At 41.4% G+C, this 288,358-nt stretch overlaps 2 protein-coding genes across 4 annotated transcripts in view; one reads left to right on the top strand and one right to left on the bottom strand.

The window, feature by feature from the left end:
• Positions 1–115,172, top strand: part of LOC124550704 (deoxynucleotidyltransferase terminal-interacting protein 1) — a 128,565-nt gene extending 13,393 nt beyond the window's left edge. Inside the window, exons 2-8 of the mRNA XM_047125430.1 lie at positions 20,421–20,636; positions 21,223–21,441; positions 36,532–36,743; positions 70,503–70,697; positions 75,653–75,818; positions 76,680–76,755; positions 114,683–115,172. Of these exons, the coding sequence (XP_046981386.1) occupies positions 20,421–20,636; positions 21,223–21,441; positions 36,532–36,743; positions 70,503–70,697; positions 75,653–75,818; positions 76,680–76,755; positions 114,683–114,891 (1,293 nt within the window). The 3' untranslated portion in view covers positions 114,892–115,172. The remainder of the gene's footprint in view (positions 1–20,420; positions 20,637–21,222; positions 21,442–36,531; positions 36,744–70,502; positions 70,698–75,652; positions 75,819–76,679; positions 76,756–114,682) is intronic.
• Positions 115,173–133,343: 18,171 nt separating this feature from the next.
• LOC124618429 lies at positions 133,344–286,775 on the bottom strand. 3 transcript variants are annotated; one of them, XR_006980050.1, is made up of 5 exons: positions 286,636–286,775; positions 169,936–170,300; positions 159,497–159,617; positions 146,426–146,517; positions 133,344–134,316 (listed from the first exon to the last, which is right to left on the bottom strand). XR_006980050.1 is itself a non-coding variant. In XM_047145348.1 (4 exons), exons 1-4 carry the CDS (start codon positions 238,359–238,361, stop codon positions 134,312–134,314), a joined length of 795 nt encoding a protein of 264 aa, XP_047001304.1. In that variant the 5' UTR covers positions 238,362–238,376; the 3' UTR covers positions 133,344–134,311. The 3 variants fall into 3 exon arrangements, 1 of the variants encoding a protein (XP_047001304.1); XR_006980049.1 differs by lacking the exon at positions 286,636–286,775 and adding an exon at positions 238,058–238,376; XM_047145348.1 differs by lacking the exons at positions 146,426–146,517; positions 286,636–286,775 and adding an exon at positions 238,058–238,376.
• Between the last annotated feature and the right edge of the window lie 1,583 nt (positions 286,776–288,358).

Here is a 288,358-nt window from a genome sequence, read left to right as displayed (position 1 = left end):
CTTACTTTGATGTTTCCATATTGTACTTTCTTTCTTCCTCTGCTGTCTTCCTCCATCATATTTGTTCTTTCTTCCACCCACTTTTTTCTCTCCTCAGCCGCTATCTTATTTGCCTGTTTCTTCTTTTTCTTATGCCCCTCTCTTGCTAATTTGGTCCTTTCTTGGAACCGCAGTCTGAAAGTCTGGTTCCTTCTTCCCACCACCTCTTTGACTCTTTCATCCCATCATGGTTTTCTCTTCCACAGTTTTCTGGCACTTTTCCTTCCACATGCAGTTACTGTGGCTTCTACCATAGCACTTTTAAATTGCCCCTATTCCTCTTCTTCTGTTTTTGGTTCATCCTTTGGTAACCTTTCCCTTATAATATCCTGGTATTCTTCCTTTATTTCCTTTTCCTCCAGTTACCATACTGTAATTTTCCTTTCTTGGTTGTCTGTCTTTTTCCATTCCTTCTGATTCTCGTGCTCATCACTAGTAGCCAGTGGTCACTATCTAATTACCTATCGGCATATTTTTTCATAAGTCTGTAAATATTTAATAACTTGGAGGTACGTGGATCTTTTCATTTGAAAACTGAGCATTTTTAATGTGTTACAGGAAATCTTAATGTTTGATGTAATCCAGGAACTAGATTTAGTGATCCGACATGAATGGACTCTAGTCAGTCTCTTAGGGAAAAACATTTCAGAACTGGACATGGATATTGAAGACACAGCATCATAAGCATTGTTAGTACTTTACTGTGAAAGCACTTCTTACAAGGATTCATAACTTAGATTAACAACAACACTAGCACATGTTTCCATGGAAAAATTTGTTCTGCAAGAAAGAAGTAAATTCCCATTTATAGCTGGAACTGTAAGTATGGGGGCATTCTGACTAGATAACCCTAAGCAGTATTAATAATTTCTATATCTGTTGTGTTCACATTTGGTAGTATGTTGTCTGAAATACTTTCTGTTCTATTTGTTGTTCTTGTGGGACTACGTATAAGAGGAAATATGTTGGAGCTGCGCAGTACCATAAGAAACAGCTTCATTCTTAAAGTCTATATTGAAGTCCACACAGACAGTTACAGTGGATTTTTCAGTAAAGATAATGTCCAGCAGAGACTCCAATTGAATAGAGAAAGTGTCTGTTCCCACAAGGTGCTCTATAAACTGATATGATTATTATGTTACGCGGCTTCCCAAGAATTGAACAGCAGCAGCTTCAAAATGATTTTCAATACTCAAAGCTTATTCAAAATGCTTTTCAATACTCAAAGCTTCTGCCACACACCTTTACATATTCCACATTACATTTAAGAATAATACAAACTCCACCACTTTTGCCATCATTCCTACAAAACTGAATAGCCAAATTTTAATGATTAATATTGACAAAACTCTGTTTAAAATCCTCGCACTAGTGCTCCCGAATATGAATTCAGCCAGTTTTGGCATCCTTAACAGCAATTTCAAGTTTGAAATATTTATTTCTCATATTGCGGATATTATAGCTTAGAATATGAAAACTTAATGATTAATGGAAAATTTCATATAAAGATGTGAAACAAATTCTAACAAAGAGATAGAGGGGCTGGCCAGTACTTACCCCAGCTCAGTACAGCCGATAGATACACATAAAACAGAACTGAAAATTTACATTCCTAGCTTTCGGAACAAATGTTCCTTCGTCGGGGAGGAGAGAGGGGAAAGAAAGGGAAGAAGGGAAAGGAGATTCAGTTACTCACAACCCAGGTTATGAAGCAACAGGGAAGGGAAAATGGGAGGGTAGCAAGGATGGAGGCATGGTTGTCAGAGGGAAGCCAAAGATATTCTACTGTAAGTACTGTGCCAGCTTCAAACCAAAGAGGATGCATACAGAAGTAAAGAGGTATATAGTATAAAGATAAACACAACTATGTGGGATGAAAAGATGCGTGAATGGCTAAAGAGGAAAGGGAAAGAGGAGAAGACTGAAGAGTGAATGGGAGTGAGGTTGTTTAACGTAGGTTCAGTCCAGGGGGATGGCGGGATGAAAGGATGTGTTGGAGTGCAAGTTCCCATCTCCGCAGTTCAGAGGGACTGGTGTTGGGTGGGAGAAGCCAAATGGCACATACGGTGTAGCAGGTTCCTAGGTCCCTAGAATTATGCTGGAGGGCATGCTCCGCTACCGGGTATTGGGCATCTCCTAGGCGGACAGTTCGTCTGTGTCCGTTCATGCGCTCAGCCAGTTTAGTTGTTGTCATGCCGATGTAAAAGGCTGTGCAGTGCAGGCATGTCAGTTGATAAATGACATGTGTAGTTTCACACGTAGCCCTGCCTTGAATTGTGTATGTTTTACCAGTAGCGGTGCTGGAGTAGGTGGTTGTGGGGGGATGCATGGGGCAGGTTTTGCAGCGGGGTTGGTTACAGGGGTAGGAACCGCTGGGTAGAGAAGGTAGTCTGGGAATATTGTAGGGTTTAACAAGGATGTTACGGAGGTTAGGGGGGCGACGAAAGGCAACTCTGGGTGGTGTGGGGAGAATTTTGTCAAGGGATGATCTCATTTCAGGGGTCGACTTGAGAAAGTCATATCCCTGGTGGAGTAATTTGTTGATGTTTTCGAGGCCAGGATAATATTGAGTAACAAGGGGGATGCTTCTGTGTGGTCTGGGGGTAGGAACATTGTTGTTGGACGGTGAGGAATGTATTGCTCGGGAAATCTGTTTGTGGACAAGGTCTGCAGGATAGTTGCGGGAGAGGAAAGCACTGGTCAGGTTATTGGTGTAATTGTTGAGGGATTCGTCACTGGAGCAGATACGTTTGCCACGAATACCTAGGCTGTAGGGAAGGGAGCGTTTGATGTGGAAAGGATGGCAGCTATCAAAGTGAAGGTACTGTTGTTTGTTTGTGGGTTTGATATGGACAGAGGTGTGGATGTGAGCTTCAACAAGATGAAGGTCAACATCCAGGAAGGTGGCTTGGGTTTTGGAGAAGGACCAGGTGAAATTCAGATTCGAAAAGGAGTTGAGGTTATGGAGGAATTTAAGGAGTGTTTCTTCACCATGAGTCCAGACCACAAAGATGTCATCTATAAACATATACCAGGCCAGGGGAAGCAGCTGTTGGGTCTTCAGGAAAGCCTCCTCCATGCGGCCCATGAAGAGGTTGGCATAGGACGGAGCCATCCTGGTTCCCATGGCCATTCCCCTGATTTGTTTGTAGGTCTGGCCTTCAAAAGTGAAGTAATTATGGGTGAGGATGAAGTTGGCAAGTGTGATAAGGAACGAGGTTTTTGGAAGATCTTCGGGTGGGCGTTGGGAGAGGTAGTGCTCAAGGGCAGAGAGACCATGGGTATGTGGGATGTTTGTGTAAAGGGATGTAGCATCTATGGTGACAAGAAAGGTTTCAGGTGGGAGAGGAGTGGGAATGGATTTGAGGCGTTCTAGGAAGTGGTTTGTGTCTTTGATGTAGGATGGGAGTGTGCGGGTGATAGGTTGTAGGTGCTGGTCTACCAGAGCTGGGATACGTTCGGTTGGGGCTTTGAAGCCCGCTACAATGGGACGGCGAGGATGGTTCTCTTTGTGGATTTTGGGTAATAGGTAGAAGGTAGGGGTACGTGGCTCAGGTGGAGTGAGTAAGTCTATGGAAGCCGTTGTGAGGCCTTGTGAGGGACCTTGGATTTTTAGGATTTTTTGCAGCTCAGTCTGGATGGAGGGAATGGGGTCCTGGGTAACAGCTTTCTAGGTTGAGGTGTCAGAGAGTTGACGCAGTCCTTCTGCCACATACTCCACACAGTCAAGTACGACAGTAGTGGAGCCTTTATCCGCCGGGAGGATGACAATAGAGCGGTCTATTTTCAGCTCCTTAATGGCACGGGATTCAGCTGGGGTGATGTTGGGGGTTGTCGGGATGTTCTTCAAGAAGGACTGGGAGGCAACACTGGATGTGAGGAATTCCTGAAATGTCTGCAAGGGATGGTTTTGGGGGAGGGGAGGAGGATCCCTTTGAGAAGGCAGTCGGAACTGTTCTAGACAGGGTTCGACACTGGGTCTAGTATTTGGGGGCTGTGTTTGGGTAGTGAAGTGATATTTCCAGTTGAGGTTCCGGGTGAATGAGAGGAGATCTTTAACCAGGGCAGTGTGGTTGAATTTAGGTGTGGGGCTAAAGGTTAAGCCTTTTGATAGAACAGATGTCTCTGGAGGAGAGAGGAATCTGGATGAGAGGTTTAGGACTGAATTGGGACTGGTGATATGTGGCATTTGACTGTGGTTATAGTTGGGTGATATGTGGCATTTGACTGTGGTTATAGTTGAGATTTGGTCTGTGTGGGGTATGTGCTGGGATGGGGAGATTGAGTAGGGTGGCTAGGCTAGGTTTATTGGCTATGAGGGGGGTTTGTTGAAGGTTCTGTTGTGGTTGGTGTTTGTGAGGGATGGGGTGAGGGACCCCACTTCTTAGGTGTTGCACTAGCACTGTGGATAGTTTTTTCAGGTGGTGTGTGGCATGGAACTCAAGTTTGCAGCTGGCTTCTAGGATGATGTTCCTGAGTGTGTTCTCCAAGCAAGGGTTTGAGAGGTGGAGGACTTTGAAGAGAGATAGGAGCTGTTGGGAGTGGTGGTTACATGAAGTAGTGTAGAGAGTCAGGACAAGTTGGGTAAGGGCTAAGGATTGAAGGTTCTGGAAGTCCAGGAGAGACTGGTGGAAGGAGGAATTGCACCCGGAGATGAGAACTTTTAAGGTAAGCCCTTTAGGAGTAATTCCAAAGGTTAAGCAGGACCGGAGGAAAAGTATGTGGGATTGCAGTTTGGCTACGGTGAATGCATGTTTCCGGAATGAATGTAAATAATGTGGTATAGGATTAGGGTACATAGTGGGTAACTGGTGGGTAGGGAAATTAAATAACTAAAGTTGAAATAGTAATCATAAGAAGGAATAAAACACGGAGGGAAGGACGAGAAGGAAAGAAATTGTGTTGGTAATGTTCAATACCAAAGGAAGACCACTAAATAAGAAAAATACGGAAAACGTTGACCAGACCAAGCAAGTATGTCCAGATCAGGGGAAAAGAACACACGTTGCTCAAAAACAGAGATAGCGAGTGGCGAAAAAAGATCGCGCGTGCCGCAAAAAAGATCGCGCGTGCCGCAAAAAAGATCGCGGGTGGCGCAGAAATGTCCCAAAAAAATTTTCTTGTGGCAGAGAAAGATAGCCAATGGCACAAAAATATCGCCAGCAACAAGAAATCGACGGAAATGGATGATACTGGTAGGTGTGGAAGAGATTGTTGGCTGGGAAACAGCGAATAACGAACGTTAAAACTATGGAATGTTGAATAAATAAATCAATGAATAAAAAAGAGAAGAGGACTATTAATGGAACAAGATAATAGGAGGAAGATGAAACTAGCACAGTTGGTGACGAAAATATTTATTTATGTATATATAAAACACTGAAGAAGAGAAAGTGTTAAGATGACAGATGCAAGTGATAGCTAACAAAAGGGACAAAACAATGAAGGATGTGGACCATATAGGTGATCTAAATGATTAATGGAAAATCTCATATAAGGATGTGAAACAAATACTAACAAAGAGATAGAGGGGCTGGCCAGTACTTACCTCAGCTCAGTACAGCCGATAGATACACATAAAACAGAACTGAAAATTTACATTCCTAGCTTTCGGAACAAATGTTCCTTCATCGGGGAGGAGAGAGGGGAAAGAAAGGGAAGAAGGGAAAGGAGATTCAGTTACTCACAACCCAGGTTATGAAGCAACAGGGAAAGGAAAATGGGAGGGTAGCAAGGATGGAGGCATGGTTGTCAGAGGGAAGCCAAAGATATTCTACTGTAAGTACTGTGCCAGCTTCAAACCAAAGAGGATGCATACAGAAGTAAAGAGGTATATAGTATAAAGATAAACACAACTATGTAGGATGAAAAGATGCGTGAATGGCTAAAGAGGAAAGGGAAAGAGGAGAAGACTGAAGAGTGAATGGGAGTGAGGTTGTTTAACGTAGGTTCAGTCCAGGGGGATGGCGGGATGAAAGGATGTGTTGGAGTGCTAGTTCCCATCTCCGCAGTTCAGAGGGACTGGTGTTGGGTGGGAGAAGCCAAATGGCACATACGGTGTAGCAGGTTCCTAGGTCCCTAGAATTATGCTGGAGGGCATGCTCCGCTACTGGGTATTGGGCATCTCCTAGGCGGACAGTTCGTCTGTGTCCGTTCATGCGCTCAGCCAGTTTAGTTGTTGTCATGCCGATGTAAAAGGCTGTGCAGTGCAGGCATGTCAGTTGATAAATGACATGTGTAGTTTCACCTTTCATCCCGCCATCCCCCTGGACTGAACCTACGTTAAACAACCTCACTCCCATTCACTCTTCAGTCTTCTCCTCTTTCCCTTTCCTCTTTAGCCATTCACGCATCTTTTCATCCTACATAGTTGTGTTTATCTTTATACTATATACCTCTTTACTTCTGTATGCATCCTCTTTGGTTTGAAGCTGGCACAGTACTTACAGTAGAATATCTTTGGCTTCCCTCTGACAACCATGCCTCCATCCTTGCTACCCTCCCATTTTCCCTTCCCTGTTGCTTCATAACCTGGGTTGTGAGTAACTGAATCTCCTTTCCCTTCTTCCCTTTCTTTCCCCTCTCTCCTCCTCGATGAAGGAACATTTGTTCCGAAAGCTAGGAATGTAAATTTTCAGTTCTGTTTTATGTGTATCTATCGGCTGTACTGAGCTGAGGTAAGTACTGGCCAGCCCCTCTATCTCTTTGTTAGTATTTGTTTCACATCAAAATATGAAAACTGTTAGAATAGAGACTGCTGACAGTTGTACTCTCATTTTACCACGCCATAGCTGATGCTGTTTTGAGATTGGTTACCAAAAATTCTTGAGCACTAAGGGTTTTCTGTGCTTTCGTATCTTGATGCATTGTAGTGCTCTCCATAGCAGCAGCTGAGACTGGATCAACAGCTGTCAGTAAAGGGCTTTCTGAGGTTGTTGGTGTCTGATCTCTGACTGCCAGTGAGGTGTCCTCTGCTGGTGGTAAGATGTCCTCTGCTGCCAATGGAGCAACCTCCACTGCTGCTGTAAAGTCTGCTGCTGGAGATGTCCCAGCTTCATCTGTAGGTCTGCTGTGAGTGATCTGACCTTAGCTGCAACAGTACTTGATTTCGGGATCCTCAGGAATTCTGCTGCCATAGGTTCTTTCCGCTTTCTATTCTCATGGAAACCATGCCTGGTGAAGTCACCTCTAAAAGCACTATCAACATAAACAAAAGTTGCATGCACAGACACTCTGTAGATATTTTCTGGATTTTTGTTCATATACTTTATTGCACAGTTCACATATATTTGTTTTCCATTAGGTCATGCCCATGAAGGACACTCACGACAATGAAATTCCCATCCGGAGTTTTTTGCTGTGTCCATAAGAGTAGACTTAGCACGTCTGCACTCTTTCTTATAGATGTCATTTGCTCCTCCAATTGGCACACAGTCTCTGCCAGGTTAACTAATTTGTCACAGCCTTTCAGTACTTCTTAGGTTCACTACTAGCACTGATACACCACTTCAAAGGTTATCAGCTCTCTGTTACATTTTGGCGGCTTAGGTGCACTCATACAAACCATTGCACTGCTATTGAGGCTGGCAAAAGTGTGACAGATTCATCTGAATCCAGGACTTGAAATGTATTGTTAGTCCTCAACATGACCTTTGAGTCACTATGTCCACTATGCCATAACCGAGATGATCTACTTGGCGTCAAGTGACTCTTGTGCTGCACAGAGTCATATTACGTATGTGTAGGTATATAGTGAAAGACTCCCAGGATATCGTAAAATTAAAATTTATTAAAAACAAAAAATGAAACATTGATCAACCATAAGCATTGGTAAAGACATTAATTATGAATTTGCAGTAAGGTGCAAACAATTAAAAAAATCATTCATTTTTTCCTTGTACATGATTTTGTTTTCTCACTCTCTCGTATGTTGAAGTTTCTGTTAAAGATGTGCGACTTGGAGTATGATGGGCTATGAGTGTTTTGTATCATATAAGTTTTGAAATTAGAGAAGATTTGATATCAGTATTCAATATCCTTTTATTGAAGTGAAGTGGAACCAAGTAAGGAGGATTTTCTTATTTTTGGTGTCCTTGAAGTCAGCTGACTGCATCTACAGTTGAAATGCAAAAGAGGAAGTTTGATTAGCCAAAAATTGTACAAGCACAACATTTCTAATAATGCAATTGTAATATACTTTAAACTTTTGCTTTCCATTCATATATGTATTATTATTTTTTTTATCATAACACATGTACTTTCACCTATGATGAACTTAACAGATTTTCAATTTCCCAAACATGCCTTTTGGCTGCTGAAAGTTCACAATGAGGAGCACTTTCCACAAATACTTCACGGTTTTCAAAACATTTGACCATTGCTGTTTGTCTTGGGTTGCAGTAAGAGAAACCACAAAAACAAGTTTCATTTAATGCACTTGTGTTCACCTAACATCCAAGTGCGTCCACACATTGAAAACAGGACATAGCATGTTATAACAGAAATAATGCTAGTAACTAATGTTCCAGTTCTTTAGTAATTTTAAGTTGCAACATAGCATTTATTAACAACATTTTGCATTAAATGTTCATTGCCATTATTATTTTACTGCTTTGCAGTGGAGCATCAGTAAAAGTTACTTAGTGATCTTACATTTTTCATAGCTTGTATGTGATATATGGTATGTACATAATATACAACAAAATACTCATCTTAAACTTGTCTATTATCAAGTACAGATTTTCTGAACATACCTTTTAGGGTTAACTATAAACAAGAAAAATACATTAAATATAGTGCAAATGTAAACATCAGGAGACACTGTAGGTCTATCTGGTGGGGGAGGAAGGTGGGGAGGGGAAGGGGAAACAGGTAGATGAACAAGAAGGGGAAGTATGGGTGGGTACGTTGGCAGAGGGTGGCACACAGTGAGGGTGGGGGACATGATTAGGGAAGGGGGTAAGACAGGGGAGGGGGGGGGGGGTGAGAGTGGAAACTGCTGGGTACAGGGTGTGGGGATAGTAGGTTACTGTAGGTTGAGGCCAGGATAATTTTGGGAGCAGAGAACATTTAGGAAGGATAACTCCCACCTGCACTCTTCAGAAAAGCTGGTGGTGGAGGGGAGGATCTAGATGGCGTAGGTAGTGGGTAGTGAAGGAGCCATTGAAATCACCATGTTATGATCAGCTGCATGTTGTGCCATAGGGTGGTCTTCTTTGCTCTTGGCCACAATTTGGCAGTGGCCATTCATCCTGGTGGACAGCTTGTAGGTAGCCATACCAACATAAAAAGCTGTGCAGTGATTGCAGCAGAGCTGGTATATGACATCACAGGTGGCACGGCCTCCAATGTGGTAGGATAAACCTGTAACAGGACTGTAACAGGAAGTGCTAGGTTGGTGGATTGGGCTGGTCTTGCAGCTGGGTGCTTCACAGGGATATGATTCAGCTGTTGGGACATGAGAAACCTGTCACCACTTATTACCCATCAGGCCTTCTTTTATTTTGGAGATGCTCGCCAGCCACAGTGGCTGCTGCATGCAGATCCACTTTACAACTGCAGTGAGTGGCACTTCCATTCATTACTGTATTGATGACACTTTGGTGGTGGACAGCTTGTTGAGATATATATATATATATATATATATATATATATATATATAAATATAATAGAGGGAAACATTCCACGTGGGAAAAATATGTCTAAAAAGAAAGATGATGAAACTTACCAAACAAAAGCGCTGGCAGGTCGATAGACACACAAACAAACACAAACACACACACAAAATTCTAGCTTTCGCAACCAATGCAGAAATGCAGAAATGTCTGCTTGTGTCTGTGTATGTGTGGATGGATATGTGTGTGTGTGCGAGTGTATACCTGTCCTTTTTTCCCCCTAAGGTAAGTCTTTCCGCTCCCGGGATTGGAATGACTCCTTACCCTCTCCCTTAAAACCCATATCCTTTTGTCTTTCCTTCTCCTTCCCTCTTTCCTGACGAGGCAACCATTGGTTGCGAAAGCTAGAATTTTGTGTGTGTGTTTGTGTTTGTTTGTGTGTCTATCGACCTGCCAGCGCTTTTGTTTGGTAAGTTTCATCATCTTTCTTTTTAGACATATATATATATATATATATATATATATATATATATATATATATATATATATATATATATATATCCTTTCGTCTTTCCCTCTCCTTCCCTCTTTCCTGGTGAGGCAACAGTTTGTTGCGAAAGCTTGAATTTTGTGTGTATGTTTGTGTTTGTTTGTGTGTCTTTCGACCTGCCAGCGCTTTCGTTTGGTAAGTCACACCATCTTTGTTTTTTGATAAATTTTTCCCAAGTGGAATGTTTCCCTCTATTTTTTATATATATATAACAGTATTTACTAATATAAAAAGCTGTGCAGTGATTGCGCAGAGCTGATATATGACATGGCTACCTTCACACATGGCCCGGCCTGTGACAGCATTGTAACAGCAAGCGCTGGGTGGGTGGATTGAACAGGTCTTGCATCTGGGTCCGCCACAGCGACATGATCCCTGCGGCAGGGGGTTGGGAGTGGGATTGGCATAGGGATGGACTAGGATACTGTGGGGGTTGGGAGGGCTATGGAACACCACTTCAGGAGAGATGGGAACAATCTTTGATGGGATGTCCCTCATTTCAGGGCATGATGATACATAATCAAACCTCTGACAAAAGATGTGGTTCAGTTGTTACAGTCTGGGGTGATATTGGGTGACGAAGGGGCGCTCCTATTGTATCTGGTTCATGGGGGTTCGGGGGGAAAAAAGCACTGGAGATCTGTTCGTGTACTAGGTCTACGGGTTAGCACCTGTTGAACAGCCATCTATTTGGTGCTGCTCACTGCATTGCAAGCAAGGCCGGCAACGCAGAACACAGCATTGTTGGAAGGTATGTATGCGGTGTTGTCGTAGTACCCAACCATTGTCGGCCACTACCATGAATATGGATGATGTCCGTATGCATCCTGGGATCCATGCTGACACTGCAAACCCTTCATCTCACCGGTGGTGACGGCCAGGCATCAGTTACGGTATATCGCAGCCACATTGAAACTCGCCCTTCCCCCATGCAGAAAGAGGCATCAGCAGGACCTGCAGTTAGAAAAGGATTAGAAGGGGTGGCAGGCAGATGTGCCGGAGAGCACAGTCATAGTACGATGATGGGAGGTTGGTATGTCTTGTTGTGCTGTCCCAGCCTAGTCCCCCTCCTGAAGGCTGCAGCTCCCATGGTGAGCTGTCGTTTTCCATGTGGGAAGGCGGTAACACCTGTGGTGTTCTGGTGATGGAGCACTGACCCAGACTGGCAGGTCCACACTGAACACCTGTGCACACCAACAGCCACATCCATGAGAAGAATGCAGGTGTCAGAATTGTAGATCCTGAAATTCAAATCCCAGAAGAGGTCAAGGCCCAAGATATTGAGTGCTGGTAAATTTGAATAACTTGGGAGATCCAATCAAAGCATAAGCAGAAGCATTGATAAGAGAATTAGGTGCACTGGTGTCTATTTGAAAGTGAATCATTTGACCATTAATATTGATATCCACAAACATTTCAGTATGTGAAGAAACCTGGTCCCCAGTATCAGAGTTAACATTGTCCAAGGTAACATCGGAGCTAACTTTATTTGATGAAAAATCATTGTATCCATTAACATCAGATTTTTCAGTAGTGGAAACAGCATGCAAAATAACATTATGTACTGTATGTACAAAATATTTAAGATTAATCAAATGTACGGAATTGTCTGTGGTACTGGGGGAAGTAGAGCACTTGGTGATGTGACGGAATTTCTTGAGACAAACTTCAGCCTTATGACCCTGTTTTTGGCAAAATAAACTTTTCGTTCTTATGTAATAGCAAGATTTTCTGTCATGGGTGACAAAACATTGAGGGCAAGGTTTGACAGGTGGCGAGGGACTTGTCCCCCTGGAGTCTAAGTGCTCAGCATTAGTTACCATTCAATATATCAGAGGGAGCCACAGTACACTGAAAATTCATTTGAAAAATTTTCGGTTGCATACAGTGAAGCATCTGATCTGAGAGTCTGGATTGGTCAAAGACTTGCGGAAGTAATAAGCACTCCTGTAGTGTAGGATGAGGATGAGGTTGTTGTGGCACCCAGCATCTGATGTGCAAATAATTAACAGATTCCTCACTGCAATGTCTGCATAAGAAAGAGCACAGTCTTTGTTCTCACATCTAAAATGACTATCACAAATGAGGCTCTCAAAGCAGTAGTCCAGTTAGTGTACAATTGGCCAGGTGTCTTGCATGTATGATAGAATTTATGACATGCCACTGCAATGAGCAATGATCTCCAAAAATAGGTACCTAGCTTGTCCTTAATGTCAGAATAACTCAAATCACCGAAGTCCTTATCAGGGAAAAATTTTTGACAAATATGGAAGCACACACATTAGGTAAGAGAAAAGCTCACTTTGTTACATTACGGAAAGTTCCAAGAGCGATGAAATGTTGTTACAGTTGGCCCACATAGCAGGCCCATTGCTCTCACTTCATATCAAATGGGAAATGCAGGTGGCATTCACTGAACACTGACATGGCAAATTTGTCTGGTCCTCCAGTCGGTGGCACAGCAGGTCCTCTGCAACAGCCAATTTTTCCAATGAAATCTAGAGGGGAGTAAATGCTAGAACTGCCAGTTCAATTTGTTACACTGTCTAGATCAGAACACGACCAATGAGAATTTCAAGACATTAAATGAGTCTATCAGATGCATGACTCAAGTGCACAGTGTACACCAATGAGGCAAAAATGCAAGGAACATTCAAGAAGAGCGACCAAAGAGCAGAGAAAATGTCGATCATGCTGTCCACTATCCAATCAACATTAATAGGCAGAAAAATCATAGGAAGACACTGTGGTGTAGAAAATATCTTACCTGTGAGGTCCAGCAGATACCACTGTAATGGCAGTCCATATATCACCAAATACATGAAGAAATGCAGTGGATGCTTGGGCATCAGATCACAATACTGACTGCACCACCATTGAAACATGTTCTCAGTACTGGTGAGGTAAGTCATTCTGAATGACTATGCCACTGCAGCATTTTGAAATCACTGCACAATTAATTAGTCGAAGTCCAGAAACGCTGTTTTAAAATAACTCACAAATACCTTGATGAGAACTTTTAACAAAAGTATACCGAGGGCTGTTCAAAAAGTAAGGTGACTTTTCAAATTGGGTAGGCAACGTACATTCGATTATCAATCTTTCTTTCTTTCTTCTTCTTCTTTTCCTCCTCTTCCTCCTCCTCCTCCTCTTTTTTTGCCCCCCACACACATCATGAACATGTGTTCACAGTTTCTGAGTTTACCGCATACTGCATTTGTTTTTGACAAATAGAAAGGTTAGACGTGTTTTAGTGGGCTTGGCGATTTTTCATTATTATGAAAAATGGAGCAAAGAATTTGCACCAAATTTTGTGTGAAAAATGGAATCCAGTGCTCTAAAACACTTGAAATGTTGACAGTGGCATACGGTGAGTCTGCTCTAGGTAAAAAAAGAAAAATCATTTACAAGTGGTACAAGCTCTTCCAAGATGACAGAGAAGATGCCAATGATGAACCTCACTCTGAATGCCCCAGAATTTCAACAACAGAAGATAACGTCAAAGCTGTGAAGAAAATTGTTTTGGAAGATTATCGAGTTAAGGTAAGAGAAGTTGCTGAGGATGTTTACATATCAGTCGACTCTAATCGTGTAATTTTTTTGGATGTTTTGGGCATGAGTCGTGTGTCAGCGAAGTCTGTTCCAAAACTTCTCAATTTTGAATATCGCTCAGGAGCTCTTGAATGATGTCAGTGATGATCCTGATTTGCTCAAATCAGTCATAACTGGTGATGAAACATGGGTTTACGGTTATGATGTCAAAACCAAAGCCCAATCATCCCAATGGAAGCATTCCATAAAGCCAAGACCAAAAAAAGCACGCTCAGTTCAATCAAATGTCAAAGTTTCGCTCACTGTGTTTTTTTTTTTTTTTTTTTTTTTTCCAATTATGGTGGTGTAGTGCATCATGAATTTTTGCCACCAGGTCGTAAGGACAATATAAAGTATTACCTTGACGTAATGTGCCGTTTGCAAGAAGCAGTAAGCATAAAAACGTCTGGAATTGTGGAAAAACAATTCGGGTCTTTTGCATCACAACTATGCACCTGCTCATTCATTGTTGCTTCTGAGAGATTGTTTGGCCATAAACAACACGACAATCATGCCTCAGCCACCATATTCACCAGACTTGGCCCCCTGTGACTTTTTCCTGTTCCCATAAATGAAGAGACCTGTGAGAGGACGAACATTTTAAGTGATTGAGGAAATAAAAACTGCATTGCTGGAGGTACTCAAGGCCACACCAAAAAGTGCTTCGAGGACTAGAAGAAGTGTTGGAACAAGTGCATTGTATCTGAGGGGGATTACTTTGAAGGAGGACAACATGAATATTGATGAATAAATAACTATTTTTTCATAAAAATATAAAGTCACCTTACTTTTTGAACACACCTCATACAGTACATCTAGCAGTACAATCTCTGTCTGAGGCTAAGTCCAAATATCGATAAAGTATTTGACATCACTATTACAGCATATTCGGGGGTAGGAGGATAGTGGCTCAATTAATCCGCATTCATTGAAAAACTGCCAGTCGAAACTTCGTGATACAACTTCAGTATTTGATTCCAATATGAGACTGCCTGTGCAGCCTTTGGTTGTGAGTTAGAATACCATGTGGATTAATATAGTGGAGTTGCACGATTGGCCACAGCTATCGGAGATAGTGAGCTTATCACTGGATGGCACTGCAATGGCAAACAGTAGTAATAGTAACATCAGGCTTTTTGCAGAAGGTGCAGTTAGCTATAATAAAGCACTATCTGAGAGAAGGTGCATAAATGTACAGTCAGATCTTGATAGGATTCTGAAGTGGTGCAAAGATCAGCAGCTTGCTTTTATGTTCAGAAATGTAAAATTGTGCACTTCACAAAACGAGAAAAAGTAGTATCCTGTGACTATAATATCAGTGAGTCACTATTGGACTGAGCGAACTCACACAAATATCTGGGTGTAACATTGCAGGGATATGAATGGAATGATCACATCGGTTCAGTTGTGGGTAAAGCAAGTGGTAGACTTCAGTTTGTTGGTAGAATACTAGGGAAGTTCAATCTGTCTACAAAGGAGATTTCTTACAAGTCACTCTTGTGACTGGTTCTAGAATATTGCTAAAGTGGGTGGGACCTGTACCAGATTTGACTAATAGGGGATATTGAACATATACAGAGAAGGACAGCGCAAATGGTCACAGGTTTGTTTAATCCATGGGATAGTTACAGAGGTACTGAAGGAACTGCTTGGAAGACTCAAGATAGAAGTAAAGTATCCCAACAAAGTCTATAAACAAAGTTTTAAGAACCGGCTTTAAATGATTACTCTAGGAATATACTACAGTTCTTTATGTATTGCTCATCCAGAGATCGTGAGGATAAGATTAGAATAATTACTGCATGGATAGAGGCATTGAAACAATCATTCTTCCCAAGCTCCATACGTGGACTGAACAGGAAGGAAGTGTAATAAATAGTGCAATGGGACATACCCTCTGCCATGCACCTCATGGTGGTTTACAGAAAATAGATGTAGATGGCTTTCCTGACCAAATAATGTCGTCTCAGATGCGTGTGCCAGTGGGTCTGCAGCAAAATGAGTTCATCTGCCAAAGGCGACATCTGTTGAGCAGCAGGTGGACTGGCATTGCGGGGTACGTTACAGGTGTGGCTGGCTACCCGGAACACAACAATATGTAAAGTGATGTCTGTGGCATGGTAGTTGGAGTATCCAACAGTGGCCATGACACTAATGTAGATATTCCCCAGTGTATTGTTTCTCACTAGTTGTCAGTACAAATTTAGCTGAAACTTAATCGAAAGGTTCCTCATAATCTATGAATCCCAAAGAAAGTGGTAAACAGTACTCACTGCTTTGTCCTATACTTTTACTGAGCCTCGTGATGGTTCATTGTACTACATGTGCTTCTAAAGCCAACTTGTATAAACAAGAGACTGATTACAAGTTATGTGAGATTCATACTCATAAATTGTGTGCATTTGTGGAACCAGTCTATAGAAGAGGTCTTGATGTGTTGATGATGAATGAGAAACACAAAATCTTGTCCACATGGCCATACAACTGTATCCATAGTATTGATTCACTGCTGCAGTACTGCAGTTAGTGTGAAGTTGTTTGTGTTCATAACTTGATATCTCTTTGTATAAGTATCAGAAGAAATGGAGGTTACACAACAGCCTGCAGCGTAATCTAGCTTGACTGTATATTGTTAGACTGGACTGTGCCTCACTGTGAGAAATAATGTAATTAGTGGATACTAGATATGATGGTTGGAGGGGAGTGTAATAAATGTCTAAGGTCAAGCGGACTGTCCATTTACAGGGGTACTCTTGTAACCACTGATTGCCGTGAGCTCGTCACATTATATTTGCAAAGACTGCTGTCATTGTGTGTGTATGTGTTAGTAGCTTGATTACATGTTGCATATGTCATTTGTTTCATTTTTATCAAAATGATGGGAATTGAGTCAGTTTGTGGTGTTACACCCTGGATATGTACACATTAAAATAGATAGCACATTGATGACGTAAGGATGAACATATAAGTCTTTAATACTACTTGTGTAACTGCTGACAACCTTAAATTTAGTTCATTTATAGCTTCAAATGCAAAAAGGTTTTAGTTAAAATGTTGTCTCTAGAATAGGAGAAGTTGTCCAAAAGAAAAGATTGTAAGTCAAATTTGAAATCTGGTTTGCTGTTTGTCAGACATTTTATGTTATTGTGTAAATTATCAAAGATGTTTATGGCTGCATATTACTCTCATTTCTGAACCACTGACAGATTTAGTAATGAATAAAGATCATATTTTCTTCTATGTGTAGCTGGGGGCATCACTACCAGGTGTACCAGTATGAAATGAGCATTTTTTTGTGAAAATGAAACACTAATTTTGAATTGAAAAGTAAAAACATTTTAGTCAAAGTACTGTCCATTGCTTTCTATACATTTTGACCACCTTTCTGGCAATTTGTGGACACCACACCAATAGAAATGTTCGTCTTTTGAAGCAAACCAGTCAGACACTCAATTTTCAACCTCTTCGTAGGAATCAATGTGTTCCTCAGCCATTGCGTGTCCCATTGATGAAAACAAATGGTAGTCAGAAGGGACCAAGTCTGGTGAATAAGGCGGGTGGGGTAGCAGCTCCCAGCCAAGTGTTTTGATTGTATCCTGAACCAGTTTTGCTTTGTGTGCAGGTGCATTGTCATGTAAAAAAATGACTTTGCCATGTCTTCTGGCCCATTCTGGTCTTTTTTCGATCAATGCATAGTTCAAATCGATCATTTGTTGTCTGTAGCGATTAGTATTCAGTTTCACCAGGTTTTAGAAGCTCATGATACACCACACCTTTCTGATCCCACCAAACACAGAGCACTTGCCAAATCGATCAGGTTTTGCAGTCGATGTTGATGGTTGTCCTGGATTAACCCATAATTTTTCCCGTTTAGGATTCTTAAAATAAATCCATTTTTCATTGCCAGTAACAATTCGATGCAAAATTGATTTTCTTTCATGTCTTTGAAGCAAAATTTGACAAATGATTTTTTGGTTTTCCATTTGTCTTTCATTCAATTCATGTGGCACCCATTTTCCACACTTTTGGATCTTTCCCATAGCTTTCAAACGGTCAGAAATTGTTTGTTGTGCAACATTTAGCATTGCTGCCATTTGCTTCTGACTCAAAGTATCATCTTCATCCAATATTGCTTGCAATTCGGCGTCTTCGAACCTTTTTTGGTGGTCTTCCACGTTCTTCATTTCTTACACCAAAATCATTATTTCTGAACCATTGAAACCATCTTTTGCATCTTGTTTCTGATAGAGCATGATCACCATATGCCTTGACAAGCATTCAATGTGACTGCAGCTCTTTTTTCAAATGAAAACAAAAAATTAATGCTTTCCGCAAATCATCACTTTCTGGTACAAAATTCGATATTGTTAACACGATAAAAACATATGGTGTTGTTTGTTCCATGACTTGATGTATACTAAATATCTTTGACAGATGTCATACCAACCAAACAAAAAAAAATTAAGACTCATTCATAACAAATGGTCCCTATTGACACATTTGTATCTTAACGCTCATTTCATACCGGTACACCTGGTATACTTCTCAAATTGTGTTGGATTATTTCATTACTGAACATTTATGTTGTGAAGGAGTTGTTCTAATGCCTAACTCCTTGGTTGGTGAACATCACATATTATTCTCATTCCTCACTTTTACACATTGTTGTTGTTGTGGTCTTCAGTTCTGAGACTGGTTGATGCAGCTCGCCATGCTACTCTATCCTGTGCAAGCTTCTTCATCTCCCAGTACCTACTGCAACCTACATCCTTCTGAATCTGTTTAATGTATTCATCTCTTCGTCTCCCTCTATGATTTTTACCCTCCATGCTGCCCTCCAGTACTAAATTTGTGATCCCTTGATGCCTCAGAACATGTCCTACCAACCGGTCCCTTCTTCTTGTCGAGTTGTGCCACAAACTCCTATTCTCTCCAATTCTATTCAGTACCTCCTCATTATTTATGTGATCTACCCATCTAATCTTCAGCATTATTCTGTAGCACCACATTTCAAAAGCTTCTATTCTCTTCTTGTCCAAACTATTTATTGTCCATGTTTCACTTCCATATATGGCTACACTCCATACAAATACTTTCAGAAACGACTTCCTGACACTGAAATCTATACTCGATGTTAACAAATTTCTCTTCTTCAGAAATGCTTTCTTTGCCATTGCCAGTTTACATTTAATATTCTCTACTTCGACCATCATCAGTTATTTTGCTCGCCAAAAAGCAAAACTCCTTTACTACTTTAAGTGTCTCATTTCCTGCTCTAATTCCTTCAGCATCACCCAACTTAATTTGACTACATTCCATTATCCTAGTTTTGCTTTTGTTGATGTTCATCTTATATCCTCCTTTCAAGACACTGTCCATTCCGTTCAACTGCTGTTCCAAGTCCTTTGCTTGACTCTGACAGAATTACAATGTCATCGGCGAACCTCAAACTTTTTATTTCTTTTCCCTGGATTTTAATACCTACTCCGAATTTTTCTTTTGTTTCCTTTACTGCTTGCTCAATATACAGATTGAATAACATCGGGGAGAGGCTACAACCCTGTCTCACTCCTTTCACAACCACTGCTTCCCTTTCATGCCCCTCGACTCTTATAACTGCCATCTGGTTTCTGTACAAATTGTAAATAGCCTTTCGCTCCCTTTATTTGCCCCTGCCACTTTCAGAATTTGAAAGAGAGTGTTTGAGTCAACATTGTCAAAAACTTTCTCTAAGTGTAGAAATGCTAGAAACGTAGGTATGCCTTTCCTTAATCTATCATCTAAGATAAGTCATCGGGTCAATATTGCCTCACGTGTTCCAATATTTCTACAGAATCCAAACTGATCTTCCCCGAGATCGGTTTCTACCAGTTTTTCCATTCGCCTGTAAAGAATTGGTGTTAGTACCTTGCAGCCGTGACTTATTAAACTGTCACTTCTACACAATCTGCACATTTTTTCTAAATTATGATTTATCTCAGAAAATTATGCTAGGCACTTAAGTGTGAGTTGCAGAGTGGACATGTAGATGTAGACATTAATGAGTGGGAATGCGCAAAGTATTTTAAGACAATTCCCCCCCCCCCCCCCCCCCTCCCTTACTTGCAAAACCCACACTACCATGGGTGGCACAGGGGTGAGACATTATCCAGTCTTTCCCCAAACCAAGTGATTGCTCCTTCTCTAATGACCTCATTGCTGACAGCTGGTTAAACCATTAATCATCATTCAATCTCTCTCTCTCTCTCTCTCTCTCTCTCTCTCTCTCTCTCTCTCTCTCTCACACACACACACACACGCACACACGCACATGCTCACAGTCTTATATTCAACAGAAACTGGCGTTGTTGTTTTCTATTGTTCCTCCTTCCTTCATAGTAAGAGATTTCTTTCGTAATTACTGAACATTTCAAGTATATTACTATTTTTAACATAATTGTTTATTAATTGGAAAGCATTATTTCCAAACAATGCAGTATTGAACTTCTTCATTTGTGCTTTATTATATAAGGTTGATAATATGGTCATGCCCATATCGCTAAGTACTTTCATATCTGTAAAGCACATGTGCACCGTTGATTGAAACATATTGGTTTATTTATAATTTATTTATTTCTGTTTACTAGAGAAACACCTTCAATATGCGCCAGGTGATACTGTCAAACTTGTCAAACAGCCAGATGGGGTCACGTTTAACATTTCGACCACATACACATCTACCAATGAATAGAATACGCGGGCGATGCATCACAAGTGCTGCCAAATCACTGGATATACTCCGACTGAACATTCAGGCAGCTGTCAACAAAGAGCTTGATCTTGTAATAAAGAAGTACCTGGAGGTGAGCAGTTAAGTAATTACAATCTCTTTCTCCTCCTTTTCTGTCCTCCTCTACTGTCCCACTCCACCTCCTCCACCTCTCCCTAACTTCCTCTTCTCCCTCTTTATCCTTCCCTCTTATACCCGTCCTTCCCTCTCTCCCTTTGTGTCTCCCCCACGTCTTGCTCTTTTCCATCAACTGTCTTTCCCCATTCTGTTTGAAAATTACTGGTGCTTTTAACATTAATTAGTATTGCTGTTCACTGTTACCAATACTTTGATATTACAGTGCTGAAGTAAACTTTGACAGTATTGTTAAAGAGAATTCTAGATCCTTAGAATAACTGGAATAAAATGAATCTGTTAAAGCATTAAATCTTATTTCCTAGTGTGTACACAATGGGGCTGAAGGTAGACAACAGTATAACTTGGACTCCGGGGGGGGGGGGGGGGGGTATTACTAATACTTTTTTTAAAGTGGTGTACTCACCTTTTGTAACTGATGTTATTTATTTTCTTGTCCATATGGTTTTGATGTTCAACACTATTTTCATTTTATCTTTGCAAGACATTGTGCATATCATTAACGTCCTTGTTAATATTCACAGAAGTTCTTCCAGCCTGCTGTGGACAATATTCGCAACAACCTGGGTGCAGGCTCTGTAACAGAAGATCACATCCGTGAAGTATGCCGTCAGATTTTGGAAGATGCGAAGCAAATGTATTGTAGTGGTCCACAATCTAGGGGTAGTTCGCCATCGAATGAACTTAGTGATTCAGAAACTGGTAGCATCAGTGATCATAGGTTTGGTAGGCCTGCAACAAGGGTAAGTGTGTGTGTACAAAGTGCACTTATAGTGTCAGCAGCTCTTACAAGGCATACTGATGCTGGCAATTTCTTGAGGTTTTTCATAGCCAGTTGACTGATAGTACATAATAGGCAATGCGAATCGCTAATTTAAAGTTTTCTTTTGGTGGAAGACAGGAATTGATTACATTTGTTTTCGGTAAAGAGGGTATAAGAATAATTTAGCTGTTCTGGTTACTGTGAATTTTAAGATTGGTTACTGTATTTGATTTTTACCATGTTTAGTTTTTTGTACATTTCTCGGAAAAATCAGGAAGTTTTGTGATACTGTTTCATGCTCTCCAACGCAGTTGCTTTAATTTGCAGGGTGAAGTTGTAGAATGGTATTTACAACAAAGTTTTTATGCTAGAGAAAGATTCTGTAATAAGTATTCTCTGCCTATTGAATTAGTTCTGAGAAAAGTCCAAAGTGATGGTGTTTCATGTTATTGCAGAAAATGGTTCTATGGTTGCCACTACAGCTTACAACAGATGAATTGGGTTGTCAGAAGCAGGCTGAATAATGTTTTAAAAATAATGCACTTGTGGCTGAAGAAGTGTAGTAGCTCCTTCATTTCTGAAGAGTTAAATATGTTGAAGCACATTCTTCAACTGGTGCAGTTTTTGTTGTGAAATGTGTTATGTCTTGTATAACTAATGGTGACTTACTTGGGGGATGAGGGGTAAATGTGGTAACAGAAGAGTGTTTGGCGGGGACGAAAGAGAAAGCAATATTTCTTAGAAGTTGTTCAGCAAAGAATCAAATATGTGCTTTTAAATATACTTAAGAAATATGTGGTATGAGGAACAACTGTGATATCTGATTATTTCCTGTCATATAATTGCTTATCAGATGAAGACTACATCTATTTGTCTGTGAACAACAAAATGCACTTCGAAGATCCAATTACAGGCACGCACACAAACAATATAGAGGGGACATGCTCCACATCTTTTCAAACAATGAAGTTCTTTTATTAAAAGGACTTTTTTGATTCTTATTTTTTGAGTACATGAGCAGGAAGAGGTGATTCAATGGGAACAACTTACTTATTAATTATTTGGAAGTAGTGATCGGAATATATAATCCAGAATAATTTCGTTGTTTTTAAGTACAACTTCAATTACATTAGTACCTTTTTATGTCAATTTGTTGATATTAACAATAATGTATGTCACCTTTTCTGGTATATAGTGACTACTTTGGGACTTAATAGCGCAGCTTAGTCATGATTATCACTAGTGTGGCATTAGGTTGGAAAGTGACAGTTCATAAATGTATGGACATACTGACCTATATTGTAACCCAAAGCCTAGATTAGGTTGGTATGTGACAGTTCGGTTGTTTGTTGGTTAACCTGTGAATTGAAGAAAACTAGACGTGCTTACAGACTGACTTGTAGCGTAGCTCAAGGCCTAGGTTATGATGAAATTTGACAACTTGGCTTTTAGTTCCAGAAGGTATTTTTTCACTGTGCAGTAGACCCCTGCAGGTCCGGGGGTTAGAATAGGCCCGAGGTATTCCTGCCTGTCGTACGAGGCGACTAAAGGGAGTTTCACATGTTTAGGCCTTTATGTGATGGTCCCCTGTAGGGTTTGACCTCCATTCTTCAAAATTTTCCCAAAGAGCGAGCCAATTGGGGAAGGGCGCCTTACATGGTGCATCGTGTCCATCGTGCATTGAGATCTTTAGCCCACTTTCTCGTCGTCACATTACAGTCCTGCCCATTCTCCATCTCTTGGGCGACGGCACCTTCCTAGGTGCATTTTCCACCATGCACTATGCAGTGTCGATTTCTGCGTCGACGATGACCATGGACTTCTCTGCACCTGATATCCAGTACGGTAACCAGTCCGTTGTGGTGTGGCTGCCATGTACCCTGTTGGTTGTAGCCCCCTCGACCACACAGGGGTCGCTCTGCTGATGCCTGCGCCGTTAACTTCCCACGTATGCCAAGGGGTAGATGCCCATCCCCCTGGGGCATCAGGACTCCTGGCAACAGCTATCCTGCCAGGTGGCCTTTGCTGCAGCTGGGCGGTGCCCGTGGGGAGGTCCCCTGGTCGGAGTGGGTGGCATCAGGGTGGATGACATGCGATGAAGCGTAGTCCATCATCTCTTGCTGGTGGTGAAACACCAGCAGTCTCCAAGCGATCACAAGCTCAATTCAACGCACAGATGTACGACCCCAAATCGTTCCCCTCCCTGGCCACACCATGGGAGAAACGTCAAGCTGAGGATGGCAGCGGATCTTATTCGCCCCGTTACCTTGTATGTTCGACAGCTGATGGGGAATCTTTCATGACAATGAAGCCTCAGTTTTTTGTTGAGCATTTAGAGGACAAGTTCGGGAAGGTGGAGGGCTTGTCCAAAATGAGATCTGGGTCAGTCTTGATCAAAACAGCTTCCTCTCCCCAGTCTCGGGAGTTACTCGCTTGTGACAAGCTGGGGGATGTTCCTGTAACCACCACGCCCCATAAGAGCTTAAATATGGTCCAGGGTATCATATTTCACAGAGACCTTCTTTTGCAGTCTGACAGTGAGCTGCGCACCAATTTAGAGCGGCGAGGTGTACATTTTGTCCGGCATGTCCATCGGGGTCCGATGGATAATCAGGTAAGCTGGAGAAGCAAAAGTCTTCGTCACACTCTTCCCAGGTTTCTGCTAGTGGGAAAGATGACACCCACCAGTGGCTGAAGAGCTCAAAACCAGCTGGTCGTAGGGCTTCACACTCATCCTCAGTCCAGGAGACTGAGCCAGTGAAGTCCTCCTAGCCAGGGAAAACCAAGGAGAAGCGAGAGACATGCAAAGAGAAGACCCCTAAGACCAAGGAAATTGCAATGGCACCCACACCACCACTACCTACAAGCTCTGCATATGAGGATGGGGTAGAGATTCTGGTGTCCGTTGAGGACCTGGATCTCACCAGACCCTCAGACACAATGGATACAGATTGCTCAAGCAAAACGTCAGTGGCAGCAGATGACTCTGAGGTGTAAACTGCCTCACTGAATGTTCCATGCCTTCCCAGTCTCACGATGATGTCATCCTCCAGTGGGATTGTGGCGGTTTCTTCCACCACCTGGCCCTCCAGGAAACCTGTTTCCCGGCAATGCGGACTGGCCAAGGCAGAGATGTCGAAACTTTACTGCCTCAGTTTGACCTGTGCCTCTTTAAGTTCTGGGGCTGCCACACATTTCAGTGTGGCCCATGGTAGTTACTCGCCATTAATTTATCAATTTGCAGCCCAGGACTTCTCCCATCTATCCACTGGAGAGCACATGACGACCTGTGTGGTAGTGACCACTTCCCCATCTTCCTGTCACTGCCCCAACATCAGGCCCACGGACGCCTCCTCAGATGGGCTTTAAACAAGGCGGACTGGGAAACTTTCACCTCTGCTGTCACTGTTGAGTCTCTCCCACATGGTAACATCGATGTCATGGTTGAGCAGGTGACTACAACAATTGTTTCTGCGGCAGAAAACATGATCCCTTGCTCTTTAGGGTGCCCGAGGTGTAAGACAGTCCCTTGGTGGTCACCGGAAGTCGCTGAAGCAACTAAAGAACATCGGCAAGCTCTACAGCGGTATAAGCGGCACTCTTCCCTGGAGCACCTCATAGCATTTAAACGGCTCCATTCCCGCGTTCACCAACATATCAAACAACAGAAGCAGGAGTGTTGGGAGAGAGAAGTCTTGAACATTGGGTGCCATATGTTACCTTCCCAAGTGTGGGCAAAGATCAAACGAATTTTCGGGTACCAGACCCCAACAGGTGTACCTGGTGTTAACATAAGTGGCATGTTGTTTTACCGATGCAAACGCGATTGCCGAGGACTTTGCTGAGCACTTTGCTCGAGCCTCTGCGTCGGAGAATTACCCCCCAACCTTCCGCACTCTCAAACAGCTGCTGGAAGGGAATGCCCTCTCATTCACTACATGCCACAGTGAATCCTATAACGCCCCATTTACAGAGTGGGAGCTCCTCAGTGCCCTTGCACATTGCCCCGACACAGCTCCTGGTCCTGGGTGCCTATTCTGTATCTATCTGCCATCGTGCCGATCGTTTTGGTACTCAAGAGCACCGAACGGTCTAGTACTCGAATTAGAGCCCTTGCGTTATTCAGTATGCATTTTGGAAGTGATACTGTTCGGGTCTAGAGAACCAAAGCACTGTTGACCATTTGCGTCGTGCAAGCCAATCAAAAGCAAGCGGCCGCAGACCCGCACATGTGCACTGCAGTGTGCACAGCGCCACGAACACAAAGCGGCTAGCAGACGAAAAAGGCGCGCTATTCTTCGAAGTACTGAAAATTGGGTTTAGGTTGCCATAACGTATGATGTCACATTCCATTGAGCCGACGTGTCCGCCTTCATCACTCTTTCCTCCTCCTTAACTGTATCAGGCGCAGTATATCCTTTTCCATGATTCTCAGCTGAAATGCGAGAAATTTTTAGTTTCCCTGACCGAATATTTCCATGCATGCATAATAACGATAGCGTATTTGACTGTATTTTGCCGCATTATGTCATCTTATTCTCATTCACACTGACATCGTATTTTGGATTTTACATTTTGGAAAATGATTTAGGAATAGTGTGCAGTACCTCATTGTACTAATAAACCTATAAAAACACCCAAACAATTGATTCTGAGAGTTTCAAAGAATAAGAAGATAAACAGAGTGTGGTTATAACTCACTCCTTGAGATCCAAATGATTAAGTAAGCCACTTCCCTACATGATACGTCAACGATTTGGGTCTTAAAAAAAAAATTGATAAAACGCATTTTCGAGAGCTCCTGCAGTTCGTTGAAGTGTATAACATGTAGCTCATGAATGAAAATGTTTCATATATGGTGCTACAATCTAAAAATATTATAATGGAGATCTTTAATCTCTGTCTAAGGATTCAATCGCAGATAAATACTTATGACAAGCAAGATTATGAAGATGACTGCTGCTAGTTACATTCCCAGTAATTTATGATGTGCTCTTAGATTCCTGTCTAACCGCATACTCAGAAATCGCTACATATTCTGAAAAAATGGTGAATTATTCCTGACAAGAAAAAATATAAAGATCACTGTCTGTTGTTTCAGTCACAGCAATTTCATCTCCAGCAATTTCATATTTCGTTTTTTAAACACACAGAAATCACAAAATCATTACTGAGGAAGTGCGCTCTTACATGTAATAACGAATACTGCAGAAAAATCTTAACTTACACGAATAACAATGTCTCAGAACGTGTTGAATGTATGAAGAGGAAAAAAAATTTTTGCAACCACCCGTGCGCGAACCCGTGTTCTTTCATTTCGCATTCCCGCGCACTAACCACTTGACCACTCTAAACAACATAAACAAAGCGCTAAATTTTTCTACTAGTGGAACGTAGGCTGACTTCGTTGTCAAACGGTGCTGCGTAAGTCATAAATGCCTGATTGTTTGGAAGATTTCCAATATCAGGCTTCACAGGATTGCTTTCCTTTGTTACTTGAAAGTTATAAACATGTTTCGATAATTACTAACTAAACAATTTGTGGGAAAAAGTACATGAAGTCACTAGTAACGTCAGTTCACACTCATGTAATATACGTAAGCACAACCGATGTCTTGATATTTAATGATCTTTAAACTCTTATTTGCATAAAAATAACATGTATTTTGAGAGAATATTGATAAAAAACTTTTTTTTAATGTAATCATTCACAGTTACAAACTAACCTAACCATATTTCTAACAAAGCATAGTAGTCTATTATGAACTTACTTTCCAACTGGATGCGTCCTCTGGTGATTCTTTAGTAACACAATCACTAAATCCAAAGCTAAAACCGCTAAATATGTTTAAAATAACAAATTATAGGTGTACATAAACCACAGCTCACCGATCAACAGGGCCACACCGAAATCCAAATCCTCTCGGTACAATTGCCATAAAATCCATGGGAGGACCGTTCGTTAACAGGTCTCAGAAATTTACTGAATAGGATATCTCGGTAAAGAACCGAAAATGATGTCACTACCAAGACAAACCTACTACACCGATCGGTATGAGCGATACAGAATAGGGCCCCTGATCGGATCCACAGCCAGACGATTAAACATCTCTCATCTGACTACAGGCGACATATCCTCGTCATCTTCAACCAGATCTGGCGCGATGGCGTCTTTCCATTGCAATGGCGGGAGAGCACCATCATTCTGGTGCTCAAACCCGGTAAAAAGCCACTTGATGTGGATAGCTAACGGTCCATCACCCTCACCAATGTTCTCTGTAAGCTGCTGGTACATATGGTGTGTCGGCAGTTGAGTTGGGTCCTGGAGTCACGTGGCCTACTGGCTCCATGTCAGGGCGGCTTCCGCCAGAGTCGCTTTACCACTGATAATCTTGTGTCCCCCCATGAACCATGGACCTTGCCGTTGGTGGGGAGGCTTGCGTGCCTCAGCGATACAGATAGCCGTACCGTAGGTGCAACCACAACGGAGGGGTATCTGTTGAGAGGCCAGACAAACGTGTGGTTCCTGAAGAGGGGCAGCAGCCTTTTCAGTAGTTGCAAGGGCAACAGTCTGGATGATTGACTGATCTGGCCTTGTAACAATAACCAAAACGGCCTTGCTGTGCTGGTACTGCGAACGGCTGAAAGCAAGGGGAAACTACAGCCGTAATTTTTCCCGAGGGCATGCAGCTTTACTGTATGATTACATGATGATGGCGTCCTCTTGGGTAAAATATTTCGGAGGTAAAATAGTCCCCCATTCGGATCTCCGGGCGGGGACTACTCAAGAGGATGTCGTTATCAGGAGAAAGAAAACTGGCGTTCTAAGGATCGGAGCGTGGAATGTCAGATCCCTTAATCGGGCAGGTAGGTTAGAAAATTTAAAAAGGGAAATGGATAGGTTGAAGTTAGATATAGTGGGAATTAGTGAAGTTCGGTGGCAGGAGGAACAAGACTTCTGGTCAGGTGACTACAGGGTTATAAACACAAAATCAAATAGGGGTAATGCAGGAGTAGGTTTAATAATGAATAGGAAAATAGGAATGCGGGTAAGCTACTACAAACAGCATAGTGAACGCATTATTGTGGCCAAGATAGATACGAAGCCCACACCTACTACAGTAGTACAAGTTTATATGCCAACTAGCTCTGCAGATGACGAAGAAATTGAAGAAATGTATGATGAAATAAAAGAAATTATTCAGATTGTGAAGGGAGACGAAAATTTAATAGTCATGGGTGACTGGAATTCGAGTGTAGGAAAAGGGAGAGAAGGAAACATAGTAGGTGAATATGGATTGGGGGACAGAAATGAAAGAGGAAGCCGTCTGGTAGAATTTTGCACAGAGCACAACATAATCATAACTAACACTTGGTTTAAGAATCATAAAAGAAGGTTGTATACATGGAAGAATCCTGGATATACTGACAGGTTTCAGATAGATTATATAATGGTAAGACAGAGATTTAGGAACCAGGTTTTAAATTGTAAGACATTTCCAGGGGCAGATGTGGATTCTGACCACAATCTATTGGTTATGAACTGCAGATTGAAACTGAAGAAACTGCAAAAAGGTGGGAATTTAAGGAGATGGGACCTGGATAAACTGAAAGAACCAGAGGTTGTACAGAGATTCAGGGAGAGCATAAGGGAGAAATTGACAGGAATGGGGGAAATAAATACAGTAGAAGAAGAATGGGTAGCTTTGAGGGATGAAGTAGTGAAGGCAGCAGAGGATCAAGTAGGTAAAAAGACGAGGGCTAGTAGAAATCCTTGGGTAACAGAAGAAATATTGAATTTAATTGATGAAAGGAGAAAATATAAAAATGCAGTAAGTGAAACAGGCAAAAAGGTATACAGGAAGTGCAAAATGGCTAAGCAGGGATGGCTAGAGGACAAATGTAAGGATGTAGAGGCCTATCCCACTAGGGGTAAGGTAGATACCGCCTACAGGAAAATTAAAAAGACCTTTGGAGATAAGAGAACGACTGGTATGAATATCAAGAGCTCAGATGGAAACCCAGTTCTAAGCAAAGAAGGGAAAGCAGAAAGGTGGAAGGAGTATATAGAGGGTCTATACAAGGGCGATGTACTTGAGGACAATATTATGGAAATGGAAGAGGATGTAGATGAAGATGAAATGGGAGATACGATACTGCGTGAAGAGTTCGACAGAGCACTGAAAGACCTGAGTCGAAACGAGGCCCCCGGAGTAGACAATATTCCATTGGAACTACTGAAGGCCGTGGGAGAGCCAGTCCTGACAAAACTCTACCATCTGGTGAGCAAGATGTATGAAACAGGCGAAATACCCTCAGATTTCAAGAAGAATATAATAATTCCAATCCCAAAGAAAGCAGGTGTTTACAGATGTGAAAATTACCGAACTATCAGCTTAATAAGTCACAGCTGCAAAATACTAACACGAATTCTTTACAGACGAATGGAAAAACTAGTAGAAGCCAACCTCGGGGAAGATCAGTTTGGATTCCGTAGAAACACTGGAACACGTGAGGCAATACTGACCTTACGACTTATCTTAGAAGAAAGATTAAGGAAAGGCAAACCTACGTTTCTAGCATTTGTAGACTTAGAGAAAGCTTTTGACAATGTTGACTGGAATACTCTCTTTCAAATTCTAAAGGTGGCAAGGGTAAAATACAGGGAGCGAAAGGCTATTTACAATTTGTACAGAAACCAGATGGCAGTTATAAGAGTCGAGGGACATGAAAGGGAAGCAGTGGTTGGGAAGGGAGTAAGACAGGGTTGTAGCCTCTCCCTGATGTTGTTCAATCTGTATATTGAGCAAGCAGTAAAGGAAACAAAAGAAAAATTTGGAGTAGGTATTAAAATTCATGGAGAAGAAATAAAAACTTTGAGGTTCGCCGATGACATTGTAATTCTGTCAGAGACAGCAAAGGACTTGGAAGAGCAGTTGAATGGAATGGACAGTGTCTTGAAAGGAGGATATAAGATGAACATCAACAAAAGCAAAACAAGGATAATGGAATGTAGTCTAATTAAGTCGGGTGATGCTGAGGAATTAGATTAGGAAATGAGGCACTTAAAGTAGTAAAGAAGTTTTGCTATTTGGGGAGCAAAATAACTGATGATGGTCGAAGTAGAGAGGATATAAAATGTAGGCTGGCAATGGCAAGGAAAGCGTTTCTGAAGAAGAGAAATTTGTTAACATCCAGTATTGATTTAAGTGTCAGGAAGTCATTTCTGAAAGTATTCGTATGGAGTGTAGCCATGTATGGAAGTGAAACATGGACGATAAATAGTTTGGACAAGAAGAGAATAGAAGCTTTCGAAATGTGGTGCTACAGAAGAATGCTGAAGATTAGATGGGTAGATCACATAACTAATGAGGAAGTATTGAATAGGATTGGGGAGAAGAGAAGTTTGTGGCACAACTTGACCAGAAGAAGGGATCGGTTGGTAGGACATGTTCTGAGGCATCAAGGGATCACCAATTTAGTATTGGAGGGCAGCGTGGAGGGTAAAAATCGTAGAGGGAGACCAAGTGATGAATACACTAAGCAGATTCAGAAGGATGTAGGTTGCAGTAGGTACCGGGAGATGAAAAAGCTTGCACAGGATAGAGTGGCATGGAGAGCTGCATCAAACCAGTCTCAGGACTGAAGACCACAACAACAACAACAATCTTGTGTCCCTCGAGTCTGCCATCCGAACAGCGTTTTTCAGAGGCCAACACCTGGTTGCCATCTTTTTTGACTTGTGTAAAGCATACCACACGACCTGGCGACATTGTATCCTTGCCACATTGTATGAGTGGGGTCTCCTGGGCCTGCTCCCGATTTTTATCCAAAACTTCCTGTCGCTCCGTACTTTTCGTGTCCAAGTTGGTGCCTCCCATAGTTCCATCCATATCCAGAAGAATGGAGTCCCGCAGGGCTCAGTATTGAGTGTCTCTCTCTATTTTTAGTGTCCATTAACGGTCTAGCATCAGCTGTTGGGCCCTCCTTCTCACCTTCCCTGTATGCAGACGACATCTATATTTCAGACTGCTGCTCCAGTACTGGTGTTGCTTAGTGTTGCCTACAGGGAGCCATCCACAAGGTACAGTCATGGACTCTAGCCCATGGCTTCCAGTTTTCCGCCATGGAGACATGTGCAATGCATTTCTGTCGGTGTCGTACCGTTCATCTGGAACCAGCACTTTAGCTTAATGACGATCCACTCACTGTAGTGGAGACATATCGATTCTTAGGTTTGCTTTTCGACGCTCGTTTGACTTGGCTTCCTCATCTTCGTCAGCTTAAATGGAAGTGTTGGCAGCACCTCAATGCCCTCTGCTGCTTGAGCAACACCAACTGGGGTGCAGATCGCTCCACGCTGCTGCGACTCTACAGAGCCCTTGTTCAATCACACCTTCACTATGGAAGTCTGGTTTATGGTTCGGTGGTGCCCTCAGCGTTGAGTGTACTAGACCCAGTGCAACACTGTGGTGTTTGCCTAACAACGAGAGCTTATAGAACAAGTCCAGTGACCAGTGTCCTGGTGGAAGCCGGAAACCTTCCATTGCAGATCCGATATGCACAACTGCTCGCCGGTTACATTGCACGCTTTCGTAGTTCTCCTGAACATCCTAATTATCGTCTTCTTTTCCCAACTACGGCAGTCCACCTCTCGCATAGGCGACCCAGGTCAGGGCTAACGATTGTGGTTCACGTGCGATCGCTTCTGTCTGAACTGGATTCCTTCCCTTCACCACCTCTTTGAGGTCCATTCATGTTCACCTCCATGGTGTAGCTGTAGGCCGAAGCTTAGCCTGGACCTTTCGCATGGCCCTAAGGACTCTGTTAACCCTGTGGTTCTCCGCTGTCACTTCCTCTCGATTCTGAAGTGGTTTACACCAATGGCTCAATGGTTGATGGTAATGGATGATGATGTTGGCTTCACCTTTGTCCACAGAATTCCTTGCCCGATGGCTGCAGTATATTCACTGCAGAGCTGGCGGCCATATCTCGTGTGCTTCAGCATATCCGTTCATGCCCTGAGGAATCGTTTCTTCTGTGTACTGATTCCTTGAGCAGCCTACAAGCTATCAGCCAGTGTTACCCTCGCCATCCTTTGGTGGCGTCTATCCAGGAGTCCATCTATGCCCTGGACCAGTCCTCTCATTCGGTGGTGTTTGTGTGGATCCCAGGACACGTCGGCATCCCAGGCAACGAACTTGCTGTCAGGCTGGCCAAACAGGCTATGCGGAAATCGCTTCTGGAGATGGGCATCTCTGAACCTGACCTGCATTCTGACTTACGCCACAGGGTTTTTCAGCTTTGGGAGACAGAATGGCTTAACAGTATGCACAACAAACTGCATGTCGGTACGGAGACTAGGAATGTGTGGAAGTCTTCCACATGAGCCTTTCGCAGGGGATCAGTTGTCCTCTGCTGGCTCTACATTGGCCACACTTGGGCGACGCACGGTTACATCTTGCCCCGTGAAGACCTGCCTCAGTGTCGGTGTGGCGCCCGGTTGACAGTGGTCCATATTCTGGTGCACTGTCCCACTTTGACCGCCCAGCGACGAAATCTTGGGTTACCAGACTCCTTGCCGCTCATTTTATTTGACAACGCCTCATTGGCTGATTTAGTTTTACGTTTTATTCATGAGGGTGAGTTTTATCATTTGGTCTAAGTTTTAGTGCATGTCCTTTGTCCCTCTGTGCCCTCCACCGTATTGCTTTTAGGGTGGAGGTTTTAATGTGTTGCAGAGTGGCTGGCTTTTCCTTTTTATTCCTGTGGTCGGCCAGCCACTGTAATCTGCTTTCTTGTTTTACCTTCTTCTGTCTCTAGCATCTTTCTGTTGTTTTATTGTCCTCTTTTGTTCCTTCTAGTGTTTGTTGCCTTTCCTTTGTTCTTGTGGATTTTCCTTTCTTTCTGTTTTGTGTTACATGTCTCGTCTGTTTTATTCTCAAACTTGTGGCATTGTTTTATTAGGAACAAGGGACTGATGACCTCATAGTTTGGTCCCTTGCCCCCTCTTTTAAACCAACCAACCGATATGAAACTTCCTGGCAGATCAAAACTGTGTGCCGCCTCGGGACTCAAACCCAGGATTTTTGCCTTTTGCGGGCAAGTGCTCTGGTTTAAAGTTGGTGAAACCAACAAATGTGAGTGTAAAAAAACTAAATTTGCTGACTGACTGGCCTGTAGTGTAGCTTGAGCTCTAGGTTAAGTTGAAATGTGCCACTTGGTTTAGAGTTGGTGAATCCAACGAATATGGATGGAAAAAATAGGATGTGGTGGAATGTGACAGTTTGTTGGAGAGTTAACAAAGCCAGTGAATCTCAACACGAAAATATGATTGCTGCAATAGAATGACGAGTAACATAACCTGAGATACACATACTCCATTGCAATAACCTACTTGTATCTTTTATAACCAGTTTTGCCAAAAGCCAGTGAATCTCAACACGAAAATATGATTGCTGCAATAGAATGACGAGTAACATAACCTGAGATACACATACTCCATTGCAATAACCTACTTGTATCTTTTATAACCAGTTTTGCCAAAAAGCCTGACGATTTGGTTAACTTCTGTCTTTTGAAACAAAATACAAGCATAACTTTATTTATGACGATCATTCTGACTGGCTTCTAACAACTGACTCCTGACTTGTCATATTCAGTTTCTTGGTTGCCTCAAATACACACATCAAAAAAAGTTTTGCATCACGCCGGTTCCCAGAACTCCGGAAGATAGATGTTGACTGTGGATATTGTATCACACACACAGTCCCTTTGACTGTTCAGAGGTGTCACTAAACCCGCCCAAAGATGTAAACAACCATGCAAGAGCAACGCCAATTGGACGGAGGGGGTCCAACAACGATCAGTTCCAGTCATTCCCCAAGGTAGGAAGTACATGGCTTGTGTTGTCTGTAGTTCAACCATGCCTAGATGGGCAATGGTCAGTACTGCGGTTGGATCGCGTCTGCATTGTTACTTTGTGCCAGGAAGGGCTCTCAACAAGGGAAGTGTCCAAGTATCTTGGAGTGAACTGAAGCGATGTTGTTCGGACACGGAGGAGATACAGAGAGGCAGGAATTGTCGATGACATGCCTCCCTCAGGCTGCCCAAGGCTTACTACTCCAGTGGATGACTGCTACCTATGGGTTATAGCTCGGAGGAACCCTGGCAGCAACACTACCATGTTGAATAATCCTTTTCATGCAGCCACAGGACGTCGTATTACGAATCAAACTGTGCGCAATAGGCTGCATGATGCGCAACTTCACTCGCGAAGTCCATAGCGAGGTTCACCTTTGCAGTTTGCGCCCCCATCGTGCACATATTGTGAATAACTTCCTTCAGGATGACAACATCGCTTGACTTCAGTGGCCAGCATGTTCTCCAGATATGAACCCTGTCAAACACGCCTGGGATAGAATGAAAAGAGCTGTTTATGGAGGATGTGACCCACCAACCACTCTGAGGGATCTACTCCAGATCACTGTTGAAGAGTGGGACAATCTGCACCAACAGTGCCTTGATGAACTTGTGGATAGTATGCCATGATGAATACAAGCATGCATCAATGCAAGAGGATGTGGTATTGGGGGTTAAGAGGTACCAGTGTGTACAGCAATCTGGACCACCACCTCTGAAGATCTCGCTGTGTGGTGGTACAACATGCAATGTGTGGTTTTCATGAGGAATAAAAAAAAGGATGGAAATGATGTTTATGTTGATCTCTATTCCAATTTTCTGTACAGGTTCCGGAACCGAAGTGATGCAAAACATTTTTGTGATGCGTGTATTTCATTGTAACTTCTGAGTATGTGATGAATTCCCAGGCAGTGGCTAAGGTGGATCTAATAGCAATAGTAAAAAGAACTCTAGATTCAGCATTATCATAAATGGATCACTTTTTAATATATTGTTATTTCCGAAATGGTGATTCAGTTGCAACCAGTCAACTCAATGTCAGTTGTTGTGAGTAGAACAAATTATCAACCAACTTCATTTACCAAGTGAATGAAATCAGAAATGAGAATCTCTGGCTCTGCCGTTGAATAATGATTTATTGTGTTCACTTGTCGTCATTTATTGAGCAAACTGTTACCAACAGCAGCACACAACAGAAAAGCTACCAACGTTGCAAGTGCACTTTTACTGCACATGTGCCTGTTACATGCTATGTTACATTTCTGTCTTCAGATGCAAACTTAAGTGCCATCCATTTTAGTTTATGTAGTAGCTTTTTGTGGTTTAACAGAAAAAGGTTTTGGTGAATCCCAAAAATAGACTGTATGCAATTGGTTTAAAGATGCCATACTATAGCTGGCTAGACTTGATTGACAGTGTAACATCTTCTGACGTACAATTTGCAGCCTGACATGATGTGATAGAATGAGTGAAATATCTTCTTATGTTGGACTTGCTAAATCTGAAACACTCTTTTGTTATTATTTTGGTTCCTAAGAGTGTGACGTTGATCAAGATGATAATGAGAGCAGTCAGTGCTTTAGTGGCATTATTATTATTATTATTATTATTATTATTACTAGTAGTAGTAGTAGCGCGGCCACTATGGCCAAGCGGTTCTAGGTGCTTCTTTCCGGAACCACGCTGCTGCTACAGTCGCAGGTTCGAATCCTACCTCAGGCATGGACATGTGTGATGTCCTTAGGTTTAGATAGTTCTAAGTCTAGGGGACTGGTGACCTCAGATGTGAAGTCCCATAGTGCTTAGAGCCCTTTGAACCATTTGAGTAGTAGTAGCATATTATTATTATTATTATTATTATTATTATTATTATTTTTGGGGGGGGGGGGGGGGGGGGGGGAGATTAGTGACCTCAGATGTGAAGTCCCATAGTGCTTAGAGCCCTCTGAACCATTTGAGTAGTAGTAGCTTTCTTTTTTTTTTGGGGGTGGGGGGGGTGGGGGGTGGTAGCTGAATTTGACAGGGCTGTATAAATTCAATATCCATAATGTCAGAGTAACAATGTTGCTTAGTCATAAGAAGGCTTGTTGTGATCTCCATCTTATGAGATGTTTGAAATCTTAAATTTGTCATTGTTTTTGTTTTGCAGAGTCCACTGTTGAGAAGAAGAAAGGAATCCGATACAGATTCAGAGACGAGTCAGTCTGCTCGTAGAAAGAGGAGTAAGACAAGGCTTCCAAGTGGGCTCTGTGACCGGACTATACCTATAAAAATACCAAAAAGTGATTCTAGTCGTTCTGAGGGCTCAAAACTAGACCCATCTCGAATACTTAAAGAAACATTGTTTGTGATGGGTGCTAGGTAAGTCATACTTAAATTTCTAACCCACTTAATTTGGAGACATCAATACATAATTGTGATGCGTGCTAAAGATGGAAAAATAAATTTAAAAAAGTGCAAGTAATATACTACAGAGAGTTCTGGTAAACATTGGTGTCTTTTACAGAATGTGTTTGGCCTGTTTCTCAGATAGAGAGGTCCATATTGGCAGTTTTATACATTCATATTTGTTGCTCTTTATTCTTTACAGTAACCAGAGTGGGAAAGCAACAACAATTGCTTATGTCTGAAAAATTTTATTGTATCACAGTCTCAGTCGCACCTAATGCTGTTAGTCTAGACTGATTTTGATACCTTTATGCCGTCGTCTTACTGCCTACCAGTGCAATGTCAACGACTAAGATGCATATATGTAGACTGAAGCCATGAATGAAAATTTGTACCAAGGCCAGGATTTGAACCCGTGTCTCCTGCTCATTAAGCAAATACACTAACCCCTATGCCACCCTGGCACAGTGGCTGTACACAACTGCACAGACTATTCCAACACACCTCCCTTCTTAATCCAAAATCCCACTCATGCTTCAGGCCACTTGGTCTTCCCCCTAAACTCAAACAGCATTGCAGAGGCACTCCAGTTGTATGCGAATAGCAGCTCATCATCGAATGAAAAGGGGTATTTTGCCTGAAACTCGGGCACAGATGCTTTTAATCAGATGGAACTATATGGTTTCAGACAACTTGGATTGAGGAGAGAGAGACTTGCTAGGGCAGTCCGTGCAGTTGTGCAGAGCCTCTGTGCTAGCGTGGCTTAGTGGTTAGCGCATTTGCCTAGTCAGCAGGAGATGCAGGTTCAAATCCCAGCCTTGTTGCAATTTTAGTTTGCTACTTCAGTCTGCATATATACAGCATAGATTTTTGAGACTTGAAAAGGTCTCTGGAACTGTATAGTTTCATTTCATTAAAAGTACCTATGCCTCAGCTTCAGGCAGATTCCCTGTTTTGTTCGATACTGAGACGATATTCCAATACAGCTGCAGAACCTCAGCAATGCTGTTCGAGTTGAGTGGGAATGCCAAGTGCGCTGAGATGTGAATGGGAATTTGGATTGTGGAGGGTAGTCCGTGCAGTTGTGAAAAGCCACTGTGCCAGGATAGTGTAGTGGTTAGCGCATTTGCCTAATGAGCAGGAGACGGGCTCAAATCCTGGCCTTGATACAAATTTTCTTCCATTGCTTCAGTCTGCGTAGATAAATCATAGATGTTAAAGTGTCAGGATTGGCGAGGAAGGGAAAGCAGTGGGCACATGTTGAGGTGAGGAAGTTAAACATTTTATAAGGGCATGGTGATTTAATGCAGTAAAAAAAAAGCAAGCCTAGAGAAGCTGCCAAAACTGAATGGGCTGCTGCCCAAGAGAGCAGGAGAGGAGAGTGTCTAGTCTGGTCAGAAGTTGCCAGCAGAAGAGGGCGGACGGCGTGTCTGCTCCCGGCAGCTGGCCGCTGTTCCACCTCCACGTGACCGCCTCCAACCCTCCCTATTGGACAGCCAAGTTGTAGACGCGCAGTTTGGTAGCGTTACCTCGTCAGCAACCTGGGAGTTTAGCTGCTGATGGTTCAACACGTGAGTTTCAATGTGGTTCTGTCCAGTTTTGTGCAATGTGACTGATATGCTGCAACTAGCTGCCAGCTAGAAGGCACTGAGAACATAAAGTGAAAAATAAAATCAAATTTTTGTACTATTATATCCATTCGGTAACGGGCGTCACTGTACATAGATGTTTGAGACTTGAAAAGGTCTCTAGAGCCATATAATTCCATTTGGTCAACAACTAACATCACTGGCTTCAATACTTTGTCACTGTCATCGTTACTTGGAAGCCTAGCAATGTGACAATAGGCAACACTGTTTATGAATGCTCATCTATATAGAATAATGCCATTCGTTCCTGTTTATGCTGTTATATTTTATGCATTTTCACCGGTTTACATTTTTCTGTAACTAGTTGGTGTTACCAATATATTTTAAATATTGAAATGAAAGTTTTGTTATTTTCATATTAAAGAATATACTAACATCCAAAATGTAGCAGGTAAGGGTTTGTATGGCATTTACTACAGGGATGGGAAGCTGTTCTTTTAACCAGTATGGCACACCTCCCCCCACCCTGGCATTTTAGGTAATCGTAGAGATCAGAGTCCTGTCAACAAGTTGACAGTAGCTGAATTGGACTCTGTTATTAACAAGAGGACTTTCAATACACTATCAGAGATGAGTATGTACCCACATCCTGCTCGTGCATTCTGTCATTAACCTCTGCTTCATACAGACTGAAGTAGTGGCAGCACATTCTTGGACTGTAGTGCTGGGAGCAGTGGTGAGTCAGGGCAGCATGGGTGGTATCGAACTGTGAACTTCCATGTACAAATGCCAGCTGACAAAAGAGTTATAACTACCCAGCAAATACTGGCCAGATGATGGACACACATAAATAGCACCTTAGTGATTGTTTTGCAGCAGCTGCTGCTGCTGTTACTGGTGTGTCATATCAGAAGATACGGCAACATTGGTTTGCTACCCTTTGTCTCAGTATGCTGCATTGCCATCATGATACGGACAGTGTCAGTGGTAGAGTCATGTCAACAGCCTTGAGTAAACTGCAATAATAGGCATGAAAAGTGTGTCATACTTTTGTTTTACTACTTTATTATTTTGGGTCATCATTGAATGGCACACGTGCCAAAACCAGACTAGCCATGTGAAGTAATGGAATGATAATATGATTGCAGCTGTGATATAATAAAATTATTCTATATTTTCACTGGAGATCATCTTCACATCTTTGAGAAGCATCTAGCGTATCCTTGTAAATGTTCATATTTGCTCACACATTATTGGTATTATGTCGTCTTTGACGTGTCTCCTGATTGCAATACTTTGGATTTCTTCTCAAGTGTGTGCAGATATGCCTAGCAGAGGCAAGCTTGCTCAGGAAGATACAATTTCAGATCAGACAGAATTGCTGATTGTTGTGATTAACAGTGTGGGTATTTTTATCATTGTGGTTTTTGATATGAAAATTATCCGTGTGCATCTTTTCAAATGCTTCAACATGTCTGTTTTGTGTCACCACTCCTTACTTTACATGACAGGTTACTTCCAATTGACAGAAGAGATGTCACAGGATGCTAGGTTTCATTTTAAGGTACCGTTGAAGTGCTGGAATTGCTTGCCAACTTTCATCTTTGAGTTTATCATGAATAGTTAACTAGCTAGTTACTTATTTGTGTACTCATCCACAAATTATTTTATAATTATGTTAGAAATGTCACCTTAATACAGAATGCATTCAATCTGACTCTGTAGTGTGGGACACAGTGACTTGAAGATGTGGATTTGAGGGGGGGGGGGGGGTCAAGAATAAAGGAAATGGGAGACTGTGGGCATATGGATGTGGGTACAGGTAAAGACTGATTGAAGTTATGGTCCTGGGACAGGGGTGGAGGTAGGTGTCAGGCCGGGAGCTAGCAGAGATTGGGGCCAAGACAATTAAGGGATCGAAGGATCTGTTGCAATAACTCCTATCTACAGGTTGAAAGAAGCTGTTGTTGGAGGGTGGAGTATGAAGCAGCCATTGTAATGAAGCATGTTGTGCACAGCAGTGTGTTCCACCACTGGTTGATCAATCATAGTTTGGTAGTGAACAACTGGTTGGGGGTTATGTTCACATAAAATGCTGGACAAAAATTGCAGTAGAGCTGTATATAACAAGACTACTTTCACAGGTTCCCCAGCTCTGATAGGATAGGATAAGCCTATGGTAAGGCTGGAGTAGGATGTGCTGCATGGGTGAAGTGGACAGGTCTGTCTTCCAAAGGGGTATGACCTGTGAAAATGTTAGGGAATTGAAGTGGCACTGGAATGGACTAGAATATTGCATAGATTGTGTGGATGGTGGAATACTGCTTCAGGAAGGATGGTAGGATTGCAGTGATAAATAGTTGAAGTGTTCCTCTGCAGCCAGTTTTTTGGGGCACTCAGAGGATCGGGGGGTAGGTGCAGATATGAGATATGGTGTGTGGAATTGTCTGCGGATTATGTGTGGGAGATAGGCCTGTCTGTGGACCCGTTATAGAGACCTTCACCATGGGTGGCCAATCTAAATGTGAGTGATATTTCGCTGTGGAAAGGGTGACAATTATCGAAATGGAGGTTCAAGGGATTGATGTTGGGTTTGATATGTGCACAGAGATAACAGAGATATTGGTGGAACCATTGGTGAGGTGGTCAAGTGGAGTGGAGGGAAGAGGAGGCATTTTGGCTGTGGAGGAATGAGGGACAGGTTATCTTGGTCCTGAGTCATCATGGGCAATATATCCATATATCATCATAAACCTGAGTCAGATAAAGGGTTTGGGATCTTGGGTGGTCATTAATGTTTTCTTACAAGGAAAACTCCCCCATTGCACCCCCCCGCCCCCCCCCCCCCCCCCCCCCCCCCCCCCCGCCCCCGCCCCGTACCCCCCAGATCTAGTGGTAAGAAGATCCAGTGACAACCCGTCAAAAACTGAACACAGATCAAGCATGAAAGCCGGTAGAAAGGTGTACTGAACTATGAAAAACAATCAAAATAGAAACAGTGAATGGTTCAAGGATAATGAGTGCAATATAAAGCAGGCTGAGTGAGCAGCGCCAGTGTATAGTATGACAAGTGCCAAGACCACAGAAAGAGAACAAACATTTCAATGATCAGGCAGACAATTCATAATGTTGTGAAAAAAGAAAAGAAAATAAAAATAAATGGCACGACGTAGTTTAGAACACGGCTCATCCGGTTTATAGCCCAACACTGTAATCCTTAACCACGATGCCACAGCTGTTTGATTTCTCTTGATACTGCACTTGTTTAGCTTGTGGACCGTTCACTGTTTCTATTTTACTTTTTTTTTTTTTTTTTTTTTTTTTCCACAGTTCAGTACACCTTCGTCCTGTTTCCATTCTTGATATATGTTCAGTTTTTGACGGGCTAACCACTGGGCCATCTTTCATCTAAAGCTGAGGTGGGTATGATGGGGAGTTTCCCTCATTAGATGATACATTAAGAGTACAGCATAGGAAAGTGCCGTATGGATGCACATGTCTGAACTACAGATTTGTTAGCATATCTTTCCCTCATTGGAGCTGTAGCTGTGTGTGTGGATGTAGTTAGTTAGACGTAAGAGGAATAAGGTCATGAATTTGGAATTGGACGGATGTTGGGAGAGGTAGTGTTTGATAGTGGCAAGGTCATTTGCATGTAGAATGTAGGGAAGTGGCATCAACAGTGGTCTTTTAACTAGTTCTGACCCTTTTTCTTTTTTTTAGGAAAATTTTTCTTTATGCTCTGATGCTCTAGGTGATTTTTTTAATGATGGTAGATGCAGGATTTGTACAAATATATACTTTTCCGCTTGGCTCCTTTTCATGGAATAAAATAAATAATTTTGAAATATTCATTGTTATAATAAATATAGTGATTATTCAATAATTACCATGCAAAATAACAATAATAATGTTCACTGTGCAACCATGATGACAGCACAGCAGTGCAACTGACAGTACTGCGTGGGCAGCCGTGACTTCCCCTTAATTGAGCGGGCAGCTCTCTGCTTTGACAGTGGCTACCTCGTGGCTCAGGGCAGGCTGCCCTGTCCCCGTGGTTGAACAGCGGACCCCGTACTGCATTTCAGGACGTCAGTCTGGTTGTCGCACGCTTACGGTGTAGTCAGTGATACTAAGACAATAATATTTTAGTACAAGAGTGGCTGAGTTCATTCAAACTCCAGACTGCATTCATTTAGGGCTTAAAGCATGTATACTAGACATTTCTGTGGTCGTAAGTGAGGAAAGGCTTCTGTCCTTCAGCCAGCACATTACAGCGTCGGCTGTTGCTATACCGACCCATCTGGCTCCCTCCGCGTTGCAATGCCTGTCAGCCGTATTTTTGCTTTGGAGTACATAACACTCTTGCCTGCCTGTGGCTGGCTCTATTGCAACTCACTTCCACCCTGGCATATCTTTTGACTGAGTACAGTTTGTGTGACATTCGACTGCTTTATTTCTTTGTTGATAGTCCTTGGCGTTCACGTATTGCATTGTTATAATGGCTGAAAAATGGGGAGGTGGAAGTTAAACACTAACTACTGTGTAAATGATGTACCTGCCAGTTGCACGATTGCGTTTCACAGTTCTTTACTTTCATTGTTCACAACCCCCCAATATCACACAATTATATGGCCAGTTCACTATTGGTAGATGTTGATAAGCCTCGTTAATAAGTTGCAGGCAACATCAGCATACTGCTACAATAGTTTGCTGTTGAACATCTATGAGCCATAAAAACATAACCACAGAGTTTGCAGTTCTTGCAGAATAATACGATACATTTGACACTATTTTTCAAACTAAATTAACCAGACATTGTTATTAATTGTTCTAACACATGGCTTATTTGTGTTACACTTATTTCACTGTTAAGTTGATGCATTGTTGTTAATCTAACCAATACATGTTTCACGTCTGAAAATCAGCCATGGACTGACTGTATCGGGACCAAAAATCGCTCGTTTATATATGCTCACAATAATAGGCACTGAAAATATACATTGTTCAGTGTTTAAGTTACAGAAATTACGATTAAAACATAACTCATTCAATTAACTGAATACATCAAAAAATTCCTTCTACCACAAGGATTAGGCCGAATTATCTACCTTTACAAATGTCTGCTTGTGTCTGTGTATGTGCGGATGGATATGTGTGTGTATGCGAGTGTATACCTGTCCTTTTTTCCCCCTAAGGTAAGTCTTTCTGCTCCCGGGATTGGAATGACTCCTTACCCTCTCCCTTAAAACCCACATCCTTTCGTCTTTCCCTCTCCTTTCCTCTTTCCTGATGAAGCAACCATTGGTTGCGAAAGCTTGAATTTTGTGTGTATGTTTGTGTTTGTTTGTGTGTCTATCAACCTGCCAGTGCTTTCGTTTGGTAAATTAATAGATATAGTTATACAAATAATACTTTTGACAAACCTGGTTTATTATTTTGGAATTAATTAAGGGCTGGCTTTGCTAATATGTTTTCAAATAAAGCCAAATAAATGCTTTAAGAATCCTAATAGTTCTTCTTCCAAATGTTTCTAATTAGCACAGAATTTATATTTATAAGTCAACAATAGAATCTAAGTCATGAAACAATTATTGATTTCACCCTCTAATGATCTGTGGCAAAAGATATTAACTAGGAATGGTCAAAATAAATTAGGAAATTAATTACATACATAAAACTAAGCACAAAATGAGACCTGGTGCTACATTCCTTAAGACCGAGGACCAACCTTTCTCTTTTATGGAAATGCAGATTATACTCATACATGGTAATGGTAATTAGGCAAAACTGAAAATACAATGAATTTAAGGAAGCAGATGGCAAAAGAAGAAAGGAAGTAGAGAGACCCCACCTTGCTTCGTCACATTACCCCCACATTGAATTGATCAGATAGATATCGCAATTAGCTAACTGGACAATTCAATGACCAGATGTGACCCCAGAAAGTGGGTTTAACATTCTGCACACAAAAGAATATTACATAAGAAATCTCCTTATCAAAAATTATGGTACATATCTTTTTCAAATTTCTACTTATAAGAACTGGCCATATAAAAAATCTCCAAACAAACTATTTACATATAGTGCATTGTACAGTGGCACAAAAATCCACAAATTATATTTTTAATAAAAAATAGGCATCTTCATCATGAGTGATGTCCTTTTTGGATGAACAAATATTATATTCTAAGATATGTATCACTTTATAAAAGTCCTGTCTTGCTTCAAAGAATAAATGATCATAGGATGTGGAAAGTTAAATTGCACTGCGCCTTGCAGTTCATTTTCAGACAGAAAATTTCACTTTTTCAATGTTTAGTATTTTGCACAAGCACTTGCACTCTTTTAATGAGCCTTAACACATTTTCTTGCCAAGTCATCTGCACCTTCAATAGGTCTAAGTGGCAGTTATAAAGGGAATGCACTGCTGTCCGTTACCTTGGAGGCGGTTCTCCTCCACCACAGTACGTGAAAAAATTAGACAAAATACCCTACTTTAGTACTCTCACTTTTGCCTCTAACTAAGTATAAGAAAAAATGTTTCACACTACTGGGAAATAGTAGTCATTACTTTATAAATAAGTACATTACACAATCCTCATAACATTACAATAATTAGCACTAAAATTGACTAAAGTACGAAAGGTGAGGACTAGTAAAAATTTAAAATTGGGTGCACATTACACTACAAAACATTACTCTAGGTCATAACTCTGTCTCAAACTGGTTAAACTTGAAAGATTTGGGTTTCTTTTCCATTTGCAAAATCACTAAAATGCCAAGTCCAGGTTTGAAATTCACACCATTCATGGACTCGATATCACCTTAATGTCCAAAATATGTAGATTACCTCTAGCAAAAACTCAAGATGTGCAGTAGCATAGATTTACTAATCATTACATTATGAAAACAGAATAGAGCCATCATCACAGAACTTAATTAGTATTCAAATTAAAATTAAGGAGATGAAAGTTGTACCAAATCATTTCCCTACTTCTCCACTCAACTCTGAGTACTGCTCTCATTCAAACAGAAAATTAAATCCTCACAAAATCACAAAATGTTAGCAAATAGTTGACCTGTCAGGATATTCACATCACTCTAGCACCACAGTTGTCAGTTAATCAGCAGAATTATTGTTCTTCGTTTCAGTACTACCACTTTAAGCTCATAATTCCTCAGAACACAAATAGAAGCTTTCAGAAATAGATCCGATAATGCAGCATTATACAACTTGTACCTCACTAAAGTATTGCTCTTTCTGTTAAGCTCTCATTCCCAGTTCCCAGTTGCAGTGTCATGAATTGCACAGTATACACAGTACACAATGTTGACTAGTTCAAAAATTGATCATCAATATAGTTAAACCACATTTGTTTGTATACAGTTATCTTTTTCATTACTCAGTCATGTCTGTCAGCTCCATTATTTTACTTACATTTCTTACCTCGTTATGTAGTGGAGTGCATTCTAAAAAAATGTCCCTACTGCAGACAGACTACGTAACCATTAAGGCCCTAACATTATTCATTATTTTATTATTTCATTATTGCTTCATTATGTAATAAATAAACAGCTGCTCTGCTTACCCAATGGAAAATTGATTCTACTGAAAAAACCTCCACATTAACAGATCTTTATGCTAAGGCAAACTTAACTCTCATTGCTGATCAGACAAAATTATCACTTAGAAAAACTATTATTTAACTGTATTCTATCAAATTTCTTGAGATTCTAGCCTGAAGAGTGATTTACATACAAATATTGCTTATTCTTCCCACACAAATTACTCCAGGCAACTACGTTTAAGTTTTAATGTTAGAAGAGGCTGTACCATGACACACTTCTCTAGGTAGATAGTTATCTCCATATACTGATTACACTGAACACAAACACTTCTCACTTCTATTATACCACACCTAGAATTTCAGATGGTTTTTACTGCACATTGCCTCTGCTGCTGCACCAAATTATAGTAATTTCACATGTGAGCTGATTACTTCAGATATTAGTTATAGTTTTCAGATAATCTGCACCTTCTCCTCCACAAATGCTGACAGTTTTCATTTTCTGTTTTCCTTACCTCTTTATTTGACAGAAATTCTTTAACCATGTCGCCAATTTACTTTCATCATATTTCATAAAACCAGAATAAACACAGTATCTCATAGATTTTTACCAAATACCACTGCTGTTTTTATTTTTTCTTTATTGCCTTTTCTTCCATCCTCTTATGATTCCATTACTTATCATTAACACAACATAATATATATAGATAACACTGGAGAAACCTTTTCTAAAATATTCCTATACTAAACTATCCTGCTGTACAAAATCATATGAAAGTCGAAGATAGAATGTTTCTGATTCACTTATAAACTAGACATAGAGTAGGAGAAGAGTTTGACTGCCTCAGGAAACATGAAAAATGAGACAAACAGCTGGGGTAAGCATTATCGCCACGTAATTGAATTCAATACAGAATGTTGAAGGCCCTACTCGCTTGTAGGTCTTACTCCTGGTTCAATGTCGATTCCATTTCTGTTCCTTGAATTTCTCCTGCCAATTCCATGCCCATTCTGGCTATCCTCCACCAAATCATCACTTGAATTTCTACTAGAATTATTTCTGTTCATCCTGTTTACCTGAAACTCTCTCCCTGAGTGATTATTATCATGAAAATTCCTCCTACGATCTTCCATTGAGGGCTTCACCCCCTCCACTTTATCAGCATAATTCAAAAAATCACTAACATTATCCTTAGGGGCAGGTACAAGCAATTCTCTAACTTTCTGAGACATCTCGGTTTTTAAACCCATAATTATTGATTAATTACCTAGCTCTTTGTCCAGATATTTCAGTTTGCTTATTCAAAACTGGCAGAAACCTTTCACAGTACCCTTCCTAGAGCCAAATCTCTCTCCTCCCCAAAATTAACTCAAAATTCTCCGCTGCTTCTCTTTGGGCCAGTTTGTAATCACAACAAAAGCTATATTTTCGTGTTCCATCTGTTGATTTTTTTGGGCATGATGACTACTCCTGCACCACCATGCACTCTTACTTTCCTCAGTTATTCCAACTTTCAGCAGTTGACTGATAAATTCCTCCAAAATTGGCTGCAAATACCTCAGTATTCTATATGGTTTGCAGTAGACTAGTGATTCATTCCCCGTTGGTTTACGGTAGTGTGTAATATGTGTGCTGGTAATGGCTCTTTTGAAAAAAACAATGCTTAAATTGCAAAAGTAACTTTTCCATCTGTCCTCTGTTGTTTCCCTTTAGGTGCTACAGTTTTCCTCGTAATGCAGTTTCAGTGATGTCTGATGGCTGTCCGTAGCTGATACCAGGGTCGATTCTAGAAGTCAGTCTACGGGGGAGGGAGGGGGGGGGGGGGGGGGAAGGGGGAAGAATGGAATATCGCTTAACAAAAGGAGAGTTGGGATCCTCCGCCAACAAATTGGTAAAATGTGGTGTTGCTTAAAGTAGTTTTTGGTAACTGTTTTGGAGTTCAGGGTAAAAACATGTCGACAAAATGTGTGTGCCCGAGAAATTAATATGATTTGACCCAGATGTCCAGCAATTTCGAAGTTTTTGTCTGAGGTCAGCAATTTAATTGTTGGTAGGCATACCTGGCATATTAAGCTTTCTTGATTATTGTAAGTGGTACTCGTACATTAATATACATCCAATGTATGTTAATAAATAAAACGACACACATTTTAAGTTAAATGATATTTATTGGTTTAGATAGTAAGCGATTTGCCGCTGTTATTCTTTTGTTAAAATGTGTTAGAAATACATTACAACCTATATTGCTACATAATTATTTTAAAAAAGGATTGAATGTGTTGAAGTAATATATTCACTGATTTCTGAAGTAATTTTATCCAGTGTAATATGATTGTCCCTGGCTGACGCCCCTCGTGTCCTCCCCCCAGGGGGTCCACAACTCTTTTGTGGATACGTGCGTAGCAAGCACGGGACCCTGAGCTAATGTGGCCCTCCTTCCTTTCCGGGCTGCGTACCTTCCTTTTCCGCATCCTTCCCTCTCCCCCATCTTTGCCCCCCCCCCCCCTCCCCTCACCTCTGGCTCTTTCCTTCCCTTTCTCCCGCTCTGGGAATATGGTTTGTACCTACGTCCGGAGACGGACGCTTGTAAATGTAACGCATTCTTCGCCTTCTCTGCTTGTATGTCTTCATCCTTCCTTTGTCCTTCTCTTTTCCTTACCTCTTCTCTTTACCCTTTTCTCCGCTGCGGCATTTGAGACCTCTCTTCTTTCCTTTCCCTTTCTCTTTCTTCCTCCCTGTGCGTGTCTGAAGGCCGACCCACGCATTTTCGTGCGTAGCTGGTGACGGGGTAACGCGTAATTCCCCGCCCCGGGTAGACAGGTAGGACACGTACGTACCCCCTGGTAACGGCCAGGCCAAGGGAGGGGTGATTACCCGAGCTGATACCTTCTGAAAGTGCCGATTGGTCCCTCCGTCCGTTTGTCGGGAGGAGTGACCTGAGGTGTGAACAATTACCTAAGACAGGAGTGCCTTCAGAGAGGGCCCCCCACAAGGGAGGAGCACGCCATCGGAGATGCCGGTAATCATGGGGGATTCTTCCGCAATGGGTTCCTCACCTTCCACTATGTCTGCTCACAAGTTCACTGAGTCTCAGCCACAGACAGCTCTTCCATTGTTGCCACAGTTCCTTGTTGTTTCTCGGTCTGATGAAGGTCACGACTTCTCCACGGTCAACGCTTTCATTATTCAGAAAGATGTCGACGCAATTGCAGGTCCTGTAAAGTCTTGTTCCAGATTACGGAATGGTACCTTGTTGTTAGAAACAGTCAGTGCCCTCCAGACACAAAAATTGCTGTGTACCTCACTACTACACACCTTCCCTGTCCGGGTGGAACCGCACCGTACTTTAAATTCCTCGCGTGGAGTCGTTTATACACGCTCCCTCGATGGATTGTCTGACGACGAAATCCAGCACTACCTGTCTGACCAAGGTGTAACGACTGTTCATAGAGTTATGATAAAGGTTGACATGAACATCATTCCAACCCGCACTGTCTTCTTGACATTTGACAAAGTTCAACTCCCATCCAAAATCAAAGCAGGCTATGAGATAATTTCCGTTCGCCCTTACGTCCCAAACCCTACGCGTTGCTATCGGTGTCAGCGGTTCAATCACACCAGCCAGTCCTGTTCCAATCCGGCCAAATGTGTTACGTGTGGCAAGGATGCCCATGAGGGTGCTTGTCCACCTCCATCCCCTCGCTGCATCAACTGTATGGGTGACCACGCTGCTTCCTCTCGAGATTGCCCAATTTTTAAAGACGAAAAGCTCATCCAGGAAATCAGAGTGAAGGAAAGGGTGACGACCTTTGCTGCTCGAAAATTATTTGCCAGTCGACAGCCCACCGTGCCTCAGACAGGAAAATACAACACTGTCCTTGCTTCTCCTCGGCCAACAAAGGAGGCGGCCACGCAGACTTGCGACCTCACCTTTAATGCCACGGTCGTCAGATCGGCCAGCGCAAAAATCGCCCTTTCAACCTCACCACTTTCGCCTGCCCACTCTACGGCTCAGCCTTCATCGGGTTCTGCTAAATCTCGAGCCCAAAAGTCAGACACCAAGACTTCGAAAAAAGAGCATACTCGTGAAGATTTTTTACGTACCCCAACTTCACAACCATCAGTTCCTCCTTCATCTAAACATCATATTTCCAAGAAGGCTAATAAGAAACCCAGTTCATCTCCTTTTCCGCCAAGGCGTGTCTCATCTACAGCAGCACCTGGCGGAAATCGCCCTCGGTCGTCTTCTGTGTCGCCGAGGCGCACTGCTGGTGGCCAATCAATCGGCCGATCGCTGGTGGCAGGAGCTGTTCCTGAACAACCTATGGATCAGGATCTTCTGCCTTCGGCTGAATGCCATTCCACACTGTCGGTCGCAAGCTCTGAGCAGTCGTTGAGTTCACGGCAACCTTGGTCACATTCCTCCATTTTCTGTTCACCCTGTGTCCACTATCCACTGGAATATCCGCAGCATTCGAGCCAATCGGGATGAATTGTCGATCCTCTTACGATCCTACTCGCCGGTCATCTTCTGTCTTCAGGAAACAAAGCTGCGTCCCCATGACCGCTTTGTTCTCCCCCATTTTCAGTCCGTCCAATTTGATCTCCCCTCTGTTGAAGGCACTCCAGCCCATGGAGGACTCATGATTCTTCTCCATGATACTCTCCATTATCACCCAATCCACTTAAACACTTCCTTCCAAGCTGTCGCTGTGTGTCTTTCCCTTTCTGGATATACCTTTTCTCTTTGTACTGTATACATTCCATCGTCCACACCAGTGGCACGAGCTGATCTCCTTCATCTTCTTGGTCAGCTTCCACCCCCCTATTTGCTGGTTGGGGACTTCAATGCCCACCACCCGCTTTGGGGATCTCCACATCCTTGTCCACGTGGCTCACTATTGCTAGGCGTCTTCCACCAAGCGGATCTAGTTTGCCTTAACACTGGGGTCCCTACATTTTTGTCTGCCTCCACGACAAATTTCTCTCATTTGGACCTTTCGGTCGGTACTGTTCCGCTAGCTCGGCGCTTTGAATGGTTCGCCCTTGATGATACACACTCGAGTGACTACTTTCCATGTGTCCTTAGACTGCAGCCTCAACTGCCCTATATGCGCCCGCGACGCTGGAAGTTTGCCCAAGCCGATTGGACACTTTTTTCGTCTCTAACGACATTCGATGACCGTCACTTTCCTAGCGTCGATGATGAGGTCACACATATTACCGACGTTATTCTTACAGCTGCGGAACGTTCAATACCATGCACCTCAGAATTGCCCCGGCGCCCCCCAGTTCCTTGGTGGAACGAGGCATGCCGTGACGCAATACTTGAGCGGCGACGTGCTCTTAGCGTTTTCCGCCACCATCCTACTTTGGCCAACTGTATTCGCTATAAGCAGTTCCGTGCGCGATGCCGTCGCGTCATCTATGATAGCAAGAAGGCAAGCTGGAAATTCTTTATTAGCTCATTTAACACCTTCACTCCCTCCTCGAAAGTTTAGAGTCGGCTTTGACAGTTATCAGGTGCGCCTAGTTTCTCCCCGGTCTCTGGGCTCATTGTCGTGCGTGATACGTTAGTGGACCCCGTCGCAATTTCTAACTCCTTTGGTAAACACTTTGCTGTGATTTCGAGCTCTTCAAATTACCCGCCAGCGTTTCTTCTGAAGAAACGTGCAGCGGAAGTGCAACCTCTTGCTTTATTCTTTCAAAATCGCGAAAGCTATAATACTGTTTTCTCCATGCGGGAATTCCAACATGCACTCTATTCTTCTGGCTCCTCCGCCCCAGGACCGGGTGGTATCCACATCCAAATGTTGCTGCATTTATCAACCCATAGTCTGCGTTACCTCCTTCGCATTTATAATCGAATTTGGACCGATAGTACTTTTCCCAGACGATGGCGGGAAGCTATTGTCGTTCCTGTTCCGAAACCTGGAAAGGACAAACATCTCCACTCTAGCTATCGCTCCATTTCTCTCACGAGTAGTGTATGTAAGGTTTTGGAGCATATGGTGAATTGCCGTTTAGCTTGGTGGCTGGAGTCCCGCAGTCTTTTAACACCTGCCCAATGCAGTTTCCGAAAGCATCGTTCTGCAGTTGACCATCTTGTTTCTCTCTCCACTTATATCATGAACAATTTTCTCCGGAAACGCCAAACAGTAGCAATATTTTTTATCTGGAGAGAGCATAAGATATCTGTTGGAGGACAGGCATCCTCCGCACACTGTTCTCTTGAGGCTTTCGAGGTCGGCTGCCCCTTTTTCTTTGCGAATTTATGGCAGAACGCACATTTAGAGTGCGGGTGAACACTACTCTCTCCCGTACTTTCTCCCAAGAAAACGGGGTACCCCAGGGCTCCGTGCTAAGTGTTGTACTGTTTGCTATTGCCATAAATCCAATTATGGATTGTCTCCTTCCTGATGTCTCGGGCTCCCTCTTTGTGGACGATTTTGCGATCTACTACAGCTCTCAACGGACCAGCCATCTTGAACGACGTCTTCAAGGATGTCTCGATCGCCTCTACTCTTGGAGCACCGAAACCGGCTTCCGTTTTTCTCCCAGTAAGACCGCTTGTGGTAATTTTTGGCGACGTAAGGAGTTTCTTCCACCCTCCTTACATCTAGGCCCTGTCAACCTTCCATTTTCGGACGTCGCTAAATTCTTGGGTCTTATGTTTGACAGAAAACTGTGCTGGTCCTCCCACGTTTCCTATCTTTCGGCTCGCTGTCTGCGATCGCTCAACACCCTCCGTGTCCTGAATGGTACCTCCTGGGGAGCGGGCCGAGTGGTCCTTCTCCGCCTCTATCGCGCCTTAGTGCGCTCAAAACTGGACTATGGAAGCATCGTTTACTCCTCTGCTCGGCCGTCTATTCTTCGTCGTCTCGACTCTATCCACCACCGCGGATTACGTTTAGTGTCTGGAGCTTTTTACACCAGCCCTGTGGAAAGCCTTTATGCTGAGACTGCTGAACCTCCGCTGTCCAATCGGCGAGCAGTCCTTCTGAGTCGTTATGCTAGCCATCTGTCTTCCATGCCTGCTAATCCAGCCCATGACATTTTTTTCGATGCCTCCTTTGATGTAGGGTATGCAGGCCGCCCCTCCTCCCTACTACCACCGGGAGTCCGCTTCCGTCAACTGCTCCATTCTCTTTCCTTCCGCTTTCCTAAAACCTTCTTGACAACTTGGGGTACAGCACCGCCTTGGCTCCATCCCCGGATCTGCCTGCTCCGTGACCTTTGCAAATTTCCCAAGAATGGTACCCCTTCACTTGTTTATCGTTGGGCATTTGCTGCTCTATGTGCACAAATGAAGGAAGCCACATTTATTTACACTGATGGCTCGAAAACATCGTTAGGTGTAGGGTGTGCCTATATTGTTGGTGACACCCCAAATCAATTTCGGCTTCCCGACCAGTGTTCGGTTTGTACTGCGGAGCTTTACGCTGTTCTCCAGGCTGTCCACTACATCCGTCGCCATCAGCAGATACAGTATGTTATCTGCTCAGATTCTCTCATCTCTCTCCTCAGTCTCCAAGCTCTTTACCCTGTCCACCCTTTGGTCCACCGGATTCAGGACTGTCTGCGCTTGCTCCACCTGGGGGAGCGTCTCGGTGGCGTTCCTCTGGCTCCCGGGACACGTTGGTATCTGTGGAAATTAGGCGGCCGATATTGCGGCCAAGGCTGCAGTCTCTCTTCTTCGGCCAGCTATTCAATTGATTCCCTTCGCCGATCTACGGAGCATTTTATGTTGTCGTGTTGTTCTTTTATGGCACGCACATTGGTCGACAATTCCCCATAATAAGTTGCGGGACGTGAAAGCTCTTCCTTGTGCTTGGACCTCTTCCTCCCGAACGCGTCGTTGGGAGGAGGTAATTTTAACTAGACTCCGGATAGGGTACTGTCTTTTTAGCCATCGACATCTTTTAAGCGGCGATCCTCCCCCACTCTGTCCCCACTGCTCTCAGCTATGGACGGTAAGACACCTTTTAATTGAGTGCCCCTATTTTACTCCGTTACGCGCCCGTCTACAGCTGTCGTCTGATATATCGTCAATTTTAGCAGATGACATGCGCTCGGCCGATCGCGTTCTCGAGTTCATTAGTGGCAGTGAAATGACGTCAGTCATTTGAAGCTTTTTTTGGGGACAACCATCCCCTTTCTGTAGTGGATTTTTAAGCCTTCCTTCTGTTTTTAGTTCCTCCAATTTTTTGAGTTTCGTTCCCATTGCTGCTGGTTTCCATTTTCGGTTTTTACTGTTTCCTAAGTCACAGACCGGGCGCTAATGACCATAGCAGTTTTGCGCCCTAAAACCAATTTTAGCAGATGACACGCGCTCGGCCGATCGCGTTCTCGAGTTTATTAGTGCCAGTGAAATGACGTCAGTCATTTGAAGCTTTTTTTGGGGACCACCATCCCCTTTCTGTAGTGGATTTTTAAGCCTTCCTTCTGCTTTTAGTTTCTCCAATTTTTTGAGTTTCGTTCCCATTGCTGCTGGTTTCCATTTTCGGTTTTTACTGTTTCCTAAGTCACGGACTGGGCGCTAATGACCATAGCAGTTTTGCGCCTTAAAAAACCACCACCTCGTGTCCCATTCTTCTTTCTCCAGGAGAGCCATATTAGCAAATCAACAACCCCTTTGTTAATCCTGTGTACTCTATGCTAAAATTACCTATAAAAACTGGTACCTTCTTTTCACCCTTTATTTCTTATATACCTCATTTAACTAAGTAACCCACCTGATATAATACTTATTCTCTTTTAATGATCCCACTGAACCCAAAATTCCTACCAGCAAGCTAGACTCAACATTGACCGAAACTGATTTCCACTGACCCAAAGAATTTCCCAGTACCCTTAGGTAGGCAGTCATTTGAATCAAGTCTTAGTGTGATCTTTCACAGTTTAATCAGTTTGTCTTTCATGACAAACTCCCCTCGCGACATTGCTGTGCTGGCAATGGCTTCATCTAACTGAAACATTTTTCAGTCAAGTTCCACCCTTTGTTGCCAAAGATCGATTATGGCACAGTGCTGATATAAGAAATCTAATCCTTGAATCGTATTGTAGGCCTCACTCACGTGGTTCCCGTTGGCATTTAACATTTTATTCTTCCTCAGTCATCTATGTTTAAGACTACCACTCCTCTTACTTTATCCGCATCACCCTGAGGCTAGTGAAGTGACACTGCCTTCTTACATGCCCCATTTGTCCACACCTGAAGCATTTTATACTAGCTGCAAATACTGTCTACCTTGCATTCCAGTCAACAAATCGATTTCCTCACACTCTATAGCTAACCACACTGCTGTGCGCAAATCCGTCGGACCCTCTGTCTGTACACATCTTGACATTTCTGTGTGCAACCCTCTTAAAAAAGCATCGAGTGCCCTCTGTTCAGATTCTTACAAAATAATTTCATTGATTGCAGAACCCTGTCCTAATTCGTAGGTGTACATCCATTAATTGTCATTATCGTATCCACAATTTGTTCCACAGTTTCCATACATCTCTACGTTATTACACCTAACTGGATGGTTATACATCAATTGACCAACTGCCATTTTTAGATTTTTGCACCTGGTCTTGTGTGGAGAGAGAAACTATCCATGAAAAAATTGTTTGACACCAATATGGTCGATTTTTTTACAGGAAGTTAATTTGAATGAAGCACCAAACATTCTGTCTCAGTCATTACATTCTGCATCAGTTGGCTAACTGCACAATCTTATGGTTTTATTTTGCATCAGTTGGCTATGCAGCAAATGAGCATTGCTTGGTCACGTGTGCATTGATGCTTTGTCTGTGCGCCATCTCTCTCTCTCTCTCTCTCTCTCTCTCTCTCTCTCTCTCTCTCTCTCTCTCTCTCTCACACACACACACACACACACACACACACACACACACACACTCTCTGCAGTTCTCTCCCCCATGCGTGGTATGTTTCTGATTGTGAGACAATCCTCTAATTAATATATTATTGTCTCCATTGTTCGTAAGTGTTGTCTGGATAGTGGAAATGTATAAAACATGAGCAGAACGTATAACAGAGGTCATGAAGAAAAAGAATAATTAACTTGAAATGCAGATTAGTTTCTTTAATATAATGTTGACGGTTCATGGCACAGTAATTGCAAATTATTTGTAGATTGTTTTTATGAACCATTTAAGTGATGTTCTAAATTACTATGTTTATCAAAGCATCCGGTTTTCCATACGCAGGAAAGTGAAGATGCAGTAGGCTCCCAGTCACCTACCTTTGCAACACGAGTCACGGTAATTATTCAGTCACATAAATCAGCTGTTTATCTCACACACCTGAATCCAGGAAAGTCTAATTTAAGCTTCATAACTATTGTACAGTCATATTATTAAAGAAATGATGATACTAATTTACGTGCTGTGACCCCAGCTAAAATTTCTGAGGACAGAAGAACTACTAGATCATGAAATGTCAAATTCTGAAGACATGGGAGAGTCTTCAGATGGGAGTCCAAGGGAGTGGCAGAAAAGAAAGTACCATCACAAAACTGGCAAATAAGGCAGACAAAATGTATTAGAAATGAGACTTACATTACTCAGAGAGGCAAAGTAAGAGAAGAAAAAGACTTCAAAGAATTTTTCTGCCCCTGCAGATGTTTTTATAAGTTAGGAAGGGATCTTGAAAAGATGACTTTGGAAAATTCTACAATTCTGATTCACATGATGCTCAAACAGCACTTATTCGGGCTGTGGTATTGGAAATAAGCATACCTGGTGTAGAGGGGCAACGTAAACATTTGAAAACAAATAAATCACCATGTCTGGATGGAATTCCATTTCGATTTTACAAAGGGTACTCTACGGCATTAACCTCTTAACTAGCTTGCATTTATTGTGAATCTCTTGCCTTGCACGAAGTCCCAAGACTCCAGTATATAAGAAAGGTAAAAGAACAGCCCCACAAAATTACTGACTAATATCCCTAGCATCTGTTTGCTGCAGAATGCTTGAACATTCAGTTGGAATATAATAAACTTTCTTGAGGCTAAGCAGCTTATGTCTTTAAATCAGCACGGTTTTAGAAATCATTGCTCATGCAAAACTCAGCCTGCCCTTTTCTCACATGATATACTGAGAACTATGGATGAAGGGCAACAGGTAGATTCCACATATTTCCATACATGGTGCCCCATTGCGGGCTCTTAACGAAGGTATGAGCATATGGAATAAGTTCACAAATATGTGAGTGGCCCGAAGACTTACTTAGACAAAATTTCAAGTTTGTATGATGAATGTCAGGTAGCCATAAATGTGGAAAAATCTAAGTTAATGCTGATGAGTAGGAAGAACAAACCTGTTATGTTTGGATACAGTATTGCTAGTGTCCTGTTTGACACAGTCAAGTCTTAAATATCTGGGCGTAACATTGCAAAGTGATAAGAGCTCGAACGAGCAAGTGAAAACTGTGGTAGGGAAGGCAAATGGTTTATTGGGAGAATTTTGCGAAAGAGTGGTTCACATGTAAAGGAGACCACATATAGGATGCTTGTGCGATCTGTTGTTGAGTGCTGCTCAAGTGTTTTGGATCCCTACCAGGTCAGATTGAAGGAAGACATCAAAGCAATTCAGAGGAGGGATGCTAGATTTATTATTGGAAGGTTCAAACAAAACTTAAGTGGTACGAAGATGCTTCTGGAACTCAGATGGGAATCCCAAGGGGGGAAGGCGGTGTTCTTTTTGGGAAAATCCATTGAGAAAATTTAGAGAACCAGCATTTGAAGCTGACTGCCAAACGATTCTGCTCCCGCCAACATACATCGCACATAAGGAACACGAAGATAAGATGTGAGAAATTAAGGCTCATACAGAGGCGTACAGCCTATCGTTTTTCCCTCGCTCTGTTCGTGAGTGGAACAGCAGGGCAAATGACAAGTAGTGGTACAGGGTATGCTTCACCATGCACCTTACAGTGGCTTGTGGTGTATCTATGTAGATGCAGAAAATGAAGTAAAAAAGAAGAGAGTTAAGGACACAGAAAAGGATGAAAACAAAGGTATACAAAATATGCAGGATTCCTGTACATAAAACTGTCTTTCTCCATACATTGTCATAACATAACTAATGAGGAGATATTGAATAGAATTGGAGAGAAGAGAAATTTGTAGCACAAGTTGACTAGAAGAAGGGATCGGTTGGTAGGGCATATTCTGAGGCATAAAGGGATCACCAATTTAGTATTGGAGGGCAGCGTGGAGGGTAAAAATCGTAGAGGGAGACGAAGAGATGAATACACTAAACAGATTCAGAAGGATGTAGGTTGCAGTAGGTACTGGGAGATGATGAAGCTTGCACAGGATAGAGTAGCATGGAGAGCTGCATCAAATCAGTCTCTGGACTGAAGACCACAACAACAACAACAACAACAACAACAATGACAATGTGTTGTAAAAAAAAATGAAATGAAATGATCTTGGGGCATTGTTGGCCGGGATGCCCTTTGCAGGGAAGTTTTGCTGCTGGGTTGAAAGTCTTATTTCATGTGACGTCACATTGGGTGACTTTAGGACAACACAACACCCAGTCCATGAGTGGAGAAAATAGCCAGCCCGGCTGGGAATCGAACCCGGGCCTGTTACATGGGAGGTAAGCACGTGACTATTTAGCTAAGCAGGCGGACACAATGTACTGTAAAAGAAATCCTCTTACAGTTCATAGGATGAAAGTTGAAGATTTCAAGAATACGTCAGATATAGAAAAAACATAGTAAATTGCAAAACCAAGTCGGGAAATGAGAAAATAGACTGATTAAAGATGAGAGAGAGAGAGAGAGAACTGTTTAAAGACAAACCATCAGTATATTGTTCAAAACCAAATTTAATGGTGAACCATTTGAGGTTGACATTAGGAAGAAATCAGCTCAGATGCAGAACAAAATTAATTTTCATTCCCTCTTAATACCTCTACGGCCAAATGGAAAGCCAGTTTTTGAAACCAAGCTAAAAGACATCCAATCTCTAAGCGACCTAATTCCAAACGATGCACAAAATTTTTTACCACAAACTCTTCAGCTGCCTTCGAGAATGACACTAATAAATTCAATTGCCTGCAATTTGACTTTTATTGTTGTTGATAGTGAATTGTCAAAATAAGAAATTTCTTTTGTTCAGTTATGCAAGTTTTAATTTCTTGAATCTTGGTAATATGTAAGAGCTTTTATTATTATTTAATTTATAAACACTTTATAATGAAAACATCTTAAGAAGTAGCTTAATTTTATATAAATTAGGTGTACACAGGAATTTCATAATACTGTAATAGGTGTTGATACATTGAAATAATGTTTAGAACCAATGTTAGTACCTATGTTCATATGTCAGTAAAATACATATACGGCTTCAAATTCATTAAAATATATTATAGATTATCATAATATTTTACTTTTAGAAATATTTTTTTAATTGCATTAGAAAAATAAATTATTTCCTGAATATACAAGGAGCACTTATCTTCAAGTTATGTATTCAGGTATTACTTCAAAAAGTTGGTGCATAAACTTTGAGTAGTAATGCCTTTCTCCTCATGTGACAGTTAAATATCATTAAATGTAGCCTGAACTGATACAACCATATTGTATTTTGTGAAATAAATGCCAGTACACTTCTCTAATTTTCATCACTTGATTACAAGACATGTTTTGGCTTGGAGTCAGTTAATGCCAAATGTGTAAATGAAAGTCATATATAAAAGCCTCACATGACCAAGTGCCATTTCTATATAAATTCAGAGTTTTGATACATTTTGTATGATTTTAAGATATGAGCACATAAATTTAATTCAGTTTCATTATTTTACTGCTTAAAAATTAGATTTGGTGAGAGACTGAAATTATATTAACACTTTGCATTTTTGTTAATATCTCGAAATCAAGTTTTGGCGCTCGGTCAATTGATGCTTAAAACTGTCCAATTGTTCCCTATAGTGTGTGGCACTATTTTGTTTTGTATATCTCTGAATTAACCCTTCTTTAAATACTTCGAATGTAGTGGCTCCCTTAAGATCTGCTGTACATCCCACATAAGTTTTAACTTCCCCTATTAATCTCAGTTTTGCGACATTCAATAATTCTTTATCAGAGCAAAGTTCCATCCCAGCCTGAATTCCAAGGTCAACCACAAAGACCTGCACATCCTCAGTTACCATAACAGAAAAACCAGCAGTTAAACTTATGAGTGGCAAATCTACACCCTGTTTCAACTATTACAATTCTACCTACCCACGAAGTACTGTACTACCCGCAGTTAATTGTGCTACCTTTTCTAACAATATGCGTACTGCTTCTGGCTCTGACACACCTTGTTTCTCTGGCTGGTTCTATCAAAGCTTTGTCCTTGGCAACACCTATTTTGAGAACTAACACTCACAAGACAAGAAAACAAAATACATTAACTCAGTTCTTACATCTAATCATGAGCTATCTTAACTCCTGACATTGCCTAGCCATATGCCCCAAATGATTACATGTATAACATTTTACTGGAACTGATTCCGTACATGGCACTGAGAAGCCCTGAAGGTTACACCGTGCACATCTAACATGCACTAACTAACCGTGACTTCCATTACCTGTAAAACTAGACAAATCATGGGTTCTCTACTCACAATAAAACCTACTTCACAAAATGCATGGCAGTCAAACCTTTTCTCCATGACCGAAATTCAATCTGAATTTTTGGTCTGAATTTGTACTGTAGGCTGTAGGTTCAGACACTGCTCTAAGAAGATGATGTCAGTGATCTGACACTAATGTTAGATGATCCATGTATTGTCATCCATGGAAAGTGAAATGAGACGTCAGTATGATTTGTTTAATAACTTCTTTATTCCGGCCCTCAGCCATAGTACATCAAGAACAGCTGGGTGGAAGTGTCCAGTTGCATCTTATGTGAAACAATATATGTCTGTCATTACTGACAGCACAAGGAGTGAGGCCAAGTGTGGAGTCATTCGAATGCTGCAGTCAGTGATGTATCTGGCTGCGACCGTGATGACAGCACGGCGGTGTAGCTGACAATACCGCAGGGGCTGCCATAACCTACTTCCAGCGAGTGGGCAGCTCTTTGAACCAGTGGTGGCTCTCTCGAGACTCAGCGCAGGCTGCCTGTCCTGTGGTCAATCAGTGGACCCTGTACTGCAATCCAGGATGTTGCTCCAGGTGTCCCAGGCTCATGATGTAGGCTGTTATACTGAGACAAGAATAGTTTAGTAAACGAATTGCTGACTACTTATATGCTCCAGACTGTTTGCTTAGGGCTTAAGGCACATACTTTAAATACTTCAGTGGCTACAAGTGAGCTCCCTCTAACATTTTGCAGCACCGGCTGTTGCTAAACCATGTCCATCTGGCTCTGCTTCACAATGCCTATCAGCTGTTTTCTGCATCACTTTGCATAACACACTTGCCTGCCTGCGGCTGGCTCTGTTGCAACTTACTTCTCACTCATACCTTTTGATCAAATGCAGGTGATATTATTACAGTGATGCCAAACAGAACGGAACACTTGTGCGTGACATAAAGATTGAATATTCACAAATGTTTACCTGAGGTTTCCACCGAGAAAAAATATTTCGGTTGCAACTAATACACTCTAAAATTAATGTACACAGTTGTAGCCAGAACGTCTGAACGGGTTAATATTGGGAGGCCAGGCTGGGGGGCGGCTGGTTGGAGCTGCTGGTCAACAAGAGCAAAAATTTCTTAGTAGGACTGCAGTATCCAGCTACAGTGGGGTGTCCAGATGGATTTTGGGGAGCATGTGACGGTGGGATGAGCAGGGAGATAGATTCACGGGATACATTCTGGGCTGGGCGTAAGTATTTGAGAAGGGATTGGAGGTTATGATGGACTTATGGAATGGGATCGCTATGGCAGGGCTTGTAGGTGGAGGAATCAGATAGTTGCCAGATGCCTTCTGTCAGGTAATCACTGCAGTTTACCATCATAGTGGTGTAGCATTTTTCTGCAGGGAGGATACTTAAATCACGGTTCGTCATTGAGATTTTTGTTTTCCTGGGAAAGTACTGTGAAGTACTGTGGAAAGGAGGGTGAGTCCAAGTTGCAGGCAATGAATTCCTGGAAAGTAATCAGGGGGTGGGAGTGAGGGAGGGCCACAGTTGGATAGTGGTGTGAACTGGGAGAAACAGGATTCTGTTTTGAGATTTGGTTAGCATTGGTGAGAGTACTGTTGGCAAAAAAGTGTTTCCACAGTATGGATTGGGAGGACTCTAAATCTTTGGCGAGTCAAGTATGACAGAATATGAAACCTTTGGATAGGACAGAAACTTCTGTAGGATGCCAGGACTTTCCATTACCACAGTTAAACATAACTCTTATTTAACAAACATGCCCCCCCCCCCAAAAAAAAACATCAAGGAGGAGTTGTAGGTGTGTTTTGTACATATGAAAAATAATGTCTATTCAGATTTCGTGCCAGTCACATAAGAGTGGCATTAGTACTGAAACTATGAGGATGCAAATTGGGTTTGCATTAAATACACACTCTAATGGTTGTGAGCGTTAATTACCTTTGAGATAGAGAGTGATGAATTGATGTTAGTCAAGATACCTTCAAGGTGACAAAGATGCAATATCTACACTCCAGACTTTGAGTGGGATCATTATTAGGCCTATGAGAAATTGGATGTTCCTTCTGTGATATTGCAGAAAAACTTGGCGGGAATATAGCCACGGTACATGATCGCTGCAACAGTTGTTATGAGAATGTACTGTCACAAGAAACCAGGCTCTGGTTGTCCATGTAGCACACTCAAGAGGGAAGACCATCGTGTTCAGCGTATGACTCTGGCACATAATACTGCATTTGCAGCAGCAATTCGAGCATCAGTTAGCACCAAAGAGAGACAAAAAAACTATTATAAATCACTTGCTTCAAGGACAGGTCTGAGCCAGGTACCCTGTAGCATGCATTCCACTGATCCCAAACCACTGCCATTTGTGACCTCAATGATGTGAAGTATGAAGTATTTCCTGATTAAAGCAGGTTCTGCCTGAGTGTCAGTGATGGCCAAGTGTTGATTAGGAGGAGGCTGGTTGAGGGTCAGCAACCAACCTGTGTGTGTGTGTGCCAGACTCTCTGGAGTGTGATTTTGTATGACAGCAGGAGCACTCTTTTATGATTATCCCACACACCCTGACTGTAAATTTGTACACCTGGTTATTCAACCTGTTGTGCTGCCATTCATGAACAGCATTCCAGGGGTTGTTTTCCAACTGGATATCTCTTGCCCACATGCTGCTGTTGTAACCCAAGATGCTCTAAAAGTGTCAAATATGTTGCCTTGGCCTGCTTGATCACCAGATCTGTCTTGATTTGAGCACATGTGGGACATTGTCGGACGACAAATCCGGCGTCATCCACAAACAGCTTTAACTGTCCCTGTATTGACTGAACAAGTGCAACAGGAATGGAACTCCATCGCAAAAACTGACATCCGGCACCTGTACAACACAATGCAAGCATGTTTGCATGCTTGTATTCAACATTCTGGTGGTTACACCAGTTATTAATGTAACAGCATTTCACATTTAACCAGTGATCTTGGAATGTTAATCACTTAAATATGTTACATAGAGAAATGTATTCCCAAAATTTCATTCCTCTACAATAATTAGTTTTTGGTGTTGTGACTTTTCCTGTCGTGTAGTTACTTACTGGTCCAAATAATTCCAAAACTTGTGTTAACCCTCAGTGCCCTCACAGGACCATGATAATACTTCTGCCTCTTCCTTATATCTTGTACTTTTGTATTTACCTTCTGGAGGAGGGAAGAAAATCGGAACCAGCAAAAGGTGAAGTTCATGAAGATGAAAGGAGGCTAACATTTTCCATCACAGATCTTGGGCATACAGTTTTCCAGTAATGTACATTTTCCTCTGAAAGTATGCAATAAAATGACAGACAAGTGTTAATTTTTTTAACAATACAAACAATTTTTTACCAACCCCTATTTTTGCATTATTTAAGTAATATTTTACTGTACATTAAGTATTAAGAGATAGGCTTAACTGCTATTTAAAATAAGTTGGGTTTTTGTTGCCTTTTTCATTTCCCTGCAAAATTCTCTGTAACATTTGATTCACTTGTAGAAAATATTGTTTTGAGGTTTTTGTGCAGTTTTTTTCTCAGTATGTATAAGTTACATCAGGCACTTATTCCATGAATGTGAAGATTGCTGTTAGTGTAAAAATTGTTGACATGTTTCTTAATGTTATTAATGTATAAGAGATTTACTCAAATGCTGCAGTAACAATTCCCATTCTTTAAATAAATTTTGAAAATGCATCCAGTTATTGTATTTGTTATTGTTATGACCCTTTCTTGAAGTCTGAATATTGTGGGCGTATGTTGTTCACTCGATCTCAATACCGTAGTTGAGGTTTGAGAAATAGTACGTAACTATGAGGTACTGATTGTTGCATTCTAATGATAGGACTTTAAATTCATGATGCATTCTCTTTGGTAGTACCTCTGTGTGGTCATTCCACTCAACTGACAATCAGTATCCTTCACCAACATTTTTTGGTTCTTTGCACAATATGTGTAATCATCATCTTCATTTAATGTGAGAGTATTAAATTTATTTAATAACCCACAACTTACATGCATCATGTGTCCGTAACATCATAACTGACCTTTCATCAGAAGGGGCTCAGTGGAACACATATTGCATCTTTGCAGAATTTTAGTTCTTAGTAGACAATCTTGAAAATTTGATTCAAGGACAGCATTGAGGTGCTTCATGCGGAAACTGTCCAGATGTTTGCTGTCATATCTGTAGTGACGACGACTGTCAGAGGAATATAGTATGTAATGTATTTGCTATTTGGGGAGCAAAATAACTGATGATGGTCGAAGTAGAGAGGATATAAAATGTAGGCTGGCAATGGCAAGGAAAGCGTTTCTGAAGAAGAGAAATTTGTTAACATCCAGTATTGATTTAAGTGTCAGGAAGTCGTTTCTGAAAGTATTTGTATGGAGTGTAGCCATGTATGGAAGTGAAACATGGACGATAACCAGTTTGGACCAGAAGAGAATAGAAGCTTTCGAAATGTGGTGCTACAGAAGAATGCTGAAGATTAGATGGGTAGATCACATAACTAATGAGGAAGTATTGAATAGGATTGGGGAGAAGAGAAGTTTGTGGCACAACTTGACCAGAAGAAGGGATCGGTTGGTAGGACATGTTCTGAGGCATCAAGGGATCACCAATTTAGTATTGGAGGGCAGCGTGGAGGGTAAAAATCGTAGAGGGAGACCAAGAGATGAATACACTAAGCAGATTCAGAAGGATGTAGGTTGCAGTAGGTACTGGGAGATGAAAAAGCTTGCACAGGGTAGAGTAGCATGGAGAGCTGCATCAAACCAGTCTCAGGACTGAAGACCACAACAACAACACGTATTATTTACAAGTCTTGAGTTAGCAAGCACAATTTAAGATTGACACGAAAGACAGTTGTCGCTTGAGGTGGAATATTTGGTTGACTAGGAGGACAAGAGCTGCTGTTGGATTGTAAAGATTAGACTTGCCGAAGTTAAATTAAACAAGTAAACTGAACAGTTGAGTAGGAGCTGTCACATCTTAATTTTGTCTCGTGTTCAAGTGACGCTGACGAGCCTTATCTAGTAAACATTACACACGTAGAGGAGTGTGTGATGTTCACCTGGGTGCAGCGATTCATGTCTCTATTACCCACTGTAACACAGTGCATTTACAAGCGTAATTGGAAAATAAACAATAATATCTGTACAATAAAGAAATTGTTTCTTCCTCATTTTTAGTTTTTAGCAGCAACACTGAGTGTCAGGTGTGAAGCCGCAAGAAATGCTGTACACAACTGAGGACCCAAACATGGTTTCTAAACACAATGCATTACAAAATTTTTTTAAACAGAAGCCCCTCAATCCTTCAATGTAGAAGTATTTACAAAAGTATGATATCCTCAACTTCCACTGTGGTTTTTCTCTTAACTTACACTTTACAACATTTTGGTGCATGATGTCTTAGCTCCATAACAGGGAACAGAATGCACATTAATTGGCTGCAACACTAGAGTGAAACTACGCCAAGAGTAGGAGAAAATCAAGTACAGCTTTCAAGATGATTTGATACTTGCTGTGCATCTGCTTCAGATCAAAGTTAATTGTCTATAACAGATTTAAAAGGCTTTTCAAAAACTAATGTTCTATGGTGTGGCTAGTGCTCTATTAACAGACTTTAATACAACGACAAGAATAATTGAACAAGGTTGTAACTGGTTTGTGGCAAACAATTTGACTATTAATCTTACAATAATGAATTCTATAGTAATAACAATGACTTAAAGGTCACAAAAATAGATATTTTCTGTCACTCTTAGATGCAAACTGCTGTGTGTCTAAATGGACAAAACATTAATTTAGAACGTCACATTGAGGGGGGGGGGGGGGGGGGGGGGGGGGGGAGAGGAAAGAAGCACCCTCTCAGTTCTGCCAGTCTTCCACTAAGAAATATCACTGAAATTTCGGTGACATGCATGTCAAAAAAAGATGAGATGAAATTATTTAGAACCCCCTTCCCCCCTCCCCCCCCCCCCCCCCCCACACACACACACCCTATCCCTCACTGAAGAAAATCTCAGACCTGGTCGAGAACTGAACCCAGGACATAAGAATCTGGATGCAGCTCTGCTATCACTAGGCCATGAGCTGTGGGCAGAAATATCACACACTAGCTTGGACAACAGGCACAAAAGTCACCTGTTCTCCTTTAAATATACCTTTCCTTCACAAACTCATGACAGACACATCTGCTGCCACCATTCACAAGCTCAAGGCAATATGCGACATGAGTGAATTTGCTCTGCGGTGCAAGACCTAAGTTGTGGTGACATATTGATCTGTAGTGTAGGCTGAGACCTAGGTTAAGTTGAGGGGTGATGGTTTTGTTGAGAGTTGGTGAAGCAGTAACAAAAGCTTATGCAATTTTGCATAAGGAGACGGTAAGGGAGGGAAGGGGGGATTTATGGTGAGAGAGTGAGATGAAAAATATTTGGTGCAACTGTGCAGCTGCTAGCTGTGTACAATTTCTGCAAATATACCCCTAGATATCTCATTTCTGTGTTTCTCCTAATTGTTGCATCATTTAATTTTATTTTAGAGTCTCTTATTAGAATTACTTTCAGCAGGAGGTACATCATTTTGTGAGGTGCAAGTGACAATTTAACACTTCAACACCAGCCCTCAAGGTTGTGGAGGTCTGCATTACATCTGTCTTCTGTGATTCTTCTGGAATCACCACTTACATCGAACAGTACGTCATCTGCAAATGCCACGTTACGTGCTGTCACGTTACTTCTCTAGTGTGGGCTCCAGCACTACATCTCAAACTCCAGACGACCCTGGCCCCTGCAGACAGCCTTTCGTCATTGTCTTCAGTATTTTCTTTCCTGGGCATGTTAAAGAAGCATGTCACTCGTGGTAACCTCTCAGGCAATTACACAATGCTACTGAACACTCCAGATCCCTAAGGCGACCGTAGAAAGACGGCTACCATAGGTTATTGAAAGTGCCAGCAATATCAGTCATCATTGCTAGAGCTTATGTAGAATGAGTATCTTTTGCTAGCGAGTTCACCTTATTAATTGTGTCCTTAGTTGACTTGCCTTTTCTAAACCCGTATTAGTGAGGGCTCACCCCATGTAGCAGTCTGTGACCTTACATAATAGCTTTTCAAATATCCTACTGATAATGTTCAAAAGACAAACTGGTCTGTGGGATTTGGGTATCATTGGATCCTTTTCTTGCACTTTACTAATTATTACCACTTCAGCATTTTTCCACGGTCCAGGAACCCTTCCTTGCAAGAGATACTCATTGCACAGGTCGCACAAGAAACAATCTAATTGGTAACATAAGGCTTGTATTACTTCGGCAAGGATCCCATCCAGTTGTGGAGATTTTTTCTTTTTCAATCTTAAAATCATCTTCCTAATTTTTTCTTGTGTGAAGGGGTACACAAGATTGTTGTTTCTCTACTCTTCCCATAACATTTACCATAAGCTACGCTGATCACCTGACTTACTTTCTTCTCCATCAGCAGGGCTGCTGACTGTTCCCAACTTTCTGTTACCATCCCATCATTCCTTTTCAGCTTGGGTAAGACTGTTGGTGATCATATTTCCTCACATACTATTTTATATGGTGCACCCCAGGGATTGGTTTCTGAGTTAGCCTTCACAAATTGCTTCCATCTTCCATTTTTGTTTTCCACAACTGTTCCTTAAAACATTGTTTAAGATACCTATATCTATGCAACCTTCAGACTCTTTCTTCTAGGATCATATTGCTCTGTTATAGCTTCCTGGCTGTTCTTGTTTTGCACCTTAATTTCTGCAGTGTCTTGATCCAGATGCAAGCTACTCCTTTAGAATGACCCCTACTGACTGATATCAATGCCTCCATTGCTCTATGTACAGTCACTGTCAGTTCTTGTATTTTAACACCTACATTATAACCCAGCGATGGACTTGTGGACACTGAAACACTATTCTTAGTTCTGCCCAGTTTGCATTCTTGATCTTATATTTGGGCCTTATTGGCATGTTTTCTGTGCTGTCTTTGATTTGCCCTTCCAGTGATGGTAGAGAGTATAATATTGTGGCCACTCAATGTCATTCCACTTGCAACTTTCCAGCCTTTCATATGGTGTGGCACTGCCATATTTGCTAAAGTGACATCAGTATTTAATGTTGCTCTGACCCTCTTTTTGTAGGTTGGTGGATTGTGAGGTGTATTCAATACCTATAGGTTGAGTTCCATAATGGCTTCTTCTAGTTGTCTTCCATGGTCGTCAGTCAGGTGGCTATGCCACAATACTGACTTCACATTTGCATCAATGGAGTACACAAGAGGCTTAGTTCATCCTAGGTCACTAATGTCCTTTAGTCTTACAAGATACTTGTCGATCTCATCACTAAATTGGAAATAAATGGAAACCAGGATGCAACTGTCTCTTCCTGTTAACATTTCCACACAGATTACATGTTCTGAACAGTATTGTGATGATATCATCCTCTTATGCCCAAGTAAAGTATTATTATTGTGCCGTGGGACTGTGCCCTTGTGTGACTACCTGTGCAGTTGTTGACATACTGGGGATCTTCCCTGCCTTTGTAGAAGGTTCTTGGAGGCACAGTACATCCAACTCAACTCTACTGCCACTCTTTTAGTCTCATGCAATACGCAGACACTTCTTATGGTATTAAGCTGTCCTATCTTCATCTCCATTAGGGGCGACAGGTGTGAATTCAACAGTCTTACCCTACTTGCTTGCAATCAAATGCTATAAGACCAAGTGTCATCACAAAGTGCTTGTACAATGCATCTAAGGCGAATTATTCTGCTTGAATAACTTATACAGTTTTTCCACTTCTGTTGGCAGATTGTTCACTCTAAGATGGATTCTATCACGAAATCAGGTACAGGAAAAGTAATTTGCTCCCCCTCTGGATGCTTATACATTACTAGCTGTTTTAACACTGTAGTAAGTGTCGTCGGCACTTCCAGTCTAGTAAGTTGTATAACATTTTCAGGGCTTTCATAAATCTGTCGCAGATCTGTTCCGGTCTGTATTTTATTGTTTACGTCTTTGGAGTGGGTGTTTGTTTCCTGTACGAACTGGCTCTGAGCCTCATACTGTTTTTTTGCAGATTCACATCCTGAATTTGTGAATCTTCTTTTGCTTCTGTAGGCAGTGCAGTGTATTCCTCAGGATGTGTGCTGTAGCATTCTGTGTACAACTGCCCAGCTTGTGTCACCAAATCCTGATCACCTATATCATATGTCACTCCTACTTCTGTCTCTTCTCTTGCTTCTCTGTTACACTACATAATTCTGAAGTTTCACCAAAAACTTCTTTCCTGCTTTTTCGTAGGTGCTTGATGCTCTACTTCAGTCTGTGTTGCATGCTCTGTTCCATTTTACTTACTGTTCATTTTTTGCCCGAAATTCCTCACTCTTTTGGCATCCCTTCTCCTCCTCCTCCTCCTCCTCCTCCTCCTCCCCCCCCCCCCCCTCGATGATGATTTATGTTTCTTACATAGAAGGCACGTGATGCTGTCATTAGAGTCCTCATTGCTTGCTATTGTTATAAGACACCTACTCATAATCCGTTGTTTAGCGCCCGAAAACCTCAAACCACACACACACACACATAATCCGTTCTTAAAATCTGCCTTGTTAGGAGGGTTTGATATGTGTGACATTCATCTCTGTGGAGAATATATAAAGAATAATTGCATCTGTACTTCACTGTGTGTTGTTACCATCAGTTCCCTTTTTATTTTTTATGGGCTCCTTTGTTTTTCTGGCCATGGATGGAATGATTGTGATTGTCAATTACATCATGGCTACATATGTTATTGTGTTTCAGTCTTTTAATAGGGAAGTCCTTCACATTTCTTTGATATTTTCTTTGTGTTATTACATTTTTGTTATGATTGTAATTATTACATGAAACCCTTCACTTGTTTGCGCAGAGCAAATAAAGTACTAGGGTTTGGACAAACAAGAGGCCGGCTTTATATGAAGCATCCTGGGCTGTTGAGATACACAGGAGACCAGGAAGACAAGGAGTGGCTGCTCAGGCACAACCTTATGTCTCCTACAGGAGGGAAGGCCTACATAATGATCCTGGATGACATACGAGAACTTGCAGAAACTGAAGAGTATAGGTAAGTTGATGCTGCTCATTCAGGAGATTTTATTTTCTCCTCCTCCTCCTCCTCCAGCAAATTAGTATTTTTGTTGCAATACAGCATTGAAAAATGCCAGTTCATCCTATGCTCATTTGATTCATTTCATGAAGTTGTCTACACAGGTTTCTTTCACCCCCCAATTTGTTAGCCAAAGGCAGAACATCGAAAGTGAAACTTTTTTGTTCAGGTATTTGATGTACAATCATTTTTATGTACATGTACTTAACAAGGGGAAGTCAAGGATGGAATTAAAAAAATGTATAGAAAGGATAGATTGCTCTTCACAACATAGCAGGGGTGTTGAGTTGCAGATGGGCACAGTGAAAAACATTACTAGAAATATTCAACCTTTTGGTCAAAGTCTTATTTCAGAAGTAGAGCGCACACACACACACGCGCACACACACACACACACACACACACACACACACAGCCACTGTCTCCAGGTGCTAAGGCTGCCCCTAGGTGGTCAGTGATAATTTATCCTTTCCATGTTGTTAAGTCAAACAATGTAAAGTCCAGAATGGAATGACAACAATATTAAGGAAAGCATAGGTTGCTGCTCATCATATACAGGATATCTGAATCGCAGACAGGCACAGTGGAAATACTGCTGCACATTTTAAGCTTTTGGCCAAAAAACCTTCTTCAAAAACAGAAAACCTACATACATTCACACAATTGCTGGACTTTCCATATTGTTGTTAACATGTATTTAACGTATATAAAACTTGTACAGAAACCAGGCTGCAGTTATCAAAGGGCAAAGGAAGGCAGTAATTGAGAAGGTAGTGGTACAGAATTATAGTGTATTCCCATTGTTGTTCGGTTTGTATATATAGCAAGCAACAAAGGATACCAAGGTGGAATTTAGTAAATGAATAAAAGTTCAGGAAGAAAAAGTAAATATTTTAATGTTTCCCAGTCATAGTGTAATTCTGTCAGAGGCAGTAAAGAACTGCAGGATTGGTTGAATGGAATGGAGAGTATTTTGAAAAGAGCTAGGGCAGAAGTTACCTGCAGAAGGTGAAATTATGGCACCACTGGTAAAAAATACACAACAGGATACTAGCTTTCAGTCTTAATAATTCCTTCTTTGTGTAGGAGTGAGGGATTGATTGGGGTATGTTACAAAGGAAGGACAGGTCATTCAGACCCCAGGAGGAAAGGGACTCACCTACAGTGAAGTTGTTGAGAGACAAAGGCAAGAAAAGGGATGATGGCCTCGAAGAGAGTACCAAAGAAGATACTGGAATTTAGTCAGGTTAAGTCAATTGTGCTTGAAGGAATTAGTTTGGGAAATGAGAGGCTAAAATAAGTGTATCTGTTTTACTATTGGTGCAGCAGTATAACTGGTGAAGGTAGAAGTAAAGAGGATGTTGGATATAGATTGTGTACAACAAGATTAGCATTCCATAAAAGAGAAATATTTTGGCAATGAATGTAAATTTAAGTGTTTGGAAGTCTTTTACGAAACTGTTTATTATCATATCAAATGTGGGTTGTAAACTGTAGAAACTAGGAGAGAATAGAAGCTCTTGTAATGTAATTTGCTGGTAGATAAAATAACTAATGGAGACATACTGAGTCAAATTGAGAGAAAAAGAAATCTGCTGTGCAACTTGACTAAAGGAAGGCTTATACTGTGTAGAGGGGGAGAGAGTTTTGAATACAGTAAGCACATTCAAATGGATTCAAAGTACATTAGTTAAGCAGGCATAAAAAGAGCTGCATGAGATAGATTAACATAGAGAACTGTATCAGACCAGTCTTGTGGCTAGCTAGTCAGTCTTTGCAAGTCTCTACAAAACTGTTTCACTACTGCGCTGTACGTCTATTTGGGTCTGCTTACTGTATCCAACCCTTGGTCTCCCTTTACAATTGTTATCCTCTACACTTTCTTTTATTACCAAACTGACAATCCCTTGATGCCTCAGGGTGGTTCCTATCAGCCAATCCTTCTTTTCATCAACTTTCTCTTCCCCAGTTCGATTCAATGCCTCTGCATTAGTTGTCTCATCAACTTTAAATGTTAAACACTCTTCTGTAACACCATGTTACAAGAGTTGAGATCTTACTGGGGTACTATTTTACCTATAGAATATTTTATCCAAGAGGAAGCTGTCATCATTAAACCGTACTGTAGAGTTGCAGGTCTTTGGGCAATTGACTAGCTTGCTTCTCTGGATTTGTAAGCAGGCTGAGGACTACTGTAAGAAAAGAGAGATGAACACTACACTGAAACTATCTGATAAGAAAATTGAGTAGCATTTTCATGGAATATGAAACTTGTTACTTGAGTCTGCTGTTGATGTTCTGAATAATATTTTGGTGTATGGGAACACTACAGTGTAGAAAGATTTTTTGCTGCAGCTGCATGTCTTGGGAATCACACATAGTGAGAAAATAGTTTGCCAAACTGTAAATGTGTGGTTGTGATCAATGGCCCAAAAACTATCCTCAGTTGCAAGTGACTAAGTGACTATAGAAGCTGACACTGCACCATTTGGGGGGGGGGGGGGGGGAGAAAGCCTGTCAACTTTCCTCACAGGACATGTACATTGCACCATTCCCTCCTCCCCTTTTCTCCTTGTAATCTTCCTAATTTTTCTCCGCTCTAACTGTTCAACTTCCTGTGCAGAAGTTAAACCAGTCTATCTACTCGGCTTGTAACATCTCCCCCTCTAATTGTCTATGCAAATGGTCATGATCACTTGAACCTAATCGGTACAGAAAATTAAGGTAATTATTTGCTGAATTACTAACACAATAGCTGGGGAAGTGTACAGGAAGTTACCTTTACAAATAACTTGCTATACTTTCTTTGTTAAGTAAATTTTGGATGATGATTTTAAAGTATGCAAATCACACAACAAAGAAAACGAAACATATGACATTTTGAGTAAACCACAACAAATCAATGAAATTATTTCAACATTTGGTCACCACTCAAGTTGGACAAACTGTGTTCGTTAACCAGTTGTTTGCCAGAACAGTAAATATCGCATGACTTGTCTTAGCAAATGTGTGCTAAAGAAATTATTTTGCACACAGAATTAACAGAATCACGTTGCAGAATAACAAAGAGAAATGTTAGTGGCCCTTTTAAGTTGCTACAGAAAATGAAATGTAATAAACTCCACAAAGATGCAAATAGTAATTATGGAAATGGTTAAATGGTGAGCTCCCTGTTGCAAACAAAATTGTGTTACAGTAACATTTATCTACACTGGCAAAACTCATTAACTTCCCACATAAAGATTGTAGAATTCCAGTATTTAAAATAATTTGGAAGTGTTTGCCAGAAGTAAAAGTAATGTAAATTAATTGAGTTGCAATGACAAAATACAATCCACCAAGCAGAAAACAGAAAGCACTTCCACAAATTAAATCTTAATATATGAAAAGTGCAAAAATTATTGTTACAGTTTGCTGTTATTAATTTCACTTAAATTATTTTACTGTTACTTTCATTCTAACTGTAATTATTTATACTGCCCATGATTGATATATTGAACAGATTGGCTGACTTGTTTAGGATCTGTTACTGAAAAATATAGAATATTTTCCAACAAGATAATGTGGCATAAATTCTGTAATGTACCGGTATTTATTTTTTAAAAGATTATTGACACTCTTTTTATATTACAATAGGAACGGTGCAGGATCCTGTCTAGTTAACAATGACTGGGATTAGTGACAAGATCTGGGAATCAGAATTTTACATAACTAGGATTATTATTTAGTTTTCACTAAAATTCACTGGATTTGCTTTAGAAAAGTTCTAAGCTAATCTAATGTGAACAGTCATCCAGGTCTTTAATACTACTGAGACGACAATTTCGAAGTCTATGACAGTGTATCAGTAGCTCCAGTTGTTAATTGCATACAAGTGTGAGCCAGGATCTTGAGGTTATTTGGTGCTCAATTTATCTACCCATTTACGTCTCTTCCATTGTGTCTTGTGAAAAGTTATTTGCCCTCACATGGACCAATTTCTTGTCTTCCCTGAGATACATCCATCCATGCTGTATTGTGACTAGTACTGGAATGCCCAGTTTGTGCACTCTGATGTAAAAAGCAATGCCCAGAGGCACTGTTACAGTTTACTTTCTGCAAAAGTATAAAACATCAACTTCCTATACTGTGACCCAGTGTAATAATAATTCATGTGAAATTACAAAAATTATTAAGATTAAATTTACAAGATACATATCAATCACAAATTACGAAACATATTTTGTATCACTCACAGGTATAAATTTCAGAGTTAAAAAAAAAAAAAAAATGTTTTTGCTAGTGCAAAATTATATGATATTTGAGGAAAATGTTACCTGGCATTTCCATTGTTAGAAATATTTAAAAAAAAGTCACTTCTGTGCTATAATGTTACAAACATCCTGCCACCAACACCAATATCCCCCAAGTCTTTGAGAAACCACTAACCAGACTGTCCACAGTCTCACTACGGTTGTCAGCCTTTTCCCAAGGTACTGTTTTCAACATAAATTTGTATATATCTCAGCCCTGCGGTGCCTGTTAGACATGTGCTTTACTTGTCCTGTAAATAATATTTGGAAACACATAAATGCCATTAAGCTGCCTACTGAAATGTAGTTGTGTTAGAAAACTGCAAGACCGTGGTTTTCAGTTGTCTCAGTTTTTGCAGTTTGTTTGAGTCCTTTGATATTACTTTCAGTGTGCAAGAGTCATAAAGTTGCTTTCATTTAATCTTATAATGACTGAGATATATAATGGTTTCCATAAGGATTCAAATCACCATTGTCTGTGTGTATACAGTTAGTAGATTTATTTATTTATTTAATATAACATAACATTGTATTATTGTTTTTGATATGTATTTATAATCCATTCTTCATAATAATTATGTAATGAGTTTAATTACTCAAAATTTATTTCTTTGATCTCAGAAACAGCCCAAACTTATTGCTGCACGAACTGAAAGGCTTTGAGGCACCTGAGTTCATGCTGAGAAAGATACGTGCATTTCTCAGCCATATGCAGACAGACACGTTAGATTCAAAGAAATTAATGCCTGTAGATTTCTGTGATAATTCACAGACAAACTTTGCTATGGTAAGTGTCTTTCAGCTATGAATTTATAAGGCAGTAATGTTTGTATATTCATGATCGAAGTGTTGCAATAAGATTATGAGAGTTACCAAAACACTTAATATAACACTGTTGTAGCACATGTAGTTTACATTGTAACAACTTGTTTCTCAGGATTTCATATCCAATGATTAGCTTTCATGATGTTAAGCTTAACAATGCGTAATAACTCAATGTATCCTTGTCATTATTTCACTGTGAGATGTAGCAAGTATTTGATACTTAAAGAGAACAAAAGACAATGGAATTGTCACGTTTGTAAAAGATGAAATAGTAACATAATCCCATTTGCATTTTAGCGTAATTTGAAAAGCTGGTGCAGCAGATGATAAAAAAGGAAAAAATCTGTAAAATTACCAGGACACATAGGAGACACAAACACTTAAAAATTTAACCTTCTTCTTCTTCTTCTTCTTCTTCTTATTATTATTATTATTATTATTATTATTATTATTATTATTAAAGTGCTTGTAATTTTACCACCTGAAAGTAAGTACTATTAGTTTACTCAATTGAATTTTTGGTTTGATAAAATAAAAAATAAGGAAAAAAGTTACTTCCATCAAATACATAATTTTGGATACCACTGATATGTCTGACTTTTGTTTCAGCTAAGTTTAATTTCTGATTATATTTTGTGGACTAGATGTAAATAAACAATTGTACTATCACCAGAATAGTATTGCCAGCATTAAAATATTGTAGGTTACAAGGTAATAGAAGTATCATGTTCTTTGATAGCCAGAGTTTTGTAATGTATTGATGAGATGACAAAAAGGGTAGAGCTTTGAGTCATATTTTACATAGAATGTATTGGAATTTCAGATACATGGGCGATTTTCTCTTGGGAATGACTGTGTGTCATCTGCTATGACACCGCCAGCTACTGTACTGGACTCCGGTAAGATACTAACCCATAGCTCATTTCATCAAAAACAGTGTAACTGATTGCTGTATACCTGCTCTTTGTGGAGATTTATATATTTTTTAAAGTTTTACTTTTTCAATCAAAAGAGAAATCGGTGAAGTGCAAGAATGTGTGCTTGCTTACTAAAACTTTTAATATTTTAAAGTAATTAGTTACATTGTTGGTTGAGTAATATGTGATACCTTAATTTCATCCATCATAATTGACGTTTTTGAGCACTGTCTTTCATGAGTTAGCCAGTATAACAATGCACTAATTACATTTTCTCATGCACAGCACGACACGTTTCGAGAATTTATTCTCCTTATCAGTTAGAAATATTTACATTGATGTTTTATGTGATGTTTGCATATGTGGCGTTCAGCAGTGCAAGAGGAGGAGAACAACAATAACACAAACATGACATAAAGCATAAATGAACTACAGTAAAACTTGATCAAAGTGGAGCATTCGTAATTAGGAAATTGGCACAAATTGTGCAAATATTTCAGTCCTAATGCATTCAATAAAAATTTATATGCTAATTCGTTTTTGTGTAAAGCGGAATGTACTAACACAGAAACAGAATGTGAATTTTAAGACGTAATTAATATTTCATTCTATAATGGACCCCCCCCCCCCCCCCCCCCCCCCCCCCCCAATGAATCATGGACCTTGCCGTTGGTGGGGAGGCTTGCGTGCCTCAACGATACAGATAGGTGCAACCACAATGGAGGGGTATCTGTTGAGAGGCCAGACAAACGTGTGTTTCCTGAAGAGGGGCAGCAGCCTTTTCAGTAGTTGCAGGGGCAACGGTCTGGATGATTGACTGAACTGGCCTTGTAACATTAACCAAAACGGCCTTGCTGTGCTGGTACTGCAAACGGCTGAAGGCAAGGGGAAACTACAGCCGTAATTTTTCCCGAGGGCATGCAGCTTTACTGTATGGTTAAATGATGATGGCGTCCTCTTGGGTAAAATATTCCGGAGGTAAAATAGTCCCCCATTCGGATCTCCGGGCGGGGACTACTCAAGAGGATGTCATTATCAGGAGAAAGAAAACTGGCATTCTACGGATCGGAGTGTGGAATGTCAGATCCCTTAATCGGGAAGGTAGGTTAGAAAATTTAAAAAGGGAAATAAAGTTAGATATAATGGGAATTAGTGAAGTTCGGTGGCAGGATGAACAAGACTTCTGGTCAGGTGACTACAGGGTTATAAACACAAAATCAAATAGGGGTAACCGAGGAGTAGGTTTAATAATGAATAGGAAAATAGGTGTACGGGTAAGCTACTACAATCATCATAGTGAACGCATTATTGTGGCCAAGATAGAAACGAAGCCCACGCCTACTACAGTAGTACAAGTTTATATGCCAAACTATCGCTGCAGATGACAAAGAAATTGAAGAAATGTATGATGAAATAAAAGAAATTATTCAGGTAGTGAAGGGAGACAAAAATTTAATAATCATGGGTGACTGGAATTCGTCAGTAGGAAAACGGAGAGAAGGAAACGTAGTAGGTGAATATGGATTGGGGGTAAGAAACGAAAGAGGAAGCCGCCTGGTAGAATTTTGCACAGAGCACAACTTAATCATAGCTAACACTTGGTTCAAGAATCATAAAAGAAGGTTGTATACATGGAAGAATCCTGGAGATACTAAAAGGTATCAGATAGATTATATAATGGTAAGACAGAGATTTAGGAACCAGGTTTTAAATTGTAAGACATTTCCAGTTGCAGATGTGGACTCTGACCACAATCTATTGGTTATGAACTGTAGATTAAAACTGAAGAAACTGCAAAAAGGTGGGAATTTAAGGAGATGGGACCAGGATAAACTGAAAGAACCAGAGGTTGTACAGAGTTTCAGGGAGAGCATAAGGGAACAATTGACAGGAATGAGGGAAAGAAATACAGTAGAAGAAGAATGAGTAGCTTTGAGGGATGAAATAGTGAAGGCAGCAGACGATCAAATAGGTAAAAAGACGAGGGCTAGTAGAAATCCTTGGGTAACAGAAGAAATGTTGAATTTAATTGATGAAAGTAGAAAATATAAAAATGCACTAAATGAAGAAATACTAACGTCTCAAAAATGATAGTGACAGGAAGTGCAAAATGGCTAAGCAGGGATGGCTAGAGGACAAATGTAAGGATGGAGAGGATTATCTCTCTAGGTGTAAGATAGATACTGCCTACAGGAAAATTAAAGAGACCTTTGGAGAAAAGAGAACCACTTGTATGAATATCAAAAGCTCAGATGGAAACCCAGTTCTAAGCAAAGAAGGGAAAGCAGGAAGGTGGAAGGAGTATATGGAGGGTCTATACAGGGGCGATGTACTTGAGGACAATATTATGGAAATGGAAGAGGATGTAGATGAAGATGAAATGGGAGAGATGATACTGCGTGAAGAGTTTGACAGAGCACTGAAACACCTAAGTTGAAACAAGGCCCCGGGAGTAGACAACATCCCATTAGAACTAATGGCAGCCTTGGGAGAGCCAGGCCTAACAAAACTCTACCGTCTGGTGAGCAAGATGTATGAGACAGGCGAAATACCCTCAAACTTCAGGAAGAATTTAATAATACCAATCCCAAAGAAAACAGGTGTTGAAAGATGCGAAAATTACTGAACTATCAGTTTAATAAGTCATAGCTGCAAAATACTAATGCGAATTCTTTACAGGTGAATGGAAAAACTGGTAGAAGCCGACCTCGGGGAAGATCAGTTTGGATTCCGTAGAAATGTTGGAACACTTGAGGCAATACTGACCCTACGACTTATCTTAGAAGAAAGATTAAGGAAAGGCAAACCTATGTTTCTAGCATTTGTAGACTTAGAGAAAGCTTTTGACAATGTTGATTGGAATACTCTCTTTCAAATTCTGAAGGTGCAGGGGTAAAATACAGGGAGCGAAAGGCTATTTACAATTTGTACAGAAACCAGATGGCAGTTATAAGAGTCGAGGGACATGAAAGGGAAGCAGTGGTTGGGAAGGGAGTGAGACAGGGTTGTAGCCTCTCCCCAATGTTATTCAATCTGTATATTGAGCAAGCAATAAAGGAAACAAAAGAAAAATTTGGAGTAGGTATTAAAATCCATGGAGAAGAAATAAAAACTTTGAGGTTCGCTGATGATATTGTAATTCTGTCAGAGACAGCAAGGGACTTGGAAGAGCAGTTGAACGGAATGGACAGTGTCTTGAAAGGAGGATATAAGATGAACATCAACAAAAGCAAAACGTGGATTATGGAATGTAGTCGAATTAAGTCGGGTGATGCTGAGGGAATTAGATTAGGAAATGAGACACTTAAAGTAGTAAAGGAGTTTTGCTATTTGGGGAGCAAAATAACTGATGATGGTCGAAGTAGAGAGGATATAAAATGTAGACTGGCAATTGCAAGGAAAGCATTTCTGAAGAAGAAAAATTTGTTAACATTGAGTATAGATTTAAATGTCAGGAAGTCTTTTATAAAGTGTTTGTATGGAGTGTAGCCATGTATGGAAGTGAAACGTGGACGATAAATAGTTTGGACAAGAAGAGAATAGAAGCTTTTGAAATGTGGTGCTATAGAAGAATGCTGAAGATTGGATGGGTAGATCACATAACTAATGAGGAGGTATTGAATAGAATTGGGGAGAAGAGGAGCTTGTGGCACAACTTGAATAGAAGAAGGGATTGGTTGGTAGGACATGTTCTGAGACATCGAGGGATCACCAGTTTAGTATTGGAGGGCAGCGTGGAGGGTAAAAGTCATACAGGGAGACCAAGAGATAAATACAGTAAGCAGATTCAGAAGGATGTACGTGGCAGTAGGTACTGGGAGATGAAGAAGCTTGCACAGGATAGAGTAGCATGGAGAGCTGCATCAAATCAGCCTCAGGACTGAAGACCACAACACAACAATTCTTATACAGCTTATACAATACAATTTCATTGTGCTATATATTAGTTATTCATAACTCTACAAAGATGCTACTTTTAACACAGACTGTACGGTCCTGACAATGCTGTTAAGCAGTGAAAACCAAAAACAAAGAGGTTTGTCAAAGTGTGATGCTGCAGCTATGGGCATCAAACTACACTGTTTTGTGCAACAATGAACATGCTAGTGCTGTGTTGGTACATTTCATTTGAGAGTCCTCTGTTTGTAGGCATTTGTTGTTTTCCATTATTATTGATGCACATGGGCGTTAATTGGAGCTCTGTTGCTTACCTATGAACATAATCTGTGCAGTGAAAGAGGTAGGTGTTATTGCCATAAACTATAGTTTTACCCTGCAAGGTCAAGCATTCCTAAGAAATACCCTACCTGTACTATTTTCTACAAGTTGACTAGTAGCACCTTAAATGCATATGTGTCACTAGCATTTGATAAAATGATTAAGGTAACCAAGGCGAGTGAGAAAGACACTCTCTGTGTGCGAAATAATTATATTTTTCAAATGTGGTAAACAAAAATTTATGGTACTTCAAGAAAAAGGATAATATACTTGATGAATGGATGATGGGAACAAGCAAATGAAAAGAACGGCAAAGAAGATTGGAAATGAAGAAATTAATGAGATAGTGTGGGAATGGTTCATACATGCATCGGCAAAAAACTTTCCTTTGTCTGGACTCACTCTAAGGGTTCAAAGTCTCCCTTACATATGTTAGTTTCATATCCATGTTCTGTGCCTTCAAGTAAATGAACAGGCAGAAAGAGCTGAGAATTAGAGTGTTTCTTCTTAAGGAGATAATTATTTTTATTTTGATTTCACAGTCTGTGGTTGTTGTATTCTTGTCTGAGGTATTCCTTTCGAGCTACATATGATGCCAAGAGCAGTCGAGCTGCCCGTGATGTCGTCCCAAGTAGCAGCAAAGAGACCCCAGGCCATGCGCAGTTCCCAAGGAGTACTGAAGGCCGGAATGTATAGCTGACAAGAATGTCAACGGAAAATTCAATTGTCTTCTGCTGTGAGAACAAGACTGGTCAGTCCTGCATGTCTGTATTCGTCTGTGTTTCTGAAGAAATAATAAATTTTTATTCTGTATGTGAGGAATGTTGCTACTCCTGTAGTAGAATAGTGTGATGCAAAACAAAAAAGGATCTTGTCGAGAGTTAGTCAGCATTTGCTCCGCTGAAGATGCAAGATAGTCAAAGATCCTCTCACCATGTTGCAGAGTGAGGCTGTGAAAGTAATTTAAGAGTTTGGAAATATAGAGATAAGTCATCTAAGGATGGCTGGAATGTTTCAAAGTGAAGTGTGTGGGGAAGCTAAGGATGTTCAGGAAAATGGAGCAACAGAATGGAAGACAATACTATCCTATCTAATTGTGAATTACGAACCGAAAAACGTATTCAATGCTGATGAAATGGGACTGTTCTTATCACATAAAAATGGTCAAGGAAATACTCATTCTACTGCTGTGTGGAAACATGTTACGTGAAATGGAGAAACCATAGGTGAGTGGAAAGGCAGCAAAACTTTTTGAAATAACAAACATAGATGCTAGAAGCTTCCAGTCACATGGCAAAGCAATAAATAGGTGTAGAAGGAGAAGAGTGCTCATATGAAAGATTTCACTGCCAGAATGAAAAAAGGAAATTATCAAGTTCTGGTTTGCTAGACAATGCAACCTGACACCCATCAGTCGAGTTATCAAATTTGAAATTGGCTTCGACTCCACCAGGTTCAACCAGCCTCACACAGCCCATAGACTAGGAGGTTATTTAAACATTCAAGTCTCTTTATAGGCAGTTACTGGTCCAATCTCTGATTCGTGGTGTTGAAGAAGGTGAAAGTGCATTTGCCCTCGCATGGTCAGTTTCTGTCCTGGATGCAGTAAATTGTGTTGACTTGGCAGTAAGGGGAATAAAACCCAAAACTATTACCAAGCTTTTCAACAAAGCAGGTTTTAGAGGTCAAGAACAAAATGCTTCTGTTGCCATCAAAGCTCAAGAAAATGCAGCAGCAATTTCTGAATGACCTAAAATGTGAAACATTTCATGTAGTGCAGATGATTGAATTTGAAATGATAACTTTCTGTCAGCTTGCTCCAATTTTACTTCAGCTACATATTTAGTAGAAATTCCCAATAAAGATGATGATCAGGAAGAAACAGAGGAAGAAGAATAAAAAGAGAGCAATATGATGTCCCTAGAAAAATTAATAAACACGAAGAAATTATTGCATGCATAAACTATGGTATGTAATTTGCAGTACATACATTCTCCCAAGCTGTTGGAACTGCTGTAAAGTGCAAGAATGGGTAGAACATTTTTTTCGCTACTTTGTATGTGGCAAAAAGTGAAATTCAAAGCAGATAACCCTGAGAATAATATGTTTGTAAATACAACAATAAATGAGTTTAAAGTTAGAGTAAAAATTCAGAAATGCTGTAGTATTCATCAGCTAGTGTAATAGTGTAGTGTTCTATTCTAAGATATATAGTAAATGAACACCTACTCTAAAGGAGTGAAGGTACATAAATATGTGCATAATTACAAATTTATACTTCTGTGCATGATACATGACAGATTTTATGTATACTACTGAATTTTGTGTAGTTTGGAAATTTGTCTAAGTTGGACGATTATTTTAGTCATATACGATTCCATTTTGAGCAAGTTTTTACTGTATTTGCACTTGATAATGAGGATAAATTTTAGAAGTACATCGTAATGTGTATGGAAAAAATGTAACTGTTGTAACTTGGACACACCAAACATGTTAGTGTAAATTTGTTAAACTGTGGCATATATGCCAATCAACATACATACACTGAACGCAGTAAGATAAGGCAAATGTACGCAAGCAGAAACAACAAGATAACAGCTTGAGCATTGCGCAGCAGTGTTTAAATATGCACTTGTCTGTGGAGGGCTCTATTGAAAGTTCACAGTATTTCTCCATCATTGTGCACTGTCACGGATGACAACACACTGCTAATAAGCGCAGCTTTCAAGTGTGCATATATTACTTCATTCCTCTTCCCTTGGGGAACAGCTCGGATTCACAAGTTGTCAGTGGTGTCTTCCTGCGTGAGGCTGTGACTGAGATAATGTACTGATACTGGAACGTATGTCAGAAGTACTCGGGGCGCAGTTAGCACCACAGTATACCTTCTCGTGTCGACCCATACCACAGGATGGATGATGTCAGGGAGAGCTCCAAATCCACATCAGGTCCAGGGCCTGGAGGTGGTGGTGGTGGTGGTGGTGGTGGTGGTGGTGGTGGTGGTGGTAGTGATGGTGCCCCCCCCCCCCCCCCCCCAACTGTTGGCGACTGAGATGGAGGAGTCGGCTCCAGTGTGGCCGGCAACTGCATTAGTACTAGTAGCGATATTGGAGAAGCTGTACCAGGTTCATCCACCAGTGACGGGGGCCCCCTCGTGTTTCGTGGCAGGGACCTAGCCACATCAGTTGATCCATCAAGCGATGCAGACTGGTGTGGCAACGTCGGTGTCCCAGCCATGGTTGTCTGGTTGTCCACACGCAGGCGCATCTGTTCCTAATGATGTGCACAGAGGCCCTCCTCCATAAGAACTCCATAGATATGGTGGCTGTGGCATTGCGAGGTGATTGTGGAGATCCATTTTGGGGAACAATCAAACCTGCTTGCCCAGACAGCCACCCCAGGCCGGAAACTGGATGACAGCTGCACAGGTTGGTGTCCCTGGCTGGGCTGCAGGAGCATCCAGGGTTGATGTCTGTGGAGTAATTTGGTGGGGCTGCTGTTGCTGAATTGCATGAACTAACAGGAAGACAAAAATTGATCCAAGACAATGTCGGATGGGTATGAGTCATGTACTTTTTCATTTGCATTTTGAATGCTTGAACTAACCTTTTGGCCTCACCATTGGATTGCATATGGAAGGACAGGACGAAAATGTGGTGAATCCTGTGGTCACTACAGGAGGAGGCAAACTCCTGCACACAAGTTGAGGTTCATTATCAGAGAGCAACATTCCGGAAGTCCTTGGATGGGAAAAACTTCGACAGGGCTGCCACAGTGGCACTTTTTGTAAAATCGGATTGATAGGACTAGCCTGCACGACCCGAGCGCTAGTGATTGGAAAAAAGTCGACAGTTTGAGTGCATATGTCAGTGTGGAAACAGTAACTCCTCCCAATGAAAAACTGGGTCCAAAATGGGCGGAAGATGGGACAGTGCGTCAGCATTCACATGTTGAGCTGAAGTGAATCTCGTTGTACCAATAGAGGAACAGTACCCAACATTGCAGGTGATCCGTTGCTTTGTCTGGCAACAATTCTGAGGGGTTAAAAAGTGAAACTAATGGCTTGTGATCCATGATGTGATGGAATTTTACACCACACAGGAAAATAAGAAACTCTATTTGTGCATATCTAGACTGAGACGAAATGAGCGTCTTTGACGCGTACACAACATGCCACTCACAGCCCTCAGAATATTTAGGAGCTTACACTGCTCCCAGCCCATGCTTGGACGCATCTGTTGCTAGGACGCATCTGTTGCTAACACTAAATATTGACCCAGTTGGTGGGTTATAAGGCAAGGTGCAGATTGTAACATAGACTTCAGTTTGCAAAATGCCATTTCACACTCCTGCAAACATTGGAAAGACGTCCCCTTACGCAGCAAGCCATGTTAACAGTTGTGCAACAGGCGCCGCCCTGGCAAAAACTGATGATAATAAGCAGTCTTACATTTAAAAAAACTGGAGTTCCTTGACCTGCATAGGATGCGGAAGAGCCACAATGGCAGAGGCATTCTGACGAAGGTGTTTGATACCAGCGCTAGAGACCTCGAACACAAGATAAACGATAGAAGGCTGAAAAAAGTGGCACTTTTCCTAATTGCATTTTAACCCAGTGGCCTGTAACAATGAAAAGGGTGTATGTAAGTTGTTGAGATATTCAGCAGTAGAGAAGCTGGAGACCACAATATCATCAAGATACTTGGCACAGTCAGGCACAAATCTCATGAGTTGTTCAAGAAACAGTTGAAAAGTCACCAGGCCATGCCAAATGGTAACCTCAAATATTGATACAAGCCAAAAGTTGCATTAACAACGAAGAGCCATTTAGAGTCAGCAACAATGGGAAACTGCAAATATCCATTGGAGAGGTCGATCTTGGGAAAAATACTGACCACCAGCAAGCTGAGAAAAAAGTTCATCAGTGTGCAGCAAGGGATACGTGTCAATGATAGGGCATTCACAGAAACTTTGAAATTGCAGCAAAGGCGTAACTGTCCCAACAGTGATTAAGGGGGTGAGCCCATTCACTGGATGTGATCAGTTGGACAACCCTGGAGGCTGTGAGGCAGTCAAGCTCCGCCTTGACTTAGTCACACAGTGCCATTGACACCGGGTGAATCAGAAAGAAACAGGGACTACCCGAAGGTTTCATGGTGATGTGGGTTTTGAAATTATTGGCACAACCCAAACCCACAGAAAAATGCTGCAATACCACAGTAAGAAACCCTTGCTGATCAACCAGCCAGTGTAAAAACCCATCAGTGGCACCGTCAGACATCATAGACACAACGGAGGATGAACCAGAGGCTGAAAACCCATGCAGAGATCAATCCCACACTCGTCGTCACTTGTGTCTTAACATGGACACACAACACAACCAAGAATATTAGTACAACTTTATTAAACTGCGGCATGTACACCAATCACCATAACATACACTGAACACAATAAGGTAAGGCAAATATAGATACAAGCAGTAATAACATGATAACTGAGCATGAACGTAGTGCACCAGGGTTTAAATAAGCACTTGCCCATGGTGGGCTCTATCTGAAGTTCACTGTATTGCTCGGCCGGCCGGTGTGGCCAAGCGGTTCTAGGCGCTTCAGTCTGGAACCACGCGACCGCTACGTTTGCAGGTTTAAATCCTTCCTTGGGCATGAATATGTGTGTTAGGTTATTTAGGTTTAAGTAGTTCTAAGTTCTAGGAGACTGATGACCACTGATGTTAAGTCCCATAGTGCTCAGAGCCATTTGACCCATCACAGTATTGCTCTATCACGGCACAATCTCGCGAGAAGAAACACACTGCTAAAGTGTGCAGCTTTCAGGTGTGTGCACATTAATTCAGTAACTGATGCAGTGTTTTGTTAAATAAATCACAATATGCGGTACTTGTTTGTAGTAAGTAATAATCAATTCACGAGTTAAGTAAAAAGTGTCATTAAAAATGTGACTAGATCACATGGTCCATGTCATGTCAACAGCTTGGTGCACGGTGGTTACAACTGTTAGACAGATAGTGTCCACAAACAAATTTCCCAGGCAGTCTCCTCCATCCACAATATGACAAATATAGATTCAATTCTAAAAAAAAATTCAGAGTGCCCCTCATCCACCACCAATTCAAGTCCTGAAATGAGATCATCTCTCCCTTACCAAACCTTATCATATATGACATTCTCAGATCATACTCCTTATATCCCTACTGCAAGATTCCTACCCCTGCAATAATTATTGCTGTAGAACCAGCACAACAGTGGTGAATCCAGTATAAGAGACAGAGCAACATGGCAAACAATATATTTTATTTACCAGCTAATATGTGTTCAGTGCACAGCCTTTTATACAGGAATGACTATCACCAAACTGGCTGAGTGCTTGGATGGGCATTGAAGAACTCTCCACCTTGGGGATAGTTAGTGCTCAGTTGCTGAGTATTTCCCATGCCATGACTCAAGGGACATGTCTGTCTGATACTCCACATGAGCTGTTTGGATCTCTCCAACATATCTAGGTATCCCACATTTCTCTTTTTGAGCCATCAGTATTCTGACTTGTATTCCAATCTCTGTCTTCCTCTACAGTTTTTGCCCTCTACAGCTCCCTCTAGTGCAGTGGAAGTCATTCCCTGATGTCTTAACAGATGTCTTATCATCCTATCCCTTCTCCTTATCAGTGATTTCCACATAGTCCTTTCCTCTCTAATTCTGTGCAGGAGCTCCTCGTTCCTTACCTTACCAGTCCAACTAATTTTCAACATTTCATCTGTAGCACCACATCTCAAATGCTTCAATTCTTTTCTGTTCTGGTTTTCCCACAGTCCGTGTTTCACTGCCATACAATGTTGTGCTCCAAACTTACATTCTCAAAAATTTCTTCCTAAAATTAAGGCCTATGTTTGATACTAGTAGACTCTCTTGGTCAGTGCTAGTCTGCTTTTGACATTCCTCTTGCTCAATCCATTATTGGTTATTTTGCTACCTAGGTAGCAGAGTTCCTTAACTTTGCCTACTTCGTGACCATCAGTCTTTATGATAAATCTCTTGCTGTTCTCATTTCTGCTACTTCTCATTACTTTTATCTTTCTTTGATTCACACTCAGTCCATATTCTGTATTCATTAGATTGTTCATTCCGTTCATCGAATCATATCATTGATATCCTTTCGCCTGGCTTTTAATCCCACTCCTGAACCTTTCTTTTATTTCCATCATTGATCCTCCGATGTACAAATTGAACAGCAGGGGCGAAAGACTACATCTCTGGCTTATATCCTTTTTAATCCGAGCAATTCGTTCTTGGGCTTCTACTCTCGTTATCCCCTCTTGGCTGTTGCATATATTGTATATTACCAGTCTCTCCCCACAGTGTACCCCTATTTTTCTCAGAATTTCAAAATCTTGCACCATTTTACATTGTCGAAAACTTTTTGCAGGTCAACAAATCCTTTGAACACGTCTTGATTTTTCTTTAGTCTTGCTTCTGTTATCAACTGCAACATCAGAATTGCCTCTCTGGTGCCTTTACCTTTCCTACAGCCAAACTGATTATCATCTAACAAATCCTCAATTTTCTTTCCCATTCTTCTGCATATTATTCTTGACAGCAACTTGGATGAATCGGCTGTTAAGCTGATTGTGCGATGATTCTGGCACTTGGCAACTCATGCAGTCTTTGGAATGATGTGGATGATATTTTCCTGGAAGGCAGATGGTACATCTCCAGACTCATACATTTTACACACCAACGTGAGTAATCATTTTGTTGCCACTTCCCCCAATGATTTTGAAAATTCTGATGGAATGTTATTTATCTCTTCTGCCTTAGTTGATCTTGAGTCATCCAAAGATCTTTTAAATTCTGGTTGTAATACTGGATCCCCGATCTCTTCTAAATCGACTCATGTTTCTTTTTATATCACATCAGACAGATCTTCCCCCTCATAAAGGCCTTCACTGTGGTCTTTCTTCCTGTCCACACTCTCCTCTGCATTTAACAGGGTAATTACCATTGCACTCTTAATGTTACCACCCTTGCTTTTAATTTCACTGAAGGTTGTTTCGACTTTCCTGTATGCTGAGTCAGTCCTTCCAACAATCATCGCTTTTTCGATTTCTTCACTTTTCATGCAGCTATTTTTTCTTAGTTTCCTTGCACTTCGTATTTATTTCATTATTCAGCGACTTGTATTTCTGTATTCCTGAATTTCCCTGGACATTTTTGTACTTCCTTGTTTTATCAATCAACTGAAGTATTTCTTCTTTTACTCATGGTTTCTTTGCAGTTACCTTCTTTGTACCTATGTTTTACTTTCAACTTCTGTGATTGCCCTTTTTAGAGGATTCCATTCCTCTTCAACTGTACTGCCTACTGAGCTATTCCTCATTGCTATATCTATAGCTTTCGAGAACTTCAGTTGTGTCTTGTCATTCCTTTATTCTTTTGTGTCCCACTTCTTTGCTTACTGATTCTTTCTGACTAATCTCTTAAACTTCAGCCTACTCTTCATCACTACTACATTGTAATCTAAGTCTGTATCTACTCCTGGGTAAGCCTTACAATCATGAATCTGATTTCAGAATCTCTGTCTGACCATGACGTAATCTAATGGAAGTCTTCTTGTATCACACAATCATTTCCAAGTATGCCTCCTCCTTTTGTGATTCTTGAACAGAGTTTTACTAGTTGAAATTTATTACAGAACTCAATTAGTCTTTCTTCTCTCTCATTCCTTGTTCCAAACCCATATTCTCCTGTAACCTTTTCTTCTACTCCTTCCCCTACAACTGCACTTCAGTCTCCCATGACTATTAGATTTTCATCTCGCTTTATGTACTGTATTACCCTTTCAATATCCTCATGTCTCTCACTATCTTTTCATCTTCAGCTTGCGATGTCGGCATGTACACATGAACTATCATTGTCGGTATTGGTTTGCTGTCGATTATGATAAGAACAACCTCATCACTGAGTTGTTCGCAGTAACACTCTCTCTGCCTTACCATCCTATCTGTAACGAATCCTACTCCTGTTGCACTGTTTTCTGCTGCTGTTGATTTTACCCGACACTCATGTGATCAGAAATCCTTGTCTTCAATCCATACTTCTGTACTTAACCTCCATTTACATTAGCCACTTCAGAAGGGTGTCTGGCTACATACTGACACTTCAGCAAACATACACTGCAAACATTTTTTATTATTTTTTAACTGTTTAAGCTAATAATCCCTCTAGTAGAGCCCTGCAAGTAAGTGCCCCATCTTGAGTGTGTGTGCTAGGGAGAGATGTATACACTTCGCATAATCTGGTATAAGTTGCTGAATGCTACCTCACCAAATGACAGCTGAGTGAATGCATGTCCTCTACCACACAGTTGGCACAGCTGAGTGAATGCTTGTCCATGGCCACACATATGACGTGCTTGCATTCACTGGCACAGAGGCTGTGAATTTGCAGCCTGCACATGTGCATTGCGCTTCCCTTAACAGAAAGAGTTGGGCAAAATTTAACTGAATGACGAATAAGGAATAAAGATAATTTTTACTGTTCATTTTTTTGTGAATAACAAATAGAAATATTGATTCAAAATATTATTCATTTATATGAACTATGGACCTTGCCGTTGCTGGGGAGTCTTATGTGCCTCAGCGATACAGATAGCCGTACTGTAGGTGCAACCACAACGGAGGGGGTATCTGTTGAGAGGCCAGACAAACGTGTGGTTCCTGAAGAGGGGCAGCAGCCTTTTCAGTAGTTGCAGGGGCAACAGTCTGGATGATTGACTGATCTGGCCTTGTAACATGAACCATAATGGCCTTGCTGTGCTGGTACTGCGAACAGCTGAAGGCAAGGGGAAACTACAGCCGTAATTTTTCCCGAGGGCATGCAACTTTACTGTATGGTTAAATGATGATGGCGTCCTCTTGGGTAAAATATTCCGGAGGTAAAATAGTCCCCCATTCGGATCTCCGGGCGGGGACTACTCAAGAGGATGTCATTATCAGGAGAAAGAAAACTGGCGTTCTACGGATCGGAGTGTGGAATGTCAGATCCCTTAATCGGGAAGGTAGGTTAGAAAATTTAAAAAGGGAAATAAAGTTAGATATAATGGGAATTAGTGAAGTTCGGTGGCAGGATGAACAAGACTTCTGGTCAGGTGACTACAGGGTTATAAACACAAAATCAAATAGGGGTAATGCAGGAGTAGGTTTAATAATGAATAGGAAAATAGGAATGCGGGTAAGCTACTACAAACAGCATAGTGAACGCATTATTGTGGCCAAGATAGATACGAAGCCCACACCTACTACAGTAGTACAAGTTTATATGCCAACTAGCTCTGCAGATGACGAAGAAATTGAAGAAATGTATGATGAAATAAAAGAAATTATTCAGATTGTGAAGGGAGACGAAAATTTAATAGTCATGGGTGACTGGAATTCGAGTGTAGGAAAAGGGAGAGAAGGAAACATAGTAGGTGAATATGGATTGGGGGACAGAAATGAAAGAGGAAGCCGTCTGGTAGAATTTTGCACAGAGCACAACATAATCATAACTACCACTTGGTTTAAGAATCATAAAAGAAGGTTGTATACATGGAAGAATCCTGGATATACTGACAGGTTTCAGATAGATTATATAATGGTAAGACAGAGATTTAGGAACCAGGTTTTAAATTGTAAGACATTTCCAGGGGCAGATGTGGATTCTGACCACAATCTATTGGTTATGAACTGCAGATTGAAACTGAAGAAACTGCAAAAAGGTGGGGATTTAAGGAGATGGGACCAGGATAAACTGAAAGAACCAGAGGTTGTACAGAGTTTCAGGGAGAGCATAAGGGAACAATTGATAGGAATGTGGGAAAGAAATACAGTAGAAGAAGAATGGGTAGCTTTGAGGGATGAAGTAGTGAAGGCAGCGGAGGATCAAGTAGGTAAAAAGACGAGGGCTAGTAGAAATCCTTGGGTAACAGAAGAAATACTGAATTTAATTGATGAAAGGAGAAAATATAAAAATGCACTAAATGAAGCAGGCTAAAAGGAATACAAATGTCTCAAAAATAAGATAGAGAGGAAGTGCAAAATGGCTAACGAGGGATGGCTAGAGGACAAATGTAAGGATGTAGAGGCTTATCTCTCTAGGGGTAAGATAGATACTGCCTACAGGAAAATTAAAGAGACCTTTGGAGAAAAGAGAACCACTTCTATGAATATCAAGAGCTCAGACGGAAACCCAGTTCTAAGCAAAGAAGGGAAAGCAGAAAGGTTGAAGGAGTATATAGAGGGTCTATATAAGGGCGATGTACTTGAGGACAATATTTTGGAAATGGAAGAGGATGTAGATGAAGATGAAATGGGAGATATGATACTGCGTGAAAAGTTTGCCAGAGCACTGAAAGACCTGAGTCAAAACAAAGCCCCGGGAGTAGACAACATTCCATTAGAACTACTGACAGCCTTGGGAGAGCCAGTCCTGACAAAACTCTACCATCTGGTGAGCAAAATGTATGAGACAGGCGAAATACCCTCAAACTTCAAGAAGAATATAATAATTCCAATCCCAAAGAAAGCAGGTGTTGACAGATGTGAAAATTACTGAACTATCAGTTTAATAAGTCACAGCTGCAAAATACTGATGCGAATTCTTTACAGACAAATGGAAAAACTAGTAGAAGCCGACCTCGGGGAAGAACCGTTTGGATTCCGTAGAAATATCGGAACACGTGAGGATTAAGGAAACGCAAACTTACGTTTCTAGCATTTGTAGACTGGAATACTCTCTTTCAAATTCTGAAGGTGCCAGGGGTAAAATACAGGGAGCGAAAGGCTATTTACAATTTGTACAGAAACCAGATGGCAGTTAATAAGAGTCGAGGGACATGAAAGGGAAGCAGTGGTTGGGAAGGGAGTGAGACAGGGTTGTAGCCCCTCCCCAATGTTATTCAATCTGTATATTGAACAAGCAGTAAAGAAATCAAAAGAAAAATTTGGAGTAGGTATTAAAATCCATGGAGAAGAAATAAAAACTTTGAGGTTCGCCGATGACATTGTAATTCTGTCAGAGACAGCAAAGGACTTGGAAGAGCAGTTGAATGGAATGGATAGTGTCTTGAAAGGAGGATACAAGATGAACATCAACAAAAGCAAAACGTGGATTATGGAATGTAGTCGAATTAAGTCAGGTGATGCTGAGGGAATTAGATTAGGAAATGAGACACTTAATGTAGTAAAGGAGTCTTGCTATTTGGGGAGCAAAATAACTGATGATGGTCGAAGTAGAGAGGATATAAAATGTAGACTTGCAATTGCAAGGAAAGCGTTTCTGAAGAAGAGAAATTTGTTAACGTCGAGTATAGATTTAAGTGTCAGGAAGTCGTTTGAGAAAGTATTTATATGGAGTGTAGCCATGTATGGGAGTGAAACATGGACGATAACTAGTTTGAACAAGAAGAGAATAGAAGCTTTCGAAATGTGGTGCTACAGAAGAATGCTGAAGATTAGATGGGTAGATCACATAACTAATGAGGAAGTATTGAATAGGATTGGGAAGAAGAGAAGTTTGTTGCACAACTTGACTAGAAAAAGGGATCGGTTGGTAGGACATGTTCTGAGCCATCAAGGGATCACAAATTTAGCATTGGAGGGCAGCGTGGAGGGTATAAATCGTAGAGGGAGACGAAGAGATGAATACAGTAAGCAGATTCAGAAGGATGTAGGTGGCAGTAGGTACTGGGAGATGAAAAAGCTTGCACAGGATAGAGTAGCTTGGAGAGCTGCATCAAACCAGTCTCTGGACTGAAGACCACAACAACAACACATGAATGAAAACATCTATTATTCACCTGTGAATAACAAGCATTGCAAATAATAGATAAATTTGAAATTCATTGGCATTTAATGCACAAATACGCAGTCATTTATCAAGCAAATATAATTTTGCTTTTAAAATTAGTTTTCAGACCAACTTTTAAAAAAAGAAAAAGAAAAAAAATGTCCATTAGAAAGTTTGATTTCTTAAGATTTGCCACTGTTTGACATTACAGAAAATACATTCAATGCATACAGAGAGGATATTGGTGCTTTATATCTCCTTAAATTGTCTTTATTTCAGGGTAATGATATAAGACTTTAAAATGTCTTCTTCAGCAAAAATAGAGAAATAATTAATTCCACTGTAGTTTTTTTGCATGCAGTTCATTGTGATTCCACATTACCTTTCCCTCCCAAATCATGTTCAAAATAAAATTTACTTTTTACATCATAACATCATTTGAAACTTGTGACATGATTTCTGCAGCGTTTCTTTGGCTATTACATTCCTGTAGGTTCTTGTAATCCTTCCTTTCTCTTTGGCAGCAGTGGTAAACTTTTTGTTTTTAAATTGTGGGTAATACATTTTTGAAATAGTTTCAGATGGTGCAGAAAGATGAAAAATATTTTTCCAACTGTCTCGACACTTTCTCAGTAAAAAAGTTTCCAGTTAGTTTCAATATTAAGAACTGTGGTGTGTACTGTGTTTACTCAAATCCAGTGGCTCCTCTGGAATTTTTCAATCTGGAAGCTCTGCATTATGATAGAAACATATCCTCCATCTTCTAACAAGCAGCTTACTCAAAGTTAATCCCAAAACACCTTTGGACGACTTTGAACATCCAGCAGCATTCCATAAATGTTTTAGGAGACTTTCTATTTATTTTAGTCTTAGCAAACACTGAATTCTTACTTTGTATGCTCATTTTGTAGCACCACAAATATAAAGAAACTGCGTAAATATATCAAAAGACACCCATATCTGACAGTGTTGGCAATCATGGTACAATTGAGGCTGGTGTTGCAGATTGAGAGTTTTTGTTGACTGCCTTCTCATCATTAGCTATTTGCATAGAGTACTTCTGCATTTTAGCAGAGGGAGGGTGGGAAGTAATGACAAGTGCAAAGGCAGCTGAGTTGGGCATTTGCATAGTGTGTAATGGATAAGGGCAACTGCCTCTGAAGTAATTATATGTTCAAATTATTACGGTGTAACCTAAGTAAAGCTGTGCTCAGCCCAAAGATTTGTTTGATGATGTGATGTTTGCCTGCTTTATTTCCTCGTTGATTGTCCTCGGTGTTGATGTACTGCGTTGCTATACTGGCTGAATAATGTTGTTGGAAGTTCAGCACTGACTACTTTAAATGATGTCACAGTTATTTACTTTCACTGTTCACAACCCCCCAATATACACATTTAATATGGCCAGTTAACCTTTGTTTAACTTTCAATAAGCCTCATTAACAGGTTGCAGGCAAACATCCACATACTGCTACAGTAGTTTACTGTTGAACATCTACGAGCAGTAAAAGCCTAACCACACATTTCACAGTCTTTCAAATAAACTGAACAGATGTGTCATTGCTTTAACACACAGCCTATTGGTGTAACACTTATTTCACAGTTAAGTTGATGCATTGTTGTTGATCTAACCACTACGGGTTCCGCATCTAAAACTCGGCCGGGACCAAAAATCGAGGCCTTATATATATTCACAATAATAGGCACTGAAACTACACATTGTTCGATGTTTAATTTACTGAAATTACAATTAAAACTTAACTCCATCAATTAACTGCATAGATTGAAAAATTGTATCTTTTTAACAGTTTCTTCTACTACATGGGTTAAGGCGTATTATACTCTTGAAAATACTCAAGATGTGCAATGGCATAAATTTACTAATCATTACATTATGAAAAAAGAATAGAGTCACTGTTACATAGTTTAATTACTACTAAAATCAAAATTAAGGGGATGGAAGTTGTACCAAATCATTGCCCCACTTCTCTACTCCACTCTGAGCACTACTGTCATTCACCCAGAAAATTAAATTATCACAAAATGTTACCAAATAGTTGACCTTTCAGAATGTTCACATCAGTCTATCATCATAGTTATCAGTTAATCAACAAAATTACTGTTCTTCATCCCAGTATTACCACTTTAAGTTCATAATTACTCAGAACAGAAAGAGAAGTCTTGAGATAACCTATAGATCTGATAATGCAGCATTATATGACTTGTACCTCACCAAAATATTGCTTGTTCTGTTAAGCTCTCATTCCCAGCTACTGTGTCATGAATTGCAGTACCCAATGTTGCCTAGTTCAAAATTTAGCTAATGCAGTTAAACCACATTTGTTTGTATATAGTTATCTTTCTCATTATTCAATCATGTCTGTCAGCTCCATTATTTTACTTACATTTCTTACCTCGATAGCTAGTGGAGTGCATTCTCAAAAAATATCCCTACTGTAGAGACAGGCTCCCTAATCATTAAGACCTAAACATTATTCATTATTTTATTATTACTTGATTATCTAATAAATTAACACCTGCTCTCGTAATCCAATGCAACATTGATTTTACTGAAAAACACTCCACAGTAACACATCCTTATGCTAAAGCAAACTTAACTCATTACTGATCAGACAAAATTATCACTTAGAAAAACGATTATTTCACTGTATTCCATCAAATTGCTTGAGATTCTAGCCTGAAGGGTGATGTACATACACTTCTTGCTTATTCTTTCCACACATTACTCCAGGCAACCATGTTTTAAAGTTGTAATTCCTTAATTTTAGAAGGGGCTGTACCATGACACTTCTATAGGTAGATAGTTATCTCAATATCCTGACTGCACTGAACACACACACTCCTATTACACCACAATTAATATTAACACTATGCCATCCAGTAACACCACAGTGGTGTCGTGCACGAAATAGCGGTCAATGGTCGGCGACACCGCAGGGGTGTCATGTGCATAGTATCACTCAGTGGCTGGTGACACCACAGTGGTTTTGTGAGCATAGTATCATGCAGTAGCTGGTGACAACACTTTAGTATCTTTTGAATTCTGTTGGTGTTTTGTATAAGTAACAATAAGTTACACACGTCAACATGTTTTTTTGTTTTTGTAAGTACTTGTGCCCTTTCATCGTAGCAGGCGAAAGAGATGATATGCTAATTTATGATGAATACGCAGATGTCTTGTCTGACATTCTGGATGACTTGGCCGATTGGGAAGAAGACATTGGACTGATTGGGAAGAAGACATTGGATATCAAAAAAATGAAAGTGAAGCAGAATCGTCAGAAGATAGTGAAATTCGTCTAAGAAGAATTCCGCAAACACTACTGTTGCCAACTGATTCGGATGAAACAGACGAAGAAGACAGTGCACAGTGGTCAGACTTTGATTTACTGAGGACCAATAATAAATTTGAAGGATCTCCGGGTCCAAACATATTTCCCAAAGATACACAAAGCGTTGAGGATATCGTAGAATTATATATTGGGAACGATCTATTTGAATATATTAACAACGAAACCAATGAGTACTACAGTCAAAATTGCAATGGAAAGAAACTGGATAAAAATAATGCCAGATTTGTTGACCTTACAGGACCCAAACTTAGAAAATGGTTTCAGCTTGCTATCCTTACGGGATTTGTAAAAAAAGCAAGGATCGATGATTATTGGTCAACGAATCCATTGATAGGCACACCGATATTTCGCAAAACGATGTCCCGCAACTGGTTCAGACAAACATTATCATTTTTACATTTTTACAACAACAACAATATACTGGATAATGCCGACCTGCTTTACAAAGTGCTATTCGTAATTGATTAATTTTCCAAAAAGTTTAAAGAAACTTTTAATCTAAGTCAAAACATCTCAACTGACAAAGGAATGATACCGTGGCGTGGATGGTTAAATTTTAAAGTTTACAATCCATCAAAAATTATGAAATATAGCGTACTCTTTCTGATGCTGTGTGATTTGAGTACGAGATAGGTTTCCTCATTCAAGATATATTCCAGTGCTGGACAGCCTTTAGCAAAAACAGTGATTGAACTATTGACGCCTTTTTATGTAAAGTGGCATCACCTCTACATGGATAATTATTATAACAGTGCAGAACTTGTAAGTAGTTACTTGAAAATAAAATTTGAGTTGAAAAATTAAAGTGCGCAAGAGTCAATGTGTTTGAAGCTTGTCATCAACAGAAAGGCGAAGTATTCACACAGGAGCTTCGAAAACTAAAATGATATGAATGATCTCTACAGTACATAGTGCCACTTTGACTGGCACTCACAGAAAATGTAGAAAAACCAAATGCACAATAAAAAAAAACCTGAAAGTGTATTAATAGACTACAACAAATACATGAACAGATTGGATCAGGCAAACCAATTTTTGAGGTATTACCCTATATACAGAAAAAACGATAAAATGGTCAAAAAAGATTTGCATGTACCTCTATCATTGTGCATTATTTAGTGCTTTCCATACATGGCAGTATTTCAATACAGAACACAAAGTCTCTGATTTCACGATTTTTTATTGCAAGTGTCTGATTCGTGGATAAAAGACCATGTACTTGCTTCTAAGCAAAACTTGGAGGTTGCCACTACATCAAGTACGTCTCATCATATTCTGATTGACAGACTTTCTGGTCACATAAATCAATACCAGCTAGTACTTATTTCTGAACCAAATAAACGAAAATGGAGAAACTGCCCTGTATTTTCCAAAAACAAAAATGAACAACAACAAACTTAATGTAAATGATTAATGGAAAATCTCATATAAGATGTGAAACAAATACTAACAAAGAGATAGAGGGGCTGGCCAGTACTTACCTCAGCTCAGTACAGCCGATAGATACACATAAAACAGAACTGAAAATTTACATTCCTAGCTTTCGGAACTTTGTTCCTTCATCAGGGAGGAGAGAGGGGAAAAAAGGGAAGAAGGGAAAGTGGATTCAGTTACTCACAACCCAGGTTATGAAGCAACAGGGATAGGTAAACAGGGAGGGTGGCAAGGATGGAGGCATGGTTGTCAGAGGGAAGCCAAAGATATTCTACTGTAAGTACTGTGCCAGCTTCAACCAAAGAGGATGCATACAGAAGTAAAGAGGTATATAGTATAAAGATAAACACAACTACGTAGGATGAAAAGATGCGTGAATGGCTAAAGAGGAAAGGGAAAGAGGAGAAGACTGAAGAGTGAATGGGAGTGAGGTTGTTTAATGTAGGTTCAGTCCAGGGGGATGGCGGGATGAAAGGATGTGTTGGAGTGCAAGTTCCCATCTCCGCAGTTCAGAGGGACTGGTGTTGGGTGGGAGAAGCCAAATGGCACATACGGTGTAGCAGGTTCCTAGGTCCCTAGAATTATGCTGGAGGGCATGCTCCGCTACCGGGTATTGGGCATCTCCTAGGCGGACAGTTCGTCTGTGTCCGTTCATGCGCTCAGCCAGTTTGGTTGTTGTCATGCCGATGTAAAAGGCTGTGCAGTGCAGGCATGTCAGTTGATAAATGACATGTGTAGTTTCACACGTAGCCCTGCCTTGAATTGTGTATGTTTTACCAGTAGCGGGGCTGGAGTAGGTGGTTGTGGGCGGATGCATGGGGCAGGTTTTGCAGCGGGGTCGGTTACAGGGGTAGGAACCACTGGGTAGAGAAGGTAGTCTGGGAATATTGTAGGGTTTAACAAGGATGTTACGGAGGTTAGGGGGGCGACGAAAGGCAACTCTGGGTGGTGTGGGGAGAATTTTGTCAAGGGATGATCTCATTTCAGGGGTTGACTTGAGAAAGTCATATCCCTGGCGGAGTAATTTGTTGATGTTTTCGAGGCCAGGATAATATTGGGTGACAAGGGGGATACTTCTGTGTGGTCTGGGGGTAGGAACAAACTTAATGTGTAAGTCTTGTGGAGTTGCGTTACATCTTGGAGACTGTTTTGCTGCATATCGCTGTTGTTGTTGTGGTCTTCAGTCCTGAGACTGGTTTGATGCAGCTCTCCATGCTACTCTATCCTGTGCAAGCTTCTTCATCTACCAGTACCCACTGCAACCTACATCCTTCTGAATCTGCTTAGTGTATTGATCTCTTGGTCTCCCTCTACGATTTTTACCCTCCACACTGCCCTCCAATGCTAAATTTGTGATCCCTTGACGCCTCAAAACATGTCCTACCAACCGATCCCTTCTTCTAGTCCAGTTGTGCCACAAACTTCTCTTCTCCCCAATCCTATTCAATACCTCCTCATTAGTTACGTGATCTACCCACCTTATCTTCAGCATTCTTCTGTAGCACCACATTTTGAAAGCTTCTATTCTCTTCTTGTCCAAACTGGTTATCGTCCATGTTTCACTTCCATACATGGCTACACTCCATACAAATACTTTCAGAAACAACTTCCTAGCACTTAAATCTATACTCGATGTTAACAAATTTCTCTTCTTCAGAAACGATTTCTTTGCCATTGCCAGTCTACATTTTATATCCTCTCTACTTCGACCATCATCAGTTATTTTGCTCCCTAAATAGCAAAACTCTTTTATTACTTTAAGTGTCTCATTTCCTAATCTAATCCCCTCAGCATCACCCGATTTAATTTGACTACATTCCATTATCCTCGTTTTGCTTTTGTTGATGTTCACCTTATATCCTCCTTTCAAGACACTGTCCATTCCGTTCAACTGCTCTTCCAAGTCTTTTGCTGTCTCTGACAGAATTACAATGTCATCGGCGAACCTCAAAGTTTTTACTTCTTCTCCATGAATTTTAATACCTACTCCGAATTTTTCTTTTGTTTCCTTTACTGCTTGCTCAATATACAGATTGAATAACATCGGGGAGAGGCTACAACCCTGTCTCACTCCTTTCCCAACCACTGCTTCCCTTTCATGCCCCTCGACTCTTATAACTGCCATCTGGTATCTGTACAAATTGTAAATAGCCTTTCGCTCCCTGTATTTTACCCCTGCCACCTTCATAATTTGAAAGAGAGTATTCCAGTTAACGTTGTCAAAAGCTTTCTCTAAGTCTACAAATGCTAGAAACGTAGGTTTGCCTTTTCTTAATCTTTCTTCTAAGATAAGTCGTAAGGTTAGTATTGCCTCACGTGTTCCAACATTTCTACGGAATCCAAACTGATCTTCCCCGAGGTCCGCTTCTACCAGTTTTTCCATTCGTCTGTAAAGAATTCGCGTTAGTATTTTGCAGCTGTGACTTATTAAACTGATAGTTCAGTAATTTTCACATCTGTCAACACCTGCTTTCCTTGGGATTGGAATTATTAAATTCTTCTTGAAGTCTGTGGGTATTTCGCCTGTCTCATACATCTTGCTCACCAGATGGTAAGTTTTGTCATGACTGGCACTCCCAAGGCCATCAGTAGCTCTAATGGAATGTTGTCTACTCCTGGGGCCTTGTTTCGACTCAGGTCTTTCAGTGTTCTGCCAAACTCTTCACGCAGTATCTTATCTCCCATTTCATCTTCATCTACATCCTCTTCCATTTCCAAAATATTGTCCTCAAGTACATCGCCCTTGTATAAACCCTCTATATACTCCTTCCACCTTTCTGCCTTCCCTTCTTTGCTTAGAGCTGGGTTGCCATCTGAGCTCTTGATATTCATACAAGTGGTTCTCTTCTCTCCAAAGGTCTCTTTAATTTTCCTGTAGGCAGTATCTATCTTACCCCTAGTGAGACAAGCCTCTACATCCTTACATTTGTCCTTTAGCCATCCCTGCTTAGCCATTTTGCACTTCCTGTCGATCTCATTTTTGAGACTTTTGTATTCCTTTTTGCCTGCTTCATTTACTGCATTTTTATATTTTCTCCTTTCATCAATTAAATTCAATATTTCTTGTGTTACCCAAGGATTTCTATTAGCCCTCGTCTTTTTACCTACTTGATCCTCTGCTGCCTTCACTACTTCATCCCTCAAAGCTACCCATTCTTCTTCTACTGTATTTCTTTCCCCCATTCCTGTCAATTGTTCCCTTATGCTCTCCCTGAAACTCTCTACAACCTCTGGTTCTTTCAGTTTATCCAGGTCCCATCTCCTTAAATTCCCACCTTTTTGCAGTTTCTTCAGTTTCAATCTGCAGTTCATAACCAATAGATTGTGGTCAGAATCCACATCTGCCCCTGAAAATGTCTTACAATTTAAAACCTGGTTCCTAAATCTCTGTCTTACCATTATATAATCTATCTGATACCTTTTAGTATCTCCAGGATTCTTCCAGGTATACAACCTTCTTTTATGATTCTTGAACCAAGTGTTAGCTATGATTAAGTTATGCTCTGTGCAAAATTCTACAAGGCGGCTTCCTCTTTCATTTCTTCCCCCCCGATCCATATTCACCTACTACGTTTCCTTCTCTCCCTTTTCCTACTGACGAATTCCAGTCACCCATGACTATTAAATTTTCGTCTCCCTTCACTACCTGAATAATTTCTTTTATCTCATCATACATTTCATCAATTTCTTCATCATCTGCAGAGCTAGTTGGCATATAAACTTGTACTACTGTAGTAGGCATGGGCTTTGTGTCTATCTTGGCCACAATAATTTGTTCACTATGCTGTTTGTAGTAGCTTACCCGCACTCCTATTTTTTTGTTCATTATTAAACCTACTCCTGCATTACCCCTATTTGATTTTGTATTTATAACCTTGTAATCACCTGACCAAAAGTCTTGTTCCTCCTGCCACCGAACTTCACTAATTCCCACTATATCTAACTTTAACCTATCCATTTCCCTTTTTAAATTTTCTAACCTACCTGCCCGATTAAGGGATCTGACATTCCACGCTCCGATCCGTAGAATGCCAGTTTTCTTTCTCCTGATAACGACGTCCTCTTGAGTAGTCCCCGCCCGGAGATCCGAATGGGGGACTATTTTACCTCCGGAATATTTTACCCAAGAGGACGCCATCATCATTTAATCATACAGTAAAGCTGCATATCGTATGAAAGAGAAATACTGAGTACCAAAGACAATGCAAATAAACAAATATATGAAACAAACAAATTTTGTATTTATAATAGAGGGAAACATTCCACGTAGGAAAAATATGTCTAAAAACAAAGATGATGTGACTTATCAAATGAAAGTGCTGGCAGGTCGACAGACACACAAACGAACACAAACATACACACAAAATTCAAGCTTTCGCAACAAACTGTTGCCTCATCAGGAAAGAGGGAAGGAGAGGGAAAGACGAAAGGATGTGGGTTTTAAGGGAGAGGGTAAGGAGTCATTCCAATCCCGGGAGCGGAAAGACTTACCTTAGGGGGAAATAGGGACGGGTATACACTCGCACACACACGCATATCCATCCACACATATACAGACACAAGCAGACATATTTAAAGACAAAGAATTTGGGCAGAGATGTCAGTCGAGGCAGAAGTGCAGAGGCAAAGATGTTGTTGAATGACAGGTGATGTATGAGTGGCGGCAACTTGAAATTAGTGGAGATTGAGGCCTGGTGGATAACGGGAAGAGAGGATATATTGAAGAGCAAGTTCCCATCTCCGGAGCTCTGATAGGTTGGTGTTAGTGGGAAGTATCCAGATAACCCGGACGGTGTAACACTGCGCAAAGATGTGCTGGCTGTGCACTAAGGCATGTTTAGCCACAGGGTGATCCTCATTACCAACAAACACTGTCTGCCTGTGTCCATTCATGCGAATGGACAGTTTGTTGCTGGTCATTCCCACATAGAATGCATCACAGTGTAGGCAGGTCAGTTGGTAGATCACGTGGGTGCTTTCACACGTGGCTCTGCCTTTGATCGTGTACACCTTCCGGGTTACAGGACTGTAGTAGGTGGTGGTGGGAGGGTGCATGGGACAGGTTTTACACCGGGGGCAGTTACAAGGGTAGGAGCCAGAGGGTAGGGAAGGTGGTTTGGGGATTTCATAGGGATGAACTAAGAGGTTGGCTCTATTGTGAGCCAAAACTGGAGCATTATCTAGTTAAATGGTTTGATACAGAATTAAGGTCATCTCCTCCATTTTTTTTACTTGAATTTCTACTATAATTAGTCCTGTTCATCCTATTTACCTGAAATTTTCTACCTGATTGATTATTGTCATCAAAATTCCTCCTACGATCTTCCACTGAGGACTTCACCCTGTCCACTTTATCAGAATAATTCAAGAAATCACTAATATTACCTCTAGGGGCAGGTACAAGCAATTCTCTTAACTTTCTGAGGCAATTTAGTCTTAGTCTATAATTACTGATTCACTACCTGGCACTTTGTCCAAATATTTCAGTTTGTTTATCCAAAGCTGATAGAAACCTTTCACAGTACCCTTCTTAGCGTCAAATCTCTCTCCTCCCCAAAATTCACTCAAAATTCTCTGTTGCTTCTCTTTGGACCAATATTCATCTAAAAATGCTTTCTCAAAGCTTTGCCACGAAATACAGGTATCAGCTACCTTATCTGCCCATCCATAAGCATCCCCTTTCAAAAAACCTCTCATGAACATTTTCTCATTGTCATTTCATGTTTCAGGCAGACCATTAAATTCCCTAATGAAATCCAGTGGATGCACATCCCCGAATTGTTCAAAATTAAGAAATTTCTTACGACTAAGAAATGAAGGACTGTTTGTATGCTACATACTCTGTGCTTTAGATTTGGTACCTCTTCCATCTTTTTCTGTATTTCAGCCAATTTTGAATCTGCGTTTTTATTTACTTTTACCAGTTTTTCTTCTACTACTACTGTACACTTGGTTTCTATCTCCATTTCAAAATCATTTTTAATCTGATCAACTTGGTTTTCAAGTTTAACCCTATTTTCAGCACAAAATTTCCTGGTAGCTTTGACTTCACCTTTACACTGTTTTTCAGAAGCCTCCACCTTCCTACTATAGTCATCACAGAGTTTCTTTCTCCCTTCTCCACATTTACTACTCATTAATGTTAATTTCCCATTAATATTCTGTTCTACTCTCTTTATCTTTTCATCACAATCTTTAACTACTACCTCAACCTTCTTATTTAACTCTGAAAGATTAGAGCTGAATCGTGATGACTGGGTGTTGTGTGCTGTCCTTAGGTTAGTTCGGTTTCAGTAGTTCTACGTTCTAGGGGACTGATGACCATAGATGTTAAGTCCCATAGTGCTCAGAGCCATTAGAGCTGAAGACCTTAATTTCCTTTTTAATTTCTTTCTTCAGTTCATCCTTTAAGCTATTCATGTCAGTTTTAATACTACTAATGTCTTCTTTCATACTGTTTTCCACCCTATTAATGTCTTCTTTTGTAGTATTTTCTGCACTATTAATGTCTTTCTTCGTACACATACTAGTCAAACAACACAAACTACTCATAATTTGCCTTTAACATTGCTTCCAGTTTTTCGTCTGCCATAAACTTTTGCCCTTGCTGGCTTTCGCCACTAGGTTCTTCCCTCTTATCACCAGCAGTGACATAGTCACTAATATGAACAGTGATCCATTACAGTCAAAAGGTTTTTTATTCCAGTCTTTGATCACAATAAAAATTCCTTTCGCAAAAGGAATTTATATTGTGATCAAACACTGGAATTAAAGGACATCTTCCCTCTTAACCTTAATGGTTTCATCCACTTCAGTACTGCTTTCATCCATTTCACCCACCTCACCATACACTATAGATGACGCTTTTATCATTTCATCTACGATAGGACTTTCATCCCCATCATTCAAAGTTATATTCATGTCTGATCTATAAACACTACTGTCGACAGAACCAGTCCCCCATTGTCTCTCCACACTGTCTGGTTCGTTAATGCTACTCATTTATGTATCATTTAATATAAAACGGCTTTTGCTATGAAATTACCTTATCTTTATCCACTCTTCTTCTGCTGCTGCTGCTGCTGTGTTTGTCATCTTGATCCATCATCTGCATGGCTGCTACAAGTTGTAATTCTCTCGGTGAGGCGTCTTAATTTGGATGTGTCCACCTGCATGCTGATTGGCTACTCCTGTAGAACCTGCTCGCTGATTGGCTGCTGTCATATTGTGGCCATGAAAACCCAGCGCTGGTTGACTGTAGCAACTCCTCCATTTAAATCACTGTGAACCGCTTGAGTTCATTGTCAAAGTTCGTGAGTCCTAGTTTATTGTACCCATGTACAGTAACCTCACACAGGGCACCATACGTGATGTTCATCTGCTTTATTTCCTCGTTGACCGGTTAACTATTGTTTAACTTTCAATTAGTCTCATTAACCCTTGAGCAGGCATGCCAATTTTCGTAACACGAGCAGGCACGTGGCACACTTTGTACACATGTAGTCAAAAGTTGTCATTATGCTACCAAGGGAAACATGTATGAGCTAAATCACAGTTAAAGTTTAGTTTATTTAAACAACATTACAAGAAACTTATATTACACTGCTAATTTACTATTTGATTAAACAAATAAGAAACTTTCATATTATTCTACTGCAGTTGACATATCAATCTGTTCCAACACTTATTTAAGCACATACAGAACAAAAACACTCGTTCATTGCAATATTGCACATTTTCGAAAAATGCTTTACACTTCTCACATGTATGCACTGTTTTTACATGTCCTTTGCAAACAAAGCTAATGCTTTACACTTCTCACATTTATGCACTGTTTTTACATGTCCTTTGCAAACAAAGCTATGGCATAGTTCCATCTTCTGGTAGTAGATGGGTTTCTTGCTCATCCGCATGTCACACACTGACTTCTTTTCTTTGTTGTAGGCTCCTCAGTTCTTTCAACACTTTGATCTTTGTATTTCACAATGAAAGTTGCAATTTTGGCAGGAAGTGGAGGGATATTAGTTCTTTCCACTAGTTGAGGCTTCATGAGAGAAAGTGCTAAATCTTTCAAAAAAATTCTTCTCTTCTTTTATGGATTTACCTCATTTGTATGAAAAATTATTCAAGCATTGATTCCTGCTATATCCATTAGAGCATAGAATACAACCAATGGCCATCTTGTCACCTGTGCAACGGAATATGCACCTTCCAGTTGATCGACTGTGTCGACTCCTCCCTTTGTTATATTGTAATCCAAAACTTATCTCTAGTTTACCTGTAACTTTGTCAATGGTCGCAAAATCGTGCATAGTTGAGAGTAATATAACTGCCTTGTTTTGTTTCGGCACATACAAAACTAGCGTCATATCATTATGAAAACCAAATAAAGTTGGGTGGATAACCCTACATTTCCCAGGTAAAAATTCTTGTTGGATCTCGCGTTTGTTTTTTCTCAACGTGATGATGCATGTTGGTTGCTTTTTCAAAGGGATTTGGCTAAGGAGTGGCTAGTGTATCAATTATCCATTTTAACATTTCTTCCTGAGCCTTCAGTGTGAGTAACTAGCCTTCCTACAATATCACAGGGAGAATTAGAAACATTGCATGGTCCTTTGGGTTGTTTTTCACAATATACTTCAATATTACTAGTGAAGAATGTTTTAGCATCTGCTAAAACAAAAATTGAATGTATTTGTTTGTATTTTACAATTTCATCAATCATTTCAAGGTGAAGTATTGTCTATAGAGCCTCTGTTTCACTTGTGACACCTCTGGCAACACGTGCAGGCCCAGAAAATATTTTCATAATATTCTTTCTTTTTGTTTTCGAAGTCACATTAGGACATATTTTATTCCATGTATACATTATGTCCTTCCCAATAAAAAGACCATCAGTGGAGAGCGACTCTTCAGTCATCATCTGAATCATGGACTTGATCAGAATCACTTTTTGTGATTAATTCCTCTTCTTCTTCTCCTTCTTCTTCTTCTTCTTCAACAGAGTCGTCATTGTTTTCGTTGTCTGGTACAGAGTTGAACTCTGGATCCTCATTAAGTAACCATTCAAGCTTGTTGTCTTGTCAGCTTTGGTCTCGCCTTGCACTGTGATACACTCGCTTGTTATGTGTTATCTTTTGATTCAATTAAAAAGAACTGAAATAAAAGTGAAGGAAAAACTACTTACATGACCGGGCATTGGCGCACTTTGTACACTAAGATGACACACTCGCAGTTTATTTTAAATTACTGTAGCTCACGTCAACCTATGACAACTTCTCACTGTGCTAGCTGAAACAGTAATGCAAGATTAGGTAGGGGCTTGCTATTGTAAAACAAAAATGGAACTTTGCACGACAATGCTATTTGTGGTTGGCGCACTTTATACACAGGCTCACCCACTCGAGGGTTAATATGTTGCAGACATACATCCACATACTGCTATAATAGTTTACTGTTGAACATCTATGAGCAGTAAAACCCTAACTACACATTTCAGTCTTTCAAATAAATTGAACAGACAGTGTCGTTGCTTTAACACACGGCCTATTGGTGTAACACTTATTTCACAGTTAAGTTGATCTAACCAATAAGGGTTCCGCGTCTGAAACTCGGCCATTGGCTGACTGTCTTGGGACCAAAAATTAGGGCCTCATATATCATCGCAATAATAGGCACTGAAACTACATATTGTTCAATGTTTAATTTACTGAAATTACAGTTAAAGCTTAACTCCTTCAATTAACTGCATACATCAAAAAATTGCATCTTTTTTAACAGTTTCTTCTACTATGAGAGTAAAGCCGTATTATTTGTTTAAATCATGAAATTAACAGATATAGTTACACAAACAATACTTTTGACAAACCTGTTAATTACTTTGGAATCAATGAAGGGCTGGCTTTGCTAACATGTTTTTGAATAAAGCCAAATACTTTTAGTTGTCCCTCCAAATGTTTACATTTAATGCAGAATTTATATTTGTTTATAAGTCAACAATAGAATTTAAGTTATGAAACATGATTCCACTCTATAACAAAAGATACTGTGTAGGAATAGTCACAATAAATTAGAAAATCAATTACATACATAAAACTAATCACAAAATTAGATCTGGTGTTATATTCTTTAAAACTGAGGGCCAACCTTTCCCTTTTTTGAAAATGCATATTGTACTCAGGTATGTTACTGGTAATAAGTTCAAAAATGAAAAAAAAAAATGAATTGTAAGAGGGCAGATGGCAAAATAAGAGGGGAAATAAAAATATCCCAGCTTTCTTCATCACAAACACAGCAGTGCTTTACTAGATGTGGTGTGCCGTAACTTCCTCTCACCTCCTACCAACTTCTGCATCCAGTTAAAGGGGGACCTAAGTTCAACATCTACTCCGAAAGACGGTGCAACTGGACTTGGCATTGTTCTCTATGTTAGAGAAGGAAGAAGCAATAAGTAACAGAAAAGATCATCGGACCAATGGTGGATCAAACCCCAAAACTTTAGCTTTGTAGTCTGCAACTTAACCCACTGAGCCACCGAGACATGTTTCTGTATAAACCATTAATAGTTATTTATTAAATAGAAACTGCACTGAGCCAAAGGAACAGTTATAGAATTTGTACACGAAATAAATAAAAAAAATACAGTGACATTCTGCATTATTGTTCATCCAAGCTACCAATAATTTATTTGTGAATAAATTTGCGTGAACAATCTATGTGCTTGAATAGTTACCCAGATAGAAATGTATCCAAATAATGCTAATCTCTGCTACACATTGTGTCTCCTTCCTCTTCGCTGTCATTGCAGGTAATATTACCAACTGTGATGAGTCCTTTTAGTTCATTTGCTCAATTTATTCACAAGAGCCTACAGTGTAGGTAGATTGAAGTTTTTTTTGTTAATTTTAAAAAAGTTGTCAATGATAATTAGTTATCACTCTCCTCAGCATACATCTTTTTCGTTTGCTCTGCCCAAAATATGTCTCAGCATCAGTACGATTTTAGCTGCAGACTGAATGCAAACATTATTTCAACAGCTATTCATTCATGCAAATTTAGAGTTGCATAGCTAAATCAATGACCTCCTATAGAATTAAATGTTAGATCACCACTGTAATTTTTGTTATGAGTAATCATTCTCAGCCACTGTACTTGATTAATTTCAGGTATACAGCTTACTTGTCTCCATAGAAACAATGGAAAATAGACAGCTAAAAAGAAATTCTAATTCTAAATGTGTTCCAATGCTTGGTGAGCCAATTAGTACCACTACATTGTGACAAAGCTGTATAGAGTCCATGATTCCCAAGCTGCATGGTAGGGCCACTCGCCTGTTGCCCCACACTCAATGAGTATGTGCCCACTCAATAGGGAATGCAGAAGCTGCCAACCACGTAATTGCATGGCATGGGAAGTGAGCAATAGGCAGTGAGCACTGCTCACGCAGGTTCGCCATGTAAATGCAGTGCTCTTCCCTCTGCTACCTATAAGTCTTCATTTTTTCAACACATTTTAGGAATGTGGTAATCATTAATAATATATCTGATGTGTACTTGATGTTGGTGTGTGCAAGGTGCAGATGGCATGCCTCCTGCCATACTTATCTTATTTGTCCTTTGGGGGCCACCAGCTTCTTCCACATCAGCACTCCCCTCTTTCTTTCTTTCTTTCTTTCTTTAGCTCCCCCTAATCTTATACTGGTTCTAGCTACCTGGTGAAGTATTGCCTCCATAAATTTTAGCGACAATGACAATATCAGAGACCCTACAGCAAGCCAGTCTTCTTTTCTCGTTTCACACAATCATTTTATGTGAACTTCCTGTGGAAGGAGGGAGTGATAACCAAGTTATTTAGTTTATTTAACTACATATGTAGGGCAAAATGCATTCTTGTATTGAAACATATATATTTCCAAAAATATTACAGCAAAAATAGTAAAACTTGAGACTATTATGTACAACATAATGCTTGTTATTATGCACAGTTTTTGTTTGAAAATATGCATCGACATTCATTTTATAAGGATTTAAGTTCTTCATTACCATTGTTTGTATGAAGTACGTTTTCTTGTAAACTAATCAAGCAATAAAACTGGAATTTCACAGTTTACATCTGCATAAGAGGCTTATAAAACAAGTGGAACTGATTTTTGTTTAAGGTCATAGTTGCTTTAAAATTAATTTTTCATTTTTGTGTTACCCGGGACTGCTTTATTTTTCTCAAATTTTAAAGGAGAACTTTTCGCAGAGAAAAGGTATTGGAAAAGTGCTGCACAGGATTATTCAGTAAGTAATTCTAAAGAACAGTGCCAAACTTCAGGGCATTAGCTTTTAAAGTTACTGAGAAAATAACATCGTAGCTCAAAAAAGTAATTTTACGGCAATTAGACTTAAAGTTTTTATTTCAGTTTTTGACAATATTGCTATATCTCTAGGGACTAATGCTGTCAATATCCATAATCTTTATTCTCATCCTCGTCTTCCTGGAGTAATCTCTTCCCATGCCTCCTTTACTTAGCCAACTTTTGCATTTTTTCTTCTGCTGCTTTGTCCAGTCGCACTTCATCGATGCTTCTGAGTATCTTCAGCGTGAAAGCACCAGAATGGAAGCCTAGTTTCTGCAGGCACTTAATCCTACCTACATTTCCACTATTGAAGACTAGACAGGTATCACATGGAGCTATCTTTTCATATTTACAAATTTTACACAAATTATGTATGTTACTTACAATGCCAGTTCAGTTACTGTCACCATAAAGTCTAAGGTCCTTTGACCCACAATAGCCATATGCATATGAAACATTAAACCTAAGGGCCAGCAATTCTAAGTCAGTTGATCTAAATCCACTAAAAAACTCGTCTTTGGCCCTGTACACAGCATCATCAATTTCTTCACTGATTTTCTTCTTTAATGAACTCGGTGTCCTTCATACTTAGGAGCAGCATCTGTAACACTGTTATTTAAATTTCCTGGACCTAGTACACAAGAAATTCAACATTTCCTCACTTTTTTTTTAAATATTCGTCTACTGTTACAACCCATTTCGGGCATAACAGGTTGATATATGCAAAACTAAAAACTGAAATAAGTTTGTAACATGTACTATTAAAAAAAAAAAAACCTGATTGTAAACAAATGAACAAGCAGAGATAATCTTTCTCATGGCCTTCCAGAACTTGAACTTGGCCGCAGTTCTTTTTGATTGTGTGAATGAAAAATTAACACACAAAATTTCTAGCATAAAGAAGCCATGGACCACAGCATAGAAAGAGAGGGCGTGGCAGGTGCCGACTAACTTTTTTAAAATGTATTTCTAGCCATAATTTGAATATAAAACTTTCTGATGTTATTCTTAAAAAATCAATCTAATACATTGCGCAGTAAAAAAAAAATCGAATATTGTTTTGCAATTTTGCCCTATGTCGCCCTAAAGGCACAGTCATCATCATCATCACAAAGGTAATGTTTTTTCCCATATTTTTTCTTTTACCTTTCGGTAGTATTTCTTGGTGTATTTACTCAATAACTTACTTTGCTCCTTCTTATTTTTTTTGTTTTTGTATTTTGCTCTGTCACTGCTGCTAGTAGTTTCCCCATCACATTTTCCATTTTTTGCATAGTTCTCAAATGCATTATTCATTTCATTTCTCATTTACCTTCCTATTGCTCTATCTTCACCACTCAGTATTTCCTTCTGTTGTTCTCATGTATGTTTCTCTTACTCCACCTTTACCACTCAGTCCTCCATTCTATCATCTCTGGCCTGAAGCCAGCACAGTGCATACCAGTGTACTATTTTTGACCTTATCTTTCTGATGATGTCTTTCTGTTCATCTTTATCTCAGCCTGGTGTCTGAGTAACCTGGTCTTCATCACCAGGCGAACGGTCTACCCGACGGGAGGCCCTAGCCACACGATATTTCCATTTCATTTCCATTTCTAACCTTCCTCAAGCTATCCTATTTTCTTTCTTGGTGAAGTACGTAACACTTTCAAAAGTCATGGTATTTGTTTGTATCTTTATGTGTTTATTGGCAGTACTCAAAATTTCACCTTCTGAAGGTAAGAAATGGTCTGTAATTCTGCAGCCTTGCAATTATATAATGTGTTTTGCCAAATCATGAACCTGTAGACTGAGACTAATTGCTAAAATAAATAATATTATGTTTAAGGCAATGGCATTTGGTGGCCATGCTGTTTGTTGTTGTGATCTTCAGTCCAAATACCAAACTGAGACAACTAGTCTATCTTGTGCAAGCAATTTGTTGGCATTTCTACATAACTAATATATACATCAGGTTGACTAAAGGAAACATCTGGTATTCACAATTTACAGTGAAAATGGTCACAAATTTATTAGAATGATGGAAGAGAATGATTTTGAAGTATTTGAATTGGCAGATTTTTTTTAAAAAAAATCTCTCTTTAAGAAAATATAGTGGAAAATTTTCAAGAAATGATTTTAAGGGGGAAATCAGAAGTATACTGCAGACCCTTAGTGCTCTTGTAAAAATTATGAACGTACATTTTTATGGACAACAGATACCATAGTATTTATTCTTCCCATAATCTATCTGCAAATGAAACTGAATAAAACAGTAAGTACCTCCACTATTGTCCTCACAGTTATTTGGAAATTACAAATGTAGTTTCAAATGAAGAGAATATGCGTATTAAATATTGAATTTTACTGTGTTAAAATAAAAATAAAAAATTTATTACTGTGTTAATACTTTGCTGTTCAATCATACTCCATTCATGTTGCGTGTCTTCTCGAAAACTGCATGTTCTCGTGGAATTTCAGAAGCGATGAAGAAGGTGGCAGAGAAATGACCTACCTCCAGGCTGCGTACTAGCCCCAACACTTCAATATTCGTACCAGTGTACACTAATGAAAGAGCTGTGTTGTCCAAAGCTGTACGTTTGAAGAGGTAAAGTGAGACTCACTAACATCCTGGAGAAGCCCATACTAGAGTATGTGCAGGACTAACTGAAGGCTAACCAGACAAAATCCCTGGCTACATAGAGAGGAATGCTATTGGAGCACTGCTCCTGCCCCAGATACTTGGGTGCAAACCTGAATAGAGCTCCGAGGTAGACCAGCACAACCGAAAGAAAATTGGTCATAGAAACAATGTCACCCAGAGAAGTGTAGGCTCAAATTTAGGTGCTAAGCCACAAGTGGTAGAAACAACAGTACTGGAAATTTGTTATTGTGCCAAAAAGAAAGATGATGTGTCTCTCTCATCTAATACAAAGCATGTTGATACCTCATTCAGTGAAATGTGCAGATTAATCACTAGCTATCTGAAATCTATTCCTATAGGTAAGTTCTACTACCTGGCTTGAATTAATCTGCTACAATTTGAGGAGAGGCAACAACCCACAAAGAGAAAATGAAGCCCTCCACGTCTGAACAACAGTATTCGGTTGATTACCCAAAGGCTGAAATCAAGAAATAACTGCCTCATAACAGCCAAGGACTATGAATACCAAACTCCGCTTAAAGTGAAGGTTTTGTCAACATCAAGAAACCATTAGGATGGAACTGCCAGAACAACTAGTCCTCAGCAACCTCAAAAACTTGCGAGTTTTGTAATCCCTTAACAGGCAGTGGACTGAAGCAAGACCCAAAGCAAATCTCTTAAAACCAGTCTGTCTAACCGGTGTAACTGTGGTGACCAGACAACCCGACATATGTATTCCTACCCTGATAGCCCTACCCAGTATAGCCTCGAGGACTGTAAGCCAGCAGCTCCTAGCACAGTTGATGTCAGCCACTCCTGGGTTAAATTTTCCTCTTAATCTGTTCTGTTTCATACATATTTGCGTGCCTTTTTTTTTTTCATTTGCAAGAACTCTTAAGTGTTCTTTTCTGTTCTGTTTCCATAACTTAAAATCTCTTTCTTCTTTTAATTTGAGATCAATTGCATCTAACAAGAATAATAAGAAAAGGCCTCTTCATTGTTGCTTATATTTGACATGTAACAGTGCCACCACATTCTAGAGAATTCCTTTCATAATATATTAATCTCTTTATTATAGGGCCTCCTACTCCATCAGATGCGCTGGATCTCCTGGACTGCCCAACACTTGCATCCCAAGGCTCGGACAGCTCTCCTGGCCCCGTCCGCACTTTGGATTCGAGCCCGTCGCTGCCCCTTCAGCAGCAGATTGCTGGCTACAGCAGCACTCTCTCTGCCTTGCTCGCAGGCCACGTTGGCGGTGACAGTTCACAAGGAGGGTTAGAATAGGCTGGTAACAAAGGATTCATAAGTTTCTTGGTTGAAAACTCTGCTAAGGAAGGAGTAGCATAAAGTATAATCATACATCCTGTGTAACAGGACTGAAAAGAAATGCTTAACTTCTCCCAGACAAAAAGGCATTATAGTAGATGCCTTAGTCCGGTAGGGGCTTAATATCGAGAAGGCTGTGAGAAGTAAATAAAAATAGAATCACAAATTCATAAGAAAGTTCTAAAGACTTTAAAAGAAAAATGAGGTTTGATTGAGTGAAGCATTTATAATTTTGTAAAATTGTGGGAATTTTCATGTAAAGTATGTAGACTACAGGAGAAAATCAATGTTTTTAAACATTACGTGTGAACTGTTGAAATCAGAGTGGTTTCCATTACAAAAAACAATTTTTGACATGTGATGTGCCATGGATGTAAAAAAAAATCTTTTTGCAAGAAAAAAAAATGAAGAGCTTTCACTTGGGAACTCCATTGTCATGATACATAAAAGCACATGTACTATTTTCTTAGAAGAAGAAAACATCATACAGCATGATATTTCCATTGAAACTATCAAAATGTCTCTGTAATAAGTAATCAGTCTCAAAAATTTTTCTACTGCGTTAGGTATAATACACAAAAAAGTTGCAAAATGGTATGGATTTGTAAAAACCATTTCCTTACAAATGTAATTTGTAACCTCTCCCTCCATTTCTCTCTCTATGGAGACCCCTCTACATGTTTCTCACAAATACTTTTTTGTCATATTAGTTATGATGGATTTTGGGAAAGGAGGGGGAAGGAGACCATCTTTTATGTGAGATATGAGGGCTATCTGGAAATTAACCTCTGGTAGACTGTTAAAAAAGTACTAGAATAATTAAAAGAACTTTATTAGAAAAATACTAAAACTATAACCTTTTGTTGCTTCATTACACACCACCATTCATATTTAAGAATCTTTCAGATTTTTCAGATCTCTTGATGAGTTGACAAATTTTCTGTTCATAAAGCTTGGCCACCTGAGTATCCAGCCATACCTTGCTTGTACTTTGAAAGCTGTTCATTCTTGTCAGAACATTGAGAGTCAAGCCACTTTTTCATCTGCATGAAGAAGTGGAAATCACTTGAAGCGAAGTCTGAGCTGTAGGAAAGATCTGAAAAATTCCCCATTTGTTACTGTATTTACCAGTGTGGCCAAGAATTGCCCAGCAAAGGTCTGGTAGTCTAGGGACCGTACCCTCTGACGGCTCTTCTCAGTTTCCTTAATGTATCACAGCATGCTTCAGAATTGATTATTTTTCCATATTCTACAAAATCTGAAAAGAAGATGCCTTTCACATTCCAGAAAATAATCGTAGCCCTAAACTTCCTGACTATTTTGGTTTGTTGAGTGAGACAGTATGATGTCACTGGTTTGATTGTTGTTTTGTTTTTGTTAACATAGGAAACCCATGTCTTGTCAGCAGTCACTGTTCTGTGCAGTAGGCCTTCTCCTTCAACATTATATCAAATGAAGGCCACAGAAGTAATCAATCATTGAGTTATGTTGTTCTCGGACAACTTTTAGAATCCGAACAGCACAGGCCTTGAGATACTCTAAATATTTAGTCACTGTTTCATGCAAAAAATGAAATGCCAGTTTTCCCAGATTTTTACATCAATTTTCCATCCTAGTTCATTGCTGACTGCAGATAGATGACCACTGGCCACTTCTGCCATTGTAATGAACATACGCCATTTATGTACAGCACCATCATTTATCGCCATCAGTCTCTGTATAGCACAATTTGTGGATTGGATGTCAACACGTGTGAGATTTTCAATTACAGTTCTCATTTTGAATGTCTACTAGAGTTGAACAAAAAGCAATGTGGCATTTGCTCTAAGCTACATGTCCTTGTAGTGTCTATTCAGTTTGTATCAGTACTTCCCGCCAGGCTACTTAAAAACTGGAGGCTACTTTCTGAATAGTGCTTGTAAATTCATTGAAAGGTTGCTGGAGAGAGAGGGAGGTGGGACGGGGAGACTGTGGGTTGCATTGACTGCAAGAAAGACATGAAGAAATCATTTTCTTAGATAGAAACTATGTGCATGGAGTAATATTTCCACTAGTTTTTTTTTAAGTAAATACTAGTTGGTGTCGGTGACCTGATAAACAGAGATATTTATGATTAGGCAAAAGGAGATTAGCATCTGTGAATCATGTGACATATGGAAGTGTGAAATAAAGTCTTGAACATTTAGTTGTTACCTGTCCCTCACAGAACTTATTCATAGGTAGATAAAATGCAGGAGGAAGACAGAAGAAAATAATGCTGTGACCATTTTGGCAATATAGCTACTTGAGTGTATATAAAACTGTTGTGTTTTGATCCTGTTAAGTGTATTTGATGGTTTACTCTGTTACATCCTATTGTGTATGTTCCATGTTCTACTGTGTCATAAGTGTCTGCTAGATAGTAATTGTTAAAATGATTGTTTGTGATCAGATTAAGTCTCTGTCTGTGAAAGTCATGAAACAAAGTTTTTTCACTGTGGTACCTATTGAAATGATTATGGATAGTAATATATTGCAGAGGTTCTACTGTTACACTAGCTATGCGGGAACAGTTTTACAATAAACACGCACACACACACACACACACACACACACACACACACACACACACAAAAGTAGAAATATTTTCTGTTTGCCCACAGGAAGGCTGTTTATTACTATTATTTGTATGGTGTTCCGATTCAATATCAAACAGTAACTTGGGCAAAAAACTGACTCAAGTAGTTTTAAGGAACAGATAATGTGTCAGCCTTTCTAAAAACCATCTCAAGTTTTTATTTTGCTTCCACAGTAGTTTTACAAAAATTCATTAAATTTCTGAATGGGCCATAACTGTTAAAAGAAGACTGCAAACTCACAATATGGAAGTAATGAAAGATGTGTATTTTACTGAACTGTTGCCTTTAGTTTGAATTATTACTGTGATCAGTGTTGGCTTTTAAATCCAGGATTATGTTTTCTTTTTTGAATTATGCTATGATTCTGCTAATTGTGTGATATATTATGTATTTCATATATTTTTGGTGTCTTTCCTCTCTGGATGGCATCCTGTTGACAATTGATATGAATGAACTTTTTCACTGTATTGCATATTGTGGCAACTGATAGGCAGATTAAAGCAGTGTGCCAGATCGGTACTTTAACCCACAACCTCATTTTTAGCGGGCAATGATGTTACCTTACTGATCCGTCCAACCGTGTGTGTGCAAGTTTGAAAATGGTGCATACACTGCTGCAGATTGAACAATTCATTCTGGAAACTGACAGCACATTTTTGCAAATTCTGTTTCCATTGGTGTTCACTGCAGTAACGTAAAAGTTCAACCACTTTCAGAACACACTTTTGATTTTATGTACTCCATCAAATAGTTCTGCACATGTGGGAATTTAATTTATCCACAAACATTAGTAAGTAGTAGTAATAATAATAATAATAATGATGATGATGACAAGGCAGTGTTGATGCTTACAGGATAGCCACATATGCCAGCAGTATTACTTTTTCCTCTTTCCTGTAGATAAACAACAATGTGGAGTGTGAACAAAGTTTCTTGATACAGTGCCCCAGATATCAGAAGTACTGCAATTCCTTTATACAATTAAAAGTGATTTTGTAAAAGCACATATTTCCATTCTTACTGACGTTATTACACAAATAAAACAAGTTTATAGCAGTGAACACCTTTCAACAGGAGTTATTTTACATTCTGCGATATCTAATTTCACTAATCAGATTCTGAAATATTCTAAATTTATATATCTTTCAGACCTTTTTTTTTTTTTTTACTTTAAAAGTAATGTAGTGTTTAATTGTAAGCAGCTAGGCTACAATTCCAATTATGTATTTGCAGTTGTATCAATGTAAGTGCAGGTGTTTGTGGACAAAGTTTTGCATACCCCTGCACTAGTGTATTCTGTAATAGCCATGTTTATGTGGTGACATATTTTGTTACTCACACCTCTTGCCAGGTGCTTAACACAGCAGCTTTGCTCTGTACTGAATGATTTGCATAATTTACTTGTCTTGCTCCACCATTATTCTCTTTTAAGAATATGATCCTGTAGCCTCTATCATCTGGAATTTGCTCCTCACTTTCTGGCCATATTCATCACTTGACTCGTTATAATGTTATGGAGTTTCATTAATTTTCATTACATTAACTTTGCAGTCAAATAAAATTTTCAATATGTTGCACTTCTTCAGTTTTACTTTCTTACCTAATTTTTTTTATCATATGACATTTTTATCTACTTGAATGCCCTACCATCTCGTGTCTGAGTTTTTTGCCATTCTTATACACTGCTGGGACCAGTTATGTCTTTTGGACATTGTAGACAGGAATGGATGGCAGTTGAAGTTGTGAGCCAGTCAGTGTGTAATAATGGGAAGACGTAATTGAAGTTCTCTAGATCAGCACATAGTTCTAATATATTACAGGTTTTAATTTTGAATCATTGTCAGCAACAGTTAATCACTTGAAAAAAAATAATTCAGACAATTACTTTATTGTGTTCATAAGTAATTTGTGTCCACATCTCATGCTCTGTTGTGAGTGTCCTGGGTTTGATTCCTGTCCAGGTTAGAGATTTTCTTCACTCGAGGCCTGGGTGTTCCAGTTATCCTAATCATTTCATCTCATCTTTTTAACAGAGACATGCAAATTGCCAAAGTGATGTCACATAGAAAGACCTACACCAGGCGGATGAACAACCTCAGACAGGATCTCTCTGCCAGTATTACCACATGCTAATTTCAGTTTCATTTCCAGTAGTAATTGTACAGATGAAAACATAGCTGTATGTATTTCCCTCAGTCTGCTATATATTATTGTGCTATCAAGAAGAAAAGTTTTTTAAATTCATTGTTCATAAACTGATGTGGCATTCTGCACAAGAGACAAGTAGTTACGTGAAAAGTATCCATGAGACATGAGAACTATCGACATCTGTGTGAGTTCTCTATAATTCACATGTAAGTGCTTGGCAACGGGTTCATCGAACAATCTTCAGACAATTTTTTTTAAAATTGTCAGCCTCTGTACAATGTGTCTGTTGAATGAAACTTCAAACAACTGTGTTACATGCACGACGAAATGCCGTCTTTAACTCAGATTGTGAGTTGTGGAAAATTTGCTTGCATGCAGAATAAGAGCCAGAATATTTTACTGCACACTCAAACACGCATTCTATGAAAAGTCAGTTCTCCATTTGTGTCACATTTGTGATGTCTTCTTTCTTTCTTTCTCTTAGTATGCATGTGTGTGTGTATTTAATGCTTACATCCAACTCTTGCCCCTCAAGGTGCTTATGTGGTACTTATCATGTAATGGCACCTTATTCCTATTTGTTTGACCATGAAAAATAGCAGACACAGCTCATTATTCTTCAGACAGACAGAAATTGTTCTTTATTTCTGCATTCATTATTTACCCCTTCTGAAGAGATGTGGGATTATTTTTTAAATCTAGTTCTCAGTTTGTGGCAGAGAGTACACAGAGTACCATTACAGTTTTTCCATAGATTGGCCCTCAATTAGACAAATGTCAGTTCATTTTTGTATATGTAATACCTCTAACTCTGTTGCCTTGTAAGAAAGTAATATATACCTGACTTTGAATAGTTGTTTCAATAATCTTGTGTAAAAGTTTGTGTAACACTTATGGTAATCAAACAAGCAAATGACAAATCATGCAATGTAATTGTTAACCTCTCGCAAATATGATAACAGAAATATATACATACCAGGCAACAGCAGACACCAGAGCAAACAAAAGATGGCTGGTGCTAGATTACAGAGCCATGTGTTTCCACCTTTTCTAGCAGAAGACTAGGACTGACTGGAAATTTAATATGAAATCCATCCTAGACTGTTGGTGGCAGGAGACACACCAAACAGTAGAGAAACACTGAATTGTTGATTTTATTGATATCTTATTTGTGTGTTCTTTCTTTCTTCATTTTGCCCTTTTAAGGACTGTGTTTAAACTTAGTATTCGATTGAGAGTTTCTGCATTTTATCCTCCCAAAATATCTTCACGAATTCATGATGTTTTGTCTTACATTCATTTGAGCATTTCTTCTTTTCAGCTTTCTCTACGAATATTATTTATTCACTTTATTTATTTATTTATTTTTATATTATGCTGTTATTGTTCTTTGTAATCTTATGCAATGTTGCCTTGTAATGATAGCATGATAGTTTTTGCATGAATGAATCTGCAGCATGAAACAAGTTCAGGTTTCCCAAGAACATTATGTGCTGTAAGTGCAGTATTACATCAGTACTTCGGGGTAACACTCAGAGCTAGCATAAAAGCTGAATAGAAAATTGATATGTTAGCTTTGTTTTTATTGCACACAGTATTTTGCATCTTGCCATTCTTGGTATTTTGATTTGTTACGACAGGTTTACTCTATCTGTTGCTTGCTTTGTCATGTTTGTCTGGTTCTGTGTGAACCATTTAGATCATCTTGTATCATTTTATACCCTTATCATTTCTGTGCTTTTTCTTTTTAGAAGACTTGTTTTATATGCCAACAACTATGTGTCGTTCCATTTGATGTGAACAGGAGATGCAAAAGAGGTGTTTGTGACAATATGTGTGAAGTGTGGAAAAGAAAAGTAGTGATTAGTGTGCTATTGGCCTACAGCCCTCTATTTTTTAGATTAACACTCATAAACTACTGTTTAATGACCCCAGAGAGGAAGCACAAATGATGTGGCATACAAAGCACACTGATATTATATTAAGCACTAGCAACTGGAAATGTTTTCTTCTTATTCATATTATGCCAAGTGTTCAACATTTTCAGAAACTTATATTTACACACCTGGGCTAAAATTCCTGATGTTTGTATTTGGAGAGAGAAAATTATCCTTGATCTATGATTAAGTCATATTTTAATTGTTGAAGTCAGATATTACATTTTGTAGTGGGAAGTTGTAACCTGATGATAAAAATTAAATTGTAGATATATTCAATGTCAAATATTCAAAACAACGAAACAAAGCATATATGGAACAATCAACTTATGTGATACATATATGTCACTTACTGCCTTTCATTTTTGGAATTGTTGTTTATGTTATATGAGAAAAATTATTAAAGTTAATGATGTGAGTGTTACATTGACATCACTCTTTTCCTCAACTTTGAGCAAATAATTCATTAGACTCTCAGTTTGAAAATTTCATTGTCAAATAGTTTATTGTTTTCCAAATTACAAATACTTCTCACCTTGCAGTTCCTGCTGAATAATTTGCACTAGTCCGAGAAATATTTTAATTTGTGAACTGGAAGCAAGACTGTTGGTCTGGACTACCAGACTTTAAAAATGTGTCTTAGTTGTTAGAAAACTAATTGTTGTTAGTTCCTGTTGCATAGTGATAGAGAACTGAACAAACGAATAGTGATCCATTGCCTGTTGATTAACATCTTCTTTGTATTTGTTTCCTTGTTTTATTATCTCTTGTTGGAGATATCCATACTTTTTTTAAAAAAATATTTCTGTATAGCCGTATGTTAAATTTATAGTGTACATAATGTTTTCGCAGTTGCAATCTGTCGGAACCATGTTTTTCAAGATTACAATGAATTTTGTTTATAATGGAATTGTGCCTTCATTATACTCACTGCATTGCAGTGAGACTCATTTTTTCTTGAGCAAACTGATGTATGATTGTGAAAAGTCTCAAGAAACGGTAATACTCAGCATATTTTATTCCAGAAACCACTGTGTAATTTTTCTGCGGACTTTTTACTACTGTAAATCATAAGAGGCACAGATGACATAAAAGAAATTGTTAAAAAGTAGTGGTGCAGTAACTTCTAATAAGTGCACTTAAAATGTTGTAAATGAAATGAAGAAGTTGCATTTTAATTTTTATATTCTCTGGCCTCTAATTGAAACAGGAATTCCATCCAACTCTCATTACTGTTGTATACAGACTGGTTCAAAATAGGTGTATAAGTATTGCACTGTGCACGTTTATGTTATAAATGAGATTATATGCCGTTTGTGTTAAATGTTGATTGTTCATACACATTTTAGATTTGTTGTAACAGAGGTTTAATACTCTGAAATTTTCACATATGTACCCTGAGTATTAATGTTGCTTGAGAAATACCATTTTTTCTCAATTTTTATTCCTTGTTCCAAATTGTAGTTTGTAATTGTTGTAAAGTGTGTCGTTCGAACAAAAGTATGGCTTGAAATAAGTTCACAGTATTGAAAATGCCTACTTCCACCATTGTTGTACCATTTATAAATAAAATGTGGTTTAAGAAACAAACACTTGTCTACGTACATGAAAGTGTGTGTGTGTGTGTGTGTGTGTGTGTGTGTGTGTGGAGTAATTTCAAGCAAACTTGATCTTGATGCATGTATGACTTACTGTGTGGTAAAATCTTCTCTGGTTGTAAGAGTCCCCTGGTGTATTATACATACACAAGACTTTTTACTATTAATTTTCACAAAGTAAAGATTTTTTTATCACCCAAAGATAATTAATAACAGTATTATATTGTGCTTCATCTATCCTTGTAGACGTAATAACTTGATAACGCAACAAGTTCACAAGAGTGCCATGGAGATATGCATCTGCATCTTTGGATAAAAGTGAAAGTGCAAAATTGATTGACTTTTATTTGTTACCGTGTGATAATGAATGGGCAATATCTTTAATATTAAACAACATTTCCAGAGATCACAATATTATTAATATCTTTACTGCATATTGCAACACTGCTTGCATGATTGTCAGTCTGTTTTGTAGCTGAAAAACCTGAATCATGCATCACAGTTAGTGGGACCTAAAATTGCTAGATTTGTTGCAATGATTGCATGACTAAGACCATGGTACAAATCAGGTGTGTTCTCCAGTGTATGGTACGTCTATGAACTGGCTCGCACTCACACTGCTGCAATGAGAAACCAGTTGGCTGATGGCAAGAAGTGAGGGGGAAGGGAAGGGAAGGGAAGGGTAGGGGAAGGATGAAATGGAAAAAGATAACCCCAAAGGGAATGTGTTGTCAACAAGTCTAATTCTGCAGCTGCTAATGTTATGTTCTACAGAGATGTATCGCATCATGGTGGCTCATTAATCCATTTAGTGGCAAATTAATTTTCTAAGACAGTTGCATTGATGAGAAATGACTATGAAATTAAACTATTATTTCTTTTGATATTCTGATGAAGCAAAGAACATGGGGCAGTGAAGTATGAAACACGATATTTCTTACGATTGATGTAGCCTTATAGTGAATGCTATTTTCAGACGAAATTTAATTGACATCAACTTGTACCCCACGGACACTTTATTTATGCATTAAACATACAGAATGGATATCACACATTTTACTTTTAACTAAATCTTCAATATCTGGTACAATTTTCTATGCACCGCTGATTCAAAGGCAAGCTTTCGGTTGGAAGTCTATCGGCGAGCTTCTGTGGATACATTTCATTTTCTTCAGTGTGGAAAAAAGTTGCTGACACACAAGTATGTTGATCCAAACTTTGACATTGTGGCTGCAAACTTGTAAAGTTGTGGAAATTTATGTTGAGGAGAATTTTATAAAAATATACAAAACTAATTTGTCATGAAACTTATCATGCAACGCCTATCATACTGCTTGTCTACAAGTTCTAATAGCAGCTCAGTTTCCACATTGTCAGCATCTGCTGATGTTGTTGTTGTTGTTGTGGTCTTCAATCCTGAGACTGGTTTGATGCAGCTCTCCATACTACTCTATCCTGTGCAAGCTTCTTCATCTCCCAGTACCTACTGCAGCCTACATCCTTCTGAATCTGCTTAGTGTATTCATCTCTTGGTCTCCCTCTACGATTTTTACCCTCCACGTTACCCGCCAGTACTAAATTGGTGATCCCTTGATGCCTCAGAACATGTCCTACTACCCATCTAATCTTCAGCATTCTTCTGTAGCACCACATTTCGAAAGCTTCTATTCTCTTCTTGTCTAAACCGTTTATCGTCCATGTTTCACTTCCATACATGGCTACACTCCATACAAATACTTTCAGAAACGACTTCCTGACACTTAAATCAGTACTTGATGTTAACAAATTTCTCTTCTTCAGAAACGCTTTCCTTGCCATTGCCAGTCTACATTTTATATCCAATGTACTTTGACAATCATCAGTTATTTTACTCCCCAAATAGCAAAACCCCTTTACTACTTTAAGTGTCTCATTTCCTAATCTAATTCCTTCAGAATCACCCGACTTAATTCGACTACATTCCATTATCCTTGTTTTGCTGCTGTTGATGTTAATCTTATATCCTCCTTTCAAGACACTGTCCATTCCGTTCAACTGCTGTTCCAAGTCCTTTGCTGCCTCTGACAGAATTACAATATCATCGGCGAACCTCAAAGTTTTTATTTCTTCTCCATGGATTTTAATAACTATTCCGAATTTTTCTTTTGTTTCCTTACTGCTTGCTCAATATACAGATTGAATAATATTGGGGAGAGGCTACAGCCCTGTCTCACTCCCTTCCCATCCACTGCTTCCCTTTCATGTCCCTCGACTCTTATAACTGCCATCTGGTTTCTGTACAAATTGTAAATAGCCTTTCACTCCCTGTACTTTACCCCTGCCACCTTCAGAATTTGAAAGAGAGTATTCCAGTGAACATTGTCAAAAGCTTTCTATAAATCTACAAATGCTAGAAATGTAGGTTTACGGAATCCAAACTGATCTTCCCAGAGGTCAGCTTCTACCAGTTTTTCCATCCGTCTGTAAAGAGTTCGTGTTAGTATGTTGCAGCTGTGACTTATTAAACTGATAGTTCGGTAATTTTCACATCTGTCAACACCTGCTTTCTTTGGGATTGGATCTGCTGATAAGGGAAGTAAAAAGTCATTATGCTCAGTGCCGGTTTGAGAACATTTTTCTACACAAGCGGTCTGTCATTTGCCCCCCCTCCCCTTTTACCCTCTTACACTTTCAATCACGTCAGTTGTCACTACTAATAGTGATACACAGTGTCTACAAATCGTGCTTCTCAGCTTGGTGCCCCAAGTGGTCGTTTGTGTCGCTTGGGCCTTAAACTGGTCCTGATCATACTCTTCATTTAACTTCAGAAAGTCCTTGACCTAATCTCAAATTTGTATGGTATATTTTAATATTATACAAAATTCTGCTCTGTTCTCCTCGTTAAAGGTGACGGCCAAGAGATATGAGCAGTGTTCCCATTTCCTAGCTGTCTACTCCACAAAGAAATTTATCTTAAGCACTGTGCTGTAAGTATGTACCGCATCTAAGCCTACAGCAAACATAACAAATGGCCATTCCTCTGAAGACAGTGCACGGTTTGCACTTTGTCTGCACTACATAATGATGTCTGATTGCCCTTTTTTTACCATGAGTGCTCACTTCCCAGGTAGCGAGTGAGTGCTTGTGTTCTCCTAACCACTTCCTGAAAAAGCCTACAAACTGCTCTACATATGTCTCTCTACTGTAATGAGGTCTGAATGAACCACAGATTGCCACGAAAACAGTCGAATGAGGTCTACAAACAAACATTTTTACATTACAAAAAAAATTGTGTTTTAATTGCATTCCATGTGTTCTGAGAAGTTTTCGTGTTTAAAAATATTTCTGGGTTCTTGCAGGCAGTGCCAAGATGGGGTTAACCTGGACAGAAGTAGAGGGAGTGATAAAATCCATGAATGGAGAAAAAGTCCTTCGACTGGATGATGCAAGTGTGATGGTGGTGAGAGCATCTGACATTGTTGGAGTGCAATGGCTCGATCAAGTTGTGAGAACAGTATGGGAAGAAAGGGCATGTGAGGACCTGAAAAAGTGAATCATAGTGCCAAAATTTGAGGAGGAATCTAGGAAACTGTACCGAAATTATAGGCAAATTCTTTGCTGTGTCATGCTTCAAAGGTATTTTGGGAAGAGTCTGGAAAAAGAGGTTACAGGATATACTAGGATGACTAAGATGAGCAGTATGGGTTTAGGCCAGCAAGGTCCACAGTGGGTCTAACTTTTAGTATTTGGCAGCTCCAAGAGAGAGACTACAAATATGGTAAGGATGTAATAATGGGGTTCCTAGATACTGAGAAGGCTTATGATAATGTGAAGAGAAGCAAGATTTGGGAAACCCTTCAGCCAAAGGGAATTGGAAAACAGGCTGAGAAGAATAAAAGAAATGCATGAATGGCGTGTGAATTGTGTAAAAGTGGGAGAAGAGAAGACATGACCAGTTAGATCAGAAAACATAGGCTGCAGCAAAAGAGTGCACTATTCCCTTTACTTTTCATCTGTGTTACGGATGAGATAATGGCAGGAGTGGCAGTATGAATAAGCGATGAAAATAAAACAATGGGGTTTGCTGATGATTGTGGGGAAATGGAGACGAAAACTTACAAGAAAGGCTAAGCGTATTGGGGGGAAATTACGGATTGAAATATCCCGCAAAGAAGGGTTAAGTGATAGTGTGAATGAAGAATAAGATAAGAGTAGCAGCTTAAGTATTGAAGAGCAAGTACTAAAGAAAGGAAAGCTTCAAGTAACTGGGGAGTGTAAAAGAAGACAGTGGGAGGAATGATAAGGAGAGTAGTGGAAGGGGAAGTCAAGCAGTGTAAGAAGCTTGGTCTGGAGCAACAGTGTACTTCCAAAACCATAAACGAGCATTGTTCTGAGTATATTATGCTCTGACCCAGACACATACGAAATGGGTAATGAAGAAAAGCCAGGATACACGTTGTGAGTTGAAATTTAAAATGAGCAGAACAGAGCTAACTAAAATGGATGAACTAAGGAATGAGGTGATAAGAAAAATAATTAAAGATAAGCTGTGATAAAGTAGGGAGCTTCTTTCCATCTGTTATGTTTTTCTATACCCAAAAGTAACCATTTTTTTCACTTAATTTCATCTTATTTTCAGTAAGTTTACCAGGTGACATGTAGCACTAGGAAATTTGAGGTTCTTGTTTACACCAAATTTTATTTAAATTTATTATTCAGATTACCATTTTAAGTGTTCTGATTCTGTATATGTGACTAGTTTTCATTCTGGTATTGTATTAAAAGTTACGGTTAACTGAAGTAAATGAACCACCAAATTATAATCATCTTTAACAGATTACCAAAGGACTTTGGTGAATTTGAGCTATGTCATGAAAATAGAGACCTGTGATATTTTTGTATAAATAAGGACATTGTTTTGTGCCACAATAGAACAAGTTATTTGCCACTGTAACTGCGCATGCTGGCCTGTAGACTTGTGCTAATGATTGTTCATAGTGTAAAAGCTAGTAACTGTAATTAATAACTGGAATGGCTGCACATTGTGAATAACAGCATTGTGCTAGCTCTACAACTTAATGGAATCAGGCTGCAGTGCCAGGAAATGTAGTCATCCAGCACACTGTATCCGTGCATGTTTTATATTAGTCAGCTCCAAAGGAGATCATTGTCTGAAAGTTCAGAAACAGATTCAGACTTGTTCAAGTGCTTGTTGACTGCGCATTCTCTCTGCTGTACGCTATGCCTTCCACTAAAGTAATTCACTTCATACATACAGTCAGACATACAGGCCTTACCACATCTTCACCGTGTATATAATTGTCCAATTTGTGCCAAAATGATGAATATTTGTTTTAGTAGCTTTGAGATACAGACTGAATATTTGACAGCATTTTAAAAACCAAAGGTGGCAGTTTAAGGAATTGTTTTACATTTGATTTATTGTTTGGGCACTTAAAAATTTTAGGATAGGGGATATAACCATAATCTCCCCTTTGGGTGTCTTGTTTACTTGCATGAGAAAGACTTGTTGGATTTTCACATACATACCAAACATTAACGTGTCCTGAGTGCTAGTTTCAATTTCTTTGTAGTTCGAAAAATCGAGAGTGACTACAAGCAAAAGATTCAGCCAACAACCAAAAATTGAATTCTCATAATTCTTTTAACCTCAATGAAAGTACACTCCAATCATCTCATTCCACCCATTTTCATCACTCAACAAAGTGCTGTCATATTCATCATACTCGCTTGGAATCATCTCTGCATTGTCAGCAGAGTTTTTCTGTTGGTATCAGGACTGCCTTGAAGCAGACAGATGTGGCAAAGGTCACCCCTTTTTACAAGGTTACTCCTTCAAAATCTGTTTTATAAAACACTGAAACAGCTTTATTTCAGTTAAAGTGAAATGTGCACTGGAATTTTTTGCACGCTCTTCCACTCACTTTTTAAGTGGAGGAAACTATGGTACAACATATTCCAGACAATGAAAGGAGCAGGATTCCTCCATTAACTTCAAGAAGTTGGTGTTCATCCTCCAGGGTGGTATACTGGCACATGGTACACTTGCACAAAGTGATACACACTGAAGCAAAGGTAACAGTTTCCTGTTGATCTACATTATTTTCACACATGTAGCGATTGCCACTGGCTCTCTTTTCTGTTTGTGAGTGATTCTGCTAGTAACAAGTGCTATCTTGATGTCCCAAGTAAAATATTGTTAAATTATATACTGGTTAAATTATATACTGCTGATAGTCTCGGGTAGGCCACAAGAACCTTTTGAAGTGTTCAACACAGATGTAAGCTTATAGTCAGTACATTAAATTGCTATGTGGTTGCATTTTGCCTTCATTGCATTTCTTTTGAGCCACATCTCTTGTCTGTAAATGTTTGTCGTAATCTTCTTGCTTCACCAGCTTCTTCTCCTGTCAGAAAATTAAATGTGAAATATTTATGACACTCGTATTTATTTGATTTAAAGAATCTTAAGTTGTACCTCTGGCACACATCAGAAGTTTTCTCAGGGGAACTGGCAACACAGGTTGGATGCCCTTTGAGAAACACCGGAACCTTTTGGCACAATGCCTCATTAGTAACAATTGTCTGCCTCAGTGAGTAATTATATTCTCACCAAGATAAGCTTGAAGGAACAATTTATGTTTCCTTCTATACACCTAAAGGGTGCACATGCCTAAGTGGTGTGCTAGTTAAAAATGGCAATACACAATGGGGCGTGCTGGAAGAGCTGCATGGGCTGGTTCTAACATAGTAACCCAAAAGCTAATGACTACAGTAACATTCAAAACAAACTAATCTCTCTTAATCAAGGAGGGTCTGGACCAGGCGCACTGTGGTGGCTTACAACCTTTGTTCAACATTGTCTGGCAGTGTGGGAAACCCGCTTCCATAGTGCGCTTTGCAGCGAAGGGTGCCAAAACGGCTGGGAATAGAATGGTAATAATTCAGCCTGGTAGCCCTGCACACACTGCACTACATTGCATGCTATATTCCAATTGCTGATACCACGAGGACGAACTGGGTGTCCAGTATCAGGCTTTGTACATCTTAGTCAGTAGAAGCACCTCAAGGAGACACAGATCGGGAAGGGAGCATAGAAAAAATGCAGGCTAGCTCCCAAAAGCATGGTCAGGGATGTTGCCTCTTAGGAGTGGAAAAAGAAACTGCTCAAACGAATGCTCAGCATGCCTAGCATCTGGAAAGCGTGGCCATCTAAGTTCTCCCTTTGACGGAAGTGACCAATGAGGGAGTTGGAGGGCTGGTTTCTGGTATGCAGCATGTCATCTACTGCTACAGTTACTATTCAGCTACTGGCATGACTGTCAGACTACAGCTTACTAAAGAGTTTGTATGCACAGTGAATATGTGCTCCAAACGGAACAAAAGTGTGCTTAAAATGGCAGATGGCAAATGTGCGACGTCCACCAAAAATTAAGAATTACTTGTTTTTGTTCATTAAAACTAAACCAGATTTTTTAAAATGACCTTGATAATACAAGATATTTGATAATCCAGCACTAACAGATCCCCGAGCATGCTGAATTATCAAGGTGCTACCATATTAGCTTATCTTTTGAAAGGATGCTGGTTAGAAACTTTCCTTTTTACATTTTGCTTTATAGTTGTCATACATTACCAAAATGTACAAGTTTGAATGAAGTTACCTTTTTGATGACTTCTGTCAACATAAGCATGATTCAGTGAATGGATAACTTAACCCATGCTTCCCTATACTATCACCACCACACACTGCCAGTGTTTAATGTTACCACTGCCTGCACATCTCTGTTTACATTATATCATAGCATTTTGAAGTAATACTTCTCACAATATCTCTTGTCTCAGCTAACGCAGACATAATAAAATCAAGGCAAACACTTTCCTTATCTTAGTGAAAAGCCATAGGGTGTTTTGTGTATTCGTTGTTGAGCGAGCTTTTGTTCTCTTTTTGATGGGATTTGCAATAAATTGACATAATTGGAATGAACTTTCAGCAGTCTTGAAAGCATTTTATATCTTGATACAGTGGTCTGCATCATCTGAAGTAACACTCACAAGTGTGCCTTTATTCTGATACACAGCAAGTAGCATGGCCTGCGCTCACTGTTCTGTTATATGAATCCGATCTACTGTCTTTGTATTTTCATTTGTAATGAGCTGAACACACAAGTGAACAGCTGAAGTGCTCTCATGCGCATTGATACACATAAAGAGATGTAAGTAATGAAAAAATAAACTATTGTTATTGCTCATAAGAAAATTAGTCATGATATATGTAACACATATATGCTTGCACAACAATTTAAAGGCATTCAATGGCGGGGCAAAAGCATGAATCTAACATATTAGCTGTTCTGGGTTTATACAGTAGGAGTCAGCAATATACCAAAATCATGACTGTGCCACATGTGTTATGACATAAGAAAATCTGCTTCTTTTAAACTTTTGTGATATTGGACCTTACATTTTTTCTTATTCTCTCACAGCAACACGTGAGGCTTTGCCATAACAAAGATTACGAAAAATGAAACTTGCCTGTGCACATAAGACAGAATATCATTTTTGCATAGTTCTGGTTTTGGCATATGAGGGATAATACACTGAAGGGCCGAAGAAATTGGTACACCTGCATAATATCTTGTACGGCCCCTGTGAGCACATAGAAGTGCTGCAGCACGACATGACATGGGCTCAACTAATGTCTGAAGTAGTCCTGGAGGGAATTGATACCATGAATCCTGCAGGGCCATCCATAAATCCTCAAGAGTACAAGGGGGTGGAGATTCTTCTGAACAACATGTTGCAAGACATCCCAGATATGCTCAATAATGTTTGTGTCTGGGGAGTTTGTTGGCTAGCAGAAGTGTTTAAATTCACAAGAGATTCCTAGAGCAATTCTGGTCGTGTGAGGTGCTGCATTGTCCTTCTGGAATTGCCCAAGTCCATCGGAATGCACAATGGACATGAATGGATGCAGGTATCAGATAGGATGCTTATGTACGCGTCACCTGCCAGATTCGTATCTAGACGTATCAGGGGTCCCATATCACTCCAACGCACATGCCCCGCACCATTAAAGAGTCTCCACCACCATCCACGCGATAAAATTTGGAACAAGACTTGTCTGACTAGGCAACATGTTTCCAGTCATCAGCAGTCCAATGTTGGTGTTGACATCCCCAGGCGAGGCGTAAAGCGTTTTGTCGTGCAGTCATCAAGGGTACACGAGTGGGCCTTCGGCTCCAAAAGCCCATATTGATGATGTTTTGTTGAATGGTTCGCACGTTCACACTTGTTTATAGCGCATGTTGAACGATTCTCTTCGGTCGTCATTGGTCCCGTTCTTGCAGGATCTTCTTCTGGCCGCAACATTGTCAGTGATTTGATGTTTTACTGGATTCCTGATATTCACAGTACACTCATGAAATGCTTGTATGGAAAATCCCCACTTCATTGCTATCTCTGGGATTCCTATGTCCCATCGCTCATGCGCCAACTATAACACCGCATTCAAACTCACTTAAATCTTGATAACCTGCTACTGTAGCAGCAGTAACTGATATAACAGACACTTGTTATCTTATATAGGCATTGCCGACCACACTGCCATATTCTACCTGTTTACATATCTCTGTATTTGAATACGCATGACTATGCCAGTTTCTTTCGTGCTTCAGTGTATATTATGTGGAATTCAAGCAACATTATTGCAGGATCCTGATGATAAGTGTTGTTTACATGTGACATGTGCGGGGGAAGAAATATGTAATAACATTCCCGCACAGTTAGTTTTGTGGTACGCATGTCATGGAATTGGTTCAGAGACATGCAAAATGTCTATTAACTTATGAGATGGATATTTTGAAATCAGTACCAATAAGTGATTTGTACCAAAAATGTTTTTATCTGATTGTTTTTGTAAAAACTAATTATATTTCTCTTTCATTCTCTATGAGCCTTTTACTTCTTGAAGGTGTGTAAAGCTCAAAACTTACAACCCACATTTAATTTTCAGTATTGCTATCAACTAGTGTTTGTGTATTAGGTAAGTAGTCTACTTTCACAGGCTTATATTTCATTTTTATATGATGATAAAGTATAAATCAATCTACATCTCAGGTTATTTATTTCTCCAATTTATACATGCCATAGTTAGCCAATTATTCTACTACTTTACAATTACCAGTTTTAACACAGTTCGTTGAACAACACTAATTAAAATGTTAGCAAGCACATGAACTATACATTCGCATATAGAGCAGGACTGGCTACTTTTTCTTTGTTGTTTCTGGTGTTATTGAGAAGCAAAAATTTTGAGTACTTATTTCATACTTCATCAAATTTTTTTTCCTTTTTTGGTACCATCAATTAAAGTAGCTGCATTGTATAATTATTACATTTTGTCAGTTATGCTTTTTCTGATTGGATACAAAAGCAGCCATATCCCTAACATTTTAACAGTGATATTTTTTTGCAGTGGAAGAAATAATTGTATGATTATGAGATGCAAAAATAAGTAGGAAAAACTTCTCAAAAATATTTTTCAAGTTTACATTTATGTTTTGCTGTGTATGGCATTTAAAAAATACATCAGTGCCTGTTAAAAGTTATAAAATTTACAATATGTGGGTTATTGAGACAAAAAATGCTGAACTTGATGGGGGAAAGAAAGAGGTGTAACATTATATTACATTTCACTCCTCTCTAAATATGTTAAAGGTCAAAACTAATGCACCTTTATTCAATCTGATCATGGTGTAATTCTGTATACCTTGGGCTCATGCTCAAAAAATACTTTATTTCTGAGGAAATTCTTGCACGAGTGTATAATGTCAATTCTGTTTGCACTAATATGAAAAGTAAAAAGATTAATTCAATGAGTAAAGTATCAAAATTCCAGTCCAAATTACTACTTCTTCTTTAGGAATGACATAAGCTTTTCTTGTTCAGGAGTGTAACACAGGCCTTGTAAGAAGACTACTGACAAGAACATTAATGCAAGAGCTATGAAAGAATGATGCAGAAAATGAAGTGCGTCTATCCCCCGAAGCATGAAGCAGCTGCCGGGTGTCCCATCTTAAACTGCAATAGAAGAAAACAACTTTAGTAACAAATAGTAGTATAACTGGAAGTTAGGAAGTACTTTTAATTCCTGAATTTTACAGTTCAAAGAACTTTAAATTGCTGTATTACAAACATGTAAAAATATATGTACAATATTACGGTGAGAATATATCAAACTGGCACAGAGATCGCACTGATATCAATGAAATATTGTTTTAGTTGTGTCAGTACATGTTAGGTAATAAATTAAGTTGGCATTGTGTCACAGGAGAAATTAATGATTTCATTTTATTTTATGTAGAACACAGTCTACATCTTGTTTTTATTTAACAGTTAGCACCGATTTCTGCTGAATCATGTTCTACATCCTTTTTTTTATTTAACTGTTATCACTGATTTCTGTCAAATCGTGTTATCTTCAGATCTAAAAAGAGGAGGGCTGCTACCACTGGTGTTATCAGGTGGTGTCCTTGTAATCTGTGACCACTCATCTAGTCTACTCTAGTCTTTGGTCTAGAAATATAATTAAGTTCCATGCTGGTCACACTGGAAAGTGAGAAGCCCGCTACCTTGGACGCAAAGGGAATCTCCCCCTGGATAACGGGTTCTGGCAAAATAGGAAGTAAGAGAAATGCAGTACTGCATCCTTGGGAAGCAGGGAGGCCAGACATCCTCACGCTCAGGGGCAAGTACTCTGGGAATGCTCGCCACAGCAGATTTAACTTATTCTCACATGTATTTGTCACCGTACCTATGTGACAGCTGGGGTAGTTATGGAACCATAGCAGCTCTGGGAACTGTGAGGCTATTTCTCAGACACATGACGGATGTGTGTCGGCAACTGCCAAGTGTTACTTTCCTGTTAACAGTGATAGCTGTGGTTCCGGACCACAGTTATACTGGAAAATTCATCTGGGAGGAGCATGCAAAGCAGTGGGATAGGAGGAACGGGTGTAACTATGACAACCAATCAAAAGAGGGAAAAGGACAAAAATATATGTTGTGGTACAAGAGCTGTGAAGGCAATGAGGGAAGTTGGTTTTGAGCTGGAGTCAGGCAATGCGGATTGTAGCTCGATGAGTTGGAATTAGCCAGAAGGAAACAGGTGACAGTTCCGCCTGGGCTGCTGGAGAGCAGAGAGACCCCAGTGCTCACTGTCGAAGATACAGCATTGAAGGAAACACTGTATAGTTTATTTAAACATGGAAGCCAGTAACACTATTTGCTAAAAGACTGTTTTACCAGCTGTCTGGAAGGGCTAGGAATGTCTAAGGGTGTTACTGAGGCTAGCTTAGCCCCTACTTGTCCAAGTGTAAACCAGACAAAATATTGTGAGTTTTCATGCTTTCCCAGTGGATCAGTTTCAAATACACTTCTCAGGTTTGCTGCCAAATGTTACTGTGTAAATCACACAATAGTTCATCGATACAACCGCTTGACATCTTCAGGTGGCAGTAGTTGCTGCTGCCACTGCTGCAAGGCGCCTTGCAGCAATGGCAGCAGCAACTATTACCACCTGAAGATGTCAAGCAGTTGCATTGATGAAATATTGTGTGATTTACACAATACGATCCAGCAGAAAACCTGAGAAGTGTATTTGCAAGATAAAATGTTTATTAACACTTTGGAGACGAGCAATGTACCCCCTATGTCGCATGTATTTACTCCAAAAGTTGAGCAACACAGGACCTACATCAACCATTTCTCAGCTTTGTAAATTTATTCCAACATTTGTTTTATGTCTGTTGTCTGTGTAAAGCTATTATACTACATTTACACTACCATGAAAAAACACAGTTGTCAGCACCTGCCCCTCATTTTGGCGAGAAAGGAAAGTTACTTGTTTCGTGGCATGCCGATTCATCTTGTTGCCACACACAGCGATTCACAAGGTCACAAGCAGAGCATAATGCCTCAATTGTTGCCTCCATTGTCGGCTTCACACTTTGTCTTCAAGGCGGCCGTACATGATGATGAGATAGAGTTTTTATTGGACTATAGTGGTTCAGAGCTCGATGAACAAATTTCTGGCTTTGAAGGCAGTGATGGTAAGCTATGTGTTTCACTATATTTTTTCTGTAACTGTTTGTACTGTCAGTTGAACTCAACAAAGCTAATTTTTTATGATTTATGTTTTAGAAGAAGAAGGAATTTCTGATGATGAAGTGTCAGTGAGCCCTCAAGATGAAACTGCTGATGTTGATGCTGTATCAGGGTTCTACAGCTACATTATTTTCATCTACATGAATACTCTATAAATCACACTTAAAGTGCCTGGCAAAAGGTTTGTCAAACCACCTTTACAATAATTCTCTAATATTCCAACCCTGAACAGTGCACAGAAAAATCAAACACCTATATCTTTCCGTAGGAGCTCTGATTTCCCTTATTTTATTATGATGATCATTTGTCCCTGTGTAGGTCAGCGTTAATAAAATATTTTCCCATTTGGAGGAGATAGCTGAGGATTGAAATTTCATGAGAAGATTCCACCGCAATGAAAAATGCCTTTGTTCAATGATGTCCACCCCAAATCTTTTATCATGTCGGTGACACTCTCCCCTACCTCTCTATAATACAAAACGTTCTGTTCTTCTTTGAACTTTCTCCATATACTCTATTAATCCTATCTGGTAAGTATCCCACACCGTGCAGCAGTACTCCAAAAGAGGACAAACAAACCTAGTGCAGGCATCTAAGAGTTCTGCCAATAAAACACAGTCTTTAGTTTCACCTTCCCCACAACATTTCCTATGTGTTTTTTTTCAGTTTAAGTTGTTTACAATTGTAATTCCTAGGTATTTTTGAATTTACGGCCATAGATGTGACTGATTTATCATGTAACCAAAGTTTAATGGATTACCTTTAGCACTCTTGTGGATGACCTCACACTTTTCATTATTTAGGGTCAATTGCCAATTTTTGCACTGTACTGATATCTTCTCTAAATCATTTTGCAATTTGTATTGACCTTATAATAATTTTAATATATGATAAACGACAGTTCATCTGCAAACAACCTAAGACAGATGCTCAGATTGTCTTCTAAGTTGTTTAAGGTACAGCAGAGGGCCTATAATGTTACCTTGGGGACTTCTGTTTTACTCAATGATTTTCCATCAGTTACCACAAACTGTGACCCCTCTAACAGGAAATCACGAATCCAATCACAAAACTGAAATGATGTTCCATAAACATGCAATTTGACTACTAAACGCTTGGGAGGTGCAGTGTCAAAAGCCATCTGGAAATCTAGAAATATGTAATGAATTTGAAATCCCTTGGCAATAGCACTCAACACTTCGTGTGAGTAAAGAGCTAGTTATGTTTCACAAGAATGATGTTTTCTAGGTCCCTCTGTCTCAACCTATCACTCAGCCTCTTTCGACTGGGCAGTGGACAGATGATGACACTATCATTCTGCAGCTTCCAGTTTTTGAAGAACTGCATGCAATTCAATTTCAAATTGACAAAAACTTTTCTGTGTCTAATTTTTTCGCCTACTTCTTTGATGAGGAACTGCTGGAGATGATAAAAGAGAGACAAACCACTAAGCTAGAACCACTATTGACAAGCTAACTGCAACAGGAAACCTGATGCCATACTCAGTTTGGCATTAGTAGAGTACTGTGAAACTTAGTCAACTGTATAAGTTTTTTGGTGCGATTTTACATACACCACGTGATCAAAAGTATCTGGACACCCCAAAAAACTTACATTTTTCATATTAGGTGCATTGTGCTGCTACCTACTGCCAGGTACTCCATATCAGCAACCTCAGTAGTCAATAGACATTGTGAGAGAGCAGAATGGGGTGCTGAGAAAGCAGAATGGGGCGCTCCGCAGAACTCACAGACTTCGAACGTGGTCAGGTGATTGGGTGTCACTTGTGTCATAAGTCTGTACGCGAGATTTCCACACTCCTAAACATCCCTAGGTCCACTGTTTCTGATGTGATAGTGAAGTGGAAACGTGAAGGGACACATACAGCACAAAAGCGCACAGGCCGACCACGTCTGTTGACTGACAGACACCGCCAAAAGTTGAAGACGGTTATATAATGTGTAATAGGCAGACATCGATCCAGACCATCACACAGGAAATCCAAACTGCATCAGGATCCACTGCAAGTACTATGACAGTTAGGCAGGAGGTGAGAAAACTTGGATTTCACAATCGAGCGGCTGCTCATAAGCCACACATCATGCCGGTAAATGCCAAATGACACCTCACTTGGTGTAAGGAGCATAAACGTTGAATGTTTGAACAGTGGAAAAATGTTATGTGGAGTGACAAATCGCGGTACACAATGTGGTGATCCGATGGCAGGGTGGGTATGGCAAATGCCCAGTGAATGCCAGCATGTGTAGTGCCAACAGTAAAATTCGGAGGTGGTGGTGTTATGGTGTGGTCGTGTTTTTCAATGGAGGGGGCTTGCACTCCTTGTTGTTTTGCGTGGCACTATCACAGCACAGGCCTTCATTGATGTTTTAAGCACCTTCTTGCTTCCCTTGTTGAAGAGCAATTCGGAGATGGCAATTGCATCCTTCAACACAATCAAGCACCTGTTCATAATGCACTGCCTGTGGCAGGGTAGTTACACGATGACAACACCCCTGTAATGGACTGGCCTGCACAGAGTCCTGAAATGAATCCTATAGAATACCCTTGGGATGTTCTGGAACGTTGACTTCGTGCCAGGCGTCACTGACCGACATCGATACCTCTCCTCAGTGCAGCACTCCATGAAGAATGAGCTGCCATTCCGCAAGAAACCTTCCAGGACCTGACTGAATGTAGGCCTGTGAGAGTGGAAGCTGTCATCAAGGCTAAGGGTGGGCCAACACCATATTGAATTCCAGTATTACCAATGGAGGGCACCACAAACTTGTAAGCTATTTTCATCCTGATGTCGAGATACTTTTGATCACATAGTGTATGTGCCCTGCTACAAAACCGAAGTTAACAAACTATAGGTCTATGAATCCCATATTACAGACCTACTTTGCAGGAAGGAGTTTATCAAGAGATCATTTTCTATAAGTTCTGCAAATGATACATCACGCAGATAGTGGAATGTTTATTTCAAAAGGTCAAGAAGGGCACAATCCTGTTCATATGGTGAGACCCATGTTTGATATATATATGTGGCAAAAAGTGAATGAGCATACAAAGCAGGAGAAAATCCACTATAAATAAAGGAATTTGCCCTTTTTGCAGAGATTTAGTTTGAGGGTCTACTTGAAAAATAGGCCTAACATGTATGGCATAATTTTTTATGTTAAGTGAAAGTTGATGCAATTTGAATTGTGAAATATGTTATGGTAGTCAGGTAAATGCTAATGATGGCATTTTGCATGTAGTAAACAGACTGTATGAAAGTTACTATGGTAAAGGCCATGGACTGATTTTACACTAGCCCTGATCTACTCGATCATTTGTGGAAAAACAAAACTAAGGCAGTGGGTACAACAGTGAAAAAAGGACTAGCTATTGATCTAATAGCCCAGAGACGGGGGGGAAGGGGGGGGGGGACTTCCATTTTGTAGACGAGACCATATGCTGTTTGGAAGATGGAAAGACAGTAGGTATGTATGGAAAGACAGTAGGTATGTATTTATTTTGACAACAAAACACAAAATGACAGCATCTAATGTCAGTGTTAGAACAAATTTAGGAATTACCGAGAAAATGAAACTGGGTTGTATTTTGGAGTACAATAAAAACATGGTTGGTGTAGACCACAGTGACCAGCTAATGGCTATATCCTTTTGAGAGGATGCAAATAAAGTGGTGGTGAGAAATTCATATGTATTATACAAAAAGTTGAATCCTACTAACAAATATCTAGTTGAATTCATTATGAATTGGCAGAGGCTTTCAAAACAAAGGTGGTAAATACACCCAGTGGAAGACTTTTCCCTAAATTGATTCCAGCTTCAGTAAAGTCCAAATGGTCTCAGAGGAGGTGCAAAGTTTGTGCTGAAAGAACCAAGGCAAGAATTGGCAAAATGCCAAGGAGAGGTACCAGTTACTATTGTGGAGAGTGTGATGTAAGACTTTTGTTTTCCAGAATGCTTCAATATTTTTCATACAAAAGCAAATGTAATCAAGTAAAGGAAGCCATACTTTCAAACAGTTTTGTTTTTAGTACCAACAAATTCTAATCTTATCTCTATTTAGTGAAGTAAAGACGAAAAACATTATGTTGTTGTGAAAACAACACATTTTCATTTCAGCATAAAAAAGTTTTCATTAATGGGCGTCTATGTTCCTTGGCAGCTATGTATAGATGAAGGACCCATCTTTGAAATGCAGTAAATTGATCTAAGTGCCAGTAGCACCATATAAATAAAATTCAGAATAACTGCAAAAATGTGCAGTATAAACCAGTTGAGCCACACCATAGCTGCCCAGTCCTCAGAGTGTTAAGGAAGATTCACAAAACCCTGTTGCTTTTAATATATATCACAAAGCCCTTTTAACAGTTAGTCTGCCATAATTTTCTAAGTTTATATAAAGTTGCCTATCTTCTGCTATTGATTTCCCTACAGTTCAACAACCTTGTGAATGAATGCTGGGTCTTTACAGCTGTTAGAAGGACCTGTGATTTCTATTTAAAATAATTATTCTTGTCTCGAGGATGGTATGACGCAATTGTTTTAAATTAGAGGACTTGATGGAGGGCTGAAAGAAGCAGTTAAGATTGGTTATCTTTATTTAGGTAGATAAGCAAATGGGTGGTAACTTTCAAACCATTCAAATTTATTGTTGCTTTCCATTTGAAGGTGGCCTTATTTGGCCAGAAACAGTTGAATAACAATGTGATCTAAACTGTTTTATTCATAAAAGAAAATACTGAAGTAAGTCTAATGTCATTTTTGTCAACAGAATTGTGTTTATTGTGTCTTCAGTACACCTACATTTCTTACACTGAACATTTTTTCCAACAAGAAACAATGTTAAATAGCTCTGTACTGTTGAGAACCATTTACAGATATACCATCAAATGCGTATAACATCAAATAGTGGTACAGCTTCATTACTGGAAATACCCAAATGCAGCATGGAAACATATCTCAACCAATTAATCTTATACAGATTACTTGAATTTGTTCATTATTATTTGTGTGTATTTCAGTAGTGCATTATACAGTTTAATGCTAGGCTCAAGTATGCCTTTTCGAAATAGTGCTGTGTGTGTCTGCTGCATATGCACGTTATGTGTGTGCCTTGAACAGTAGTTGTGCATAGATTCACTGCCAGAAGTACAAGGATCACAACTTTTCCGTTTTTCTTGTATAATAATTACATTTTCTAATATGCTGTAGAATTTTCGTTTCTCGTAACAGCTGCCTACGATTTTCTTTGACTTTCTCTGGTCTACCTCAAAATTAATTTAAAGATATTTTCCTGTAGTCTGAAGGATATCTTCATAGTTTCCATGAAATACTGTATCATATTTTGATACTGACAGAGCAATTCAAAATCACACAGTTCTATTATTATTATATGAGATACGGTTACTTTGTATTACGATGAAACTTGTCTTGTTCAGTTTTTTGTTTATATAATGTCTATCTTTTTCCTGGCCTTTATCACATATCTTCATGAGGTCACCATGTTTATTATTGGATTTGGCAATGTTTGACACTCCTTTTTCTCTCAGGACAGGATTCGTATACCTGCGACTGTCTGCATCTAGCACTATCTCCTGTGAAAGCATGTGAATTTTTTTCTAAATGTTGGAATTATGAAACTGAGGTGGGACATGTAGTCAGATGTGGGAAGCCACCTAAAGTCCACATCCAGACCTGCCAACAAACCTACCATTGTTGTTAATCTGCCAGATGGATTTGATCCAAGGTTGTCGCACCACCCCAAATCCCAGAAGTGGCACATAAACATGCAGGGCTATCCGGGCTGGTCTGTTCATATAATTTCTCTGTATATAACATTTCAGCTTATGTTGTCGCCAAATGCCTGGGAAGCCTGCAAAGCCTGCACTCTCTGTTTTGGCTCTTGTCCATTTAGACCAATCTGTAGATTAGTTGGTACCACACTCTGTGTCCAATGCGACTGTTTTTTCTAGGTTTTTAAGTAAAGTTGTTGTCATGTTATCTACTCTAGTCTTAGTGAAAGCTTCAAAATTTTCTGTAAATATTTATTTTGTATTTTCTGTAATTAAGATGTTTGCTTCATTTGCTAATTTGTACATTTCACTGTTGTTGTTTAAGTTTATAAATCATTTACATGCAGCAAAAACAGGAATGGTCACAATGCAGATCCTTGGGAGACAACATGTCTAATTGGTTTGTGAAAATTTCTTTGAGATGGATAAACTGGAATATCATGTCATCATAAAAGTTAGGTTTGTTGCCAGTGTAAACTCATAGAAAGCTATTGAAGTTTTATTAAAAATCTGTTTGAGACACAGAAAGAACATCACAAAAATGCAACCACAGATGAAGTTACTGAGAGAGTGCACAATATGATGTCAGAGAATCAGTAATTAAATGTGTATGAAATAGCTGATACATACATGTGTCATATGAAAGAACATACTACATTTTAAAGAAGTCAAATTGACTTTGTGAACCAATTTGTTACTGTGGGTGAGATGTGGGGATCTACACCTCCTTTCTGCAAAAACAGTATGAAATCAGTGCCTAGGTAATTCACACAGAACCACATAGTAAAGAGTTTTTTCTGTTCTATTTGGGTATGAAGTGTAGGAAAAATGATAATGTAAATGCCTTTGCATGCACTGTCTCCACAGTTCCTTTGGCCTGACATATGTTTGTAGATTCATTACTTAATACTGTTTCTTGAAACTTTGGAACTAGGCTTTCGTATGCTACTCGTAGTTAACATCTTATCTTCAGGCATCTCCCAATTCAGGTTTTTCAGCATTTCTGTGAAACTCTCCCATGGGTCAAACAAACCTAAGACTTCTGTAGCTGATTGATATATGGCACATGGAAATGTGTGACATCACAGACACATAACTGGGCTTTGATTTACTGCTTTTTTTTCTGGTGTAAGTGCATACACAGCTACACAGACACATCCAACCAAAGCTCTGGCGTCCAATATTGTATAGTAAAATTCTTAAGTTTGTATTTGTACAAATTTAAAGAAAATACCAAAGGGAAGAACAATCTGCTAGGGAGCATGCTTATACTTGCACACACATATTCAAATTACAAATGTAATTCTTAAATGTACATGCTGAAGAAAGCTTACAACACATTTAGTCACATAATGAATAAATCATATGAAACAACCATTTGTTAACCAAAATAGCACTAGTATACACTGTTAGTATACTTCAGAGAAGTTGCCTGCAGAGGCTGCTTCTGTCTCTTAACGTATAAGCTGATTCACTCCATGTCCCCAAGGCTCTCCTTCGTATGGGATTTACAAAACACAGTTGGTAAGTGAATGAATGAACACAAAAGTGGAAAATCTGGTATGAAATAACTGAATAGGAGGCACTGAACAGTAAACACACGTGTGCATGCACACACACACACACACACACACACACACACACACACACACACACACACGTACAGGGAGAGGGGGAGGGAGAGGGAGAGGGGGAGAGAGGGGGAGGGGGAGGGGGAGAGGGAGAGGGGGGGAGAGAGAGGGGGGGAGAGGGGGAGAGGGAGAGCCCTCTCACACACAAAGATAAGTTAATGTAAACGAATACAGAATGTGTAACAATGACAGTGACTACCTGGCAGAAGGCCTCCACCAATTATCTGACTCCTCCACCTATGAATCCATTTCCTTGCTCTCTCCTATGACACCATGCACACCCATCTTCTACATGCTCCCCAAAATCTACAAGCCCAACAATCCTGGACGCCCCATTGTGGCTGGTTATTGTGCCCCCAATGAAAGAATTTTGGCCCTAATTGACCAACACTTCCAATCAATTGCCCGTAATCCAGCCTTCCATGTCAAAGACACTAACCACTTCCTTCACTGACTCTCCACCATCCTCACCCCTTTCCCTCCTGGATCCCTACTCATCACTGTTGAAACCACCTCCCTATACACCAACATCCCTCATGCCCATGGTCTTACCGCTATTGAACAATACCTTTCTCATTGTCCTTTTAACTTCATCCTAACCCACAACTACTTCTCATTTGAAGGGAATGTATATAAATAAATCTGCGGCACAGCCATAGGTACTCGCATGCCACCCTCACTTGACAACCTTTTTATGGGCCATATAGAAGAGACCCTCCTAACCTCCCAAAACATCAAACCCCCAGTCTAGTTCAGGTTCAGTGATGATATCTTCATGATCTGGACTCAGGACCAAGACACACTATCTTCGTTTCTTCATAACCTCAACACCTCCTCTCCCATCCACACCTCTGATCACATTAAACCCACCAATCACTAACTGTACTTGCATTTTGACAGCTGTCATCCCTTTCACACCAAAAAATCCCTCCCATATAGCCTGGCTACCAGGGGATGGTATCTGCAGTGACAAAAACTCCCTAGCTCAGTATGCTGAGGGTCTCACCATGGCCTTCAGAGACAGGCTCTATCCCCGAGTATTAGTCTTCAAACAGATCTCCTGTGCCATTTACCCTCACACCCCCAATCCTTCCACCATCCCCAAAAAGTGTCTCCTTTATCACCCACTACCACCCCAGACAGGAACGACTGAATCATGTCCTTTGCCAGGGCTTTGATTACCTATCATTGTGCTCTAATATGAGGGACATTTTACTCGAGATACATCCCACCCTTCCTAAAGTAGTTTTCTGTTGCCCAGCCAAGTGCCACAACATCCTAGTCAATCCTTATGCCACACCCAATCCCAACCCCTTGTCACAAGGATGACAACCCTGTGGAAGAACCAGGTGCAAATCCTGCCCCATCCACCCACCCAGCACTTCCTATTCCAGTCCTATCCCAGGTTTATCCTAACCCATCAGGGGCCAGGCCACCTGTGAAAGCAGCCATGTCATTTACCAGCTCTGCTGAAATCATTTACAGTTTTTTGTATTGGTAGATTACCAACCAACTGTCCACCAGGATGAATGGCCACTGCCAAACTGTGGCCAAGAGCAAAGTAGACCACCATGTGGCACTGCATGCAGCTGAACATAACACACTTGATGTCAATGGCGACTTCACTGCCCGAGCCATCTGGATCCTTCTGTCCACCACCAGCTTTTCTAAACTGCGCAGATGGGAGTTATCCTTACAACAAACATTCTCCACTCCCGTAATAATCCTGGCCCCAACCTACCGTAACATACTGTCCCCACACTGTCCACAATTTCCATTCCATCTGTCCTATCACCTACTCTCCATTCTCACCTCCCATCCTGTTTATCCACAGCCCTCTGCAGTGCATCCACTCATCTTTCCCAGCTCCTCTTCTTTTTCCCCCCACTGTCCTGCTCCACAATCTCCTAATGCCACACCTGTTGGCAGTGTAGTCCCAGCACTCTCCACCATACAGCGTTCGTCTCTCTCTCTCTCCCCACCCATACACTCCTATCCCTTCCCCTTCACCCTCCTCATCCTCTCCAGGATGCTGCTAGCATCCCACATGATGTTGCATTCCGGCCCGAGATGCTGGAGTTGGTGGTTGTGCGTGTGCGTGTGAGGTGTGCTTGCTTTCGTGTATGTGTGTGAAGGCTGTGGCCAAAAGCTATATGTGAGTGACTTAATTGTGTCTGCCTGCAACTTGACATGTCTTCTTTATGGTAAGTAGCAATCTGTCTTTTCCTACAGTGTTGATAGTCCTACCTGGAGTTTCCATTGTTTGAATGTTTAACATCATTTTGATGGGTTGAGTTAGGCATTTTGCATGGTGAAGACATTCTTAATTTCTTGTTATTCTTTTTCTTTCTATCTTTATTTTTGTCAGAACAAACACACACTACACAAACTTAACAACAACATAAAAGGCATCTTGATGTACAAGATATGAGTACTATGTAATACTTGTTAGTTCCTCAGTAACAGCAAAGTGACACTGTGACAAGGGACTGTGTTAGGGCAGTTGCAAATTAGTTTATATTTGGAACTTGTAAAACACTAGGAACTGCATTCTCATTAACTGTAACACAGGAAAGTAACTCACTGATAAGAGTTCTGGAATAACCTGTGCATTCTTCTCCTCCATTTATTTAATTATTCAATTCTGCACTATTTATGAGACAGTGCATGAGGCACCTACAGAAAAATCATTTATTTCACATAATATGCAAAGTGATTTGCAGCTCACACTTGTAAAAAGTGCTGACAAGAAATCATTAGTAACAGACAAGCACTCTCCCTGTGCATTATTAACAGTGGAGATATTTGTAGTTGAAGACAGAGTATATATGAAAAAATAAGAAAACACTATTTAGTGCTTTGTTAAAAAGCACAAAATTTAGTTTATGACTGTGTGATGTCAAATATTGCTACAGAGTATGCCATAATGAATCCTGTTCAGTTTAAGCTATCATTTAGGAAAGTTATTGATAAACAAAAAATAAATTGCTAACAGAGTTATAATATTTCTCAAGTAATGTATAAGCATTTGCAAAGTTTATTAGGCATGTACAGGAAGAAGTGAAAATATCAGAAATAATATTTTTACTTAGTTTAAGAAATGGGGTGTAGGGCTTTACATCAGTGCATGTGGGGATTTACATCAGGAAAGAAATGGAACCCAGCATAGTTGCAATAAGGTATGTAAACGAACGACTGATGTGGATAGATTTAACAGTGTCTAGCAAGAAAATTAGGATTGTGTCAGTATATTCGCATTGTGAAGAGGCAGATCAAGATAAGATGGATAGTTTTTATGAGGCACTCAGTGATGTAGTTGTTAGAGTAAAGGACAAGGACAGTGTTCTGCTCATGGGTGATTTTAATGCCAGGATTGGAAATCGAACAGAAGGGTATGAAAAGGTTATGGGTAAATTTGGAGAGGATATGGAGGCCAACAGGAACGGGAAACAACTCTTGGATTTCTGTGCCAGTATGGGCTTAGTAATCACAAACTCCTTTTTTAAACATAAGAACATTCACCGGTATACTTGGGAAGGCAGGGGAACCAGATCTGTCATTGACTATATAATAACAGATCAGGAACTCAGGAAGGCTGTGAGGGACACACGTGTATTCAGGGGATTCTTTGATGACACTGATCATTATTTAATCTGCAGTGAAATTGGGATTGTGAGGCCGAAAGTGCAGGAGGTCAGGGCCATATGTAGGAGGATAAGAGTGGAGAAACTTCAGGATAAGGAAATCAGGCACAAGTACATAACAGCGATCTCAGAAAGGTACCAGTTAGTTGAATGTAGTCAATTACAGTCATTGGAAAAGGAATGGACAAGGTACAGGGACACAGTACTAGAAGTGGCTAAAGAATGTCTTGGAACAGTAGTGTGTAAAAGTAGGATGAAGCAAACAGCTTGGTGGAATGATACAGTCAAGGCAGCCTGTAAAAGGAAAAAGAAGGTGTATCAAAAATGGCTACATACCAGAACCCAGGTAGACAGAGAAAGTTATGTTGAAGAAAGAAACAAAGCCAAACAGATAATTGCAGCATCCAAGAAGAAATCATGGGAAGACTTTGGAAACAGGTTGGAGACTATGGGTCAAGCTGCTGGAAAACCATTCTGGAGTGTAATTAGCAGTCTTCGAAAGGGAGGTAAGAAGGAAATGACAAGTATTTTGGACAGGTCAGGAAAACTGCTGGTGAATCCTGTGGATGCCTTGGGCAGATGGAGGGAATATTTTGAAGAGTTGCTCAATGTAGGTGAAAATGCGATCAGTAATGTTTCAGATTTCGAGGTAGAATGGGATAGGAATGATGATGGAAATAGGATCACATTTGAGGAAGTGGAAAAAATGGTCAATAGATTGCAGTGCAATAAAGCGGCTAGGGTGGATGAAATTAAGTCGGAACTCATCAAATACAGTGGAATGTCAGGTCTTAAATGGCTACACAGGATAATTGAAATGGCCTGGGAGTTGGGACAGGTTCCATCAGACTGGACAAAAGCAGTAATCACATCAATCTTTAAACATGGAAACAGAAAAGATTGTAACAACTACAGAGGTATCTCTTTAATCAGCGTTGTGGGTAAAATCTTCTCAGGTATTGTTGAAAGGAAAGTGCGAGTATTAGTTGAGGACCAATTGGATGAAAATCAGTGTGGGTTTAGGCCTCTTAAAGGTTGTCAGGACCAGATCTTTAGCTTACGGCAAATAATGGAGAAGTGTTATGAGTGGAACAGGGAATTGTATCTATGCTTTATAGATCTAGAAAAGGCATATGACCGGGTTCCTAGGAGGAAGTTATTGTCTGTTCTACAAGATTATGGAATAGGAGGCAAACTTTTGCAAGCAATTAAAGGTCTTTACATGGATAGTCAGGCAGCAGTTAGAGTTGACGGTAAATTGAGTTCATGGTTCAGAGTAGTTTCAGGGGTAAGACAAGGCTGCAACCTGTCTCCACTGTTGTTCATATTATTTATGGATCATATGTTGAAAACAATGGACTGGCTGGGTGAGATTAAGATATGTGAACACAAAATAAGCAGTCTTGCATATGCAGATGACTTAGTTGTGATGGCAGATTCAATTGAAAGTTTGCAAAGTAAAATTTCAGAGCTAGATCAGAAATGTAAGGACTATGGTATGAAGATTAGCATCTCCAAAACGAAAGTAATGTCAGTGGGAAAGAAATATAAACGGATTGAGTGCCAAATAGGAGGAACAAAGTTAGAACAGGTGGACGGTTTCAAGTACTTAGGATGCATATTCTCACAGGATGGCAACATAGTGAAGGAAGTGTAAGCGAGGTGTAGCAAAGCTAATGCAGTGAGCGCTCAGCTACGATCTACTCTGTTCTGCAAGAAGGAAGTCAGTACCAAGACTAAGTTATCTGTGCACCGTTCAATCTTTCGACCAACTTTGTTGTACGGGAGCGAAAGCTGGGTGGATTCAGGTTACCTTATCAACAAGGTTGAGGTTACGGATATGAAAGTAGCTAGGATGATTGCAGGTACTAGTAGATGAGAACAATGGCAGGAGGGTGTCCACAATGAGGAAATCAAAGAAAAACTGGGAATGAATGCTATAGATGTAGCAGTCAGGGCGAACAGGCTTAGATGGTGGGGTCATGTTACACACATGGGAGAAGCAAGGTTACCCAAGAGACTCATGGATTCAGCAGTAGAGGGTAGGAGGAGTCGGGGCAGACCGAGGAGAAGGTACCTGGATTCGGTTAAGAATGATTTTGAAGTAGTAGGTTTAACATCAGAAGAGGCACCAATGTTAGTACTGAATAGGGGATCATGGAGGAACTGTATAAGGGGGGCTATTCTCCAGACTGAACGCTGAAAGGCATAATCAGTCTTAAATGATGATGATGATGATGATGATGATGATGATGAGTTTAAGAAATACTGCTTTCCACTGATGACACCCAAAACCTGACCCTTTCTTTTCCCTGTAGCTAGTAGTCTTAAGTGCTTCCAATTTCATTCACTGTGAGATTGAATGGCATAATGTTATGTTGACTGTTCTTTCTAATTTAGTTTGATATGGAAATGTAACCAATATTTTACACAGCATTGACTCAAGCAGTATGAAATTATGCTAATACATTTTAAAAAGTCCTGCAAATCCATAGCAATGTGGCTGTAAATGAGAACGGTATAAATAACATACAAACATGTATATTTGTGACAGAAGAGGAGCATCTGCTTATCAGCCATGAAAACAATAACAGAGCTGAATCATACAGTTTTACCAAGACTGTTGAACCTCAGGTTTCAGAAAGCTTTAACATGCACCCTACAATTACAAGTCTTGTATTTTAGCTCTTTCAGTGTGTGTTTCTTTTTTTTTTTTTTTGTAAGGTAAATTGTTTCAGAGCCTCAGACACCCAGTGAGGTTTTTTTTTTTGGGGGGGGGGGGGGGCCTTAAAAAAAGACGCAAACCATGCTGCAGACAATTCTAATAAAGGTACCACTCATTTCCAACAACAGTGTCATAACTCATAATTTGTCATATTTGAGTTGTTGACATGAAAAAAACACTTGGGGGAGTTCCTCTGAATGCTACATCATCGTAACTCTAATTGCAAAATTCGCTGATAAAGGATGTTTGTGGTGCTGTCACATACTTGGAATCCAGCACTTCAGTTACTGGCAACACTTGCACATCTCAGTTGTGCTCTGGCAGTTGTCCTGGTGTTGCCACATAATTTGTGCGAAGAGTGTCGTAGTCTGTATTAAAACGTTACTGCTTCAGGATTGTGACAGGTAAGGTCACTGATGTTTGTATCAATAATGTATTATTTTAACATATGACTGATGTTCATTGGTGTATTTGGAATACATGATAGTCATATTTCAAAATGTGATGTTCTTGCAGCAATGTTGTTTTCAACTCTTCCTGTACTACCTTTACTTATGGCATTACTCCAACAAATCTGGCAGTAAAGCTGATAACTGAACTTTGAAAAAAACACAAATGTGACACTTTTGCTGAAAACAAGTGATAGATCTTCAAATGTATTTTGTAATATTTTGTTGTATGATACTATTATTCCTGTCTTAGTCAACATTATTTCCACATAAGATGTGAAGTTTAAACTTACCAGTTTTCATAATTTCAGGATTCATGTATAATCATGATAGGTCAAGGGCAGCCTTGGAGTCTATTTTGAATGAAACTCCTTTGCAAGATGTTGGTATGTACAGTTCAATAATATGAGACAATGGTATTTGACCAAATAATACTACAGCTAAACTCCTTTTTAGGAAATGCTTCAAGTTTAGCCACGAAGTTAATGATAACGCAATTCATGATGGAGACAAAGAAAGTTTATTTTCTGGGAGTAGTAACTTGTTGTTGGCATCCCCTAATGACATTACCACATTAGTGTCGTTATCATCCAGTTCTTCATCCTCATGCAATAGTTGCAGTAGCTTTGAGTCATCACCTGAAGACTGTGATTGTATAGTTGGTGATAACCACCTACATACCATAGGAGGATAGTGTGTCAGACAGTGATGAAAGTTGGTGAGATAAACATCTTTGTGTTAATACCGTTGATGCTAGAGTAGTTTTGGCGAGTGGAGCTAATTCTACATCTCGCACACTATTTTTCAATAAAAATGCTTCCACTTTGATAGGGATGGAAATGATATTAATACCCACTAGAGCAAGGTGTGAAACACAAATGTGATGTAGAAAAATGGTGCAGGAATATTCTTAAAGATTAGATTAGATTAGATTAGATTAGATTTACTTTCATTCCAATTGATCCGTAGTGAGGAGGTCCTCCAGGATGTGGAACATGTCAGAAAAACAACAATACATGACAAATATTTAAACTAAAACAAATAAGCTAATGTACCATTCCACAGGTCCCAAGTGGAATGATCGTCATTTTTTAATGAACACTAAGAGTCATTTTACAAATACTATTGCACTGAATTTAAAATAAAAAAGTTTTATATTTATTTATAAGGTAAGAAACATGTAATACAACTACTGTAATACTTATTTACAATGAACACATTACTGCACTGAAATGGTGCAGAAGTTAGATTATACTTACACACACACACACACACACACACACAAATTTTCAGTGAACACATTACTGCACTGAAATTGTGCAGAAGTTATGTTGTACTTATATACAAATCAGTTGGTTTTCCTCAGAAATTCATCAATGGAGTAGAAGGAGTTGGCCACCAATAAATCCTTTAGGCTTCTCTTAAACTGAATTTCATTGGTTGTTAAGCTTTTTATGGCTGCTGGCAAGTTATTGAAAATGTGTGTTCCTGAATAATGCACACCTTTTTGTACAAGACTAAGTGACTTTAAATCCTTGTGAAGATTATTCTTATTTCTAGTATTGATTCCATGAATTGAGCTGTTGGTTTGAAAAAGTGATATATTTTTAATGACAAATTTCATTAAGGAATAAATATATTGGGAAGCTGTAGTTAGTATCCCTAGTTCCCTAAACAGGCTTCTGCAGGATGTTCTTGAGTTCACACCACATATAATTCTTACTGAACGTTTTTGTGCCCGGAAAACTTTAGCTTGGCTTGATGAATTACCCCAGAAAATAATCCCATATGACATTATGGAATGAAAGTAAGCATAGTATGCCAGCTTTTTCATTTTTATATCCCCTATGTCTGACAAAATTCGCATTGCAAACAGAGATTTGTTAAGACGCTTCAGCAGTTCTGTGGTGTGCTCCTCCCAGTTGAATTTATTATCAAGCTGTAATCCCAAGAATTTAACACCGTCCACTTCTTCTATCTTCTTGTCATCATATGTTAGACATATACTCTTGGGACACCCCTTACAAGTTCTGAACTGCATGTAGTGTGTTTTTTCAAAGTTTAGTGACAAAGAATTGGCTAGGAACCAGTGATTAATGTCTACAAATATTTTATTGGCTGATCTTTCTAAGACTACACTTGATTTGCTATTTATTGCAATGTTTGTATCATCAGCAAACAAAACAAACTTGGCATCTGGTAATGTTACTGATGAAAGGTCATTGATATACACAAGAAAAAGTAAGGGCCCCAAAATGGAACCTTGTGGGACCCCACATGTAATTAGTTCCCAGTTGGATGATGCCTGATAGCTTGATACATGTCTCTTTCCTAATAACACCCTTTGTTTCCTGCCAGAGATATAAGATTTGAACCATTTTGCAGCATTTCCTGTTACACTATAATATTCTAGTTTACTTAAAAGGATATTGTGATTTACACAGTCAAATGCCTTTGACAGATCACAAAATATACCAGTTGCCTGCAATTTTTTGTCTAATGAATTAAGTACATTTTCACTGTAAGTGTAGATAGCCTTCTCAATATCAGAACCTTTTAGAAATCCAAACTGTGACTTTGACAGTATGTTATTTGAGATAAGATGGTTATAAAGACGACTGTACATTACTTTTTCGAAAATTTTTGAGAATGCTGGCAAAAGTGAAATTGGATGGAAATTTGATGCTATTTCTTTATCTCCCTTCTTAAACAGTGGCTTAACTTCAGCACATTTCAGCCATTCGGGAAATATTCCACTGATAAACGACTGGTTACACAGATAGCTTAATATGTTACTTAGCTCAGAATCACATTCTTTAATTAACTTTGTTGATATTTCATCATACCCACTAGATGTTTTTGATTTTAAAGATTTTATGATGGACATTATTTCTGTTGGGGTAGTGAGGGTCAAATTCATATTATGGAAGTTACTTGAAATGTCTGGTCTAAGGTAATCCATAGCAGCATCTACCGAACCTGACAACCCCATCTTTTCAGTAACAGTTATAAAATGTTTGTTAAAAAGTTCTGCAACACTATACACATCTGTCACCAATGCATCATTTACTCTTAATGCTATTTGTTCCTCTTCATGTCTGGTTCTACCGGTCTCCTCCTTCACTATATCCCATATTGTCTTTATTTTGTTATCTGATATGACTATCTTTTCCTTGTAATATATTTGCTTTGACATCCGTATTACAGTCTTTAATATTTTGCAGTATTTCTTATAATGTGCTATAGCATCAACATTGGAAATGTTTCGGATTGACAGATACAGTTTTCTTTTTGTTTTACAAGATACCCCTATTCCTCGAGTAATCCATGGCTTCTTTGTAGACTTTGCTCTAACCTTGGTAAGTTTTGGGGGAAAGCAGTGTTCAAATAAGGTAAGCACTTTATTAGCAAAAATGTTATATTTTTCATTCATGCCATGAGCACTGTAAACATCAGTCCAGTGAATGTCTCTGAGGAGTGTCCTAAAATAATCAATTTTTGGCTTACTGATTACCCTCTTGAGCTCAGAATTAACAGATTTTATATCCTGTTCAGTATTAACATTTAACAGAAGGAACTGCATGTCATGGTCTGAGAGGCCATTGACTATTGGTTTTGTAATATAATTTTGTTCATTTGACTTTTCTATAAAGATATTATCAATGGCTGTTTGTGAGCAAGTGGTTATCCTAGTGGGGAACTTTACTGTGGGAATTAAGTTGAATGATAGTGTTACTAACTCAAATAGGTTCTTATTGGGAGAGTCTTTAAGGAAATCTACATTGAAATCACCAGCAACCACTATTTCTTTGTTTTTGGTTGTTAAATGGGCCAGTACAGCTTCAAGGTGGTTTACAAACAGATTAAAGTTACCTGCAGGTGCTCGATATACACTTAATATTATGAAAGATTTTTTGTGAAAATCTAATTCTGTTGCACATGCTTCCATATGCTGTTCTAGGCAAAATTTATGAATGTCTATGTTCTTAAATTTATGACAGTTCCTGATGAATGTGGCAACTCCTCCTTTCTCCATTTCTGATCTACAATAGTGAGATGCTAACCTAAACCCTGTAACACTTAAAAGTTCTATACCAGTGGTCACATGATGTTCAGAGAGGCAGATTATGTCAGCTGGGTTTGAAGACTCTAATTCATCTATGCAGATAGTTAATTCATTAATTTTATTTCTCAGTCCTCGAATATTTTGATGCAATAAAGATAGCTGACATTTCACATTGACTGACTTAAAATTGGATGGAGTTAAAATATCTGCTGACAGTTGAAAATTCTTAACCAATGGCTGTTTATGTTGATGTAATAAGCTGGAATTATGTTTTTTGATTTCTTTCTCAAACTGAAGGTTTGTCTCAGTTCTAACCTCTCTTAAAATTTGTTTTCTTTCTGTCCTCCCTACCCTAAAAAAGGGTCTTTTCTGAATCCTATAACCACTGGTATTTTACCACTCATGACAGTGCCTCCCCCCTTTAACTTTCCTGCTATTTCCCCAGCCAATTTACCCTTCTGCTAGAAATTCTGGAATGGAATACAAAATGTGAATAAAGGATAACTGAATACGGGAGGAAAGAAAAATTACACCAGCATCTTCAGATAAATGTAGACTTAAAACATTCAGTGAAGAAGAAAGATTGAAACTGTTTTTGGGATATCGGCATTGGGCAACTTTGAAAAGCAGAGACATTTCATAAAAAACAGTATGAATGAAATGAAAGCCCCATATCACTACGTGCGAGATGGTAGCAAGACACGTCAACAAAGAAATATGGCATTTTATTGATGTGTAGGACAAACTTCTCCATGTTTGTAATCTGTTCTACATGAGTACATTAAACATAAACAGTTTCCCTATATGTACAGTGGTGGAGACACAAAACAAGGTTGCCAATGTCTTTATGGAAGAAGATAAATGAGGGAAGCATGGAAAACAACCAAAGATCAATGAAAGTGTAAAAGAAGAAATCAGAAAATTTACCGGTTCTGAAAGCCACTGCACTAGAGCAAATACATCCAAATATTTTATCAAAGTGGGTAAGACCATTTCAGGAATTCATAAAGATTACCGTGTCACATTGCCAAGTTAATAATGTTGAACATGGGAATTACATATTGTTCAACTGTTTATTTACTACTGAATTCAACATTTCATTTTTCATACCGAAAAAAGATCAATGGGGTCTCTGCACTGCATATAACAATACCAAGGATGAAAGAAAGAAACACTGGAAGAAAATTGCATTGAACACTTGGCTGAAAAAGAATTATGTCGAATTGAAAAGACAGGTGATAAAGAAACAGCATCAGAAGGAACAGTTGTTGCAGTCTATGATTTGCCAGCAGTGATGCAACTACCGAAGGGGGACATATCACTATTCTACTGTAAATCAGAATTAAATATACTAAATTTTACAGTCTACAACTTGAAATATAATTCCTGTAAGTGTTATGTTGGGATGAAAGCCACAAACACAGAGATGTGAATGAACTGGCAACCTGTATATTGCAGTACTTGACAGAGAAAGTGGACAAAGACAAAAGTCCTTTATATTTTATTCTGACAATTGCACCAGGCAACAAAAGAATTAATTTACTTGCTGTGTACCTCTATGCAGTCTAGTTCCTGAATGTAAGAAGTATAATGTACAAATACCTCATCTCACACAAAATGAAGGTGATTCTGCCCATTTCTTGATAGAGAGGAATGTAAAACATTTGCTGAAGAGCAGCCCTATCTACACACCTGAAACGTACACCTCTGGTGTTAGAACTGCAAGAAAGACTTGAGAACCATTCATTCTATGATATGAAGCATGTGCAGATGGACATAGCATCTGTTAACATGGGAGCCATAACAGTTTCTTAAATAAGAGTCTTTCAAAGTTGTGAAGCAATCAACCTGTCTTATTCTAATGCAAATTTTCAGGAAGCTACTGACATGAAAAGCAAGATGATATCATATAACAATCATGTAATGCTGACCCCTGCATTCACTGCATAGCCAGGAATCTCCGAGAGAAAGAAAGCTGATTTGGTAGAATTGGTAAAGGAAGGAAGAATGATTAGGTTTAGCGTCCCATTGACATAGAGGTCATTAGAGATGAAGCTCCAGCTTGGATTTGTGTCAAGGACAGGGAAGGGAGTCGGCCATGCTCTTTCAAAGGAACCATCCTGGCATTTGCTTAGAGCGATTTATGGAAATCGCAGAAAACATAAATTTGGATAGCTGAACACAAGTTTGAAACATCATCCTCTCGAATGTGAGTCCAGTGCTAAACCCTGCACTACCTCGCTCAGCAATTGATTTGGTATGCAAGAATTTGATCCCGAAGTTCTATGAACATCATCTGTTAGTAAAGAGACACAAGACTAAAGGAATGTTTTGTTTGGGGAAGTACAATCAACATTTTGTTGATAAGTTTGTTAATTGCTTGTTTGGAGAGATGAATCGAAAACCAATTTGTATAATTTAACTTTTCAAAGAATTGAAAGAATTTCATAATGATAATTATTATATTTCTATTTTAATATATTCACAACTTGAAGTAAACCAATTATGTGTGGCAACAAAGATGTCCTATTTCAAAATAAAACATAACTTTTGTTCAGAATTTGTAGTAAGAGTGTCATAAAGCACACAGAGGGCAATAGAACAAACTCATAGGTAAGACAGGCTATTTATTGAGTGATTATTGTAAACAATTATATTTTGGAAACTTCCTTCTATCAAATTATACTATGAAAGTATTTCAGAATGTCTATCTACTAAAACTATAAGACTTCAAAACCTTTCAAAGGCTTTCCTGAAAAATCACAGATTTGAGTTATGACACTGTTTTCACAAATGAGTGGTATGTGGTACACCATTATGACATACCTGCAAGGTCATAACAAATTTTGTCAATGCAGACATGGACATGTACACTATAACAGTCTACCTGTGAAGTTCTTTGTGGAATGAAGTTTGTTACTTTATTTATGGAATCATTCATCAATTATGTGTTACACTCTGGCCTTTCTCCTCTCTATAACTCGGAATTTTTTATTTACTCTGTTCCCCTCCTCCCTTCCTCTTTTCTGTGTACTCCTCCTCCATTTATCTCCTTTTCCAGTCACACTCTGTTACCTCTTGGGTAAACTACTATTGTTGAATTATCAATTAAAAACAGGACATCATTAGTAGCTATCTGAAATTTGAATCGCAGTCCACTGTTACCCCCTCCCCCCCCCCCCCCCCCCTCGTCAAATCAAATGAAAACTTTGTCTCACTACAAGCCTCATACAACCTGAGGTATTGTGTCATATGTGAATTGTCTGCATATGTTCTAACAAAATTAATCTGCAGCTATCCAATGCCCCCATAAAAGCCTCCATCCGTACCAAGATCACTGACCTTTAACACTACCACTATTCAGAAAGCTGCCATCCCTTCCATACTAATAAATCTCTCCGATACAGCCCAGCCACCTGTGGATGGCACACATATGGTGACATAGTTGCACATGTCCCTAATCCTAGAACCACCCTGATGAATCCACTGCAAAAGCACCTTTCTCCCCTCCCCCTCCCTCATTATGCAGTATCGCCCTGGACTGGAACAACTTTATCACCTCTTCTTCCCAGGCTTCAACTACTCATCATTGTACTCTGAAATAAGGTGCATCCTTGTGACAATGCTTCTCACTTTTCCCAATTTATGAAATACCCTTAGGCCAACCTCTAGCCACAAGACCCCAAGACCCTGCTGAAGATCTGTTCTAAGCACCAACTGAGGACATCTTATTCCAGTGGCAACACAGGAATACCCTATGCTGTGAGAGGCAGGGCCACACAGACATCTGTGAAAGCCATTATGTAACACTCCAACTCTGCTGTAGCTCATATATAATCTTTTATCATGGCATCACTACAAACCAGCTGCCCACCAAATGAATGGCCATTCAAAAAGCAGCCAAGAGCAAAACTAACCATGAAGTGATGCAACATAATGCTGAGTACAAATACTAGACTTCAATATCCTTCACCAGTATCGGCTTTTCTGAAGTATGTAGATGGAAACTGTCCTTATAACACTTCATTCAATACCAATCCCAGTATCCTCCCTGGCCCTTGACCCACACCAGTTTTCACCCCTGTCTACAAGTCTACAACTTCACCCACACTTTCCTTTCCACTGCATCCCTCTTCCTTTGTTCCAGCCCTTCCACACCTCCTCCCAACCCACTCCACTTAAATGTGCACCTCACCAACTTCTTTTCTCTACACTAGAGTAGGCTCACCAGTGCCATATTCCCAACCTGTTCCCTTAGGGCCTCTCCCTCCCAGCCTTCAGCACCTCTTCTCTCCACCCTCCCTTCCCCTTCTCCCCTCTGTGCTCCTCTCACCCACTCCATATGACACCTCACTGCAGTTGGACTGCATCATTGGAACAATGTATATGGTGTGTGTGTGTGTGGGGGGGAGGTTGCACATGTGCGTGTGGCCTGTTATGGTGAACACCCTCTCTTCTCTTGTCATAAATTACACATTTGTAACTGTCATTCAAAATAAATTATGTGTATAATCAATTTAAATTCTTCTGCTCTTTAAAATAATATTATAGTAGTCTGAAAAATATGTGACAAGTTAAAATAGTGTGCCAGACCAGAACTCAAACTTAGATATTTGTCTTTCTTCAGAATGCTTATAATAATAATTAATAATAATAATAATAATAATGAGATGTGAAGTTGAAGCTCTGAGTCTGTCTGTAAAATACAGACATACAGTTTTAACTTGTTTATCTTGGAGAGGCTATTACATTTTAGTTACGAGCTACTTACAATTGAATAGTCCACTGGCTTTCTTGCTTGCAGCACCTGTGGTCTCTGACACTTTTTCTGAGGCCACCTTTGCAGTGTCTTGAACGGCCTTCTGAACGCCTTGTCGTGTCTCATCCAGTGCCTTCATAAACACAAGACATGACAAGTATAATATTTGCAGCATTAATTAGACAGGCAAGTTTCAAATTTTATAACTGCTTTGGTAACTAGTTATACTATTATAATAATAATTTAATGATGTTTTGAATGCACTTCTTTAACGAGTGCTACAGTTAAAGATCCAATGACAAAAGCTAGCAATTCTATTTGAATCAAGAAAATAATGCTAACGAGAAAGAAGAGCACACTACTAAGTTAAAATATGTTTCTAAATGTGAATTCTGCACCCCCAATGAACCATGGACTTTGCCATGGTGGCGTCACTTGAGTGCCTCAATGTTACTGATAGCCAATACCATTGGTACAACTGCAATGGAGGGGTATATGATGAGAGGTCGTACAAATGTTTGGTTCCTGAAGAGGGGCAGTAGACTTGTTAGTAGTTGCAGGAGCAACAGTCTGTATGTTTGACTGATCTGGTCTTTTCATACAGTTGACGTGGCCTTGTCTGCTCGTACTGCAACCATTTGTTCCTGCCTAGTCAGTCAGTCAGGTTCTGGCTGCCACCTGTCATGTACCAGCAGAGCAGCAAGTTACATTTTTAGCTTTTTGTGTCTTCTTCATAGTTTAATTCTTAAATTCTGTGTATGTTTTTGTATTTATAAGGTGTAATCTCATATTTTAGTAGCAGTAAAGTGCAGATTCATGTAGTCTGTAGCACAGTCGTCATTTATTTTGAATGTCATTTTACAGTGTACTTCTTAAGTTAGTCATGCTGAGATGGATTGGCTGCAGTTGGCAAACAGCTGAAGGTTCTTGCAGCAACAGTCAGCTGTCTTCAGGCTGCTGTCTCGGATCAGAGAATCTGCTGCATCACATGGGCCACGTCAGGCATAGCTTGTTTCACCCACGAGCCCAGCTGCCATGGCACCTTCCAGTATACCCAATGCCGTGGATCTGAACTCGTCGCAAGTAATGCATCCGTGTCACTAGAGGTGGAGGTTCAACATGGAGGCTGGCCGTCTAGTCTCACCCATTCACCCTGTGAGTGGATAGGTGCCTGCTCTTTCAGCAGGGTCTGAGCAAGCACATGGGGAGAGAGGTTTGCTAGTTATCAGAAGCTCCAGTCTCAGTTCATGTGGACAGCTAGTGGAAGTGGTGAAGACTGCTGGCCTTGCATGTGCGGTCCCAAGCAGAGCTCACAGTTTTGAAGCACTGTTCTCCAAGTTGATTGGTTTGGAGCTGAGTGGAAGGTCTCGACCAAAGGCTTCATTGTTTCTGTGGCAGTTTTGGCTCCAGTTTTCTGGACCTGCGTTATCATGTGGAGAATTGTAGGACTCCCCTTGATAGGTCAGAGATGCACCACATAAAGGACGCAGCTAGTCAGGTAGCAGAGCACTTGTGGAGTAGACATGGGGGCTTTTTAGGCTACAAAGTAGTTTTAAGGTTCTCTGGTGAACACTCACCAGTTGCCACATACAGCACAACCATACCACATTCAGAGTAAAGACACTTCTACTGTCAAAATTTTATCAGTAAAGTGTCCACAACAAAGTTCCCCAATTTACTGCCCTCCAGGAAATTTGTCACACCCTAATTTTTCTCAGGACCAAGGGCTGACTGAAACCCAAAGTAGAAAGCTCTGAAATATTTGACGAACCATGGAATGTGTATTGGAAAGACAGAATAGATGCCATAGAAGTTGACAAAAACAGTTTCTCTATTGATGGCAATTTTGAGTGTGACTGAAGTTATCTGGATGCATATAACAGGTCTAGGTGAATTCCAGTTAATTGTTGGATAATTTTATTGGCCACCTGATTCCCTACACTGAGTAGCATGAAAATGCCCAGATCATGAAATATTAGTTGGAGACAATTTTAACCTATTGAGTATAGGCTGTGATGTCCACAGATTCACTGCAGTGGTACACACAGGCTGTCTTGTGAAGCAGTTTTGAATACATTTTCTGAAAACTGGTTCGAGGGCCTACATGCAATGGAAATATTTTAGATCTTGTAACTACAAATAGGCCTGACCTTATTGATGGTGTGGATAGCAACAATCCCTCAAGAAAGCCAGGAGAGTGTTTAGGCCAGAAATAGCAAATAAGCAATTGCTACTATCCCACTTAAACAATGAATGGACATCATTTAGTTCTGGTATGGTGGACAAAGAGGAATCACGTACAAAGTTTAAACGAATTGTAAATCACATTTTGGAGAAGTATGTGCTAAGTAAGTGGACTAAGGATGGAAAGGACCCTCCATTATTTAACAAGAGACTGTGGAAAGTCCTGAGAAAGCAACTGTGACCATCGTACTCTAGTAGAAGCCAAGAACCAGAGAAAATTTTGGTACTATGTAAAATCAGTAAGCAGATCAAAGGCTTCTGTCCAGAGAATCACTGACCAGTCCAGGTGTGCCAATAGAAGATAACAAAAGGAATGCTGAAGTTTTAAATTTCACATTTAGGGAATTGTTCATGTGGAGATGATATTCAAGTATCGTATTGATGATCACAAAGGCTTTGTTGAAGGTCACTACTGCAGTTATGAGTGCTAATAAAACAAAATGTGAAAAAGTATTTCTCCAAAAATTTTGAACCATTGTACAAGGAATTCAAGTAATTTTGTGCATCAGTTAGTTACCATGGACAAGATGTGGGCCACCACTTCACTAATTAATTCATGATGTACAATGGACCATACTCTTTCTTCTGATATTCCTATGGAAGTAGTTATTTCTTTGTTTTTGCCTGTTCATACAGTTTCGGGTTACCCTTCTTGTGGATCAGCTTCAAGATATTGGAGCCGTGTTGAGATTTGATCAAAGAATTTCTAGTCAAAGTTGCTGGAGAAACATTACCAAGTAACTGACTTTTCTGATTTTCCAGATTTTGGTCAGTTGACACACTTGACTCAGCACATCTACTGTTATCATGGAAATGACCAGTTTTTTATTCTTTACAATAAAGATGAAGCTGAAAGAATATTGCATAAGTTAAACAAGGGGAAAAAGTTTTACTTTCCACATAACAAAAGAAAGAAATGCAGCATAACTGGTGTGTTAGAAGCTTCACAATGCTATTCATGGATGGTGTGGTTCTGCCACCAGCAAAATGTGTCAAAGGCTTTAGGACAGAAGACTGTGCAAAACTTCACAACAAAAAAATCATGAGCGTGATGTCACAATTGTTTACATTACGTTCGCTTGAGCAGTTGCCAGCGAGCTCATGCGCAGTTCAGTTGCTTATGGGCGGTACCTTCTCCTGCTTCTGGCTTAAAGTGTGGCTGTTAGCTATATCGGCAGTAGCAACAAGCAGCCACATGCTACCAAGAAAAAATTTTCTCGCATGCCCAAGCTGCCAGATTCACGCATGCGCCGATCAGTCTGAATGGTGGAGAGGAGACGGTAGTCCCCACTAGACCAGTAAGTACCTGTTGCTGTTTCCTCTTCATTTACAGCTCTCATTTCAAATGAACACAAAACAGATTTCTGTGGCCGGAAACCACCAAGTGAATTAAAACACATTCACATGATCACGGAAGGCCAACATATGTCATTAGTTACAGTTTTCTTATTTCCAAGTTTTTGGCAGTCAAATATTAATCGCCTTGCAGAACAATGAAGTTATTTTTGTCGGTTTGCTAAAGAAATTTGGCTTTTATTAATCTTTTCCACTGAGGAAATCAATTTAGTTGAAACGAAGCATTTCACTCCACACTATTAGCTGGTTTCAACTGTTCGCTGATTTAGAAGTGCACGTGTACATCTTCTGGCACATACAGCATTACGCCATAATAAAGAATCAAGCACAAGATAACACTGTAATTGTGTACCACAAAAATTTACATCCCGAAAGCCACAATGAAAAGCTTAATGTCAGATGGGGACCTACTTCACCGAGAATCTCGACATATGAATGAGCACTTGAAGCCAAATTATGCATTTTAGTGTGGTTTACGAAATTCCGATGCTCTTACAGTATCCTCTGATGTCTTGTTTCTTTTATGGCGTAATGTGAGATCTCTTAAGGGGAGATGGATGGCAAGTGGGCTTCAAAAATCCGATTTTTAGACTTAAGAATATTTGAAATGCCTGGTCTTTCCGGCATGAAACAGTTTTTGTTTTATATAAATACGACAATTTTCTCGTGAGATATGATGGTTTTCCAGATGCTCTGTGCAATCTGGAGATGGTGAATGACCGGGTATGTGCAGAACAAGCCTATGGCCCTAATGTCACAATTTATAAATTAGAGTGCATTGGGCATGCTCAGAAGGGAATGGGGTCCAGGTTGAGAAGATTATTGAAGGAAAAGTCAAAAATACTATTGGAAGAAAGGTGGTAAAGGTCGCCTGACAAATGTTGAAATAGGTAGATTACAGAATTATTATGGCTTGGCCATAAGAAGAAATGTTAGAAAACATGAAAAATGCTTCATGGGCTATCTTTTTACATAAACTTTCCACAAAGGAAAATCCAGTGCACGGTCTTTGCCCGAATGATCCTGAAACTTGGTGCAAGTACATGAAATTAAACCCATATTTAGAGACCTTTGTAAAGATACCTTGTTGAAGAAATGTCTTCATGGGAAAACCCAAAATTTAAATGACTGTGTGAATTCTGTCATTTGGAACCGGTTACTGAAAACTGTATTTGTTCAGCTTACAACCTTCATATTTGGTGTTTATGATGCTATTTTATGCTTCAATGATGGTGTAATTATGGGACGTTTTGGAATTATTGGGCATAAAATCTAGTGGAAATACTGCAAAATCCTTGGGGCAAATAGATAAAGAGAGAATCTGTAAAGCAGATATTGCTAATTTAAAATGCACAAAAGAAGCCAGACAGAAAAGAAGAGGGACCTAGACAAGAAAAGAAGATCAATATATTAAGATGATCCTCAGTATGGTGCAGGAAAATATTAGTGGTAATTCTTATCAGTAACTATACTAGAATTGCAATATTAAACTTTAAATGGATTTTTCTAAAAACTACATTTTTTTTACTTTCAGGAACCATTATTTGATAAACTAATGGGGATAGAAACATGAAATTTGGTCAGTTTGCACTGCAGATGGTAATTAGTTGTTATAAGTAAATTGAGAATCACCAAACAATCAGAAACTGTTTTATAATAATTAATTTACAAAAAAAGTTAAATTTTACTAGTGAAAGAATAATTTTTTTTTCTTCGATCCATAAGAGGTATTATGTTCATTTTACTTGTAAATTGAAGCATACATGTTAAATAAATGCAATAAAAATTTCATCGTTTTGTCACTTAGAGTTCTTTTGAAAAGTGTACCTATTCAAAGGGTAAAATAGCATTGGCAGAACAGACGTACGAACACATGGGCTTCCTACGTCATCGTAGTTGCGCACGCACAGTAACGCCTGTTTTCTGGCAACTACTGAAATGAACCTATTTCTAACAGGTAGCAGGAAAACATTGCAAATACAATTTTAAGCAAGATGACTTATGTTACGTGTGAGAATGTGTGACGAATTTCTTAAATCACAGAGAGTTTGACTCTCATTTAAAACTTAACACTTTGAGGACCAGCCACTCGGAAGAATTTCTAGCCCAGAAAACCAGACATGAATGTCATTATTAATGTTTTACTGGCCATTTGTGTGAGGTATCTGTTAGTATGACACGCAGGAAAAGACCAATATTGTAAGTGGAGGCTTACCTGTTCTTGTAACTTATTAATCTTCGACCAATATCATATGAGGAAGCCTAGCTTTTCTTGTAGATACACCATGTATATTAATTTAAATCATTAACTTTTCCTATCTGTGTGTTTGTGCTACTTAAAAGTGATGTTGCTATCGGCTGACTACATCACGTGTCCTACGCTCTGAATATGTGCTATCATCGGCTGGCAAGATCACGTGACATGAGCTATGATTGGCTTATAAGAAGGCATCGCAATCTCGATTTCAATGTTTCGGAAACTAACGTGCTGTTTGTGATGGAATTCGAATTCATTCTTTCGTAATACGAAAATATGCAGCGTACATGTTGTTGCACATCAAAGACCTTTCAAAAATGGTTTTTTTTATAAAGTGGTAGAAAGTTTTATGTTGGTGTATAAAACCTTAATCATTCAAAAGGGTTGATAACTTTTACAGTTCCGAGGGATAGAATTCTGTCACTTAACACGCTAAAAGTGTATTTTAACTGGGAAATCCGGAAATTTTTCTTTCCTTGTCCTTATACACCTTGAATGAGATCAAACAATATTTCTGCTGAAGTACTACTCATAGAATAAAACCTGCTGTCAAATTTTCAGAAACGACTCTGAAACGAACATAGACTTGCTCCATTTGGGAGACGTCACAAATTTCATCCAATAAAATTGAAAAATATTCTGTAGTTTTCTTGCCCATAATTCCTTACAAAACTGCAGTCGCCATCCAATCAAGAATTTCATTTTGATTATTGTGGTGAGGCTATTTGTAATGATCTCTTTGTAACTAAGGTTCTGCTGCATCTTCTGCTCAAGGCTTTACAATTATGTCATGAAGTTGGGATTTTGAACATTGTTGCATCCTTTTATGAGGAGACTCTATGTCGACAGTCCTTCAATGTGCTGTTTATTTCAATAATGCAGGTCGATTAGCCATCATGTGTTTCAGCTGATGATATGGAGGGAACTAAGCTAGAATTTTCAACATTTTTAATGCAATTAGTATGAAAAGAATTTATTGCATGGGTCCTTATCCACACTGCTCCATGTTTCCAGTTTGAAAATCCACCATCTACCCCAACCTTTTTCGATTTTATGGGCTGCTTGTCAAAAGTGACAACTTTCACTTACAGAGATTTGACAAATTCCTGTTATTGTTGGTTGATTGAAGTCTTGGATTAAGTTTTGTCTAATTTTTGAAAACTGAAGGCACTGAAAAGTTCCTTGCTCCTGATCCTAAAGACCGAAATATACTTTTATACGATACAAAAATGTAAAAAAATTAACAAAAATATAAAAACAATATGAATTACACAGATGTTCTGCATACTATACATTTTTCATTTATATTTCAGGTATGTAATATATTTCGGAAGTTAAGAGTCAAGTTTGTGATAGATAAATTACTTATTAATATCACTTAAATGCTTTCTGTATACCACAGAAATTTAAACTACATACTTTGGAGTGTAAAATACCGGGCACATGGATTTATAGTGTTCTTCTCAATTTTGTGTAAATACAAATAATATACAGTATTCATAATTATTAGAAATTAAAAAACTGTAATTTTTATATTATACTTATGACTTTCACCGTCTGCTGCCTCAACAGATTCACCATTAAAGGTGGCAAGGCTCACTGGTTTCAAAGATGGTGCAGAAGTCTCTTCTGTATTCTGTGCCTAACTGCCTCTCAGTACCAATCTATCCAGGACCATTTTGAGTGTTTCTACAGTGATACATTTCACAATGAAAAGGAAAGTTGAGATACAGCACTGTTCTCCTATTATAGACAGACACTTACTTTCTAATGATTCTTGACTCACTGGGACAATTTGGTAATAGCGCAATACAAATATTGAAGAAAAGACATATGTTCACTGATATTCTTATGCTATAAGTGCACTGGAAAATCGACTAGCTGTGGCTAAAGACAAACACTGTCCGACAGAGAATAATTTCACTAAGTCTATGTGTCATCCAATAAGTGCTTATTAGTCTGAAAAATGGCTTTTACTGCTTGTTTATGGAACATGCTCAGAATAAGCATCTGATTTCTGCAAAATAAATAAACTGATAAAAAACGAAATATAGCACACCTCTGTGCCCCTTCTCCTCCTTCCTTTTTTAAGTGTAAGTATGGCATTGTGATTGAAGTTAGCACAGATGTTCTCTCGGTGTACATATAAGGGGCAATCAAAAAGTTTCCATTTGAGGGCACTGCTGCAGGTTATATGCAACATAGCACAACTCTGATTGGATATATAAGCACCGATGTGTGGGCAAGGTATTAGGTGGCATTCGTGTCTTTGCAACGTGTGTGAGGTAAATGCAGAAATGAGAACAATGGTGACATTATTGCCAAATTGCCTGTTATTCTTTTCTTGGTTGCTGATGAACAAACACTGGTAGACATCCAGCAGAAAATCGAGAATGTGTCTAGGGGAACATGAAACGTCTGGGAAAACTGCAACAAAGGGTGCTGCTGCTTCATGACAACACATATTCTCACACTGAAAATGTCAGAACACAGAAGTTATTACAGTCAAGTGGGAAACTGTCAAGCACCTGACCTATAGTTCCGATCTCTCCCTATGCGATTATCATGCTTTCAGTCCCTTAAAAAAGGGCTTAAAGGGTCAAAACAATTCCTGTCAGACTAAGATGTGTAGCAGTCAGTTACAGATTGCTTCATGCAGCACGACATGGTGTTTTACTATATGAGTATCTTCAACTTGGTGCATCGTTGGGATGATTGCCACAATGCTCATGGCGATTTTGCATGACTGGCATAATGATTCAGGATGGTACAGCCTTCAAACAGAAATTTTTTTATCACCTCTTTGTATATTCCCTCAAATCCAGTGTGGGTATTTAATTCATTCTGAATTTTTTGAGTGAGTACAGCTACCTACTATACTCCACCAACCTTCCCAAGCATCTCTATTACACTTTTATAAGGGCTATATGCAGACCTGTTAAAATCATAGCAGCAAGTTGCTGAATTTATTAGATGTCTCTTCTCATGACTACTAGGATATTAAACTCTGGAATAATACTTTTAGAACTGGTTGCCCCCTTTTAAGAAATCTAAGGCTTCTATTTGCCTTCACTTACATTCATTTCACATGATCGTCCCATTTGATATTGTTTTTTAATATTACTCCAGCATAGATACACAATGTCACATGCTCAAGATCTTTAACTGCATCTATTGGGCCATTCCTCTTTGCTGTAGGCATTATCTTAAATTTATCCACATTTAAAGAGAGCCGCCATTTATTGCACCAAGTGGAAGTTTTGTACAAATATTTCTGCATTTCCTCATGATCATCCATCAATGTTAATTTCCTGTATACAACAGCACTGTCAGTGAACAGTCTTATATTGCTGCTAACCCTCTCCGATAAATTATGTATTCAGAGAACATTAGAGGTCCTATTATGCTACCTTGGGACACATCTTCTCTTACTTTAGTTTCTGTAGAACACTCGCCATCTTTTATAAAGTACTAGGTTCTGTTATTCAAACATTCACTGACTCAGTCACATGTCCAAAGACACTGTGCCTGACCGTATTTTGGTTAGTAGTTGGCAGTGTGGTGTAGTGTCATACACTTTTAGGAAATCTAGGAAGATGGAATCTACCTGTTTACCTGCACCTGAAGCCTACAAGAAATCGTTTAAGAATATAGCAAGCTGCACAGAATAAATCCTTCACTCGTTACAGAGTTTGTGCTGTTTTGAAACATCCTGGTAGATTAGAACTGTGTGCCACATGGTGTCTCAAGCCCAATACCTTGCCTTTTTTGGGCAATGCTCTTGCTGACTGGGTTAGGCAGGTACGTTCCACAACCTGCCCTCACAGCTTCATTTCTGCTGGTACCTCTCTGATACTTTTCAAGCTTCACATGTGTGTTAGTCCAGCAACAAATTGCAGTGGAGCTTCTGTGAAGTTTGGGAAGCAGAAGACAGCTACTGACAGAAGTAAAGCTGTGACTGTCCCTCTGAAGTCATACTCGGATAGGTACATCAATAAGAGCACTACTGGCAAAGAGCAATGCAGTTTGACACACAGTTTTAATCTGCCAGAAGTTTCAAATGAAGCTGTGTTTCACATAAAAGGTTTTTCTTGAATTGGTGCTGATTCTTTGAGAGATGCTCAGTTTCATCCATTAACATCATAATATTTGAGACACTTTAAGAGAAAATCTCTAGAGAATATTAAAGAGACAGGTCAATTGGACCTACCAATACTGGATGTTTGTCTCTCAATATGTTGTAATGATACTATGGTGTGTGACAACATACATGCACAAACAGAAAGATAACAGAACACTGACTATATTTTGGCACCTACAATTTTTTTTAAATTGTTAAATTGTGACTGACTGACTGATGATCTGTAGCACAGCACGAGGTGCACTGTAGTTGAAATGTGGAAATTTAATTGTGAGTTGGATAATTCCAAACGTTTAACACAAAACTTGTGCTGACAAACTGATCTATAGTGTAATTCAAGGTCTAGCTTACGTTGAAAGCTGAACATTTGGTCGCTAGTTGCTAAGCAATATCGAAGGCTCCACAAAGACACCGTTAGTCCAGCTATTTGAATAAAAGGGGCAACGCAAGTACCTTGCCAGCCTCGTCGACCTTTGAGTCGATGGTAGTGGAGGCGGTTTTGAGGGTGCTGTCGACCGTCTTTTCGGCATCAGCCATGGTGGCCTCAAAAGCGTCGACGGCCTGCTGCTTGGCAGTTTTGGTGGCTGTGGTGGCAGAGGTTGCGGCGGCTTTGGCAGCGGAGGTGGCGGTGCCGATGACTGCGCTCTCTAGCTCACTCTTGGTCTGCCAAAGCAGGTCACCCGTCTTCTTGCTCTGCTCCTCAAGAAGTGCTGCTGCTGCCTGCTTCTTTTCCGCACTGATGCGCTCCAACTCTGACTTCTTCGATTCCACAGTCTGCTCTACTGTGGAGGTCAGCTTTGAGCCGATGTCCTTCAGTCCTGCAACACACAATGATACATTTCAATTCACCAACTGACACTTTTTCATGTATGCCATGCACAGTCTCTTTGGGAATGGATGGTAGAGCAGGTCAATGGATCAGCTTAACTGGCAAGTTAGTCTCAGTTCCGAATAATGCTCCTCCCTCCAGCTACCTGCAGAACTCTCATAGGTATCTGCAGGAAACGTGCGGAGTGGTTGTTTGGCGAGAGACAATGAACACACATTGACATTTCATGTTCTGATATACGAGAGGTGTTCCATATTGATTTATGCTTTATTTTTTCCCGTCATTCATTGTGGGGCATTTGACTAGTCATCACAGTTGCAAATATGTAGTACAGAGTGATCCAAAAGTCAGTTAACACTTGAAAATGCACTAATTCACAGAATAATGTAGGCAGAGAGGTAAAACTTTATACACATGCCTGAATTGACAAGGAGTTTTACTGGAACGAAAAATGAATGCATAAACCGGCAAACAGATGGCGCTGGACAGCAACACACCAGTGACGCAGCATGAGACTCGAGTATAAAATGAGCTGTAGTGAGAGAGGGAGTCATAAGCACCAGCACTTTTGGTGAAGCTTTACTATCAGAATGGAGAATCAGCTACTATAGGTTTTTGATCCTGTCATCATAAGGAGGGTATCTGAATGGGTAAAGGTCCTGTGAAGCCAGGGGATGTCTAGACGATCAACACCGTAGTGGGCAACCAAGCACACGTACTACTGCTGCTCAGACAGTTCAGGACAAAATGAAGACTTCGTTTCTGCGGGGTGAAGTAAGCCCTCGGGAAGTCGCACATCTTACTGCCATTCCATGTACCACTGTTTGGGGAGCACTAAGGCATACCCTCCAAAGAGATCTGTACAAAATTCACCATCATCATGAACTGTTGGCCATCGATTTTGTGACACATGGAGCATTTGTGGTGTGGGCACTTAAAAAGAAAAATGGGGAAAGATGACGATTGGTCGTCGAACATGTTGTGGACCAATGAAGTCCATTTCACACTCTGAGGGGCTGCCACCACCCACAAATGCAGAATTGGGCTACCATATGTCCTACAACTGTTGTGGAAACCCTACTGCTTGAGGAGGCAGTGTAGGTGTGGTGTGGATTTACCACATCAGTCGTGATAGAATCTCTCTGTGGAAAAGCAGGGTGCTGCTTTTCACACCGTCTGCGTGACAGGTGCGAGGTCCGCTGATACATTACAGGAATCGCATCATCCCTAGCCTGCCTGAAAAACACCTGTTGGACGGTACGACTTTTATGCAGGATGAGGTTCCACCCCATATTGCTACACATGTGAAAAATCTCTTGCGCACATCATTTGGCTAGAATCGTGTGCTGATCTGCCACTTCTGTCATTCTTGGCCTCCCAGGTCTCCAGACCTCAAACATTATGACTACTGGTTGTGGGGTTACTTGAAGTCTCAAGTCTACTGCAATAATCTGTCCTCATTATAGATGGCGAAAGACAACATCCGACAGCAACTTCTCACCATACCTACTGATATACTACAGGTACTCATGATGAATGACGGCCGACATGTTGGACACTCGTTATAAAGAACTTTGTCTTTGCTCAAAATCAATTGTTATGCAAATTATTGCTTTTGTGTCATATGAAGCGTCATCTGTTGGTCATTTTGTGCACTTGTTTTTGGTTTCAACATAACCCCCATGTCATTTCAAGCGCATGTGGCAATTTTTACCTCCCTACCTAGATTATTTCGTGAAGTATTGAATTTTCAAATGCTAGCAGATTTTCAGGTCACCCTGAACCTTGGTCTAATGGTAGGTGGCACGAAAATCACTAGAAGTGTAATCCCTGCAGACAACAGCCCATTTTCGCGACTATTGTCACTATGTGAGCGCGCAGCATGGAGTATGAGCGTCAAGAACAGGACTGGACGACGAAGTTTCTGTGGAAGGAGGGTGTCTTACAAAGAAGCAGGTGCGTTGGAGCTTAAATGGATTCATGAATTTTTCTTTCAAAATGGTGCATCTGATAACATTATTACATTTGCAATTGGAAAATATATATATATATATATATATTTATTTATTAGGTAGGTCGCAACTGAAACTTGGCGTGTGGGAGGTTTTTTTGAAAGAGTGGAATATTAAAACAAATCATAGGTAGGAAGAGTGTGCGCCGATTTGAAACTATGGTGGGAGCTGAAAAAACTGTCCCATTTGTCACAAGGTTTCAATCTCCCAGGAAGTTTCAAGCCATAGGTTGGTGGTGTGGGCGGTCTTGTGCCACGGACAGAGGAACGTCTGATCTCCAGAATCATTTAGAGCGATGCCACAAAGGCAGCCCCGGATCTACGATGATTCCATAGGTTGGTGGTGTGGGCGGTCTTGTGCCACGGATGGAGGAACGTCTGATCTCCAGAATCATTTAGAGCGAGGCCACAAGGGCAGCCCCGGATCTACGATGATTCCATAGGTTGGTGGTGTGGGCGGTCTTGTGCCATGGACGGAGGAACGTCTGATCTCCAGAATCATTTAGAGCGATGCCACAGGGGCAGCCCCGGATCTACGATGATTCCGAGCCGGCGCGCAGCTGAAAAAACTGTCCCATCTGTCACAAGGTTTCAATCTCCCAGGAAGTTTCAAGCCATAGGTTGGTGGTGTGGGCGGTCTTGTGCCACGGACAGAGGAACGTCTGATCTCCAGAATCATTTAGAGCGAGGCCACAAGGGCAGCCCCGGATCTACGATGATTCCATAGGTTGGTGGTGTGGGCGGTCTTGTGCCATGGACGGAGGAACGTCTGATCTCCAGAATCATTTAGAGCGATGCCACAGGGGCAGTCCCGGATCTACGATGATTCCGAGCCGGCGCGCAGCTGAAAAAACTGTCCCATCTGTCACAAGGTTTCAATCTCCCAGGAAGTTTCAAGCCATAGGTTGGTGGTGTGGGTGGTCATGTGCCACGGACAGAGGAACGTCTGATCTCCAGAATCATTTAGAGCGATGCCACAAAGGCAGCCCCGGATCTACGATGATTCCATAGGTTGGTGGTGTGGGCGGTCTTGTGCCACGGATGGAGGAACGTCTGATCTCCAGAATCATTTAGAGCGAGGCCACAAGGGCAGCCCCGGATCTACGATGATTCCATAGGTTGGTGGTGTGGGCGGTCTTGTGCCATGGACGGAGGAACGTCTGATCTCCAGAATCATTTAGAGCGATGCCACAGGGGCAGCCCCGGATCTACGATGATTCCGAGCCGGCGCGCAGCTGAAAAAACTGTCCCATCTGTCACGAGGTTTCAATCTCCCAGGAAGTTTCAAGCCATAGGTTGGTGGTGTGGGCGGTCTTGTGCCACGGACAGAGGAACGTCTGATCTCCAGAATCATTTAGAGCGATGCCACAAGGGCAGCCCCGGATCTACGATGATTCCATAGGTTGGTGGTGTGGGCGGTCTTGTGCCACGGATGGAGGAACGTCTGATCTCCAGAATCATTTAGAGCGAGGCCACAAGGGCAGCCCCGGATCTATGATGATTCCATAGGTTGGTGGTGTGGGCGGTCTTGTGCCATGGACGGAGGAACGTCTGATCTCCAGAATCATTTGCCCTCCGCCGCCCCCGCTCCCAGTCGGCCAGTCTCAGCCCCCCCCCCCCTTACAGAAAACTCAAATTAATACTGGGTGGAATTATTTGTGACTGAGAGAATAAGAACTCCTCAGAAAATCTGCATTATTCATTGCCTATTACTTAACAACGTTCTCTTTTGCGTGACATAAATTTAAATATAGGAAACATAAAACCAGTAAAGACAAGAGATAATCGAGACAGTACACATTTGTTCAATCTTTAGGTTCCATCATTTTTCTCTAATCTTGCCACGGCTAGACACTGCGTGCCTTCCTTTCGGCGAAAGAATCTATCATCAAGGTTCGTCAAACGCTTTGTTAAATGAAAAATCAAAATGGTGTAGGCTAATACTGAAAAAGCTATTAATACGAATAGTAACCATGAGTGATGTGGTTTCACGATTTGATTACACGTCTATTTTGTCACAGTTTGTTTGTTTTGTTTTACTTTAGGGTGCGAAAAACAGCTGGGGTCATACGCGCCCAAGCCAAAAACAGAGAACACGAACAGAGAGTGGAGTTAAAAGTCTATGCGTCAGTCCCAATGGACAGAATAGGAGACAGCTAAAAACAGGCACGTGGAAAAAGGGCTAAAAAACACCATACAGTAATGAATTAGGCCTTTCTAATATTGGAGCAATTGTAACACGCGCCAAATAAACGAGACTGTTTTGACACGAATGGTCATTTTCATGTACCTCATTTACACGAATAACACGACAGAAAATAATTCACGAAGTACCAATATCAAATGCCAATAGGCCTGTTACAAGTAAAAAGTTTTACGTTTGGTAACAGTTTCTCTTTTCATTCATATGCTCCAGTTTCTCAAGCATGAGATCGAAAAGTAGTAGCAGTAGTACGAGATTTTTCTATAAATTTGGAATCGTCATGTTCTTCCATATAACCTGTATGATGTCCCCTTTCCTCTGCTCCCTCGTTCTAACAACCAATCTTGTCACCACTAATTCATCGGTCAACTTCGCTAACCCTGCCAGAATCACCGGTTTATCCCGCGTTTATTCTCCGGTTAGACATTATTACACTTTCGTACAATGCGTTTTTCGCTATTCCGAGAATAGAACTTAAGCGGCTGCTAATTGGGGATTGTACAACTGGCCTTAGTAATGTAGCGATCTGGCAAAAATTTTCTGTCGAAATTTTGTTTTCTTGGATACAATGAGAAGACAATATGTAATCTTTCTTACCTGTTATTCGTCTTAATCATTTATTTCCACTCTGTTGGTCTGAATCTGTGAATTTCGCTAATAATTATAACAACGCTTGTCATTCGCACACCCAATCAACCATATAAAAAAAAAAACAGCTATTGGTATTCTTTGTTATTTCCAATGTTCCAATGTTCCAATGTGTGTGAAATCTTATGGGACTTAACTGCTTTGTTATTTCGGCTCAGCTCGTATAGCCCTGTACCATTTTGTCTGCGGGTGAGTTCTTTATTCTGGCAGAGACATCACGTACACTATGCAAGCATTCAAAAACCAACTTATGATTCGTTCAGAAATCAACTTAGAATGTGTTCAAAAATGTACAAAAATCAGCAGGGATGCGTTTCAAAAACACATGAATAATCGATAGACTGGATGGTAGGCGCTTTGTGAAACAAGGGTGTTTTCTTCAAGAATTTGGATTTGACGCCTCCTGAAATTGCCCCCGAATTTGAATTTGGCGCCTCCTGAATTTGCCCCTGGGGGCAGATACACTGCTTTGCCCCCCACCCCACCCCGATCCGGCCCTGCACAAAAATTATAACGATGGAGTACCTGTCAGTAAATCGTTTTCGGCGGCAGCGGAAATGTTGCAGCTGTTCAAACCAGTCAATTCAGCTAAAGAAGTCATCGGTTTCGGCCGTTTGCCCTGCAACTGTTTCCGCCGCCATTTTTCCGAATCCAGAAAACAGCATATACATATACAAAAAGAAAACTAATTTGATACCTGTACAAGATTACGATACATGCTGTTCGCTATTTTATATGCCCACGTTTTCTCAAAGTGAAAATAGATTATCAGTGTCTTTACTGTATCAAAAAATACCTACAGCGAAACATATTCTGTTCACGTGGTCTGTAATTTCTACGGAATGGGCGGCAGAGCTATCAAAAAATGGCTCTGAGCACTATGGGACTTAACATCTGAGGTCATCAGTCCCTTAGAACTTAGAACTACTTAAACCTAACTAACCTAAGCACATCACACACATCCGTGCTCGAGGCAGGATTCGGACCTGCGACCGTAGCGGTCGCGCAGTTCCAGACTGAAGCGCCTAGAACCGCTCGGCCACACAGTCCGGCCACAGCTATCATGTTGACACCAAACAGGTTTCCTTGTGTTCACTGGGATCTGCAGCAACAAATGTGTAAGGAATCCTAGATAGCGGCTGCCTAAAGTGTTCCATCGTTGTTTTATCCACTTCCTACAGTCAGCGTGGAATTTTCACTAACCAGCAGTGCATTTTGCGAAAACTGATATGCCCGTGGTTTGCAAACGATGGTTCATCTGCAGATAAAATTAATGCTAGAAACACCCCATCACTGTGGAGTTTTCGTAAACACCAGTCGGAGAAATATAAACTATTTTTTAAAACCATTGCCATGAAACTGTCGGCGGAGCGAAATTTAGTAAGGACGAAAAGCGTTGGAATGTAGTATTCGCAGTACACTGTGTCTAATCCCACTCGAAAATTCAAGCTGCCTCGTAGTGACACGTAGATTGTGTGGTACCCCTGCGAAAATGTTAGTTGCATTTTCTCGTCAGTCACTGTTCTTTTTTTGTTGGCGTATTTTATTTTTCATACTTCCAGTTTTTTGATTCTTTTAATAATATTGGCAAATACAAATCGAGAGGCACGGTCAGGACACCTTTCAGCATAAAGCCGTACCGCTGCTCCAACAGTTTGCCGCCCATCATCGTAATAGAGCATTGTACCGACGTTTCCGCCTGTCGTGAACATAATGCAAGTCTGAATAGCTTCACATACAAGTTATTTGGTCGCTACGACAGCAGAGCACAGGCAGATGGGCTTCAAGCGCTCTGATAAACAGAGGGACGGCACCTGAGTCACGTATTTGCTTACATTTGGTATAATACAGCAGGCGTTAGTGTGACGTCTTCTCCTGACCCGGGACCATTGGTTTGTGGCAGTAAAGTAAGTGTCGTAATTCGGTAACTATAAGATAAATTTTTTTGCGTACGTCAGAAAATTCGCCACACTCTCCACAAAAAATAACTAAATCACCGCAACGGACAGTTCATATCCATTTAACCGCCGCTTGGCTCTATATTTATGTGCCCGGTCGCTCGCTCAAGAAATGCATGCTGTCCTGACGTTCCCATCTCCTTCCTTCCAGATGTGTGTCCTGAGTTGATGTGTGCCCGGCCAGTGTCGATTTTCCTTCCAGGCCGAGTATACGCTGCATACATGCTCTGAAGATAAAAGACGAGTACATGCCCACCGAAACAGCGCGGGATAAACGAGAACTGATGCTGCATTACACCCGATTTTATTGCACCGCATTTCTGTCGTTGTTGTGGTCTTCAGTCCTGAGACTGGTTTGATGCAGCTCTCCATGCTACTCTATCCTGTGCAAGCTTCTTCATCTCCCAGTAACTACAGCAACCTACATCCTTCTGAATCTGCTTAGTGTATTCACCTCTTGGTCTCCTCTACGATTTTTACCCTCCACGCTGTTCTCCAATACTAAATTGGTGATCCCTTGATGCCTCAGAACATGTCCTACCAACTGATCCCTACTTCTAGTCAAGTTGTGCCACGAACTCCTCCTCAATTCTATTCAACACCTCCTCATTAGTTATGTGATCTACCCATCTAATCTTCAGCATTCTTCTGTAGCACCACATTTCGAAAGCTTCTATTCTCTTCTTGTCCAGCCGGCCGAAGTGGTCGCGCGGTTCTGGCGCTGCAGTCTGGAACCGCGAGACCGCTACGGTCGCAGGTTCGAATCCTGCTACGGGCATGGATGTGTGTGATGTCCTTAGGTTAGTTAGGTTTAACTAGTTCTGAGTTCTAGGGGACTAATGACCTCAGCAGTTGAGTCCCATTGTGCTCAGAGCCATTTGAACCATTTTTCTTCTTGTCCAAACTATTTATCGTCCACGTTTCACTTCCATACATGGCTACACTCCATACCAATATTTTCAGAAACGACTTCCCGACACTTAAATCTATACTCAATGTTAACAAATTTCTCTTCTTCAGAAACGCTTTCCTTGCCATTGCCAGTCTACATTTTATATCCTCTCTACTTCGACCATCATTAGTTATTTTGCTTCCCAAATAGCAAAACTCCTTTACTACTCGAAGTGTCTCATTTCCTAATTTAATTCCCTCAGCATCATCCGATTTAACTCGACTACATTCCATTATCCTCGTTTTGCTTTTGTTGATGTTTATCTTATATCCTCCTTTCAAGACACTGTCCACTCCGTTCAACTGCTCTTCCAAGTCCTTTGCTGTCTCTGACAGAATTACAATGTCATCGGCGAACCTCAAAAGTTTTTATTTCTTCTCCATGGATTTTAATACCTACTCCGAATTTTTCTTTTGTATCATTTACTGCATGCTCAATATACAGATTGAATAGCATCGGGGAGAGGCTACAACCCTGTCTCACTCCCTTCCCAACCACTGCTTCTCTTTCATGCCCCTCGACTCTTATAACTGTCACCTGGTTTCTGTACAAATTGTAAATAGCCCTTCGTTCCCTTGCCACCTTCAGAATTTGAATGAGTATTCCAGTCAACATTGTCAAAAGCTTTCTCTAAGTCTACAAATGATATAAATGTAGGTTTGCCTTTCCTTAATCCCCGCATTATGTAATGCAAATTTTTACAAGGCAAGGCTAAGTGAAAATGTCAGTTTTTAGAAGGCAAGGCTAAGTGATACCATGACCTTAGGAGTGGAAAGAGGAGGCGCGCATTTTATTAATCGCTTATAGGCTGCTAAAATATCCCTTTCGGCCTTCGGTAACTACCACAAGCGATTTGAAAGTAGCCGCGATCAAATAACTCCAAGGATGGCGAGTTCAAACAGTGCAGCCGTTCTGTGACGTCATGGCCGCGGGACGTTATTAACCGTGGCTCCGGACGCGATCTGGCGCCAGCTGAAATCCTTTGGGATAGCGTCACTGATGGAAATAAACTGACCGACACATCACGCGAGGTATTCGCAGAAAGCAGGCGCGCGCGTTAATGATACGTCTGCCCGTCGCCCCTCTGACCTCTGACCTCTGACCTATCATACCACAGAACTTCACTCGTACAAGCCACTCGGCCACATTTGTTTTATCTTTATCTGCATTATTCTCTCCTTTCGAAGTCGGCAAGTGGTCCTAACAAAAGCCCTGGGTGCAACTGTTCTGGTAAAAAAATATACTCGTGTATTCTCTATCATTAGCCGTATACTACAGTACAGCCAGGGATTTCCCGAGACCAGATACGACACAATATTTTGTATGAACATCCATATAACATCGGAACAATGGTATCGCAAGGTATAATATGCTAAAGTATTACCTAAGATAAATGCGTTCACTTCAAATATAAAGCAAACTAAGAAAATTTCTTGATTGCATGAACCAACTTAAGATCACGAAGAAACATAAGTAATAAAGGACAAATATCTCAAATACAAACAAAAAACCTGACTTAACAAATACCACACAAACAGGGAGTGGGCAAAAACATGAACACACAAAAAAAGCAACACATTACTATGCCTAATACTCTATAGAAAGAAAACTGGCGTTCTACGGATCAGAGTGTGTAATGTCAGATCCCTTAATCGGGCAGGTAGGTTAGAATATTTAAAAAGGGAAATGGATAGGTGAAAGTTAGATGTAGTGGGAATTAGTGAAGTTCGGTGGCAGGAGGAACAAGACTTCTGGTCAGGTGAATACAGGGTTATAAATACAAAATCAAATAGGGGTAATGCAGGATTAGCTTTAATAATGAATAGGAAAATGACAGTGCGGGTAAGCTACTGCAAACAGCATAGTGAACGCCTTATTGTGGCCAAGATAGACACGAAACCCACGCCTACCACAGTAGTACAAGTTTATATGCCAACTAGCTCTGCAGATGGTGAAGAAATTGATGAAATGTATGATGAGATAAAAGAAATTATTCAGGTAGTGAAGGGAGACGAAAATTTAATAATCATGGGTGACTGGAATTCGACAGTAGGAAAAGGAAGAGAAGGAAACGTAGTAGGTGAATATGGATTGGGGCTAAGAAATGAAAGAGGAAGCCACCTGGTAGAATTTTGCACAAAGCATAACTTCATCATAGCTAACACTTGGTTCAAGAATCATGAAAGAAGGCTGTATTCATGGAAGAACCCTGGAGATACTAGAAGGTTTCAGACGGATTATATAAGGGTAAGACAGAGATTTAGGAACCAGGTTTTAAATTGTAAGACATTTCCAGGAGCAGATGCGGACTCTAACTGCAATCTATTGGTTATGTACTGTAGATTAAAACTGAAGAAACTGCAAAAAGGTGGGAATTTAAGGAGATGGGACCTGGATAAACTGAAAGAACCAGAGGTTGTACAGAGTTTCGGGGAGACCATAAGGGAACAATTGACAGGAATGGGGGAAACAAATACAGTAGAAGAAGAATGGGTAGCTCTGAGGGATGAAATAGTGAAGGCAGCAGAGGATCAAGTAGGTAAAAAGACGAGGGCTAGTAGAAATCCTTGGGTAACAGAAGAGATACTGAATTTATAACTGCCATCTGGTTTCTGTACAAATTGTAAATAGCCTTTCGCTCCCTGTATTTTACCCCTGCCTCCTTTAGAATTTGAAAGAGAGTGTTTTAGTCAACATTGTCAAAAGCTTTCTCTAAGTCTACAAACGCTAGAAACGTAGGTTTGCCTTTCCTTAGTCTTTCTTCTAAGATAAGTCGTAGGGTCAGTATTGCCTCACGTGTTCCAACATTTCTACGGAACCCAAACTGATCTTCCCCGCCGAGTTGGTTCCTTTGAATTGGCACGGCCGATTAGACACCCCGTCCTTCCTCAGTCCGAGTTGGGGCCCGTCTCTAATGACCTCGCCAACCGAACCTTACACCCTAATCTTTAAGTTTACTGAGTGAGTATTACGACAGTAGCGCAAGGGTCTGATCTATTATGAAATATTTGGTCTATTCCTGTTTGTGCGTCACGGTTTATTTGCAATCTCCGTGACTAAGCAGCGCTCTTACCCTCCCTTGCACAATTCGCCGGTCATCGGCGTGTCACTGTCGTTCCTCGCCAGGGACTGTTGTCTACGTCTTACACCGATGGCAGCGCCAACTCGTGCGAAAGTGATCGCTATGTTGTCGCTGCGGCCCGTTGGCACACTGACACGGTTTTAGACGTGCAGCTTAATTGGCCGAGTATATCCGGAAGGTGAGACACCGCTTCTGTCGACTGAAAAGGCCGCGAGCACGAAGCAGTAGTGCTCGCCATGCATAAAGCTAAAACGAGAGCAGCTGGATTGTTGACACACAGCGGGTACTGGCAGCTATTGCTTATGACCCGCTGCCAGGCGGAAGCGAACTGCAGCAGGCCAAGTATTCACTACAGAGAGCAAACGAAGCTCAGCGACAGTGAGGGAAAAAAAAACTACCAGAGGTAGGGTTGCCATAATCCAAGGACGAAAATCAAGGACAAAATTCGGTGATTATAAAGATGTGGTTGAAACACGGACCGATATGTTGTGCAAGTGACCACTGGTTTGCATTTCAGTATGTGGTTGAAACCTTGAATCACACAATGTCCTTTCACTTTTCTGCACGTCATCCAAATCTTCATAATTACCACTAAGATTGAATTCTAAAATTATTTTATACACACACTCAGACGCTGTACTGGAGGTTCCATTGTCACGCTCATTCAAATGTAATAAATTACTTTGAACACCTTGTGTAATGTCAAAGTATTGGACCAGAACAGGAAACATTTTTACATGCTTGTGATTACTAGCATCTGTACTAATCCCAACATAATTAACTTTTGACAGACTATTTTTAACATTGTCTTTTAAGAAAGGTGCTATAAATTGTTAACAATTGCTTCAGTTTTCGTTTTTGCACTTGAAAACTGAACTGCTACCTTTGAATCACTAAAAATTTCACTACTTATTTTTGATGTACAAGACGAAGAATTGTATGAATGATGGTGTTTCACAGCATGAAACGCGAATGTTGCTTCTGCTGCAGCAACTATTTTAAATTCTGTCTGATTAGCACTAAAAAAACTGGTCAACTGTTTGGAAGTTGAAGCAGAATTCACAGCTCTTGTGTGTTTCTTGCTTGTTATATGGTCATTGAGAGCTCGTTTCCCTCCATTGGCGATTGAAATGTAGCAACTGTAATGAAATAATTTAGGATTAGTTGTCATTTAACCAAAAGCACGCAATTAACATTTTAGTTTATGCACGGTATTGCGTAAACGTGCACAATCTATTGCGCTATGTTTCGAAGTGTCACAACTATGAAATTTTTACGCCTCAAAACACACGTTTTTGACAGCTCTTTCATTCTATGGTCGCCCTGAAAACTAAATTTGATGGCTCGGGGAAAATAATTTTTCAATAACTGAAAACTATCGCCACAAAATAAAATTGCGGGAGACTTGGTTTTTAAATAAGTACAGTTGAGTAATCTGATCAATTATAATAGTCATTTGTATGCTTGCTACAAATAATAAGCCGGCCAGTATGATAAGCCGGCCAGTGTGGCCGAGCGGCTCTAGGCGCTTCAGTCTGGAACCGCGCGACGGCTACGGTCGCAGGTTCGAATCCTGCCTCGGGTATGTATGTGTGTGACGTCCTTAGGTTAGTTAGGTTAAAGTTGTTCTAAGTTCTAGGGGACTGATGACCTCAGATGTTAAGTCCCATAGTGCCCAGAGCCAATTGAACCATTTTGAACAAATGATAGGCATTGTTTACTGTTACGTACCTACAATGCATTGTAATTACCCACACACTTTGCAAATAGCCTCGTGTTCGTTTCTTCCACGTTTAGTACTTGGAAACGCATCAATATATTCTTCTCGACATTATTCTTTTCTTTTCGACGTTTTAAATTCTGTGCAATAACATCGCCAGAAGTACACTTCGCACAGCTGGATGTTAACTTTATACGACCAAAGATACCGACAGCAGAGACATCGTAAGCCAACAGAGGAAAACTGAAACAATCAAAAAGAATCGATAACTGCACTGCTTCCACAGTCTGTTCTGAAATTGGCCGAGCGATTCTGTAGTGACACGGAATATCAGCACTGGTTTCAACGGCTATCGTCAAGTTTGCAGGAGTTATGAAACACTTGATCGGTGGCCAGTGGCAAAACCTGCGTAATTTTTTTTTTTTTTACTTAGTAGCCACTTTTTTCGGGGAATTTTCCTCTTCGTCCAGGACACACGTCTTCGAGCATAAAATCGGGGACTGTCGGCGAAATCCGCGACGTATGGCAACCCTAACCAAAGGTCGTTTGTATCGTCGTGGAGTAGCCACGGTAAAGAGGCAACGAACGATACGCCGTAGAAAAGTTTTCCCAGCCTGGAGTATAACGAAATTTTCTGGGGGTTAGGACATTAAGGGTTCGATTATGGATTAATCACGACTCTATAATAAAGATCTAACCTCTATTATTACCATTTCGTTTAGTAAAATATGGGATTGTGGGTTGCCTGAATGCAAAACGCTTATTTTTAATTTCTCCCGCCAAACTAATTTCATCGAAAATATCGCCATCGTCAGTGGGTATTCTTTATTCTAAAACGCACGAGATTAGTACATTTTGCAGTGAACGCATAGTGTATTGTGGGGCGATCACTCTATTGTAGAAATAATTCAAAAGCCAAGATCGCTTAAATACTGTTTACTGAATGGTCGGTTTCAACACACTAAAGGTGCCATCATCGGATCTGAATGTAGCTTAACATTTATAATCCATTTGGATACAATGATACATGAGGCAGACCAGCTGATATAAAACCGTTGTCACAGAAATATCATCTTGTGACTTCGGTTTTATATATCTGATGCAATAGAATTACCATTAGGGCAGTTGTTTTTAATTTTTATTTCTGTGACAATGATTTTACATCAGCTGGTCTCTTTCATGTATCGTTGTATCCAAATGGATTCAGGTCCGATGATGGCACCTTTAGTGTGTTGAAACTGGTCATCCAGTAAACAGTATTAAGCAATCTTGGCTTTTGAATTATTTCTAGAAATTAGTACAGTAACAAAATATTAAAAAACTATTATTACGTGTTTACTGTTTGGTTCCGGATACCGTACTGCGTGAATAGTTTCACAATAACTTTTCACTTTTGAGTCACTGCATAATTTGTATGTTTGTTGCCGTTTTTTGGCATACAGCAACTTATATGGAACGATATGAGCGACCGTTATAAGCAAAAAGTAAAATGTCAACTTACATAAGTCAGTTTTTTACTCTTAGGAATTGCGGCAGTGTTGTGGATACAACTTTTGTTGGAGTGGTTGGTTGATTTGGGGAAAGAGACCAAACAGCGAGGTCATCGGTCCCGTCGGGTGAGGGAAGGGTGGGGAAGGAAATCGGCCGTGACCTTTTAGGGGAACCATCCCGGCATTTGCCTGAACCTAAATCAGGATGGCCGGACGCGCGTTTGAACTATCGTCCTCCCGAATGCGAGTCCAATGTGCTAACCACTGCGCCACCTCGCTCAGTTTTTGGTGGGCACTACGTTGAAACGTAATCTGCCATGTACTCACTATTACCATGAATAAATTTGATATAGATGTTAAGCTTGGTTTGTTTGATCCATAATGACACTCTTGTAGTGTCGGGCACAGCAGTTGAGCGAGCATCTCCGTGACGCTTTCGCAATTACTAAATGAAGCTTTAACGAAGATAGCGGCCAAGACATCAGCGTGAGTTCAGTATCATTCTTTTCAAATCACTATATCATCATCCTCACCTTGTGGAACGGTCAGTTATCCTGTTGGAAGATGCCCCCATAGTCTGGGGAAAAATAAAGCATTAAGGAATGCATGTGGTTCTCTGTAGTTTTCACGTAGTCGACAGCTGTCAAGGTGCCTTCGATTACTGTCACACAATTCTTGGAAGCCCTGGTGAAATTTCCCCCACAGTACGAGGTCTGTTCAAAAAATTCCGAAACTTTGTCCACAAAACTTTTCTACGTTTACCTTTTACTTTTTGTGCATAGTTTCCCTCGAAATCTCTCCTCCACAACTGATAACACTGCTACCAAGCTTCTTCTTGCGCATCTGGTTAGGCCGGGTGGCACAGAGGCGTTCGGCCATCGCTAGGTGCTGGCGTTCAGTTTACTATTCACACCTTGAATAGTAATCCAGGGTCAGGACGAGGACCAACCCTGACTGATATAATTTGCTTCCAAATTGTAAGTTCCAAACGTTTATTGTGATATATATTAATCTTAGCCGGCCGGAGTGGCCGAGCGGTTAAAGGCGCTACAGTCTGGAACCGCACGACCGCTACGGTCGCAGGTTCGAATCCTGCCTCGGGCATGGATGTGTGTGATGCCCTTAGGTTAGTTAGGTTTAAGTAATTCTAAGTTCTAGGGGACTTATGACCACAGCAGTTGAGTCCCATAGTGCTCCGAGCCATTTGAACCATTTTTTTTATTAATCTTATCTGTTCTTTGTAAAATGTATCTGGCAGATCGAACGAGAAATAATAACCGCTACCAAGGCCGTTTCCACTTTCGGAAGCAGTCTTTGTACGCCTCTTACCGGGCGCCGTCTGCGAATTTTCTTTTATCTCGTCTATTGTTTCAAATCTTCGTCCGTTCATCGGGCTTTTCAACTTTGGAAATAAAAAGAAGTCCACAGGGTCCTGTGCAATAGTCACGCACCAACAGGGACGAATGTGTCGTTGCGTTCGTGATGCAAGAGCCATTAATTGCCTCGTAACATTAGACCTGACCTGATAAGCATTTTTTGGTCTTGGAGAACCTTTCCCGAATCATTGTGAAGATTGAACCTTAGTCTCAACATCCTAACCGTAGACTCATGTCTCATCACCAGTTCTGATTCTCTTAAGGAACATCTCGTTCTCATTTGCGCGACCCAAAAGCCTTTCGCAGATCGCGAAGCGGTCATTTTGGTCTTGACTCGTGAACCGTGGGACGGACTTGGCGGCAACACGTTGCACTCCGCCGCGCGGGATTAGCCGAGCGGTCTCAGGCGCTGCAGTCATAGACTGTGCGGCTGATCCCGGCAGAGGTTCGAGTCCTCCCCCGGGCATAGGTGTGTGTGTTTGTCCTTAGGATAATTTAGGTTAAGTAGTGTGTAAGCTTAGGGACTGATGACCTTAGCAGTTAAGTCCCATAAGATTAATTTAAAAAAATAAAAAATTTAAAAAAACGTTGCACTCCAAGATGCTGCGTCAGAATTTCATGACATGATCCACCTGAAATGTTACATTCTCCTGCGATCCCTCGGACAATCAGTCTTCGATGGGCACGCACAATTTTGTTGACTTTCCTGACATGAGCGTCGTCGGTAGACGTCGAAGGGTGTCCTGAAAGAGGGTCATCTTTAACTTCCGTCCGGCAATTATTAACTCGTGTGAACCTTTCGTAACACCGAGTACGGCTTAAGCACTCATCACCGTAGGCTCCCTGCATCATTTGGTTTTCTTGAGTTTCAAGCAAAATTTAATGCAGACGCGTTGCTCCTATCACGAAATTCGAAAACTGTGCGACACAACGCTCTCTTCAACATAGTACTGAAAATGACTAACGGGCACATAACAATGAATTTCCGACAGTTACATATTAAACACAGGCAGGTGCAGGGATGTCAACCGCATGTCGCTCCAACACACCTTTGGCGCGCTCCAACACACCATTGGCGCGAAATTACGAATGTTGCGGAATTTTTTGACTAGACCTCGTATAGTACCGTCCCTGCTGGCCTGCGTCTGTGGCGCGGAGCATGTTTTGAGCAGCCATTCGCCTGGATGACAGCGGAAGAACGTTACTAAGATCAAATAAAATAGATCTTTTAGCGTAAATTGGACAAAATCGAAGAGGCAAAAAGGGAAAGTTTTATATATAATCGAACCAATGGCTTTTTATGAGACGCTAGTATCACGCCACAGGCACTTCATCGTGTGTAATTATTTTTTATAGATAATGTGCTAGCCACAATAGTAAAACTACACAAAAACGCTTAAACAAAGTAAAAAAACAATTGTAAAGCTACAGTTACGCAACAAAATCTATTACAGCCCATCTGTTTTAAGCTGGATTCATCCATGAACGTTGGGTGCCACAAACACAGGACTGGAGAATTCTTCAACGAGAAACATCAGTTTGGATAATAATACAGTGATCAAAATAAATGTTGCATACTGCCGAAACTTCAATGCTGTACGTTACGATCCAGAAATACGTTATGACATCAATGTAATTGTTTGTTTGTATTTTAATTCTAGCTGAAACGGTCCGTGTTTTTACCGAGAGGGGGCAGTATGTGCAGTCTATGGCAACCGTGGCACCTGTAAACAGGGCAGTACTTTTGCTGTGTGTCATTACGAGAGTTGTGTTGCTTCAGGATGGTTCTGATAACAGTAGCGTACGATCAGATGCTCCGTATAGTCACTGTCATGGAGCAGGGAATGAGACTGGTGGACATCGCAGCGGATGTCGCTGTGAGTCAAAGTGATGGCTCTAAATTATGGGTGGCCGAGCGGTTCTAGGCGCTACAGTCTGGAGCCGCGCGACCGCTACGGTCGCAGGTTCGAATCCTGCCGCGGGCATGGATGTGGGTGATGTCCTTAGGTTAGTTAGGTTTAAATAGTTCTAAGTTCTAGGGGACTGATGACCTCAGATGTTAATTCCCATAGTGCTCAGGGCCATTTGAACCATTTTTTTCTAAAATCTGGAGCAAGTTTCTAGCGACAGCCTAAGTTTGAGGATCGTCACAAACGTGGCCACGGAAAGAAAACCAAGTTTGTAGGACCGATATCTGCGTGTAACAGTAAGTAGAAATCCTTAACACCATGCTTCATGTCTAAGGGCACCACTTCCAAACAGCTCTAGAGTACAGTGCATGGGGGCTTAATTACACTCCTGGAAATGGAAAAAAGAACACATTGACACCGGTGTGTCAGACCCACCATACTTGCTCCGGACACTGCGAGAGGGCTGTACAAGCAATGATCACACGCACGGCACAGCGGACACGCCAGGAACCGCGGTGTTGGCCGTCGAATGGCGCTAGCTGCGCAGCATTTGTGCACCGCCGCCGTCAGTGTCAGCCAGTTTGCCGTGGCATACGGAGCTCAATCGCAGTCTTTAACACTGGTAGCATGCCGCGACAGCGTGGACGTGAACCGTATGTGCAGTTGACGGACTTTGAGCGAGGGCGTATAGTGGGCATGCGGGAGGCCGGGTGGACGTACCGCCGAATTGCTCAACACGTGGGGCGTGAGGTCTCCACAGTACATCGATGTTGTCGCCAGTGGTCGGCGGAAGGTGCACGTGCCCGTCGACCTGGGACCGGACCGCAGCGACGCACGGATGCACGCCAAGACCGTAGGATCCTACGCAGTGCCGTAGGGGACCGCACCGCCACTTCCCAGCAAATTAGGGACACTGTTGCTCCTGGGGTATCGGCGAGGACCATTCGCAACCGTCTCCATGAAGCTGGGCTACGGTCCCGCACACCGTTAGGCCGTCTTCCGCTCACGCCCCAACATCGTGCAGCCCGCCTCCAGTGGTGTCGCGACAGGCGTGAATGGAGGGACGAATGGAGACGTGTCGTCTTCAGCGATGAGAGTCGCTTCTGCCTTGGTGCCAATGATGGTCGTATGCGTGTTTGGCGCCGTGCAGGTGAGCGCCACAATCAGGACTGCATACGACCGAGGCGCACAGGGCCAACACCCGGCATCATGGTGTGGGGAGCGATCTCCTACACTGGCCGTACACCACTGGTGATCGTCGAGGGGACACTGAATAGTGCACGGTACATCCAAACCGTCATCGAACCCATCGTTCTACCATTCCTAGACCGGCAAGGGAACTTGCTGTTCCAACAGGACAATGCACGTCCGCATGTATCCCGTGCCACCCAACGTGCTCTAGAAGGTGTAAGTCAACTACCCTGGCCAGCAAGATCTCCGGATCTGTCCCCCATTGAGCATGTTTGGGACTGGATGAAGCGTCGTCTCACGCGGTCTGCACGTCCAGCACGAACGCTGGTCCAACTGAGGCGCCAGGTGGAAATGGCATGGCAAGCCGTTCCACAGGACTACATCCAGCATCTCTACGATCGTCTCCATGGGAGAATAGCAGCCTACATTGCTGGGAAAGGTGGATATACACTGTACTAGTGCCGACATTGTGCATGCTCTGTTGCCGGTGTCCATGTGCCTGTGGTTCTGTCAGTGTGATCATGTGATGTATCTGACCCCAGGAATGTGTCAATCAAGTTTCCCCTTCCTGGGACAATGAATTCACGGTGTTCTTATTTCAATTTCCAGGAGTGTATATTAAAAATGCAAATATTTTTAATTTTTGTTTAGTAGCTGTATGTCCGATTACGAGGTCTCGTAAACGGTTGGCCCTGATTAGTATTTGTACGCAATCTGACTGCATAGAATAACAACAAAGAATGAAAGAAAATTTCCGTTAACACAATTAATTAATTAAGTCCCCAGCAACTATAAAACGTACGAAACCAAAGCACAAGTGTAATTGTTCTGTGTGTGGAAGCGTGATTCAACGTACACATCTGGCATGGTTCTTCTTCAATAAGACAAGAAATTTTAAACACCATTTATACTGAAGAAATTAAAAAAAATAGAAATACTATAATTGCGTAAGGAAACCAGAATTACACTCTAATACAAGAACACAAGCCAGATGCTTTGTTGACTGAACCTGTAACGACGCATTATTTAAGACATTGAAATAATGAAAAAAAAGGGAATTTTTTTTTACCTTCATATATATTGACGAAAAGCACTCTGATCATTACAATATCAACAGAGGCGGTAAAGAAGTTGAATCATTAGGGAGTTCATTCAGAATGTTTTGAAAAATACGAAGATACTGATCCCAAGTTCTGTGATTCTGATGACAATAAAGTCGACACAATTTATTGATTTCCTTCATCCATCTCTCTGAAGCGTTAGATTGAGGGCGAAAAAGTGAAATGAAAATTGGTTTAATCTTATGACGCCGTAGAGTATGAAGCCAAATTTTAGAGCGAAACTGTGATCCATTATCAACATGACCCACTTCTTTAAGAAAATGTTTGATGAAAGCATTAGATACTGAACGAGCTGTTGCTTTGCGTAAAGGTGTAAAACACACATATTTTGATGTCAATTCCACTGCTACGAAAATGTACGCAAAACCATTAGTAGAACGAACCACTGGACCGAACAAATCGACTGCAGCCATGTCCTTTAATTTCGCTGGAATGATAGGAAACAACGGTGCTCTGTGAGAAATAGTAGGCGGCTTAGCCTTTTGACATAATTTGCATTTGGCAAGAACAGATCGGCAATAGTTTTCTGCACTACAACGCCGTTATCTTCTACCTCTTGAAATAAGTGTGCACCTAGGCCTTTGTATGATGAGTCCGTCGCCAAACAAAAATCTTTAGATAAATCCGGATGTGAAAGAAGTGGAGCAGCAACTAAAGCATCACGAAGTTGTTCAAATTCTGACTGAGCTTCCTCATCCCAACACCAATTAGAATTCTTTCCAGATAGTTCACATAAACGAGGTGTGGCCAAATTGTCCAATCTAACAAATCGTCTAAGAAAATTACAGACACCAAGGAAACTACGAACATCACGTTTTGTGGTAGGAACAGCATAATTACGAATAGCGTCTAGTTTCTTTGGATCAGGAAGAATACCTTCTGTAGAAATAATGTGACCGAGAAATTTCACCTGAGAACGACCAAATTCAGATTTTTCCAAGTTCACTGTAATGCCAACTCTTGCAAAGATACGTAATAATGAATCCAAAATTTTGTTGTGCTCACTCCAAGAACGTTTAGCAATAAGAATGTCGTCAACATATGAAGTAATATTGTCACGAAGATAAACAGGTAAAATTTCGTTTAAACCACGAATGACTGCTGCAGAAGATACAGTAAGTCCAAAAGGTAATTTCCGAAATCACTTTTGGGTAAAATAGTCATATCCGGTTATTCTTTATCGACTCTCTAGATAGATTGATAGTTGAAGAGTTGTTTTTATAGATACAAAGAATAGTAAAAGAGTAGGCAGCGGCGCAGAAAACTAAAAGGGAAATAGCACCAATACAGCTCGGGGCCCTATGCACGCTACGGCACATATTCACTTAGTGTAGTGAATCCCCTGAGGACATTAATAGCCGCACATAATTTCCAGTTTGTGACTTAGTGGCCAATTTGGCGGAAGTGCGTACGTAAATTGATCTAACCATGGACATGGATGTATGTCATTCTTAGAATTGCGAAAGATCTTAAATTTCCGAACAGTCAAAAAGTGTTTATAATCAAAGTTTTCTCCTCGTGGCGACAAAGACCTACCGCGTCTGTCCCAGTCCCAATGACGATTATTATCAAGTTCGCGCGCCTGGCGCTCTCTTGTTGCATCCCGTAAATGAAACAAATTACTTTCTTCAAACCCTTCTGCTATCTGTGATTCTAAATTTCTTTTGCTGTCTTTTCCTACGATTTCGCCTTCAATTTGTTTGCCTTGCTTTTGTAATGCCTCATATTCCCTTTTAACGCGTTCATTAAATTTTCAACATGCTTATTTATGTTCTGGTACTCTTCGGTTTCTGCAAATGGTAATGGAGCTGTATCATCTGAATCTCTGTATCCATGTAAACTAAGATTTGTCAATTTATCTGAAATCTCCTCCACTCTTTCCGATAAATCACCTATTTGTTCTTGCTGTTTATTTACGTCTTCTGTAAGTGTCGCGACTCGGGTTTCGGTATTGTCACATTTAGTAGTTAACTGTTCAGACTGTTGCGTTAAGTTATTTATCCTGTCATTTGGTACGGATTCCTCGATTCTTTCAAGTATTTCTTCCTTACCGTGTGCACGTTGTAAATTCAACTCTGAAAATTTTGGTACTATCACGCGATCTCTTTCTTCCTGTTCTCTATCCTGTTCCTTTTGTCTGATTTCTATTGAAATTAAACTATTATTGTGAGCATTCAAAATCGGTTGTACTTCTTCTCTAAATTCTTTCTTTGATTCATCATTCATGTTTTTGAAACATGTCCTTATTTGTGAGCTTAACCGTGTTGCCATTGTTTCCATATCAGTTTTAATTTCAGATCCCAAAGTTCCCATCTCTGTTTTAATTGTTCCTATTTGTGAGTCTAACCGTGTTTTTAATTCAGATCCCAAATTTAATATTACACCCATCAACTGCTCCATATTAACTGGTTCAAAATTCTTTTCGCCCCTAACATTTCCCGTAAAACTAACTTCCTTCGTCATAGCTGTAAAGCTATCTGTGTTCGATACTATCCCAGAATCTTCTGTCGTTAATCTCGTATTCTGAAAATTTTTTGATTGTGAAAAAATTTGAATTGGTTCCGGACTATTTTCCCGACTCATTAAATTGTTTTCAACTTCATTATTCATCATACTGTTGTCCTGTGTTGGCGAGTTCGCCATGTCAACAATTTCGTCATTCTGACTATCCATCATTTTTGCCTTTTTCATCGATCGCGTAATCATTTACAAAATATACAAAACTCGTCACTATATGAAAATTACACACAATGACACTTTATCATCAACAATATCATTCACACGAAATGCTTCCCTCAAACACGATTAACGAACAATTGAAATCTTCCTAACTGCACAAAATTGTCAAACCCGTATACAAGACAACAAAAATTAAATTCTGCAAAAAATACCATTAGAAGAATGACAATTACCAAATCTACACATGCAATATAGACTACAATTACTAAACTACAAATTACTACAACAATACTACTGTCTACTATTTTTACAATCAGAAGAATTCCAAGGGACGATCCGAAGCAGCGGTCGCCACGTGCATGGGGGCTTAATTATATTAATAATGCAAATATTTTTAATTTTTGTCTAGTAGCTGTATGTCCGATTACGAGGTCTCGTAAACGGTTGGCCCTGATTAGTATTTGTACGCAATCTGACTGCATAGAATAACAACAAAGAATGAAAGAAAATTTCCGTTAACACAATTAATTAATTAAGTCCCCAGCAACTATAAAACGTACGAAACCAAAGCACAAGTGCAACTGTTCTGTGTGGGGAAGTGTGATTCAACGTACACATCTGGCACGGTTCTTCTTCAATAAGACAAGAAATTTTAAACACCATTTATACTGAAGCAATTAAAAAAAAAAATAGAAATACTATAATTGCGTAAGGAAACCAGAATTACACTCTAATACAAGAACACAAGCCAGATGCTTTGTTGACTGAACCTGTAACGACGCATTATTTAAGACATTGAAATAATGCAAAAAAAGGGAATTTTTTTACCTTCATATATATTGACGAAAAGCACTCTGATCATTACAATATCTCCATTCGAACAACATCTGCTGTCTAGCCCATCAAACAACTGTATAAAACATGGAACAAGTACTCCCTACTACAACATCTCAACACCGACTCACTACTACTACTCCACAAGCACTGACTACTGCCACATCTCGACAAGCACTCTCCACCACGACTTCTCGACAAGAACTGCCAGTGGAGGCGGCGGAATAAAACTCTTTGGCGCAATCTCTGGCGCTGTGGCTCAGTGTAGCCACCTTTCAACAGGTGTCAACACAAACGATACGAAATACGTCCCATGAACACGGATTACTATCTCTCAAGGCTCCACCTCTAAATCTGGTTCGGAGAGGGCTTCATGTCGCACGGGAACGAAACCATTCCTTCTGGACTGGGCTGCAGTGGGCCACAACGCTCTTTCTCAGTTTCCACCCAGACAATACTGATATTCGCGTGTGGAAGCAACGTGGACAACAATTACACCCTAACGGTATCGTGGACCGCCACGTTTATCAAGACGGTTCAGACGTCTGAGGTATTCGGAGGATATCCTTGCACGCGTTGTGACTCCATTTTCGTGACTGTAAGGTGTAGGATTCCGGCTGATGGACGACAATGCACGCCCCCATCGTCACAATCTTGTAAACACCTTCTTAGAGGAGCACAGAATCAATCGGATGAAATGCCCTCCATATTCTTCAGATCTCTGCTGTATTGAGTAGCCATGGGCCATGCTAAAACGAGCAGTTTGCGATCGACCCTTCCCGGCAAAGATCTTACAGAACATCACAAATGCCCCTATGGAGGAATGGGGCAGAATTCCACAGGCTCATCTGGACAGTTTGGTAAGGAGTATGCCTAACCGTATTCAAACGTCTCTCCAGTTACGCGGAGAGCCAACTTGTTCATAAAGAAGTCAGAAGAAACTGTGATGTTTGCAGTGAAATCTTTTGTGAAGTATTGTTTTTGTTTTTCTGTTTCTGTTTATCATGTGGAAATGTGCTTATCTTCTTTATTCCTGCTTCCTTATGTCTGTATGTAACAGATCAAAATCAGTTTTGTTTCCTATTACGTCCAATATTGATAATAAAGCAATATGCAACATTTATTTAGACAATTGTAAAAACCGAATCCGACACTTATCTGTCCAACAGAATCACAGCTTAACATGGAGGGTGTTAGTCTAGGCGCCAGTGTTGCACGTGACTCATTATCACGCGCGGTACTACCGGAGTTATCAGTATTATTATTTGCTGCAAAATATGTTGGCATTTAAACCCCGACCCTTCGTGTCACCTTATCTGAAATATGTATTCCTGTCTGGGGACTTTTAAATTATTTTCCAGATAACCTCACAGGGGATAAGCCAACTGATTTTAGATTTGACTCGACTTTGAAGGTATATTCACAGCGATTTCTTTACGGAGGTAGTAAAAATCGAGGATCGGTTGTACTGTGGGCACTTGTGAGGAATAATCTTTATCTTCTCACAGAATAAGACCCGAAAGAAACTAAGTATCTTTATAAAAACACAAAAAGTGAAAATCGGATGACCATCCAATTGATCAGCATTTTAGACTTACGTCTATTACGCGCCTAATCGCCTTTCTCTGTGTCGTGAACCAGGTAGCGGTGAGATTTAGATACCAGACTCGTATTACGGGAGGATTGGGGTTCAAATCCACGACTAGTCGTACACATTTAAGTATTCCAGGTTTCCCTATAGATTAAGCAAATGCGAGAACGGTTCCGTAGAAAACGAAACTGCCGTTTCCCTTTCACATCCAAATTCAATCCCAGCTTGCTCTCCGTATCTAATGACCTCGTCGTCGACGGGACATTAAGCCCAAATCTTCCTTTCCCTTTAAGGAAACTCAAGGAATCCAAGGTTGCATGATGCACTCGCAACGCTAAAAACTAGTAGCGAAATACGGGAAAATCTGCAGCTTGTAGCAAGGGATGGCGTTGATCGTAAACATAAACAAATGAAATGTATTGCGCATAAACAGACTGAAAGACCCGTTACTGTATGAATACACGATTGCAAAACAGTTACTGGATGCAGTCACATCCATTAAACATATGGGATTATGCGTATGGGACGATTTAAATTGGAACGATCGCATAAAACTTATCGTAGTAAGGCAGACACCAGACAGATTCAGTAGAAGAATCCTCAGAACGTGCAGTTCACCCTCAAAGGTGATAGCTTATAAAACCCTCGTTCGACCAACACTTGAATATTAGCTGTCAGTTGGAGACCCGTTATCAGATAAGGTTGGCAGAGAGAACGGAGAAAATCCAAAAATGAGCAGTATGAAAGTTTCACGCAGTTGCTCGGCCAACAGAGAGATATGATTTCACACGGAGGCTTACCAACGACCTTTTCCGCTCTTGTCTGAACAACATCGTAGAAACACCCGTTCCCATCAGAGTAAAATCCTTTCTCTCTCACTTCATCGTCAACCACTACCTCGAAGTCCTTTTCAGCAGCAGGAATCCGACTCAGGAATATCCTCTCGCATAATATTAGAGAACTGAATAACATCTTCAGCTTCAGAAGACATAACTACAACACAAACAATGATGTTTTCCATTTCCTCTCATTTCCCCTACTGTCAGCTGGTGCAGCCTCATTAAATTAACCTTCCCCAGAACACGCTATATTTATTGGTACATTTACAAATTCTTTCTTATATCAGTCACTTATTATTACTATTGGCAGCAGCAGCAGCAGTAGTGTATTTACATTTGCGAATTGGACAACCATCAACTGAATAATGGAATAACGGCAGTGAAAATTTGTGCCGGGCCGGGACTCGAACCCACATTTTCTGTTTATCGCGAGGTCGCCTTAACTTGTTGAAATTCATCGTTGATACATTAACTTAGTTTTCTTATTACAGAGGGCAGCTAATCCTCTGACCGAACACGCTGAGCTACCGTGCTGGCCAACCATCCACAGGCTGGCCGGCACATCGGACCTCGACACTAATCCACCTGGCCGGCACGCATTCCCGCTCGGGAAACAGCGCGTTAGACCGTGCGGCTAGCCGGGCGGGCTGCTAATCTTCTCTCTCTCGTTCCAATTTTAGTACATATACCGCCGAATCCAGTACTTCGCAGTACTTCGCCTTACTTCTTTTCTTTTTTTTCGTTTTGTTTCATACAGTTCGTTGCGTTTGGCCTGGGCGGACGTCACAAGACATCCGTTCAAGTTGATCGTTAATTCCTTTACTCAGTTTTTTTTTATTACAGAAAGCAAGCAGCCCTCTGACCGAACACGCTGAGTTACCGTGCCGACTGCATTAGGCTATCCGAGCACTCTTCGCGGCTACACCCAAACTTCCACATGTCGTCATCACGTCCAAAGGAACGGTGCATAGTACTTCTGAGCAACACAGGTACTGCAATATCGTATCGTGTTACTTCTTAGGTAACTATGATGTGAAAAAGGTACTGTATGTGTAAAACCTGGACCGATGTAAGAAGGCCTGACGGCTCTAACCGGTTCAGGTTAAATAAATAAGCAAGGAAAAAATAAGAACTGTTCTTTCTGCGCATCATTCTCGACTGGAACAGTAAGTGGAGGAAGTGGCAGTGGCAGACAAAGTACCCTCCGCCAGCTTGCAGGATGTAAATGTTTTTTGAGATGCTCGTAGAACGTTACAATTTTATAGCCATACATTTAAGACCAGAGCATTTTGATCTAATAATGTGTCACAAGAGTCAGATGTCTAGGGTTCAATTCGCAGTAGGTCCTTGAATTTTTTTCTGCCGTAAATCGTATCTTTTATTTCTGACAACGATTTTTATAATATAAATTGCTCTGTGCTTTGGATTGTAGATGCCTCTACAACTGATTCTGTAAGTCAGCTGAAAGGTCGGAGGAAAGCTCGGACATACCACCTCAAATAGTACAGTACAATTCCTAGCGAAGCAGTGCTGTGTTCAAATCAACCATCGGGATAAAGACAGCTTTACTTTATCCTGCAGGAGCCCAGGTACCAAACTTTCGAAGTTCTGAATCCAATAAAAAGGAGTCGTGTGCCGTATTGCGGCTAATCCCGTAAAAGCCATCCCATTAGAGTTTCCATGGCAGCCTCGCCGGACTGTGCGGACATTAATTCGCTTGGCTCTTATCGACCAACTGACCTCTACAGAAGGTCGATACCATATCGTCCGAAGGCGCCACAATCGAAAAAACGTGTGACGGCACTACACCATTCTTGCGAAACATCCAACGTCCTGCGTCTGTCAGTTTGAACAAATCAAGTTCCCCGGCCAACTGACGCGGATACATAAGTCTGTCTCTTATTTTATATCGTGTGCAAGTAGCATTTATATGTGGCTGAGTAATGTGTCATGTGTTAATACTTATACTAGTATATGTCACACAGAGTCAAACCCTTTTTATATGCAAATTTACAGGTCTTTGTTATAGCTCTTATAATATCAAATTTACGCCTTTTTAAGAAGAAAGTGTTTTTCCGCACCTTCAATCGTTTAGTATCAAATTGAAAACAGCCTTTTCATGACGGGTTACTCATTTGATTTTTTTCAGCTTGTTTAATGTCATATGGGTGGTCAGAAACAGTCTAGAAAAATTGAAACGATGTGAATGGCAGGTTCAGAACATTGCGCGCGCAAATTAAAGCGTTCCGCTAAATACAATTATAGTTAGAAGTTCTCATAGCGCGGTTTATACCGCACGAGACTGCTCAGCATTTGGCTCGGATTCAGTCGTTACTACCGCCCCATGCCAAATTTTTGTGTCGCTCTCTTGTTCGGTTTTAGGAAACAAAAAGGCGAAGTTTGGCGGCACTGTCTCTGGCGGGGTAGAGGAATTTACGCGCGCAACAGCCTGATTGTCTAACTTCAATGCTAATTACATCATTCTAACAATTATTTGTCCGCACGACCTACCCTGCAACACCCTAACAAGCACTTAAGACTGTTTCTGACCAACCTGTACATCTAGTCGACTACAGTGAAGATCACTTGTACTTTCTCAATATGTTTCATGTTTAAAACGTAGTTCCCTTTCTTTTTGATGTCTACTCTCAATCTGTTCTATTAAGTTTTTCCAGTGGCTGCTACAGTTAGTCATAATTTTTCAGGCAGCTCAAAGTACACTACTGATTCATTCTAAAAATAGAACTATTGTACGAACACTTTCACTTGTAAAAGTATTGTATATTTTTCGAATTATGACAATAAGATCAATATTTAAAACAGAAAATCTCTAATACGACACAAGGGTATAGCTTAAATATTGGAGCCAGTCCATAACTTCCACATTAAAAAATATTTTAACTGATTAATAGTGTAATACAGCACTAACTATTTGTAGAGGACAATTTTTTAATTCACTAATGTTTCAGTTCAATTATCTCAAAACTACTTTTTTATTACATTCTTCTTCCGTCCTTGCCAACAACTTAAATAAAAGAAAAATAAGTTGCTTTGTCAATGACAGTTATAGAGGAGAAACGAGCCATATAAACTATCAGGAGGCTTGCGATAACTGTTCCACTGAGGTTATCATCGAGTAGCAATTGTGCTAAACAAGTGGAACACTCGAAATGGTTGTGGTAGCGAAATTTACACACACCACCGCGAGGAAGCGCCCAGTTAAGGAAGCCTTGGGTGAGCCAGTGTTTCTGTTCGAAGCGGCACGATGGTAAAAATACGACGAAAGTTGTTTCAAGGAGATCTCCCCCATTAGGCGCGTCAGCGTTCGCCGCACCTCCTTTTATAGCCTACAGTTTCTTGTTTTTGTCCTCCGTTTGGCGGCAAAGCCTCTCCTTGGCTTGAGCAAAGGAGCGCCTGCTTGAGCTCTGCTGTTTCCTGTAGGAATATTTTCTCTCAATACCCACGTTCTCACAAATGTGGCTACGGAAATCGCAGCAAAATGCATTACAAACACTGTTTCTGCCATATGAGGCGCATTAAGATTGTTTACGATACGTTCTTCCAGTATTTCTATGGCCACACTTACAGGAATAGGATGTCTGTATTGATTGTGAAAATCAGAGATTCATATGTGTTATGTGTGGATTAAATCTGCAGGTACGCTTTCTTCCCAAACCGGCAAATGGATTTGAAAACCCAAGTGGTTATTGGGGAAAACCTATATTACGGCTCGAAGTTAGGAACCATTCAAAAATACATTCGAAAAAGTTGAAGCTTTATTGGAAAGACTTCTCGTATCTCCTAATGACTATATTCGAAATGTGGATTCACTATTGCACATACCAAATACACTACTGGCCATTAAAATTGCTACACCAAGAAGAAATGCAGATGATAAACAGGTATTCATTGGACAAACTATTATGCTAGAACTGACATGTGATTACATTTTCACGCAACTTGGGTGCATAAATCCTGAGAAATCAGTACCCAGAACAACCACCTCTGGCCGTAAAACGGCCTTGATACGCCTGGGTATTGAGTGAAACAGAGCTTTGATGGCGTGTACAGGTAGAGCTGCCCATGCTGCTTCAACACGATACCACAGTTCATCAAGAGTAGTGACTGGCGTATTGTGACGAGCCAGTTGCTCGGCCACCATTGACCAGACGTTTTCAATTGGTGAGAGATCTGGAGAATGTGCTGGCCAGGGCAGCAGTAGAACATTTTCTGTATCCAGAAAGGCCCGTACAGGACCTGCAACATGCGGTCGTGCATTATCCTGCTGAAATGTAGGGTTTCGCAGGGACGAATGAAGGGTAGAGCCACGGGTCGTAACACATCTGAAATGTAACGTCCACTGTATAAAGTGCCGTCAATGCGAACAAGAGGTGACCGAGACGTGTATCCAGTGGCACCCCATACCATCACGCCGGGTGACACGCCAGTATGGCGATGACGAATACACGCTTCCAATGTGCGTACATCGCGATGTCGGCAAACACGGATGCGACCATCATGATGCTGTAAACAGAACCTGGATTCATCCGAAAAAATGACGTTTTGCCATTCGTGCACCCAGGTTCGTCGTTGAGTACACCATCGCAGGCGTTCCTGTTTGTGATGCTGCGTCAAGGTAACCGCAGCCAGGGTCTCCGAGCTGATAGTCCATGCTGCTGCAAACGTCGTCGAACTGTTCGTGCAGATGGTTGTTGTCTTGCAAACGTCCCCATGTGTTGACACAGGGATCGAAACGAGTCTGCACGATCCGTTACAGCCATGCGGATAAGATGCCTGTCATCTCGACTGCTAGTGATACGAGGCCGTTGGGATCCAGCACGGCGTTCCGTATTACCCTCCTGAACCCACCGATTCCATATTCTGCTAACAGTCATTGGATCTCAACCAACGCGAGCAGCAATGTCGCGATACGATAAACCACAATCGCGATAGGCTACAACCCGACCTTTATCAAAGTCGGAAACCTGATAGTACGCATTTCTCCTCCTTACACGAGGCATCACAACTACGTTTCACCAGGCAACGCCGGTCAACTGCTGTTTGTGTATGAGAAATCGGTTGGAAACTTTCCTCATGTCAGCACGTTGTAGGTGTCGCCACCGGAGCCAACCTTGTGTGAATGCTCTGAAAAGCTAATCATATCATTTGGATATTACAGCATCTTCTTCCTGTCGGTTAAATTTCGCGTCTGTAGCACGTCACCTTCGTGGTGTAGCAATTTTAATGGCCAGTAGTGTAAAATTGCAGTCAAAACAGTGGACTGGCAGAGTAAAAAGTACAAGGACTAAATCGAAAAGAATTTTGTCGACAGACAAAGTGATGACTTTTTTGGGGCAGGAAAAGGGGGGGGGGGAGGAGTGGATATCAATGTAGCTGCAGTAAAAGCGTAAAACAGTGGCCAGCTCTTACTATCTGATGTTACTGGATCTTTTCATTAGCGAGTTGAAGCAATTAAACGCGCAAAAAATATTCTGGCATGTGAATTACGTACTGTTTGTTCACTTTATCTATAGCTTTGGGGCCGGCCGCGGTGGCCGTGCGGTTCTAGGCACTTCAGTCCGGAACCGCGAGACTGCTACGGTCGCAGGTTCGAATCCCGCCTCGGGCATGGACGTGTGTGATGTCCTTAGGTTAGTTAGGTTTAAGTAGTTCTAAGTTCTAGGGGACTGATGACCTCAGATGTTAAGTCTCATAGTGCTCAGAGCCGTTTGACCCATTTTTTATAGCTTTGGGCTTCCTAGTTTACAATAGCCAGTCAGCTGTCTTTCGGCAGACAATGAAAAGACATTGGGGTTTAACATCCTGTCAACGAGAAGATCGTACCGGTCAAGCATGGAGAAGGATATCTGTTGCGTCCTTTGCATACTTATCGTAGCAACATTCGGCAAGATCGATTTAGGAAAACAACAGAAAATAATAATGTAGATGGGCGGACGAGAGTTAGAACCCCCTCTTCGCGAATTAGAGTCGGAGCCTTGTTACAGCGCAAACTCGTACGGTCCTAAGGGTAAACAACAAAAACCGAGACAGAATCTGAATTTCCTCAGGTGTTTCGGTAATGTTCTCAAATGAAATTAAATATTTTTGCAATGGTGTTTGGAAACACTAACTATGCAATTCTTGTTCACTGATGTGACTCTTTCTAATATCGTGTTGGATCTCCTTTTGTCCGGCGTACTGCAGCAACTCGACGTGGTATATACTCAAGAAGTCGCTGGAAGTCCCCGGCAAGCCGGCCGTTGTGACCGAGCGGTTCTAGGCGTTTCAGTCAGGAACCGCGCTGTTGCAACGGTCGCAGGTTCGAATACTGCCTCGGGCATGGATGTGTCTGATGTCCTTAGGTTTGGATGTGTGTGATGTCCTTAGGTTAGTTAGGTTTAAGTAGTTCTAAGTCTAGGGGACTGATGACCTCAGATGTTAAGTCCCATAGTGCTTAGAGTCATTTGAACCATATGAAGTCGCCGGCAAAAATATTGAGCCATGCTGCCTCTACAGCCGTCCATAATTGGGGAAGTGTTGCCGGTGCAGGATTTTGGGCACGAACTGACCTCTCTATTATGTCCCGTAAATGTTCCATGGGATTCATGTTGAGAAATTCGTTCGAATTGTCCAGAACGTTCTTCAAATCAATCTCGAACAATTGCGGCCAGCAAACGTGGCGCATTGTCATACACGGAAATTCCAGCGTTGTTTGGGTACATGAAGTCCACGAACTGGTGCGAATGGTCTCCAAGTAGCCGAACATAACCAGAGGACCCAGACCATACCATACAAAAACAGTCGACACCATTCTGGAGCGAGAACCAGCTTGCACAGTGACTTGTTGACAACTTGGGTCCACGGCTTCGTGGGGTCTGCACCACACTCCAACGCTACCATCAGGTCTTACCAACTGAAATCGGGACTCATCTGACCAGGCCACCGTTTTCCAGTAGTCCAGGGAGCAACCGATATGCTCACGAACCCTGGAGAGGCGCTGCAGGCGTTGTCATGCTGTTAGCGCGTCGGTCGTCTGCAGCCGTCAAATTTCGCCGCACAGTCCTAATGGGTATGTTCGTCGTGCGTTCGAAATTAATTTCTACGGTTATTTCCCACAATGGTGCTTGTCTGTTACCACAGACAAGTACGCAAAGGCCGCTGTTCTCAGTCGTTAAGCGAAGACCATCGGACATTGCATTGTCCGTGATAAGAGGCCAGGATATTGAATTCCGAAACGATTTCCAAAATGGAATGTCCCATGCGTCTGGCTCCCACTATTATTCTGTATTCAAAGTCTGTTAATTCTCGTCGTGTGGCCATAATCACGTCGGAAACTTCCCATATGAATCATCTGAGAACAAATGACAGCTCCGCCAATGCTCTGCCATTTTATACCTTGTGCACGAGATACTAACGCCATCTGCATATGTGCATATCGCTACCCCATGATTTTTGTCACCTCTGTGTATAAAGAACAATGTTTACATTTGCCAGAATGAGAAAGTAACATCTACAGCGCGCGTATTCATGCTTTCATGCACCTGGTGGCCTTTCGTTTCCCGTTTCTCGCTGTGAGGCGGCGGTCGTATTCAAGTGTGCTAGGTTTCTATTTCAATAGATTTAGCTTTTATTCGAACATTCTTTTATAAAAACGAGAAACCACATAAAATATTTTCACATTACGTTAATCAGAAACCAGGTTATAGATATATAGTTTGTTCAGAAAGGTCTCTCGATGCGCCTGGCTGATAGGCAACACGTCATACGTTTTAGTATTGCTGGTAACATAACTGGTAAAGTAGAGCGTGGGCCACTGGCGGTACTCGCTACACAATGGATAGATCCAGCGTGAACCACCGGTGGTACACGCCACTGTGAACGTGTAAAATGAGGATCTTTGGAATAGGGGCGACGTAGTTCTCTTGAAACCCTGCTGGGTAAATTTAGAGAACCGCTATTCGAGGAAGACAATGCGACCATTCTGTGCCACCACCGCATAACTCACGCAGGGGCCTTGTTATCAAGAGAACGTACGGAGATCTGGGGCCATACAAAGCTTTATAGGCAGTTTTTTTCGCTGGCCCAATACGCGAATGGGCAGGTCAGAGAATCGCTAGTATTGCTGGGTAGTGCTCTCTGCTATGCATTTACTGTGACTTGCGGAGTATACACGTAGATGTATCTTCTGGACATTTCCGTGCCTAATATTTTGCAGTAAACAGATAACATGCAGGATTGGAGTAAATTTATTTCCGACATAACAAGAGCGTGCTCGGTTTTTTGAAACGCACCCGATATAAGGCTTCTCCAGTTGACAATGGCAGTCGCTGCAACTGCTGTGAAGTTAGCGGCAGAAGTATACCACTTCCGTTTAGGGCCAGAGTATTACACCGTACCGGTACTATCTTTGTATCGATGCGGCAGACGCTATATTCAATTTGGCGTATTTAGCTGTTTCGTATTATAAATTGTAGTAGGCCGTTTCAAGGCAACAGCGCATTAAAGATTTGTCACAAACACGTCACCGTTATCGTTAAATGTCAGTTAATGGCATATCAACGAAATAAGCCGTAAAGAGATACTATCATAACCGAGACAACAGACGAAAATAGCATGAGAAATTTGGAAATTTGAGGTAAGGACTATGGAACCAAACTGCAGATGTCATCGGTCCCTACGCTTACGCACTACTTAATCTAACTTAAACTAACGCTAAGGAGAACACACATACCCATGCCCGAGGGAGAACTCGAGCCTCCGACAAAAGGAGCCGCGCGAACCGTGACAAGAGAAAATAGCATGACATCGGCTTGTTCTAAATTACAGTGTCGAAGAAAGTAGGTTCGCGTACCACTCTATACTACACTGTCCAGCGACATTAATGTGACCACCTGTCACCAGCCTGAATAAGCGCCGTTTGTAGAATTTTAGAACACGTTTTTTGCTCGCGTATCATGTCGTTTCTGGAAACCCAGAATCTACTCTGTAGGAATCAACATGGATTCCGTAAGCGGCGATCGTATGAGACCCAACTCGCTTTATTTGTTCATCAGACCCAGAAAATATTAGATACAGGCTCCCAGGTAGATGCCATTTTCCTTGACTTTCGGAAGGCGTTCGATACAGTTCCGCACTGTCGCCTGATAAACAAAGGAAGAGCCTACGGAATATCAGACCACCTGTGTGGCTGGATTGAAGAGTTTTTAGCAAACAGAACGCAGCATGTTGTTCTCAATGGAGAGACGTCTACAGACGTTAAAGTAACCTCTGGCGTGCCACGGGGGAGTGTTATGGGACCATTGCTTTTCACAATATATATAAATGACCTAGTATACAGTGTCGGAAGATCCATGCGGCTTTTCGCGGATGATGCTGTAGTATACAGAGAAGTTCCAGAATTAGAAAATTGCAGCGAAATGCAGGAAGATCTGCAGCGGATAGGCACTTGGTGCAAGCATTAGAAAATTGCAGCGAAATGCAGGAAGATCTGCAGCGGATAGGCACTTGGTGCAGGGAGTGGCAACTGACCCTTAACATAGACAAATGTAATGTATTGCGAATACATAGAATGAAGGATCCTTTATTGTATGATTATATGATAGCGGAACAAACACTGGCAGCAGTTACTTCTGTAAAATATCTGGAAGTATGCGTGCGGAACGATTTGAAGTGAAATGATCATATAAAATTAATTGTTGGTAAGGCGGGTACCAGGTTGAGATTCATTGGGAGAGTCCTTAGAAAATGTAGTCCATCAACAAAGGAGGTGGCTTACAAAACACTCGTTCGACCTATACCCGAGTATTGCTTATCAGTGTGGGATCCGTACCAGGTCGGGTTGACGGAGGAGATAGAGAAGATCCAAAGAAGAGCCGCGCGTTTCGTCACAGGGTTATTTGGTAAGCGTGATAGCGTTACGGAGATGTTTAGCAAACTCAAGTGGCAGACTCTGCAAGAGAGGCGCTCTGCATCGCGGTGTAGCTTGCTGTCCAGGTTTCTAGAGGGTGCGTTTCTGTATGAGGTATCGAATATATTGCTTCCCCCTACTTATACCTCCCGAGGAGATCACGAATGTAAAATTAGAGAGATTCGAGCGAGCACGGAGGCTTTCCGGCAGTCGTTGTTCCCGCGAACCATACGCGACTGGAACACAAAAGGGAGGTAATGACAGTGGCACGTAAAGTGCCCTCCGCCACACACCGTTGGGTGGCTTGCGGAGTATAAATGTAGATGTAGATGTAGACACCGCTGCGAACGTGCAGGACGAGGGTCGATGAGGTTCTGGGCGATCCAACAGGGATGTGGAGCCATGCCGACTCCAGTGGCATCGTCACCTCGGTCAAGGGTCCATGGCGCGAACAGCCGATCGCGGTGGTTCCACTGATTCTCGATTGGGTTCAACTCTGAGGAATTTGGTGGCCAGAGAAGTACGGCGCTTTTTGAACCACGACGTGTGACACTTGACATTGTCCTGTTGGTAGATGTCATCATGCCGAGAAGGTAAAACTGCGTGTAGTGGTGGAAATGGTCCCCAAGGAAAGAAGCATACTTGTTTTGATGCTTTGTGGCTTCCAGAATGTGGCGATCCCCATACCACAATGCTCACAGCGTACACCCTTCCGACGGCTGTCGCAGGGTGATGGCTTTCAGACGTTTCCTGCAGTATACACCAACGGCCATCTCTCCGATGGAGCACAAAACGTGGTTCATCCGAAAAGGCCATTTGTCGCCATTCAGTGCACGTCCAGTTGCCGTACTGGCGTGCAAATTCAAGCCTTCATCCCTGATGAACAGCAATCGACATGGATACATGAATCAGGTGCCCGCTGTCGAGGCCCATACGCAGAAACGGTCATTGTGGAGACACTGTTGGTAGCTCCTTGGGTGATCTGGGCAATCAGTTGCTCAACAACTGCGCGTCTTTTCACACGTACACATCTCTGCAGTCGTCGTTGACTCATCTACATCTACATGATTACTCTGCAATTCACATTTAAGTGCTTGGCAGAGGGTTCATCGAACCACAATCATACTATCTCTCTACCATTCCACTCTCGAACAGCGCGCGGAAAAAACGAACACCTAAACCTTTCCTACCTATGTAGGTTGGGCTCAACAAAATATTTTCGCATTCGGAAGAGAAAGCTGGTGACTGAAATTTCGCAAATAGATCCCGCCGCGACGAAAAACGTCTTTGCTTTAATGACTTCCATCCCAACTCCCGTATCATATCTGCCACACTCTCTCCCCTATTACGTGATAATACAAAACGAGCTGCACTTTTTTGCACCCTTTCGATGTCCCCCGTCAATCCCACCTGGAAAGGATCCCACACCGCGCAGCAATATTCTAACAGAGGACGAACGAGTGTAGTGTAAGCTGTCTTTTCAGTGGACTTGTTGCATCTTCTAAGTGTCCTGCCAATGAAACGCAACCTTTGGTTCGCCTTCCCCACAATATTATCGATGTGGTCTCTCCAACTGAAGTTGTTCGTAATTTTAACACCCAGGTGCTTAGTTGAATTGACAGCCTTCAGAATTGTACTATTTATCGAGTAATCGATTTCCAACGGATTTCTTTTGGAACTCATGAGGATCACCTCACACTTTTCGTTATTTAGCGTCAACTGCCACCTGCCACACCATACTGCAATCTTTTTTAAATCGCTTTGCAACTGATACTGGTCTTCGGTTGACCTTACTAGACCATAAATTACAGCATTATCTGTGAACAACCTAAGAGAACTGCTCAGATTGTCACCCAGGTCATTTATATAGATCAAGAACAGCAGAGGTCCCAGGACGCTTCCCTGGGGAACATCTGATATCACTTCAGTTTTACTCGATGATTTGCCGTCTATTACTACGAACTGCGACCTTCCTGACAGGAAATCACGAATCCAGTCGCACAACTGAGACGATACCCCGTAGGCCGGCAACTTGATTAGATGTCGCTTGTGAGGAACGGTGTCAAAAGCTTTCCGGAAATCTAGAAAATACGGAATCAGCTTGAGATCCCCTGTCGATAGCGGCCATTACTTCGTGCGAATAAAGAGCTAGCTGCGTTGCACAAGAACGGTGTTTTCTGAAACCATGCTGATTACGTATCAATAGATCGTTCCCTTCGAGGTGATTCATAATGTTTGAATACAGTATATGATCCAAAACCCTACTGCAAACCGACGTCAATGATATAGGTCTGTAGTTCGATGGATTACTCCTACTACCCTTCTTAAACACTGGTGCGACCTGCGCAATTTTCCTATCTGTAGGTACAGATCTATCGGTGAGCGAGCGGTTGTATATGATTGATAAGTAGGGAGCTATTGTATCAGCGTAATCTGAATGGAACGTAATCGATATACAATCTGGACCTGAAGACTTACCCGTATCAAGTGATTTGAGTTGCTTCGCAACCCCTAAGGTATTTACTTCTAAGAAACTCATGCTAGCAGCTGCTCGTGTTTCAAATTCTGGAATATTCCATTCGTCTTCCCCGGTGAAGGAATTTCGGAAAACTGCTTTCAATAACTCCGCTTTAGCGGCACAGTCGTCGGTAACAGTACCATCGGCACTGCGCAGCGAAGGCATTGACTGCGTCTTGCCGCTTGTGTACTTTACATACGACCAGAATTTCTTCGGATTTTCTACCAAATTTCGAGACAATGTTTCGTTGTGGAACGACTCACGTCATCTATGGCCCGTTGTGCGCCACTGTTGCCTCGGCGCTAGTTTTCGATAGCGCTATTTTGTCATGCGGAGTATACTTTAAGCACGGCGGCCCGCAAACCGTTTACAAACTTAGCCATTTCGGAATTGTTTCCTACCTTGGCCCAAAAGCCAATGATCGTGCCCTTTTGCACGTCAGATAAATCGCTCTTTTTCCGCATTACGACAACGACACTACTTATATACCCCCCACACGTACTGCTGCTACCTGCCATCTGTGAGTGGTTATTGGGCGTTGACGTCGGACACAAGCGGTAGTCACATTATTGTGACTGGACTTCTATGTATCGACACCGTGGTTAGGTAGGCGCCTACCGTATGTCACCGTTAAGTATTAACAGGAAGCTCGGATAACATCGTAAATTACACTGAAGAGCCAAAGAAACTGGTACACCTACCTAGTATTGCGCAGGGCCCCCGCGAGCACGCAGAAGTGCCTCTGAAGTAGTGCTCGAGGGAACTGACACCATGAATACTGCAGGACTGTCCACAAATCCGTAAGACTATGATGGGGTGGAGATCTCTTCTGTCAGTACGTTGCAAGGCAGCCCAGAAACGCTCAATAATGTGCATGACTGGGGAGTTTTGTGGCTGGCGGAAACGTTTAAACCCAGAAGAGTGTCCCTGGAGCGACTCTGTAGCAATTCTGGACGTTTGGGGTGTCGCATTGTCCTGCTAGAATTGTCCAAGTCCGTCTGAATGCACAGTGGACATGAACAGATGCAGGTGATCAGACAGGATGCTTACGTACGTCTCACCTGTCAGAGTCGTATTTAGATGTATCAGGGGTCCCAATATCACTCCAACTGCACACGCCCCACAAAATTACAAAGCATCTACCAGCTTGAACACTCTCCTGCTAACATTCAGGGCCCATGGATCAGGTTGTCTCCACGCCCGTACACGTCCAGCCACTCGACACAATTTGAAGCGAGACTCGCCCGACCAGGCAACATGTTTCCAGACATCAACAGTCCAATCTCGGTGTTGACGGGCCCAGGCGTGGCGTAAAGCTTTGTGTCGTGCGGTCATTAAGGGCACACGAGTGTGCCTTCGACTCCGAAAACCCGTATCGATGATGTTTCGTTCACGATTCGCACGCTGACACTTGTTGATAGCCTAGCAGTGAAATCTGCAGCAATTTGCGGAAAGGTTGCACTTTGTCACGTTGAACGATTCTCTTCAGTCGTCGTTGGTCCCGTTCTTGCAGGATCTTTTTCCGGCCGCAGCGATGTCGGAGATTTCATATTCACGGTACATTCGTGAAATTGTCGTACGTGAAAATCCCCACTTCATCGCTCCCGCGGAGTTGCTGTGTCCCATCGCTCGTGCGTCGACTATAACACCACGTTCAAACTCACTTAAATATTGATAATCTGCCATTGTAGCAGCAGTAACCGATCTAACAACTGCGCCTTGCACTTGTCTTGTATAGCCGTTGCTGACCGCAGCGCCGTATTCTGCCTGTTTACATATCTCTGTATTTGAATACACATGCCTATACGATTTTCTTTGCCGCTTCAGTGTATTTTGTGCTAACGAATTTTGCGGATTTCTATCTTTTTATACTTTACTTTATTACTGCTAGTGGAACGATGAACAATACAATTCATATTCTTACTTGTCACAAATGGTTCAAATGGCTCTGAGCACTATGGGACTTAACTGCTGAGGTCATCAATCGCTCAGGACTTAGAACTACTTACACCTAACTAACCTAAGGACACCACACGCATCCATGCCCGAGGCAGGATTCGAACCTGCGACCGCAGCGGTCGCGCGGTTCCAGACTGTAGCGCCTAGAACCGCTCAGCCACTCCGGCCGGCTTGTCACAAATATTTGGCTGTGTATTTCCGAGTGTGCACATACATCATGAAGAGGCAGGTACTTCTCATATTACAATCAGTGACAGTTCCCGGCGGTATACTTCTGCCCCTGACGACACGGCTGCTGCTATAACGAAGGACGGAACAGCGCAGGGCGTCGCTACCTTTCCTGGGGCCGCCATTGCTCGGGTCAAGGCCGAGTGACGTCACGCGCGGCGCTCCCAGGAAATGTCCGCAAATTACAGGCTGCCAGCGCCATCACCTAATGCGAGGCAAGTCTGATAAAACAACCACGCACGCGTCCTCTGCTGGCACGGAACGTCACCGGCGGCCAGCGCTTTGTTCTCGTCCTAATTCGTGGCTGCCACTTTGCTAATGCCATGATAACTCTCGCCAAAAAAGTCTAGTCCCAAAAAGGTCTGATTACTCACTGGGGTTCATTAAAATTTACCTCTACATTAACGAGCAAGGACATTTCCAGCACTCGTAACGCTTTATTAATGCTCAGTAACTACCTTGTTGTTTATTTCTATTCCTACCTTTACTTGTGGCCTTCGCAGTTCCCGTACGTACACACACACACACACACACACACACACACAACGGGAGAAAGCGATTGCCAGACGGAGAAACGGGATACAGAGAGGAAAGGGAAGGTTGTGAATCACCTTCTGTCGACGTCGAACTCATTGCGGATTGAGCGCAAGCTTCACTGAAGATGGGTGGAACATATGAAGTACATCGTTTTTTTAAGAATCCTTTATGTACATTTATATGAACTGAAGATACTTTTTGAGAGCTGAATCAGAATTTAAATGTATCCTTAAAATACGTTAAGCTTTCCTTACCCTGAAGAATAATAAATGTAAATGTCGTGTGATTAGGGCCTCCTGTCGGGTAGACAGTTCGCCGGGTGCAAGTCTTTCGATTTGATGCCCCTTCGGCGACTTGCGCGTCTATGGGGATGAGATGATGATGATTAGGACAACACAACACCCAGGCCGTGAGCGGATAAAACCTACGACCCAGCAGGAAATAGAACCCGCGCCCTTAGGATTGACATTCCGTCGCGCAGACCACTCAGCTACCGGGGGCGGACACCCCGAAGAATGAACATTGGTTTGAACAACGCAGCACTTTACATAGTGTGATGGTATTGGCGGAGATACGCCCTTGGTCTCCTTAGACCACTGAACTGACTTAGGTTTCTTTAAGTTCGATTCATACTGGACGTCACGGAACGGAACATCAAAACATTTCCATTGCGGTTCTAATGGAGGCATTCACAAAGTCCGTCAATGGGACGGTATATCGCCGTTTGAGATTAACGGGAAATTCTGTGAGCATCGTAAATTGTTTTATAGTAGTGTATTTCTATCTTCTTAATCTTTATTTTACTGCTTGTTTTGTCTTCGTGAGATTCTGCGAAGGTTGCGTGAGGACTTTATTTTTTCTTCGACGATTCTATCGCAAGCGATGCCCAATATTCGAAAACGAAAAATTATTTAAGAATACCTGGACAAAGAAAGTAACCTACAATATCCATAAATAAGAACATGAATAGACAGAAAATGTTAGATGATAATAGCATCTACTGTGAAAACACCTGCTCGAATGAAGGAGAAAAATAGTTTTTTTTAACAAGTGAAAAGTACAATATCGTGGATGTTCTACAGAATTAATTTATTTCGTTAACCGATTTACGGCTTACAAGGATGTTGTCATGCATCATCTATCAGCGTCGATGAAGGTACAATATTTGTGAACAATATCCCTGCACTAAATAGTGCAGGGATAATGCAATTAAAAAGTTAAATTGTATTTTTTTACTGTTTAACTTCTAGCTTTTATTTGGATTACTATCGCACTGTCAAATACGACATATGACTCGTTGATAGGTCTCACTCTTTTTCAATGTTGCTCACAATTATGGTATCTTCTTTGATGACGATAGTGGTTAACGACTGATGATGACCTAGTAAGCCGAAAACCGATTAACAAAAGAAGGTAATTTTCTAGAACCTAATGTGTTTTCATTTATAATAATATTGTGATGTTCTATCAAGGGGGCGAAAGAATCAGTTAGCACAGTTTTTGTAATTTTTGGCATTTGGAAATAAATCAAGACGCAAAGGATAGAACAAAAAACCATATCTACTGCCTTCTACATATCGTTTGTTGTGTTTGTATGTATATATTTTCTAGAGAGCAAATAAGTAATGATGTCTGAAATGTTTGTATGATACTTTTCCTACTATTTCAGTTTCGCAACAGCATTCTTTCACAAGAATAGAAATTACGTATTTTGATTTCGTCATTAATTAACGGTACTAACACCTTAACACTGGTAGTATATTTCGGCTTACTGTACGGCACACTGTCCCTGCCAGGCGGGGTGGCCAAGCGGTTCTAGGGGCTACAGTCTGGAACTGCGCGACAGCTACGGTCGCAGGTTCGAATCCTGTCTCGGGCATGGATGTGTGTGATGTCCTTAGGTTAGTTAGGTTTAAGTAGTTCTAAGTTCTAGGGAACTGGTGACCTCAGAAGTTAAGACCCATAGAGCTCAGAGCCATTTGAACACTGTCCCTCAATCTCATTTTCATCGTTAAATCCAATGTACATCGGACTTTACATAGCCAGTTATATAAGGACCTCTGGGTGAACTCGGATACGCATTACAACTTGGCATTTTCACACATACAAACCATTACCATTGGTGAAAGCTGCGGTAAGTGACATAAAAAATAGAATCTTAGCATCCAGCAGAGATTGAACCAGCGCGCCCCTGGATGTATAGTCTGCCACTTAACCAACGATACCTATTTACACGCAACAATGAATACAGAAGTGGGTTATTACTTACTTCTTGGTTAAAACAATTCAAAGTACAACTCCAGTCAGAAAAGAGTAGTGGCTAAAAGACTGCACTCGCACTGGGGAGGATACGGTTCAAATGTGCTCCAGATCATCCAGATTTAGAAACTTCCTGGCAGATTGAAACTGTGTGCCGGACCGAGACTCGAACTCGGGACCTTTGCCTTTCGCGGGCAAGTGCTCTACCATCTGAGCTACCCAAGCACGACTCATGACCCGTCCTCACAGCTTCAACTCCGCCAGTACCTCGTCTCCTGGAATCATCGTCTTCTGGAATCATCCAGATTTATTTTTCCCGTGTCACCTGTCCCTCTTTACAACTGCTAAATGCCATGATGATTCTTTAGGAAAGGATACAGCCGATTCCCTTACAGTATGAAGAATTCGTTTATAATGCACTTGTTGTTGACGAGGCCGTAAACCGATATTCCTTTCAATGGAAAAGACTATCAACGATTACTCAAAACTACACAAGTAAATTTAAATATTTAACTGTCGCGTTACAAATCGTCAAGGAGTGAGTGGTTTTCACGTTAGAGTGGTAAGGATGGAGAACCAAAATAAGAAACAGGTAGAACTGGAAAAATACACATTCTCCAGCCATTATACCAGCATCGACGACAACGGGGGATATAAAATGGGAGTAGAAAGCCGCAAGTTGTAGAGAAAGATAGGGGGTACTGTAGACGCACAAAGAGGTTTCGAGTACCGACTGGTCCTACAAATGCCACGACAGTAGCCGTAGAACTACGCCGCTGTCGGAGTACACAGCTATTGCGCAGTAGCTACTGGATTTCCACATCGCTTCAGAGAAGTCACACAGACGAACGACCTCGGCAATTTGCCGGCAGAGCATTCCTCCGCGGGTCGCCAGATAGGAATGCCGGAGATAAAGCAGGACAGGAGGGCAAAAAAATGTCGGCGTCCAGTCGCGGCCACGTCAAAGCGAGTCTCTGGCCGCAATTAGCCGCACGTGTACTCAGGCACTACAATCACCGTGTAGCGACGTTCTTTAAATTACACCAGTCCACTAACTTCTCTAATCCAGGACGAAAGAATAGACAGCTGTGCTTTCCCATGAGGTATCACACGCTCGTTCCCTCTGAGTGGTCTAGTAACCATTTCCAAGTCTGGGAAATAGTGTAGTGATGTATCACGAGGATCTAAATGGCATATATAAAATGTTCACAAAACTTTTGTACCATCTCCACGACTTGCACAGTCTGAATTTTTTTAATATTGGAAAATTCTTTGTCAATACCCGACGACAGGAAATCACTACGAGCATTTTTGATCAAATACACTAATGGCCATTAAAATTGCTACACCAAGAAGAAAAGCAGATGATAAACGGGTATTCATTGGACAAATATACACTCCTGGAAATGGAAAAAAGAACACATTGACACCGGTGTGCAGACCCACCATACTTGCTCCGGACACTGCGAGAGGGCTGTACAAGCAATGATCACACGCACGGCACAGCGGACACACCAGGAACCGCGGTGTTGGCCGTCGAATGGCGCTAGCTGCGCAGCATTTGTGCACCGCCGCCGTCAGTGTCAGCCAGTTTGCCGTGGCATACGGAGCTCCATCGCAGTCTTTAACACTGGTAGCATGCCGCGACAGCGTGGACGTGAACCGTATGTGCAGTTGACGGACTTTGAGCGAGGGCGTATAGTGGGCATGCGGGAGGCCGGGTGGACGTACCGCCGAATTGCTCAACACGTGGGGCGTGAGGTCTCCACAGTACATCGATGTTGTCGCCAGTGGTCGGCGGAAGGTGCACGTGCCCGTCGACCTGGGACCGGACCGCAGCGACGCACGGATGCACGCCAAGACCGTAGGATCCTACGCAGTGCCGTAGGGGACCGCACCGCCACTTCCCAGCAAATTAGGGACACTGTTGCTCCTGGGGTATCGGCGAGGACCATTCGCAACCGTCTCCATGAAGCTGGGCTACGGTCCCGCACACCGTTAGGCCATCTTCCTCTCACGCCCCAACATCGTGCAGCCCGCCTCCAGTGGTGTCGCGACAGGCGTGAATGGAGGGACGAATGGAGACGTGTCGTCTTCAGCGATGAGAGTCGCTTCTGCCTTGGTGCCAATGATGGTCGTATGCGTGTTTGGCGCCGTGCAGGTGAGCGACACAATCAGGACTGCATACGACCGAGGCACACAGGGCCAACACCCGGCATCATGGTGTGGGGAGCGATCTCCTACACTGGCCGTACACCACTGGTGATCGTCGAGGGGACACTGAATAGTGCACGGTACATCCAAACCGTCATCGAACCCATCGTTCTACCATTCCTAGACCGGCAAGGGAACTTGCTGTTCCAACAGGACAATGCACGTCCGCATGTATCTCGTGCCACCCAACGTGCTCTAGAAGGTGTAAGTCAACTACCCTGGCCAGCAAGATTTCCGGATCTGTCCCCCATTGAGCATGTTTGGGACTGGATGAAGCGTCGTCTCACGCGGTCTGCACGTCCAGCACGAACGCTGGTCCAACTGAGGCGCCAGGTGGAAATGGCATGGCAAGCCGTTCCACAGGACTACATCCAGCATCTCTACGATCGTCTCCATGGGAGAATAGCAGCCTGCATTGCTGCGAAAGGTGGATATACACTGTACTAGTGCCGACATTGTGCATGCTCTGTTGCCTGTGTCTATGTGCCTGTGGTTCTGTCAGTGTGATCATGTGATGTATCTGACCCCAGGAATGTGTCAATAAAGTTTCCCCTTCCTGGGACAATGAATTCACGGTGTTCTTATTTCAATTTCCAAAGTGTATTATACTAGAACTGACATGTGATTACATTTTCACGCAATTTCGGTGCATAGATCCTGAGAAACCAGTGCTCAGAACAAACACCTCTGGCCGTAATAACGGCCTTGATACGCCTCGGCATTGAGTCAAACAGAGCTTGGATGGCGTGTACAGGTACAACTGCTCATGCAGCTTCAACACGATACCACAGTTCATGAAGAGTAGTGACTGGCGTATTGTGACGAGCCAGATGCTCGGCCACCATTGACCAGACGTTTTCAATTGATGAGAGATCTGGAGATTGTGCTGGCCAGGGCAGCAGTAGAACATTTTCTGTATCCCGTACAGGACCTGCAACGTGCCGTCGTGCATTATCCTGCTGAAATGTAGGGTTTCGCAGGGACGAATGAAGGGTAGAGCCACGGGTCGTAACACATCTGAAATGTAACGTCCACTGTTCAAAGTGCCGTCAATACGAACAAGAGGTGACCGAGACGTGTAACCAATGGCACCCCATACCATCACGCCGGGTGATACGCCAGTATGGCGATGACGAATACACGCTTCCAATGTGCTTTCACCACGATGTTGCCAAACACGGATGCGACCATCATGATGCTGTAAACAGAACCTGGATTCATCCGAAAAAATGACGTTTTGCCATTCGTGCACCCAGGTTCGTCTTTGAGTACACCATCGCATGCGCTCCTGTCTGTGATGCTGCGTCAAGGTAACCGCAGCCACGGTCTCCGAGCTGATAGTCCATGCTGCTGCAAACGTCGTCAGACTGTTCGTGCAGATGGTTGTTGTCTTGCAAACGTCCCCATCTGTTGACTCAGGGATCGAGACGTGGCTGCACGATCCGTTACAGCCATGCGGATAAGATGCCTGTCATCTCGACTGCTAGTGATACGAGGCCGTTGGGATCCAGCACGGCGTTCCGTATTACCATCCTGAACCCACCGATTCCATATTCTGCTAACAGTCATTGGATCTCGACCAACGCGAGCAGCAGTGTCTCGATACGATAAACCGCAATCGCGATAGGCTACAATCTGACCTTTATCAAAGTCGGAGACGTGATGGTAGGCATTTCTCCTCCTTACACGAGGCATCACAACAACGTTTCGCCAGGCAACGCCGGTCAACCGCTGTTTGTGTATGAGAAATCGGATGGAAACTTTCTTCATGTCAGCACGTTGTAGGTGTCGCCACCGGCGCCAGCCTTGTGTGAATGCTCTGAAAAGCTAATTATTTGCATGTCACAGCATCTTCTTCCTGTCGGTTAAATTTCTCGTCTGTAGCACGTCTTCTACGTGGTGTAGTAATTTTAATGGCCAGTAGTGTATATTGGGCACCCCTAAGAAATGCGGAATTCTCCAACGGATGTCATGAAAACGGAACCGTCAGTATAGAAGGAGGCGGGGAGTTACGAGTCGTCAGTATAGAAGCAATAAGAGCAGAATGGGTCGTTCAGGAGCTCAGTGACTTCGAATGTGGACTAGCCACTGAACACCAATCAACCAGAACATTCTGACCACCGACCTACTATCGATATAAGCCTGTCTAGGCGATAGCAGCGTCCCCTGGCGAGGAATGGCTGCTAGTCAGACACACGCACGGTACATGTAGTATCAGTGAGTGTGCGGTTCGCGTGTAGAATGGGGAAGGCGAGTGATCTATCTGAGTCTGACTGTGGGCAGATTGTGACGGCCTGAAGGCACGGCACAAACATTTCGAAAACTGCACGATTTGTCGGGTGTTTTAGGAGTGCTGTGGTGAGTGTCTTCAACACGTGGCGAAACCAAGGAGAGACTACACCCAGACGTCGTAGAGTTGAGCAGCCACCCCTTCATGACTATCATGTTTCCCAACAGCAGTGGCATGTTTCATCGACAAAATGTGCCATGTCACAAGGCCAGGAGTGTGATGGAGTGATTCGAGGAACAAAGTGGCGAGTTCCAATTGATGCGCTGGCCCTTCAACTCGCCAGATCTAATCCCAATCGAACACATCGGGGATGTGACTGGATGTGGTGTCAGAGCTGATCGCCCCCTCCTGGAATTTGCGGGAACCAGGTGATTTGTGCTTGCAGATGTGGTGCCAACCCCACCCAGCGACCTATGAAAGCCATGACTCGTCGCCACTGCAATCCATGACAAAGGTGGACATACTGGCTATTAGGTAGATGGTCACAATGTTCTGGCTGATCAGTGTTGTCCGCAGCTCGTGGTCGTGCGGTAGCGTTCTCGCTTCCCGCGCCCGGGTTCCCGGGTTCGACTCCCGGCGGGGTCAGGGATTTTCTCTGCCTCGAGATGACTGGGTGTTGTGTGATGTCCTTAGGTCAGTTAGGTTTAAGTAGTTCTAAGTTCTAGGGAGACTGATGACTATAGATGTTAAGTCCCATAGTGCTCAGAGCCATTTGAACCATTTTGATCAGTGTTCCCATATTCGACCATCTATGGCCTTCATTGACTAGGCATTTACATCACGGGCTTAGTCGGCTATTTCCTTAACATTGCTAATTTAAATTTCCCTGTGATGGTAATGAAAGAATGAAGACCTTTGTAAAGTTACGCAAAAACTAATTACATTCACAATTCGATGTCAGCTTGACCCTTATAGGCACAGCACTTTTTTAGTACGAAAGACAGACAAAAAGATTCCACTGTGAATTTTATTCTGCTAAAATTACAAAACTGCGAGATAAAATTGACACAAAAGTCAGTTCTACAATTTGTAAGTGTACGACTAAGACGGCGACGTAATAATAGCCTAGAAAATGAAGACAAAAAAGTTCGAGTATGGGAAGTAACTCTTGTAGCCTCAAATTTTGGTTCAGTGGTTAAGGAGTAGCACCACGAACAACATTCTAATAGTTCTGACAGGTAGGGCGCGAGTTGGCGGTGGGGGTGTATTTGAATGCCACGTTTGTACGGTTTTCTTGAATAACTCGAAAACCGCTGCCTCAAGCGAAAATATATTGCAGTACATTAAATTTTCTACGAAAAACTTTCTATTCAGTTTTTTTTTTTTAATATTTGAGCGAAGAGATCGACAGAATATTCGAAATCTCACGCGACGAGCTTGCGTTATAGCTTAGGTGGTTTTTGTAGGTAAATTTGAGGCAGTTTCTCCATTTTATAAACCACATTTAGGCTGTATCAAATTGTTCGACTCAACTTCCTCTTCACCACTGTAGTACGTTGTAAATAATTAGTATCGTTTACACGCTGCAGAACTACGGGATACTTTTCCGGAAGAAAGTAGGAGCGCTCTGTCGTCCCAGATAGTATGCGGTCGACTCCTTGCGATCAATTTGGCCTCCATACGTCCATAACGAACAACAGAACAAACCACCAAGCACATTGCATGCTAAGTAGGAGGTCAAGGGAACACCTGGAATGGAAACTGGTTCATTGGCGACCAGTTCCTTCATCGGCAAATGCATGTTTTGCCTGATACTTCGTGATCGCCGTAGAAGAGTGAGGAGGATAACGATGCAAACTCAAGCAAACTGTCCCACGGGTTCAGCAGGGAGTGAGCCAGTCACATTTTGGGTCAGTATCATGTACAGACGTAGGTGCCTCTCACAGGCATTGAGGTTCGTTTGAAGGCTATGCAGTATGGAACAAAATTTCAACAACATACTGTCTACCCCTAAGTCAACATTTCACCGATGAGTTCGTCGTTAATTTACACATGTTAATGGTGGCTGAGCTTGGTGGTTGTGCATTTATTTAGTTGAAGATATACAGTAACCAGACAATTTCTTTGCATGTATATTTCAGCCGAGACTCGTATCAGGCTTTCACCCATATTTAATTGCCGTATATCTTACCCAGTATAACGTTTTCATCTATGGCGTTTTGAACGCTGCAGCTGTATCTCTTTTTCCGCCTTTACATGCTCAGCAGAATCATTATTTTGACTCACTCATAAGATATTCGCCGCGTGACCGACTGATGCGTTTCTTTATATTAGAAACTGCACCTGTGAACCTAAAAGTGTTTGTGATACGCGCATAAAGGCGTAACAAGGAGCTGTAAATTTTAGAACAAAAGGCAGTTTCTGCATTCAAATACGTCATATTGACGAAGATATGAATGTGTTATGTCAGTTGATGGTGCTTTTCGCCTGGAGAAATTCCAAGCAAACACGGCACATGAAAGACTTATTACCTGTTGATAAAATACTGTTGAGATAAAACACACATAGCAATGCTAATGTTCGGGGGGGAGGAAGGGAGGGGGCGACAATCAAGCATAATAATTACCGGAAACATCTATTTTCTGCCGAGTCTACGGATTTGGGTGTTGCAAATCTAATGTCCCGATGAACTTTCACTCCTAGAGGCATGGTGGGGTTAGGAAGAATGTGGGAGGGAGAGAGTCTGTCTTTATCTCACGCTTACCACTCCATTCCAAGATTCTCATTTTTAACACAATAATTCTTGGCGAGACTTGCGTTATCGATTACTATCACTACATCACAGGGACAGTCTGTTGACTAATTTGAAGTAGATTGGAGCTCGTCACGTTTCTTCTATGGGCAAATTTATGTTGCACGCTCATGAAGGGAAGTAGTGTACGTAATCGTCTTTTCAATTACATTATTAGAATGACTTATTACAAGTGTTACACTTTATATTTTATAACCAGAATGGAAATTCCTAGATGGAAAAATATGTAAAATAAGGGAAAGAGAATAAGTATGTTGCGTGGCGTACGGTAACATGGAACAGAAAACATTTAACACTAGCTTTCGAGCTCTTGCTCTTTTTCTAGTACGAGTACTCACATTCACACATACAACCACCACAGACACCCAAATGTACACACTCGCGGGAGTTTGGTTTTGTGAATGGATTGCTCTGCGTTGTGAGAATGAGTCCAGTTTTCTACGAAAAGTGTTGTTCGCAGATGAGGCACAGTTCACCAGAGATTGGTTCTTTTAACTGTCGTAACAGCCACATCTGGGCGCGGAAGAACCCTTGCATCTCTCGACTATCATCACCAACAGCGGTTTGCAGTGAATGTATGGACTGGCATGATCGGCGATTACGTAATTGGACCATACCTGCATGTACATCTACATACATATTCCGCAAGCCAACGTATGGTCTACGGCGCAGAGTACCATGTACTGCTACTAGTAATTTCCTTTTCTATTCCACTCGCAAATAACGCGAGGGAAAAACGACTGCCCCTATTCCTCCGTACGAGTCCTAATTTCTCTTTATCTTTTACTCGCAATCCTTACGCAAAATGTACTTCGGCGACTGTAGAACCGTTCTGCAGTCAACTGTAAGTGGCTTTTCTCTAAATTTTCTCAATAGTGTTTCGCGAAAAGAACATATTCTTCCGTCCAGGATTCTCCCTTTGAGTTCACGAAGAATAATGGTAGCACTCGCACGGTTACAAATCTAGCAGTACACTATAAACTGTTTCGATGTCTTACTTTAATCCAACTTTGTGGGATCCCAAACATTCGAGCACTACTCAAGAATGGGTCGCACTAGTGTTCTGTACGCGGTCTCCCTTGTAGATGAGCTACACTTTCCTAAAACTCTCCCAACAAACCGAAGTCTACCATTCGCCTTACCCGCTAATACGTGCTCGTTCCATTTGTATTGCTTTGCAACGTTACGCCTAGACATTTAATAGACATGACTTTGTGAAGCCAAACACCACTAATATTCTATTCGAACATTACAGAATAGTTTTGCTCATCCTATACCTTAGATCATTTACATATATATCTAAAATAAGAGCGATCCTATTACATTTATCTGGGGCACTCGTGTCGATATGAACACGCCGTCGATGACAACGTGCCCCGTTCTATTACTTAAGAAGTCTTCGAGCCACTCGCATATCTGAGAGCCTATTCCTAACGCTCGGACTTCATTAATAGAGTGCAATGGGGCACCGTGTCAAGCTCTTTTTAGAAATCTAGAAATATGGAACCTGTCTGTCCGTGGTTCGCAGTATATCGTGCGGGAAAAGGGCAAGCTGAGTTACGCACGATCGATGCTTTCTGAATTCGTGCTGATTTGTGGACTCAAGGAAATTTGTTACATTCGAATTTAAAATATGTTCAAGAATTCTGTAGTATAACAATGTTAAGGATATTGGTCTGTAATTTTGCGGGCCCGTTCTTTTACCCTTCTTATCTACAGAAGTCACCTGCGCTTTTTCCAGTCTCTTGGGACTTTGAGTTGGGCGAGAGATTCACGACAAATGCAAGCTAAGTAAGGGGTCAATGCTGTAGACTACCTTCTGTAAAACCGAACTGATTTAGTCCGGATCTGGAAACTTATTTGTTTTCAACCTCTTGCCAGGGCACTTGAATGGAGTAAGGTACTAGGTCTTCATCGAACAATATCTTCCAGAACAATTAGAGTATGTACCGCTTAACATGCATCATCAAATGTGGGTGCAACTAGACGGAGCACCTGCACACTTTTCCGTGAAAGTGCGTGACGTAGTCAATGCCAAACATCTTAATCATTGGATCGGAAAGCAAGGCCCAAATACATGGTCATCTCGGTCTCCTGATCTGACGTCTTTTGATTTTTTTAGTGGGGCATATAAAAAGCTTCGTACACGTGACAGCAGTTGCCTAAAAAGAAATACTTCGACAAGATACTTCCAGCGTCATGGGGTTCGTGCGATGCTTCTTATACTTGGTAGAGCGCGCCAGGATTTTCAGCGTGGATGTTATGCCTGTACTGAATGTAGTAGTTGCCATTTTGAACATCTTCTGCAACGAATAACATCGTTAAGTAAGGAGTGCATTACCTTAACTGAATTTAAGGCGTGCATGCAGGATTGCCCTTGTTGTTCCCGGCATTCCAAAGCGTTCGCCGGCCGAAGTGGCCGTGCGGTTAAAGGCGCTGCAGTCTGGAACCGCAAGACCGCTACGGTCGCAGGTTCGAATCCTGCCTCGGGCATGGATGTTTGTGATGTCCTTAGGTTAGTTAGGTTTAACTAGTTCTAAGTTCTAGGGGACTAATGACCTCAGCAGTTGAGTCCCATAGTGCTCAGAGCCAACCAAAGCGTTCACTGGCGCAGGATTACTTCGAAGACCATAAGCTCCTGTTCAAAAGTTACTGTATTTTCTCTCTTCTATCAGATCCTTGAATATGTGGGCAACATTTTGAATCATCACAGAGTGATAAAAGTGTCACTCCTCTGCTTTCAAACCTTGTTCCCAAGGATGAATTTTGGAACACGTATTATGTTCGAGTATAATGGCTTTTCTAGAGACTAGAAATCTACTCTGTAGGAATCAGCATGGGTTTCGAAAAAGACGATCGTGTGAAACCCAGCTCGCGCTATAGACACGGGTTCACAGGTAGATGCCGTGTTTCTTGACTTCCGCAAGGCGTTCGATACAGTTCTCCACAGTCGTTTAATGAACAAAGTAAGAGCATATGGACTATCAGACCAATTGTGTGGTGGATTGAAGAGTTCCTAGATAACAGAACGCAGCATGTCATTCTCAATGGAGAGAAGTCTTCCGAAGTAAGAGTGATTTCAGGTGTGCCGCAGGGGAGTGTCGTATGACCGTTGCTATTCACAATATACATAAATGACCTTGTGGATAACATCTGAAGTTCACTGATGTTTTTTGCGGATGATGCTGTGGTATATCGAGAGGTTGTAACAATGGTAAATTGTACTGAAATGCAGGAGGATCTGCAGCGAATTGGCGCATGGTGCAGGGAATGGCAATTGAATCTCAATGTAGACAAGTGTAATGTGCTGCGGATACATTGAAAGAAAGATCCCTTATTATTTAGCTACAATATAGCAGGTCAGCAACTGGAAGCAGTTAATTCCATAAATTATCTGGGAGTACGCATTAGGAGTGATTTAAAATGGAGTTCCCGGGTTCGATTCCCGGCGGGGTCAGGGATTTTCTCTGCCTCGTGATGGCTGGGTGTTGTGTGCTGTCCTTAGGTTAGTTAGGTTTAAGTAGTTCTAAGTTCTAGGGGACTGATGACCATAGATGTTAAGTCCCATAGTGCTCAGAGCCATTTAAAATGGAATGATCATATAAAGTTGATCGTCGGTAAAGCAGAGGCCAGACTGAGATTCATTGGAAGAATCCTAAGGAAATGCAATCCGAAAACAAAGGAAGTGGGTTACATACAGTACACTTGTTCGCCCACTGCTTGAATACTGTTCATCAGTGTGGGATTCGTACCAGATAGGGTTGATAGAAGAGACAGAGAAGATCCAGCGGAGAGCAGCGCGCTTAGTTACAGGATCATTTAGTAATCGCGAAAGCGTTACGGAGATGATAGATAAACTCCAGGGGAAGCCTCTGCAGGAGAGACGCTCAGTAGCTCGGTAGGGGCATTTGTTGAAGTTTCGAGAACATACCTTCACCGAGGAGTCAAGCAGTATATTGCTCCCTCCTACGCATATCTCGCGAAGAGACCATGAGGATAAAATCAGAGAGATTAGAGCCCACACAGAGGCATACCGACAATACTTCGTTCCACGAACAATACGAGACTGGAATAGAAGGGAGAACCGATAGAGGTACTCAAGGTACCCTCCACCAAACGCCGTCAGGTGGCTTGCGGAGTATGGATGTAGATGTAGATGTGGATGCAGATGTAGATGTAGATGAGGGTTAAGTACAGAGAGAGAACAAGGGTGCTTTCAGTGGTCGAGCTCAGTCGAAACAGCTACTGGAGTACTACGCAGTGTAATATAATACTTCATAACAATTCGAGTTACGGACGTAAGGTTTCCAACGTAAAGGGCTGCAGTTCCGTGAGAAACACATTGTCTCGCTTCCCTACCAATGCCCACGAATGGGCTGTCTGGGAACCTGTTTGCGCAGACCGGTCTGGGAGACGGTTCTCGGAAAGCCAGCGTGTGTGTAGCCCTGTAGTGGCGGTCGCGGCAAGTTGGCCAGCAGCGAGTAATCGGCATGCGGTTGAGTGCTGACGATGACGTCACTGCCGGACGCCGGATGCCGGCACGTCGCAGACGCCGCCACCGACCAAAGGGCATCGCAAACCGATCTCTTCTGCCCTTATTCGGTTTTCGTAGCGCGCGTCGCACGGGTCGGCGTCCGGTACGTGTGCACTGCCGCATGGCGCGTCCAAACATCTTCATTCGGTCTGCATGCAGAGCTGTTGGAGCGGCTACGGCACTTCCGCGTGCCAGGAGATTGCACTTCCGTGTCATGGGAGAGCACTGTCCACCTCGTTACACTCAAGACATTTATCAAACAGTACAGACGATCTAGTACCAAGCGTGCCTGCGGATATAGAAAGGCACTTGCGCTTGCTTATTGATGTTCATCTGTGACTTACATCACACAGTACATAATTTTGCTGTAACCTTGAGCCGCATCACGTTCTTTCACTACCTTATAACGCGTTTAACACACGATAATTCCAATGTTACAAACAAGGTTACACCGAATGTCTTTCTCACACCAGATTACAAGCGCCGGCTACTTAAATTTTCAAGTACTGCGATAGTACCCTCATAAGTGTTGCATGCGATTCCAAGTACCAATGGAGAACGTCAGGTTGTTCGTCGGAACAAACAAAATACGTTTAAGTGGGCATTTATGTTCCCATTCGATAGAGCGGTTCCAAATTAGTCACGTACGATATGCGGTTTAACGATATGAGTCAAAAGGGGCAGTAAAACAGTAACGATAGTACTCCTGAAAGCGACACAGTAGTTCCAAATGAGTCACGTACGATATTCGGTTTAACGATATGAGTCAAAAGGGGCAGTAAAACAGTAACGATAGTACTCCTGAAAGCGACACAGTATTTCCAAATTAGTCACGTACGATATTCGGTTTAACGATATGAGTCAAAAGGGGCAGTAAAACAGTAACGATAGTACTCCTGAAAGCGACACAGTAGTTCCAAGTTAGTCACGTACGATATTCGGTTTAACGATATGAGTCAAAAGGGGCAGTAAAACAGTAACGATAGTACTCCTGAAAGCGACACAGTAGTTCCAAGTTAGTCACGCACGATATTCGGTTTAACGATATGAGTCAAAAGGGGCAGTAAAACAGTAACGATAGTACTCCTGAAAGCGACACAGTAGCGTTACTGTATGGTTATACGGGGTTTCCCAGGAGGAATAGTCAATATTTAGGGATAGGACAGCAACAATCATTCAAAGCAAAAAAAAGTCTAGTAACGTGGACTCTAAAATGCACATTTTATGAACTACGAGCTTCATGTTCGCTACAGTGAAACAGATCTCTCATAGTGAACAAGTGCTTATAAATTTTCAGGTACGCATTTTAGCTCCCATGTTTACTAGATTTTTTGGCTTCGAGTGATCGTTTCTGGCTCAAATGGCTCTGAGCCCTATGGGACTTAACACCTGAGGCCATCGGTCCCCTAGAACTTTGAACTACTTAAACCTAACTAACCTAAGGAAATCACACACATCCATGCCCGAGGCAGGATTCGAACCTGCGACCGTAGCAGTCGCGCGGTTCCGGACTGAAGCGCCTAGAACCGCTCGGCCACCGCGGCCGGCGATCGTTTCTGTCATATCACTGAATACTGATCACTCCTCCGGGGACACCCTGTATGTGGCAGGCAGCCAGCGCAAAACGACACACGAGGAGGAAACGGACAAGTCTGGCAAGGAAGACATGGTCAATAAGTGTATTCGGATCTGTCGGTATCTGTTGTACTTAAGAGTTAAATTAGACTTTGACTGACAGTAAACCACGGAGCCACAGTCCTAACGCAGTCCGGAACAGTGTCACTTCCAATATGTTTCGTAGAACTGCCTAGCGTTTCCGATTCCATATGCCCGCTTATGAAGATGGGACCTGAATGAATTGGGGAAAAAAAACCAGAGGTTACTGAAAATTTCACTGGTCGTATTAGGCGAAGATTGGCAAAAAAAAAGGCATACGGTAGACAAGACGAATGAGTAACTTTGAGAGATGGAATAGTAAAGGCAGCAGGGAGTCAAACAGGCAAAAAGGCAAGGCTGAATTTAATTAACGAAAGGAAAATGTATAAAAATGCGGCAAATTAGGAGAAATGTAAATTCGTGAAAGGAAGTGTGACTTGGGTAAAGAAAGATGCCATCCATAGGAAAATAGAGAGCTTTGCAGAAAAAGAGGAGCAGCTTTATGAATATCAATAGTTCATACACAAGCCAGTACTACGCAAACAACTGAAGACGGAAACGTGGCAGGGACAGATAGAACTATACAATGTAAACTAACTTGAACGCAATATCGTAGAAAGTGAAGAGGAAGTATATGAAGATAAGATGGGAGATATGATACTGCGAGGAGAATTTGACACAACAATGAAAGATCCTCTGTCGAAAAAACTTCCCACCCTGCCCCCCCCCCCTCTCCAATTTTAACTGAATAATAGTGTTCCTAAGGAGTTATAGTAGGACCTCTGAGGGACGGACTTACAACAGCCATGCTCGCAAAGCAAATTAAACTGAAGCCTAACTGTGCCTGTCACGCCCCTTATTGCTTGATGTATGTTATCATTTACTACAGAATTAATCATGGAGATAGTAAGGTTCTTCTAGAGTAAACGATGACGTCATGTAACATAGTTTGTTCACCTTCCAACAACGGAAACACGCCTGACTGTATCACCTTGACTCACTTTGATAAAACTGACAAATTCAAAAAATCTTTCGCTTCGAAAATGCCACGGACGATTCGACATTCCTATTTCAATTAAGTGCTCCTCTCGATACACTATTAAACACTGTGCATCTTACTTTCGCGTATTCCTGTCTCTCGACTCTTTCCATAGATGTTCACTCGACCAAAGCTGCCCTAATACTTTTTTTGTTTGTTTGTTTGGACTCCAGAGTTCGTACTCTATTTAGCCATCGGGAACACGTGTTTACATAGCATACGTAATTGTACAGAGAAAATACACAAATGTATATTTACGGAATTGAAAGCTCATGCCGTTAATTTTTTTCCACAAAAAATGTTTAACAAATAGAATGATAAATACACTAGACGTATTATGTTATTAATCACACTACTTCCTAAAATAAGTAATAAGCGACACAGATAAATGAAAATAGGAGTCCTATTAAAAACTACAGATTTTCCCCTATACTATGAAGGAAATTAACAATTAGTTTATAAAGGCGATCATCTTTAGAAAGCAAAAAAGAAGAGGCTGATTGAGGGAAAAGGTAACCCGTACTCACCAGTCTTCGAGAGTTCCGAGTGCTCACGCTTAAATTTGGAACACGAAAACAAGATGTCGTTTACATAAGTTTCTGACTCAGATTCACACTCACTTGCAGGGGAAAGGTAAATTTTGATTCTATGCGGATATACGAAAAACAGAAAACGAGGAAAGTTTACAATGCAGTTGAATGATGGTGGAAATCATACATCGGTCAAAATGCGCAATCGTAAAACACGGGCTTGTAGCAATTAGAAATTGTAATCCACCTTTCCTTTGTCGGGACTCATTCCACATATCTTGCCAACACTGTTTTACGTGGCTCTTGATTTCACGCACTCCAACAAGAATGTAATAATTCTACTTCTAAAGAAAATAGGTGTGAATATCACGGAACCCTCAGTTTAATAAGTGATGGTTGCAAAATAATGACACGACTTATTTACGGAATAAACTGGTGGAAGGTAACCTCGGGGAAGATAAGTTTGGGTTGCAGAGAAATGTAGGAACGCGCGCATTAACCACCCCCTTTACTGACCCGTGGCTTGGCAAAATTCTATTCGAAATTTCAACTTTGTTTTTACTTGTTTAAATTATCTTCAATCCTACATCAATCAAACAAATCTATACGGTCATTTTGTCATATCAAATGTATTGATAGTTTTAAACCACGATTTGTAAAGTTTCAACAACAGACGTTCACAGATTTGCATACTCCAGAAACAACTTCTAAGCTGTTGACCAATATTTTGTTGTGTCAGATGATGACGCCAGGTCTAAGACGACCCGCAGATAATGAGGTATTACGCGTAGTATTAGCTCTGCCAGCAGTGAAAATCTGATACGACGTGTATCTCATGTTCGCAGAAAATGAACGTGTTGTTATATTTATTAACTTCGAGGTGGGCAGCAAAATTGCATGCTATGAGCCAGCGACAAGAATTCTGCTGCTGTCACAACACTCATTATGACTCACACGTGGTTGTGTGGCGTCATTTCGATTAGGTCTGGATGTGACATCATGTCATGTCAAGACGCCTCACTGCGTCACGCTTTCCCGGTTCATGCTAACACAATACTGTCTCTGTAATTTCCGCCGGCCTCTGTGACCGAGCGGTTCTAGGCGCTTCAGTCCGGAACCGCGCTGCTGCTACGGTCGCAGGTTCGAATCCTGCCTCGGGCATGGATGTGTGTGCTGTCCTTAGGTTAGTTAGGTTTAAGTAGTTCTAAGTCTAGGGGACTGATGACCTCAGATGTTAAGTCCCATAGTGCTTAGAGCCATTTGAACCATTTTTGTAATTTCCGGACAGTCGGAGCGGCCGATGTGTTGAAAGATCTCTATAGTAAGGGAATAGTCAAAATTTTAACCATAGCCTATTATCTTTTTGTCTGTTTGCAGACAGAGTCCGCGCAGGATACGGTGGCTGCTACGTAGTGACCAACTTTCGTCGAAAGGACTGGGTGAGTTCATTCGTTTGAGCTGAAGGGGAGGCCGACACTGTTTGCCCGCTTTCGGCAGGTCAGCGACACGCTGCGAGGACAGAACCGATGCATACGTCCTGCAATCTTTCTCAAACGATTTTACAGAAACTATTTCATTTTTGCGTTACTTATAGCTTTACAAGTCAGCTTCATAATGATGTGCCTGTCATTTTGTTAATGGTCATAGTTATTGTGATATCTGCATTTAAGTAAAACACTGGGCGAAATTCGATAAAGATTGCAATGAAAAATAGGGGTCGCTATGATTTTGCGTTTGGTGCATATTACATCATATGAAATTTATCTAAATATTGAAATTTTCTTTAGACTTGGCTCTGAGCACTATGGGACTTAACATCTATGGTCATCAGTCCCCTAGAACTTAGAACTACTTAAACCTAACTAACTTAAGGACAGCACACAACACCCAGCCATCACGAGGCAGAGAAAATCCCTGACCCCGCCGGGAATCGAACCCGGGCGTTCTTTAGACTTGGATGGAGGTCTCTATCTGTCACAATCTCGAGAAAACTGAGCTGACGTAGCACACTCACTTGCGATTGCACACGCCAGCGATAAAGTCAGAATGATCCACAACATTCCTCATATTTCACAAACGGTTTTAGTTATCGAAATGATATTTTGGCGAATTTTGCATATAAAGAGGAGAGTATTTTGTCATATGGTTATTATGCAATCCTTCATTATCCACCGAGTTATTCCGCTAACTACAGACGTTTTCGTTTAAATAACTTAATTTTTATGGGCCATCGACAGTTGGTGAAACGAGAAATTCTGGGGGTTTTTGGAACTACATATGTGAAGACGTTACTGCTACGGTCGCAGGTTCGAATCCGACCTCAGGCATGGATGTGTGTGATGTCACTAGGTTAGTTAGATTTAAGTAGTTCTAAGTCTAGAGGACTGATGACCTCAGATGTTAAGTCCCATAGTGCTCAGAGCCATTTGAACGGTTTTTGTGAACATGTTACATGTTTATTTTTGTATTGAGGATGTTCTTTTTCATAATCTGTTGACTTTACTTTTACTCAGTTCTTCATTTTGTAGCGAGGGTGTGCTTTTTCATAATCTATTGACTTTACTTTTACTCAGTTCTTCATTTAATAAATTTAATGCACCACTCTTTCAGAATTCTGTGCTGCATCTGCACAACATGTCAGTGACATTGTGTGAACTCTGTAGTCTTTTGGCAAAGGAAGCAAATTTGAACATGGCGACAAGGTTTTACTCAAAATTTGCCACTCATGATGCTTTCCTGAAAGTTATAAATGGTTAACAAGCCAGGCAGTAAATCACTGCTTTTATTGCATTTTCAGCAGAATTCTTTTTAGATATTAAACAAAGCTGAGGTGACAGTAGATCTTTTAGAATGGTCATCATGCAATTGTGGGTGTGATGGGGCTCAACTTCTACTAACAAAAATGTGATCATAGGCTTCAGTTTCGAACGGCACTTCCCCTCAACCACTCGCCATTTCCCCTACAGCACTTGCCTGCAACCCCTCCCACTACGGCTAGCCGGCCGGTGTGGCCGTGCGGTTCTAAGCGCTTCAGTTTGGAACCGCGTAACCGCTATGGTCGCAGGTTCGAATCCTGCCTCGGGCATGGATGTGTGTGAAATTCGGCACGCGTGCGGTGCTCTTGCACATGTGCAACTTCCGGGTCACAGCGTGCACGCCGCAGCCGTCAGCGTTCATGTAGTGCATGTTTCTACGCACAGATGTCGCTCCTCTGTTACACAAAGTGCGTTATCGACACCTCGTATGTATATCACAACCTGGGCTGTATCTGTAAGATCTATTGCTTCATCGAGCGCAACAGAGAAAGCAACGAAGTATTTACCCTTATTTAAAACTGCCTGTGCAGATCGCCGGCCATAGCACTGATACGTCTTGTCACTGTTTGTTTGGATAGACTGATTTCTTGAAACCTGCTAACGTTCGTGGGACGCACAAGTTCTGCAGCATCAATCACACACCCTTTCACAAACTCCCCTTCGGAAAAGGGTTTCCCAGATTGTGCAATTCTTAATGCGATTTTAAAACTTGCGCGCTGTGAAGATTTAGTGTGGTTGTCATTCTGGAAAATGGAAAACAGTACATTGTACAGCGTACAGTAAAACAGACATAAATGTAACACAAGAAACTAAGAGTTCAAGAAGTATCAGTTACTTTGATGTACAGTAAAATCGAGTTGATGTGTCTCATCCATTTTCTGAAGGACATTTAATTTTGCTTGCCGTTCTTCACTGTTGAGTACACTACACTCGTCTTTGTGGTATGTATTGTAATGTCTTTCAATTGAAAACTTACGCTGAACGCCTATTATTCGGCGGCACAGCAAACACTGTGAGTTTTCACCAACGGCTACAAAAAAGAATTGCAGTTCCCAGTCATTTTTAAACGACTGAGAACATAGATCTCCCTTCCTTTGCTTTTTCACAGTACTTGCCATTTCTCAGTACTTCTCTGTTAAGGTTACGGTCACCAGGGGTAAACGAGACTGGATATGTTGGGCTCTTGCTTGTACCACAGGGAAGTGGAGCCGCCGCCGTTCATTTAGGACACATGTCTAATAACAGATGTCGCTGTCGCACACGTGCGCACATGTGCAGCACTTCCGCACGTCTGCACACAGTGCAGCGTTTGGCCGGCCCTGGTCTACACAGTCCCTCCCTTCCTCCTACGGTAGTACTCCACATTTGCGACAAAAAGTCAAGCAATTTTCTACGTTGGATAAGCATGGAATTAGATTTTTCCATGTGACAGAATCCGCCGAAGAAACGTCAAGAACACCAGACATCCCACTCACTACCGACATAAATCGTCTGGGTTTCCCTAGTGACTCACAAATAATTCGCAGAGGTATGCAACTTAGAGCAACTAAGGAAACGACTGAATATAGATAAAAATGACGATCACAAGTAATTGATCATAACGCTCGTCACCACAGCCGCATGATCGATCTAGGATCGCACGTTCGATATGGGTCGTTTGGACGCCACGACTCCGATAGGCAATCATTCTTGGAAATTACCGAAATCTGAGTGAAATGCCTCTTACGTCGAAACGCTCGTGTAAGAAATCGAGCACAGTGTTTGCTGTACATGGCTTCGCTCCATCTTGCATGAACCACTGCGTGTTGGGCAACGCTCTAGCAAGAAGCTGTGGAACGAAGTTATTCGGAGCATGCTCAAATAAGGCGCACTGTTCAAAGTTTCTTCATAAAAAAGGTCCAGTAAGTCTGTGACTGGAAATTGCGACCCACACTATAATCGCAAGAGCATAATGATGTCGTCCATGAAGCACTTGCGGATTTTCAGTACCCCAAAAGCGTACATTTTGTTAGCTAACTACTTCGTCCAAATGGAAATGAGCCTCGTCTGATAACCAAACGCTGCTAAATGTTTGTTCCATGTACTCCGACCATTGGACAAACAGTAGACTCTGCCGCTTGTGTTCTGCAGTGAGGTTCTGGGCAGAGGCCATCTTGTATGGCTACATCCAGAAGTCAGATTTAAGAATCCATTGAACGGAGCGTCTGGATATGCCCAGTTGCATTGCTGACTTCTGCACGATTAGCCGGGTCTTCTCTGTACCGCTTCAGTATTCTCCGCCGAACAAACGGACTTCTGCCGATATCACTTCACTTCCAATACTGACCCTTCCTTTACAAATTGATTATTCAGCCTGAGAATGGTTTTCTTGCAAGGAGCCCACCGTGTGTAAGCAATTGTTAAAAGCAATACTGAGTCGAAACAGGATAATTCGTTTCGTGAAAAAGTAATGCAACTGCCAATCGCTGCTGCGTTGTTTGTCGTCCACTGTCGGCCATGTCGTAAACACAGTCTCCTAGCGACGGTATTCTGAATTACGCATCATTTCGTGGCTCACTTGTTTCTCCAAGCTCTACTGCTACTGCTGTTGCTGTGCTCAACGTGATATCTAGAGATATTCACTAATTATGTGTTAAACAAATGGTCACACATTTCGTGCGCCACCCCGTACATTTGCATTAGCATATCGCAGCGCACTCTCGGCTTGGATCGAATGGCTCCCACACCGCCGACGCTTTCGCCAAGCAATAAAACTGAAGGCCGCCAACCCGACACCATCTCGCGCCCTGATGGCTGTCATCAGCGGCCATTCAGACCATCAACAGCCGGCGGTTCGTAATGGCCGTGGACGCCCGACCGCTGCCTACATTCAAATTGCTGCTTACGCAACACGACCCGTCTCCATAGAGTTGCCTACTGGACTGCACAAGGTGTCATAACCAAGGACGTCCGTCTTCTACGTTGTGCATGAGAGTCGGTTTTTGTAATGACGGAATATGGAGCCGAGTGTTACAAAATGAGGACGAATTTTCAATTACTTACTAACTATAAATCACTTCTAGTGCAAAACACTGCCGCGCTGAAACCTATAATTGGGTTGAGATCTGCTTTATTGTTCCCACGTTACAGACGTTTCTTATGCAGTTGAAACATTTCCTTACTCTGAAATCCATTTCTCTTAATGGTATAACATACATCTGAGGATTGTTGCATTGCTCTGGGTTTTTTGTTGTGCGTTTTGGTGATTGCATATTGCAGGTTGTTTCACTGTTGTGAAGGAATCTTCACAGAAAATATGGTAATTGGGTTAACTCACCCAGTAATTCATAATTATATTGCCTGAAAAATAAAGAGAAGCACCTATTAAGGGAGAAGGAAGCGAAATAAAACTTCACTGGTTGAGAGGATATGGGATGTGATATCAGTGGTTACAATATCGTCCAAAATTTTGAAAGAACTTGGCAGTATGACCCACTTATCAGTCTGACGTTGCATCCTCTCTGGCCTGGATATATGCACTGATTCGTCTGGGAAGGATATCATAAAGCCATTGCATCCTCTCCTGACCCAAGCTGACACATAGCTGTTGTAACTGGACCTTGATATGCTGGATAATCGCACCGGGACGGAGTTTGCATCCGACTTGGACCCACAAAAGTTCTATTGCGGACAGATCTGGAGATCTCGCTGGCTATAGCAGTACCTCAACACAGCACACTGTTCATAGACACACATTGCTGATATGGAAGAGCTTTGTCCTGTTGAAAAATGGCACCACAATGACATATGAGAGGTAACGCACGAGGAATGTACCATTGTGCCAACAGGCTTCCCTCAACCATTACCAACTGTGACCTCAAACCAAAGTCAGTAGCTCCTTACACAACCACACCAGGAGTAACACCAATGTGCCTCTCCAAAACATTAGAATGGTAGCAGATGCTGGTAATCAAGGGTAGAGCAGAACAGCAATTCATCGATGAACACAACGCGACGCAATTCATCAGCAGTCCACACCTCATAGTTTTGGCAACACTCCAGACCCACCCATTTGTATTGTGGTGTTAGCGTCAGCCTATGCGTGGGACACTAATTCCCCAGTCAGCCTGTTGTTAAGTCACTGACAACCAGTGCGGGACAACATAGAATGTTGCAGGAAGTCCATTACCCGTTCTCAGATGGCAGACGTAGATGCAAAAGGTGGTGGTCAGATGTGGTAAACTGGAACCTTGATGTTCCCATGCAGTCCAGCATCAGGTCACTGTCACATGTGAACGCTCCATAAATCTGGATATTGCACGATTTGACCAACTGGCCCAATGGAGACCCACTCTGTTACGTGGTGAAAACACTGTCTCACACGAGTACCCGGCATCTCTGCATCCTCCAGTGACAACTCAACATCTGACATTGTCCACGCCCTTGTATATCCTAGCAGGCCTGGTAACAACACTAAAGTCAAACAACACCAATGTAAATTCTGTTGACTCCAGGTTTTGTGGCTTCGGCACCACGTTTTCCTGCTAATGGGCGTTTGCATCACTGATGTTTTTGTTTTGGAATTCCAGCGCGCCCTGCAATTCCCAGCTTATGGAACTCCCTCTGTGTTGTTTTGGTGCTGACAGGGTACGAGGGTGTGACATTCAACTCTGCAGCGTCTTTGCAGCTGTCGTCCCCTTCTTTTTCGTCACAATCCTCTTCACAGACCGTCTGTATGTGTGCGAAGTTACACTGAAATCCAGCTGTGTCTTCTGGGTGCTTCACTTTTTTGTCAGCCAATGTACAATATTATTCTATAAGGAACCACCGGAGGCCGCAGGCCAAAACAACCTCCATTTATCTGGGAGTAGATAAATACAGGTCCTATATCGTTTTCAAGCGAATTTTATACCATTCTTCCGGAAAAATAGTGGCACGTTCAGGTAAGGATGATGCAAATGGATTGTGATCACACATCCTTCTCTCCAAAATAGACAACAGTGGCTCAGTAACATTGATATCTGGGTACTTTGGTGTCCAGGGGAGATACAACAGTTCATCCTCGAGCTCACAATACCAGTCCTCGACGATAAAACAGCATCACAATTGGGAAACAAATATTGTACCATGGGATGGACCTCATCAGCCAAAGTGCTCAAATAATCCTTGTCAGTAATTCGAACTTCTAACCATGGAGCTCATAGAATACCACGATAGGGCTCCAAACCATTACCAAACCACCCTATGTTTCACTCTTGGCGTCATAGTCTTGGGAGGTCGTACACCAGATGCAAACCCGGACAGGAGATGGAAACAGTGTCAAACAAGACAACTCGATAAAATGACTAGGTTTTGTGGCTTCGGCACAACGTTTTCCTGCTAATGGGCGTTTGCAGCACTGATGTGTTGTTTTGAAATTTCAACGCGCCCTGCAATTCTCAAGTTATGGAGCTCCCTCTGTGTTGTTTTGGTGCTGACAAGGTTCGAGAGTGTGACATTCAGCTCTGCAGCGGCTTTGCAGCTGTCATCCCCTTGTTTTTCGTCACGATCCTCTTCACAGACCGTCTGTCATGATCACTCACTTTCATCCAAGTTGTGACTTAGCGGAGGATGTTCTTCGGGTTTCCTTGTTTGCGGTATAAATCTTCGATACAGTACCTCTTGAAACATCAACACTTTGGCTACCTTGGTTAAGGAAGCACCAGGCATACGAGTACCAACGTCAAAATTCATTTTACTCCAAAATAATGCAATCACAACTACACAGAACACTGTTCAGACCACGACTGACGATTGCAACATATTGAGGGCATTGCACGGATGTCGTTCGTGGTCGAATACAATAACACCACCTGCAGGCTTAGCATATGCGTTAATGTTCAAGCATGCTTTTCTCGTGTCGTTTCCATAGTCTTGTCCAAATCCTGTATGTAAAAAATACATTAGATCGTGGTTCCGGGCATATTTCTGTGAATAACGTTTGGCCCACTAATGCTCAGCTTGTTCAAGTTTGCTACTGCTACCTGACAAGGGAAGGACACGACGTTGGGATCACGGATTTACTTCAAACTTTGTATACCTTTAGTACGCCATTAAAACAGAACAAAGAAAAAGGTTCAAATGGCTCTGAGCATTATGGGACTTAACGTCCGAGGTCATCAGTCCCCTAGAACTTAGAACTACTTAAACCTAATTAACCTCAGGACATCACACACATCCATGCCCGAGGCAGGATTCGAACCTGCGACCGTAGCGGTCACGTGGTTCCAAACTGAAGCGCTTAGAACCGCACGGCCACACCGGCCGGCCATTAAAACAACATATGTCCAATTAGAAAGGGTCACTGCTCTGGCAATTCCGAGAATATTGCAAGATAAATTTTACGCGCCTATTATGTAACTGATATATCTGTGCGAAGGTGCGAGCTGTAGGAAGTTAGGCCGCGCGAGATTAGCCGAGCGGTCTGAGGCGCTGCAGTCACGGACTGTGCGGCTGGTCCCGGCGGAGGTTTGAGTCCTCCCTCGGGCATGGGTGTGTGTGTTTGTCCTTAGGATAATTTAGGTTAAGTAGTGTGAAAGCTTAGGGACTGTGACCCTAGCAGCTAAGTCCCATAGGATTTCACACACTTTTTTTTTTTATTTATTTTTTTTTTTTTTTTTTAGTAAGTTATTATGGTTAGCGAATGCGCAATGGAAAGAGATTCATGGATGAGGCGACGGTTCAAATCCTACCTTTTTTCATCACTGGTCACATTATTTAATTTATATGCCAATGAACAAAAAGACATACATATGTAGTGAATTTCATATGTTATTTATTTACTATTTTTTTTTGGCTATAACAACTCCATAATAGACACTCTAAAACACTCAATAATTTAGTCTCAGCTAATTTCAAATATGCGTGTATATGCGTCCTGTTACCTTTGGCGAAGAGTTCTTCTGCAACACAATATTCCACAATGTTCCAAATAGACAAGACAGTGTCGATGAAGTGTTGTTTACCACCAACAGAACCTGAGTCTACTGTAACTAAATAGACGTCGCCACGTCTTTTATACCGGCCCCTAGTACCGGTGTTGCAAGCATCTGGAACATGTCCAAGCCTGTCCGGCACGTCCAGACCTGCGCGCGGCCTTGAAGTGGTTACGCAATCGCGAAAACGCGTACTCGGGCCACTGGTAATACTAGGTGGCCGGGAGTCGCTTTCTAAAGACCGTGAGGCCATTTTCTAGGATGGCCTACGGCTGTGTGTCTGAGAAGGACTGATTGATAACTACTGAGGCTCTAATATGTGTACCATAGAGGTCTGTATCTACCCTGTCGAAAGTCAAAATAACGCTGGGCGCACCTTATACCATGAAGTGTTGTTTACCACCAACAGAACCTGAGTCTACTGTAACTAGGTACCAGGAAGGCCAGGCGCAGGTCGTCAGGATAATTACGGATGTGCTCCCAATTGGAATAAAAAAACTCCAACGCAGACATGAGCTGTAACAATAATCTTTATTTAGAACGTGACCGTTCCCTTACGTTTACAAAACGTCATATACACTCTATTACGTACAATATATGTTACATATTTGACTTCAGACTGAACGACATCATTTTTGGCAGGTTCGTCTCCTGCAATTTCTACACCAATATAGAATGGATTAATGCCTTGAAATAATTTATTCTTACATTTACACTGGTTTTCTAAATCTACCCATGACCTGCGCCTGGCCTTCCTGGTACCTACCAATCAGCAGCGCATCGACGATCTTGCCCTAACATTTTATGGGAATAAAATTAATTATTCAGCGGCTGTAATTGTTCTTGAAGAACTTTGGTTTTACAAACCCAACTTGGAACAATTAATTGAACAGTTTAGACAAGCATATAGAGAGTTTGCATTTATGCCAAATGGTATAAGGTGCGCCCAGCGTTATTTTGACTTTCGACAGGGTAGATACAGACCTCTATGGTACACATATTAGAGCCTCAGTAGTTATCAATCAGTCCTTCTCAGACACACAGCCGTAGGCCATCCTAGAAAATGGCCTCACGGTCAGTGAGGTCTCCCAGTCAGGGTAGCACCAAATATAGGCTGTACATCGAACACACCATCAATAGAACCAAACATAAATTCTATACCGGACCGTACTTCGACCAACAATTTAGTTGGTTCAAATGGCTCTGAGCACTATGGGACTTAACTGCTGTGGTCATAAGTCAACAATTTAGTCTCAGCTAATTTCAAATATGCGTGTATATGCGTCCTGTTACCTTTGGCGAAGAGTTCTTCTGCAACACAATATTCCACAATGTTCCAAATAGACAAGACAGTGTCGATTGGAAAGGTCAAGTCATGGGTAGATTTAGAAAACCAGTGTAAATGTAAGAATAAATTATTTCAAGGCATTAATCCATTCTATATTGGTGTAGAAATTGCAGGAGACGAACCTGCCAAAAATGATGTCGTTCAGTCTGAAGTCAAATATGTAACATATATTGTACGTAATAGAGTGTATATGACGTTTTGTAAACGTAAGGGAACGGTCACGTTCTAAATAAAGATTATTGTTACAGCTCATGTCTGCGTTGGAGTTTTTTTATTCCAATTGGGAGCACATCCGTAATTATCCTGACGACCTGCGCCTGGCCTTCCTGGTACCTACCAATCAGCAGCGCATCGACGATCTTGCCCTAACATTTTATGGGAATAAAATTAATTATTCAGCGGCTGTAATTGTTCTTGAAGAACTTTGGTTTTACAAACCCAACTTGGAACAATTAATTGAACAGTTTAGACAAGCATATAGAGAGTTTGCATTTATGCCAAATGGTATAAGGTGCGCCCAGCGTTATTTTGACTTTCGACAGGGTAGATACAGACCTCTATGGTACACATATTAGAGCCTCAGTAGTTATCAATCAGTCCTTCTCAGACACACAGCCGTAGGCCATCCTAGAAAATGGCCTCACGGTCAGTGAGGTCTCCCAGTCAGGGTAGCACCAAATATAGGCTTGTGCACAAGTTGAGTACGGAGAAGAAGAAATGGCAATGCAAATGCAGCTACGAATTATGTTTACATTATCGATCACAGTGGCTCTCTAGGTTATTTTATGTTTTGGACATTGCAGGATGGCGTACCACTTGCGTCCCGCTGTGGGATACAGAAGAGGCATGTATGAAGATGATTCCCGTGGTATACAACAAACCCAAACCGATGAACATAGCACAAATTCTAGCACAACGGCATACAATCCCCTTTCTGGGTAACATTTCGTACCAGATTGCTAATGTCTTCAAACGGAAAGGCATAAGCATATCCTTTACAACAGACAACAAGATTGGACAGAAGTTACCCCACAACATCGGCACACGAAACCCACTTCATCACACAGGTGTGTACAAAATTGAATGTTTGGACTGTGACTGCTTCTACATAGGCCAGACAGGCAGATCATTTGAGATTAGGTTCAAGGAACACATGGCAGCACTAAAAAACAAAAAATTCCACACATCAGCAATAGCTACCCACCTGCATGAAACAAAACACCATGTTAACAACACAAGTATTAGCATCCTACACATCCAACCAAAAGGCAGAAAACTAGACATCCTTGAAACACTCCAAATATAAAAAAAACCAAATGAAACAACCAGAATCCATCTTAAATGACAAAAATGACACTATTTACAATGATATCATCTCTGCTTTCAGCAACTGCCTACACTCTTAAAATACACACACACACACACACACACACACACACACACGTGCACATATCCTAATATTTACCATAAATATCGACAGCCGCCAAGAGTACAAGAGATGGACCTCATTCACAGATAATTCATCACACCAACAGCTTGTACCCCCTGTCAGCTTAAAACTATATGTACATCAACTACTGGCACAAATGTATATCTATCTGCATATTTTATAACATTAACTAGTGTGTTACCCCAACCTTTAGGCAGCTAATATATGCAACATGTAATCTTAAGACTCCTTGCCACGTAAATGTTTGCTCTCATATAATCACTCCTTCCTCTCTCTCTCTCTCTCTTTCTTCAAAGAGTGTCATCTATGTATGATTTTACTGCTGTAGCCAATATGACCATTGTAATTCAAGCCTGTAACATTTTACCTAATTGTTATTAGCAAGTATGAAGTTTAAGCCATTTTAACATTTCACCTGATTGCATAAACGAGTACGAATGTTTAGCTGTTTTAACCTTTCAAAATTGGATTTATATACCACCTGAAGTACACACACATATATTTGACACCTCAAAACAAACACCTCCAAATGGTTTAAACGATTATTCTGTAATAATGTTGTTACAATGTATATTCTTTGCACTTTGCGATTATGTCTTCTCTTCTGCTGTACGAACCTTGCACCCAGCTGATTCCAGACGCCATATTTGTTTACAAATGTGGCAGTATACATGTGAAGTGTTACGACAGAAAAAGGAACCTGTGACCACTGGAGGTACTCTAGTTTACTTATTAAAGTTTACCATTAAATATCAGTTTAATTTTTTGTCAAAAGTTATCCAAAACCATATTCTGAAATAGTGTCTTGTTTCTCCACTAGGCAGTGCCACAAGTTCCTCCAAATGTCGTAACACAACATACACACATATGTAACACTAACTAATATAAATCCACCCGATGTTGGAGGTTTAAACCTTCGAAACGCGTCGTGGAAAAAATAAAACGGTGACTGGTAACAGTAAACTTGTTGTTTCATTTAATGTCAGTAACAGTCACGGTAAAGCCTAACCTAAAAATGTTCTCATTTAAAGTTAATCTGCCCAGTCAGGCAATCAAGGCTATTTTCGAGTACAAGAACAGTGCAGAAAAGGTCGCAATGACGACACAACACATACACTTCAATAGGAATTGTCTCAAGAATAACGTCATCCCAAATTATGTCAAGATTGACATCAAAACAAACACAACAACTGCGAAGAAAACACTGGAGATCGCACGAAAACTCTGGGTGAAAAATGAACTGAAAGAACTTTATATTAAAAAACAAAAGTTCAACACACAGCTTTATAATGCAGAATTACAATTGGGAAAGTTGCTTCATAGATTAGAATATGATTCCATAACCAAAAAAGTCAAAGAGTACACAGAGTTCATCGTACAGAAAACGAAAGCTACACAGAAGAGAAAACTGTCCAATCTTATAAAGCAACAATTACCTTCCAAACCGAACCAAAACAGCCAAAAGAAGCACACATTCTACACACCTTTCCTCAACAACACGAACATAATATTCACTGCAGAAGAAGAGGCACTACTCTGCAAAGGCTTAAAACACAAAGTTCAAGCTCCGCTGAACCAAAAGAACCAAGAGAAGCTCATCACTTGTGTCACACACATCTCGACCATCGCCTTTAAGAAACAAACCGACAGAATATCAGCCTGCCACAAAATTAACGAAATCATTGAAAAGGAAATTGCAAAACCATTCCCAGCATACAAGAAAAGAGAAGAAGCCCTTACACGTACCATTAAGACTAAATTAAACATGAATAATGCAATAATTGTAAAAGCTGACAAGGGCAACACAACTGTTGTAATGGACAGAACAACATACATAGAAAAAACTTTAGACTTCTTCCAAACCAGCAACATAACTGAAATACATAAAGATCCAACAGCCAGAATACAAAAGGAGATTAAACACATTTCAAACAACATTAACTTTCTACTCACCATCCAAGAAGCAAGAAACATTGTAACAATGAGCCCACAAGCGCCTTGTCTTAGGTCACAACCTAAGATACACAAAGATGGGACCCCCATCAGACCCATAGTGAACTGTAGGAACAGCCCAACATTCAAGCTCAATAAAATACTCTTCAGAATTCTCAAACAAGCATACACATTCAATAATGAGAGAACACTTAAAAACACAACAGAATTCACACAATATGTCAAAAACATACAAGTACCTGATGGAGCCACACTTGCCTCATTCGACATACAAGACCTTTATTCATCTGTGCCAATAGATCCCACACTACAAATAATTAATGCCAACCTACATAAACACAAAAAAAATCCCTTCAACTCACATTAAAGAACTAATGGACCTGCTTGAATTCACACTTTCACACAACTATTTTAAATTTAACAATAAAATCTACAAACAAACAGATGGTCTGGCAATGGGCTCAAATCTTTCCGGATTGTTAGCAGAAATATTTATAAGTAACCTAGAAGACAAAATCTTGAATTCCAATCACCACCTCCTCAAAAATATCATCTACTACTACAGATATGTAGATGACATCATAATTTTTATCAAAGGCACTAAAGATGACATCAGTGAGTTGAATCAGTTTTTCAACAACTCCCATGAAAGCATAAAATTCACAGTTGAACACCAAAAAGATGACAGTATAAATTTCCTAGACCTTACCATTACAATAAAGAATAACAGACATCAGTTTGAAAATTATCGGAAGCCTACCACAACACATACTACAATCCACAACTCCTCTTGCCACCCCGCAGCACACAAAATGGCAGCATACTGGTACATGATTAATAGAGCCATCCAACTACCACTCTCAGAAGATAAATGTGATCAAGAAATTGAAATAATAAAACAAACAGCTATTGAAAATGGCTATAACAACTCCATAATAGACACTCTAAAACACTCAATAATGGCAAAGCAATCACAACACAAAAAACAAAAAGAAAATAATGTCTTGCTTACAATCCCCTTTCTGGATAACATTTCGTACCAGATTGCTAATGTCTTCAAACGGAAAGGCATAAGCATATCCTTTACAACAGACAACAAGATTGGACAGAAGTTACCCCACAACATCGGCACACGAAACCCACTTCATCACACAGGTGTGTACAAAATTGAATGTTTGGACTGTGACTGCTTCTACATAGGCCAGACAGGCAGATCATTTGAGATTAGGTTCAAGGAACACATGGCAGCACTAAAAAACAAAAAATTCCACACATCAGCAATAGCTACCCACCTACATGAAACAAAACACCATGTTAACAACACAAGTATTAGCATCCTACGCATCCAACCAAAAGGCAGAAAACTAGACATCCTTGAAACACTCCAAATATAAAAAAAACCAAATGAAACAACCAGAATCCATCTTAAATGACAAAAATGACACTATTTACAATGATATCATCTCTGCTTTCAGCAACTGCCTACACTCTTAAAATACACACACACACACACATATCCTAATATTTACCATAAATATCGACAGCCGCCAAGAGTACAAGAGATTGACCTCATTCACAGATAATTCATCACACCAACAGCTTGTACCCCCTGTCAGCTTAAAACTGTATGTACATCAACTACTGGCACAAATGTATATCTATCTGCATATTTTATAACATTAACTAGTGTGTTACCCCAACCTTTAGGCAGCTAATATATGCAACATGTAATCTGAAGACTCCTTGCCATGTAAATGTTTGCTCTCATATAATCACTCCTTCCTCTCTCTCTCTCTCTTTCTTCAAAGAGTGTCATCTATGTATGATTTTACTGCTGTAGCCAATATGACCATTGTAATTCAAGCCTGTAACATTTTACCTAATTGTTATTAGCAAGTATGAAGTTTAAGCCATTTTAACATTTCACCTGATTGCATAAACGAGTACGAATGTTCAGCTGTTTTAACCTTTCAAAATTGGATTTATATACCACCTGAAGTACACACACATATATTTGACACCTCAAAACAAACACCTCCAAATGGTTTAAACGATTATTCTGTAATAATGTTGTTACAATGTATATTCTTTGCACTTTGCGATTATGTCTTCTCTTCTGCTGTACGAACCTTGCACCCAGCTGATTCCAAAACGCGTCGTGGGAAAAAATAAGACGGTGACTGGTAACAGTAAACTTGTTGTTTCATTTAATTTACTATTTTATTTATATTTTGAAGGACGAGGGACAGGTCTGAAAAGCCCAAGTCAAACCTCGATATATAATTATGCGAATGACGTTATTCAATAATATATTTGCCATACAGGCATGGGAAACATAAATTGAAGCAGTTTTCCCGCATTTACACGGAATGCTGAGAGTTTCTAAGAGAAAACATATCTCGTTGACATTTTAAAAAAAAATTTCTCTCTCTAACCGATAGTTTATATTACGAATTAAGTTTGAACGGGAGTCGAACCGTCGTCTCATACACGTTCGCCTTACGAAGCTCGACCATGACCATGACCGGTACCTACTCACAGGTATATTGAAACATAATAGTCGCGTAAAACTTCTCTCGCAATTTACTCGGAATTGCCAGATTAGTGCACCTTACTACTTTGACATTATGTTGTTTTAATGGCCTACAACATGTTTAAAAGTTTGAAGTAAATCTATGTGATTCCAACGTCGTGACGTCCCCTCATGAGTCTGTAAGTCTCCGTTCGCCCTAGGACGCAAACATCGCCCATGAAAGCTCGCATTGTATGACCATATGATCACTATATACATTTGTAATTCAGAAACTTTAATTTAACGAAGATGATATCTGTAACTGTATTGCTAACACAGAAAGATGTACTTTGTATGCACTAAAATAATACGCTTACCTGCGCATCATCAAAGTAATGTCCCTTCAAAACAATACTGAGTGGACAGTTATCACTCTTTTGAGATACTAATAAGTTTCGTTTACCTCCTATAATGGTTCTTGGAGCACGGCGCTTCTTCAAACTGATCCAGTCCGCTACACGTATAAAGGCAGTTTTAGAAACTTGCCCTGTGTTGGCTTAATTTCTGCAGTCGACCAAGGTCTGCGAGTATTTTCCGCTGTGGCGAATCTGCGCAGTTACCGCCGATATACGCCAACATGGCGGCGCGGCCTCGGATCTCGGTGCTGGGACTACCAATTATGGCCGGGGTGGGGGGACCTGACGGGGCGGATTGGTGGGGGTGGGGGAGGGGGACCTGACCCGCCTACGAGGGTGGGGCGGGAGGGGGACCTGACCCGCCTACAAGTTGAACCCATTGTGCGCTTTCTGCCTACTCCTACAGGAAGGAAGGCCAACAGCACTGAAGGTTGCATATATCCTAGGCGTCCGATTCACGCAGCTCCACACGGCGACTGACCGAATGGAATAAATGTTGTTTTGTTGTTTTTGTTTTCGGTCCAAAGACAGCTCTCCACGATAGTCTATTTGGTACAACCATGTTCATCTCAGCGTAACTACAGCAATCAATATCCATTTGAAACAGTTTACTGCAATCATCCCTTAGTATCCCTCTACAATTTTTACCCCCACCCCCCACCCCAAACTTCCCTTTGTTTCCATATTGATAATAGCATGATGCCTTTGTTCAGTAAAGTTGAGCCTAAGCACATTTTTTTCCCCAATTCGAACTAGCTTCTCTTCAGTAGCCCACCGATATACCTATCTAACATTCGGCATTCTTCTGTAATACCATATTTCAAGAGTTTCTGTTCACTTATTGTCTGAAATGTTTGTCATCCATATTTCACTTGCGTAAAAGGCTAGACTCCAGACAAACACCTTAGGATAAGAATTCCAAACATTTAAGAAATTTGTATTCGAAGTTCACTTATTTCTCGTAATTACGAAAGTGCTGTTTGCGGTTGCCAGTCTACATTCTACGTCCGCTTTACTTCTGCTATCGTCACTTGCTTTACTGCTCCAATAGCATGACTCGTCTACCATATTCAGACACGATCAGAACTTTAAAAAAATTATCTGCATAACTGAAATACAAATAACTGTAAGGAGCCACTTTTATTGCTGTTTCCGCTATGCGTTTAAGAGGATCCAATACCGATCATCAAGCGAATTAATTTAAATCTTCGTAAGATAAACAATTTGTACTTCCGTTTTTTTTTAATTTATAGAAAGGTGCCCACAAAATCTTACGTGCAAACTATATTAAGTTAGCCTACTTGATGACATAGGTATGATTTTCCAAAATGCAGTGTAAAAAGACCCATAGAAGTGACTGATAACAGTTACTTGCGCATTTAAATTGATATACACGACAATAAGATAAAATTAACAAAAGTAAAACAACGATAATGAAATGTAGTGGTATTAAACAAGGTGATACTGAAGGAATTAGATTTGGAAATAAGACAGTGAAAGTAGTCGCTGAGTATGCTATTTTGGCAGCAAAGTAACTGACAACAGTAAAAGTAAAGGCTATATAAAATTCAGACTTGTTACAGCAGTAAAAGCTTTTCTAAAAAAGAAATTTTTTAACATATAATGTAAATATTAGCAAAATATTTCGAGAATCTACTAAATTGTGAACCACCCAAAGATAAAATGAGTTTTGAAAACCACCGAAATACTAATACCGAGTCAAAACCTCCAGACGCTGAAGAAATAAAACACATAATACACAGTCTAAAAAACAATAAAGCCCCAGGTGAAGACTCCATAGTACCAGAAATCCTAAAAATAATGGATACCAACCTCCCACAAGTTTTGGAACATATGTTTAAGAAGATCTGGGACGAAGAAAGAATTCCTGAAGACTGGCAGTGTGCCCTGATACACCCACTACACAAAAAGGGGGATAAGATGAATGTTAATAATTATAGAGGGATCTCGCTACTACCAGTAGGATACAAAATTTTGTCAAGGAAATTACTTCAAATCGTGGAGCCAGTTCTGGATAAAAAAATAGGTGAATATCAAGCAGGTTTTAGACAAGGTAGATCCTGTGTTGAACAAATATTTAACCTGAAAACACTAATTCGTTACAGAATCTCAAGAGGCCAGAGATTTGCAATAGTATTTGTAGATTTCAAAAAAGCATACGACTCGGTAGATAGAGAAACATTACTGAAAGTATTGGAAGAATTTGGGGTCGATAAGAAAACAATTCAAATTATCAAACAGACGCTAACAAACAGTAAGGCCAAAGTTAAATTTATGGGTGAAATTTCAAGGAAGTTCGAAATTAAAACAGGTGTTAGACAAGGTGATGGTTTATCCCCAATCCTCTTCAACTGCGTACTGGAAAAGATATTGAGAATATGGAAAGAAGAACTCAAAGGCACCAAGAATGACATCAGAATTGGAACAAAAAAAGAAAAAATAGAAGTGGACTGTTTAGCTTTTGCAGACGATCTGGCAATAGTTACAGAAAACGAAGAAATAGCTCAGAACTACCTGGAGAAACTACAAGAAGTTTCGGCCAGAGCTGGACTGCAGATTTCATTTGAAAAAACCGTGTATATGTCTAATCATAGAAATAACAAGAAAAATCTTATTACTAAATACGGCAATATTAAGAGAGTAGAAAAATTTAAGTATTTAGGTGAAATAATTCAAGTGAATGGTTTAGACAAGAGTGCAAGGAAAATGGAATTTGCTTTTCAAAAAACCAAAGACATATATAATAAAAAAAACATTTCGATTCAAGCTAAATTAAGACATTATAAAACTGTCATTAGACCAGAATGCCTGTATGCATCGGAGTGCCTAACTCTTAACAAAAAGGGGGAAATAGAAAACATGGAAAAGAAAGAAAGGAAAATTTTGAGAAAAATATTAGGACCGAGAAAGATTGGAGAAGAGTACAAGCTAAAGAGTAATAAGGAAATATACAAAACTATTGAGAAAGTGAGTGAGGCAATGCGTAAACGCAGACTAACGTTTTATGGTCACCTGTCGAGGATGGATGGAAACAGACTAACAAGAAAAGTGTTTGAACATAGTAACAGGAACGAAAAAACCAACAATAAATGGATACAGATGGTGAAAAAGGATTTGGCCTATTTTAATGTCACCCGTGAGTCAATCAGGGACAGGGAAAAGTTTAGACAAATAGTGAACGAAATTAAGTGTTTTCCAGAAGAAACGAAACTAAAGAATAATAACAGGAAATGGTCGGAAGAGCGGAGGAGGAACCACTCGAAAATGATGAGGAAATATTGGGAAGAGAGAAAAAAAGATCAAAAAGCCGGGCAAGTGAATTGTTGAACGTGGTCCAAAGATGGCCGAAATCGAAAGAAGAAGAAGAAGAATGTAAATTTAACTATTAGAAAGTATTTTCTGAGCGTATTTGTGGTAAGTGCAGTAATCTACAGAAGAGAAAAGTGGAGGATAAACAGTTCAGATAAGAACACCTGGAGATCCCGGAAGGACAGCTTCAGGCACTTTCGCACACGGCGGCACCTTTCCTTCGCGAAGTGTGATCGTTGTGTGTTACTGAAGTGTAAGTGTAAAGCGTAGGTGACAGTAATGGGTGTGTATTTAGTGTGTCGTAAGGTATGAGTTAGAGGATGATGAGAGAAGGGGCAGGGTGAAACCCGTTGCTGACACATGGCTTACTCCTCTCGAATAGCACAAAGGGGGTCGCCAGTTTAATGTCCATATCGGACGGGACGGATCACCACTAACAGTGTCGCATGCCCTCACTTCTGGAGACACGGCGGACAGATTTGAAATTTAGTCTAGGACAATGGCGAAGCGAAAAGAAAAGTGATCAGGGACTGAATGCCACCTCTTCCGTGAAGTCGGAAACCTTTTGAAATTTCGCGGTACAGAAGAATGCTGAAGATTACATGGGTTTATTGGCTACTAATGAAGAGGTACTGAATCGAATCTGAGAGAACACAAATTCGTGGCTCAACGTAACTAAAATGAGCGGCAGATTGTTAGAACACTTACTAAAGTATCAAGGAATCGACTGAATGCTACATCAAGATCAAAATATCATATCATTTATTGGCAACGGTTTTGTCTCTTTCTTCTCGAAATATTTGATGTCCATGTGTAGATTTGAACGAAAGTGACACACAACACGATTCCAAATTACAATATTGTGCAATGCTTGGAGACAATTTTGTACGTAATAGAGTTAATAAATTTCTTTTATTTCACGTTTATGGTCACTAACTTGTTGGTCCTCGGACTACCGATTTCGGTCACCAATGACCATCTTCAGATCTGCAACAAAATATGGGAAAAAAATACGACTAGTGGATTGCCTACAGCTTAAAACAATAAAATAGACCACGATGAAAAGAGTTACTGACATAAATGTGAAAATTGTGCGCTTAAAATATGACGAGGCATACCTGTTTAGTAAAAAACACGTTCTAATATACTGTAGCCATAGTGGCAACGTCAAATGGTAAACATAAAATCAGCGCCAGCATCGTCACACATATGTAAATTATATTATATAAATATTATTCACCTTGTCAGCAGCGCTACTGTTTAAAACAAACTGCGGTACCGTACACAAAATGTTTGCGTCGCAAGATCGCCAGATGTCGGTTCTGTAATCGTAATACTTTTCGTCGTGGCTTATTTTATTGTTTTACGCTGTAGACAATCCACTAGCTGTATTTGAGGTTTTCTCCCACATTTTTCTGCATAACTGAAAATGGTCATAGCTGACCGAAACATGTAGTCTTGAGGACATACAAGTTGTTGACCATAGATGTGAAAAAAAAAGAAAAAAATCTACATTTTCGGGCCACTGTTCCATTTGCAACCATGTCGCAGCCTATGGTAAAATATTTAAAATCGCGTAGGCTCTTTTGGAAATTAAGTGAGGTAAGTTCAGTGTCCAATTAGATGAGCGTATACAGGACGTTTTTGGCTGCAGGCGCTGGTCGCTTGCTGTGTACGCCACGCCTGCAGCGTGGAAGGCCAGCAGCCCGCGCGACACACCTGCCGTCTCGCTGGGTGTGTTACGTAACAATACACCCTTTGTCTTTCCGGACATCTGAACCTCAACTTGCGCAGGGGACTGCACACAACGCCGGGGCGTCCAGTGTACACATTTCGTTCACTGACATGACTTAAGGGTTGTACGACGGCTAAAGCTTTTGTGATCTGGTTACAAGAGGCGAACAGGTTTATAGGGCTTCCGCTGAGGTATATTGTGCTGCGGGTAGACCTGCACAACTTGTTTTGTCATCAGCTCATGCAGTTAGCAATGCATAGTTATACGTTTTCCAATGCACACGTTACGCCACATTCGTCTTGCGCATCCATAATGTCTGGGAAAAGATCTTCGATTTACTTGTCAGGAAGTAGATTCATTGCTTAATGTAAACGGTGGAGATGATAACAGAAACAACGATGAATAACAAACGTTAATTTTCTATTCGTTTGTGTGTATCGCAGCATTCATGTGTACGTATGACCTTCAAACCAACCACTGTACAACCTATGTGTAGTTTGCACAGTCTTAGAGACGAAATAATTTGTATGAGTATGCTCCATACTCAGCCTTACCGGTCAGGATTTCTTAAGTTTGGATCGAACAGTCAACGTAATTTTTCTTAGTGCAACGTTTACAAACGTTTTTCTTTCATTGTGCTTACTGGCATCTTCAAATTAATCATATTAACGAAATAGCCGACTATGCTAGAGGCGTAATAAACCAACCACTAGACACCAAAAAAGGTGAAATATCGGGAATAGTTCACGTAGTCGGAAGTTTTTGTACAGTGGAAGGAGGGTGTGACACGAGCAACATACTAGACATAATGACTGCGTTTGAAGGTCACATTTGTGCGTTTTTCTCGAATAGCTCGAAAAAAGTGGCCCCAAGCGAAAGTATATCTCGTACAAAACCACATTAAATTTCCTAAAAAAGGTCATGTTCATTTATTTCCAGGACTAATAGTTTACGCGTAGCAAGCGACAGAATACGAAAATCTCGCGCGTTGTTTTTGAAGGTAAGGTACACTGAAGTGACAAAAGTCATTGAATAGCGACATGCTAATATACAGGTGGCGGTAGTAGCGCGCACACAAGGTAGGAAAGGGCAATGCATTGGCGCAGCTGTAATTTTTACTCACGTTGTTTAGTGTGAAAAGGTTTCGGACGTCACTATAGACGCACGACGGGAATCAACAGACTTTGAACCCGGAATGGTAGTTGGAGCTAGGCGCATGGGACATTGCGTTTCGAAAATCGTTATGGAATTCACAATTCCGAGATCTACAGGGATTACCTCTCACCACAGACAACGCAGTGGCCAACGAAAGCAGTGACGTTTTCGTACAGATGTCTGTGCTAACGGACAAGCAACAGAGCGCGTAATAACCGCAGACGTCAATGTGGGACGTACAACGACCGTATCCGCTAAGGCAGTGTGGTGAAATCGGCGTTAATGGGCGATGGCAGCAAACGACTGACGCGAATGCGTTTGCTAACAGCAGGATATCGCCTACAGCGCCTTTCCTAGGATCGTGATCATGTCGGGTGGACCCTAGACGACTGGAAAACTGTAGCCTGGTCAGGTGAGTCCAGATTTCAGTTGATAAGAGCTGACGGAAGGGTTCGTGGACGGCGCAGACCCCACGGAGCCATGGATGTAAGTTGTCAACAAGGCACTGTGCAAGATGGCGGTGGTTCCATAATCGTGTGGCTGTGTTTACATGAAATGGACTGGGTTCTCTGGTCGAACCAAACAATCATTGACTGTACATGTTTATTTTCGGATACTTGGAGGCCATTTGCAGCCATTCATGGATTTCACGTTCCCAAAAGACGATGGAATTTTTATAGATGACAATGCAGGGGACTTACAACGGTTAAATCAACGTCACGTCGAGTTGCTACCCTTTGCTGGCCAAAAGGAGGGCCCATACGATATTAGGAGGTATCCCATTACTTTTGTCACCTCCGTATACAACGCTGCGGCCTGCATAAAACGAAATCGGTGGGGCAACTGAATCACCCTATATTTTAGACTGTTCCTATTTCCAGTCACTGTTTCCAATCATTTGTCGCTAATAGTATTAACCAATAATATGTATGCATTAACCAATGATATTTATGCGCACTAACTTACTTTTATTTACGTTAACCCTATGACACATAGCGTCCACTACAGTGGACAGCTGTTAATGGTCGTTTCTTTGGTATTTTCAACCAGTCCTGAGGCTGCAAATGCACACAGTTCACTGCAGTGGAGACTTCCTACTGGTGTTGTGTTTTGCATGCATTTGCAGCTTCATGACTGATTGAAAACGCCAGAGAATTGACCATTAAAAGTTGTCCACTGCAGCGAAACTCATGCACCACAGGGTTAAAGATTAACTGGCAGTTTTTGCAACAAGCGTTTATCCTCAGCAGGTCATCCCCTTTGGCTTTGCAATTGTCCTATATACACTACCATCATCCGCACGAACCCTCATAAAGCTTTATTTATACGTAAAGTGGACAGCCACAGCCCTTCACTGAGGTGATAAAAACCTCCTAATATCGCATCGGATCCCCTTTCGCCCGGCGCAGTGCAGCAACTCGACGTGGCACGGACTCAACAAGTCGTTGGAAGTCCCCCCCCCCCCCCCCCCCCCCTGAAATACTGAGCCATGCTGCCTTTACAGCCGTCCATAATTGCGAAAGTTGTGCAGAATGTTGTGAGAATGTTGTGCATTAACTGATCTCCCGACTGCTTCCTATAAATGTTCGATGGGATTCATGCCGAGCGATCAAGGTGGCCAAATCATACGCTTGAACGCTCCAGAATGTTCTTAAAGCCACTCGGAGAACAATTATGGCACGGTGACATGGCACATTGTCACGGGAACATGAAGTCCATGAATGGTTACAAATGGTCTCCAAGTAGCCGAACATAATCATTTCTAGTCAATAACTGGTCCAGTTGGATCAGAGGACCCAGTCCAGTCCATGCAAACGCAGCTCACAGCGTTATGGAACCACCACCAGCTTGCACAATGCCTCGTGACAATTTGGGTCCATGGCTTCGTGGGGTCTGCGCCACACTCGAGACCTACCATCAGCTCTTAACAAATGAAATCGGCACTCATCTGACCAGGCCGCAGTTTTCCGTTCGTCTCCAGTCCAAACGATATCTTCGCCAACCCGGAAGAGGCGCTGCAGGCGACGTCCTGCTGTTAGCAAAAGCACTCGTGTCGCTCATCTGCTGCCACAGCACATTAACGCCAGACTTTGCCGCACTGTCCTAACGGGTATGTTCGTCGTTAGGTCCCACACTGGTTTAAGCGGTTATTTCACACAGTGCTGTTTATCTGTTGGCAATGACAAAGCTACGCAAACGCCACTGCTATCAGTCGTTAAATGTAGGCCGTTGGCCACTGCGTTGTCTGTGGTGAGAGTTGAAATCTATATTCTCTGCACACTTTTGACACTGTGGAACTCAGAAAATTGAATTCCCTAACGATTTCCGAAGTGAAATGTCGCATGCATCTAGCTCCAACAGCCACCTCAGAACGAATGCCAATTCCGCCAATGTACAGCATTTTTATACCTTATGTACGAGATACGACCGCCATCTATATATGTGCACACCGCTAAAAATTGACTTTTGTATAACACGCCCTTGGTGTACTCTCGAACGTCTACGTCCGACATTTTTCCTCGTTTGGATCGATTATATCGCTTCGTGGAACTGAACCTTGAAATGCCTTTACATTACAAGCGAGAAAAATAGTGGTTGCATATTACGGTTCTCAGACCGTTTTTATACCTCCCTTTTCTTAATAGATGAATGCTGTATAATTGTGTCCCATCTATTTTACATTAATTTCGCTATTTCTTTTCTTGAAGACATATTCGCTCGCACCATAGCTATTTTTTTTCTCCTTTATTGTAATTCCGTACTCCCGCCTCATACGGCCAGGGAGGGCTGGCAGCGGCACAGGCCATCGCTCTTCAGCCAAGTGGTTTTACAAAGATATAAAAAGGGGGAAGTCATACATAAAAGGGCGAGAAAAGGGGGATATAAAAACACAGAAATGGAGATAATGGAATTTAAAATGTACACTAAAACTTTTTTTTTTTCACCATAACTAAAAGTTTCAAGGAACATATTAGTGAGCGTCAGAGAATGTAAATGGGAACTTCTTTCCGTGTTCTCTAACGCAAAGCCTAATTCGTCGTTACTGTCACCGATATGATAAGACGTAATTAGTAACCCTGAAACTGCGGAAATCACGTAACGTATGACGCACGGTCCCTAAAACGGCGGTTCCATATTCGCAAATTATGCCGGAAGAGGCGGCAGGTCAAGGCGGCCGCTACGCCATCGTGGCGCCACCATCGCCGTAACGACGGTGGGATGGCGTCATCGCGGTGACGTCACGTGACCTCCTGCAGTTGCCACGGCTCTTCCGACAACACCGCTACGGCCCACATACATAAAACTGTATGGCCGTCAGCGCAAGGTTCCTTCTCATGAATAATTGTGTCATAGAGACGAAGGCTACAGCTATCATAGTGGGGCACCAAGGAAGCACAAAAAAACAAAACGAATCAGTTACACACTGTCCTCTGGTAATGTCTGGACCATTATCAAGCCTGTTCAATTTGGAGACTGATAGGAAAGCTATTTTATCACAAGGAAACTCGAGGACCCGAAACCCATCCGAATGTTACATTTCCCTGGACACGCGTACCTAAACAGCAGTATATTAATTAGCTCTGGGGCACAATAATTGACAAATTTCTACCTTAGAGTTAACATGTATTCCGTTTACCTTTGAACGTCGATTTTGTAGCTCAGGTGCGGCCAAATCGTAGTTTACAGCTTCAGTACTCAATTTAATATTAGTCGGATCTCATTTAAACAATTTATAGTTAAAAGTTTGGATCTTTCTGATTTTTCCCTTTAAAATGTTGTAGATATGTAATGATAGGTTCCTTTGCCGTGTGTAATGGATTAAAATTACAGGACGAGTCAAAAAGGACTTTACAACTTTGGAATGATATACAAATGTATTGAGATAACTTACAGAATCGGTAGATGTGTCATTTTGTAGCAGAAAAGGATGACGTGTCATCTGTGCTGCCATTGCACACGTTACGCCGGATCTGCTGCAACCAGTGTGGGAAGAAACTGATTACCGGTGGGCTGTTTGCCACATTACAAATGATTTTCGGACCAAAATGACATTTGATACTTTTACGTGAAATCTAAGGTTGTTTGCTGCAAAACGACACGTCTACCGATTCGGTAAGTTATCTCAATAAATTTCTGTATTATTCTAAACTTGCAAAGTCGTTTCTCACCACCCCGTATAGCTTTTTTCCTACATTTAATTTGACTGTATATTTGGCTACAATGTTGGTTCAAATGGCTCTGAGCACTATGGGACTTAACTTGTGAGGTCATCAGTCCCCTAGAACTTAGAACTACTTAAACCTAACCAACCTAAGGACATCACACACCTCCATGCCCGAGGCAGGATTCGAACCTGCGACCGTAGCGGTCGTGCGGTTCCAGACTGTAGCGCCTAGAACCGCTCGGCCACTCCGGCCGGCTACAATGTTGGATATAATTAAAGGACGACATCATGGAATCACCCGTCTCTGTAGTCGAAGGTGTTAACGCACTCCTGTGCGGTGGCGCTCGACTCGGAGGTACGCCGGTTCGATTCCTGGTGATGGTAAATATTCACTTCCAATATTTATTAGCAAGGAGAGGAGCAATGGTAACGTTATGTTCCTAATCATGAGTCTTTGCGTCAGAGTCCTGGATTAAATTCGAAAACCTCACCAATAGAGTCTAATGAAGTGAGGGTGATGGGTCCATTGGAAGATGATGTTAGGCTGGGCGGCCCACCTGATGGTGTTCGAGAACTGCAGGCTATAAGCCGGCTCCGGGCTACACCCTCTCCCTCCTCATCATCCACAACACAACAAATCCAACGCTACACTGTAGAAGCGACCGAGCGAGGTGGCGCAGTGGTAGCACACTGGACTCGCATTCGGGAGGACGACGGTTCAATCCCGTCTCCAGCCATCCTGATTTAGGTTTTCCGTGATTTCCCTAAATCGTTTCAGGCAAATGCCGGGATGGTTCCTTTGAAAGGGCACGGCCGATTTCCTTCCCAATCCTTCCCTAACCTGAGCTTGCGCTCCGTCTCTAATGACCTCGTTGTCGACGGGACGTTAAACACTAACCTAACCTAACACTGTAGAAGCAATCATCAGTTACGCACACGACTCAGATACACACAAGACACTTCAACAGGTCGAAGGAAGGCAACGGCAAATCCCCTTCACTAGGACCCTACCCTGAACGGCAATGCAGGATTCCTGCATCTGCTCCCCTCCTATGCTCATTCCTGAGTATGGGACTATTTTGTTCATGGAATCACAAAGAGTTGATGTAATGATTATTTATTTCCGTACAACTAGTTTCAGTCAAGTGATTTCTTCTTCTTCTTCGCCTCTTACATTACTCGTCGCATTTTCTCTTGCCTTCCCTCTTTCCGCATCTCACGAAAATGCGCCCCCATGGAAACTGCTCCCCGGCTGCCATACCGTGATTACACCAGTCTGTTCCGCAGTGAGCACATCACCTAGAGATGAGAATTTATACGTAGCAAGAGGCAGCTCACAAAGGTTAACCCTTTGGCAATCCTGGGGACGGAAATCGGGCCCTGTCGACTAAGCCGTATCGAGGGCAGAACTGCCAAAACTGGAGAGCAATATCACAGCTGCGCACAGCACGTTAAGATGCGACCAAACTTGTGCTATGATTGGTTGTTGCCATGGGAGCTGTTCCGGAAACAACTAGCTGCCAGTCAGTACATTATTCTGGTCGTGGTACGGTCGTTTCTAAGATCCTGCCTGGACAAAATGAGACTGTAAAAGTGACACTATGACAACAATGTGCGTTTACAGTAGTAGGCAGAGGGAATCACTTCCCGTAAGCAGAAGATGGAAACACGAGGCTTAAACCGTCTTTCTTTCTTTCTTTACCGAGCGAGGTGGCGCGGTGGTTAGCACACTGGACTCGCATTCGGGAGGACGACGGTTCAATCCCGCGTTCGGCCATCCTGATTTAGGTTTTCCGTGATTTCCCTAAATCGCTCCAGGCAAATGCCGGGATGGTTCCTTTGAAAGGGCACGGCCGACTTCCTTTCCCGTCCTTCCCTAATCCGATGAGGCCGATGACCTCGCTGTATGGTATCCTCCCCCCCCCAAAAAAACAACAAACCTTCTTTCTTTATTTCCTGTTTTTCTGGTAAGTTTTTGCGCCTTTTATGTGTCAGCTCCCCCCCCCCCCCCACCACCCCACCGCGCGAGGGCAATCTAGCTACCCCCTCCGTACAGCCTGGCTCTGGCAGTAAGGCCTGTATTTGTTAAATGTCTTTGTCAAATATATTTTATGATAGACGTGTTATAAAATCTTCCATGGTATACGCGGGTATTTTTATCACATCTTTTATAAAAGTCAAAGCATGGATCTGGCTTTCATTAAAAATTTGTCAGAGAACTCTGCAGTGTAACACAGGTCGAGGACTCATTGCTCTAGCTACGAGGGTTGGAACGTTAATAGTAGGAACACTGCCGTAGAGACGCAACGCAACAGATTAAATAGTGTCGATTACATCGTACCTTATACATCTCACCTCAGCACAAATGGGCCGGCCGAAGTGGCCGTGCGGTTAAAGGCGCTGCAGTCTGGAACCGCAAGACCGCTACGGTCACAGGTTCGAATCCTGCCTCGGGCATGGATGTTTGTGACGTCCTTAGGTTAGTTAGATTTAACTAGTTCTAATTTCTAGGGGACTAATGACCTCAGCAGTTGAGTCCCATAGTGCTCAGAGCCATTTTCAGCACAAATGGCCTCTCCCGTTCCAAATCACACGCATTCGCAGTTATAAGAACAGAGATTCACGCAACGCACACTCATATACCGCTGTCATGATGTTTTCGAAACAAGAAGAGCGTAGCTGGTTAAAAACTGAATGTAGTCAAGGACGTATAGCCCTACAGTGTCACCGGCGTCTTCACAGGGCTTGCGGGGAACCTGCAAGACGAGCAAATATTCTCAACGAGGGATGCCGAAACATGGCAGACATACGTCGGCCAGGTCGTTCCCGTGTGGTGAAAAAGTGTCTGCTCTTACTGTGTGCTGGACAGTGATCGACGTCAAACGATTCGTGAGCTGGCTAGACGGACTGGGTTAATTAATACGATTGTTCTTCACATTCTGAAGTGGTAGGCACTGACGCCGAAAGGGCAGAGCTGTATGTCGATGGCTACAGTAGACGTTGCTCGTACCTAGTTCGAACTCTATGAACGCGCTGTAGAGGTTTCCTTACGCCTTATCATTACGCTGCGCGAAACATGGACCAAAACGTACGAGCCACACCTAGAATGCCATTCGAACGAAGGGCATTATGCGTCACTAGAGCTATAGAAACTTCGTTAGGGCGCTAGCAGAGTGGAAGTTATTGTGATCCTCGTGTACGGGTGTGATGCTGTTAAGCCAATGCATCCCGTACACCAAAGGCAGGCAATCAATGAGCTGAATCACTCTTGCCTTTTTTGAAAACAAACAGCTACTAGTTTTGAGAAAGAAGAAGCTACACATATACAGCACAAGGGGTGGCTGAGTTGTTCGATCGAAGGGGCTAGGAAGTGTTGTACGATCCATCAACGTCCCCAGACTTAAGGCCTTGTGGCTACCACCTGGCACTTCGTAGGATTCGCTTCAGAACTATTACAGATCATCGCAGGGCAACAGAGCGCTCTAGTCGAAATATCAACAGAACTGGCACTGCTAAAGGTATTCGACTTCCACATCACTGGCAACAAATTATACCCAGCGCTAGTGATTACTTTGAGGGACAGTAGTACTTAGGAATGTGTAACTACTTTCTATCAGTGTTAAGTACGTAGTTGTCGCTATTAATGTTCCAACCCTAGTACAAAGATGGAAACCATGCGTTATGAATGGTTGTTACTTTTTCCTCTCCCTATACGATGTGTGATCAAAACGTTACAGGAATTTTTGTTTTCCTTAAAGAATCTTCATTTATTCACCAACATCAACTTTGTCTCCTCCAAAGCAGGCACCTTCAGTTATAATACATTTGTGTCAGCGCTTTTTCCATTCTTGGAAGCACTTCTGGAACTCACTTTTCGTTATGGTGTTTAGCTCCTTTGCAGTTCTGGTCTTACCTCATCAATGGTGGTAAAACGACGCCCTTTCATGGCTCTCTTCAGCCTCGGGAGTAGAGAGAAGTCGCAGGGGGCCATATCCGGCGGATATGGTGGCTGAGGCAACATAACAGTTTTGCATTTTGTCAAAACATCACGAACAAGCGTTGAGGTGTGAACGGGAGCATAACCGTGATGAAATTTTGAGTGGTTTTGCCGCAAGTCTGTTGGTTTTCTTCGGATTGCTTCACGCAAACGGCGCATAAAATCCAGGCAATATTCCTAACTGACCGCAAGACCTTAAGACAGGAACTCCTGGCGAACTCTCCCATTGTGCTCGTAGAAAACAGTGAGAAGAACTTTCACGTATGATCGGAGTTGTCAAATTTTTTTCAGTTTTCGCTCTTCAAGCAGTTTCCATTGGGGCAATTGGGATTTAGTTTTGACGTAGTATCCGTATACTCATGTTTCGTCATATGTTATAACCTTCTCTAGAAGTTCTGGATCGCTGTCGACTTCAATCAGCAGTACCTGAGACGCGACGTATTTTTTGGTACAAATTCAGCTATTTCGGAACCGATTTACTGCTACACGTTTGATGCCCTAAGCACCCGAAAAAATTGCTTGACATGAGCCTAAGGATATGGTGACATCATCAGCAATCCCTTTGAGGGTGATTCGGTGATTTTCCAGAATTATTTGCTTTACTTCTTCCACATTGTCGTCAGTACCTGATGTGCTAGGGATCCATGCGGACGTCGTCTTCAACGTCTTCTCGATTCTTTTTGAAACGTTTACGCCACTAGTAAACTCTTGTTTTGCGCATAGCAGATTGGCCAAAGGACATAGTGAACATGTAAAAAGCAAAATTTAATGCAAATTCTTCGATCCATCTGTTTCGAAAGTAAACATTCGCCGAGCAATGTAAAACACGTACAAGTTTTTTTGTCAGTTAACAATAAACTAAAAATTCAAAACAGCTCAAAATGCAAACGTACATCAAGAACATGTGCACCAAAAAGAGAAAAAAAATTGAAAATCGGATGTATAAAGTCCCGAAATTAAAAAATTACCCTTTTTTTTTTGGGTCACGCCTCGTATAGAGGTTGTGAGAGCAGACGTCGTGCCAGTGTTGGGAGGAACGATGAAAACAAGATCCTCTTTCGGCTGGCAACGCTCCCCGTAATGTCCCCCGCAGCTTGGCACACGTCGAAGGAATCCGGCTACGAAGTTGGCAGGACGAGTGCCGACCCGGAACTTTTGGCAGCCGCTCAGAGGTGGCACTGCGGTCGCCCAAGGGCAAGGTTTCGCCTGAACCGCCGCTGCTCTCAGGATACCAAAACAGTCTCCTGACTAAACGGTCCAGGCTCGATACAGGGGAGGCTCGATACAGGGGAGTTTGCTGCGCGATTGACACAGAGACGATACGATGTGCGGCTCGCGACACCTCGCAGAAGCAACCCGCATCGGCGGAACGCATAGAAACACAGTAGAAGCGACTAGACTAGTTGCCACTGGAACGAAGTATACCCATCTCTGTCGTATCGCCCAACACAACACGGAGTGCTAGTTGCTCCGCCCAACTTGTGTCGTACGATACACGGGAAGGAAATTATAGGTCATCCGATGTGCCAAAAACTAACTGTTTTATGTAGATGAAGAAAAGCTACATCCATCTCTGCAGTTAGTTTCTCAGCAAAACTTTTACTTTTCGCGTAAAAAAAATTGAAAATCACTGTTTTGGGAGTCTCATGTGTTCTCTGCTATGCAGTCTTTCTCATTCGGAGCCGGCCTTTGTGGCCGAGCGATTCTAGGCGCTTCAGTCCGGAGCCGCGCTGCTGCTACGGTCGCAGGTTCGAATCCTGCCTCGGGCATGGAGTGTGATGTCCTTAGGCTAGTTAGGTTTAAGTAGTTCTAAGTCTAGGGGACTGATGACCTCTGACGTTAAGTCCCATAGTGCTTAGAGCCATTTGAACCATTTTTTTATCATTCGGTGCTGGGGAATTATTCGGCAAAAAAAAAAAAAAAAAAAAAAAAAAAAAATAGTTTTTCGCATCTTATAGTCCGACATCACAGCTTGATGGTGAAATGGTTTTCATTTCGTCGTGATTCTTCGAAGTAAAGTTAAACACGGCGCTTGTGTTGAAAAGTTTGCAGTGAAAATGTATGTATGTTTATTCAGTGAAAAATGTAGTCGTAGGGCAGTTCATGTGTTGTGTATTTTATGTCGTACATTGCTGCATACGAAATATAGCTAACAAGTCGGAATTGTTTTTAACGGTGGACGGAGAGCGATACCTCTTTCCATTCTCGAGAAAATACGTGAAATTCTTCGGTGGTTGCGACGAGGTTGGCAGCTAGGCGCTACAAGCGAGGCTGCTGCCGCCTGCTATAGCTACGCGGATTGCGAAGCTGCCCCTTGTTGTTTTCCGTATGTTGCCGGTACAAGCCGAAGCTCGAAATGAAAAAAATAAATAAATAAAAGAAATGAAAAGACACCGGGACTCACCAGCTGATAACGCTGACTGAATGTTTCTACAGTCTATGCTGTCTGACAGCAGGAAATTTTGTGACAGGCGTAAAAGAGATCTGAAAGCCAAATTCCTGTTCCTTTTAAGTGAGCAGCTGGAGTAAGACGAGGAGGACACCTCGGGATTCTCCTTCTTCCAGTCTTCAACGGCATTGCCTACACCAACGGTTCACTATTCACTGCTACACAGTCGACGGTGACTGATCTCTCTTCAGATTCTGCAACGTTTTTTCTTAATGTTCCTCCAAGCTGAATCATATACTGCTTAGCGAAATCAAACGGTCGTAGAAATACTATCCTAGTTTTATTAATTTGTAACCATTGTCTATATATGTACCTCAGTGAATAAACTACAGTAGTTTGTGGTCTTACTAAAAATAATTTTTAACATCGCTCAAACGCTTGCGTCAACTTACCTTTTGTAACGAGTAGCTTCTCAGGAGGAGAAATAGCAAGTCGAAAACTTGTGTCCTGCTTTGTCAGAGTAGTGAAAAATGTCTGGGTTTATTCTGTGGAATTCATGGCATTTGTGTTCGTTTTGAGAGAGCTCACGAGAAACAACAACTCAACTATGTATCAATGGCATTTTATGTGTGCACCCAGTACTTTCTTTCCTTTTTCAGTTTCTTGAGTTTTAAATAATGATAAGCCACAATAACGTCCTTTTCAGAAGAGCTCACGATTGCAACTGAAACAGAACCTGATTCGTGCTGTCTCGTTGCTTGCCAGATGGCGAGTCGCGTCGGGTATCGTATCGCAAATCGTATTATTCCAACGGGAACACGAGTGTCGCACCGCTAAACGTCAGGTATAGTGAACTTTATCGCAACTTGTCTTAGCACATATCGTATAGTCTCAGTGTTAACAGTGCCTTGGCACAACATTTAGGTGCCCAGTTCACTTGCTGGCCATCCTTACAGCCGGCTAAAACTGGATTGCTTTTGTTTCAGATCGGCAACAGATGACACGCTCATGCATTAAAATTTTGTAACTGCTCCTCGCAGTGCTAGTGCATACTCCAGGCACTTACAGACCGCAGATGGATACTGTGTAATGATTAGAAGATTTTTCAGGAATGTTGTGAAGACAACAATAACGATTTCAGAGTATCTACTCTGAACTACGGCTGTTGATAGAAAGATATCGATATATATCGGCGATATTTCTCCTCCTATATATCGATGTCAAAACGGCAATCGAGAGCTGATACTTTTATTTTACATTATATTTTTTCACAATTTTCGGTAAATAGTTGAAGTAGTTCTTTTGACACTATATTAGGACATAATTTTACTTACATTGTGAGACAGGCTGTTAGCTTAATGTGCAGAATATCTAATGATACATCAATACTTAAATATACAGCTCTAACCCCAGCATTCGTCCAGCCGATATTTTTATAGGCAAGTACGTTGATAGTTGTTCCATCCATATATCGATACTTTTTTCGATATATCGCGAACTGATGATATTTTTTTAACCACTGATATATCTGATTCCTGATAATTTTAAAAATATCAACAGTCCTACTACAGACCGCAGATGAGTATTGTGCAATAATTAGAAGAGTGTTGTGAAGGCAATAACGATTTCAGAATATCTTCTCTGGACAGATTCTTAATTTCCAACTGTCACAAGAAAGTATATTTTGTTGACGGAATGAAAGACACTGCATTCTTTATGAGTGGAATCACAGATAATGGCAATTTAAGATTCCAGTGATACATATTTGAAATAGAGTTGTACAGAACGTCAAAATCATATTTTCTTCCATAAGTTTTATGACTGAACGCACACGCAAGGCGCTTCGCTGTACACTCGAAGGGCTGCACTAGAGACCTTCTCGCCTCGATCGGCTACTCGTAGCAAATTAACTGCAACGACTCTGATGTATTATTACCATACTGAGAGCAACGAGTGCTCGTATTCGTTTACACGCCAGCGTCAAAATTGCGTCTGTAGTGAGAACTGGCTGCGCCGTGCAGTGGGGTTCTTCCAAAACCTCGGAATGGAGTAACAAAGAAACAAAGACAGTCGAGTTCGTTAACGACAACAGCAAAATTCATAGTGAATGTTTTTGACAACGAGTGTCGTACAAACATTTCAAAACGGACACGTCCGAAAGAACAAATACCACCTTCATATATGTTAAAGCCAAATTTCACCGCACTGTCCTGACAGATACGGTTGTCATACATCTCAGATTGATTTCTGTCGTTCTTTCACCAAGTGTTACTTGTCTGTCGACACTGACAACTCTAAGCAAACGCCGCTGCTCTCGTTCGTTAAGTGAAGGCCATCGACCAGTGCGCTCTCCGTGGTGAGGTAATACTGAAATTTGGTATTCTCGGTACACTCTTGACACTGTGGATCTCAGAATATTGAATTCCCTAAAGACTTTCGAAATGGAATGTCCCATGCGTCTAGCTCCAACTACCGTTCCGCGTTCAAAGTCCGTTAATTGCCGTCGTATGGCCATAATCACGTAGGTAACCTTTTTACATGAGTCAGCCGAGTACAAATGTCAGCTCCGCCAATGCATTGCCCTTTTATACCCTGTGTACGCGATAGCATCGCCATCTGTATATCTGCATATCGCTATCGCATGACTTGTCACTTCACTGCAAAGAGACTAAAATATTCCGTAGTCCGATCAGGATTCGGTCCCACCTTTCAGTTTACAGTCACGCGGCCAACCCACTACACCATCAAGCCCGATCATGAAGTGATGAAGAGCGTTGTAGATGAGAGACTAACATGCAGAGTTGCATCCACAGAAAACAACAAAAATACGCTGTATAGAGTAGTGATAACTGAATAATATCTGAGATGGCTGGATGACTGTCAAATAGATGAAAAAAATCTACCCTGGAAATGTGTCACATTCGACTAGCCAGTGTCACAGCTTCTAGTACACTGATGTTTGTACAGTCCATTCATCGATTTCAAACAAGCCTTTGTCAGCATAAATCGGCAAGAACTATACAGAGTACTGAAAGAAGTTGGTATATGTGCTAAATTAATAAGACTAATCAGAATGACAATGACAGAGACAAGAGCAAAAGTAAAGGTCCTTAGCAGAACAAGGTGTGAAGCAAGGGGATAGTCTCTCCACTGTCCTGTTCAACATAGCCCCGCATAGTGCAGTAAATAAAATCAACAAAAGAGGCACCATATTTATGAAAACTAGCCAGATATGTGCATACGCTGATGACATTGCTATAGTAGGAAGAAATACCAATACACTCCTAGAAACATACCGGGCAATGGAAACAGAAGCCTTAAAAATTGGCCTCAGAGTAAATGAAAACAAAACAAAATATATGGTAATGTCACAATATGAGGCCAGAAGAACCCCTAAAAACCTAAACATCAATGGGAAATGCTTCAATGGAGTGTCCTCTTTTAACTACTTGGGAGCCCTAATAACAAATGATAACAGTATTGGAAAGGCTATAAGGGAAAGAATACAAGCAGGAAACAGAGCTTACTTTGCAAATATGCAGCTTTTCAAAAATAGCCTTGTTACAAGAAAAACTAAACTGCTAATATATAATTCCCTAGTCCGCCCAGTTATCACATACGGCTCAGAGGTATGGACGTTGACAGAACACGATAAAAATGCTCTAAGAAGCATTGAGCGGAAAATACTACGCAAAATCTATGGGCCAATAAGGGAGGAAGAAGGCTGGAGAATACGCTACAATGCCGAATTACGAGAGTGAATACAAGGCAGGGACATAGTAAAATTTGTGAAATCACAGCGAATACGATGGCTAGGACACTTGGAGAGAATGGCAGAGGATAGGATTCCAAAGAAAATGATGAAAGGTATGATCCATTCAGTTAGGCGAAAAGGGAGACCTAGAAGAAGATGGATCGATGAGGTAATAATGGATATCAGCAATGTGGGAGTCCGGGGGTGGAAAAGAGCAGAAAATAACCGAGAAGTGTGGAGGAAGATTGTTGAAGAAGCCAAGGCTCACCAAGGGCTGTAGAGCTACTGAAGAAGAAGTTTGTACATTCTAGCCCGCAGCAGATACAACAGATTTCCTGTGAGTGCTGTCATCACGCAGGTGACGGTATTATTTGTCCAGCAGCTATCCGTAATATGGCCGCCGGCATTTGTTGGACCGAACATGACATGCCTCGTGTTGCTCTTGATTTTAGAACGGAGGCGTCAAACAGCTACGTACAGCTAATTATTCGCTAAGTGGCCCGCCAGTCGCAAGATAGCAGCCGCACGCCTTGGCGGCAGCTCCACGTCTTTATCAGAGCACCATGTCGATGTGCAGTAAAAATCTCGTTAAGTCGCAGTTGTAAAACTGATATGACAGTGACTGCCCAGGGTTGTGAGGCAAAGTTTAGAACAATAGCAAAGGCTTCCTACAATCCCAAAAGGCGTCTGTCGCTACAGCATATTCTGGACTAAAAGAGATGGTCATCACTGAAACATATTTAAGCACATTTATTCTCTGATCATTTTATTTAGAGTAAACGCTTCAACTTTCTGCCTCCAACATTGCTAAAAAGTTGACATCGTTTACGAAATGACTGGAGTACCTTCTCAAATCCGAGAAGTGCTGAACGGGGTGACTTCAACAGAAACAAGCGTAACTTCAAGTGTTCCCCAGGGCAGCGTAATAGGTCCTTTGCTTTTTACAATTTACATAAACGATCTGGTTGATGGTATTGACAGCGGCCTTAGACTGTTTGCCGATGATGCTGTAGTCTACGGGAAAGTAGTATCATACGAAAGCTGTGAACAAATCAATGAAGATTTGCAGAAAATAAATGCGTAGTGTAATGACTGGCAGTTATCTCTCAATATTAGTAAGTGTAACCTACTGCGCATAACAAGGCGAAAATCCCCATTAATGTACGAGTACAAAATAAATGTCCAGCCTTTGGAAGCGGTAACGTCCGTCAAGTGTATGGGTGTGACTATTCGAAATGATCTCAAATGGAATGATCAGATTACATAAGTAGCGGGTAAGGCGAACTCTAGATTGCGGTTTATTGGTAGAATCCTCAAGCGATGTAGTCCTTCAACAAAGGAAATAGCTTACAATAAGAAGGTCCAAAGAAGAGCGGCAAGATTCGTGACTGGTACATTTAGCCATCGCGAGAGCGTTACAAATCTCATAGAAAGAGATAGACGGCGCGCTAGGCGGAAGGGGCTGCTCACTAAATTCCGAAATCCGATCTTCGCCGAGAATGTAGAGCATATATTATTACCACCAACTTTCAAATCGCGCAATGATCATCATTCAAAGATAAGGGAAATTAGAGATCGTACTGAGGCGTTCAGACAGTCATTTTTCCCTCGCGCGACCTGCGAGTGGAACAGAGGAGGGGGGGGGGGGGGGGGACATGACTGGCGCGAATTGTGTCCTCCGCCACACACCGCTTGGTGGCTAGCGGAGTATATATGTAGATGTAGATGTAGAATGTATGCGGTGGGCTGCTCTTGACGGGCGTTGAACTCGGCTCGCTCCTTACTGATGGGCCACCATCTTATACACTGAGACGACAAAAGTCTTGGGATAGCAATGTGCAGATATACAGATGGCAGCATTATCGCGAACACATATATAGAAGAGCAATGTATTAGCGGAGCCGTCATTTGTGCTCAGGTGATTCATCTGAAAAGGTTTCCGACGTCATTAAGCCCGCACGAGGGGAATGAACAGACTCTGAACGCGTAGTGGTAGTTTGAGCTAGATGCATGGGACATTCTACTTCGGAAATCGTTAGGGAATTAAAACTTCTGAGATTCACAGTGTCAAGAGTGTACCGAGAATGCGAAATATCAGGTGTTACCTACAATCACTGAAAACGAGCGAGAGCAGCGGCGTTTGGGATGGTTGTCAGTGCTAACAGTCAAACAACAATGTGAGTAATTACCGCAGAAATCAATGTGGAACGTACGACGAACGTATCCTTTAGGACAGTGCGACGAAATTTGCTGTTAATCGGCTGTGGCAGCAGACGACCCACGCGAGTGCCTTTGTTAACAGCACATCACCTGCAGTGCCCTTCCTAGGGTCGTGATCACGTCGGTTGGACCTCAGACGCCTGAAAAACCGTGGCGTTATGAGTTGCCATTTCAGTTGGTAAGAGCTGATGGTAGGGGTCGAGTGCGGCGCAGACGAAGTCATCGACCCAAGTTGTGAAAAAGGCGTTGTGCAAGCTGATGGTGGCTCAATAATAGTGAGGGCTGTGTCTGCATGGAATGGACTAGATCCCATGGTCCAACTAAACCCTCACTGACTGGAAATGGTTATATTCGCCTACATGCAGATCATTTGCAGACATTCTAGGATTTCATGTTCGCAAACAACGATGGAATTTTTATGTATGACAATACGCCATGTCACCGGACCAATTGGTTTGGCTAACATTCAGGACAATATGAGGGAATGATATGGCCACCCATCGAACATTTATGGGACATAATCGAAGGGCCAGTTCGTGCACGAACTCCCGCATCGCCAACGCTTCCGCAATTATGGACGGGTATAGACGCAGCATGGCTCAGTATTTCTGTAGGGGATTTCCACGTCTTTTCGAGTCCATGCCACGTCGAGTTGCTGCACTACCCATGGCAAAAGGAGGTCCGACACGATATTAGTAAGATATCCCATGAATTTCGAGTGCAGCAGTAGCTTCGCAATGGTGCATTTCCAACGTGTCGTTATCTGGCGTGATTTAAGAGACCCTACGACCTTATTAGCACTTTTTTCTGCACCTTGTATGCTTTTACTGATCTTGGATTATGGAATACGCCCCCAAACGTTGTAAAACCCTTTGTGATATAGCCTGCACTCGTATACTTTACAGTAAAATATCCGCAGCTGCGGATGGATCAATAAACGGCTGCGCCACTGACACATTTCTTCGACGCCACCGCAACACGTGGTCCGCAGCTCCCAGCCGTAGCACGTGCTCCTGTGTAGCCCACACACCGAGCGAGGTGGCGCAGTGGTTAGCACACTGGACTCGCATTCGGGAGGACGACGGGTCAATCCCGTCTCCGGCCATCCTGATTTAGGTTTTCCGTGATTTTCCTAAATCGTTTCAGGCAAATGCCGGGATGGTTCCTTTGAAAGGGCACGGCCGATTTCCTTCCCAATCCTTCCCTAACCCGAGCTTGCGCTCCGTCTCTAATGACCTCGTTGTCGACGGGACGTTAAACACTAACCACCACCACCACTAGCCCACACAAGCACAAACTGTGACTGCCATGGAGCAGGTCTTTCTTTCTTTCTTTCGTTATCGCCATATTCCCGCAGCGATCGCAGGATCGGCGTGGTTACAACGGATTTGGCAATGTTAGTTTTAGGGATGACCGGATGCCCTCCCTACCGCCACCCCGTACGCTCCTGCACAGAATCAGTGTACTCCAACTGTCTGCGTCTAGTGTAAAGCGTGGAATAGTGCGGACGTGTTTCAAATGTCTGCGACGCATGTAACTGAGGCAGAACATGGGGACCAGCCCGGTATTCACCTAGCGGGATGAAGAAAACCGCCTAAAAACCACATCCAGGCTGGCCGGCACACCGGCCCTCGTCGTTAATCCGCCGGGCGGATTCGATCCGGGGCCGGTGCGCCTACCCGAGTCCAGGAAGCAGCGCGTTAGCACTCTCGGCTAGCCTGGCGGGTCTGCCGTGGAGCAGGTCTACGGAAATGTAACTCATCCACGAAAGAAGTGGGTTACAAGGCGATTTTTGAGTATTCTTAATCAATATGGGATCCTTACAAGGTAAGACTGATAGAAGAGATAGAGAAGATCCGACGAAGAGCGGTGCGTTTCGTCAAGGGATCGTTTAATCGGCACGAGACGGTTACAGACAAACCCCAATGGCAGACGATACAAGAAAGCCGTTGTGCATTACGGAGAGGTTTACTACTGAAATTTCGAGAGAGTAATTTCAGAGACGAGTCGGACAACATATTTCCTCCTACACAGATCTCGTGAAATAACCACGACGAAAAAAGTTCGAGAAATCCTTCCCACGCGCCATTCGCGAGTGGAACAAGGAAAGAGGGATCAGTTAGTGGTACCAGAAGTACTCACCGCCTCACACCGACAGGTCGCTTATGGAGTATTGATGTAGATGTTGTAGACGTAGATATAGAGGCATGAAGTTGATGGGTAAAAGGCTTTAAAAGCCCTCACTTAAATTTCAAACCTCTGCGCAGTGTTTCATGTAATGAGGGCGTGTGACACGTGTTGATGAGGATCCGCCCGTTGAAAGGGGATGTTGAGCCCACTGCCCTCTTAATGCGGTTTCGTGTGTGCTGGCTCCAAGTTTCACCTTCTCACTTGCCTTCATCCATAACATAAAACTAACATCATCCTGTACAAGCTCACATGACAATCATGCACACATCGCAGATGCAGACTTCACTTTTCATGACATGACGGTGGAAGGAAGTGAAATCACCTTTCACTATCACAGGGCGGTGGAAGGCAGTGTAAAATCACCTTCCATTATAAAGCCCTTTCACGCGAGCCACTCTTTTATCTCAATCGACTAATAGTTGCAAGTTACTTTAGTGCCCCTGTTGTTTTACTCCTTTTCTGGGACTTATGAATGGTCTTTTTCGTTTTCACGTCGGTGCCAAAACTGCGTGTATTAGGAGAACAGTCTGGTACGCGATTCTGCACATGGATGGTGAAATTGAGGTTTGGGAGCCTATCCTTTTCACGAAAGGAGTGAAATACAATAACAGAATGCAAAAAATGGTTCAAATGGCTCTAAGCACTATGGGACTTAACGTCTGAGGTCATCAGTCCCCTAGAACTTAGAACTACTTAAGCCTAACTAACCTAAGGACATCACACACATCTATGCCCGAGGCAGGATTCGAACCCGCGACCGTAGCGGTCGCGCGGTTCCAGACTGTAGCGCCTAGAACCGCTCGGCCACTCCGGCCGGCAACAGAATGCAGAGACAACCAATGATAAAATGTGTTTATTAACGACCAACAAAATTGACAGTGAATATTTTTGACAAAATTAGTACGGTATGTTCTCCACACTGCTGAGAAATGAAAGGATAGGAAGAGCGTGGTCCAAACATTTCAAAACATCTAAATTTATCTGCTCGAGAAAATATATACTTACAAACACGTCAATCATTGTTTAGAAGGTAGTATATAATGCCTCTTTCATTTATCCTTCGACTCTTATTTCCAGTCTAACAAGGGGAGGCCGCCAGTTGTGAAATTCAGATTCGATTCATACTGCGCATAATAAAAGCTCATGGCCAGAGGTGTAATGTGGCAAAGCACCAAGATGCACTTCTCAGCCGTTGTCGAGAAAATCTACAGTTAAAGAAACCGTTGCCGTGAAATACTCTCTACGATCAATAATTTTCTATAGTGTCGTGGCGCAGCGGTACGTGTTCGGGTTCGTAATCCAAAGGTCGCCGGATCGAATCACGCACCATGTAACATTTTTTTTATTATTAGTTTATTGTAATTAAAAAAAAAATATATATATATATATATATATATATATATATATATATATATATATATATACTAATTTTCGACGATGTTATAAGTTGCGCTAGGGACCGCATCTACCTTCTTTCGAAGTTAGCAGGCAACTACGCTGTTATGCAGCGGCTCGTTTCGGCCCATTCAACGTCTGTCCTTCAAGTGTAACGAGCGAGTAACGGAGTTTATATTTCATACCTGCCACAGAAAATTTGTGTTCGTGGGGTTTCTATTCTAATTCGAACGTTTGACTTACGCTATGCGTATTCGTTTCGGAATATCGTTTCTACGTCTTCCGTTAACTATACGTGGTAAACATTATGAAGACAATTAATAACATTTGTGAAATACAACTTTGTTTGCGGAAAACATAATGATGTTCGAAGTCGCCAGTTTTTCCACGACAAAAGACTTTCAACAACTTATTATATGCATAATTATTGCAACTGATTGCCGGGAATTTTATATATATATATATATGTGTGTGTGTGTGTGTGTGTGTGCACATTTGAATTACAAAAAAAATATATATATATAAAAAAAAAAGGTTGCATGGCGCGAGATTCGATCCGGCGACCTTTAGATTACGAACCCGAGCGCTTACCGCTGCGCCACGGCGCTGTAGGTAATCATTAATCGTAGAGAGTATTTCACAGCAAAGGTTTCTTTTAACTGTCGATTTTCTCGACAACGGCTGAGAAGTGCATCTCGGTGCTTTGCCACATTACACCTCTGGCCATGAGCTTCTATTATGCGCAGTATGAATTGAATCTGATTTTCACAATTGGCGGCCTCCCCTTGTAAGAGCCAAACAACATCGAGAACTACTTTTCATGTTAAACAGACAATATAATAAAAATAAAAATAATTATTATTATATAAAATATAAATATATTATTATTATTGCTTGACCTCTCAAAATTACGACACTTTGTTAATTTGCTCTTGTGATGTAAAACCTCTGTTAAAATCAAATCTCCAATCGTTATTTAATTAATTTCTGGTGCATTGTAATTACAGTACTGGCCATTAAAATCGCTACACCACGAAGATGACGTGCTACAGATGCGAAATTTAACCGACAGGAAGAAGATGCTGTGATATGCAAATGATTAGCTTTTCAGAGCATTCACACAAGGTTGGCGCCGGTGGCGACACCTACAACGTGCTGACATGAGGAAAGTTTCCAACCGATTTCTCATGCACAGACAGCAGTTGACCGGCGTTGCCGGGTGAAACGTAGTTGTGATGCCTCGTGTAAGGAGGAGAAATGCGTACCATCACGTTTCCGACTTTGATAAAGGTCGGAATGTAGCCTATCGCGATTGCGGTTTAACGTATCGCGACATTGCTGCTCGCATTGGTCGAGATCCAATGACTGTTAGCAGAATATGGAATCGGTGGGTTCAGGAGGGTAATACGGAACGCCGTGCTGGATCCCAACGGCCTCGTTTCACTAGCAGTCGAGATGACAGGCATCTTATCCGTATGGCTGTAACGGATCGTGCAGCCACGTCTCGATCCCTCAGTCAACGGATGGGGACGTTCGCAAGACAACAACCATCTGCACGAACAGTTCGACGACGTTTGCAGCAGCATGGACTATCAGCTCGGAGACCATGGCTGCGGTTACCCTTTACACTGCATTACAGACAGGAGGGCCTGCGATGGTGTACTCAACGACGAACCTGGGTGCACGAATGGCTAAACGTCATTTTTTCGGATGAATCCAGGTTCTGTTTACAGCATCATTATGGTCGTATCCGTGTTTGCCGACATCGCGATGTACGCACATTGGAAGCGTGTATTCGTCATCGCCATACTGGCGTATCACCCGGCTTGATGGTATGGGGTGCCATTGGTTACACGTCTCGGTCACCTCTTGTTCGCATTGACGACACTTTGAACAGTGGACGTTACATTTCAGACGTGTTACGACCCGTGGCTCTACCCTTGATTCGATCCCTGCAAAACCCTACATTTCAGCAGGATAATGCACGACCGCATGTTGCAGGTCCTGCACGGGCCTTTCTGGATACAGAAAATGTACGACTGCTGCCCTGGCCAGCACATTCTCCAGATCTCTCACCAACCGAAAACGTCTGGTGAATGGTGGCCGAGCAACTGGCTCGTCACAATACGCCAGTCACTACTCTTGATGAACTGTGGTATCGAGTTGAAGCTGCATGGGCAGCTGTACCTGTACACGCCATCCAAGCTCTGTTTGACTCAATGCCCAGGCGTATCAAGGCCGTTATTACGGCCAGAGGTGGTTGTTGTGGGTACTGATTTCTCAGGATCTATGCACCGAAACTGCGTGAAAATGTAATCACATGTCAGTTCTATTATAATATATTTGTCCAATGAATACCCGTTTATCATCTGCATTTCTTCTTGGTGTAGCAATTTTAATGGCCAGTAGTGTATTGTGTTATCCATGAAAATAACATATTTTTACTTTCTTTTTGGGGGTAAGAGATACGAATGAGTGACCCCTTAAATGAGAGAAGAAAAGGGCGAGGGGGTGCCTTAAATACGTGGGCCAACCCTTAGATACAAACGCGATCTGCGACCGCACTGCTCACCATAGGCGCTTGTAATAGACATACAAAAGACTGTGCGTTTTTCATATGTCTTACAGGTACCGGTTGATACTGGGTAGATCCGTACCACACAGACTTGTAATACGAAAACCACCAAATGCGGCACTTACGTTTCAGAAACCTGTATTCCAATTGGCGCCTGATTGGTTCGGCCCATGACGTATAAAGCGATGTTGCGTCGCAATAGTTTACGGTGCGCAGCAGCACGTTAAGAAAAACCGTTTTGCTCCGATCTGCTGTTCGCGCTGTGAAATGATCCATAACCAATAAGCTATTCCACATCATGACGTCACAGAAATGGTCACGCCGCACGTGGACGTCGGCTGTCACAGCCCCCGTGAGGCCGGGTTCATAATGCCCTACTCTTGGCAGTGACCGCCATGGGCACGTGTGCCACTTGGCTCACAGTCTCAGCGCCGCGGAAAGCCGAGATTTCTGCAGCAGCTCGTCATCGATATAACTGAATCACCTATATTCCGGAACGCATGGGACTTTCGTATGTTCTCGTAGTGAAAAAAGGAGGGTGGGCTGACAGGGGGGTTACGCATTCTTTAATATAAAGAGAACATGCAGGTCCACATGTATATTATGTGATCAAAAGTATCCAGGCAACTACTCGTAGACTTTAATATGGGGTGTGTGCTTTTATGGCGGTTTGAACTCTCCTGAGGACATTTTCAATGAGGATGTCTGTGCAGGAATGGTAGCCCATTCTTCCTCAAGAGCTGAAACCAGAGAACATCGAGATGTTTGACGCTGGGCTCTGAAAGGAAGTCGACATTCTAACTCTTCCCAAAGTTACTCTATTGGGTTCAAGTCGGGTATCTTAGCTCGCCAGACCATTTCAGGAACGTTTTTGTCCAAAACCAATTGCCTCCCACATGCTCCTTTATGACAGGGTCCACTGTCACGTTGATACAATCAATCTTCATCCCGGGACTTTTTCACTTTTTCTCTACTGTAACCAGTGTACAATCCTGTAATATGTGTTCATAGCCTTCCGCATTTAGACGTTTCTTAACACGAAAGAAACCCCGTCAGTAGCACAATCTCCTCTGTACTCACTGTTGGCACTACAAATAATGACAGATAACATTCTCTAGAATTCACCAAACCCAAAGTCTTCCATCGGATTGCCACAGGGTTCAGCGTGCTTCATCACTCCAAATCACTTGCTTCCAGTCATTCACCGTTTAGTGGCGTCCCTCTTTGTACAATCGCAAGCATCGCTTAGCACTGACTACACAAACACACTGAAGCGCCAGAGAAACTGGTATAGACAGGCATGCGATTTCAAATACAAAGATATGTAAACAGGCAGAATACGGCGCTGTGGTCGGCAACGCCTATTTACGACAACAAGTGTCTGGCGCAGTTGTTGGATCGGTTACTGCTGCTACAACGGCAGGTTATCAAGATTTAAGGGAGTTTGAACGCGGTATTACAGTCGGCGCACAAACGATGGGACACAGCATCCCGAGGTAGCTACGAAGTGCAGGTCTTCCCGTACGACCATTTCACGAGTGTACCGTGAACATCAGGAATCCTGTAAAATATTAAATCTCCGATAGCGCAGCAGGCGGAAAATGATCCTGCGAGAATACGACCAACGACGGCTGAAGAGAACCCTTCAACGTAACAGAAGTGCAACCCTTGCGCAAATTGCTGCTGATTTCAATGTTTGGTCATCAACAAGTGTCGGCGTGCGAAGCATTCAACGAAACATCATTGATATGGCTTTCGGAGCCAAAGGCCCACCCGTGTACCCTTGATGACTGCACGACACAAAGCTTTACGCCTCGCCTGGGCCCGTCAGCACCGACATCGGTCTATTGATGACTGGAAACATGTTGCCTCGGACGAGTCTCGTTGTAAATAGTATCGAGCGGATGGACGTGTACGTTTCGGAGACAGCCTCATGAAGCCATGGACCCTGCATGTACGCAGGGGACTGTTCAGGCTGGTGGAGGCTCTGTAATGGTGTGTGGTGTGTGCAGTTGGAGTGATATGGAACCCCTGATATGTCTAGATACGACTCTGACAGGTGACACGTACGTAAGCATCTTGTCTGATCACTTGCATCCATTCATGTCCACTGTGCATTCCGACGGACTTGGGCAATTCCAGCAGGGCAGCGCGACACCCCACATGTCCAGAATTGCTACAGAGTGGCTCCAGGAACACTTTTCTGAGTTTAAACACTTTCGATGGCCATCAAACTCCCCAGACATGAAAATTATTGAGCATATCTGGGATTCCTTGCAACGTGCTGTTCAGAAGAGATCTCCATCACACCGTAGTCTTACAGATTTGTGGACGGCCCTGACGGATTCATGATGTCATTTCCCTCCAGCACTACTTCAGAAATTAGTCGAGTCCATGCCACGTCGTGTAGCGTCACTTCTGCACGCTTGCGAGAGCCCTACACGATATTAGGCAGGCATACCAGTTTCTCTGGCTCTTCAGTATAAGTGGGTATGAGGAGCTGCTTGGCCATCTTATCCCATTCTTTTTAACTCCTTACACATAATCATTGCTCTACATCTTCCACTGATTTCATGCGGTGTTTTATAACCACTCCCCACAATGCTTAACGGTCCCTCTCCGTCAATACATGATGTCTGTCAGATCTTAGTTTTACTGTGATTGTTGCTCTGCGTTTCCACTATACAGTTAGATTACGAACAATCAACTTGAGCACCTTTAGAACGGTTTTTACAGCTTGATACGATTTGTTAGTAAGGTTACGTCCAATGACTGGTCATCGTTCGAATCTCTATTGACAACAACACAGTACTCCCCGACTCCTTTTATACAGGGGCGGCAGTTCTTGTGACATCTACTGGCCAATTCCGCATTAGATATCTGTGTTCGGATACAAACACAGGACTCCCTGCCTCCTTTTACACAGCGGGGGCGCTTCTTGTGACATCTACTGGCCAATTCCGCATTAGATCGGGCAGTGTATTGCAGGGAATATCCTACGCAGGATCAAACGTTTAGGTGTTCCACAATGACTCTAAATCAAAAGTGGTTCATTGGAGAAACATTAAAAAAAAAGAAGATCGCTTATTTATTTGGTTGCAGTGGAAGACAGTTAATGCTGAATGTTACATAAGCCATCGACGAATGAGGAAATATAGAAGTCGAATCATCTTCATTATGACAATGTCAGTTGTCACACAGCCCATCAAACAATTGATTACTTTGCGGTGGAAAATTCAAAAATGCCGAATCACTTCTTTTTCTTTCCTTGTCAAATAAAAATGCGTTTAGAGCTATTTTTATCCGCTCAAGAAGGTGATGGATCTTTCCAGTACCATGCTTTTAAGGTGCTAAATCTGAGCGGAAAAAATATGTCCGGGTGTACATTGCTCGTCGTTCAACCCTAATGTAAACAAAAGCCCGCTCAGCGATTTGCTGTAGGGCGAAGTGCTACAACGACAGATGTTTTGGCGCCACTGGAAATCTGTCCTACTTACGCCGCGGATCCAAGGGGGCGTCAAGTAGGTCCTGATCTCCCCCCCCCCCCCCCCCCTGCGTTTATCTCCTTTACCAGATTCACAATAATTAAAATCATTTTCATCTGTGGTGCGTTAAAAGTATGGGTGGTTGCAAGTACAAGTAATAGTGGGAAGGGGAGGGAGGGAGGGAGGGAGAGGGAGAAAGAGAGAGAGAGAGAGGAGAAGAAGAAGAAGAGAGAGACACAAACTGGGACCACACCAATCAGAAACTTGGATCACGCTTGGGCGTGAATGACACAATGAGACACGCTAGTATGCTACAGTACTGGATGTCTACTGTTTTTGTCAGTCATCGCGGTAAATGTTTAACTCGTATAGCCGGCTTGTGTGGCCATGCGGTTCTAGGCGCTACAGTCGGAAACCGCGTGACCGCTACGGTGGCAGGTTCGAATCCTGCCTCGGGCATGGATGTGTGTGATGTCCTTAGGTTAGTTAGGTTTAAGTAGTTCTAAGTTCTAGAGGACTGATGACCACAGATGTTAAGTCCCATAGTGGTCAGAGCCATTTGAACCATTTTTTTAAACTCTTATACATTTTTGTGACAGAGTGACGCCCCCATGGCATTTGCTTCAGTGTGGATGGACTAATATCGTCCGAACTCCTACGGGAATCAATAATTTGTGAGTAGGAGGTCAACGAACGAGGGACGCTGCATTGCAGCATGCGATAAGTTGGAAAATTGGATCGGTGAAAGACCGTGTCCGGATGGCCGAAGCGTTTAATGCAACAGCTGATGATAAGCGATAAATAGGGCTCTAGTCTCGATCCGGCACAAATTTTCAACTTTCGCCATTGCAATCCACAACGCCCTGTGCTGCTGGAAGTCATTACCTTCCCACACACCCTTTCCCTTTCCTGCCCATTCCTCTATTTGACGTACAATTTTTAAATCGTGTATCTCTTGTTTCAAATGTCACTGAACAGAAGTTATTTCGTGTTGTTTGAGTGGAAATATATGTGCACAGAAGGAGCTAGAAATAGATTGTGCTTGATGTCTTCGAGATGATTTTGGAGAAAAAACACTCGCTATCTACACAAGTATGACAGATTTCAGTGCTAATACCTGAGTTTGCCGGAGTTTCTGTTCCATCTGTGTAAGGTGTCCGGGAAAAAAGAAATAAAGACATCTGTCTCCTCTTGAGATCTCGACTACACGCTTTTACGTTACACGTACTTGACGCAGGGAATATCCTACGTTTCCGATAGGTTGCTCTTCTGCTCGTTCCTTCTCGTGTCTTTCGCTTTCTTCTTGACCCCTTGAGTAGTGTACAACTGACTTTTACCGAGTTTGTCTTCACTGTCTTTACAAACTGCACTAAATAGAATTTGAAGTTATACTGCCCGCCTGGTGTTCGTAGTTGTTGAGAATCGCATATGTAAGGAATCTGACGTTTTGTTGTTGGGTTGTTAGGTTAGCTGGAACAATAGCATTTAATCCTCGCATGCTGCGGATCCCAGGGCGGCGCAGATGTTGGTTAAATGCGCCAGAAGGCAATGTGCAAGCTACGAGGCTGCAGAACAAACCTACTATGACGATAACCTACTGTATGCGACAGGGAGTCATTTACGTTCCGTGGTAAGGCTCCAATGACGTTAACAACAGCCGTGGAGGAAAACACAGCGCAAAGTTTACTTCCTTATTAAACTTACGATGAACAGAGTATGCAAGCAGTCGATCCAGGCAAAAATAGACGCCCACTTGGAAGGAGCTTGAGGCGCAAAGGCTGGCGCATTGAGTATGGGGCTTTTCGCCGGAACCTGCGGCAGTTGCGGTGACGTCAGACGCTGAGAGCGGGTGCGGCCGGCTTACCAGAAATAGGCCGAGCTCCTCCGCCGTTCTCCGCTGTGTAGGAAGTGCCGACTAACACTTCCCTAGCCACAACAGTGTCCCAACCTACCGTGATTCACGCATCGCTGTTCCGCTCGGATGCTGTGGCCAGCAAATCTCGGGCTGGGCATGGTACAACCATCACACCAGCACACGCTCGGCACTCATGCCTGAAAGTGCGCATCAGATGTCACTTCCCCGTTCTCCCGATGCTGCCACGAATTTTCTTCCCGAGGTTACATACCTAACGCCCATATGTTGCCTCGGCAAATAAGGCATCACTCTTGATCAGCATCATCAGCACCAGCTGCCATTTCTATTTTATTACATAAGCTGGGAAGATTGTGGCCATCAAGCCCTCTCTTATATAACAGCAGGTATTCAACATATTTACGTAAATTCAGTACTATGAACATGTAAGTTACATCTAATCCGACATTTAAAAATTACTACGACATAAGTAGGGCACAATAAAACGGTTCATATTCGTTCGTGTCACTACTACCACATAGACACAAGAGAATGGGCGGAAGAGAGAGAGAGATAGATACAGCGAGGAACGTGATAAATAACAAGTAAAGAAGAAGAGGGAAAAGGAAGTGGAGTGATGGAATGAGAAATGAACAGAGAAAGAAGAGTAACTTCGTGAAGATAGGAGCATTTACGCTACCGATCGACGGAGGGAAATGACCATAAATGTTAATTTCTGGGGACTAGTTATAAGATTGACAGATGAAAATGCTTCACTTCAAACGCAGCAGGGTATTGAATTGTGCGCTAAGTGCACGGGAGCTTGTTCCGTACGCGGCACAGCAGGAGTTCGCCAATGTTTTGTGGACGGGCACAGCTAAGATACTAGGTGAGATCTTACATTTCAATTATGGTGAGATGACAAGTACTTGATCTCTGATGCGAGGTACTAGCAAGGGAACCTCGCCATCGCACCCCCTCAGATTTAGTTATAAGTTGGTACAGTGGATAGGCCTTGAAAAACTGAACACAGATCAATCGAGAAAACAGGAAGAAGTTGTGTGGAACTATGAAAAAAATAAGCAAAATATACAAACTGAGTAGTCCATGCGCCAGATAGGCAACATCAAGGAGAATGTGAGCTCAGGAGCGCCGTGGTCCCGTGGTTAGCGTGAGTAGTTGAGGAACGACAGCACCTTGGTTCAAGTCTTCCCTCGACTGAAAACTTTACTTTCTTTATTTTCGCAAAGTTATGATCTGTCCGTTCGTTCATTGACGTCTCTGTTCACTGTAATAAGTTTAGTGTCTGTGTTTTGCGACCGCACCGCAAAACCGTGCGATTAGTAGACGAAAGGACGTGCCTCTCCAATGGGAACCGAAAACATTTGATCGCAAGGTCATAGATCAACCGATTCCTCCACAGGAAAACACGTCTGATATATTCTATACGACACTGGTGACGGCATGTGCGTCACATGACAGGAATATGTTGTCGACCCACCTAACTTGTACACTTAGCGAATGGGTAAAGAGATTCTTCTACTTTGCCCGATTTAGGTTTTCTTGTGGATGTAATAATCACTCCCAAAAAAGTGATGAAAACATAAGAGTTCGTCACATAAACTGAAAATAAAAAATTAAACTTTTCACTCGAGAGAAGACTTGAACCTAGGACCTCTCGTTCTGTAGCTGCTCTCGCGAACCACGGGACCACAGCGCTCCTGAACTCGCATTGTCCTTTATGTCTTCGCATGGACTACTCAGTTTGTATATTTTACTTATTTTTTTCATAGTTCCACACAACTTCTTCCTGTTTTCTCGATTGATCTGTGTTCAATTTTTCAAGGCCTATCCACTGTGCCAACTTATAACTAAATCTGAGGGGGGTGCGATGGAGAGGTTTCCTTGTAAGTTCTGTATCCACTGAGGAGCCCATGAAGAAGGCGTAACGCATGGTGACCACGCAACCATCCTAACTGGCGTATGAATCACATGGACGTTGCAGATGTAACGCACACAAATATTGACGGTTAATTCTAACCATTTGACATCCACTGCTGCTCTAGATTTTTCCACGCATTTCGTTCTTCATTTGGATATCTTCTAATATCATTGGACAACCTTCCATTATTTATTTCGTCTAACAAGATGTGGGCCTTCAGGCCCTCTCTTTTACATCTAACCAGAAATCCCTAGTGAGGAGCACACGGGCTATAAATAATAATAATAGAGATAGTAACTGGTTAATTGCACTACAGTAATGTCAGTGTTTCTGACACTGAGTTTGCAATTTTCTCATAACGTTTTTATCGAATGCCAATAATGACTTTTACCAAAAGAAATGTATTATGGCACCAAGAAGGAATCATATCTGGAGAAGTTAACCAGTGATAATGGACAACGAGAAATAATAGGGTAAGATTAGCAGATGAAATGGAAGACACAACAAAAAGTAGAAATAGACATGAGCGTGGAAAACTTTGTTAGTGCCGACATTGTGACCGAGACGACGGCTAGCTGTTGAATGGAAAGAATACAGATACACCCACGATAACAGGAAAGGCTTTAATCTTTTCTTGAATGCAGATTGCTTTTGGACAAGACGCAAATTATTGTCCCAGAGTCGTACGACTAAAATGGAGGAGATGGAGAAATCTTTAGCGTTATTCGTAAGTACATCCAAGGTGCTGGACGTAGAAGATCTTGCACTGCAGATGGAAATGAAATGAGCGTTTGGCGTCATTGGCCGGAAGGCCCCTTACGGGGTAGGTCCGGCCGCCTTGGTGCAGGTCTTACTACATTCGACGCCACATTGGGCGACCTACGCGCCGCATGGGGATGAAATGATGATGAAGACAACACAACACCAAGTCCCTGAGCGGAGAAAATCCTCGACCCAGCCGGGAATCGAACCCAGGCCCCTTAGGGCGGCAGTCCATCACGCTGACCACTTTTTTTTATCTCATTTTGTTCTATATTGTTCGTTGAATTTGTTCATGGCGGATGTCAGATGACACTCGTTCAGGTTGCTCGTTGATCCGTTTACTCAGTTTTTTTTTATTACAGAGGGTAGCTAAATCCTCTGACCGAACACGCTGAGCTACCGTGCCGGCACCACCCAACTATCGGGGCGGACATGGGATGATGATATGAGAAGTGGGTTTATGAGGGCACCGAGACAAAGAAATAGACGATGAAAACAAAGCGTGTGAAAGTGACGCGATATGTTCGGTCTCATTCATCCTAATTGAGCTTAGGAAGGACGTCGTTGAGTCTTCTCGTATCCCGCGGAATCGCCGGCCACATCTGTTTCCATTACAGTAAAGATTTACGTCTTCCGTCGCCCGTTTGTTTTCCAGCCTCCCCTCTCAACGTGCATCTTTTCCTTTAGGGAGCAATCTTCAGTTTTCGAATGTTTATCGCATCAAAAATTCCATGTTTCACTCCCATAAGGCAAAACTTGTCATACGCAGTGTATTTATACTTACCGCTGTGACACGTTGGTAGCATGGTATTACAAACTCTCTTAGTTTATGGAAGGCACGCACGCCGTTTTTACTCTTTTTTATTCTCGTTCGGTTATTATTTTAGTCTTATTATAACTGATTCGCACTAAAGTTTTATTTCTTAAGTAATTCCACTCGTTGTCGAAGTTCGTTTGCACTAGTGAGTAGTTCTAGTGCCATGGAATGTCCTTGCTTGGCTCCTCTTGCAATTTTGAATTTCTTGACGTATCGTCATGTGACATGCACTACAGTTATATAGTTTGAAATGATCGCCTTGTTTCTCAAGGGCTCTTAGCAGAGATTTTGTTCAAACTGAGGCAAAGCTTTCACAAAATCTATGAATCACAGACAAAGTGGTACGGTACTTCATTTTCATTGTTGTGTTCCATAATTTAGGTCACGACTTTGATACCAACTATCGCTTCCACCAAATTTTGCTTCCATAGTATCGAAGCCGAAGCTCGTTTTATAGTTGAGTGCAATCAATATCGCCCAATTGCATGCCATGGCATTTAGCCTCAATCTTTTTCATGTAGTCCAAATTTTACAGTTTTCTCTTACTAGTACAGTACCCTAACATCATATCTCAACTGTTCAAATAATGCATGACCTTTTGGTGCCGAGAACAAGTACTGTGACAAGAGGAATCTGACTGTAGTCTGTTCTCGATCTGGTTGAAATCTATTAAACTTCCTGATGGAAAACTTTTAGTCTTTGTCCCATTAACACGTAGAAATATGAAAGCATCAGTTTTCTCAATACTCATTTTTAAAAACATAGTTTATAGTTACAATATGTACTATAAATAATATTAAAAAAACAAGCAAAGTAGTCCAGTAAAGTACCGATAGTAAATAAAGCTGTCATCAAACCACAAGGTTAGTTCGGACATTTCGTGCTTTGCTAGGCATCGTCCTTTTAGAGGTTGTATGTCCGTCCCTTCCCTTCCTCCGAGCTTTGAAATGTCTAGTTATAGGGACATGTACAGTTTAATGTGGACTCCGAATCGCGGTGCAACACGGCATTTGTCACATTAATAAACTTTTCCAGAGATGAAAGAAGCGATAAGTGAGAGATAAAAATCCTAGAATTGAACGAGGATTCGATCTAAACGTAATTCGTAATATAGTGAATACGTCGTGAAAAATGAAAATTAGGTGTCAGAAACGGACACGAAACCGAATTTCCGACTAATTGCGAATTTCAACCATGTAGACAATTTGAGCGCTGCTTTATAATCGACCCAACATTCAGTGTCCCTTACGTTTTCCTCCATTTTTTCCGAACAGGCAACAAAAGGAGCGGAAACAGGTAGTAAAACTGAAATTTCGAGTTAAATCTTGAAAATGTGCCACACTGTTAAGCGACAAATCGCCAAAAGCACAAGGTCTATGTTTGGGTCCCAGTCTGATACATTCATTACAATGCAGATTCGGCAGTTCTGAAAGGATTTCACCGACACAGTTTCATGTGACTGCATTTTTCTAAATGTATTCAGCCAATAAATCACAGCATTGTTAAAATACATTACTGGTTTCGTTTTCAGCATCAGATCGTATTACTGCAATAACCGTATACTAACAAATTATTGCCTTTTCAAAGACAAATGTGCACAAATAGTTTGCTAATACGTATACTGCCACGGCAGTAATATGATCTGAATATAGTATGACGACCGAGACCGCTAATGCACCGCAATTATGGTGTAATTTCGTTGGTTGAGTAAACACAAAAAAGAAAAAAAAAGTCATAGCTGTCTTCGCAATAATGTCATAATGTTGTGCCTGACAAATCGTTACACACCGATTCTATGCGTTTCATCTCTGAGAATTTAATTCAGTTACGCAATTCATCATGTGTCTGTCAAACATCGTGGGTAAACCGATCGGATGTAACCCTAACAACATGTTTCTAGTTCAATTGGATTCTTCATCTTCAGGCAAACGTTATTAGATTTCAAAGATCGTGCTTCCCTGCAGACAACAGAATACAACAGTTCACATCTCATAAATCAGCATCAATGTGGCAATGACAAACGCTCGGGAATTGTAGATTTCGCTTCAAACCTGCATTCTTTCTCTGTGATCTTTTCTACAGTTACCATCACATTCTAATGAAGTGGCACATATACTGAGAACGCTTTCTGCTGCTCTTGTTATCAGCTATTAGTCTCCTCGGAATGGTACCCAAATAAAAAGATAGATCAGTAAACTGACAATGATACGATCCGTATAGCATCCTAAATTTGCGTTAGGTGCGCCGCTGAAAATTGCAAGACGTTAAACAAAACAATTTGTGAGCTTTTGTACGCCGTCACAAATTCGAAAGACTGCAGTCTTGTTTGCATCTAATCGGTAACTAACATTTTACGAAACTTAACAGTGACACACACCACACTCAGCAAATAGAGGTAGTAGGGCTATCTAGGCATAAATATTTTGTTTCCCTAGTAACAACGTACTTTTGTTTCTCCATAAGATTCTTTCTCCCTCTCTACTCTGCCCGCACTTTTTGAGCTAGATGTTCCTTTTGTGGATGGCGGTTGGGTATACCTATTTCATGTTGCCATCACATTTTGTTTTTTGGCTCTGAGCACTATGGGACTCAACTGCTGTGGTCATAAGTCCCCTAGAACTTAGAACTACTTAAACCTAACTAACCTAAGGACAGCACACAACACCCCGCCGGGAATCGAACCCGGGAACCCTGGCGTGGGAAGCGAGAACGCTACCACACGACCACGAGATGCGGGCCATTTTGTTTTTTATTCGCTGTTGCCCTGACAACAGCGAAAAACTACTCTCGGTTTTGTTGCCGCTTTTCTGGTAGTACGCAGAGACATTGTTGATATTGAGCTAAATGTACTATCGATCTCGGTGCAAATAATTTTCTTAAAGTTCATCAGTTAATTCACAATAACTGTAACTGCTATTTTTGTCATGGTTTTCATATTTCATCTAATGTGACAAACAACGGATATTTTCAAACGTTTGTTGCAGCAGTAGTAACATTGATTCGATCGAGAAGTGAAACTGGTGGCAGGTGTAGTATATACATGCATACAGATGAAACTGTTAACTGCACAGTATTCGGTACTCACCACCGAATCCGCCAAACATTTTGCTGTGTGGGGTTAGATGCACGTGCTGTACACTTCTCCAGAATGTCGCACTGGAACTGCGGCAGTGCGCGGCCCGCCAACGAGTTCTCAGACAGAACTCGCGTTGCGCATGCGTGCTGCACAAACCTGACGTCATCACATTCCGCAAGGCACAGTGGCGCCTTTCTGTGGCCGTGACGGGCGTGCGGAAATGTGAACAGTGATGCTCTGTTGAAGCACGGCCGCCTGTATTACAGGAGGCCGTGGTTGAAGGCTTCCGTTGTAAGGGGAGCCAGCGCAAAGTGCGAGGGAAGAGCAGGAGGCTGCCCTTAGCTTATCCCTTTATGTAGTAAACAGAAAACTCTCGCATCAGGGCGTAATTAATATGGACACCGCATCCAAAATACAATATACCAATACACTACCTGATCGAAAGTATCTGGACATCTGTCTGATGACATTAATATGGGGAGAGTTCACCCTTCGTCTTTATGGCGACTTGAATTCTACTGGAGACACTTTCAGTGAGGCGTCTGAATGTATGTGGAGGAATGGTAGCCCATTCTTCCCCAAGTGCCCAAACTGCAGAACGCAGTGATGTTGGACTCTGGGGCATGGAGCAAATTTGAAATTCTAACTGTCCCCAAAGCTGTTCGGTTGGGTTCAAGTAGGGAATCTGAGCAGGCCAGTACATTTCAGGAACGCTTTTGTCCAAAAACCATACCTTCATAGACAATGTTTTATGCAGGCCAGGATCTAGGGGGGAGGGGGGGGGGGGACCGGGGTATCTGCCCCGGACGGCAAATTCAGGGGGCGGAAAATTCATATTTTTTAAGAAAAAAACCTTGTTTCACAAAGTGCCTAGCATCCAGCGCACGTTGGTCTATCGATTATTCATATGATCCTGAGATGCATCCCAATTGCTTTTTGAATACATTCTAAAGTTGCGCATAGTGTACGTGATGTCTCTGCCAGGGGAATCCCCGTCACATCTAGATATAAAAAAACTTTCCCGTAGACTAGCAGGAAACGGAGCTAAGTGCTGAGCAGAGTAAGCCCTAGAGGGTGAATGTCAATCGCTGTTTGTTTATGTGGTTGATCGGGTGTACGAATGATCAGCGTTGTTATAATTATTAGTGAAATACATAGATTCAGACTACCAGAGTGGAAATAAACGGCTAATAAGAATAAAAGGTAAGAAAGATTACATATTATCTTCTTGGTGTATCCAAGAAAACGAAATTTTGATAGAAAATTTTCGCCAGATCGCTACACTACTAAGGACCAGTAGTACAGTTCCCGGTTAGCAGCCGATTGAAGTTCTATTCTCCGAATAACGTGGAAAACGCGTTGTACGAACACGTAATAACACCTAACCGGAGAATAAACGCGGGATAACTGAACCAGTTATTCTGGCAGGGTTAGTGAAGTGAGAATAAGTTTCGACAATGACAGGAATAGTTACAGAATTAGTGATGACAAGATTGTTTGTTAGAATGAGGAAGGAGACGAGACGGTGACATCATACCAATTATATGGAAGAATATAACGATTACAAATTTGTACAAAAATTTCGTACTTATAGTTTTCGATCTCATGGTTGAGAAACTGGAGCATATGAATGAAATGTGAAACTATTTCCTTACCTAAAACTTGTTGTTTGTAGTAGGCCTAGTAGGCATTTGATATTGGACTTCATGAATGATATTCTGTCATGTTATTC

Source organism: Schistocerca americana, chromosome 1 (genome assembly GCF_021461395.2).
Source record: "Schistocerca americana isolate TAMUIC-IGC-003095 chromosome 1, iqSchAmer2.1, whole genome shotgun sequence".
Classification (NCBI taxonomy): domain Eukaryota; kingdom Metazoa; phylum Arthropoda; class Insecta; order Orthoptera; family Acrididae; genus Schistocerca; species Schistocerca americana.
This window is presented reverse-complemented; position numbering and strand designations above follow the sequence as displayed.

Excerpts from the sequence above, each read along its gene's own strand:
- LOC124618429 (XM_047145348.1), bottom strand. The coding sequence starts at position 238,361 with ATGGCCTCACGGTCTTTAGAAAGCGACTCCCGGCCACCTAGTATTACC. Across the intron at positions 170,301-238,057 it reads AGAAGAACTCTTCGCCAAAG|GACTGAAGGACATCGGCTCA; the intron begins GTAACAGGACGC and ends TGTGTGTTGCAG. Across the intron at positions 159,618-169,935 it reads AGGTCGACGAGGCTGGCAAG|GCACTGGATGAGACACGACA; the intron begins GTACTTGCGTTG and ends GTGTTTATGAAG.